General features: G+C 50.5%; 11 protein-coding genes across 36 annotated transcripts; 5 read left to right on the top strand and 6 right to left on the bottom strand.

Annotated features, from left to right (window-relative positions):
- Positions 1-42,898: 42,898 nt before the first annotated feature.
- Positions 42,899-50,406, top strand: DUS3L (dihydrouridine synthase 3 like). Its single transcript, XM_072845737.1, has 13 exons — positions 42,899-42,964; positions 43,270-43,594; positions 44,097-44,681; positions 45,357-45,398; positions 45,497-45,649; positions 45,745-45,861; positions 46,243-46,308; positions 46,396-46,506; positions 47,138-47,234; positions 47,796-47,871; positions 48,172-48,360; positions 48,449-48,577; positions 50,235-50,406. The coding sequence occupies exons 1-13, from the start codon at positions 42,915-42,917 to the stop codon at positions 50,305-50,307; spliced, it is 2,013 nt and encodes a 670-aa protein (XP_072701838.1). The 5' UTR covers positions 42,899-42,914; the 3' UTR covers positions 50,308-50,406.
- A 533-nt stretch (positions 50,407-50,939) lies between these two features.
- On the top strand, positions 50,940-54,111 carry PRR22 (proline rich 22). Its single transcript, XM_072845872.1, has 3 exons — positions 50,940-51,635; positions 52,032-53,120; positions 54,077-54,111. The coding sequence occupies exons 1-3, from the start codon at positions 50,957-50,959 to the stop codon at positions 54,109-54,111; spliced, it is 1,803 nt and encodes a 600-aa protein (XP_072701973.1). The 5' UTR covers positions 50,940-50,956.
- An 8,523-nt stretch (positions 54,112-62,634) lies between these two features.
- On the bottom strand, positions 62,635-65,219 carry LOC140643631 (la-related protein 6-like). The gene is made up of 4 exons (XM_072845697.1): positions 65,017-65,219; positions 64,700-64,873; positions 64,202-64,412; positions 62,635-63,642 (listed from the first exon to the last, which is right to left on the bottom strand). Exons 2-4 carry the CDS (start codon positions 64,861-64,863, stop codon positions 62,635-62,637), a joined length of 1,383 nt encoding a protein of 460 aa, XP_072701798.1. The 5' UTR covers positions 64,864-64,873; positions 65,017-65,219.
- Positions 65,220-67,450: 2,231 nt separating this feature from the next.
- Positions 67,451-127,938, bottom strand: RFX2 (regulatory factor X2). 14 transcript variants are annotated; one of them, XM_072845510.1, is made up of 20 exons: positions 97,591-97,713; positions 96,865-96,977; positions 96,427-96,510; positions 94,842-94,931; positions 93,774-93,853; positions 92,804-93,068; positions 88,429-88,503; positions 81,803-81,984; positions 79,382-79,501; positions 78,159-78,274; positions 77,141-77,259; positions 76,710-76,822; positions 74,487-74,638; positions 73,415-73,512; positions 72,609-72,758; positions 72,010-72,218; positions 71,520-71,673; positions 69,788-69,830; positions 69,477-69,633; positions 67,451-67,631 (listed from the first exon to the last, which is right to left on the bottom strand). In XM_072845510.1, the coding sequence occupies exons 1-19, from the start codon at positions 97,670-97,672 to the stop codon at positions 69,524-69,526; spliced, it is 2,355 nt and encodes a 784-aa protein (XP_072701611.1). In that variant the 5' UTR covers positions 97,673-97,713; the 3' UTR covers positions 67,451-67,631; positions 69,477-69,523. The 14 variants fall into 14 exon arrangements, with proteins under 14 accessions (XP_072701611.1, XP_072701610.1, XP_072701615.1 ...); XM_072845509.1 differs by lacking the exon at positions 67,451-67,631 and adding an exon at positions 68,194-69,177 and having other exon boundaries at positions 97,591-97,714; XM_072845514.1 differs by lacking the exons at positions 67,451-67,631; positions 97,591-97,713 and adding an exon at positions 127,820-127,938 and having other exon boundaries at positions 68,194-69,633.
- A 13,383-nt stretch (positions 127,939-141,321) lies between these two features.
- On the top strand, positions 141,322-159,415 carry ACSBG2 (acyl-CoA synthetase bubblegum family member 2). 3 transcript variants are annotated; one of them, XM_072845348.1, is made up of 15 exons: positions 141,322-141,425; positions 146,044-146,173; positions 148,687-148,766; positions 149,341-149,582; positions 150,599-150,687; positions 151,279-151,399; positions 151,865-151,945; positions 152,449-152,598; positions 152,791-152,967; positions 153,520-153,701; positions 153,956-154,189; positions 154,891-155,108; positions 156,034-156,173; positions 157,100-157,346; positions 157,757-159,415. In XM_072845348.1, the coding sequence occupies exons 2-15, from the start codon at positions 146,049-146,051 to the stop codon at positions 157,870-157,872; spliced, it is 2,202 nt and encodes a 733-aa protein (XP_072701449.1). In that variant the 5' UTR covers positions 141,322-141,425; positions 146,044-146,048; the 3' UTR covers positions 157,873-159,415. The 3 variants fall into 3 exon arrangements, with proteins under 3 accessions (XP_072701449.1, XP_072701448.1, XP_072701447.1); XM_072845347.1 differs by lacking the exon at positions 141,322-141,425 and adding an exon at positions 145,518-145,667; XM_072845346.1 differs by lacking the exon at positions 141,322-141,425 and adding an exon at positions 145,677-145,695.
- A 773-nt stretch (positions 159,416-160,188) lies between these two features.
- MLLT1 (MLLT1 super elongation complex subunit) lies at positions 160,189-192,607 on the bottom strand. 6 transcript variants are annotated; one of them, XM_072845212.1, is made up of 13 exons: positions 192,501-192,607; positions 189,233-189,413; positions 186,400-186,482; positions 177,485-177,628; positions 175,713-175,838; positions 173,412-173,957; positions 169,570-169,657; positions 168,638-168,749; positions 167,232-167,331; positions 166,934-167,005; positions 165,548-165,595; positions 165,106-165,177; positions 160,189-164,587 (listed from the first exon to the last, which is right to left on the bottom strand). In XM_072845212.1, the coding sequence occupies exons 1-13, from the start codon at positions 192,510-192,512 to the stop codon at positions 164,459-164,461; spliced, it is 1,713 nt and encodes a 570-aa protein (XP_072701313.1). In that variant the 5' UTR covers positions 192,513-192,607; the 3' UTR covers positions 160,189-164,458. The 6 variants fall into 6 exon arrangements, with proteins under 6 accessions (XP_072701313.1, XP_072701311.1, XP_072701312.1 ...); XM_072845210.1 differs by having other exon boundaries at positions 169,570-169,667; positions 173,413-173,957; XM_072845211.1 differs by having other exon boundaries at positions 165,548-165,592; positions 169,570-169,667; positions 173,413-173,957.
- Positions 192,608-193,293: 686 nt separating this feature from the next.
- On the top strand, positions 193,294-199,971 carry LOC140643602 (uncharacterized). 2 transcript variants are annotated; one of them, XR_012039602.1, is made up of 4 exons: positions 194,663-194,740; positions 198,872-199,033; positions 199,156-199,347; positions 199,826-199,971. XR_012039602.1 is itself a non-coding variant. In XM_072845638.1 (2 exons), exon 1 carries the CDS (start codon positions 193,481-193,483, stop codon positions 194,735-194,737), a length of 1,257 nt encoding a protein of 418 aa, XP_072701739.1. In that variant the 5' UTR covers positions 193,294-193,480; the 3' UTR covers positions 194,738-194,740; positions 195,675-195,730. The 2 variants fall into 2 exon arrangements, 1 of the variants encoding a protein (XP_072701739.1); XM_072845638.1 differs by lacking the exons at positions 198,872-199,033; positions 199,156-199,347; positions 199,826-199,971 and adding an exon at positions 195,675-195,730 and having other exon boundaries at positions 193,294-194,740.
- Positions 199,972-206,457: 6,486 nt separating this feature from the next.
- Positions 206,458-216,590, bottom strand: ACER1 (alkaline ceramidase 1). Its single transcript, XM_072845645.1, has 6 exons — positions 216,498-216,590; positions 209,962-210,076; positions 209,455-209,593; positions 208,158-208,295; positions 207,426-207,563; positions 206,458-206,626 (listed from the first exon to the last, which is right to left on the bottom strand). Exons 1-6 carry the CDS (start codon positions 216,588-216,590, stop codon positions 206,458-206,460), a joined length of 792 nt encoding a protein of 263 aa, XP_072701746.1.
- Positions 216,591-233,303: 16,713 nt separating this feature from the next.
- LOC140643528 (acidic leucine-rich nuclear phosphoprotein 32 family member B) lies at positions 233,304-241,844 on the top strand. 2 transcript variants are annotated; one of them, XM_072845393.1, is made up of 7 exons: positions 233,304-233,457; positions 236,090-236,239; positions 236,764-236,886; positions 237,944-238,142; positions 238,474-238,592; positions 239,014-239,068; positions 239,941-241,844. In XM_072845393.1, the coding sequence occupies exons 1-7, from the start codon at positions 233,404-233,406 to the stop codon at positions 240,027-240,029; spliced, it is 789 nt and encodes a 262-aa protein (XP_072701494.1). In that variant the 5' UTR covers positions 233,304-233,403; the 3' UTR covers positions 240,030-241,844. The 2 variants fall into 2 exon arrangements, with proteins under 2 accessions (XP_072701494.1, XP_072701493.1); XM_072845392.1 differs by having other exon boundaries at positions 238,471-238,592.
- Positions 241,845-244,071: 2,227 nt separating this feature from the next.
- On the bottom strand, positions 244,072-253,032 carry ZNF414 (zinc finger protein 414). Of its 2 annotated transcripts, XM_072845741.1 has the most exons (9): positions 252,937-253,032; positions 247,922-248,055; positions 247,361-247,462; positions 247,169-247,276; positions 246,817-246,922; positions 246,052-246,587; positions 245,642-245,692; positions 244,809-244,967; positions 244,072-244,502 (listed from the first exon to the last, which is right to left on the bottom strand). In XM_072845741.1, the coding sequence occupies exons 2-9, from the start codon at positions 247,989-247,991 to the stop codon at positions 244,426-244,428; spliced, it is 1,209 nt and encodes a 402-aa protein (XP_072701842.1). In that variant the 5' UTR covers positions 247,992-248,055; positions 252,937-253,032; the 3' UTR covers positions 244,072-244,425. The 2 variants fall into 2 exon arrangements, with proteins under 2 accessions (XP_072701842.1, XP_072701844.1); XM_072845743.1 differs by lacking the exon at positions 245,642-245,692.
- Positions 253,033-254,852: 1,820 nt separating this feature from the next.
- MYO1F (myosin IF) lies at positions 254,853-270,751 on the bottom strand. 3 transcript variants are annotated; one of them, XM_072845153.1, is made up of 28 exons: positions 270,659-270,751; positions 266,529-266,666; positions 264,467-264,556; positions 263,889-263,983; positions 263,164-263,251; positions 262,942-263,031; positions 262,648-262,779; positions 262,436-262,570; positions 262,228-262,360; positions 261,669-261,865; positions 261,455-261,535; positions 261,147-261,233; positions 260,935-261,021; positions 260,497-260,664; positions 260,329-260,414; positions 259,862-259,943; positions 259,651-259,757; positions 259,439-259,537; positions 259,221-259,365; positions 258,923-259,037; positions 258,077-258,246; positions 257,801-257,946; positions 257,325-257,471; positions 257,095-257,243; positions 256,734-256,817; positions 256,396-256,597; positions 255,895-256,061; positions 254,853-255,800 (listed from the first exon to the last, which is right to left on the bottom strand). In XM_072845153.1, the coding sequence occupies exons 1-28, from the start codon at positions 270,659-270,661 to the stop codon at positions 255,724-255,726; spliced, it is 3,300 nt and encodes a 1,099-aa protein (XP_072701254.1). In that variant the 5' UTR covers positions 270,662-270,751; the 3' UTR covers positions 254,853-255,723. The 3 variants fall into 3 exon arrangements, with proteins under 3 accessions (XP_072701254.1, XP_072701255.1, XP_072701256.1); XM_072845154.1 differs by lacking the exons at positions 264,467-264,556; positions 266,529-266,666; positions 270,659-270,751 and adding an exon at positions 264,129-264,177 and having other exon boundaries at positions 254,854-255,800; XM_072845155.1 differs by lacking the exons at positions 264,467-264,556; positions 266,529-266,666; positions 270,659-270,751 and adding an exon at positions 264,136-264,153 and having other exon boundaries at positions 254,854-255,800.
- Between the last annotated feature and the right edge of the window lie 3,109 nt (positions 270,752-273,860).

Raw genomic sequence — 273,860 nt, 5'->3', positions numbered from 1 at the left:
AGGAGGCTCCACCTTGACGTGCCTGGCTGCTCTGCGAAGCAGTATTGCATGATACCCTCCTGCTCTGCAACCCGCAGAAGGCAACAGCTGTCCTGCCAAAAACCCAGTAGCTGCTGAACAAACAATTTAATGCAAAACAGCCTCAAAGGAGCAGGAGCAAACGTGCCCAAGAAAGCGTTGAAGCCATTACAGAACCACAGCAAAAGCACATGATGTTGCAAAGGCTTTGCAGAGCGCTCAGGAAGCACAGCCTGGTACAATTTGCATCTTTTAACTAACATTTTCCTAATGATGTGTGTAATATAGTTAGTGATATGTAGCTTCAATCTATCCTGCAGTGTTTGCTAAGAGCCCAAATGCCAGTCTGTCTGGTTGTCCCTGCAGCCAGTGTCTGCCTGTCCCCACACCTCACCCTGCTGTATCTAACAGGGTTGGTACCAGCACCTTCTGCCTAAAATCACGAGGCAGTGAAATCCAGAGTGTAATTGGGAGCCTCTGGCTTGTGGAGGAGGTTTGGGAGTTGCTCATATTTGGCTTGGCTGCCTCTTCTTGACCAGTCAAACTACCCTTGATCCACCAGGGTTTAAGCTGTCCCCAGGCTGATGTCTTGCAGGCTGACTCTGTGACCAGAACCTGGAGATTTCCCCTTGCTCTTCCAGCGTTTCCTGCTTGCAGCTGCAAAAGGAGGGCACATCTCACAGAGAGATGCCAGGACAAGGAGGGATGCTAATAAAACTGTAGCAGCGTGGACTTGAAAGCTTTCAGTGCTGCCTTTGAGCTGTGTGAGCAGGGGGCAGATGACGGGCACAGGGAAACGGCTGTGCGACCATTCAGCTCTGGCCTCGCAGGACCAGGCTGTCGAAATACATCATCTTTTATGAGAGCCTTTTGGCTGCAAAGCATGAGGGTGCATGGAGCAGTCCTGGCCTGGGCAGATGGGGAACAGGTGAGGCTGAGCTCTACCTTGTCTCCATGGGGAGATGAAGCCAAGTTCATTTCCAACACGCACTTGGCCTCCCCCGTCCCACTGTGCATCCTCTGGAAGGTGAGAAAGGATCACCTGTGACCTCAAGTCTCTCCTGATCAAAGCTGGCCCTGGTGTGGTGGCCCTATGGAGATGAAGGCTTGCTGTGGTGAAGCAACCTGCCTACAGTCACCCAGGGAAAACAGGGGCAGTTCAGAGCCCCAGAGGGCAACGCCTGCCCCGCGCCGTGCACCGTCCCAGTGCAGACGCAGGATGCTCCGAGCAGGGTTACCCAGAGCGGTCCTGCACGCAGGAGGTGGGGAGGCACAGACAGGAGCAGCACCCAGCCCGTCTGCCTGCTCCAAAGGGTGGAGGCTTGTGAAAGAGGCAGCAATCCCGAAGAATGAGAGATTTGGCAGAGGAGAGCTGCTGAGCGAGCCTGCTCCCAGGCTTGGGGCCAAAACCAGCTGCCTCCATATACCATGGGCACCTCGCCCTGATCCCGCGTGGCATCTACAGCCCGGCCGGAGAACGGGTACCGTACACTGTGCAATGACATCTCAGATATCTTCCTTATGCAGACACCTTAAGAGAGCCGTTAAAGGCCCTGGATTCCCACATCATTCGACACAGGGAGGGATGCGCTGCAGGTTGATGTTACTCTAGGCTACCTCTCGCAGCCTCGCTTGCCCCATCGACCCCTTGGGAGATAACAGAGTCCAGAGTCATGATCTATAGGAAGAGGAGGTGTTGCGAACCACTGGGATGGAGTGAAAAATTGGAACCAGCCGGAAAATATGTGGTACATAATGTCACGCTCAAAATCTACTACGAACAAGTGTCCGTAAACACCGAGGGGAAAAATCTAAGCAATTAAGTCATTTTAAATGTCAAATAGCCCACAGACCCCACGTTTGGACATGATAGATGAACAAAAACATAGACATTAAAAATTCCTGAAAACTAACAAAGGAACAATGATTAATTTCTCTCTGTTCCAGGGCAATCGCATTATATACACACAAAGGAGTCATAAAAATTCCAGGATGACGGAACAAAATCCTTACAGAGTTCCACCGATAAAATACAACCATACTGGAAGGAGCTGGAACGGTCCAGGGAGGGAACATGCCTGGGGCTGGCTCCTATATATCGTGCTGGATAAAACACTGGAGGATGCGACTGCAAGATTACGCCTGGTGAAAGTGCTGGTGAAGACGAATGCCACGTCCCAGCTCGAGATGGGACAAATCCTTCTTGCTGACAGCAGTGGTTCCCCCGTGCTCGCTGCACACAGCCGCACACGAGACAAGCCGGGCATTGCCTCCTTGTAAAACCCAAGCACCACATGGCAAAGGAACTGAGGATGCAGATGCATCCTTGTGCCATCCTTGGTGGCACAAGCGAGGACAGTGCAGAAGATGGCAGGAAGGAAACAGGTAAAGAGGTCAGCATCCTAGCCCTGCTATGGCCAATTTAAAACTCCTATGGAGCCCTAGGTGCCGGAGCTGAGCATTTAGGAATGCAAGAAAATGAAGGGATAAACTCAAAATCATTTCAGGCCAAGAGGGGGCTTCTTTCTTCACTTAAGAGAAAGATATTCCAAACTAAAACCACAAAGCAAATATCATTAAAAGAGACCACAGTGTTGCTTGGTGACTGTTCATTAGTTTTTTGTGGGATGTTTTTCATCAAAAACGGCTGTGTAATCTGCAAAAAGGAGGGTGCTGAGCGGTACCAGGGGCAGAGGGGGGTTTAGGGGCTGCCCCTGTGGGCCACAGACTCCGTATGAGGAGAACAGTCCCTCTGGTGCAGCAAACACCCCCCTCGGCTCTGCAGCGATGGTCCCCTGGGACAGGCAGCCACAGAGCGGCAGCAACAAGAGATCAGGGTCCCAGCATCTCCGGGAGAGCTGCATCCCCTGCGCTTCCTCGATGGCTACATCCCAGGTAAACCTGTCCTCACTGGAGGCTGCAGCCTGGCTCCGAGCCTGCTCATAATTCACTCCCTGCTGCTCGGCAGCCCGGAGCGGTGAACCCAGCCGATGGGGACGTCATTCCCTTATCCTAATGGGCCGTGAAACTTCAGCATGCTCAGGATACCCAGAGTCCTGTCTGGGAAAAGATATAGAAAAAATGTAGGGTTCGTGGCAAAATGGTGTGAAACAGCTTGGGAAATGACAAAATGCATCACAGCAAGAGAGGGGTGAAACAGAAATGCAGGAGCACCGGTCTCGCCCATGGTGCAGGGCACTGGCCACGGCTGCGGAGATGCCTGCGCCCCGGTAGGTCCCTGGGCGCAGCTGTGTCCCCGTGTTCCCGCCTGGCCCTGGCAGGCAATGGCAGCAGTCGTGCCTTGTGCCTTCCCTGTTCCAGTCCCCCGACTTCCCAGCCAGGAGAGGTGTGCCGGGCGAGAGCCATGGCAACTCTTACACAGAGTGTCAACAGAAATCAGCAAAATAATGACTTTCTCATTGAAATCTCCAGGGAGGGAAAAAGGCTTCAGGCCAGATCTGCCTGCCATAAAACAGGCTTTAAAATTTTTCAGCAGATGCTGAAGCCGAGCTAAGGCGAGAGCCTGCTCCAGCTCAGCCACATCCCAGCCTGCCAAGAGTGAGAGCTGGGGGAGCCACGGGCACGGGCTGTCCAGTCCTCCCGCAGTGCCGGGAGAGACGGCATGGATGCAGTGGTTGCGCCAGTCCCTGCACTCGAGCCGTCTCACCCCGGCCGCACCAGCCTAAGGACAGCTGGATCTTGGATACTGGCCTGGAGAGGTGGGAGAGGGACACCTTGGATTAATCCTACTTTTTTGTTTGGCATACATCTTGTAAAACTATTTTCTTTTAAATCCAAGTCCAGTGGTTTCAGAAAACCCTTTTTTTTTTTTAATGGAAACGTTCAGCTAGAAGGCAGTTTTCTATGCTGGGTGTGAAATGCTCCTCCTTCGCAGGCTGTCAGGGACAGTCCTCCACCTTCCCTGCAAGCAAAGGCAACCCTCCCGCCTTGCTGCTCAGCAGGGACTCAATTACACATATGAAGCTGACCCAGCCAAAACGCAGCCCAGAAGAGTTTGACACAAAGTTGGGAACATGCCAAGAAATTCCTAATTGAAAGTGGTTACTGAAATGTCTATCAGTGGGGTCTCCACCTGGTGAACCCTCCTCTGTCACCGTGAATTACGAGCATGCTCTGGTTTGAAATGAGGCAGAGTAAATCTAATCATATTTTTATGAGCCGCTTTTCCTCTTGCAGAGGCTGAGCTTTGGGCACATGCTGTGCAGCAGAAGAGCGGTGCTTTGCCTTTTTCCGTATCCATCTCCTTTCTTTGAGTAACACGTCAGATTATTAACACATTAAAAGTTCAAGCTGTAATAAACTGAGTCCCCAAAAGCAAGTTGCAGCCACAGGCTGGGCAGTGATGGGCAGGCAGAACAGATGCTATTTCCAGCAGCATGGACTCTGCGATGTGTCCCTCACCTTCTCCCTGGAACATGGTCCAGATGGGATGCTTGGAAGGGACCGGGATACGGAGCTATTGGGGGACACAAGCCATGTGGGTCACTCCTCAGGGTCTGAGCAGGGTTGTTGAGAAGTGAAGCAAGAGGAGAAGTGCCATAACATCGCTGGCGCTCCTGTGGGGTCTGTCTTGGCGCCTGGCAGCAGGGCTCTCCCAGACGCCTGCACTTCTCTCACCTCCACCTGAACCTCCTCGACCGCCGCCGAGCCACAGCGGGCAGCCCCCAGCAATCCCCGAAGGTGTCCGGAACCTTGCCCAGGGCTCTGCTCCGGAGCAATAACAAGCCACTGTAAAGCATCCTGCCTGCTGTGGAGCTATCTCCAAAGAGTTGTTTCACACCTCCTCGGGCGTGAAGGTCACAGACCAGATGTTCCCCATCAGCGTTCAGGTCCTAGTACATTTTACACCGGATTTAAGCCCTGCAGTCAAATTACCTTCATTTTCTCAGAGGCAAGTGATACTTGTTCTTGGAGCAGTATTTGGCTGGGAAGAGAAGGGGATGAATGCTGATGCACAAGGAGCGTGATCCTTGCGATACAGAGCAGAGCCTGCCTTCCCGAGGTCTCTTCCAAAATAACTGCTGGCAGCCGGAGGTGCCTGGCTCTGGAAGAATGTGCTGTCACCCGGGACGCTGACCTGACCGGCCGGCACACCTCAGGGTACCAGGTACTGCAAGCAAACTTGTTTCATTGCCCACCCTGGCAGAGCAGAGATGCTCAGAGATTCAGCAGCCGACACGCTGACGGGGAGCCGAGCTCTTACAATGCCACAAGAAATGGCCCAGCTGCACGTGGGCTCCTTGCTGGACATCCCCCACCAGGAATGGTCCTTGCTCTGTAACCAGCCATCCACAGCCGCAGGGACCTAGGGATCTGGTCTTCCAGCTTCATCCCTGGTGCTGGAACCACAGCAAACCAGAGGGAGAGAGGATGGGTCTGTGACCCACAGGCATGTCCAGGGGAGAGGAACAGTTTTAGATAATATCCCTTCAGACACCAGCAGGCTCTGCTCCCAGCAGGACACCCCTTTGGGAGCTTTGAGCAGCAGACCTCAGCCTCGTAGACCCATTTGCAGTCACGGGCTTGGAGGCTGCAAGTCAACCACCATGAACCAAAATTCAGTCTGCAACAGGATCAGTGCGGTGGCACAGGGAGCAGTGTAAGGACATTGTCCTGGTGCTGCCCGGGGAAAGCAGAGGAGGGGCCGCTCTTGCAGGAGGATTTATCTAATGCCCTCAACGCTGTCGAACACAATAGCCTAATCTCCATGACACGTGCCCTGCAAGGAGGACTGCATTAGTATCGCTCTCACCAGTCTAACGGGGAACATCTCAAAGAGCAGCCCTGAGCCTGAGCCCCACCCAAGACAGCTGAACCAGCCCAGGAGGTGGTTTGGGTCCTGCTTCCTCCAGTCTGCATAGAAATAACCCGAGTCCGGATCAGGCAATCTGGTGGTCACTGACTACAAGACAAACACTAGAGAGGAGGGATCCATTACAGAAAGTGCAAGGAGTTGCTCCAGGATCGTTATCTTATCTCCTTGCAAAGAAATTTCATACCAAAGCTGTTGCTTTATGCTTGCTTGTAAAGAAAGGGTGCTTTTGCTGAACACCAAAGCAGGGAGCTGCTGCCAGCTCTTGAGTGACATTTAGACACAGAAAGACAGGGCTGGGTTCCTTCAGGGAAAGTCACATTTTTTTGAGAATCAAAGACTGGGGAGAGGTCCTGCTCGCTGGAAACAGTGACCAGGAGCCACAGTGCTGGTGTGTGGCTGGTGGCAGGAGGGAGGGAGCTGGGTCTGGAGCAGGCGCTGTGCAGGGCTATCTCACGCAGGTCAGGAAGGCCAGAGCATCACAGAAACATGCTCCAATGTTCAGGTCCTGCCATGGTGCAGACCAAAGAGTTGCCTCCCTTCACCTGACACTTCTGCTGCAGAATTGCTTTTGCCAAGTACCTGGGCAACATCCCTTGTGCAGGCAGTCACAACCGTACTGTCCTCAGCTTGCCTTGGGCTTAGAGCAAAGCGACACGGTGAGTTTGGGAAGCTCATATTGGGAGCTGCAGGTCCAGAGAGATTCAACATCCACCTGTGTCCTTACTACAGATCCTCGTGGGGATCCTTGTGGCTCAGCCCTGGCAGCTTGTCAGGCCACATCCACGCTCCAGCCACGTCCTCTGCTCCAGCGCTAAGAGAGGGCGTTGGGGAATTGGTTTAATTCTTCCTGGCAAAGCAGCATGTGAAGGACTCACCTGCCCCGGGGTGCTGGTGGCCGTGCCTGGGAGGGCTCAGCCCAGGAGCACTCCTCACTCCTCCCTCCCCTTTACATTCCAGCCGGGTATAACCCTTTAAAAGGCGCGTAGCTGGTCTCAGCGTGCAGCCATCCTGCGTTATGGACCCGCTGTGTGACTCCAGCTCCAGCTGAGGGTTTGCAGCTGGAGCTGCCTGCACAGTCAGGCTTCCGACTCTGCTGCTGGTGCTGGGAGAGCTGCTGGGGCAGAGGGGGTTCACTTCAAAGCTGTTCTGCCTCTTATAAAATCCCCTGCCACGGAAATGGGGATGCCTGGAATTTACAGATGCCTGGCAGGTCTGCAAATAAAAACCATTCAGATCAGTTGGCTGGCTTGGGAGGGGGGGTTAAGTATTGATATTATGGTGACATATGGAAGCATCAGCTTAGAGCAGGGCCTTGCACTGCATGCACAGAGGCAGGTGTTGCCCCAAAGAGATGCAAAGCGGTTGGAGAGAAGGACCTTGTGCATCGGGACGGAGGAATAATCCAGCCTTTGAGCTGAACTGAGCCATGTCCCGGCTGTGACGCTCAGCGTCGTGGTGGGCATCAGGCCTGAAACGAGGGCTGGAGGGGAGACACAGGCAGTGACTTGAGCAGCTGAGTTGCAGGCATTTAAAAAACCCTCGTGCATAAATGCAATGCTGGGAGATCCTGCCTGCCCTTAGCCGAGACAGGAGCAGGCTGCACACGTGCTCCTAGTCAACAGCAATGCAAAATACGATGGATTTGCTTAAATCCCCCCCACAGACCGCAGCCAAAGCAACCTGCCCCCAGGACAAACACAGCAGCAGCCTGTTATCTCTGTTCCCAGAAGAGTCTTCCCCCAGGGCCCACCAACCCCAATGTGTGGCCAGCCCTCTGCTTCCTGCTCCTGGCACACGGGCAAGTCTGTCCTGCTCCTGCTCCTCGGCTTTTAGCCATCGCTGCTCGTGCTGGGAGATGGTCAGCAGCCCTTGGGGACGGCTGGTGCTGTAGCAGGGACAGACGAGCATCCCAAGGGTCACCTTCAGAGGGCAAATCTCTGTTGACCATAGGAAGGTCTCTGGATATGATATGTTTTAAAATACTGTCCTGGTTTCAGCTGAGATAGAGTTAATTTTCTTTATAGTGGCTGGTATGGGGCTATGTTTTGGATTTGTGCTGAAAACAGTGTTGATAATACAGAGATGTTTTAGTTGTTGCTGCACTCATCAAGGACTTTTCAGCTTCCCCTGCTCTGCCAGGTGCACAAGAAGCTGGGAGGGGACACAGCCAGGAGAGTTGATCCAAACTGCCCAAAGGGCTATTCCATACCACATGGTGTCATGCTCAGCGTATAAAGCTGGGGAAGAAGAAGGAAGGGGGGGCGTTTGGAGTGATGACGTTTGTCTTCCCAAGTAACCACTACGCGTGATGGAGCCCTGCTGTCCTGGAGACGGCTGAACACCTGCCTGCCCATGGGAAGGAGTGAAGGAATTCCTTGCTTTGCTTTGTTTGCGTGCGCAGCTTTTGCTTTCCCTATTAAACTGTCTTTATCTCAGCCCTCGAGTTTTCTTACTTTTGCTCTTCCGCTTCTCTCCCCCATCCCACCAGGGGGGAGTGAGCGAGCGGCTGCGTGGTGCTTAGTTGCTGGCTGGGGCTAAACCACGACAAATACCATTAAAAAGGATGCACTCAGAAGAGTGACTGAGCCAGCAGGGAAAGATTTGTTCCATATTTATACTCCAAAAAAGGGATTTCAGATCCAGCCTTTCCTAGCCCTCTGGGCTGGCATCTACCTCCCTCTCTGTGGAGCACGCTGCTCCTGCCAGACGAGCCGCACACACCAGCTCCACAGCCAATAAATCCTCTTCTGCATTAAACATTGCAGGTCTCAATTAATTAAATGAGCACAACAACCACAGTCCCCTCAGCAATTAGAGAAGTGGCTGAGTAATTAGATGGAATGTTAATTTAATTTCCAGGAGGGGGAAAGAAAAAGAAAGGAAAAGAAGAAGGAGCAAATGGGATTACATTTGACGAGAGGGAAATTAAAAGTCACTTAATCATAGAGCAATTAAAGTTCCCCAAACTACGTAGCTAGGAAAAAAACCCTAGAAGGACAGGACCACCAGCATGTATTGTGAACGATGCTCACCCAGGTAAAATACTGGCTGAAGGCCCATGTGTACATGGATTTGTATAACGGCCAGCCCAGCTTAGCCTTGCCTTTCCCCTTCGTTAGGGAACCAGGAGAAGGCTATTGACTTGCAAACAACTGCTTCATCCTGGCCATACCTCCAGATAATGCTCTTATCAGCCTTCCTCAGCTAAGTAAGATCAGTCGTCCTCTGCCAGGAGAAACAGAAATGCAAGGCGAGCAACTCCCCGCAGCCCAGAGGCCATGCCGTAGGGAAACGGGCTGGTGGTCCAGGGCACAGACAGGCAGGGTCACCCCCAGGGCTGGGGGTCACCCCCCACTGCCGCATGGCACATGCCCTCCCAGCGGGTTGTCTCCTCTCTGCATTTTTTTTTTTTTTTACACCTGTTTGATTTAAATATTGCTTTCCAGCCGTTTGGAGCATCAACAGGTACCAGGCTTCACCCAGGACCCTTCCAACAGACCATGAGCGATCCCGTGACAAGAGATGCCTGGAGCCCACCCGAGGGCTTGCTAGGAGGATTGGAGGCTGAAGTGGAAAATCACCCCTTGGGCATAAGACACGGGCAAGACATTCAGCATCAAATCTGCCAGAGGGCTGACAGCCCCGGTGAGGTCCCGTGTCACCGGAGGGGCTGGAGCACCCCAGCCCACACCTTTCCCTTTCCTGACCTGCCTTTCAGAGCGGCAGAGCCATCGTGGGATACACGTTCCCCAGCCCCTCCATGCTCACTGAGAAGCAGGGGTGGGTGCCAGGCTCTTGGGCGCAATGAAGCTGCCCGAGTTCAGCTCCCAGTGGCCTCCTGCCTTATCCCAGCCTGCGGCAAGGTTTGGAGATAAAGGCAGGTTTTGTTCGGTTTAATTAGAGCTGGCATGGCAGAGCTTCTTGCTGCCAAGGACTGACAGGCAGATTAATTAATCCGCTCACCGTTGTCACTCGGAGACGGCTCCTGAGCAGCAAAGTCGGGGGAACCCTGGAGAGGAGCAGAGAGCCTCAGCAGCGCAGAAAAGCCGGTGGGGAGAGGGGATGGAGGGAGATGTTTTCTCCCTGTTGATGCTTTTCCCTTTTTCCCCTCCCAGGGCTCAAACCTCCTCCCACCCGAGCACCTCCCCAGGGCTCTGGAGCTACACTGACCTCCTGTGAAAGCCAGAACTCTAGCTACAGAGCTGAAGGACTCAAACCCTCCACCACAAAACCATCTGGGACTATGGCAGGGGTTTTGCAGAGCGTTAAACAGGGAGTTAATGCCCCTGCAGACCTTTTGGAAGCAGCAGATGGTTTGCTAGCACTAGAAGCCTGATTTTATTACAGAAAGCCGTGTGAAACAAAGCAGAGCAGAAGCCTCGTGCGAACGCCATGCCTCCAGCCAGTGAGCAGCCCGCCAGGCTGCAAACACCCGTGCTAATTCCAGTACCCACAACTCACTGGCTTTTAATTACGATGTGGCGCATTCACAGCAATCCAGGATGAAAAAAACATTTTCCACCAAACAGCTGCATCTGAAATGTTATTCAAAGGCTGGAAGCAATCACAGCAGGCAGCGCACGGAGGTGTAACAGCAGCTCAGAGACTGGACTGTCACTCAGGGCCAAGTTAGATGTTCCCAGCTCTGCCAACATGTCACGGGCAGGGTTTAGTGTTCACACCCTGCTCTTGCACAGCACCGCAGGGCCGGCTGCTTCCCATCTCCAGCCGCTGGCCCCACATGCAGATGGAGGCAGGTGTGCAAGCAGGCAGACAGGGAGGATCGTAGGCTGCGGCACGTACAGACTCGCTCGGGAGAAAAGAGCAGTAGGAGAGCTGGGACTGAGTCCTTGGGAAGGCTCAGGGGGAACAGTTGTGGTCACTTGTGCTCAAGAAGAATAAGGGGAAACTGGGATGGATTAAGAGGAGCTAGGAAACAAAAGAAATAGCGCCCAGCCTGCAGGCAAGGACTACGGGAGCTGGCCCTTTTAGCCTGGGAAATCAAGGAGTGAGGAGGTAGGATGGAGAGCTGTAAGCACCCTTGCAGGCAGGGGAGACTGCAGAGATAGAGGGGGGCGATTTAGGCTAAAGACATTTGCTCTGCTGTAAACAGGCACTAGCTGGCTTCGTATAAACCTGGAGCACGGCTCCCAGTCATTAGGGAGATAGAAACAGCTTTGCTAGGCAAAAGCCTAGCTGCTTTGGGTTAAAGCCATGCAATATATGAACTCTGTACAAGGGCCCTTTCCCCTTCATGGCTTCCTCTGCGTGTCCCCCTGTAGACAGCCTGGCCCCAATGTGCTCCCCTGCGGCAGAACCTGCACCCAAGCTGTCCCGCCGCAGCCAGCATGCCCCGGATTTGCTCCAGCCTTTCTCTTAGCCTCCGGCGCAGCGTTGTCCCAGCCTGGCTGGAAAAAAAACTGGTTTAGGAAGACAGAAGAGCGGCATCTCCAGCAAGCCCTGCCGCATCCGCCTCCTCAGGGTCACATCCCCTTCTGGTGGCTCAGGGGGCTCCCTGCCCTCCCCAGCTCAGCCCCAAACCCCCCTCCACGTCCCCCATCATTAGCCAGCCTCCTTTGGCTCCCCAGATCTGCAGATCCCCAGATCTGCAGATCTGCAGATCCCTTCCCCACTTCAGCATCCTGGGGGCAGGTAGAGTCAGACCTCTGCCCCTGCCCTTCCAGGTCTCCTATCCCCCACACCCAGGTCCACAAGTCCTGCCTGGACTTGGTGTTAACCCCCACCATGCCACAGTGGCATCAAAAAAGCTCATGGGGGATGTCCCTGGAGGAGGGAATTGTTTTATGTGCACTGCAGTCACTCCCAAAATATAGCTCTGCTGGGCGCTGCTCACATTTAAAGCACACAAATAAAATCAGGGATGAAGCACAAGCGCCAACACAGTGCCAGGCATGAGACAGCCAGTACTTACTCTATTGTAAATGAGCCCGTAAACCGTGCCTCTCTCTAAGGTATGAAGGTCTGGCCTTTGTCAGCGAGGGCACGCTGCCGGAGGGGAGGCTGGGGTGCGTGCCAGGCTGGGCTGCTCCTGCACCGGGGCTGCTCCACCTGGCTACGCGCAGGCTGCAGGCGAGAGGCCAGGTCCCGTCCTGCATCCCTCGGCGATGCCCTGCCTTCCGAGAGCCACCGTGGGCAGCGCTGCCGGGCCATCCCCGGGAACCTCGCAGGGGAAGGGCGGAGGTGGCTCGTTGCTTGGCTGGTTTTCTCGGGATGCGAAACTCACTGCCTGCTCCACCAGCAGGCTCGGAGATGCCCTGGCAGATGCGCTTGGATCGAAATAGCCCAGAAAGGGAGCAAGGAGGACTTTTGCCTAGTGGAAGGGCGTCCTCATCGTGCAAAATATACACAGAGACACTTCGCTTTCCCAATTCCCCATCTCCCTGGGCTGCTCTCGTGTCACCCCAGCTCACCCAGTGCAGGACGCTGTGAAGTTACGCATTTGCTCCGAGTCCATCCCCACTTCCACGAGCCCTGGGAGGGAATGCACACGATCTGCTCCCGGGGTTTTGCAGAGGTTGCATAAGCCCCGCATGCCTCTGGGATGCTGCTGCCCTTTATTGTTTATTTGCTTAGCAGTAATTATAGCAGTGTAATTATAATCAGTGCTCGTTTACATAAAGAATCACTTCACTCAGCTTCTGGGCCTCCCTGCTATCTGAGCCACGTGCCAAGACAAACCTTGGGAGCGCAAAAATTGACATGACACTAGGTCCAGGGAAATGGAAAATAGGAGAGAAGGAGGGTGAGGGCCCCCCCCAGCCAACTTGGCCCACGTTCTCCTCTGGATGTGACGCTGGATGGGAAAGCTGGGAGCACTGCGGTATTTACACGCGCTGTCAAAGGGAATAGTTTGTCTATGCTGCACCTTTTAGTTGTGAATTAACAGCCAGCCAGCTCCATCCCAACAATTAATGGGTTTGTGCAGACCGGCAGAGGCATTGCTCCTGTGCTTGCTCCTTGCTACCTATAAAAACCAAACATGTTTATGCTGGATCAAGCATTTGGGCAGGGTCAAAACTCACCTTTTTGAGTGTGTGCACCATCTTGAGGCATCAACTAAGGACAGGTTTAAAAAAAAAAGGTCCAGAGATACAAGCTCATCCTGAGTTTTCTTCCTTCCCTGCAGCAAGCTGACTTGGCATTAATCCTGAGAAATCAAAGAAAAGTCTCTAAGTATTAGGGTGATTTTCAAAAGAGTTCTCGTTTGAGCTTTTTAAATAAGACACAGGTTTTCGAGTGAGCTCAGTTCAGGGCTGCTGAAGACAGCAGCGAAGGAAGAAAAACTTTTCATCCACAAAAACTGTGGATGAAAATATTTGCATTTTCTTCCTCTGTGCTTTCAAGGCTTGGCTAAAAACAAAGAAGCCTTTTCATTTGCACGTGTGTGTGGGAAAATAATCCAAAAGTCGACTGATCTCTTCCAAAACTCAACAGATGAGAATAAAGCCGGTAACTAAAAAATTTGGGTTTTAAAATCAGGTGCTTTGATAAGCATTTGGGGAGCTCCTGTTGAAAAGCAGCTGTATTTGGAGGCTTTATACTGCTGCTACGCACACCCTCATCCTAGTCAATTCTTCCCCTCACCTCTTCAGATAAAAAAAACTAACCTGAGGTTTTCAGAAGCTCTATGAAAGTTAGGAGCACATGGATGCCAGGGATGGATGGTGTGGCATCAAGACACCGCATGCCATCGTGTGCCGGGAGAGGAGCATCAGCTTCCCCGGCAGAGCCAGGCTCTCCAGCAGCCTCGGCTGTGTCTCTTGGCTGTTTTTCTGGACAAGTTAGCATGAGCCCAGATGTTGCATGTGCTGGGGTTACATTGGTCAAAGTCAAAAAGGATTCATTCCCTTTGCCAGGCTGCAAGTGTGGTCTGAGCCCGCCTGTCCTAGAGTGTCTGCTGCCCTTTTCTGCCTGGAGATGGACTGTCCCCAGAGTCTGTGTCGGGGCTAATAATTATTATTACTGGGGAGGGCAAAGCCCACCTCTTCAGTCCTCTCTCTTCTTCCCCTTCCTTAGGATTCCTAGATTTTTTTAAGCGTTTCCCCACTGCTAATTGCAAATTACTTATGCCACTTAGAAGAGCTGCACCTGGAAGCAGCATCACCCCCTCGTCCTGCAGCCCTGCTCTGGCACAGAGTAGGCAGGAGGCTGAAAAGGCCACCGGCAGCAGCTCTGCTCTCCATCCTGTCCTGCTGAACTCTCCTTGCTTGCCTCTGCCATTTCGGAAGCGAGCTCACCCACCACCAGGTCATCCCACTCTCCAGGGCACAGAGCTGAAACGGTGAGACAGGTCCCTGCTGCCTTCACGCCCTTCCCCTGGATCCCAGGAGCTCTTTGGCTTTCCTACTTCAGCAGCCAGTGACTGAGGGTATTATTTTTCCCAGGGCTTTTTTGGGGATTTAAATAGGATCAGCGAGGCAGGAAGAGCCAGTCAGAAGGGAGAGGATGTCTGTGAGTGCCTGCCTCAGGAGAGCACTTGTCTGGACTTTCCGGCTGCTCAGCCCGTGGTCTCTGGGACCTGTTCTCTGTCCAAAGCTGTGATGACAGGCTTTGCCTCACTCCTGGCAGCCACGGCAGTAAGGGGTATTCGCCGCGAGGCCAGTCATGGGAGATGAGGATGGTTTGCCTAGCAGTCAGGTCATCTGTGTTTTAAGGGAAGACATTCCCAAATCCCACTTCTCCTTCCTCTCCAGCAACATCATCTTTGCTCCAGGAGATGCCCTTCCTGGCCGATAACCCGTGCATTGCTGATCTGCTCAGCACACCCCTAAGGACAGACCAGCACCCAGTCAGATGGCTTCGAGTCCAACAGGAGTTACCAAATAGCTGGGAGAGATCAATCATGGAATAATACTTTTTTAATGAGCTGTTTACATTGCAGAGATGTTATAACTCACCCAGAGACAGCCAGCATGCGGGCAAGGCAGGCTTGGAGGGCAGATGAGGTGCCTACAGATGAGATGCAGAAAGCAATCACACATGATGAGCCACTCCAAGGTTTTGGTTTCATCGATTATGTGTCAGTCTCATGGAAACAATGTTTGGGAAATAAACCAGCAGAGCTCATCATTCCTTCAATTCCCAGCTACAAAAACCAGTTGAGAGGGCACCAGCGGCAGCAATTAGAGCTGGTTTGTAAAAGGGTTCAAGTAAGGCAAGGCTAGAAAGTGGGGACTCCTGCCACAAAAGCCCCGGACTCCCCAGACACCTTGGGGATTTCAGTGTCCCAAGTGCCACCAGCAGCTGTAAAGCAGTAGGTAGTTGTTTCTCTTCTGCGAATTTTGTTCCATCCCACAGCACTTACTGGCTCCCTGGGGCTATAAGCCAAAAATGTGCAGGGTTAACGAGTTAAAATGGTTTCATCCCAACGCACAGGCAGCAGCCTCACCCCAAGGCATGGTGAGACCCAAGGTCTCTCTGTGCCCATCCGGTCTGGGGTGTCCCAGGCAGGGGGATGCAGCGAGGATGCTCGGGCAGGACAGCCCGCTCCCCCCACCGCCATCCCTTCCTCGCTCTCTCGCTTTCATTAGCGCTGATCGTTCCTTTGGGCTTGGAGCCAGAGTGAAAGCTCATCTCCGGAGGATACATTTTCAGAGAGTTTACAGAATCTGGCTTCCTGCTTTTAAATATCTTGGGTTCTTTTGTTTCCCGTCACCTGGAAAGTAGGTGTGAGAAAAGTCAGTGTCCCCAAGTGACTCTGCAGGCAGTCTTGCCATGAGTGGGCAACCTCCGTAGCTTTGGAAGGAGCCAGAAGCAAAGTACCCTGAAGGCATCTAGGCATGCTCACCAAACCTGCAACCATCCCGGGCACAGCTATCACCTCCTGCTTCCCCACTTCTGCGATGGGGTACGACCTGCTCCCCTGCACGATATATGGACAGGACAGGAGAGGACCACTGTCAGAGTGGAGGCGCTGAGACACAAAGCTAGAATAAAACAAAACAGCGGAAGGACCCACCGGCATCAGTCCTGAGACTCCATCACGGCTGCTCGTCAAGTCCTGGGATGGGCCAAAGGGCCAGCACCATCATTGAGGTGGCATGTCAGACCCCAGCATATTTCTGCGGTTTTTCTTCTCGCCAGGCAAGCCCAGGCCAGGCGTGACACAAAGCGTGCTCTGTCTCGCACATCCTCTTGGCGCCGGGTGCGCTGCTGGCACAGCCGCCCACCACAGGAAGCTGCTGGCAGGGGGGTACCTCGAGGCAAGAGTCAAAGGGGTTTTGCCATGTCTAGGCTTCTCTTCATGGCTGCTGGCTTAGAGAAGCCTTTGAGATGACACCATCCCTGGTCCATCCTGTTCATTCCTTTCTGCAGAACTGCAGCAAGTGGTTTTCCCACTGGCAATTTTACATCCAATGGTGTTTCCTGGAGCAGAAAAAAAAAAAAGCCTTTTTTTTTTTAAAACACAGAAACCCTGTCAAATGCTCCGGAAAATTGTGCGCATTGTCTTTTTAGTGGCAGCTGGCTGTCAGCAGCTTGGCACTCGTCTGATCTCCAACCCTGAGCTCAGAAACCCACTCCAGGCTGGTGAACAGCCCCTGCGGCCAGGCGGCATCTCTCCAGGCCAGCGCAGCCTGGCCAGGGGTGCTAAACCCTGGCTCTGCCCTGGGGAGCCCCAGGTCCCCTCCAGCCCTGTGGACAGGGACGATGCTCCCCTCTCTGCAGTGAGGTCATGGGGTGAGCTGAGATTTCTAGGAACTGCTTGAATAAGAGAAGCAAAGTGGGAAGGCACCGGAGGCTGTGCTAGCTCAATGACCAGGAGAGATGCTGCTTTGTAAGACATCTCTCTTCAACCACAAGGTCAGCAGCAGCTCCCACACCATAAAGGATTAAGCGAGGACTAAACCCAAGGACAGCACTCTCAAGCTTTGGGAGCAAAGGTACTCAGGAGCTCTGCTCCCACGGACTTTGTGTGGAGGTGCCTGAGCATCTCTGCTTGTGGGATGCCCTCAGGCCACCAGCACAGAGCACGAGGCGGTGGCTCCCCTTGCCAGGACACCCGGCACAAGCCACGCGAAGGGCCAGAGCTGCCCCTTGCCCCGGGCCGTGGAGGCCACATCCTGGCCTTTTGTTCTCAAAAGAGAGTGTGCAGGCAATTGGGTGCCAGCCACAAGGGCTTGTGCTGGTGCCTGCTTCCTCCTTTGGCACGCAGCGGTGCCGGGCGCCTCTGGCCAATTCTTGCTTGCGTAAACAGCCCAAGTAACGAAGATAAATGAGGCTGAGTAGCAGGGGAGGGCAGCACGTCGGCTGCCAGCCAGCCCGTCCCTGTGAATCAGGGCACGCTTCAGGGCTCCGGAGCCATGCTTTTGGTTAGGGACTACAGCGTTCCACGAGGTGCTTTATGAGATGCCTTAGACTGGCTCCCCCAAATCACTGACTGCTTGTTTTAAGAGCGTGAGCAGGGGGTTTAAGGTGGTTTTTCAGACTGGCAAAAAAATTCACTCACGGAGAAACACATCGCTACATAAAATACTCCAACTCAGTGAAAAAAAATGTTCCCTGAGTTGCAACCATTCCTTAGGCATTTCACAGACCCAACCTCAGGCACACGTGCTCATAACCACGGCAAGATTTCCTGTGGCTCTGACGGGAGGGGGTTCAAAGCCTGTTTTCACCAGGCAGAAGGTTCCTCCTACTCACTGGGTCTCACCAGGTGCTCCCAGCACAGGGCTCAGCCCACAGGTGAGCACTGCCATTACCTCCATGTTGCTCATCCAAGGAGGCTGACGTCTCCTCAGTCCGTGATAGCAGTCAGAGGAAGCCAACCCCTGCGGTGATGCCGATGCTTCCCACCGATGCAGAGCCTCGACTTGCGGCCCCAGCGTCTGTGTCCGAGCTGCATCTTCTAAGGGATACAAAAGGTTAATATTAATTAAAAAAAAACTGTCTTGAGCCATGCTAATGCTGCAGCAGAACAGAGCACCCCTGCCAAGAAGCTTATCTGAGGCTCTTTGTGAACAAAGTGAACCCTGGAAGGTGGCGAGGCTCAGTGACAGGGAGCGGGGATGCAAGCCAAGATCACTGCCTCTGGCCAGAGGAGAAATTTCCATCTTAGAGAGGAGCCACCCCGTTCCGATAACCCTGCTGTTCCCACTGCGACGAGGGGCCTCGGGGGGACCGGGGACTCTGCTCCCTGGGAGCTGCCGGCACGGCCCAGCTCTGTTGCTGTAGCATCTCATGGCTCCAACTGCACAGACGGACACCTCAGCTAAAAAGCATCCATAAGGGATGCAGCACAGGGCAGGCGTCCCTCCACTGAGCTCCACGGTGGCTCTGCCTTTCTGCTGGCTCCTGTACCTTCTAAACTGGGACAGAAAAGAGTCTCCTCACCCAGTCATTAACCACCGCAGCGACACAGTGCTTAGTGCTTGTCTGCTTTGCACGCTGGAGGTTCAAGCTCCCGCAGAAACCGGGTATCACACTGGATAGATACAATGAGCCTTTCAGCCCTTAAAACCTCTGGAAATAAACTTGAATGAGCTGTATGTCTAATGAACGTGTGGGAAAATCTCAGAGCAGCCAGAATTTCACAGAGGCCCCAACTCGAACTTTCTGCTTCCCAAATCCTCCCGAGGCAGCATGGATTGGGAATGGAAAGAGAGTGACTCCAACTGAGTGCTCCTTCCATCCCAAGGCCCAGCCGGGGTCGATAAAAATCAGCTGTGACTGAGCACAGCCCATCTATAACTCTGTGTTTATTTTTAATCGGGTGAATTGGTGGCTCAAAACGGAGTCAGGCCCCACCAGTTCCTGGAAATTTAATCCACAGATCACTCCTCTGGAGCTACTGTGTAGCAGCTAAGTGACCCCGGACTTAGAGCCTTCTCCATGCAGCTGGGAGGCAGCCTTGCTCGGCCCGTGATTTACTGTGCTTTGCAGCTGGAAAACCTGCTGCAGCCCCAGGCAAGCTCGGCAGGCAAAACGTAAGGGAAACCCTCTGCCTTTGTGGCTAGGGAAAGGCAGAAAAACCCATGCAAGGTAGAAACACAGGGGAGGGACCACCAGACTGGACTAGAGATGCGAGGGCAGCTGCATCCCACTGCTTCGAGTGCAGACAACCAAGTCAAGTGCTGCTACAGCCCTTCTGTGAGCTCCAGGTGGGCACTGAGCTGTTCCCAACGTCTCCTCCTCTCCAGGGGACTGGAACTCACTGTCCTAGGTGTGCTTTACTCTCTAAAATCAGTGTAGGAGACTCACGAAATATTTCTTGCTCCCTGGGGCACAAGAGGAAGAACAGGTCTGTCTGCTCCCGGAGACACGCCAACAGATAGGAGCTGGTGTGGAAAGATCCTGATTAGACTTGGCAGGCAGCACGAGTGAAACTTCCTCTTATCCTCGCGTACCCTGCTATCGGCAGAGCTCTCCTGCTGATCCTCTGGAGTAGCAGTGGGGTTTAATCTCCATGGAGATGGGTCTAATACAAGTCTGTGATCCGCCACAGGTGGTGGCTTGGCTACTTACAGTTTGTGATGAGCAAGACTACCTTTTTACTTCTGTTCTCCATCCCTTCTGGCAGCCACCCTGGAGGCGTGGCAGTTTGGATGCTGGGACAGGGCTCAGGCACTGCAAGTGCTCTTAGAGCCTCCAGCCTGTGCAGACGAGAAGGGCAGAGGCAAAGCCCTGGGTGCAGTGGGGGGAGCCCACGGCGCGGGTAGGACCTGGCTGCTCACACATCTGCAGCGGTCAGTATTTGGCCAGCTCAGAGATGCCACGTGTGGGCAAGATGCGGTAACGCTGGAGCTGAGGGTGCTCCTGAGCCTGCAGCTGGGAGACACTCCCCGAATCTCACTGCAGCTCCTGGAGTGGTGTTTGGCTTTCTCAAAGGATTCACCATTAGTGGTAAATTTATCTTGGGTTTTACTTTCCTTCCTTTGCAAAAACCCTGTTTGGACAATGCGCAGCAACATCCTTGCTCAGTACAGACGGGGATTAAAGTGAGCAGATGCTTGTTTGCTTGCACTAGCCGGGGAATTGGACCTGAAACATTCAACAGAGTGAGTTTGTCTTTTCCCAGCTGGAGACTTCCCTCTGCGTGTTTTGAAGCTGGACTCCGCGCTCTCCATAGCCCAGCAGGCCTCCAGCACACACAGCCGAGCTCCCCAGTGTGTGGTCCTCCGAGCGCCGGTAGCCTGCAAGGCTGCAAAAATGCACCTGCGCGTTGGACCTTATAGAAAGAGACCCGATGAGGCTGCATCGCATACGGCTGTAGCTGGCACATTGCTCGACAAGCAAAAGGCATCCTTCGGCATGCAATAAGCCTTACGTGATGTAGCGATGCAGCACAGCATACAGATTTTGGAGCTGCTGAGGGACAGAGAGATGACAGTATGTCGAGGGCCAGGAGGTTGAGACCTGAACCGTTCAGATGCCTGCAGGGCGAGTTGCTCTTCCCATTAGCTGCTGCTGTTTCACTGCCGAAGCTGGCTGGTTTTTATGGAATCAGAGTCAAAGGGGCTAGAGTCTTGGCATCCTCAAAAATCAGTTGCCATTGCAGAAGACTCCCAAGAAGCCAATCTTACTGCGCTGGCTGCTGGCTGAGACCCACCTGCTCTTGCTTCCTGAAGCCAGTAAAGGGGGAGCAAGGGAGCCAGCAGGCAGGAGGGTCTTCTGTCTCCGAGGTTTCCCTCCCTCTCATTCTTGTGGTGTCAACAGGACAGACAAGGACAGCTGAAGGCATTTGCTAAGAGAAGAAAAAGCCTAAATAAGTAATGAAAGAAAAGCCTAAATAAGTAATGAAAAGGTGCTGTAATGGATGGACTCTAATTTAGAATCTTAGAGAAGCCTGTTGTTTCTGTGATTATTCCCTCTCCTCTGCCAAAAGGAGACAATCAAAGGAGCTGAACACTTCAGCACTGCTCCTCAAGGTGATGGCAGATTATCCAGCTTTCTGCCTCATCACAAGCTCTTGCTCCAAGGATTGACAGAGCTGTTGCTCTCTCAGACCCACTGTAAAAGACACAGCCTTGCAGAATGCCTGGACACAAGGACACAGAAACCAGCCTCCTTCCGGGGACCTTTAACGCAGGACTTGTGCGCAGAGTGGAGCCCCACAACACCAGACCTCCAGAACTGCCCCAGGTCTTCTTTGGCCAAGGGCTATGAATACTCTTAGCTGTAGACTCTGCTCACACCCACTCCGGTACCTACATATGTAGCCAGGGCGGTGTAAATACACCTTGGCACACCTGGGAATGAAGCAGGAGGGAGGAACATTAATGCCACAATGGGAAAAACAACACCCATCACCAAGCAGAACCTAGCAATGGGTCTGAACGTCTGCCGGAGGCTGCGGGAGGCCTGGGCTCACCACCTCCCCGTCCCATCTTGCAGATACCAATGCACTGAACGAGCCTGATCCAGACCCCTCACAGCCAAAGATGAATCACTGCAGGTGAAGGGGACCCAGTTGCAGCCCTGCGTGGGACAGAACTCTCCCATCCCGCTCACTGGTTTCCAGTGGCTGAGGCTGCTTTCCTGCACAGGCGAGTGGGAAGCTGGGAAGAGCCTCCATCCTCCATCCAAGCTGGGCGCAGCCTCCATCCTCCACGATTCTCCAGGCCACTGCAAATCACCTGTGTCCCTGGGAGCAAAGACAAGGCTGGGATTTTGCATTCCCGACCCCACCACAGCTGGCTCCAGGACAGAGCACAGGAACACGTGGTCGTCCCGGTGCCAGGCCAGCCCTTGCACCGTGGCTTTGCAGTGCCGCGCTGGTTGTGCCTAACCCACTGCGGTCCAGCTTTCTCTGGCTGAGCCTCCCTCGCAGGAAGCACTGACGGGCTAATGGTTGTGTCTGAACGTATTAACCAAATTACTCGCTGCGCTCTCTGTTTTCCTAGAGCCCCGGCCAGACCCTAAGACTATTTATCTTGGCTTTGAACCCTCCGCCCCTCACTGCACAGCATGAGCACATAACCGCAGAGATTTGTTAATAGAAACCAAAGCAGAAGTCACCACCGAGGCTTGCAGGCAAGGGGCCTGTCCTATTACAACAGCTCAGAGCCTTGCTAATCGGTGTCATGAACGGCATCTCCCAGGGTTTCCGGACCTGCTGCTGCCTGGGGCTGCTGCTCACAGGGATCAGGCAGGGGCAGCAGGGTCTCAGCGCTCTGTCACCTCCAGCCTCGTGGCTGCTTCCCTGCTCCTGCCTTGCAGCCCTGTGGCAATGGGATTGCAGCCAGCTCAGCACCTGGAGATCTCCTCACCTGTGCCCAGTCCTGCCCAGGGATGCGCCCATACTCTGTTTTCATTTCATGGCATGATGGCTCCAACTGAGCTCAAAGCCACAGCATGCAAGGTGCTGCACACACCTCTGGTGAAAGATGGGTCCACTTTCTCCTCTTGTCAAAAAAGATAAGGATCAAGAGGGCACAGACTTACTGGTGTGTTTATCAAAGTCAGGAGCAAACATCAGCTCTCCTGGAACTTATACTGGTGTGACTGCAGAGCAACTGGGGAAAGGCCTCCCCCCATCGCTGTCAAATACCAAACCCCAGGGCCATGGTAGCAGGGTTTTGCTCCACGAGTTCCCCAAAAGTTAGTCCAGCCTGATTTTAAGCAGCTCAAGCACTGATGTTCTCTTGCTCCCTTTAGGAGACTCTAAGGCCACGTGTATGTGACAGATTTTATTCTGCTTTTCCTCATCCACTTGGACTTCAACCCAGCTGAGACCATCTGGTGTCAATGGCTGTGCAGAGGTTCCTTTCCAGTTGAAACAAGATCTGAGGTTTGCTCAGCCTCTACCATACATCGAGGCTGCAGCAGTTTAAACAATAAACCAAGGTCAGGATTAGATTGCATGTTGGGCCCCAAGTCCAAACGTTTATCCACGAGAGCCTCACGTTGGTCACGTAGACCCTGGGGACGGGGAACAGACCTTGTGGTGGTTCCTTCTGTTGAGGGTGGACTTGCATCACCCTGCCAAGATCAGAGGCTACTTGCACAAGGGACAAACCTCTCCTTAGCTCTGCGTTCCCTCACCAGTCTTCTGTCCTTCTCCCACCTCCAGCAGCTACTATGAATGCAACGCGTCAACATCTCAGCAGGCTTCTGGAGCACGGGTCTGCCCAGCCGAGGGGCAGAGCTGTTATCTGAGCAGTGCAAGAGCAGCCAGGTGACCCGGGGCCAGGGCCTCTGTGCAGATCTGTTTGGCCAGGGCTTATTTCCTAGCAAGGAAGCAAGGATCTAGCATTCATTCCCCATGAGTGAATGAAATCTGCCTTGAATTTAAATGCAATAATCTCAGCCCGACCCTACAAACCACAATCAAAACTTCACAGTGAAAGCCAGTGTGTTTTGAATAACGCATCGCTAAAGGTTTCCCAGTTCATAACACTCCCAAGCCAGTGCAAAATGCATAGAGATCTGTGAGAGAGAAACTCTGGGTAAGTGGAAGCGCTGCTGGGACTGTTTCTTATTTACAGCCAGGCTGCAATCGCTGCAAGCGGGGCTGGAAGAGTCTGCATCTTTTCTATCATCTCCAAAGACAACAGCAGGGATCCTCTCCAGGTGCAAATTGCCAAAGCTTAGTTCCAGGGGAGATTCTGATTTACCCCACACTGAGGATGCAGTTTCATTGCTAGGACAGAAACATCTGCCTTAGAGCTATCTGTCCAGCTACAACTGCCCATCCTTAACAGCAAACACAGTGCAGTGATGACCTGGGTGTTAATGGAGGACTAACCATCTCCAGGGAGATCCTTCTTGGTTCCAGTCATTCCTACCTGTTTCCAGATCAGGGCCATGGGGCTGTCACCGGAGGTCAGTGTTTTTTTGCACAGCACAAGAGATGATCTTCAGCAGCACTGTGATGGTGATGTGCCTCTCAGCCAGGCTCTGACGGTGGTGGGGAAATCTGGGACTGGAAAACTTTCTCCCATTTCCAATCAGCGGGGATAAATCTTTCCTCAAATCTTCTTGCATCCTGAAACCTTGTGCCTGGACAGAAACAAATGAAGCGTGTTTAGGCAATGAGAACGCACGAAGGGAAGCAGACAGATCTGCAAACAGGCAGCGGGTTGGCAAGCACTGCACAGCTCACGAGACTCTGCAATGGCCGGACTCAGTCCAGCACCTGGGCAAATGCCTCTAAGCTGGCTGAAAACACAACAGTTCTCTTCCTCTATTGGCTTCGTTATGGTTTGGATTACATTAGCCATGAAAAAGGTCCTACTGCTGCGCTGGGGCTGTGTACGAGATGTTTTCCTCCCATAAACTGAACGACCAGACCAAGGTCAAAGTCCCTCAGTGCACTGGAGGCATCTGCAGAGCCTTGTGCTGGTCAGTACCTGGTCCGGGGCATCCCTCTGATCCCCACTGAAAAGTGGCACCCAGGAGCTTTGGAGCTACCTCTTCCTGGTTAAACCGGCCGAACCTCCCTCTCCATCGGGAATGCTGCCTTCTTCCACATATTCCTCACTACCCAACAGGGATGGAAGCTGGTTTCCTTTACCCTGCAACTCTCACAAATGAGGTAATTTTATTTCCTGAGCCACTTTCCTAGTGGCCAAAGCCCTCCAGCAGCTCACAAACACAAATTTAATTAAAATTTTTATTCAAAATATAAGTCACAGCTAATATCTGGCATTAAATACTCCAAAGAGAATGTGCAGATCCCAGCCCCGAGCAACAGAATAGGAGCTGACTTCCTTTTAGTCTATACACACACATATGCACATATATGTTATATATATATTTATATGTATACACATACATTCATATATACAGAGAGCAAGAGAGCTTTTACAAACCTGTTTGGACTCCCTAGATGTATGAAAGTCACAAACCAGCAAGCACTCATTGTAAAATTTCACTTCAGTAATTCTCAGAACCGTGAAGTGCTTCAAGAAGAAAAAAAGGGAAGACCCTAGCGTTTGCTGGCACCACCAGAGAGGAGGGGTGAGGACATCAATCTTCATTCTCATTAGCACTGGAAAGAATGTCTAACTGCATTTATGATGGAGAGCAGCATCTCACAAGTTACGGGTTGTTTCCTTGATAATAAATCTAACATCACGATTTAACGCATCTTGGCTGTTTTGCTTTGCTGAGCTGTGCTTAACATATTTTTGTAAGGCCAGACTTGGTTAATCCAAACAGAGTTGCCTCTGTCGATTTTCACTTGCTGCAGACAGGGCTGAAAGCAGATTTCAACATCCTGAACTGGTGTAAGAAAGGAGTAAATCAAACGGGGTGTAAAGGAGAGGAGGATTAGCTCTGCAGATAGGGAGGGACACACACGGAGGAAGAGCAATCCGTCACTAACAGGGTGCTGAGCCCCTTTTTCTTCAGTGAAATGGCTTCCAACGGGGAGCAGAGCGAGGGATGCTGGAGCCAGGTCCTGGCAACAGCTGGCGGGGACATGGCAGCACCAGCGCCACATTGCGCTCCCGGGTCCTTGCTCCACAAATCCTCTCCCACGCCAGAACGGGGCTGTTTCACACGTTGCAGTGAGCTGTGCTGGGGCAGCTTTGCTTCCAGCCCTGGGGACAGCTGCTAGCATGCTATGCCCCTCAGCTCATTAAACATATGAAATTTCTGGCTGAAAAAAAATTAATAACAACAGTCAGGCCTGTTTCTAACCTTGGGTGGCTTTGCTTTCTGCTTTTGCCATTCTCCTCTTAACGACTCCCAGAGCTGAGATGCCAAGAGAAGGATTGATATTCAGACTTGCTCATTCGGGGATATTGGGCTGATTCTTTTATTGGAGCCAGGAGTAAAGATTTCTATTTTTCCAAGACCAGGGAAAGCATGTTCAGGCTGATAAATATCTGTCAGCAAAAACCATTAGCTGATTAAGTGAACTACAAGGGGAAAATAAAAGACAAAAAAGCCCTGTCATCCCCAGTGGAACCGCTCAATGGCCTTTTCCTCCATGCAGGATTTCTAATAGATTTCTTAGAGTGTTTTCTGCAGGTCTGCACATGTGTTGGTCTATTAAAGGGATGGATCATCAGAACGTGTCTCAAATGAACCTCATTCTCAGAAATCACAATTAAGTAGCTGCCCAGCATCAGCTTCTCCTTTTGGTTCTTCCTAGCACCAAGTATGGGCTCACCTTTGCTACAAATCCAGCATCTGCATCAGGAACCGCCAGCATCCTCTCCAGCATAGGTACCGGTCAGGGTAGGGAGACCCTATGGGCCAAACATCACAGGAAGCCCCAGAAATCCTCGCTTCTAGCAGTAAGGAACTTCACTCTTCTGTGCCTCAGTTTCCCCCTCTGTAAAATAAAAATGATGGCAACTCTGTCCAAAGTAATCATTCAAGCCCTGCAATGGAGGGTCCCCTTTAGCTGGTCCCTGCTGGTGATGGAAGCCCTTACAAGCGTGCCGTAGGTCTCATGAGTTTTAGTGCCAGTCTCAAAGCCTCAGTTCCTAGAGTGATCACACATCTCTAGGTGAAGTTTATATATTCTCGGGGTCATAGAGAAAAACCTCAGAAACATCACCCCAAAAGCCCTAGAACTAAAAAGCAATGAAAAAGGATGCTCGTTATTTCCTCTCTAACCTGCTTGGTTTTCAACAAAGTAGTCATTTATGATAGACCAGGGACAAGTGGTGATTTATCACTTTGAAATAATTGGGGTCAGCAATACTGCCATGGTCCATAGGAAACACCAGTCTACACTGTCTCTCCTCTCTGCATAGTTGGCAGCAGTGAAAAAACATGATTTACTGCAGCAGCAAAGGTTTATATCTAATCCTCTCTGTAATCTCTTACTCTAGGAAGCTTCAGGATACTGCAGGTGGGAAGCAGGCTCAACCTTAATCTCAGGACTTGCATGAGAGCAACAGGTCACGGCAGGACTGATCCTCTGTTGCTGTGCATCAAAGCTCGAGTGGGATTACGCCTGGACCGGGACTCTGTACAGGCACACAAGGCACAGAGCAGTAACGAGCACCAGGAAGGAGAAGGATGGATGCAAAGCTTGACTCAGCACCTCCTGCCTTCCCTCCCTTTTTCACAGATGTGGCTGGAGAACCAGCATAGCCCCACCATGCCACACTCAAGGAGAAAAGCCAGGCATGTCATAAAACAGAAAACTAATTGCCCCCAGATGTCTCATTAAGGCCACAAGAAAATCCTTACAGGGTCAGAAAAGCACTTGTGGAAAGCACCAGGTCGTCACACTCCCAAACCTTCCCTGGGGCTACAAACAAGCCTACAGCTTAGTGACACCAGGGCACAGAACCACGCACCCATGGTTCGTGCGGGAGAAGCCTGCAAGCAGGACCAACCTCCCATCAAGCAAAGAAGCAGCTCTGCCTGCTTCCTAGCAGGAATATACTTATTTTTACAGAGAAGTAGGATCACAGACCTTAGGGTGGCTTGGGCTGCCTCTGCTGCCTTTTGCAGTGCTGAAAGCAGGGCAGATATTACAGCGGGAGAGGTACAAGACCACCCTCTGAACGCTGGCATCTTTTTGGCAGCTTACCAAGCCTGTATGCCCAATCTCTGCTAAAGCTGCTGTCACCGAAGCCAGGCTTCTCAATATTCCTTGTCCCCGTGATACTAGGCAGGTTTCACTTCCACCCAATTAGTCCTCCTAAACGAGAGGCCGCTGTGCACCCTGCAGCAGCCGTTGTCCCATGGGACAACGGCCTCATGTCCTGCCCAGGCAGCAGGAAGCCTTGGGGTGACCGAGGTAATGTTGCTCATGGAGGCTGCTCCATCTGCAACTCGTCCTGCGCCAGAACAGCAGCAGGGAGATAAGGAGTCTCAAAGGTCTCATGGAAAACTCCGACAAGCAGTCTATTTTGAGCTGGCCCGGCTCGCTTTTCCTGCCGGCTGCTGTCCCTGCTCCTCGTGCACAGGCATGGGACAAGCCGGACCTCGCGTCTCTGGAGGACAGGACAGGGGAGCGAGCTGTCCCCTTCGATGGGAGGCGAGCGAAGGCAGCAGCAGTGGGCTCTGATGTGCGTGGGAACATTTCCACCAAGGAAAAGCACCCAGAGCCGGCGAGCAGCTGCGCACCGCTGGCTTTGCAGCCTTTACCTGCACCGCAAGCTGCTTTGAGTCCCAGGTTCCCCCTGGAGTGACCCTGCCTTGACGGGAAGAACTTCAAATATTGCGGTGCCCTGGTCTCCTTCTGCAAAATTATGTCAGTTCAGATGCTTTTGCCTGGGGAAGGGGAGAACAACATAGTCACAGGCAGGAAAAGTGCAGCAGTCAGGAAATTTAAACTCCGGGTGTACCTCTTGGGAGAGGAGCAAACAGGCCCACGCTCCACCTTGGTGGCAGAGATGCTTTTGTGTGGAGGCCACCCAGAGCAAGAGCAGAGCTGTTCTCACCCACCTGGACCTGCTCGGGTCCCACCGCAGTGCCATGACCAAGGAGGGCTTCGCTGCAGCGAGCCACCCCCTCGGCTTCCCACCCCGGCCCCCACCTCGCCGTTCGCATGCACAGCGCTCCCTGCCCTTTGGCTGGCCCCGCTCCTGCTCCGCTGCGTAGGCTTGGCACATGCTGCATCCCTGGCTCCTTACAGCTCCAGCCCTGCTCCGACGGGCTAACTACGTGACTCTCCTGCCCCTCCTCTCCGCAAGCCCTGACTAGAGGATGTGGGTCTGTCTCCCTGGCACCAGGCTCTGTGATGTGCTCTGACTCAGTCTCAGACCAAAGCCTCCCACATCCTTGTCCCGCTTGTCTTCTGTTCACTGTACACTTGCTCTCCAATTGCTTCAGTCCCCACTGGCACACAAACATCTGCTTCACTTTGCTTGTTTGGACACAAAATGTGGCTTGAAGATTCATTTCACTAAAAAAAAAAAAAAATCCCAACGCAGGAGCTCTTGGAGGGGAACAGAGCTGGGGTGCGGCCAACACTCATTCCTCACCGCACCCTTGCAAAGATGGGAACCGGGGCATTTGTGCTTTAGAGCAGACCAGCCTATTCTGGGAAGAGACGAAGGGAAACCATGACAAAAGCTGATATGGAAAAGTGGATACAAAGCAAGCTGATGATATTTACTTGGTGCCAGGGAGATAAGCCCAGTGCCAGCACGTGCCAGCCAGCACCGACTCAGCAACTTCCAAAGCTCTGAGCACCGGCTGAGCGAGGGGATGCCCGCACCGTTCATCCAGCCCACGCTGGGTACGTCCTGGGCATCACGTAGATGGGAGAGATCTTGCTCAAGGCTGCTCCTAGCTTGGGAAGCTCATGAGAGAGGCAAAGATGTCTGCTGCTGAGTCCAGAGAAAGCAATTTTTAAGGGATGAGAAAGAGGAGGACTTTGTGACTGAACTGCTGCAGTGTCTGGGAACCGGGTTCCTGGGATATGGGAACTATGCGGCAGACGGCTGGGGACGGGGACTGCGATTCATCCTGGATACTTTGGAAGCAGAAAAAGGGCACAGGGAGCCAAGGCAGTTACGTAGGGATATAAGAAGGAGAATAAGCAATGGGTCCAAGGCTTTACAAACTATAAACACTGTTATGGAGGAGCTTTGTATTCAAAATAAGCAAAGGCAAATTAAAGGAGGGAACCGGGGAAGGCAAAGACAGCAGGGAGGAGAAAGAGACTGAGCAGAGATCTGCAACCAATGCCAGGTGAAGAGAAAGCTCTTCCCAGGTTCTTGCTGGAGATGCACAGGAAGCAGAAGCCTGAGAAAGTGTGTGAAGAAATGAGTGAGGGATGGCAGAGCTGGCATCAAAAAGAGGGGGCCCCAGGAGAGTCCTGGGATGTTTTTCAAAGCTTACAAGCAGAAGTGAAAGAACTGGTTTAAAGGAAGACAGGGACAAGGGCTATGCCCCAGGAGCCAATTTGAGAAGCTGGGTCTTGACTCCTGTCTGGGTTTGTGTCAAAGCTCAGCTGGAATGCGGCACTGTCACACAAAATTACTCAGTGTCCACATCCACCACAAAGTCCTCGCCATGCTGATCCCAGCAGGCATGGAGGAAGGACAGAACTCCCCCTTCCCCACCTTCCTACAGGCTAGGAGCCTCATGAACCCAGGCAACACAAGACAGAGCAGTCCTGCAGGGAAAGGACCCTACAGCCCTCTCCTGCTCACAGAGGACAAGCCAGTTGTTGTGTCAGTGGCCATGCTAGAACCAGGCTGCTGAAGCAAAATTCCCAAAACCACAACATGTGCTGATGGGTGACTCTGTGCTGAACAGGGAGACTTGCTCCTTGCCTCCAGGAAGACAACAAGGCTGCCTACAAACCCCACCATAAGCACATACTCCCATTCAGCATACGAGGATAAGAAAAAAGGACGCACAAGGAGGCACCAGCTTGCCCAGCATTCAGGGTAAAGGTCACTCTCATGGTATTGCTCCAGGTGCAGAGAAACCTGCTCCCACAAGACCTGTTTTCCACTCCCTTGGCAACCTCAGGTGTGTTAGATGGCTTGGAGAAGTTTCCAAGCTCTGCATCCTTATCCCCATCCCAAGCAGCAGTAGTCTATCTCCCTCTCTTTCCTCCAGATCCCAGCTCCATCCAGAGCCCCTCTACAGACAGTGACTAATATGTTCCACATATCACACTTCACCTCTGGGGGGAGAAGAGCACAAATAACGTAAGTGGCTTCTTTAGATGCAGGAGGCACCAGCAACTCTTCGTAGTGCTGTGAAGCCTGGGAAAGTTTCATCCAGCCAAGATGCTAATCAGCAGTACAGCAAACTGCTGAGTCAGGAGAACAGAAACACAGGATTGATTTGCAGGAAGCAAAGTGCCAGATGCCTTCACACGTGCTCCACTTTCACCCAGCCCAACAGGTTTCATGACTGCTGTGACACATTCCTCTGGGGTCCCTGAGGCCCGGCACCATCCCATGGCAGCCTTGATCCCCTGGGGCTTGGGTCCATTCAATTAGTCAGCCCTGCAAGCTCTCTGCAAGTCTTCATGATGGACCTGTATTGATCTGCCCCAGCTCTTAGGTTTCTATCTCCATTTATCAGGCCTTCATGTTCTTTTAATCCCATCTCAGCCCTTCCCAAAGTAATGAGATAAGAGGCAGGCTGGAAAGGCTGATAAAAGGGAACTGAACAAATCCATTAATGCTGTTTCTGTGCCAGGAATTACAAACCCCGGCCCTTGTTAATTATGCTTGCCAGCCAGAGTCGCAAGACAGCAAAGCCAGAGAAGAAAGTCAGGCTCACTAATAACTTGTCCTGGTCCTCCAGGTGTTGCTTTTTTCTCAGGACTCTTTGGTTCTTATGCCATGTGTGGTATTGATTTGTTGCTTGGGCACAGAGGTAGGTCAAGGCAGGGTGCTCAAACCTGAGCACCTACAGCATTGATTTCATGGAAGCCTAAACCAGTGCAACTGCTGGCTGCCCTAGCCCTGCCCTCTTGGCTGGACATCCGCCCTGGCCCACGCACTCATCACACCCTGTGCCAAACCATTTCAGCAAGCTAAACCAGCAAAAAACAATTCACTTTGGCTTCCGTGCAGTTCAGCAAAAGCTTTATTCCAAAAAGTGTATATTCCGCAGAGCCTGTATGGACCTGCTCAATGATAACATGGTATGTGCGTTAGGGTACGAGCCTTGGCTAGGAGGTGATGGTGACGAACGAGAGCAGAAAGACATGGGTTCTGAAGCACATGTGGAGAACGTGCAGAGATCCTAACAGCACCAAGCTACCGCACGTCCAGTCATGAGGGGACACAGTTGTCAGCCTTCAAGTTGTTTCAAGATCTCTAATGTAAAAAACCAAACCAACTCACCAAACCCCAAAGCACATAAAGTCAAATTCGATTCAGGGCATTTTGTCAAGGTACTAAATCAGAGAGTGGAGGACAACTTACCAGGTCAATTAGAACATGTTTTAATTGCAACCTTTGGAAAAAGATTTCCTTGTATAAATGGAGATTAATAGACATTTCCAAAGACACAGTTGCTTTAGTCTAACCCCTCCCCTCCACATTTTCCTTGGTATGTGGCCTAATGGATGCATCAACAATGTAAAAACCAATAAAAACTAATAAAATAAATAGAGACACTCATTCAACCAACACCCTCTCTGGAACAGTTTCAGATTCTATTTTAATTGATATCTTCTAAAAAACAAATCATTTCTCAGGAAAAATAAACCATAGCCACTTCAGGGAAAAACATTATAAGATTTGCCCAGGATCCCGCAGTTTATGGGAGGGAGAGGCAGGAATCCAGGTCACTGGTCGGGACTGCAACACTGAGCACACTGGCACAGAAGAACACAAAGCATCAGCAAGTACCTGATTTCATCCTGACCCCTAAGGTTTTAATCACTTGGGGCTTTTCTCCTTTTAAAGCAGATATTTGGGCTCCTGATGTTTGTTGGTCCAGCAACTGGGATTCTGCAACCCACCCTGGAGCCAGCCCCAGCCCTGTGGAAGAGGCCGCTGGTTCTTCTCTTTCCTGGAAGCGATGCCTGTTGACAAGGCGCTCCGTCTTCCTCTCAGCTCCTGCCTGAGCAATCCGATGGCTCATTAGGAAATGGACCCAATTATGCTTGATGGATGGGGACTTGGGTCTATTACTCATCTCTGTGCAGACAGACCGACCAAAGGATACTTCACAGAAGAATTCAACTGCAAGCGCTGCAACTGCACAGCATGTACCCAGCCTGACTCCACAGACCCAGAACCTCTACTGTTCCCAAGGCTTCAAATCCTGAGCAAAAGGCCACAGAGTGGGGAGGGAAAATATCAAATTAATGTCCTGATATCCAAAATGAGACCAGGACCTTGCTGTGGCAGGAACTGCAGGGCCACAGAGTAAGACATTGTTGGAGGCAACCTAGGCTCTGGAGCACAAGAAAATTAAACACACACAGGTGCCAAAAGAACACAGAGGCTGCAGCAGAGGAGGGAAAAACAGATCTTTGAATAAAACCAAGGACGCCCAATTCCACCGTGAATACTTAAAAAGCCTCTACGGGTTCTTCACACCTGATGGAGCATGTCATGCCTGTGCTCCCCACTTGGAACAACTGTCCACGAGGCTGCCTGGTGACCAAGGCTGGGCACTGTCGGGGCCAATAATCCCTGTCCGGTGGCAGGTTTCTTTCTTCTGAACCAGTTCCAGTTCACCATGTAGCCTCCAAACACATAATGATGTATTGGGGCCATTGGCAGCAGCCTCGGGGCAGAAATTGGAGGTTTAAATGGGAACTGTTGAAGAATGAGAAGTTCATGGGCTAGGCTGGTTTTTGATCCCATTGATAGTCCTCCCTGGACTAGCCCTTGCTTTCAGGTGGTTTGTTGGCTGAAAAAAAAAATCTTTGGGCTCACACAGGCACATAATAGGAGTAGATCACAGGAAACTGCAAAACTGAGTCAAAAATGTTAAGTCCACAAGTGTTAAGTATTTTCCCCCTCAAAGAAAGAAGAGGGTTTCCTAATTAGTGTCTTTTTCTATGTTCTCCATCTCAACCTTCTCTGATGGTGGGAGAGAATATCCCACCCAGGAAGATATTCAAACATCCAAGCCGTTGCTCAAGCATTTCAGTCTTTGCATGTGGGCATGAAGGCTGCAAAATAGTGGAAGAAAGCAACAGAGAAAGCCCAGAAAACAACACAGTAAAACCCAGGCCTCTCAATTCCCATTCAGTATTCAGGCTGACACCAAACAACTTCTCTAAGCTCTTTGTACATGTATCCACCTCAATGACTTGGAGATCACCTAGCAGGAGAAATTAGGGCTTTTTATATTACAGCAGAGAAAGGTACAAGAGACTATGCTAGGATAATTTAGTTTCAGTTCTACTGGCTGCAGGTAGATTATCTCAGACCCCAGAACACAACATGCTCAAGCAACACCTGCAAAGGAGATATTTCTGGCCTGGGAAAGGGGGGAAAAAATAAATAGGATCAGCCAGATCAGTTCCTCAAAGTGGTTTTCTGCAATCACACAACTAGTTGCATTGGTGCAAAGGAGAGAATGGTACGGAGCAGTGGAAGCAGCTCACAGGAAGATACGTTCAAGGAAAGTGATGCTTAACCAGACTAGAGGAGGAGGGAGGGTGTGTGAAGCATTCCTTACCCAGATTGCAGCCAGGAAAATCACCTTCTGCTTTAGGTCTCCCACACTAGGGTCATCTGGGAGCAAGACCCTGCGGGCAAGCAAGGGCTGAGCTCCTCCCTGCCAAATGTGCTTCTGTCTCACTGTCTGCCTTGCGGCAGGTGCCACAACTCCTGCTAAACACCATCCCACTTAACCATCCATCAGCACTTATCAGGCCTTACCGCATTTTAATCCACTGTCATCCCATCCTTTGCAGGGAAAATGGGATGAAGCTGCAGCAAAGTCTGCAGAGTGAGATAAAGGCACCTTCTGCAACCCATCCCCACAGCAAGACTGCACCCCAGCAGGCTGAAGCACACAACAGAGCTGCTCAGTGCAGCTGGAGGGTGATGCCCATTCCAGCCAGGACCTGTCAGGGCACCCTGCCCTGAGCCATAGCACCCTCAGCACCCACTCCTGGGCTCTCGCAGGCTCATAACCCCCTCTCGTGGCAAACACACAGCCCGCTGCTCCCTGACCCCACACAGGAAAGACTCTTCCAGCACTGGATCCCGCTCTGGATTTCCAGAGCCCTTTAGAGGCTCTGCCGATGAGGCACATGAATATTGATGATTTGCAGAGATGCAGCAGAAAGAGCAGCAGCGGGGAGACAGACTCTCCGGAGCCAAGTTCAGCAAACGCTGCCTGGTGCGGAACACCTCCTGGGGCAGGAGAAAGGAGGGGGGAACACGGAGCTTTTGTGGGGAGAAACAGATTGAGCCTTTCAATAGCGCTGAGGGGACCGTGATCCTACCTTTAACCAGGAAAGGGCACCCCATTCCTTAAATTAAAGCTTTGGAAAAAGCTTCACCTGTTCTTAAAACTGATTGACTCAGACTTGCATTGCTTGAGTGCTTGCGTTAGCAATCCTGCCTTGGTCAAAACCAGCAGGAACGGGCTCTGGCTACCTATCCTTGACTCACTTTAGGTTGGCTTCCGGGGATTTATTTAAAGCAAGGTTATATTCTTAGTGTTGCCGTAGAGCCTTTTGCACATTTTAACATGGAACCTGTCATCTACTGCTTTGCTGAGCAGGGGCTGTACTGGGAGTGGGAGAAGCCCTTATGGACTGACTCCTATAGCTCCTATATCTCTCCTCACACATCAATAATCACAGCTCCTTCCCATACCTGTTACAGCCCCTGTGCTGCAGTAACGCCAGATCTCACGCATGCTTACACCCGTCCAACATACATACTCCCCCAAGGTATCCCCTACTCTTCCCTGCAGTGCCCCCCATCACCCTATATCTGCTCCCCACCTTGCTGCACAGGAACTGGAGTATGCTGCAGCTGGCTTTGGAGCTGTCTGTGCCGACTGGCCACTGAGCTCCCACTCTGTCAGCTGGCCAACTGCCCAAGACCTCCCTTAGAGGGGGCACAAATTTGGGTACTAAACGAAACCACCCACCTCTATGAAACTTGCAGGAATGCAGTGCTTTTGAGACACCTCCTCTCTGCCAAATGCTGCTGAAATTAGCCAAGGCATTCAACTGTCGTTAGCGGGGGGGAAGGCTGCAGGGGGAGGGAGCGCACATGCCGATACACACAGATGCAATCTCGTGTCAGTACTAAGCCAGCCTAGAAAGCAAGTGTATTAGTCCCTGCTGAGAAGGGATATGGGGGTAGAGGGGGAGAAACAAATGGGCAGGAAGTTTTCCAGTTCAGGAAGGGGAGTGTCAATGCTCATTGCAAACATTGCAGTCTCCTCACTTCCCTACCAGTACAGTGAGTTCTGGTAGCGCAGCTCACGTTCAGGCTCCAAGACCTCAGCCAAAGCCCATTTGCTTTCTTCGGGACTTTTCACATCCCAGGGATTGCCAAGGTCTACTTGGAAAAAGCTAATGGCTGCTCTAAGTGCTGCTATTCCTTCACCCTCCAACAGCATGAGCAGAGCTGCCAGCAGCTGTTGGAGTGCAGCAAAAAGCCAGAAGGGATGGTTTGTCCTCCAATAAGCACCCTAAAGCTCACATATGATATTTATTAGGACTGCTAAACCAAAGCTGGTTCACTCTCTCCCTTGTGTTGTGAGAAGGAAGAGTGAAGTGACATCTTTCCATCTCAAAAGCAATAAAGCTTTCTGGGGACAATACTCTTCCCACTCATTTTCATGGGACCACATCCACAGCATAGGGACAGCTGCCTCTTTTTCATGAAAGGGCTGAGCCACCCTTTAAGTTACAGTGATACTAGCCAAGCACGTGCTCCTGCAGTTGAGCTGAATGCAAGCAAACCGGCGCAGGAACGCTGCAGTCACTGCGCTAGTGTGATCCCCCAAGGCACCTCTGAGCAGCCTGGAGTGGCACAGCTAGGCAGGGCACAGAAATGACACCGTCTGGCTACAAATCCCTTAAGACAAAGGGGGCCTCCCATCAGCTGGGCAAGGTCCTTGACACACACAGGAGCATCTCTCACTCAAGGCAGGCAAGGGCAACTGCCTCCAATACTTGTTTTTTTAAGGCATATGGTGAGTCTTCCTGAACAAAGACAGGATGAAAAACTGGCACACCATCATACCAAGAGACAGGGGAAACCTGAGGATGGTTCTAATTTTGCAAAACCTCATCAGCTGCTGCAGCATAGGCTGCTCCAAGTTTAGATGACATTGCATCAGACCTCTCTACCTTTTAGTCAGGAGGAGGAAGAAAAAACCATCTACCCCAGTCTGCAAAAAATCAGACACTAGGAAGGGCTTGGATAAAACTAGTACTGAGATTGTATTTTTCCAAAACTAAATGAAATTGCAGGTTTTTTTCTTGTAAATCCATATTTCCAGCAGGATGCTGAAGAGGACTGAGCGAGTAGAAGGAAATGGCATGAGTGACCCACCCTCCTTATCGTTAGCTGTATCTGCTTGTCCTGCAGTTACAGGCTCAACAACCAACTCATGTAGAAGGGATCAGGAGAGAGGTGATTCAAAGCAGCCCCTTCATTCAGGCACCTCAGGAAGAAAGGTGAACAAAAGGGTACAAAAAGATGCTAAGAAACAACCAGCTCCAAAATTCAACATAAGGGAGTTCTGAAAAGCACTATGCTTTTAGACAGTGCTGCAGAGCCCTCCTCCTGAGCCTGAGCAAAAGCACGAGGAGAGGGACAAGGCTCTTCCACCTCTCCACTAGCCCTGGAGCAACATCCATCCTGGAGCAGGGCAGTTCCCTGAGCCACTGCATGGAGTGAGCCACGGTTGAGGTGAGGTAAGGTCCAAAACTGACCAACAGAAGAACATGTTTTAGCCTTTTGTTTCTGAGCCTCCGTACCCACCAGTGAAAGCAGCCATGTGTCAGTCACAGGCCATGCTATGATGATTAACAAGATAAACAAAGCCATCTGTGACCCTAAAAATCAACAGATGTTGTTCCTCTCTGACTCATGCAGGCAGAGCAGGCATGAGGACAAACAGAGGCAACAGCGAAGATCCCAGCTTGCTCGCCATTCCTCAGTTTGCAAGCTCCCCAGCTCATCTCCAGGACTGCTGCTGAGCTGCAGAGGCAACACGCTCATAGCAGCCAGGTTTTGGGGAGAAAAATGTTGCTCACCTGGAATCCAACAAACACGTTGTGTCAGCAACTGGGAGGAACTTGGCATGGAGGATCAGCCCACGTATGTCATGGCGTGCAACTGCTAGGATAGCATGGGATCGGTCTTGCAAAAAAGATCCTGTTCCATCACCGTGTGATACCAAGGCTCCATCCACACGCAAAGAGATACACAGATGAACAAGAGTCTTATGGCCTGAGGGCACAAGAACACCCAATGCGCACACACATGTGCATTTCAACATAAATCCAGCGTGGGAAAGGGTAGAGGCAGCCCCAGTCTGCCTGGGGAAAGGCAGGCGGCTGTGCAGCCAGGCAGCTGCGGGAGTCACGGTGCTGGGGTGCCAAAGCAGGTCCCAGCAGCAAATCTGAAAGGAAAGCGCCTAGGGGTGAATGGGAACATGCGCTGTGCTGGCGAGCAGGGCAGAGATCAAACTATTATTCATCAATGATGGGAAAAGTCACCAAAATAGAAGTTTTGGAAGGTTCCAAAACTATTTGTGAAGTGGGGCCAAACTTGACTAATAGCTTCAGCCAAAATGGAGAAAATAATTAGAAAAACATTGAAATGTGTCTTTTTTAGTTGTTCTTTTCTTATTTTTTCTAACTGAAACATTTCACTTCGGAAATGATGAAACATTTTAGTCACAGCAGGATCCTGGAGCCTTTGTCCCAGTGAAACCGGAATGTTTATTCGGTTTGTCACTTACCGAGTTAAATGTCAGGAGGAAATCTCAGTGTTGCTTTTTCACGTAAAAATAAAAATAAAAAACATACAAAAGATTTTATCTGATGGTACAAAGCATTAGAAGAGGCCAGCTAAAGGGGTGAAGGCAAGCACCTTTCCTGTCCAGATCCTCAACTCCCCTGAAGTCCCAACAGAGGACGGAGCCAGGGAGGATTAGCCAACCTGCACGGAAAAGCGACAGGGTGACCTCAGGTGACAGGGGATGTCACAAGAGAAGGTTCTCTCTCAGAAGCCTCTCCCCCTGCCGACCCAAGGAGCTGGCCCAAAATGGCCCCGGGAACGGCAGGGTCAAGGGGGATGAAGGCTGGGAGGGACACCAAAGGCTGGTGTGAAAAGCCCCCCAGAGCTCCCAGAATGGGAGAACCAGGGCCTTCCCCTGCTCTCGTGCCCAGGGGCGCTGGGGAAAGCCACATCCTGCCTCTTCTGTCACACAGAGCAGCCTCTGCCAAGAAATCAGCCTCTCCCATGACTGGTGCCTTGGCTTAGTCGTATTTTAGGGTCTGATGAAAAGACTTGGGGTCTTCTCCAAGCTTTACTAATGAAGGGCAGACTGCCACAGCCAAGAGACTCAGGATCCCACACTGCTCCCTCGCTCCCACCAGTCCCACGTGAGCCCAGATGGCCGGTGTGTTTCCTTCCCTCGCTCCTTCCTCCATTAGAAATCCCTGCCCACACACCATGTAGATGTTGCAGATCCAAGAGCTCGCCACCATGGTTTATCACAGTTTCGGGAACAATCGTTCCTGCCATAGATGGTATGATATCCACCACAGACCCCGAACTCCAGTCCACTTTCAGTGCACCGACAGCTTGTCCCAAAACCACACAGGCCTTGCCCAGACAATGACCTTTAACTACTCCATCCATGGGCCAAATGCCAAGGCAGTGCTCTGAACAGCTCTTAAGCTAGCCTAGAGGGAACTACAGCAAGAGATAGCTTTCTAAACGCCATTACACAACTGCCTGCCCAAAGCCTGCCTCAGCCATTTACAAGCATTTGAGGAGCACACCCCATTTCCAAAGTGTCCCACCACAGGTCTTCTTGGGGCAGACGTGGCATGGGGGCTTTTGGGGTCTTGCTGTGGGGTATGGAGACCCCAGCATGTGTGCACATGAACCGCCAGCTGCCGGGAGGAGGCTGAGACCTGGTGATTACAGCAGGGAGGGAACTGGGAGCTGGGGCATGAAACTAGAGAGGGGAAACATTTAAGCTTTAATCTTGGAAACAGCTTCCTGATAGTAGATTTATGAGCAATGGGAATAGTCTCCTTTGCAGAACGCTGGAAGTGCTGTTGCACAGGGCTTTAAAAACAAGACCAGATAAAAGAGGAGACAATAGACATGAGGAATGGATTTTGCTTTGACCAGAAGATGGATAGGACCTGATGGTTCACTTCCAGCTCTAGCTACCCTGCCCATACCTCAGCAGCAAATCTCACACCTGCCTTCTGTGGCATTTGCCCATTTACATGATTAACCAAAAGTTGTTGGAACATTACTGCACTGCTATGAAAGGCATCCAAACAAATGTGACCAGCCCAAATTTCTATCCCTGCTCTCACCCCGCTGCAGCTGTGGAGGTGACCTCTTGGGGCTGCTACAGAACCTCATTTTTCAGCTAACGCCTGGGTGTAGTAGCCAGAACCAGGGGCTTGACACATCCGACTTTTGTGCGGGAGCCTGTGGAAGGGGTATTTTCATTAATACATGTGCCTTGTTTAACTTGGACATTGAAGTAGCTGAACTTTTTCTGACTTAGTTCTCCCTGTTTATATATATCACACTTTCCTGTAATCAACATTTCCTTTTTTCCTGACTTGGCCTTTCCCAGTGAGTTCTTGGGTATTGATTTTCTTCAAAGTTGCTTTAGTGCTGCTGAAGGATGTCGAAGTGACAGCTCTAGCGATCCAAGTACTATACTCACCCACGAAAGCTGTCCAGCTCAGGCAGCCGCAATGCAGGCTTTCACAGCTCCTCACTCCCCTGGCCCCACTTCCAACCTCAGTATGACCCGATTACAGCAAGGGGTGAAAAAGCTAAAGCGACCAACAAGAGCAGCACCTCTCCGTACCTAGCAGAGATTGCCCTGACTTCCTTCATATACATCCTCTAGCAACCACGGGTGAACACCAATCTGCTTGGCTGCATGCGGCTAAGCCCCCATCACATCGGGCAGGAGCAGCTATGTGGATGCATGACGCACAGACTGCAGCTGGCTCCGATTCGGTACCCAAGAGGCTGTGGCAGAGCTGACAATCCCGGGGGCTTCATGCTCCACTCTCAGACCCTTCGTGAGGGTCTGTTGGGAAGCTTGCCCGAGGCTCAGCCTCATAAAACTGCCGAGCCACTGCCCCGAGAAGGGATTAGATGCAAAAGTCTGTGACCTCAGCTGAGTACAGCAAGTCAAAAGCACTCTGACTTCAGGCTTATTGCCCCACAAAAACATCAGTGAAATCATTTCATTAATCCCCAGGGCCTCATTTCCTTCCTTCCTTCCCTCAGCCAAGCTGAAGCTTAAAATAGTATTTTGCGTTCCTCATATTTCACTCCAAAACTAATTAATACCCAATCAGCCAAAAGCTCTTCTCACAGCAGCCTGGCTTGATCATGCAACCTGCCCACCCTTGGCAACAGCAAAAGCACCCTACCAGGCTCCCAGCTCCTCCCAAAAGACGTTTCTGATCAAGCATCTGGAGAGAACTGCACTAAGGCAACAAAAAAAAGAGGAAAACAGTGAAATTAAAGCCCCACGTGCAGTCTTACCTCTGTCCCACGTGCACATACAACTCTTACGTGCCCATAAACTCATGCTGCAGTAATTCCCCGACGCCTCAAGCACGGCTGTTCTTCACCACCTTCTAGTAGCCCCAAAGGCAAAAACACAAGTTACCTTCTGCCTCCAATTGTTGGTACCTGCGCTACAATGCAGGGCTCAAACCGCACTCCAGCCTGCTCTCCTGCGCTCATGGAAACAGAGGCAATTTCTTATTTGGATAAAAGGGCCTGGCAAAGCCCTCTGATTCAGTGCAGGGCACAGGAAAGAAGCTGGAGCACAGCTCTTTCTTCAGTTGGACTTCACAGCTATTTCTCATCCTCTCGGTAGCCCAGACTAAGGATGAGTCAAACAACAAGGCTGTGCACGTGACGGAGCACAACTACAAAGGAAGGGATGCGAGGCTCAGCTGGAAACAAACCTCACCCTGGAGAGCTCCAAACACATTACCCCATGAGACATCAAGCCCCCTCGCTACAAGATCTTTCTTGCTTAAGGCCCACACGCACCAGGCATGGGCTCAAAGGATCACAGACCAGGCTCTGGCTGTTTCTGGCATGCAGGGGCCATGGACCAGGAAAGGCTGTAACGAGTGTCCCAAACACATGGAGAAGACGTGGCAGCTACAGAGGAGGGAACAGAGGTCAGTGGGTACCATCTCACACCAAACACCCCACGCTCTGCATGTCAGTTTGTTTTTCAGCCTGAACTTCCACCCACGGACCAAACGCAAGGGCAAGCTTGGCGCTCCAGCCAGGCTCACCAGCACCAGCCCTTGCTCGCTGCATTAGCAGGAGAGCCTCATCAGCGCAGCCATTAGAACGTGCGGCAGGACCTCAGGTCTGGAGTTAGTTTTGTGTTGGCTACAGCCCCTGTCAGAGGACAACCCCAGTCCCCAGAGACAAGGTGGCCTTGTCTCATGGCCCCTGCATCCCTCCTGCAGCCCATCCACAGCAGGAGGACAGCACGATGGCATGCAGCCTGCTGGGAGGAGCACAGACCAGTTCCTCCCATGGGCCATCAGCGGTGGAAAGATGAAGCCCTCCCGTGCCTCAGCCACGTTAGGCTTGAAAATGTTTCCAAAGGGTAATATGGAAAATCCTGTTGCCGGAGCAGCCGCAACAAAATTCTGCCCGTGGGACAGCTCCAAGGCAGATTTACGGCTCTGTGCAACAGGAGATGGCTCATCCCCTCCATTTAGACTGAGCACGAAGCAACCGGGCCTCGCATTTACTGCTTCAATAAAAACCCCAAACACACAAAAAACCCACACCAAGCACCCCGCATCTCTGCGGAGAGCTCCACCTTCTCCAGCTGACAGCTATGCAGAGGCAGGAGAGCCAAACCCTCTCCCCCAAACCACAGAACCCCTCAGAAGTCAGGGGACAAAGGCCCATAGGTGGGGTTTTTCCTGCCCCTCAAGCCATGACCAGCCCTGGCCCTGCTCAAGAGCGAGGCCTGGGACGGCAGCTGGGGTAACCCCTGGTAATCCCGGATCCCTCCCAGGATGCCACCCAGCAGGTGCCCCAAAAGAGAGAGAAGCCCCCAAGAGCCACGAGAAGGGATGCCCGCTCTCCCGGCTGCAAGGGCTGCACTGGCCTCCTCTCCCCGCTCGGGCAGCCCCAACACGGGGGCTGCAGGCGCTCCCTCAACCGGCCCCGAGCTCGGGCACCCCGCAGGGCAGCGGGACTGCCTGCCGCCGCGGCCAGGCCCTTCCCGAGGGCCGCCCCCAGCAGACGGGCCGCGGTCCCCTCAGCAAGCCCGGAGGGCTCAGGGCCTCCCACAGCCGGGCAGACGCGGCCCCCGGCGGCGCTGCGAGCCCTCGCACAGCCCGCCCGGCCGCCGGGCTCCAGCCCAGGGAGCGCAGCCCCAGCCCCAGCCCCGCCGCTGTGAGGCGGCCGTGCCTCAACCGGGCCTTTTATAGCCGCCCGCCAGGGCCGCGCCCCCGTCACGTGTTCCCGCCCGCCCGGGCGTCATCGCCGCGCGCGGCAGCATGGCGGCGGCGCCGGCTGTGGCGGCTGGGGTGGCGCCGGTCCGCGCCCGGTGAGTGCGGGCCCAAGGCCGCCCCGCCCCGCCCCGCTCAGCCCCTCCCCTCCCCTCCCCTCCTCCTCCCCTCCCGTCCCGTCCCGTCCCGTCCCGTCCCGTCCCGTCCCGTCCCCCCGGTAGGTGCCCGGCCCCGCCAGACCCCCCGGTACGTGCCCGGCCTCTCCACACGCCCCCGGCAGGCGCTCGGCCCCGCCGACCCCCGGCAGCTCCCCCTGCCCGCAGGCAGCCCCCTCTCCCCCGTCTCCCCGGGCAGCCCGCTCCCCGCCGTCTCGTGGGGTCACACGGGTGCGGGGTCTCCGCAGGTTCCTCGCCTCCAAGGAGCAGTTCCATGCCTACCTGCGGGCCAGGGGCGAGCCCGGCGGCCCGGCGGGCGGCGAGGAGGAGGAGGAGGAGGAGGAGGAGGCCGAGGAGGAGGAGGAGGAGGAGGTCGGCGGCTGCCAGAGCGAGCCCCCCGCCAAACGGCTGAGACCGGAGGACCTCGGTGAGGACGGGGAAAGCCGAGGGGATGCTGGAGCAGCGGAGAAGGAGCCCGCGGAGCGGAAGCGGGCCCGGGGGCAGAACAAGAGCAGGCCGTGTATGAAACCCAGCCGCTACGAGCAGAGCAGGCTGTGCCCGTCGGTAACGCAGGTAGGGGGGGGCCCTGCTCTGCGCTGCTCTGGGGCGGGAACTGGGGACCCCGGTGGGCTCTTCCTGCTCGAGGGCTGCGTTCATTTTTGAGTGTAGGAGAGCACGTGGAAGAGAGAGCCGCACCAGGGCAAACTCCCAGGAGGGAGAACGCAGCAAGGGGCTGTGCTGGCAAAACCACCTCCCTTGGCTGGCTGGGGAGGGTGAGGCGGGACGAGCTGAGCGGGACACGTAAAGCGTCAGCTTCCCTGAAGCGGTAGTGCTAAAGCGTCCCCTCGAGTGGGTACGTCACTGCCCTTCTGCAGCACGTTCCAGCAGTCAGCTTCCTGGGAGTGTTTCGTGGGGGGCCTGACGTCACCCGGGGAGCGATGGGTGCTCAGAGCAGTTCTGGCCCCTCTCTGGGCCGGGACAGAGCCAGGCTGACCTCGCTTGTGCTGAAGGCACAGGCACGCCCAGGCAGGCAAGCAGAGGGCAGAGGTTTTAACCTCCTCTGTACTGTTTTAAGGGGTGTGCAGAGAAATGCTACTTCGGCCCGCGGTGCCGCTTCCTTCACGACGTCGGCGAGTACATGGCCGCGAAGCCGGCCGACCTGGGGCGCAGCTGCGTGCTCTTCGAAACCTTCGGCAAGTGCATTTACGGCGTCACCTGCCGCTTTGCCCAGGCCCACCTCGGGGACGGCTACCAGAACATCGTCAACACGGACCTGGCCAAACAGTGGGAAGGGAAGTCGCTGGTGAGGAACAACCTCTCCAAGGACCTCCAGCACCAGCTGCGCAAGAGGAAGTTTACCTTCAAGAAGGCTGATGAGTACCTCCGTGGTCTGGCCAAGCCCCACGGCAACGGTGGGAAGGGAGGCAAAGCCACGGGGTGCTCTACAGAGGAGCGAGAGGTGCCCAACTGCACAACGCCCCAGGAGGGTCTGGGAAACAGCCCCAACTGTCCTGTGCTACCGGAGCAGGGAGAAGATCCCAAAGCAGACGCCTTGCAGAGTCCCGGCCCCACAGCTGGCGAGGAGGCTTCCTCCATCAAAACAGTGGGCCCGGTGACAGATGAAGACATTATAAAGCTGCGGTCATGTGAGAAAAAGAAGGTGAGCAGTGAGAGTCTGGGCGAGGGCTGCCGTCTCTCGTGTACCTGTCAAGTGGTTGAGGTTGTGCCTGGAAAGCCAGAAGAGACGTCTTAGCTGGGTGAGAGGCAGGCAGAGGACAGAGTTGCCTGGGGACCGTGTTACCATCGTGAGGGGAAGGATGCGGGCAGGTGAGCTCTTGGGGCTGTGGTGTTGTCCTTGGAGGGGTGAGAACCGAGAGAAGCTGCAGCCCCTTGCGTGTGAAGGAGAGCAGGGGCTGAACTGTCAGTAAGGGTGGAAATGATCTGCAAGGAGAGCTGAGGCTGGGGCTGGTTGGTTTGTGTGTACTGCACGGTGCTCTCCCGGGGTGAGAGCATTGCCTCCTTCCTCTCCTCCTCGTCACCTCCGTCCTTGCATGCATTAGCCAGTCTTGCATCCCTCCGTATCTGTAACCGCTTTGAGTTTTCTCCAAGCTGAGCAGTGAAAACAAACTGAGCAGTCCGAGCTTCTGGTTCTTGTATCCAAACGATACGTTCTCTTGGAATAGTTGAGGTTCTTGAACAAAACCAGTGATTTCCTTGGTTTCCCACTGAGTTTTACCCAAGGGAAGTGATAAAATTGCTAACTGGAATATCTTCCTGTTTAACCACTGCTGGTTCAGCTCTGCTAACACGCTCCTCCATCCTGGTTGTTTTCCAGTTGGAAATCCAAGGCAAGCTCTACTTGGCTCCACTGACCACGGTAGGTCAATAATTCTCTCCTTTTGTCAAAATTTGCCGTTGACACATTTGGAACAGAGCAAATCTCCTGACAAACCATCTCTCTGCTGTCTCTCTCAGTGCGGTAACCTCCCTTTCCGAAGGATATGCAAGCGCTTTGGGGCAGACGTCACCTGTGGAGAGATGGCTGTGTGCACAAACCTGCTTCAGGGCCAGTCCTCTGAGTGGGCTCTCCTCAAACGGCATCATACCGAAGATATTTTTGGGGTGCAGGTGAGTGCTGTCGTCTTGATTACCAACAAATGATAACTCACTTCTGAGGAGCAAAGCTGCTTCTTGAACTCATGCAACCTGTCCCCCTTTGGTAGCTGGAGGGAGCGTTTCCAGACACGATGACCAAATGCGCAGAGCTGCTGAACCAGACAATTGAAGTGGACTTTGTAGACATCAATGTCGGGTGTCCCATCGACCTGGTCTACAAGAAGGTGAGAAGACGTTCTGCAGCGTGTTTGCTCCCTTCAATAGATGCTTGTCTTTTGCCTCATCCCCCGCTACCTGACCTGCTTCTGCCAGTCTGATCCAGAGCTCCCAGTTCATTTACGGGTACTGGACTTGAGCGAGAAGGCAAATAAGCTGTTCAAAGAGCAGGGAATGGTTAGCTGTCCCTGGCTGGCATCAAGCAGTAGCTGGGAGGGAAAAGGGCTGTGGGTTTTTTGTGTTGGAGAGTCTCCTTTCTCCAAGTCTTGAGATGCTCCAAGTCTTATCTGCATTCCCTGAGTAGAGGGCTGCTGTTGAGCCCCTCCAAGGAGGCTCTTCACTATGTAAGGAAGCAGAAGGACTTGGCTGTGCTACTTTTTGTCCCCCAGGGAGGAGGCTGTGCTCTGATGACTCGGTCCAACAAGTTTGAACAGATTGTCCGAGGGATGAACTCGGTGAGTCAGAGCACCTGCCAGCGGCGGGAGATGAGCTGGTGGAGCTGACTCCTGCCTCAGCCTGGCCTCACCCTCCCATTGCTGCAGGTGCTGGACGTCCCGCTGACTGTGAAGATACGGACAGGAGTGCAAGAAAAGATGAACGTGGCTCATAAAATAATCCCCAAGATCCGGGAGTGGGGAGCATCCATGGTCACGGTACAGGGATACTCGCTGTGGCATGAGATTGTTGGCTGGTGTCTGGGGAACTCTGCTTGCATGTCAGCCTAGAGCACGATGTGGGGGTGACCTTCCCCTTCCCCACAGCTGAGCAGCTCTTTCAAAGACCTTTGATGAGCTGCGTGCTACCTTTTAGTGTTATCTGCTGATAATGGAGAAAAATTGAGATGCAGAGAGCATTTTCCTAGGTGCTCCTGAGCCTTGTATCCATTACAAAGGGAGATGGTTCCTGCAGTGCTGTGGAACAGAGGTTTCAGCCCAATAAGCCTCATTAGAGCAGGGCTGGGGAAGCGATGGGACCATCTCATTTGCATGGGGATGAGTAGTTCCTGCCCACAGTGAATATTCCCTTTCACTGTGAACAGTCACTTCTTGCTCTGGCTCGCAAGTAGCCAAGACATTACTCAGAAAGCATCCAGCCCTTTCTCAGCTCTGCTCACCACTTCCGCAGCCTGGTCTGTTAACAGCTGGCTGGGCTGTAGATCCAGAGGGATCCCTTACCCCAGCCGGGTGTCATTGCCTTTGCTGAAGCACGTTCCTCCAGCACTCCCCTTCTGCCCTGCCTCCTCCAGGGCATTCGGTGAGGTCTCGCTGTGCCTTTCTTCCCCAGCTTCATGGCCGATCCAGGGAGCAGCGGTACACGAGGGGTGCTGACTGGGACTACATAGCAGAATGTGCTAAAATAGCAAGCCCCATGCCTCTTTTTGGTAGGTGTTTCCGTTGTTTTGTCATGTGGACTGAAAGTGCCGCGTGTTTGATTTGAAGTATCTTTAAAAAAGAAAAAAAAGGGCTCCCAAGGACATTTAGCCTGGGGGAAAGGTTGGAGTACCCCTACTGCTGCTGATGACATGACGGAGTGAGCTACCAGCAGCTCTTGTGCAGCCCAGATCTGCCCGTGTGCTTGGGGCCAGGCGTGACGAGCACTGAGCGGAGTAGGAGGGGAAGGGACAGGCAGGACACAAACCACTTGGTTTTTAGCAGGTGCTTTCTGCCTTGGGCACTGTGGCACAGAAGTCCCAGCTAAACCTTCAGGGTGGGAGTTGGGAGTGGAGAAGAAGAGAGGAGAAGGCTCTCCTTTTCCTTGTGAGGGGAACATTAATCAGAAGCATCCCTGGGAGTCTCTAAAGAGGAGCCCCAGAGCCTCTTTGGACGATCTGGCTCTTGGACCCTGTGTCCATTTTGAATTTTATCCCATGCCTGGATTAACTCATTTTGACTTGCCCTCGTGTATCACTTTGACCTCTGGCTTCTCCCTTCCTTCTGGACAGGAAACGGTGATATTTTGTCTTACGAAGATGCTAATCGAGCCATGCAGATGGGCGTTTCGGGAATTATGATTGCAAGGCAAGTGCCTGCATTTCCCCTTCGGTTCTGAGCTCTGTTGGTGCAAGAGTAAAAAAGGAATTAAAAAAAGACCTAAGCAAACCCCAAACACGAGAGGTTTCCTCTTGGTGAAACTACTTGTTGAAAATTGGTAAAATCAGTTTGCGTCTGTGGGAACTTAAGCAGCTTCCTGTCGAAATTGCAAAAAAAATGTCACCCAGTATTGGCTGGCCAATAAGTGCTGGAAAGTCTCTTAAATTCATTGGCACCTTCAGAAGCATCAGTCATGGGAATAAGAATGCATGTTGTTTTTGGCTGCAGAGGGGCACTCATCAAACCGTGGCTTTTCACTGAAATTAAGGAACAGAGACACTGGGATATCTCGTCCAGCGAGAGATTTGATAGCCTCAAAGACTTCACCAACTATGGCCTTGAGCACTGGGGGTCAGATACGCAGGGAGTGGAGAAGACCAGGAAGTTCCTGCTGGAATGGCTCTCGTTCCTGTGCAGGTAGTTGTCCCCAGCCGAGGGGATCTTTAACACAGCAAGCCTGAACCGTTGGAGCAGCAGCACACGCTGCCATTACGTTTCATTGCAGGTATATTCCGGTTGGCTTATTAGAATACCTACCTCAGAAAATTAACGAGCGGCCGCCTTACTACATGGGGAGAGACTACCTGGAGACGCTGATGGCGAGCCAAAACGTGGACGACTGGATTAAAATAAGGTAATAAAGCGTTAAATTGCATTGAAATTGCTAGGAAGGGACATGGCAGAGCCCCACAAAGTCACTGTGCCTGCATGCATCCTCCAAAGAGGGGGTGATGACTCTTTCCCATCCGTTTAAGAGGTTGTAAGAAAGCAGCAAGGGTTAACCAGTGCTTTACTTTGAGGTTTCAACTGAGCTTGAAGTTGCCACGAAGAGCGCTCTCAATCCCTGTATCTGCTTCGGCAGCTCATCCGGTACTCGCTGCAAATCTAGAATAGCTGACCTCTCTCATGACACGCTGTTCATCCCAGGACAGTCGTAGGAACCAACAGAGGAGAGCGCAAGGATGGGACGTCTCAGGCTTTCAGCATCTGCTCACCCCGTGCTCTGCCCGGACAGTCCCACCCCGCCAGGCCCACACAGACCCCAAGCAGGAAGGCAGTCCCCATCCCCAAGTTAGGAGAGTTGAGCATTTTCCCCATTTTTCATTACCCGATTTCTGAGTTCATGCAACAAAGTGCAGGAAACTGATTTTCCCCACACCTACGAGTCCGCGGGCACTGGCTTGAAATGACTTTGCAAGCTCAAACCCAGCTGAAATGAGAGCTGGAGCAGCCAGCTGCTATTTCCCATCTCCTGGAAACAGAGATTAGCAAAACCAGAGCATGGCTACAGCCTTCTCTGCTTTTGCTGCTCCTCATCCATTTGTTCGTACTGTGAACAGCTGCCTAAAACCACGTTACAAGTACATCAAGGTTTGATTAGAATTTTTAAAGGCCGTTTTTCAAGTGGAACCTGCCCGTGTTAAGCTGCACAAAGCTTTGTAACCTGTGGTCTTTACAGTGCCATGTAGTAGACATTTACAGCCATAAGAACGCACGCTTTTAAAGCAATGTAGGTTTATTCATTAAAGCTCATTGTAAGGAGACACTAACCAGAAGCAGGGTTCTCTGAGCACACTCTTATTTCTGCTTTTGTGCTGTGGATCCAGGCTCTTGCTATGCAATTCTGTGCCCTGCTGGGATACTCCCTCTGCCATGTCTTCTGGAAAGTTTAGTGATGCTGTAGCGAAGCAGCATCCAGGGAATAAGTTCAGCCTCCTTGACTATAAAGAAAATTCCTCTGCACTGAAAATAGAATGTGTGTTCCAAAGTGTGAAATAGTTGAAGTCTTAAGCTAGGCTAAATCTGATGGCAATAGAACTGGCTTACATCATTTTAGGATCTGACCGTAATACTTTTTGGCACAGACAGGGTTTTGGCTCTGCACAAGGCCAGCGAGAGGTGGGGAGGAGCTTTTCAGAGGCTCGTGTTGATTTTAGGCATGTCCTTGCCAGTGGTGAGGCTGGTATTCAGGTCAGCAAACTTAGGAACCCGTTTTGGCATCGGCCCTCGGTGACTCCCCAGCAAGAACGGCATTGCCTTTACCTGGAGGCTGCGTCCCTCCAGTACTGTGGTTCAGGGTTAAAGCTCAGCACCAAAGGTGGTTTTGTGCAGCAGCCCTAAATTTTCGGGAGGGTAAAGGCTTGGTTTGACGCAGCTGACTGCAGTGACCCTCGCTGTAGAGCCACAGGGCCACGCAGCAGCTGGTACCGCTGGCTCTGTTGTACTGAACACAACCCTCTCCTTGTTTTTTGTTTTGGTTTTGATTTTGTTCTTTTCCTTCTTTCTTCCAGTGAGCTGCTTCTGGGACCCGTACCTACCAGCTTCACCTTCCTGCCTAAACACAAGGCAAATTCCTACCGATAGGGCTGATGAGCCCTTTCCCATGGCATCGAGTCAAGAGGAGGCATTAGGACGGTGTGTGTCGAGGAGCGGGGTTGCTCAGCTGCGCTCCAAAATGAAATAAAGTTTTATGTTTTTAGAAGTGCGGTTGCCCTCACGCCCCAGCATCGGTCCCCGCCGCAAGTTACGCAGCAGATGGCCTTACACGATCTTGCAGCCAGAGGTGCCTCAGTAACACAGAGCAAGGTGTTCAATTAACAGGACACAGGCCAGGAGAGATCTTTGGCCTCCAGTTCACGGCAGGAGTTGTCCCGACTCCTCCAGGCCACGCACTGCTCACATAGCGGGAGCGAGAGGCCTCTGTTCCTACCAGGATGTCCCTGGTAGTGCCAAATCCTTCAAGTAGGAGGAGGGGCTGTACTAACCCAGTCCCTGGGGTCCCGCAGAGCACAACCAGCCCCAGCATCTCATCATCAGATGTTGTGCAGAATCCAGTCCTTTTTTGGGAGCATGCAGCGGTGGGTGCCACCTCCTCCTGGGTGTCACGCACCCAGGGAAAGCGCGGCCCCCTCCGAGGGGGATCCGAGCTGCTTCTTTCCTGACCGTGAGACCGAAGGCCTGATGGCAAGCTTGAGGGAGGGCTGGGGGAAAGCATGCCACCGAGTGACGCTACATGACCTTCCCTCGTGCTCCCGAGGATGTTTTTTCTCTCTCTGCGTCACTGCAGTCAATGCAGCACGCAGAACACAAGCAAAAGTCACAAATGCATTTGCCACGTGGCACAAGAATGGGGCAGATGCAGCTTGGTCCCCACACAGCTCAGCTGAAACTTGTTCTTTTTCCCACTGAAAAATATAAGATAAAGCAAAATGCATTGCACTCACAGCCCCCGAGAGCCGCCTCCAGGGGCCAGGGCACCCCAGCCCCCCTTAGCCCTTTCCCTCCCCAGCACCAGCTGGGCAGGCTGCTGGGGCGGGGCGGAACACGGGGAGCCCCCACATTCCCTCCTGGGACACGCCACAGAGTCCTTAGCAGCCAACGGCACAACGGACCATGGCGCTGCCACCACTGTGGCTCCCAGCGTGCGGCCCTCGGGCCCCCCCGGCGCCCCGGCTCCTTCAGCCTTTTGTGCTCCCCGAAACCTTCTACCCCCGAGGTAGGGACCGACCCGACCCCTGCAGCCCAGGGACGCTCTGGGGGGCGAGAGCGCAGGCGACCGCCGGCCATGGCTCCTGTCTCTCCTTCAGGCTCAGCCAACCTCTGCCGACTGCCCGGGCAGGAGCAGCCCTTCCCCGCAGCCTGGGCACCCTTACCGGGGCTGGCCCCCCAGCCCCCCCAGGCACCACCAGCAGGTACGGCACCCGTCTGCCCTGGCACCCAGGCCCCTTTGGCACTCCCAGCATCCCCACCAGCCCTGTCCCCCCGGCACGTTTTGCACAGGGCTTCAGCAAGCCCGGGCGAGCGTCCCTGCCCTCGCCTGGCTGACGCGTGCCCAGTAAATCCCATTTCCACGCAATTTCCCCAATACTCGGGGCCATCTCTCCCGTTTCACCTCCTAAAAGCAACTCTCCTCCCCGATTTGCATCCCCATCCTGCCAGCACTGCAGATCACCCTGCGGGGAGCGCCCCGGCCACAAGCTCCCCACATGCCTGGCACAGAGCCGGGGGACACCGGGGATGGGAGCCGGCTCGGTGGGAGTCCCTGGAGGGTGCCCCCGGCCCAGCACGGCTCCCACTCACCCACACAGGTCTGCAGAGGGCTCCATGCGGCTGCTACTTCGACCCCCGCGTCTTCCACTTCCAGTGGACCACCACCAGCCTGCCTCCACCGGCCACCGCCACGCTCGGCCACAGTGCCGCTTCTGTGCCAGGTGCTGCCCTGTGGGGCCCCGGGGGCTGTGGGACCCCCCTGGCCTGGGCGCTCCCAGGGACCCCCCAGGGACAACCGCAACACCTCCCGCCCTACAACCATCAGGGCAGGGTGGTGGCCCCAGCCCCTCCGCTTCTGCCGACGTCCATCCCCGGCTACCAGCACATCCAGGGGCAGTCGGCGCGGATCAACACCTCAGGCACGGCCACCTCTGCTGGGGCACCTGCGGGCAGCAACATCCCCCTGGGCAGCCACGTCCCCCCCAGCCCCTCTGCTGACCCCTGCAACCAAGCCCTTGGGGACCTGGAAGAAGAACTTGAAGTGTCCGAGGAGATGCTGCTGCAAGAGGCCCTGAGGCTCTTTGAGTGCTCCTCGGACACGGTGGGGGTCAGCCAGGACGGTCCCAGCACTGACCCCATGCCTGGGGACCCTGCTGGCACCGGCGGAGAGGGGAGAGCGGAGGCCCCAGCCCCCACAGTGCTGCCGATGTACATCCCCGGGTACCAGCACAGAGAGGGGCACTTGGCACGGACCAACAGCTCCGGCACGGCCACCCCCATGGGGGCAACCCCGGGCAGCAACATCTGCCCGGGCAGTGATGTCCCCAGCCAGGGCAGCCAGTACAGTCCTGGAAGCAGCCCCATGCCTGGGGACCCTGGTCACAGCAGCAGAGACATCACCCACCACGACATCAGCTCGCTTTCGCTGCCCGAGGAGCTGCTCACCCCCGACTACAGTGTCCCTGAGACCAGCGATTCCATCCTAAGTCTGGACAAATTCATCATGGGGATGGAGCCCCAGGAGCCGTGGGGGGATGCGGGGAGGGACCTGCCATCGTCCCAGCCTGCTGTGTCCCAGAAGCGGGGGAAGAAGCGGGGGAAGAGCACCTTGGCAGCGGCACCCGGCAAGCGCAGGGCTCTCGCAGGCAGCACGGGGGTGGCAGAGGGGGATGAGCCCAACCGCAGGGGTGAGGTGGAGATGGGGGAGTGGGGGTGGGGGAGGAGGGAGAGGGTGTATTTGGGGGGGGTGGGAGGGGTTAGAGTAGCTTTGAGGGGTCTTTTGCTCTTGTTTTTTTATTAAAAGCTGTTTCTCCAGAACTGCTCTGTGCCTGCGTGGGAGGGGAAGGGAGCGCAGGGGGCACCGGGAAAGGGCACCCAAGACATGCAAAAGCCCCACTGAGCCCCACATCAGAGCTGGAGAGCCCCAAAGGGCACCCAGCCGCCCCCAGGGCCGAGTCACCGCCAGCGGGGCAGGCAATGGCAGGGGGGACTCCCCTGTCCCCTTCCCCAGGGGAAGCAGCCCTTTGCTGGGGGAGCCAGGACAGACGCCTCCCTGCAGGGCTCATGGACACGGCCCCGCGCAGAAAGCAGCACGGAGCCCCTGGGACAAGGACAGACCTCGGGGGCTGGCGGGGGGACGGACACACACGACAACAAAGGCTGCGAGGCCTGCAAGTCTTCAACACCACCAGCGTCCCCTCCAGCGGGGACGGGGCTCGCTGCAAAGCCCTTCAAAGCCTCAGGACAATCACGCCCTGATTGTCAACTCAGTATTGCCATTGAGTTGGCATACGACGCTGGTGCGCTCCGTACCAACACCGCCACATGGGTTGTGTGCACCGGACATCATCTGGACCTTTGGATAACTGCTCGTTGTTCAGGTCACCATAAACCACCTCCAGCATGGCTAATTCCTGCAGGTACTGCATACCTCTCTTGCCATGGTGGTCCATTTCCCAGGGCGATATATAACACCTTCCTTGAAGGGATATCTTTGTCCATAGCTGACAGGAGCCACCTCCAGAGGCTGAGGACTTGTGCCCCTTTTCCAATCGCTTTCTCAATGCATCCTTCCCTAGAAAGGCATCCCAGCTCTTTGGCTTCCTTACCCTCTAATTCCAGGCTACCGGCCCCATTATCCCAGCATCGGAGCAGCCAGCTGACAACGTGCTCGCCTGAATGACGGCTGAAATCTTTCCCCATATCTTGCAGCACCCTCAGGGATAGGGATCGGGTGGTTTCCATCTTGTCCACGAGTTCTTCCTCTACCTCTCGTTGTGATGGCCCTGCTTTTTCATCTTCCCTTTCCAAACGAGCTGATTTTCGCTTCCAAGATTTCTTCTTGCGTATAGGGGCGACTGACACGGACACGGGCTGGTTCCCTGCTTCAACCGCATTATCTGTCGCCGGGGGGGCTGGAGTAGCCGCAGTGCCTGTCGTTTTGTCGCCAGATCCAGAGACCTCTCTTCCCCTTCAGGGTTCTGAATAGTGTTGAACAGGGCTCGGTAGGCACGGGCCAGGCCCCAGCACATTGCAGTGATTTGCATCTCCCTAGAATTCCCAGGGTGACAGCATGCTTTTTCCAAATATTCTACTCATTTCGGGGGATTCTGCGCTTGTTTGGGGGTGAAGTTCCAAAACACTGGACATGCCCACCGTCCTAGGCATTTGCCCGTGCTATCCCACACACCCTGCCACTCCTAACTATCCAGCCTTGGGGCAGATCTCTGGATGATAGTCTGAAATTGCTTATTAACCTTAGACAATACCGAAACCCTCTTCCCAAGCAATACCAATAGATGTAGCTTAACTACCCAGGGATGTTCCGGGTACTGAAAAGGGCTTGTAACGAAGGAGGAAACATCACAGAAGAAGGTAGCGAAGGTGCCATTCTGTGTTTCCTCCATCAAAAACCTCTCGGAGGAAGAAGTATGATTGCTAATTGTCTCCACGAGGTAGTACCCGACGTACAGTCATGGCTTCAGTACAAAACTTAGATACCAAATTAAGCTCAAGGTCACTCTTTTAATAACAAATCTCCCACGCAAAACATCACTCATCACTGCAGAGCACAGCAAACTGCAAAAAACAGCTCCGATCTTTGACATGTACAGAAGAAAATGAGCATGGTGCAGATCAGATAAACCAGTATCGAGAACAGATAAATCAATATCATGACCCGCAGGTATTAACAGAACTAAATTCCTTCATACGCTTTGGTTAATCTGTTATTATCTCAAACCCTTCGAGCCCCACGTTGGGCACCAAAAAGGACTGTCGTGGTTTAGCTTCAGCCGGCAACTGAGCACCACACAGCCGCTCGCTCACCCTCCCCCCTCGATGGGATGGGGGAGAGAATCGGAGGAGCAAAGGCAAGAAAACTTGTGGGTTGAGATAAGAACAGTTTAATAATTGGGAATAATTAATAACAACAACAACAACAGCAACAATAATAATATGTAATGAAAAGGAAAACAACAAAATAGAGAGGGGGGGGGGGGAAGAAAACCCAGGGAAAAAAACCAAGTGATGCAACCGCTCACCACCCGCCGACCGATGCCTAGCCAGTCCCCGAGCAGCGATCGCTACTCCCTGGCCAACTCCCCCCAGTTTCTATACTGACCATGGCGTCATATGGTATGGAATAGCCCTTTGGCCAGTTTGGACCAACCCTCTTGGCTGTGCCCCCTCCCAGCTTCTTGTGCACCTGGCAGAGCATGGGAAGCTGAAAAGTCCTTGACCAGTGTGAACAGTACTTAGCAACAACTAAAACACCAGTGGTTATCAACATTATTCTCAGACTAAATCCAAAACACAGCACTATACCAGCTACTAGGAAGAAAATTAATCTTGTCCCAGACGAAACAAGGACACGTCAGCACGGCACGGCACAGCACAGCTCCCGCTCAGCGTCTCGCCTCACACGCCAACCCGCCCCAAGCATCGCTCTTGACCGAAAACTCCCAGGGGCCACAGAGAGTTATTCTGCTTGAGAAAAGGAGGAAAAGACAAGACAAGAAAAAGCCCAGAGCCCAGACTTCAGGGCCGACCAAAAGTTAAAGCCTGTTCTTAAGGGCACTGTCCAAACTGACTCCTGTTGAGCCTGCTGCCCCCCAGCACCCCCACATCCCTGTCTGCACGGCTGCTCTCCAGCCACTCCTCTCCCCATTTAGCCTTGTGCCTGCCATTCCTCCCTCCCACCTGCAGAATCCGGCATCGGAACTACTTCCATTGCATCCCACTGATCATTGCCCAGTGCTCCACTCTACCGAGATCCCTCTGCAAGGCCCCTTCTCCCCCAAGACAGTCAACAGCACCTCCCACTTTGGCAGTGTCAGCCAGCTTGCTCATGGGGAGCTTGCAACTCCTGCATCCACATCAGGGATCAAAATAGTGAACGGCACTGGCCCTAGCATTGAGCCCTGAGGAACACCGCTGGTGACCGGCCGCCACCCAGACGTAGCCCCATTCACTGCAGCCCCTTGAGCTCTGCCATCCAGCCGGTTCTTCAGCCAGCGCGCTGTGAACCCACTTAGCTCAGCGCTGGACAGAAGGATTCTGTGAGGGGCAGTGTCAAAAGCCTTACTAAAATCCAGAAAAACTACATCCACCGCCTTCCCTTCATCCGCTGGGTGGCTGACCTGATCCTAGAAGGGTATCCAATTGGTTGAACAGGACTTGCCCTTTGTGAACTCATATTGGCTGTGCCTGATGATTGCATTATTCTTTCAATGCCTTTCAGTAGCACCCGGTATGATCTTCTTCCAGGACCTGAGGTTAGACTCACAGGGCTGTAGTTTCCCGGGCCCTCCCTCACATCCTTCTGATAAATTAGAAGAACGTTGGCTAGCTTCCAGTCAGCAGGGACCTCCCCACACTCCCAAGACTTTTGGTAGACAATCAAGAGGGTCCTGCTGTAACATCCGCTAGCTCCTTCAGCGCTCTGCGATGAATCCCATCAGGCCGCATGCACTCAGAATCATCAAATCATTTAGGTTGGAAAAGACCCTTAAGATCCTCAAGTCCAACCGTTAACCTAACACTACCAAGTCCACCACTAAACCATGTCCACAAGCACCACATTGACACGCCTTTTAAATCCCTCCAGGGATGGGGACTCAACCACTTCCCTGGGCAGCCTGTTCCAATGCTTGATAACCCTTTCAGTGAAGTAAAATTTCCTAATATCCAGTCTAAACCTCCCCTGGCACAACTTGAGGCCATTTCCTCTCGTCCTATCACTTGTTACCTGGGAGAAGAGACCGACCCCCACCTCTCTACACCCTCCTTCCAGGTAGTTGTAGAGAGCAAGAAGGTCTCCCCTCAGCCTCCTTTTCTCCAGGCTGAACAACCCCAGTTCCCTCAGCCGCTCCCCATCAGCCTTGTGCTCCAGACCCTTCCCCAGCTCCGTTGCTCTTCTCTGGACACGCTCCAGCCCCTCCATGTCTCTCTTGCAGTGAGGGGCCCAACACTGAACACAGCATTCGAGCTGCGGCCTCACCAGTGCCGAGTACAGGGACACGATCACTGCCCTACTCCTGCTGGCCACACCAGTGCTGATACAAGCCAGGATGCCATTGGCTTTCCTGGCCACCTGGGCACACTGCTGGCTCATAGTCAGCCGGCTGTCAACCAGCACCCCCAGGTCCTTCCCTGCTGGGCAGCTTTCCAGCCACTCTTCCCCAAGCCTGTAGCGTTGCATGGGGTTGTTGTGGCCCAAGTGCAGGACCTTGCACTTGGCCTTGTTGAACCTCATACACTTGGCCCAGCCCATCGATCCAGCCTGTCCAGGTCCCTCTGTAGAACCTTTTTACCCTCAAGCAGATCAACACTCCCGCACAACTTGGTGTCGTCTGCAAACTGACTGAGGATGCACTCGATCCCCTCGTCCAGATCAGTGATACAGATATTAAAAAGAACTGGCCCCAGTACTGAGACCTGGGGGACACCACTTGTGACCGGCCGCCAACTGGAGTGAACTCCATTCACCACCACTCTTTGGGCCCGTCCATCCAGCCACATTTTACCCAGGGAAGAGTACACCCGTCCAAGCCATGAGCAGCCAGTTTCTCCAGGAGAATGCTGTGGGAAACGGTGTCAAAGGCTTGTGAACATTCAGCTGATGCAGCTGGTCCTGCACAGTTTCAGTCTCCACAAATGGAAAGTCACTGTTCCCACACGCGTGCTCCTCCGACTCAGGGGACTGGGCAGCCAAAGGTCCATCAGTATAATTAAAGACTTAGGCAAAAAAACATTGAATGCCTCCGCTTTTTCTTCGTTCCTATTTGTCAGGTGACCATCTGCAACAAGTATCACTCCAGTGTTTTCCGTGGGATTCCTCTTGCTATGAACGTACTTCAAACACCCTTCTTGGTGTCTGACACAGCACTGGCCACTTGCAGCTCTCACTGAGCTTTGGCCTTTCGTGTCTTCTCCATGCATGTCTGAACCACGCCTCTGCCATCTTCCTGCGAACCCAGAGGTCGTGCAATTCCTTTTTCCTCTGCAGCTCTGCGAGCACTTCCCTGTTCAGCCAAGCCGGCCTTCTGCCCCGCTCCCTTCCCTTCCGACACAGGGGAATTGCCTGCTCCGCAGCTTCTCCAAGGCACTTCTTAAAGACTCACCAGCACTCGCCGACTCCGCAGCCCTCAACAGCAGATTGCCAGGGGACTGCGCTAAGGACCTCCCTGAAGAGCGAAACGTTTGCTCTCTCAAAGGCCAGGGGAGCAACTCTGCTGTCCTTTTATCCCATTACATTGACAAGTTGAAAGTCAACCATTTCAGGAGCACCGTGTTCAACATCCCATCTCCCACAAGTCCTTCTCCATTCACTACTAGCAAGTCTAGGAGGGCATCTTTCCTAGCTGGCTCACTGTGTATCTGTACATATGTAACGAGGTTCCCTCCCGCAAACTTCGGGAATTCCCCAGACCTGCTCGTCACTGCAGGACGGTATTCCCAGCCGATGGCTGGCACGTTGAAATCTACCGTAAGGACCAGGGCTACCGATCCAGAGATTTCTCCTTATCAGGTATCGAATTAACTCCTCTTCAGTGTTGGCATCCCGGCTGGGCGATGGGGAGCAGACACCCGCTACAACATCTGCTTGCTTTGCCATCCCCCTCATCCTCCCGCAGAGGCTCTCAGCCCCAGCACCGCTGACTGGAAGGGCCCTACCATCAAACCTCTCCCTTACGGCCAGTGCCACAGCTCCACCTCGCCTGCCCTGCCCACCCCTCCTGCACAGCCTGCACCCTCCGTCCCAGCACGCCAGGCGTGGCACTCCTTCCACCAAGTCCCCCTCATCCCAAGGACAGCCCAGCTCTGGGAACGCACCCAGGCTTCCAGACAAAGCCACTTGCACCCACAGCCCCCGAGAGCCGCCTCCAGGGGCCGGGGGCACCCCAGCCCCCCTTAGCCCTTTCCCTCCCCAGCACCAGCTGGGCAGGCTGCTGGGGCGGGGCGGAACACGGGGAGCCCCCACATTCCCTCCTGGGACACGCCACAGAGTCCTTAGCAGCCAACGGCACAACGGACCATGGCGCTGCCACCACTGCGGCTCCCAGCGCGCAGCCCCCAGGCCCCCCCGGCGCCCCGGCTCCTTCAGCCTTTTGTGCTCCCCGAAACCTTCTACCCCCGAGGTAGGGACCGACCCGACCCCTGCAGCCCAGGGACGCTCTGGGGGGCGAGAGCGCAGGCGACCGCCGGCCATGGCTCCTGTCTCTCCTTCAGGCTCAGCCAACCTCTGCCGACTGCCCGGGCAGGAGCAGCCCTTCCCCGCAGCCTGGGCACCCTTACCGGGGCTGGCCCCCCAGCCCCCCCAGGCACCACCAGCAGGTATGGCACCCGTCTGCCCTGGCACCCAGGCCCCTTTGGCACTCCCAGCATCCCCACCAGCCCTGTCCCCCCGGCACGTTTTGCACAGGGCTTCAGCAAGCCCGGGCGAGCGTCCCTGCCCTCGCCTGGCTGACGCGTGCCCAGTAAATCCCATTTCCACGCAATTTCCCCAATACTCGGGGCCATCTCTCCCGTTTCACCTCCTAGAAGCGACTCTCCTCCCCGATTTGCAGCCTCATCCCGCCAGCACTGCAGATCACCCTGCGAGGTGCACCCCGACCGCAAGCTGCCCACATGTCTGGCACCGAGCCGGGGGACGTTGGCCATCGGGGCAGGTTCAGTGGGTGCCGCTGGAGGGTGCCCCCGGCCCAGCATGGCTTCCACTCACCCACACAGGTCTGCAGAGGGCTCCATGCGGCTGCTACTTCAACCCCCGCGTCTTCCACTTCCAGTGGACCACCACCAGCCTGCCTCCACCGGCCACCGCCACACTCGGCCACGGTGCCGCTTCTGTGCCAGGTGCTGCCCTGTGGGGCCCCGGGGGCCGTGGGACACCCCTGGCTTGGGCGCTCCCAGGGACCCCCCAGGGACAACTGCAACACCTCCCGCCCTACAACCATCAGGGCAGGGTGGTGGCCCCAGCCCCTCCGCTTCTGCCGACGTCCATCCCCGGCTACCAGCACATCCAGGGGCAGTCGGCGCGGATCAACACCTCAGGCACGGCCACCTCCGCTGGGGCACCTGCGGGCAGCAACATCCCCCTGGGCAGCCACGTCCCCCCCAGCCCCTCTGCTGACCCCCACAACCAAGCCCTTGGGGACCTGGAAGAAGAACTTGAAGTGTCCGAGGAGATGCTGCTGCAAGAGGCCCTGAGGCTCTTTGGGTGCTCCTCGGACACGGTGGGGGTCAGCCAGGATGGTCCCAGCACTGACCCCATGCCTGGGGACCCTGCTGGCACAGGCGGAGAGGGGAGAGCGGAGGCCCCAGCCGCCACAGTGCTGCCGATGTACATCCCCGGGTACCAGCACAGAGAGGGGCACTCGGCAATGACCAACACCTCGGGCACGGCCACCCCCATGGGGGCAACCCCGGGCAGCAACATCCGCCCGGGCAGCCACGTCCCCCCCAGCCCCTCTGCTCACCCCCACAACGAAGCCCTTGGGGACGCGGCAGGCCACCTCACAGTGCCTGAGGAGGTGCCTCTTGAAGAGGCCCTCCGGCTCTTCGATTGCTCCCTTGATGTGGTGGGGGTCAGCCAGGATGGGCCCGGCAGCAGCCCCATGCCTGGGGACCCTGGTGACAGCGGCAGAGACATCACCCACCACGACATCAGCTCGCTTTCGCTGCCCGAGGAGCTGCTCACCCCCGACTACAGTGTCCCTGAGACCAGCGATGCCATCCTCAGCCTGGACGAATTCATCATGGGGATGGAGCCCCAGGAGCCGTGGGGGGATGCGGGGAGGGACCTGCCATCATCCCAGCCTGCCGTGTTCCAGAAGCGGGGGAAGAAGCAGGGGAAGAGCACCTTGGCAGCAGCACCCGGCAAGCGCAGGGCTCTCGCGGGCAGCACAGGGGTGGCAGGGGGGGACGAGCCCAACCGCAGGGGTGAGGTGGAGATGTGGGAGTGGGTGGTGGGGGAGGAGGGGGGGGCGTGTATTGGGGGCGGTGGGAGGGGTTAGAGTAGCTTTGAGGGGACTTTTCCTCTTGGTTTTTTTATTAAAAGCTGTTTCTCCAAAACTGCTCCGTGCCTGTGTGAGAGGGGGAAGGAGCGCAGGGGGCACCGGGAAAGGGCACCCAAGACATGCAAAAGCCCCACTGAGCCCCACATCAGAGCTGGAGAGCCCCGAAGGGCACCCAGCTGCCCCCAGGGCCGAGTCACTGCCAGCGGGGCAGGCAATGGTGGGGGGACTCCCCTGTCCCCTTCCTCAGGGGAAGAAGCTCTTTGGTGGGGGAGCCAGGACAGACGCCTCCCTGCAGGGCTCATGGACACGGCCCCGCGCAGAAAGCAGCACGGAGCCCCTGGGACAAGGACAGACCTCGGGGGCTGGCGGGGGGACGGACACACATGACAACAAAGGCTGCAAGGCCTGCTAGTCTTGAACACCACCAGTGTCCCCTCCAGTGGGGTCAGGGCTCGCTAAAAAGCCCTTCAAAGCCTCAAGACAATCACACCCTTCCTTGGATCCCACCACGCTCAGCTCCGGAGCCTGGATTTGCCTCACTGCTGCAGCAAAATAACCCCAAATCACCCTATAAATGGCGAGGGAGGGAGCTGCAGGCCAGGCAGGGACCCTCCTCCCCTTGTCTGGCTGCAGCTTGGGCAGCCACAAGACCAGGAAAGGGGGGGGGAGGGTGGGGTGTGGGGAGGTGGAAATCAGTGCACCAGCCAGAAAGTGCCTGGAAGCTTCATCTCTCCTTATTGTCCATTTCCCATCTGAGCTCCACAACCTGGGGCCGATGCAGCCAACGGCGCCTTTGGGAAGCAGCCTCGCCTCTCCGGCTCTGCCTTGCAGAAGCTGCAGGGTGACGTCTCCGTCGGGGCAGTCCCCCAGCGCCGCGGATCGGGGGGGATAAGCCCCTTCCTTAGGGCAGTCCCGGTGATGCCGCTGGGAGCCACTCTGGAGCCCGGGCAGGCTCAGAACCATTCCCGTCAGCACAGCCCAGCGCAGCTCCCGCTGCCGCTCAGCGTCTCGCCTGGCACGCTGACCCGCCCCGAGCATCGTCCTTGCCCCAAAACTTCTGTCCTCAGGAACAGCTGCACTGCCACTGTTCGCAGCTCTCAGGGGCCACAGAGAATTGTTCTGCTCGAGAGAAGGAGGAAAACAAAGGAAAAGAAAAATCCCCAAACCCAAACATAAAGAAGCCTCATTGCCGGAGGACAATGTCTCCTCTCCCAAAACTGCTGCAGAAGCCTTTGGTGCCATCGGGGCCATGGGGCAGGCGAAGCACCCCATCCCTCATGCCTAGGGGCTCATGCGCCCGCTTTTGTGCCAGGGGATTGCTGGGAGGGTGTTTGGCATCTGGAGAGGGGCTGCTGCACCAGGGCACCCAGGTACTTGCCCCACTCCCCCAGCTGCAGCTGCGGGTCCTCTCGGTGCTGGAGCAGAGGCCAGAGCCGCTGCCAGTGCCCCAGCCTGTCCCGAGGTCAGGGAAGACTTTGCTGGTGAGGAGTGATCCAGTGAAGGCATTGCTGAAGTCGCTGCGCTTGAAGTCACTGCTGGACCAGGCAGGTGCCGAGGGGTCCTTGTTCAGGAAGGGGGGCAGCAATGCCGGGGCACCATCCGACTCTGGGGAGCTGCAGAGCAGGGAGTCCCTGATGCCGTAGGGGAAGGTTGTGGTCGCCATCTGCACCTTCCAACCCAGCGGGTCCACCAGCTCCTCCACTACATCTGTCTCGGCCCCAGGTTTCTTCTTCGAGCCCTTCCCACAGAGCCGGACTACCCTGATGCTTTCGCCGCCTGGGCGGCTTTGGCGGCCGAGGTCCTCAAAGGCCTTGCGGGCGCTCTCCAGGCTCTCGTACTCCACCAGTGCGCAGCACTTGCTCAGCAGCTCAGGGAAGCGCGAGGTGTATTTCCTCACATCCGAGGGCAGCTTGCGGCCTGGCCGCAGGATGCGGATGGAGGCGATGGCGCCGAAGGGGCTGAACATCCTCGTGATGGTCTCAAGGAAGTTCTTCTGGAGCGGCGGCAGCATGTCCTGCTCCTGGGGCAGCAGCTGCCAGGCCAGCAGCAGTTTGCTGGGGGGGATGCTCAGCAGGGACTCAGGGACAGGGACCCGCCGCCTCACTTTGGTGCCCTCCTCGTTCACCTCCAGCAGCTCCGAGAACTGCAGGGCATAGAGCGTGAGCCGCCAGTCGCGCGTCAGGTATTTCACCTGCAGGAGAGAGGGGGCCACTGCGTCCCCATGAGTCTCCCCAGGCAGGGACCACCCTAAACCCATCATCCAAGCAGGCTGCAACCCCATCAACCTGAAGTCATGGCAAGGCAGCATCCCCCTTTCACATGAGCATCTTCGGGTCTGCAGGAGAAGGTCCCCAGTGCCCCCTGGACCGTGGCAACAACCTACAGCTTCCCCGTACGTCACAACACCAGCGCTTCCCTGCAGTTTTTTGGTTAAGGGATGATCTCTCCCAAAGCAGCCCCGGGGGACCACAGGCAGAAGAGGTGAATCCAGTCCCGCGGCTGCTCTGAGGACTGTTCACTGCTTCCCCAGCCACCCTCCCTGGTTGCAGAACTGCTGCAGCAGACTGAAGGCAGAGAGCAGAGCCCAGCTCTGCACCACCAGCGCTTCGCCAGGACACACACAGCCTGAACAGAGCCTGGAGCTCCCCGTACACCCCACCAGAGACAGCCAGAGCACACCTAGACACCAGAACATCCTCCACATGAAGGCCACTTCCCATCCCAGCTGGCCAGCACCATGGGCTGCCTACCTTCTTGAAGGATGTCAGTAGTTTGATGCTGACGAAGCCCATCTTGTTCTTCTGGACATGTTTCAGGAGGAAAGCATCCTTGGCCAGGTTCTCATCAGAGAGGTAGAACTCTACCTGGGACACAATCCTCCGGACCAGCTGCGGATCAGGGATGGAGTAGTTGCAGTCCAACAGATCAGCCCCCAAAGCATCGTTCACATCGCAGAAGCTCCTGGCAGAGCAGCAGGGACACAGGTGTGAGTTGGTGGCCTTTGGGATACGCACCACTGCCTGGTCTCAGACACAACAGCGTGGATGGCAGAGTCACCAGGGCTATCAGCCTTGCCCTGGCTACAGGGGAGAAATGCCAGCTTGCACGCTCTGAGCCTCCTGGTGCTGGGAGAGCCAGTGCTAGACCATGAACCTAAAACCATCCCAGACAAGGGACACATTCCCCTGGGGACAAACATGAGGCAAAACCATTGCTCAGCCCCCACACACATCCCAGCAGCCACATACCTGTTGAAGCTCTGAAAGAAGTCTTCATGGCTGAGCAGGGCGAGTGAGCGGCTCTGCGGTGGAAGATGCAGCGCCGGGAAGGAATTTCTTTGCACTGGCAGAGGGGTGCTGCAGCTGGGCTGGGAACCAGCCCCTAAGGCCACCCCAGAGCTACGTGATGACATCGTCCTTCATCTGGGACATTACATAGGAGAAGGACAGTGCTGGGACACATCCTGACTGCAGCCAGCCCCAGGGCAGAGCCCAGCTCTGGGCTGCAGCCCCCAGTCCCAGCCCAAGGATAGGGGGGCAGAGGCAGTTCATTGCTGTGCCCTTACCTGCTTGGCAGTGCTGGGAAGGGTAGAAAGTCCTGGCACTACATCCTAGAGACCTGCAGGCAGCAGGCCCCAACCCTCCCCACCTCCAAACTAAGGCTCCTGAAAAACAAAGGGAAAAGAAAGGAAAAGAAAGAAAGAAAAAGCCCTAGGGGCAAGCAGGCTGCTGGTTTATAAGAGCAGCCACCCAGAAAGAGCCCCAGCAGGCGGTTATGGACCTGCCCCACCGAGACCCACCAGGCTCCAGGTGAAACCTGTCTGCAGGTTAACCGGCCCCAGCTGAGCCCTGAGAGCAGCCGGGCTCCTCCTGCCATGGCTGCTGAGCCAGGCCAGGCAGGCAGAGGAGGGGCAGAGGCAGCGGCACTGGTACCCAGCGGCACTGGTACACAACGGTACCCAGCAGGGCGGTGCACGGCTGCCATGAGGCATCTCAGTCCCTGCCTCAGTTTCTCTGTCTTGCGCAGGGACAGTAACAGTCACATGGAGGTGGAGGGAGGGTTCAGTCCAGGGCACTGTCTGGGATCCTGGTGCTGCCAGAGTGACAGGCAAAGATCCTTCTTCCTGCAGAAACATCCCCACACACACGAATGAGAGGGAGCAGAAGAGCCCCAAGAAGGGGGTGAAGCCCAGGGAAGGGCATGGGCCCCCTGCGGGGGGGTGACGCTGCAGGGCAGGACAGCCCATAGCTTCAGTACGAGATGGGGAAAGAGGTCCGGAGTGAAACTCATCCCTGTTGCTTGACCCCCGCGTTGGGCAGCAGCAGGAGGGCAACGTGGAGATGGGAACGCGGCTGTCAGAGCAGCGGGGGGCTAGGGCAGGCAGGGGCAGCTGTGCCAGGCTGGGGGCAACGCCAGGGCACGGGGGCCTGCGGAGGCAGCCGAGAACCAGAGCTGCCGTCTGGAGGGGTCGATCCTGGGAGCCTGACCCGGCTGACCCTCAGCCTGTCTGTCCAGGCATGGGGTTTAGCTGATGTTGCTCTGTGCCCTGTGGCCACAAGGACCGGCCAAGGGCTCGTCACGCATCCACCCTGAGCTCTCAAAACAACCTGGCACCAGACTGGCAGCATCTCCCCCACGGGCAGGCTGGTCCCCAGCTGCAGCTCTGCAGGCAGCGCTGCAGTCTCCCCTGCCCAAACACCTTGTCCCAGCCATGCAGGGCTGCTGCCGATGAATCCCCGGGCTGTGCCGCGCTGTCCAGCTCGAAGCTCATCCTTCTGGGACGAGACACAGGGACCGGCAATGCCAAACCGCTTCTGGGATTTCACACTCCCCTGGTTTCCCTGGGGTTGGTGCAGTTGGTGTCACCCCCTGCCACCTCCTGGCTTTCTCTCCTGATTGAGAACTGCATGGCGGTGAGATGGTGGGTGAAAGTCCTGGGGTGAGAGAGGTGGCCAAGAGCTGCCTGGCAGGGGAGCTGGGAACAGCCGCGGTCCCTGAAGGGTGGTGGCACTTGGTGGCAGGTGACGAGGACACACCTCACCTGAATTTGCGATGGGAGGCAGATTCACTGCCAGTCAGGACACTACAGGGCTGAACCCCCCCCAACACTCCCATCCAAGTTGTCTCTTGACTGGAAGTACACACGTTGACGCTGCTGCAAAACACCCTTTGCCCATGCGTGGGCACTGCCTGGCCCTGGCAGGCAGCAAGGGGCCACACAGGCAGCCCAGCTTCCCCCGTCCTTTGCTGAGGTCCCATCACCCGAGCCCGGCAGCTCCCCAGCCTGCCAGCCCAGCCCCACAGCGATGCTTGCACCGAAATCTCTGCAAGGATTTGCTCGTCTAGGAGGGGCGATGGAGCCAGTGGCAAGCCGAAGCTGGGCTGCGTGTGCATTTTAATGGGAGCATTTTGAGCTGTGCTTTGCTTTCCACTCGCAGCCGGGTATGCTCAGGGTCAGGAGGTGCTGCTCAGCTCCCCAGGGAGGCGGGGGAAATAACCCCCTTGTTCCAGCCCCGAGACTCAGTGTCCGAAGGAAGAGGCCTAGGCTGGTCCAGCCATCCCCACACGACTGGGCATAATCCAGAGGGAGTGTGAAGCCAGCAAGGACACAGAGGGAGAGAGGCTGAGGCTAAACCTTCCCCTTCCCGAGGGTTCAGAGCAGGAATGATCTGTCACTTGTCACATCCCTGTGTTACTGCTCCCATCCTCCACAATTAGTCTGAAAGCGTAATTAGAAAATGCTTCTTACAGCCCCGTGCTTAGCAGCAGCCTGATCCTTCAGCCTCTTCTCTCCATGAACTCCGGTGTAATGGGCATATTACCCCAACAAACCAGCCACTGTTTCATGGGGAATCTGCCTCCCTGCAGACACCAGATCCCTGGCCAAAACTGCTTTAATTAGACTGCACTGGGCAGGTCCTGCATCTCCTGACGCTGCAAGGCTGCAGCACCTCCCTGACATCTCCTTTCAGTGATAAAAGAAGAAATGGGACCACAACAATTATTGTACAGGCCTGAGCATTTGATATATGTTTATTGCTATTCAGGTTTAGCTGGGAATTTTGTGCATATCGGGTTTAGGTGGTTATCCAGACTCCTTGCACAGTGCTGCAGAGCTCCAGAGCATCTCATTTGCACGTCCGTGGTAAGCAGAAGATGGCTGGGTTCGGTCGGTAGCGGCTGCAAAGAAGAGCCAATGCACCAGCTGAAGTTAATATCACACTCAGTGGGAGCAGGGGAGTTTAAGACTTGGTTGCTCAGTTGTTTTTTTAGACCATCTTATCTCATCAGCAGGATCTGAAGTGCGGACTCTGACCCAGGGAGTTTTCCTTGTCGTTATTTACAAATAAATCCAGCTTTCTCACTTGTCTCCTGCTACTTTGATATGAGACATTTACAGACAAACATCACCCTGACAGACAACAGCACGGGACAGTAAGAGGGAAAGATGTGCCACTATACACACTTTCTTTTTACTTTCCATTAGCAATATTTTTTCAAGTGTCACAGCTACCTTAGTACCATTCGGAATGAGTAAATAATATATTTGGATAGAATATACTCCGATATGCAAATGTACACGAGGCCCCTGGAAAAGCTCACATCAAATACTGTATCATTAGAAAGAATAATAATAAAAGCTATTTATGACACGGCCTTTATTCACAGAAAGATTTGCCCCGGGGCTTTGTTTTTGCAGTTTGGCTTGATGACAGATTCTGCCCCCACCCCCCCACCCCCCCCCCCGCTGCCCTGTAGTCCACGTCAGCCCAGACCCACAGGACACGGAAAGGGCGAATAAAACCCCCCTGCAGCAGAAGCTCCCCCAGCTCAGCCCCACGGGAGCCACCACCGCAACGACCCTGCAGGAGAAGGCGAAGCGATACAGCAAGGGGAAACGCCACCGTAGTGTTGAGCATACGCGGGGCCCGTGAGAGCCCCTCGGTGCTACATGGGATAGGCTGTTTTATTTTATCAGAGTCTGAGCAACAGGCACTGCTGCACCGGCTCGCCCAGAGCTGGGGGGAAGCAGGCACGCCGGCCCAGCCTAAGGCACTGCAGTCGCACATCCTTGCCCATGCTCCGGACGCAGCCCCGCAGGCAGCTGCACCCTGCCTTCCACATTTTAGAAGGACATCAAGCGAGAATTTTACAAAACTCAGGATGCGGGACCAGTTCCCCTCTGCCTGGGTACCCTGGCAAGGATGGGGATTGCCCGGGCAATGGGATTGCCTGTGGGATTGCCCATGGGCGTCAGAGCACAGGGGGCAACGAACACGCTTTGCGACCAGCTGCCGCTTCCTCAGAGTCCTTTGGTATCTTGAGCTGGCCTGACAGTGTCCCAAGAGCATTTGCGGACCAGCGATGAAAAAACCCAGCTGGGGAGACACAGGAGCAGGTGGGAACGCTTGTCCCGTAGTCCCAGAGTGAGCACGTGTCAGTCCCAGAGCACGTATGTGTCAGTCCCAGAGAGTGCACGTGCACCACTCCACCGGGACCAGATGGATGTGCAGCCTGGAGCCCTCTCCCCAGGCGGGTACAAGAGAGACGAACTGTCCTGCGCTCCCCGGCACGAATGATTTGGCAAAGTCAGAGCCAGGACAGCTTGTCTTGAAAGGCTGGAGGAGAAGGGTCAGGTATTTTTCCTTCTTCTTGGGCACTGATTGGTTCAAGTTTGTATCACAGTGAAGTCTGAGAAGTGGGGAAGAAACCCAAACCACCTTCCCTGAAAGAGAAAGCCTTGTTCGCCCGCCTCGCTCAGGCTGGAGAGGACAGCCTCTCCTAGCCAGGCACATCTGATCTGCTGCTGACCGTGGAGGCTTGATCACTCAGTAGCAAACTTTGGACCTTCGCCCTCCAGCCAGCAGTCATGCTGGAGGAAAGCAGGCGGACAAACCAGCCCTGTCCCACAGCCCACCCGGGCTCACCCCTAGAACCCATCCTCAAACACAAGTAAACATAAAGAGAAACTAAGAGGCACTAATAACGCAGATATGGGGAGACTCAGGCTTGCGACTGTCAAACCTGGCTCCGGATGTCTTCATCCAGCTGGAGAAAAGCCGATCCCCGTTTCAGATCTCCTGCAGCGAGTGGCCGGGTTCGCTGCGTTCCCGTTTCACCAGCGGCTCCCCCACGCTCCGGGAGTCTGTGTCCACCTCGCTGCCCAGGTCACTAATGTCATCTGCAAAGGACACATCTCAGCATGAGAGTGGCGACCGGAGGGGAAGAGGTCCCTTCTCCCAACAGAGCAGGGTGGAAGAGCCAGCACGAGGTTCCCCCTCCCACAGCAATTCAACCCTGGCCCAGAGGGACTTCCCTTGAGGGAGAGGAGGTACCTTTGTCCAGTAGTGTTGGGGACAGGGATGTGAGGTCACCAAACTGAAAGAAAAAGGAATTACCAGGTAAGTGAGGCTTATGGAGACCCAAGGCGCCAGACCTGCAAGCTGGCATCTATTTCCAAGCAATTCTAACAAGCAGCTTAAGTGCTCAGGAGAAACCACAAGCATCAGCAGTGCCGGTGGTGAAGAGCAGAAAGCAAAACCAACCACATGTTTTGGGGAAAAGTCTGTCACTGGCATTTAAACCTCTGGGCAAACACCACACACAACAATCCAGGGCAGGATCGAGCTCTGGAACAAAGGGAGAAATTTTTCTGTCTCCCAGGTGATGACCAAGTGCTGTCACAGACCAAAGGATGGTGCCTTTTCTCCAGCCCTCTGCATCTGTTGGGGAGCTGCTCAGACATGCCAGCTATTCACCTCTCCTGGGACTTTACCATCAATCCACCTCTGTGCAACTCTCTGCAAAGCCTTTGCATTCACGTCAGAAAAGTGCTTTGGTTTGCAAGGCCACGGTGCCAAGTGTACCCAGAGAGCTGGGAATACATTGGGTTCTGGACATGTGTTGTCTCCCTCTGTGACAAGGTCTGAAACACTAAATTGCTAAAACAATAATGCTGAAAAGTCATGCAAAGCTGGGCAGCAGAAGGAACTGAGGAGAGCAGGAGTCATAAAGCGAGGAATGGAAACAGAAGGACACAGTTCATCCTCTTTTGCTGGGAAGAATCAGCCTCCTCCTGGAGAACAGAAATATTGCAAGAGTTTAAAGAAGGAAAGGCAAAACCTGAAGGAGGAAAGCTTCCCACAGCTAGGTTTTGCTGGAAGCCACTCTCTGCCTTTCATGTTCCTCTAATATCAATAAAGACTGAGGTTTTGGAGGGAATAGTGGGAACTCGCAGCACTGCCGACTTGGGGCAACAGCATGGGTCTAATGGGAGGGGAAGGGAAAGCAAAAGGCATGCGATTGATTTGTCTGGCTCCCCTACATGAGCTCCATGGAAGGAAGAAAAGAGTTATGAGCTTCAAGGAGCAAATGAGATCAGTTTTAATCTAACAGTAGTTTCTATATTGCTGTCACAGTTGATTGGGGCCTTTTAAACCTGGGCATTTCAGAGTGAAAAACTGGAAGTGGCTTCAGCTAGGCAGGACAGGGCCTGCCTGCAAGCCAGGTGCCAGATTTGCTATCTGATTTCTTAAAAAAGATCCCAAACAACCCCCCCAAACATAAACAACCCATCACTTCTCTTCTTCAAGTCAAAAATTGAGAGAGTGGCTAACTGCATGTGTACCTCTGGAGCTTGCAGAGGCCTGAAGAAGTTAGTGAACGGTATCACTGAAAGTTGCAGGGAAAGTAACTTCTGGACCTTTTTTTGCTTGCTTTAGTTTTTGTGTTTGATGGGACTTTGCTCTGGCAGGAACCCCAAAGACAGGGTTGGTACCCACAGGTTATGGAGAGAAGTGGGGAGATCCTTGTCTTCCCTCCTGCAGGGCTCCGAAGCCCAGCTGATGCTCAACTGCGCCAAAACCCACCAGCTCAGGTATTAGCGAGCCAGGATGGAAGATGCTCAAGGAGCTGGATCCTTGTGCCAGGCACTCAAAACAACTCAGTAAATCCTTCGGCAAAGATGGTTATAGAAACGTGTTCAGGACACTGCGGTTTGTGAACCAACCGTGTCTCTTTAAGCGCTGCTTAGTTTGGGTTTGTTTCTAGGGAATAAACAATTCTCACCTCTCCCATTACAGCAATCGGCGTCTCCCCTGTCGCCTGGGCAACACGATGCTCTACCAGATAAAACATGTATTCATCATACAGCAGGCGAATCAGGTGGAAGGAACCAAAGCTGGCAGCACTGCGCAAGGTGAGGTCACGGATCACCATGGAGCTGGAAAACGGCCGGGAAACAAAATATTTGGGTTGTGTTTTACACTTGCATCACGGCTGATGTGAATTCTTGACCCTGAAGGCAGTGGGACACAGTGCTCTGTTTCTACCTCTAACCCAAGAGTATCAAAGCACTTTAAGAAATTAGTTGATGGCAGTATCCTATCCCCATCCTGAAAGGATACGGGAGACGCAACACTCCCTTCTGTACCAGGGCAGAGCAACAGTTAACCAGAGTTGCATGGGAATAAAGAACTTGGCCTTGGCTTTTCAAGGAGCTATTTACATGCCCTAAGCCCGATGCAGAAATATCTCCAAAATGAGAAAGAAAATGTACCTATAGAAAGACCATTTCAACAGGAACTGCCTGGCTGCCTTGGGGAAGCTGGGACTGCCCTCATGATGCTTCAGGACTTGAGTAACAACATTATCCAGCCAACTAGCCCACTGGTCCAGAGAACTCTGCTGCTGCAGAGTGAGCTTGAAATCCTGCTCCAGCTTCTGTACCATGCCTTCCTCACACTGGCACACCCATGAGGCTTGCTCCTGCTCGGGAATAAGGGTTGACAGTTACTCATGCCAAGCCTGCGTGGTTGTTGCATCCCAACCCAGGAATTCAACTTCATTTCTAGGAGACAAGGACTCCAAACCAGTGCTGAATCATGTCTCCTCCGATCTGTCCGGACCACAGTACAATATTATTATTAGAACTATATTATTGTTGATAGCACTACTTCTTACAGAAGTTCCTTCGTACTTTCTCCACCATCCACAGTGAGATGGCAAACTTACTTGGAAAAGTAACATCGAACCCATTAAATTGTTCATTTAATTGCTTCTTAGTATTGCAAATAAGATGCTGGTTACCAGCAGACAACCCCATTATAGAGTCCCAGTTCTAGACAACATGACCTAGGAAAAGATACCATAAGTTACCTGCACATTGGCAAAGTCAACCCGATTGAGATCGCTGAGCATCTGGTTTATCTGGGAAGTGTTCTGCAGCACCGCACGGGCGGCCTGAGCCAGGTGGTTCAGGGATGTGTATCTCCGTAACGTCTGTGCAAAGGCACTCACTACCCCGACCTGCAACACAGCACGCAGGGCACCGTGAGCAGGAGGCCACGGGGCTGGAAGGCAAACTCTTCTCAATGCTGAGCTCAAGCACACAGCACACATCAGCTGGGGTAACCTGCACAGTCCCACCCGTGCTGCTGTCCAAAGCATACACAAGCGCTCCAGAGCAGCACTTTTGCAGCATCTATTGCATCTTGCAAATCAGCCTCTGCATTTCTTTTCTTTAAACTAACAGGTTTTCACACTCTGCCTCCAGCAGAGACCAGCAAGGTGAGAACAGGCTGCAAGAATCCATGGCTTTAGGTGAAGGGGAGTAGGAGCCTTAGGTTCAAACTCTGCAATGCCATTCAGTCCATGAGGTGTCCTGCACTTTCTAGTAGGACAGCTTCATCCCAGTGCAGAGATTTTCTTCCAGAAAGCTTTATCTGCAATTTCAGGACAAGGGAATGGCTCAATGGACAGAGCACCATCAGCTTCTGGTGCAAAGGAATTGCCCTACCTGTCCTCCCACTCCTTGCTGATTTTGGTTCATAATTATTCATTACTTCGTGCTAGTCTAGAGTACATGTGGCCAAACCCCAGCAGTGACTTCCAATCACTGTGGAAAACTGCAACACACACACGCAGTTTGTACCCCTGACCTGCACCGCGCTCCCTCTGCTTACCTTGGTCTGGACAATCTGGGGGGGAAATTCACTCATTGCGTTCATCAGCCACCCTTCCAAACTCTTGGCAAAATTACGAATCGCCTGTGTAAGTGTGCCTGCAAAGAAGTCTGCAGAGTTAGAAAGGCTGCTCCATATCATCTTTGGACACTACTTTCTAGCTGGGGACTGCTGTGGAAAGCACAGCCTCTCATCTGGTTAGCTGTGATCTCAATTTCCTTTCATCAAGGAAATCAGCTGGGTCCTGAGATGCACTCAAACTTTTCTTATTCTTATTCTCTAATGTTACTCAAACTTAATCTTTTATTCTTATTCTTATTCTTTTCTTATTCTTATTCTTATTTTCTTATTCTTATTCTCTCTTATCCTTTTCTTATTCATGGTCCTTCTGAGCATTTTCCAAATGTTGAAATATGCTGTTTAAAGAAATACACGTGCCCCAGCATGTAGACTGACAACAGCAGCTCAGAGGGACATGGCTTTCCAGTACCGCTCAGCCTAGTCTATGGCTGAGTTGAGGCCTTGGGGAGACTGCTGCACGCGCTTCACTGAGGAGCCAAATCAGAGCGAAAACCCTCAATATCCCATCACTAATCTCCCAAACGAAAGTTGACCCCAAATTTCCAGGAGGTGCAGTAAGGGACAGGATGGTCCTGCATAAACAAAGATACGATCTCCAAGGAAACATCTCACAAGGATTAGCCGTGCTTACTTGTGCGTTAGGCTTATGCTTTTACCTTGACTTCTAGTCAAAGTCAGGAGATGTGATATGCAATAAACCAAATTTTAAAAAGCATGGGAATTTCCAGGGGCCACAAAGTACTGTCGACGCAGAGCAATGCTGCAGGAGAAATATTGCTGTTGCCATAATATTTTAGTTTATATTCAAACCAAAGACCTGTAAATCAGCTTTTACAATGGAAATCTTTGTGGCAAGTGGTAGCCAGACCGAGTGAGTCATGGATCACTGTTTGTCAGACACAACATCCCGTGACTCAGACCAGCGAGGAGCAGGAGCTGAGCAGGAGTCGGGACCACCCGTGTTCTCCTGACCACGCCGCAGGATACTCACTGGGTACCGGTCTGAGCACATCTGGGATGAGAATCTCCACCAGGGCCTGGTACAAGATGTGATCGCAGCTTCTCATCCATTTGAGGATGGGTTCGTATTTGCACAGAGTGATCAGCTTATCTTTTGGGAGGGTCCCTTCATGTTCTTCATCGCTGTGGGAGGAGGAGGAGGGAGGCAGCATTAGTAGCAGGTTTGCATTCAGTGCATTCACCATTCCTCTCAATTTCTAACCTGAGTTTTCAGCAGAAAAAAGCCATTCGTGTTTCTTTCAAAAGGAAATGTTTGATTGTTTGTACAAGTCTTCGCTGACACTGCAAGCGTCCCTCTGTCCGTGGGGTCAGATCTCTGACCACAGTTTTCCCTCAAATCTATAGGTCCCGGTGCTTGGCCTTCGCTTCTTCCATCTTTAGCCTCAGTTGCCTTTCACACACTCATGTTCATGTGGAAGTGGGAATTGTATTTCAGTACAGTCATTTCAGCAAGCAAAGGCTTAGCTGGTGCCTCCTTACAGACCCAGCTATTTCCAAAGCCTTCACACCTCTCTCCTCTGCTCTAAACCTCCTCAGCTGTAGCAGTAGGGACAAAATGTTTGCAGTGAATGTTTTTTGAGCAGACTAGCCAGTATTGACAGATCCTACAAATGGTTTTGAGGTGTTTAACACCTTCAAATGCTGAATGTTTTCCAAAGGAAAAAGATTTGGTGTTTTGATGAGAACAGAGCATATTATCTCTAACTGAATGAGGTCAATCAAGCTTGCATTATTTTCACTTTATAGATGTATGGAAACTTTTTCTGCATGATTAAGGCATAAGATATTGGGTTAAACAGCAAGCAGAGAAAACCGAAGCATTAATGCACTGCCAAGAGCATCAAAGCAGAGCTGCTAAGACACTACGCTGAGAACTGGGAATTTGCAAGGGACTTTCCCCATGCATTACATCAAAACCATTAAAGCCAAGCCTTGGACATACTATAAAGAGGTACTTACAGCCTCTGCCTGAGCGGTTTTTGTAAATGAACTCCACAGGCATACTCCTAGAACACTCACATGGAGAAACTGGCCATCAAGTACCTAAACTTTCTGTTAAGTGGAACCATATTCTGCATTTTATCATGCTTTCAAACAGATTGCCACTTTGATAATATTTTGGTTTTATATTGGTATATATATAAAGCAGGGGGAGGGAGTGCTTTATTTACCTATCTTGATTATTAGCAGTGGTATGGAGGGGTACTAGAGCACACAGCCTTAGCAAGATATGCTAGTTTAGACAGAGCCCTACAGAAATGCTGCCTCCAGTATCCAGGGAGCCTATTTGTACTCTCTCTCTGGTGTTGCAATATGCCTTGGAGTTACATCCTTAAGTAAAAGAGATTTTGAAAGAATCAAACAAAGCTACAGTGATTCTTTGTGGGAAAACATCCATTGGGTAATAGCTACTGAGGACAACAGGGCCATATTCTACAGATTAGTATGGGGTATTTGCTTATTACTCAAACTTTTACCGTTTTTCTTCTGAATATAAAATGTCAGTATCGGAAGTCCTTATATAATCTGTAGAAGTGGACAGGATAGACTTTTAATACAAATTTTAACAAGAAACCTTCACCTTTTCAATTTTCTCTATTTTCACTTATTTCCATTCCCCTGTCTCTTGGCAGCAGACTACCAACGCATAAAGGATGAAGAAAAAGCAATAACAACAAGTCAGGCAGGAGCACAAAGATCAGAGCAACTTCGTTTGCCATTATCTGCCTCAAAACATGAGGCACTTAAAGATTTGGATAGCCATCCAAAGAAGCAAGTCAGTCTAGATGTCACTAAAACCTCAGAGTCTGAGATGCCACTTGAGACCGATACCTAACGACACGGAATCGTTACTGTCTGCTGTTGCTGACCGTTTACGAAAGCATCATCCCGTTCTCATCCATCCAAACACTCTCTGCATTTTGGATTAGCACTTGTTACAGGAGATATAAGGCACATAGATGTACAAAATCAGAGCAGATGCTTTCCTCGGAGGTCTGAACTTTGTGCGGTCATTACGATATTAAACACTTCTGACACTCTTTGTAACGATTCTGCAGGGAAGTAAATACTTTCAAGTCCTACAAAGCACTGAAAATGCTTAATGAAGCTGAAAATACTTCATGCATTTTTAAAAGATCAAATACCACCAAAAAATGGATCATTCAGAAATAATCAAAGCACAGCAGTGTACCTGGACGGCAGGGCAGTAGAGCCATCACTAGATGGTGTTTTAGGACTCCAGAAGGATTGCCACAGTTTCTCAATATAATGAAACTGAAGATTCATTACAACATCCAAAGTCGCCTAACAACAAAGAACACAACTCATTAGCTGCTCTGCTAGCATTCTGTCACACAGTGTAAGCATAAATTTCATGTGCTGCCATTTAGATTAAATGATTTACAAGAAAAATAACAGAAAGGGCATTGTTTTAATAATCAACGTAACATAAAACAGGTCACACAATGAAAAAGTGACATAAAGTGCAACATTTGAGTTGTAATACCTAACAAATCAAGCATTCCCTATTATAGCTTTTCCCAAGAGCAGGATATGAGATGAGCACACGAATTATGTCCCACATCAATTAATAAACCAATTAAAAATATTCAAAATAATCACCTCGCAGTGTCGCCTGTAAAGAAGCTGCAGAGTTTTCACATCATTCATGGTGACCCCTTCTTGTAAGAGGACGTTAGCTAGATCAGGGGCGGGGAACTCGGGAAAGACATGGGTTACATCTAGGGGAAAAAAAAGATTGGGAAAGATGGTGAGAGTTAGGAGCACTCAGTTATGCAGGACTACAGATGAGTACAAGGTGCTGCTCTTGCTGGTGGCTTTCAACAGGGGATGAAACAGGAGAAATGAGACCGATTATCTAGTACTTTCCCAATTCATGCTGTTATTCTTGGGAAAAAGTGAACAACCGTGGCCCATTTATTCAATGTGGAAAGGAAAATGTTTTCTTTCTCTCTGTAATTAAAGAAACAAGAATACATTGTCCTCATCTAGCGGGTTTCCCATTAGATTTTCTCTGAAGCCTGAAAAATGTCTCTCTGGTATTTTGAGAGTACAGTGGAACATATAATTGGACAGCAGACATATCAGAAGCAATTGTATTTCAGGGAAGGCTCAGAGCTGGCCAGGATTTGGTATCTCTACTGGAGACACGTAGATCCACGACCAGCAAAGCCAGACAGCTTATCTCCCAAGGAGAAGATCCGAATGGATCGTCTGCATTGGATACATATTGCAGCCTGTGCAATGAAGAGAATCGCTCTTCTCCCTCCGGCTGCCTGTCTTAGCAAGGCTCTTCAGGACCTCCACTCCGTCCATCCAATTTGGATAAAACCAGATGGATTAAAAACATACTTAGAGGGAACCGACAGACCTGACAGTACAAGGAAAAAGCCTTCCTGTGTGTATAGGAGTTAGCAAATAAACTTAGCAAGTGTGATGTTACAAGAGCTTATTAGAATATATTATATATAAAATATATGTATATTATTATAATACTGTAGATCTATTAGAAAAGCAAACAAATGCAGAAGAGATGGGGCTTGCTGGACAAGACCTTCCTTCCTCTTAAAGTTATAAGCCTAGATGTGAGATATCTAACACATTAAAGCAGTCTCCTCACCTATGAATTGCTGATGATGTTGACTTTGAGCAGCAACCGATTGCTCCGGTGTAGTGTGCGGGTTACTATTGGACCCACTCTCTGCCATGCCATCCATCTTCTGCGCTGGTCTATACCTAAATTTAGAGCGTGGCTTGGGATTTACACAGGCACCAGCAAACACGTATATGTTATTTGCAACACAGTCATGCAGACCTTTGCGTTCGTCATGTAATACATGAGGCTACATTCAAGGCCAGCGTTTTGAGGGCTGACCATTTATATCATCTACTCAAGTGGAGGGGGAAAATGGAACCTCCTTTTGAAAAGCACTCCTCAAGACAGAATTAAAGGGGTTAAGAAGTTTGCCCAAGGTGACACCAAAAAAAAAAGAAAATTAGAAGCAGAGCTGGAGTGGGTGCCAGAGCGCAGACTCTGTCTCAGGAGCTGACTTTTGCATTTATTTTCTGTTTGGGAGCTGAAGAAATAAATTCTTCTGCTCCTTCTTCACTCCAGCAAGAACCAGAAGTGTCTGTGCTTCCAGGGGACAATTCCAAATTCCTTTGCACATTGTGTTTTATATTCAAAATTACTCAGACACAAGACTCACCACAGAACTATTTAACTTGCGCTTTTGCACAAAAAAAAACCCCAAACAAAACCCAAAATCCACCCAAACACAACACAAGCCCCCACGTCCTTTACACTGATTTGGCACAAATAACTCCATAGCTGAGGTCCTAAAACAATTCGGTCACAGGGATGCCATGAAAAGCAGCACATACGGTGGCATTCTCCATAGCAGCGGGCTGAATCAAGCCGCTGGCAAACAGAATAGGCAGATAAATGCTGTTTCATAGAATCATAGAATGGTTTGGGTTGGAAAGGACCTTTAAAGGTCGTCTAGTCCCTCCCCCCTGCCATGAGCAGGGCCATCTTCAACCAGATCAGGTTGCTCAGAGCCCCGTCCAACCTGACCTTGAATGTTTCGAGGGATGGAGCATCTACCAGAATTGGTTTTGGACCCTTCCACTACTCAGAGCAGCCAGTGACTTGCAGCCGCCTCTTCCACAGCTCAGCTCTGGCACTTCAGCAACACTTGGGTTTGAACTGCCTCAACATGCTCCCTTTGCAAGGTCCCAAGTCCCAAGATGCGGTCTGCTGCGTTCTTTGGGAAAGGACCCTTGCCCATGACAGCGTCAGGGGGCATCGCGGGTGAGCTCCAAGACGCTGGGAGCACCTACCTTTGCTTCTGGTGGATGGGCTGCTGCCTCATTGCCATGTACTGAGTGTCCTCCTGCAAACGGTTCAGCGGAGACTCTGGCTTTAGACGGATCCCATAATAATGATATTTGGAGTTTCCCCTGGAAGTATCAGCATTGAAATTGCTCAGTGTAAGCTAGTCAATGGAAGGGACATCGTAGCCCTGCAATTTACTCTTAGGCTTGTTTTGACAATACACCCTACTTCTTGCAGCACATGTCGGTTTGCTGCCAAGAGCTATTTGAATGGCTGAACTAATGAACTAATGAATGCCATCATCCCCTATAAAATTTAAAACCACATGTCGCAAAGTTCAGTGACATCCACATTTAAAACCCGGCAAGGTTTGTTCCAAGTAACCCATGGTAACTGGAGAAGAAAAGACAAGTGTTACAATACTAAGTGTTATTAAACAGAATGACAGAAAGACCTCAAGGGACACTTTGCTATTTGATTAGGGTTTAAGGATTTGTTTTTTCCATAAAAACAAAGTTCCATCTTTATCTAGACTTGGATAAAACAAACCTGACTGAATAGTCAACTATGATAAGAAAAATGTCTTTCTGTTGCCAGCATTTTCACAGCAACAGCAACAGGCTTTGATGTGGCTTTATTCTTGGAGTTGCTCATTTTTGTAGTTTTTGTAAGAACTGAAAGCTTTTTGCAAGCAAAAGAAGTTGTAATTCTTTTTCTTTTGCTGGTCAGTAAAACTGCTGTTATGCTCCTTAGGCGAATGCCTTTCCATCACATTAGACAGATGTGTCAGTTAAACTTTTTCCACCAAACTGGAATTTTTCAATCCCCAACATCTGCTTTTGGGAGTGAGGAGGACAATTATGCAGCCATGGATACATGACGACTGTATGTCCGACTTGGCTTTCGCCAATTTGTCGCTAACAATGGTTGAGCTGAGCCCTTGGTAGGAGAGAAGCCGGAGCCAGGGGAGCAGCAGCAGGGTCTCCAGAGCCCTCTTATTGGGGTTGCTTAAAATTCATTTGCTGTGTCACTATGACAGGGTCTGGAGGCACCTTAAATCCAATGATGCTTCCCATTGGAAAATTACATAGAGAAAATTAAGAGAGGAATATTTGTCAAAGAATTAACCCTTCCTTCCTTGTTGGGGGAATTTTCTCTTTTCAAGGGGACAGTTGAATCGTTCACTCTGTCACTGTACCAAAGGGTTTTACATGCACTGACTGCCCAGGTATGAAGTACGCTTCGGCCATGTCTTAAGTGATTTTAAGTGCCTGCAAATTAAATAACATTTATAATCTAAATGAATTAATAAAAAAATAATGGTAGACAGCTATTTCCATATTTATTGAGGTTTACTGTATCCTCCCCAGCCTGCACATTTGCAATTTTAAGTGGGTTTTTTGCTTGTTTGCTTTTTCTTTAATCCTTGATGGGATTAAAGAATTTCTCTCCTCTAAATAAATTATTTCAGCGCTCTTGCACTTGAACCAATCTACAGAAATCCAAACTCTCCCCTGCTCTTCCTACGACTGTTGCCTCCACATTCCAGCTGTGGAATGCCCAGGACACATCTGGTTTTGTTCTCGTTCAGAAGCCCAAATATCTAAGCTTGAATTTTATTATAAAATCTTACACAATCAGAGCAATCACTGTTTCTCTAGTGTATTAGCTACTTTTTTAAAATTAGAAGCTGGGATAAAATGCAAACTCAGCTGTGCAAGCTGTGCAGATACTTGGGATGCTCTCTTGAAGGACACGTATGTAATTACAGCAAGTATACTTTCTTATGGTACGCTTTTGTTGTAACATCATATGGATCTTTGATGTTTTAAAAGAAAAAATCCTGTCACAAGATTCAGCCTGCCGTTTTGGGAATTTAATCTGTACAGCTTGTCTGCATCAAAGATGTTGGCACAGGTTATGTTCTCATACGTGATGGAGGAACTTTACTGGACCCAAAGGGAAAAACCACTTCACCGCACCAGAATTTTGGGCTCTGCAGCTGACAGCAGCAATCATGAAGACGAGTTACTTCATCTTTTTGAGACAGTAATGGAATGAGAAGAAGCCTAGGTTCAAATAAAATATTCTTATACTCCTTAGGAAATGGACTTAGACCAAATTCCACTGTGTGGATGGACAAGGCACTGTCACCAGAGACCTGGAGCGTGTCTGAAAATAACTGTATTGTCAAGCCGCTCACAACGCTGATTCTGTGAGAAGGCAGCTTTGCCTCACAACACACGGAAATTACTTCTGTGCCTCAGAATAGCAATTTTTTTTCCCAGAAGATCATAGTTGGTTGTTTCTGTAGATCTCAGAAGAAAGGCCTGCGCCTGCTAAATGATGCTCGGTAGGTTCTCAGTATCTGTGAGAGAAGTTGTAGGTTGTTTTTTTTTTTTATTTAAATGTAGATTCATACCAACCTGGTTCCCAGGCGGCGAGTCCTCAGCCCCATGAACACCGACCGGATCAGTTTTCCAAAGGAAGCGGCGTTCACTGGATCCAGTTTGTGCTCCTGGCAGTGCCGCAGGTAATGGTTGTAGAGAGAGCTCCTGGGAAGGCTGACGCCTTCCGCTGTCTCATAGTTGTCCAACAACCACTGGAGCTTTATGTACGGAAAACATGAATAAATAAAGAACACATGAAAGTCTAAAGAGAGCTGGAATGGGCTGCATAAAACAATGTCAATGCTTAAATGTCAGAAGAGCCCATCTGACATTAAGAGTTCAAGAGAACTTAATGCTAGGTAGTTGATTTATATAAGTTAATTTATATAACTTATGCCAGTTGCATTTTTATAAAAGTGAAAGGACCCCCAGACCAAAGCTAATAACCCAACAAAAATGCTGTCAGATTTTGAAAGAACATTAAAACATAGTCTGCCTGCCATCGCAGTGTCCACCTCAGATTCAGGTTAATTCCTGCAGAGCCAAAATAAAGCTGTAAGAACTCAAGTTTTCCAAGAATAAAGATGTTAAGGTACTGCCTCAGAGGAATAAATTTTAGGAGAACCAAATATGCTGCAAAGTCTTTATTAATTTGAAGATTGGCATGTCTGCAACTGTTCACTTAACAATAAAATTAGTGGTTACCAAAGCAACCTTAAAAATCTGAGGTGTTCCATCTATTTTTCAAAATTTACTGTCTGAACTTCTTCTGACATTTCTGTTGATTAAAGTTTGCAATTAGATATAAATTATTTATACCCAGCCAGTCTGAAAGGGCAGGCCCGGCACACAATGTCAGCACAGGAATTAAAATGCAAAAAGACAAAAACCTCAGTCTCCTTTAATTGGCTAAATGACTTCAGCATCAATAAAGTAAGTGTTATATTAAGTGAGTTTTTGAAGGAACTAGATGTACAAATGGACTAAAATCAATAGCTTTGGTAAGAGCCCTTTCATTGTCGTTAGGGTCATTTGGGATTAACATTTTCAAGACTTCCCTCTCCACCCAGACCTCCATCCCTGCATGCATAGGAGGCACAGCTCCACCAGAAGCAGCTGCATTCACACCAGATCAGTGGCAAAACAGACTCACGTTATGGATGCCAAAATATTAGCCACATCATCTCCTTACAACAAATAGTTCTAGCACACATTGTAATTAAGCACAAACTTAGTCTAGAAATCAGCGGGATTTAATCATGCACATGGATGTACAAGTTGGCCTACGCTTAAGTCCTGTCCACTTGTACTCCAGTATCTGTCTCTTTTCTACCATGTTCGGTAGAAAATGTTCATTTGGTAGAAAATGTTCATTCTCTTGGTGAAACTTTGGGACCCCAATTCACCACTCTGCTTGAGTTTTATATCAATAACTCTGTGAAAATACAACCTGAAATGTGCAATGACATCTCTGACACCTCACTCCATTGAGTTATTTTCAGTTTATGTATTTCATATCCAATTCTGCTCTCACACAAAAGCTTTACAGCACCTATGAATACATGTTCTGTGGTTGTCATTCACATATCCAAATTTAAACTTCTGCTACACAAAATGAGCTGAATCCAAAGCTGTACAGTTAAAGCTATTTCATTCATTAGTTGGGTTTGATCCAAAGCAATCACAAGTTTAAATGACTGGATCCATCAGTTTTGGTGGCCTTTGGGGCAGACCAGGGGCTGCCACAGCTGGAAGAAGAAAAACCTCTTGGCCATTTTCCCCTCTGTCCTGCTTTTCACAGAGTTGCTTGTCACCTTCCCACCTTCCTCCAGTTACCCATCACCTAAGACACTCTTTGATGTGTTCTTCCACAGATGAAGATCCTTCTGACCTCCAAACCCTGCAGCCCTAAGAGGTGGTGTTTGCTAAGGATCCGTGTCCCTTCGTGCTCTCATCTGCAGAAGAGACATCCTGGGAAGCCCCAAAAAGCTGTTCCCCACCCATTAAACTATCTCTAACAAAAGTGAACCCCAGTGTTTTTGACATAAAAGACCAGCAGGAGCTCAGTTTTTAAGCAGTCCACATCTGTGCTAATTTTGGCCCATCTCCTGTATTTAAAAGATTAATTATTAACAAGGTTCTTTTTTTTTATCCATTTATTTTATTTATCCTCTGGAAGATACTGAATGTGGATCAGCTATTTATTTTCTAAACTTGTGCTAATTCCAAGCCTTAAAAAAAAAAGTTGCATGTTACTATGGAAAATTCAGATATAGGTAAAACCCTCTTATTCCAATTTGATCCTGGACATTTTTAGTCTAATCCCAGATATTTCTAGAATATTCCCTTCATCTTCCAGCTTTCTTCTTCTGCAAGTGTCTTTTTATATTCCTTTAAACATTACAGAGTTTCACAATATGAACTCCCATTGTTGAATTAGAAATCTATTACGAAACTCACAAAAGAATTTTAAAAAGAAATCTGTCAGAATATAAATAATTTTCAAAACATGATTTTTGCTCTTCCTGCATTAGTAATAACAGACCGGGAACTTAAAATGAGAACAGTAAAGATTCTTTCCATTTGTATCCCTTATTCTGTTTACTTTTTGAATTTTGCTCAGTTGTGACAATGACAAGATATTCTACAGCTTCATTTCTGTTTTCACTACGATCAGGTTCCAATAAAATCACTATGCAGCCATATGCTGCTTTGTTTGTTATAGGCACTACAAGGGAACATTTCCATTTCATTTCTACTTTAACTTTGTTTCTATTGTCTGTTAATTTTAAAAAAATATTCTTTAGCAAAAACCTTGTCCTTGTTCACTTCAAGGATGGCTCTTTAAAGATGGAAAAAGTGATACCGGGGCTGTCTGAGAAAAGAAAAAACCTTTTTTTCCTGGAGGTCCAGGTTTGGAGAGGTTTTCTTATGGACACTTCTATGAAAAAGAAACCAATGAAGATACACATTTGTGGTTCATATTTAAGGTGTTTTTATCTGAGACTAAGAGGAGCAGGTTCCTAAGTCCCCGCTTAGTCCAGCTCAGAGTTAGGACAGACCCTGGACCACCCGTGTGCCTGCCGAGCATCCTGAGCTCAGCGACGGCGACAAACGCTTCCCTCGCACCAGGAGCTCCCTGCTCAACACCACCGATCTTTTGCAATTAAAGTTTCAGCAAACATACATATTTTCTTGAAAAGTCTCTTTTTTTCTAGAACAAGTGCCTGTCAGCTCTGGTCCCTTGCACAGTTAAGCCCCGAGCCATCCGTGTACATGAGCACAAGCCCCAGTATCACCTGCCTTTCTCCACCAAGCAGGAGATTCATCTTTCATTAGGTCATTCCATTCCGCCCCCGGCCAAGGCAGAATTATTCCCTTTAACAGTTTTCCTTCTTCTCTGTTCAGTCTCATTTTAGGTGTTCCCACCTAAACACCATTTGGGGGTAAGATCTTTTCCTCAGGGGAAAAACTCCATCAGCACCTACCTACGAGGCATTCACCCACAAGGAAGAAGTCCAATGGTTTATTGGGGTATATTGGTATAATGGGGGTTTATTTTGGGGTTTTTTTTGGTTTTTTTTTGTTTTACAGGCAGTAAGGAAAGAATACGTTTTCCCCGTACTCCTACGAGTGCTATGGATATCTAAGAGCCGCAGGGCCTCAGGCAGGTTATAGCATCCAACTACTTCCTTATGTGCTTAGCTTTAGGCACTCGTGTAGAAAAATTGTAGTCATTTTTCTCAAATTTCTTTGCATCATCTACAAGCTCATAATTGGCAAAGAAGTAATCCTCTGACCCAGCAACTCTGGAGTACACTTGTGAGCAGAGCTTTTTCAGTAACAGTAATAGAATGACATGATTTCATTAGAAACATCATGTGTCACTGGGGTATTAACATTAGCTTAGGCTTCCAAATTTGATATTTCAAGTGCACTTAAATAACCTCTCAGAGAGTTTTTGAAGCTAAATTAAGTTATCAAGTGTGGCTCCATTTCACATTGACTTTGTTTAAACAGCATTAGGTAAAAAATTCCCTCTTGACTGAGACACCTTTAGTTTTCCTCTTTTTTAAAAAAAACAAAGATTCCTGGCATGAAACATCTGCTGACGGCAACAAAATAAACCATTATCCCAAGAATTTACAGATTTGCAAAATGTGGAATTTATAACAAGGGACAGAACACTTACTGAAAAACTCTGCAACCTTAAGACTAAAGGCAATTAAGTCACAATTAATAGCGCAATTAGTGTTATCTCACAACTTCCTCGGCTACTAGCTTTTGTCAAGCTCATATTTTGCTTTCAGCCTTGACAAATCACAGTCACCACCTGCTCCACTTTCTGGTTCTCATGCGCAAGCCTGACAATATCGTGTGTCAGTCACACAAGCACTTGAGACAGGTAATTATCTGTCTGTTTTTTTGTTTGTTTGTTTTTTAACATAAAGAGATGGGAACTGCAACTTCCCAGATAGCAGAAACCCTTGTAACACAGCACGTGCCAGGGACCACGTGCAGAGAGGTTCAGTGCTGCACGCTCATTGGGCTGTTCCATACATTGCGGTTGGGAGCAACCTCTGGCAGTCTCCAGTCTCCAGGAGGTGGATGCCCCATCCCTGGAAACATTCAAGGTCAGGTTGGACAGGGCTCTGAGCAACCTGCTCTGGTTGAAGATGTCCCTGCTCATTGCAGGGGGGTTGGACTAGATGGCCTGTAAAGGTCCCTTCCAACCCAAACCATTCTATGATGATTCTATGATTCCAGTCCAACTTCCTACCCAAAGCAGGGCTCACTTCCAAGGGCGGTCAGGTCCCTCAGTCCAGTTAGATGGCTCAGTCAGTCGAGTCCTGAAAAACTCCTCAGGCAGAGGCTGTGCAACCTCCCTGGGCAATGGCACCGACCTTCCTCCAGCTCTGGAAAGAAATTGCCTGATCCAGTTCTGCAATGTGCTCCATTTCCTACGGGCACTGCTCATACCATCACCTCCTCATTATTCCCACATGTCTGCAGACATCGCTCCATGCTCTGGGAACATAGAGCAAGGACACTGGAGGTGCACGGGGCAGCAAAGGCCCCGCAGGTTTCTTTGGCTCAGGCTCTGCACCTTGGCAGAGGGAATTACCCACCCCAGCCCTGGAGCTGCCGAGGACAGCACGTTGCTTGTGTCTGGACCGACATCCTCAGCAGAGAGCTGATGTGTAAACACACGCTCAGGAAGTAGTTTGTTTGCTTTAGAATTTGTAAGAGATCTTAAGCCTTATGCCAAACTATGAACCATGACCTGAGAAGAGAGACATTAAGTTCTTTACTTCTACCCTGCAAGACAAGGGTGGGGAAAATCTGATCAGAGGCTGGATCGGGCCCCAACTCCATCCTGCGCAGCCTGCGGTCAGATAAAATCTCTTTTCTATCTTTGCTTTCTTTCCTCTGCCCCTTTCCTGCTTTTTTTCAAACCTCCTTCAATACCACACCATGACCCACCCTGTCCTGCTCTGCTCTGTCCCTTTCTGCACTGGGACAAACAAGAAAAATTCCGCAGACCTACGTTATCCTTAGACAAATCTGCGCGGCACTCGGGGCACAGCATGGGCGTGAGAGCACAGCCACAGCCTGGGACAGGAAGGATGCACAGAGATGCTCAGAACAGGAACTACCAGCCTGATTCTGCAAGTTTGTGTTTCCCCAACTACAACAAGAAACCTTCAATTTCTAGAAGCTGAAATAAGGATCGAGCTCATCCAGGAGCCCTGGCTTGGAGTTCGACATCGGCTTAAGAGAATCAGACTGTTAGGTTTAATGTTCCTCTCATTTTCTCAGGCTATTTCTCTAGGGTGAAGATGGCAAAGATTTTTTTTGCAGGACCTAAGAATGACAACAGATCTGCCCCCAAATACAAAGCAAAGGGAAATTTGTTAGAATAAAGAAGTACCACTTTGTGCGCTGTGATTTATCAGTGCAGAACATGCTTCAGCCTAATCCAAAACATAATGAAGTCAAGGCAAGTCCAATGACTTCAACAGGACTTGAATTAGACCCTTTAAATCTCACACAAGCATGTGCTCACCGTTAAGCATTACTGCATGGGAGCCATAAACCATGATGCAGAAGGCCCAGTAGAATAGTGCGAACTTCACACAAAGCAGGGAAATTGTTGGCATAGTGAGAAGAGAGAGGTCTAGCAAATGGATTTAGCATAGCGTTGTATCAGTAACGGTCTCCCTGAGGCACCGAAAGAGGCAATAAAGGCATTCACAGGAGCGGGCTTTTGGTACGCACTATCTAAGGGATATCTGTCATGATTCACGCCAAGTTATCACTGTAGAATTGTGAGTTATTTTTCAGCTATCTTTCAATTCCACTGAAAGGAAAGGAATCCCTCAAATGTGTTTATCTAATTGCCAGCAATTTCCATTGCAAGGCAGATGAAATAAACAAACACAGGGTAGAAGCAGTTCACAGAATCCAGAGCATCTCATAAACAAACATGAACATCATGGCACTTCTCGCAGATTCTTGTTTCCTGGGAATGGGCTGCTTTGGGCAGCACAGCTGAATCCCAGGCTGCTTTGAGTGGCTCGTGCTGTTGAATACACCAAAGGGCTACAAATAATGCTCCTACCAAAGCAGGAAAAAGGTTGTAAATTCCGATTGTAACTTACATGGCTGTTGAGCAAACTGCTTTTGTGTGATGTAATCCCTTCATTTTTTTGTAGGTTTTCAATCGCCATTTCAAGCTAAAGAAAATGTGCACAGGGGAAAAAAAGGAAAAAAGAAAAAGAAAGGAAATCAGATAGTTAGCAACAGCCAGGACTATTATTTCTTTATTAATATTTGAATGATTAATGCTTTATATCAACAGGCTTGTGAAAAAGAGGCAAACAGATGAGGCACAGTCCTTATGGGATGAAGCTGCAGAGACGTTATTGTATGGCATGCAAACTAACACCACAGCAAGAATCCCTATTAGGGCGAAAGAGTGAGACCAGGGGGCTTTTGATCTTCCACTATATGCATTGCCCATTTATAAAAGAGAAGCAGTTTTCCTTCTCCTTTCCCCTTCATGCCTAGACCAAAACACCACCAGACAGATATGCTGCAGCAGGTCAAAGGAGATTTGCTACAGAGAAGGTGCATTTTACCCAGATCTTTCAAGGAAAACTGGAAGTAATGACTTCGGTTATTATTACTTCTTAACATTTTGACAAAAAGCTAATGGCAACTAAACAAAACAGGGGCACAAGAAGAGTTAACACACAGAATGCATAAGCTGGAATGGATAAGAGCTCTTTGCTACTGAAGAGAACTGCAAAAGGACTCTGAAGGAAGAAGGAATGTTTCCATTAAGTGAGCTTCTTCCCATGAAGACAGGCTGGCACATCTTGATGCTACTCGTGCTCGTTTCCACTGATCTCAGAACTTCTGCAAGCGGAGTCATGGTGAGGCATTCTGGCCCCTGAAGAACCCCCTTGCTTCCCTCTGTCTAGCTTCTGTTCTACACACAGCCCAGCTATGGCTGCTGCCTTGTGCCCGGACCCTCTCCTGGACCCTTCTTGTCTTCTCCCTTCTGCTACTGGGGCTCCCTTGGCAATCTCTGGCAAACTACTTTGCAGATGGCTGCTGGTCCCAGAGCTCTAGTGCTCCTGAGCACAAGGTTTTTCCAAGTGAGGAAGGGAAAAAAATCCAAAAACCACCAAAAAATCCACATTAAGGGACTGGCAGGAGCAGAACCTGCTGTTCTCTCCAGCAGAGGTTCTCAAAACCCTGTTATGTGTGACCTGTTAGGGCAGGCAGGACAAGACAGCGCACATCAGCCAGTAAAAGTTGCAGTCAGCAGCTATCTCTAGCATCTGTCCTCAGTCAACATGCATGGCCGTGCACTTGTCTGTAGGCACATGCACAAAGCATCTGCACAATGATCTGTCAACGGCCTCCTTCACATACTAGCTAGCTCCCTGTACTCCAGTTTGCACTGACTCATGGCATGGTGAAGATAAAGGTCGAGATAAAACCAGCCATTTACAAAACCAAGCTCTGTCAGAAAGGTGGGAGAACCTTCAGATCTAATTTCTGAAGTAACATTCAACAACCAAAGACACAGTCTGTGCCATATCCATGTCTGAACGTGATACTCTGTCCAAGTACCTCCAGCACACGTCCCTTGGTTTCCATCACTGTGGCACTCCTCAAGAAGTTATCACTGAATTCAAAAAAGAGTCGGTCTAAGACTATGTGTCAGTGGTTTTTTTGAGAAAACTATCTAGCACACCATGATGTACCATGAGGAACCAAAGACTGATTGCTGATGCAGCCTTCAGGAAATGAGTCAGTGTTAGAGGGAGACACCATTTCCTTCCTCTGTTCAAGGAGCAGCGTGGTGCCGGTTGAGCAACACCTCTTACACAAGCACAGAAACACGGTCTGTCTTTTTGGTATTTTGGTAAGCGTCCCATACAAATGGACACCTTGCATCTGCAGAAAAAAATATTACAGGGGAAAGACTAAAAGCTCTTAAACAGCCCTGCACGAAGGTGAGGAGCTCTGAGGACCCACTAATGGGAGGTCTCAAGGATTTCCTCTCTTGGTATAGCCTAATTTAAATGAAGATTAATAGTGCTCTATTAGCACAGACATTGAATGGGACTGCTTCATGTGCTGTTTCAGCCCATTCGATGGAGCAGAACATTATTCCAGCAGATATGGAAGAGAGGTTTCTTTAAATATTTGAAGATTTTATTTTAGTGTACATACAGTCTTCACCAAACATCCCTCAACCTCCTGAGGCAGCTCTTACACCATTGCTAATTCTGAAGCACTACCTTGTTCCCAGTCTCCTCTGAAGATACTCTCCTTGCTTTCAAGGTCTCAGTGCCAGTTCTGCCTCAAGCATTCAACACGCTCCAAGCCCTCCCGCTTCCCCATTCCTTGCAGCTGCCTCTCACATTGCCAAGCCCTCACATTGCTGGCCACTTTGACATCCATCCCCCTTGCACTACACCCCCAAGGCCACATGCAAACACTACGGCTTCCTTGTCTACATCTGCATGAGCTGTACTTTTCTTTCTCTCCACAAAGATCTTAATCCTGCCCCAAATACATTTTGCCAGCACTACAGCCACTCCAGCCTCTTGAACACCAGCCTTTCCTATTCTCTCTTTAAGCAAGACACTGCAGCAAAAAATAACGTTCCCACCTGTTGATTTGATTTAGTCATTGCTCTCCTTAAGCCTTCCACTATCTGTTTATCCATTAGTATGTGAAATTGAAAGCAGTTATCATGGCACTCTCTATCTGCCTCCAACTTTGGTCTGCGCTGAAAGAACTGAAAGCCACACACAGACACATCCCCATACTGTCTTCCAGACAAGTATCTATGCACTATTGGACCCTCTTGAGCCCCCCCACAAGAGCCACAGATATTTTGTGTTAAAATACCTTCTGAAAGTTCATTCCTACATGCAATGCAGTGAATTTATTTCAGATGCATTTTCATAAAGGTTACCTCCTAAATTCTTTTTTTCCTGAACAGCTTTATCCCATGTGGTAGACAGCTACAAACTAAATCTGTTTATGGGACATTTCTATTGACACATATTCTACTCATGCTTTTTACATTGTGACCATCACCATGGAAATGAAAAAAAAAACCAAAAACCCAACCCCAAAAACCAAGAGTAATGCTGTGCAGCCTTGCAAGATGCAGTCCCACGCAGGTGACGATCAGCAGCTACTTCCTTCAAAATAACAAGCTTGAGCAAAAATCAGAGGATGGTCCACTGCTAGTTTTTAACTACGAACAGTTAAAATACACACACACACAATTCTCACACAAGAAATGAAGCCCAGCTAATCCAGATCCATCTGTCATCTTCTCTTCCACCCAAAGCTAAGGACTTTTCTCCACAGATAGCTACTTCTACATAAGGCGGAGCACATTTAGGATCCACACTCCAGGATCAAAGGCAACCTCTCAAGGCACAAAGATTCAAAAAAAAAAAAAGAAGTCTGTATTCTAAAATTCCGTGGGAAAAGAAAGTACAACCTAACCGGCCAGATTTTCAAGAATACGCAGTAGCAAACGGCTCCTGTTTTTCTCCCTGGATGGTGCTGTTCACATTTTAAAATCTGGCTACATACACGGAATTACACCTACATTTGTAATTATGTTTACATACAAACATATAAACACACATAAGTCAGTCTGGAAAGGAAGGTGAGCAGAGCTCCAACCCACTCCTGGCCACAGCTGCTACTAAGGGCTGGTGGATTCTCAGATAAAAGCCCTGGTAGCTTCTAGCTGCAGAAAGGCTGGTTTGGGTTAATAGTTGTATCCCCCTGAGTCCCACACAGCTGTACAGCCGTGCTAGCAACCTGGCACCTCGGCTGACAGTTGGAGGGACATGATTAAAAAAATTAGAGCTTTAAAACATTTCTGTTTGATCAGTATTATCCCTAAAATACATTTTCTGTAACACATGGCATGGACAGAATACACAATGGTGTAGGAGATATATACAAAGGCTTTTCAATCACTGTGCATTTGGCTTGATCAGCTTGACATACCTTATGTGCTAATTATCCACTGTGTTAATAATGGATTTTTCAGGTCTCTTCATAATTAAAAATATATTTATATATTTCTTTATTTTGGGTAAGCCAAGCCCCGTGTTCAGATGTTATACTTATTACAAAATGCAAATATAGACAGTTCTTTTGAATTGGAAAGCCAAAACATTTTGCTCAGGGAAAAAAAACCAAAACCCCCAAGAATTTTCCCTTATCTCCACCCTGCATAATTTCAGCGATCCACTCAGAAAGTTTGACAAGTGTCTGCCCACCAGCAAGAGAGACATCCCAAACTCCCGTTGAAAAATATCCGTAGTACACCAGTGTCTATTCTCTCGCTTGCATTTGCATGGCATGTTATACAGACATATACACAGTGATAACGATAGGAAGTTTTATTTTCTGAAGGCTTTTTAGTTCCCTTGGAATAATTCCTGGCCCCCGAGCTGCAACATCTGCAGGGCTACATACCGTTGCTGGAGAGGAGCGTGAAGTATGTGACAGAGAATGTCTAGTGTTTTCCATCCCCCCATGAATGAGATAGGCTCCCGAGCCGGAGAGGATCGGACTTCCCCCAATGTCCATGGTGATGCCCACCATGTTGTGAGAGGGAATGGCTGTAGGAGAGGATGCCGCTGTAGTCACCTGAGCTCCACCTCCCTGCGGTTCGAAATAGGATGCTGCACTGCTGGGGGCGTAAATCTGAGCTTCGGTGTTGTAGGAGTAGGCGGCTCGTCTGTCAAAGGAACAATAGGGTCAGGAGGTGGAGCACACCTCGGGTGGAGAGGAGCTTGCAGAGCTAGTCTCATGGACAATAGTTTCCGCACTCTGGACCACCTTTTAAAAAAGCCTCATCTCTATTGTCGGTGGGATTTGCTCCATTGAAATGGAACCCTGTGCTGTAAAAGTCACTCCTGACAATGTTAATCCGTCCTGTGACGGCCCTGGAGCAAAGGCCCACAGCCACAGTGAGAGCAAAGCCCAGGAGTCGCTCTGCAGCCACTGTAGGCAACCTCGGTACCGAAGGCTGAGAGCATCCCAGAGGGCAGCAGGGGCATCAGGCCCAAAGCAGGGGGCACAGCAGAGGAGGAAGAGGAAACCTTACAAAACCCCTTTCTTCCTCTAGCAGTTATGCTCTAAAGGTGCCCCACCTCACCACACAATGGGCTGGGCAGAGGAAAATACCGGACCCTTTTATGTAGCAGGATTCCCTGGAGAACAGTCCCTCCATAAGGACAACGCTTCCCCCAAGGCTGGAGTCTGGCTGAAACTAACCCCACGCACACAACGTAGCATGTGAAACGGTTCCTCCTCTTCCTCCTTTTAATGGTGGGCAGTGCCAGCAGCAGCGCCGGGATGGAAGGAGCCTGGGAGGACCACAGGGCTCAACCCAGCCGGGAGGGGAAGAGAGGCTCTGCCAGAGCCAACAAGAGACTCTTACATGGTTCCATTGGTATAAACAGCTTCTCCTCCTTCCACATACTGGACCTGGGATGGATATACGTGCTGCACGGATTGCACCTGAAACAAGCATCATAAACTTGAGTTATGGATATGCTATTGCCTAGGAGAGATTGTATATTATATCCTTAAATGACTTGCAACCTTACCTTGACATTTAGGCTTTCTTTTTAAAAGAAAAAGAAAAAGAAAACAAACAAAAACCCCACATGCTTAGGAATCCCAAAGGATGTATTTATTTTAAAAGGTCAAATAAAAATAAATAAATAAGTAGTTGCTCCATGAGCAGTGGAAACAATGGAGCTGGGTTTCCTCTGCACACATGTCTCAGGGCTGGTTCTCTGCTGACTAATAAGGGTGAGATCATGCTGCAGCCTCTCCTTCAGAGAGGAGGTTGGCAGTGTCCATCTGCACCCCAGCCCCCTTTTTCATTGGTCTGGGAGGATGTAGTTGACCTCTGTCAAGTTTTTTTTCTGAAACTGAGCAACCAAATAAAAAATTGCTAGAGGAAAAAGTCAGGAGAGTCAGACTGACTGTCCCCATGAAGCAGCACCACATATGCCTGGTTTCTTAGGAAACAAGGACTGCAAAAGGCAAAGTTCAGATAAATAAAAACACTTGCATGGCTCTCTGTCACCTAACCTTTCTATGAAGCCACATGCAGCCAGTACATTTATTTGTGTAATTACAAAAAATCCCAAACACTTTGCCTCTAAAAAAAATCTTTACAGAGGAGGACTGCTTTTAAATGGCAATTAAAAGCATCCATCAAATCTTCAAATGTATGAAAGACAACTGCTACAGTAAAGGTTCCTTCTAAACTTTAAACATCTTGAGAGTTTCTTTTGCCATCAGTCTAAGAAAGGAAGAAAGAGATGGATGAAGCTGCTCTCACAGTGCTCTCCAGCTCTCTAATCGCACACCACTCTTTAATTAAGAGCATGGGTTTTTCTAAGCAGCTATCTGGCACAGTTTCAAACGTCGTGTGGGACGTGGGGTCCTGTTGACACGGGGGTCCCTGCGTGGTGTCTCACCCCAGAGATATTACCTGTTGTGGAACCTGCTGCACTCTGGGAACAGAGATTTGCTGCATCTGCGCTCCTTTGGGAGCGGAGCCTGCTGCTTGGACCAAAACCCTCTGAAAGAAGAAGATATAGTAACATACACTTACTTTCAGTCTGTAACACAGGTGAGTTAGGTATTCTCCCTCAAACTTTCATGGAAAGCTTGTCTCCTACTCCAGAAGCAGCAGTACCCCTTACTTAGCATCCCTGCGGTTCCCATCCTGCCGATGCAATCTGCACCAGACACCACCAGCCTGAACTCAGTACCCTAAACCTGGGAAAAGCAGAGAGCTGAATCCACATTTTCTAACATGGACCATCTTTAAGTCTCCATGCAAGGAAATAACAGCAAACAGTTGATTGACGAGAGGAGCTCAACATGAGATTCAGTCACAGCTAGACAAGAACCACTCCTCACACATTCACATTTTCCTCCTAGGGCTGCAAAGTTTCTTCTCTTACAGCTGCCGTACCAAACCACCCCCTGCCTCCTGCGACATGAAATCACACTCTCCAAGGTGCCACAGCCCTTATGGTTTCTACCACCACCAAAGCTCAGATGGTTCTGCATTCTCCGTCATTGCTTTTACCAAACAACACATCTCCTCCTTTGGCACAGCTGCCCAGCTCAGATACTTGTGTAATTTGTCACCGCCTGTCTGGTTGCTCCTACTACTTTCCAACCAAAAAAATTAATCACCCCCAACCTGTAAGATGAGGCCATCCTGTTCATACAGCCTTCTCTCACACTGAAAGGTAGACCAGTGATCAACAACATCAAAGGCTTCAGCCTCACACCAGTCATGCTGCCAGTAGTTCATTCCTAGTATTTTCTTTGTGCTGCTGGTGTAAAGGGAAGGATCTGGATGCTCCTCCTCTTCAGCAGTCTTTCACGATCCTCCAGGTCTTCCTCAATCCATGGAGTTCCACTCGATACTCCGTGTCATGATGACACCACCGGCAAAGGCTGGACGGGTAATTTCATAATCCAAAGCCAATGGGTTTTCTAAACTTCTTTAAAATGTTGTCACAGTCAAATTCACACTAATGACCGATGATCCCTAAGATCCCTGACGCTACTGATCAGTGATATCCACATCATTACAATACAAACAAGAAACATCACCCAGAGAAATAGAAGATGGGAAGGCTGAAAGATGACAGAGAGCTGGCCAACCATGCACCGAATCACATGATGTGAATGTCCACATCTCCTGGTGAATCAAACGCTCCTACCAATTTACATTTTTTAATTGTTCCTTTTCAACAACATCCAATGGCAGCTACTTCTGCTCACTTGGGAGTTGGAGAAGGGTGTAGCTAAGTTATACCCACCCATCCTCTTATCCCTCCAGCTTCCTGTGACAGAAACTTCTTTTGATAGTTCCCCAAATGACATAAAAAGGAACCAGTTTTACTTAACCCTTTCCATTTTGCATTAGGTAGTTTTCGTTCATCAGCTGAAGCTATCATTTCTCTCCTAGCAGGAGACCTCCTAAGTGCACCGTATTCATCTACATGAGTCATGAATCCCCCCCTCCCCAGTTTAAAATGTCAGGATCCACCTACCAAAGGAAGAGACCAGCATGTGGCTCCTCCACCCTCTCCCCGCACCAGCGCTCCCTCCACCTCTTCTCTGTTGAGCTCGGTACCCTATTTGCAGAGATGCCTTTAAGGACAGTTTCATTTTCTCCTGCTTTTATTGACACACCAAATAATGACAACAGGATATTATACTGAAGCAAACACCAAACTAGCATGAAATTACTTCCTTGGGTAGCTAAATTAAAAAATCCCGTGTTTTAAAGCTTGCATATTTGTAGGGCTAACACATGAAATATCTATGGCCTTTATCAACACAAAGTCCAGGAACAGGTTCTCCCCACTACCTCGACGAGCTGATTAACAATCCTCTCCCCCTTATAAAAACCCTGGATTAAAATACATCTGCCAGTAAAACAGGTCTCTTCTCCATGGAAACGGCATTCCCAGCTGTGCATACGTTACCTGCTGAGACGCTGGCACTGGCTGCACTACCGGAGCTTGGGCTGATGCAGAAGTGTGAAGAGCCACAGAAGCTGCTGAGTCTGATCCACCCTCTGAACTCTGCATGCTCACTGCTGGGGAGAGCAGAGGGGAGATCAGCCAGGGAAAGCACAGCTACACACCGCAGCAAACGCCCGAGGAACCCGCGCCTAACAGGAACAAAATCCCAGTGGAAGATCCAGGGGAAGTGCTAGGAAGGAAGGTAGCTACCTTCCTACACAGAGGACTCTTTTTAGTCTTGGAGCTAATTTTAATACAGTATTATATTAAGAAAAAGAAAGTTGCACAATTGTTCCACAGAAAGGAGAGGGAAGGAACAGAAAATGCATTTCTAAATATAACCAAAAAGTAGCGTTGGAAAATTATTGTGTCATAGTGAGGATAACTTCAGATCTGGAAGAGTAAAAGCATATTTTAAAAATCATTTTTTCTCCCCCTCTGCCTTATCATGTTTAACTACTGCAAAAAAAAATTTAATCAAATCTAAGTACATGCCTGGAGCCCAGCTAATGCTTTCATTTGGAAAGTGGGGTGGTCAATTTGGGTTTATAATCACAGCCAATAATCAAACATGAATAGCAAAAGAACGGCGATTGACCATCAATGTAAAACCCACAAACCACTCCCACAAAGAACCACCTCCACTCTCCCATCTGTGCCCTCGCCCCAAAACCCCATGAGCCTCACCAAGGTCCCCAAACACAGACACGCCATCACCCTCTGGTCCTGCTCCCACGCTGCAACCCTGCAGGGTTGATGCCCTCAGCATCTTCAAGTCACCCGGGTCTCCCTGTCCCGGCACTCACCCAGCATCGCTCAGCCGCCTTGGGAAGCATCCCAAGGGCCATGCAGGAATGTCCTGGGGATGGAGAGGCAGCACGAGAGCAGGGCTGAGCGCCTGCCCTGCAGCACGGGCTCTCCATCCCCCGGGTCTCCTCGCTCCCTTACAGCACTGCCCCAGCACCCCATGTCTGTCCCCCCCATGTTAGAGCCCAGCTGCCCGAGGGACACTGCGGGTTGCTGTGATGGTGCTTCCCGAGAGCAGACAATGTCATTTTGGGGGTTTTGATGTAATATGGGGGGTGGGGGAGCCTTTTTTTCTCAGTTTCTTGTGAAAGTTCCTGTTTAAAAACCTATTTTAAGAGGGTTTCTGCTGTCAGTTCAAAACCAAAAGATTCAGAAACATCCAGATTTTGAGCAGTGTCATTTCTCCTTTCTCAGCCTCACTGCTGAGTGTAACGTAGCCTCCAAATAACGACGTGAAACCTTTTCTGTTTTATTTCCCTTCTTCATGCAATATTTAAACTTTTCCCTCAACTCTGTGCAAGTTAAGAGGCAAAAGGAAAAATGGGAAACCAAGGGACACTGTACCCTGCTCATCTGCTAGCTCTTTGCGGTAAAAAGAAATGCAAGGGGGAGGTGAAGTTACAAAAGTTACCTGTTTATTCTCCTTCAGCTATTGAAAAATAAACCCCAAAATATTTAGATTCTTCACAAAACAGGTTTTTAAGATTTTTTTCTGGTCAGTGCTGAGCCCATATTCCCATGCTACCCGTTAGCAAATTACACCAATTACTCTCCCAACTTCCCTGAAACCCCACAGCTTGCAAGGAATTTTCTCTTTCACATTTTTCTGCATCCAGGAGAAAGAGTAGATACAGAACCCACATAGTCACTGCTCCAAATACAGCTACTGGATTCATTTAATGATCCAGAAACAAGGTAAAGAAATTTAGTCACTATTTATCACCATTCGTGTCCCTTCGTAGCCCTCAAGTCTGCCCGTAGCAGACGTGCACAACCCCATTCCCTGCAGCTCCACTATATAAAAGCAGCACCTGCTTCCCCCCACCACTGCCTCTGCATGGTTTTTAGCCAAAACCTCTTTGTCAGAAGATACCAGTTGCAATAGCGCTGTGGGATCAGGAAAATAATAATTCTCGCAGTAAATGAACGAAATAGCCTCCCGCCTGTTCCAGCCCAAAATTATTTGCAACTAAACATTTGGCCAGCACTGTTGGCAAAGGAGGCAGGTTTATAAAGCTCACGTGAAGATGCCCAGGCAGAAGAGAGGGGTCGCTTTTAGCATACATATTCCCCTAACTTTTGCAAGGGTGTTTTATTGTCTATCATTTGTGCCCTGGGCTCCGTTCACAGCTTTCTAGGTTTTGCGAGTGGAAAAATATAGCATGGTGAGGTTACAGAATAAAGTTGGGTAAGTTGCCAAATATGTTTTAATGATCTATTTGAGAATGGTTCTGGCAGGGTCAGATCTCGGCATTTCAGGTCTACAGAAAGGTCTCTTTTCAAGTGTAGTTATAATCAGAAAAGCACACGTAGAAGCGATGTTATCTCAAAATTACCACCTGCTCATCTCTGCTGGTAAATTTTGTCTTCTGTTTCCCTCAGTGACCAAAAGAGAGCAGAGAGAGGCAGGCAGGGTCAAAGATGAATTGTCTGCTGCCAAAATAAATCATCAACATTATTTTCAGATTTGTTACAAAATGCAGGCTCTGTTAATGATGACAACCAAGCCAGACACAAAGACCCCAATGAAATCTGCAGCTGGTACTTCCAGACAAGGTAGACAGACACAGAAGTACTGGACTGCCAAGGCACACGTACAAGACTTCTTATTATTTTGTTTATCACTGAAACATCCTGGATAAAGAATAATTCATTTCCCATTAAAGCCATCCTGCGCTTCCTGAGAATTGGAGAGACAGATACATGTGCGCCATCTGCTAACATTAATTTGCGCTGATGAAAAGCTGACAACGTAAACAGAATTCCTACGCTCTGAGAAAGCATCGCAAGGTGCTACAAAGCTTTGCCGACATCCTGGGAGCACAGCTACCAAGTGAGCCGGCACTCGAACCAAGGCTCCAGAGGATGAATAAAGCATCGGCTTTCAAGGAGGAGAAGAAACATGGCATCCGAAGTCTTGCTCATCCTTCTTGGGAGTTGTGCGTGCAAATTAAGGAACACTCTTGTAGCTCCTTCACGAACATTAGCTGCTGGAGCTTGGCCATCTGCTTGTGCAGCTCTTTGGCAGTTCTGCCACCATCCCTAAAGCAAATGCCCATGAAAGGACTCACTGCTCTCCTTCAATCTCATTTTTCACCTCCCACAGAGGAGGAAGTTTTACAGTGTTCTTGATCATCCTCTCCTAACAGAGACTCAGTGGCTCAAAAGCGAGCCCTCCTGTTTCCCAAAGATCTAAGATTTGCTGCCTTCCTCTTAGATCTGGTCTAAGAAAGAGAGGTTCATCCCAGCCACGCCTGCTTCCCGCTCCTGGCTGGGGGAGAACGCTGTAGCTCTCGCGTAGCAGAAGTGACCGACAGAAGCTATTAAAAGGTGTCTCGTGGCTTCTGACAGCCGGTGAAAGCCTGACAGCTTGGCAGCCCCCCTGGTACCGGGGAGTTTGCACAAACTGAGAACACAGTTAGTAGTCAACAAAGCCGCTGGTGGGACACAGAGAGGATCAGCATCCACAGCTGACTTTCTCAGCTCCAGGGCTCCTTACCAGGTTAAGAAGAGCAAAAAGACAAGTCAATTATTTTTGCCAGGGGAATGAGCAGACGGGACCTGACCACGCATAAAGAAATAAAATAGTGGTGAGAAGGGCCTTACTCAGACATTGGTGTTTCAGGTAGAGACAAGTTTAAAACTCCAGTTGCTCAACGCAGCCGGTGATGTCACGTGCAGCATCATGACTGTGGAAAGCATTGCAGAAATCTGGATTCCAGGTTGCATCATCACTGAATGAATCAGGCAGATAACAAGGCTGCTGCGCTCTGGAAACCTTCTGTTTACACATAGCTATCTCAGTATCCAAGCAAACAGCAGTGACAGGAAAGGAAATACAGAAAAAACTAATAACTTCTGGGTGCTATTTCTGGTTCTGCCACCAGCTTGCTCTGTGACCTTGAACAAGATGCTTCCCCTTCCCTGTGCTTCAATTTTCCCACTCCTAAAAAAGCCACAATACTCCCCCAGGTAAGGTATTTTTCGAGCACTGGTCTCAGAGGGCTGTCAAAGTCTGAATGCATTTGAGAAAGACAAGTAGTAATATTACAGGCCTTGAGGGTTGATAAAAACTCCAATTGTCACCGTTTAATTCATAAGCCACGTTGCCTTCATGTAAATAGCCTTGTCTTTGTTAATCTCTCCTGCCTAAACCAGCTCCAAAATGCTGGGAGAACAGAGATAAGAGGAGCATTTCAAAATATTTTTCACATTCAAGTCTGCAGCAAGAGAAGGGAGAAAAGGAGGGGACAGCAGAAGAATATCACACAGCTTTCTCCTGCGAGTCGCCTTTGAGTGCCGAGAAGGGAAAGCAGTGGCATCCTCTGCACCGGTTCCCAAGCTCCCAAAAAGAGCTTGGGAAAGAAGAGGGGCTGATGCGAGAGCCCCCAGTAGTGAGAAGGGTGCCCCTGGGTGCTCGGTCTGTGCTGCAGCCCACGGGCTCTGCCATCCAGGAGATGAGGAACTGCAAGTATTTTTCCACAGAATGTTTTAATATAAACTATCAGCTCCTGAACACTCAAAACAAAAACTTTGTTTCGGAGCTAAACGCCGAGACCTCGAACGTCTAATAACTGCTGCTGATTAGAGCCAGAGCAGGGAGTCTGCCCCAGGGAAATACTTGGTTTATTTTTCTCTGGTGCTCTGGTCTTCACACCACGGCACATGCAAGCACACGGCTAGCTGAGCACCAGCAGCTGCCCCAGGCAGCTCCGAGACTTCAAATAAAAGAGGATTTAAGTCCCTGCCTTCCTCAGGCCCAGGGTCGCTTCTGTTGTAATTGCGGGCTGACCTCCTTGGTGGTTTTATACTAGAAGAAAATGTCACCATTTGAAGTGAATATAACTCTCCCCCACCTTATTTTTATTTTTTAACAGCAGCCTTACATAAATCAGGGGTGGGACTGGCACAGTCTTGGTTCTCGTGGGGTATTTAGGTCTTGTGTTTACGTATCTTTGATTTTTTAAGGTGAAAATGTAAAACATATTAGCTACCCCACACCAGCAATCAGTGGACGCTTTTTTTAATCCAGAATATTCATACAATCATACTAGTGTTGCTTTCAAAATACTGAAATTGTTACTGTTTCAGTGAATCACTTGCTCATTCGAAGACAAATCATGAACTATTTTATTTAATTTGCTTTTCAAAGCTTACTTGGCCATCCTTTGATCTTATTTAAACTTTTTAAATTCCTTTATTACATCCTTTTTTTCTGGCAGAGCTTTTGAAATAGAATATAATACTGAGACATAGGTGGGGGAAAGGAAAACGTCTTCAATGAGGTTTTTTGTTGCTGTTTTTAAGAAGAACAGTCAATTATTCTACCTCTGGGACAGAGTTTCTCACAGCTACTTATATTTAAGCTTCCCAGTAAACCTTGGTGGGTGTTATTACCTCTAGTGGGTAAGTAATTCCCTCCATTTGCCATTTGTAAATGGGCTTAACAACTTCTTCTCAAAGAGGATTTAAATGTGGGGCATAAAGATCCACCAGGAAAATGACTGCCTTGAAGTACAGGACTCAATGTTAAATCAGATTTTTGATGACAGAAGGATGTACTTCACAGCTTTCATTTCAAATTAAGATATAAAGGCGGAAAAAAGTTTATTTTTCCAGGTGAACCTACTGTAATTATGCTTGCCTTTTTATTAATGAGATTTAGTATACCCAACAGCCAGGATGCTCAGCTGTGCACAGTTTGTGCTCCAAGTTTTCGTTCTGTTCAACAGATCTCGGGCTGACCAGGGGGTAAAATAACCAGGGAATCACATACGGTCGCATTTCCATATACAAGTTCATGATACAGCTATGAATTTTTTATAGAAATCTCCTGATATCTGGTATTTTACTGAAAATAATAGGAAGGTTGTAGTTTAATTAAAAAAATGAATTATTTCTCATCCATAACATTGACCTGCTAGGACTTAAATTCAAACCCAAGTTTTTGCTTTTTTTTGTTTGGTTTTGTGCATTTTTTGCATACTTTGAAAGGAAGGCTTACATATAAAAATACTTATTTGGTTTCTGGAACTTTTATTCAGGTTTAGTTGGCTTGGAGCTTAGATAAATAGGAAAACCAGAACAGCAATAACTGAATTCAGAAGAAATAGAAATGCTATTTAACCATCACATTCTATATGGGCTCTAAGTGGTATTTTCTCCCCTGACTACAGAAAAAGGAACTATGGTTTTTACACTTAATAGATTCACTACTGAGAATCCTCAACGCTCTCAAAAGTGACTGAAAATAATAAAAGGGAATAGCTGATTTTGACGTTCTTTTCTAGCAGATGCACACTATCCATCAACTTTATCCACCACACTCTATGCCACATTTATTTTACTAAAGAAAACCTTCTTAAATATTTTCCATTTCTTTCAACATTTTTTGCTTAGTCTGTATTTAATAATTTGCCCTGAAAAGGCATTAGTTGTGTTTTAGCCAGAGCATAGAAGGGAAGTGTTTCGTTCTTTGGAAGAAGAAACTATTTTATGTGAATAAAAATACAATCAAGTGCATTATACCACCTTAGAGCAGAACCCAGGCAAATACTTGTATCAAACCCAGCTTGCCTCCTGCCTCCACATGCATCCTTTATCCCTGCTGCACATGTCTCCAAATCATGGTAACTCCAAGAAATAACAGGCGTTCCCCTGAAATTCCAATCAGAAAAATATTAATTTGTTTTTCCATTGCCCATAAAACTCAGAAGCCCGAGGAGCATACAAGCAGGCACTTGCAGATGGCCAGCACGGGGCTCTGAACTGAGACCAAGGGCCAAGTATGTCCCCATCTTTTCACCCTCTTCGGGAAAACACGATTCTAGCTTACCCATCTGTGAAACCAAAAGAAACTCTTTGCTTTCGGATGGCTGAGACAAAGAAAACCTCCTCTACCAGCACCCAGGTTTAGGAGTTATCTTTTCCGTCAGACCATACAAGCGATGCTCGGAGAACAAAGCTCCCAACATGGCTGTTAGCAGCGGGCGCAGCTCAAAGCACTTGGAGGTCTGGCTGCTTAGCACCTGAACTTAATCCTTGTCCAAAATGTTGTACAACTGGCAATCATGATACTAGCTTGACTTAGGAGAGCTACAGTATTTCCTGGTTTTTTAACTGCTCTAAAAGCCTTGGAAGAAGAGCCTGCTATTCTGGCTTTCAGAGGGAGCAGGTGAGGAGCGGACAGAGTCTTGGCTCATCAAAACCTTGGCCTCTGCACCAAAACCCCTCATCCCACGCCGAGGACAGTCCGTAACGCCTGCAGCCACATGACACTGAGCCACCCCACAGAGCCTGGGATACTGCGGGATGGTGCCTGGCATCCCCGCTAGCAGCAACAAGCACTCGTGTACCATTCGCATCCCGAGGGCTGGAGCAGCATTCGCCTTTCGCAACCAGCCCTTCCTAAACCAGCATCCCCTTCCAGCAGAGGATGAGGGAGAGGTTTGGGCCATCTCTGTACTCCAAGCAGTGTGAACGTGTCCTCATCCCCATTGCAGCTGAAAGAGAGCTCTTCCAGACTAACAGGAGCTGGCACTTGAGCCGGCTCATCTAAAGAGTGTCCTGAACTGCGTGTTGTAACCCTTAGCCTTTTAATAAGTGGTGGTAAGTGGAGGGGATGGAAGGGGGAAGCAAACATGACAAGGAACTTGATAATAAGCTGATTTTGGACAGGCTGCTTATTACGTTGATTCAAAATGTTATAAACAGAGAAGGCACCAGAGCCTTCCAGTGATTAGGTTAAATTAATTTAAAACAGAAGCAAACACTGCTTGTCTAAGAGCTCTAGTTACCTGGAAACACAGATAAACCCAAAACACGCGTTTCAAGGGCAGCAGGCAGTATAGCTGGTTTTTTCAGAAACCCGGTGCTCATGGAAAAATACAAATTTGGAAATGGCTTTTATTAGCAATAGTTAATAATATACCGAAACACAAATATACACTCAGTCTTTAAACAGATTTAATGGAGTCAAGTCAAGTAATAGATATATACACACACACATAATTGTTGTGTAACAGCAGTTCACTAATCTTTGCTGTTTCTTTAAAAGTAACTTTCAGAGACGCAGAAGAGAGCAAGGAATGTATCTGTGCTGGCCGTATAATTTGGAGTTTCCTTAAGAGCCAGCTGAGACTGAATAGCAGAAGCCGCGATGGTTTAATGTTGCTGGCTGCAGCCTGTGGACGAATCCCACGTGCACAGATCTCAGACCTGAACATGGGCAAAGTAATGTTGCGAACCTCCCTCCCACACAAAAACCTGTCCTATTTTCTTTCTGGGTTAGTAACACGAACACTCTCCAAGGGTCAAAAGCCAGAACTGGATTCCTTCAGTTCTGAATGCATCCCTTCTGGTGCTCAGAAATGCAGGGGCCAGCACACAGCCTATTTACTGCCATGCTGCATTTCACCCTCCCTCAGCCTCCCACAGACTTACCTGCACGAGTCCCAGCTGTTTGGTCTTAAGAAAAAGTCCAACAGCTTCCAGATTTTTAGCCTAGCACAACCCTGTCAACAAGTGCTTGAAACTCCTTGTTTCTTTCCTATTAACTAGCTAGATCTTGGCTTCAGAAAAGTTTTGCTACAATGATGGCGAATAATGCTACCCAAAAAAACCATCTTGATATCTGCTGAGCAAGCTTTCACATCTGGAAGGAGGAATGAGAGTCACACACTACTATGCACGCCATGTCCAGGCCTGTCAAATACCGGCTGTGACATACACATTGGTGCTATCTGGCGAAAGCAAGCACAAGCTCTGGGCTCACATTAATCATTTTCCCATATTTTTAATACGTGCACTGTAGGGGTTTCCTAGGGCTGTGGTTCAATAGGGGAAGTACAGTGCATCAAGCAAAAATCTGACACAAAAGCATTTCAAAGGTTCCTTTCTAGGACAAATCTTCAATTGTCAACCAAATTTTCAAAGTTTCAATAGTCAACCAAACCAGAACATCGGGGTTACTTGACCCCTGTGGTCTGTAGCTCTGCTTCTGCATGCTCCCAGGATGATCCCAGGTACCTGGGTACAGCTGATCCTCCCCCAACTGAACTGGGCTCATTTTGGAACAAGGAACTGCAAACCTTGTACTCAACTGCATTTTTGCAGGACCCGCTTTTATAGCTTGTCCTATGGCAGGAAACTATGGAATATGTCACTTATTTTAAATTAATTCCAACAGATCAGTTTTATTTAAACCTGTATGTTCATCAGCCATCACTTTTTTTTTTGTTTAGACTAAACAATCCTTTCGATGGTCTTAAGGCTAGCCAGCCTTTGACAATTTAAGTGTGAAGTGGGAGATTTACTGCAGTGTTTCATTTAGATGTGGGGCGGCAGCAGCAGCTGTTTCCATCATGCCTATCCGGTGAACAGCAAATACAGAAGTAACCACTGCCAACACAGTCCAGCATATTGTTATTTATTTATATAGCACCATTCACAAGCATTGTGGTACTTAACAAAGTTAAGCAGAACAAGCCACAAACATAAACTGTGGCCGTTCAGAGAAGAGATGACTTCATCTCAGATTTTACAGCAGTAGCTGAGTTCAGTGCTCCGGACGTCTCCAGGAGAGATTCCACCATGGGGGGTGAACTGAAACATGGCACAAGGGGATAAATAAGTGGTCACGAGCGTTAGTGTTGCTGGGGGTTTGTACTGGGTAGTTTGAGAAGCCAGAAAGGAGAGCTGGAGCAAGGAGAGAAACAAGAAGTGGTCACTTTTCCCTCTGAAAGGCAGGTAGTGCCTGGGCGGGCATGAGGAGGAGGAGGAGGAGGAGGAGGAGGAGGAGGAGGAGGAGGAGGAGGAGGAGGAGGAGGGCTTGTTTGCTTTCTCCTGACACTAAGGGCAAGTTTCTTTGTCTCTCTCAAATATCTGCATGAGCTCTGACTCCACCGTCCTTCCGCCTGCACACGAGATGCTCTTCCAGGCTGTGCTAACTCGGCACGCTCCTGGGAAGTATTGCCCTGACCAGGGACTGGTGTTACTGGGGAGGAACCACCACAGTGCCCTGGGCTCTGCTCCTGCACTCCACAGAAAAGGGGGTCTCACCCTTTACATGATGGTGCTGCACCAAAACATCCTCACGGGGATGTGCAAACTTTCCTCACGAGAGTTTGGGATTTGCTTGTTGATGATTCTGCTTCTACATGTGCAGTAAAACTGCCCCAAGTTCAAAATCTGCATTGCCTAAGTGCATTTGCAAGTGCGCTCATCAGAGTCACAGGCTGGCACGGGGGGGGGGTCCCAAAACTAAACTCACAGTTGTTATTCAACTGTTCCATCGCAGTATTCAGTGCATGTTTCAGCAAGTGATGGGACAGAAGCAATTGCCTTCCAGACCAGGGCACTGGTACCAGTGAAGAGGGGGAATGAGCTGGGTTTTTTTCCTGTGGAAATTTAAGGTTCATACAGCTATTAGTGACTGGTACTGCAGACTCCAGGACTAAAACCACACCCCAAACAGAAGACAGAAACTATCTAGAGACATGCAATTCTTCCTGGAAAGGCAAAGAAATGAGAAGGCTGCTTTAGATGCCCTAGAAACGCAGTTTGGGAATATGTATTTGAATATTCTGCACTTGGAGAAAGGCATTTTTGGTGAGGACAGTAATAGGACAGACCATGTCCTAGATGAATGGGAGAAGACAAAGGCTTGCAACAACTGCACACTGCTCTAACAGTTTGCACTCTTCCAAAGAAAGAGAATGGACTGTTACCGAACTAGAATTAACCAAGTTCTACCTTTTATCCAGGCAACAAATTCCCGTGGGCAGTATTTTTGGCCTGGAGCCACGAGTGGGTGGCTTTCCGACAGACACCTCAGCCCGCTAAACTCTCTGTCTGCAGTCTGTCCAGAGAGGGGTTCAGATAACACCCAGAAAACGATTTTTTTAAAATCCATTCAATAAGCGGGTAAGGCAAAGCTGCACTTTTAAAAGCTCGTCCTCCAGCGCTGTGCTGACGGATCAGGATTGTGCTTGGAGTCTATCGAGCCGAGTGGGAAGATTTAAATCCTTTTGAATCGTGAACTAAGGGGGGGTGGGGGTGGGGGGAGTCTTGAGCCCTAACTCTGCGGCTGCTTTGAGGGGCTACAGGGGGGACCCCCCGCGCCCCGCACGCTGCAGCCGAGCAGCCCAAGCCCCTGCGAAGCTCGGTGCTGGCGGAGGAAGAGGCCGGTGGCGGGGGAGGATGCGATGGCGGGGGAGGATGCGGGGCCCGCGCTGTTTGGGGAGCAACAGCGGTTGCCAGGGGCGACGCGGTCCCCTCCCGGGTCCAGGGCGCGTTGCTAGGCAACGCGGGGAGCGCTTCCCAAACCAAACATCCCCATCGCCGCACACGGAAGATGTCAGCGGGTATTTTCAGAAGCCCGGGAGGACTGACAAATAATTTCTTTGCCATAGTAACTGCGAGGGGGGGGGAGGACTGTGGGGTTTGGCGCTTTGTTTTGCTTTTATTTTATTTTCTTGTGAGTTCAGAATAAACAGCTTAACAAGCCGGACAGTGTTCTTCAAAGCAGATGCCTAGGAAAGGAACCTTTTTTTTTTTTTTTTAAATCCTTGTTTTTAAAAATATTAACCTCTTTTGGAGGCAGTAGTGACTAGTCATTACACAAACCCCCGTGTCCCCAGTTTGCTGCCCAGGAAAGCACCGCACAGGCATCGGCACCGCATGGCCAGAGCTACCCACAAACACACCAGTCCCTGAGCAAATACTCTTTCAACTTCTTTTTTTTTTTCCCCCCACCTATTTGTAGATTCCTACAAGTTTCCCAGCAGAATTGTAGATCCCTTTAAAGCAGGATTTAGCTTAAAACAGGTTTGCTTTTCTTGGTAGTGTCTATGAGTCTGGGGAAAGGTAGTCCGGCTGGGAAATAAGCTTTCGGGAGAGGGCGTGTGTGGTTTTTGAGCGTCATCACTCTGACTTGATGAAGAGGAGAAACTCACCAGAAAGATGTTTTCTTCTACTTCCATGAACATGGGCAACTAATTTAAATTCTCTACTTTGCATTTTTTTACATTAAAATTTGAGGCAACTAATCATAAGCAAAAATTTATAAACACTCAGAGGATTCTAAGGGAGAGCTTGCTCTCTGTGGAAATAAAGAATAGAGATCGGCTTTTGTTGGGCTGGTGGAAACGGATCATTGTCCTGGGTGCAGCGGTACGATCTAAAACATAAAAGTTCTGCTGTGCTTGCTAATCATCATTAAGGCCACGTGCTGCTGTCACAGGCTCCCAAATTCAATAGGAGCAGAACTGGGAGAGAGTTTGTCCCTCCAACTTTTAAATCTAAGCTTAGGTATCGGCATCACATCAGTTCACCTTCACAGGGACTAACAATAAAGCTTATTACGGAAGTTGCTGATTTCCAAGCGTGGGGTGCTTTTAGTGCTTCCTTTGCAGCCTGTTTCTCCAGCATTTGTCTACTAATGGCACAGTCCTCCAGGGCACTGCAACAGAATTGCACCAAGGCGTTCACTTCTCTGAGGCACAGAAGCAGAAATCACTAACCCAGTGGATGAAAAATAAAAAGTCATAGTACTGGGCACTTTTTAAATAAGGTCTTTAAAAGTCTGTTCTTTATTTAAGGATTATTTTTTTTCCAAACTATTGCTGACCTCAGCCCCCAAACTACTCCTCGGTCTTCTACCATTTGACTGCATTTATCTCCTTCTCAGGGGGACTCGCATGCCTCTTGCATGAGAACGGTAGACCCAGGCACATTTTGAAGGAGGCAGCTGATCTTTTTCTTGTGACGTTCAGAGTGGCATTCAAGAGAGAGCAGGCACTCACACAAGACAGCCAAGAGCTTGGCAACTTAAAAATGACAACTGAAAATTAAGAAATGTCTTAGCTTGAAGAATCTGCCCAGCAAAGGTATAAAATACACACCACTTGCAGCTATTTGAGGTGATCTGGTAGCACTTGCACTCAGTGCAGAAAAAAGTAAACTCAAAATAAGCTCCTTTACTTAACAGTATCCTTGCCCATCCTACCTATTGCCTTATGGTAGACTTCAGCATTGGCATCTTCAATCTGTGTGAAACACGGTTAAAAATGCTTTAACATTGCAACGTTTGGCCAAGTATAGGACTTCAAGAGATAATTCTGGCTCAGAGGAACATCTCTGCCATGACTGCAGAAGCAGCATAGATGAATATGACCAACCTCTTGATAACTCTGGTCTCACTCAAATGCCAGCCTGCGAGGGAAGCCAAAACTCGCTGTCTAGACCCCCTCCCTCCTTGGTCCTTCCACCAAAATTACTAGCGTGATATCTGTGCTGGCATTGACCCAAGACCTCTCAACTCATTTCAGAGTGTAAGAGGCTAGCTGCCCTGAAAGAGCCACTATTCCTTATTAAGATGGGCAAATTAAGTCCCAGATTCTTCTCATTCCCTTCCTTTCTGCTAAGTGCCCTCATTCCTACTTTAATATGCTAAAAAGTTACCACTGGGATGAGGAAAATGCATTAAAATTGAGAGCTGACACCTCTGTCATCTCAAGTGAGGATGCTAGTGGAGAGTGTTAGGGTTTCAGTTCCTGGAGTCCTGTTACTCCCACAGAGCTATGCCTGACAAGGAAAAGCATTTTGAGCTTTCCAACTTTTACTGAAAAAGTAAAAAGAACCACCCAATTTCAGAAAGTCACTATTTAAACAGTCAGCCTTCCTTATTTTTATCTCCTAGTGGTTTTTAATCCAACCTTATACTGTGGGGAATTTCTGGCCTCATGGGAGGGGGGCAGTTTATTTGCAATCATATAGCAGCTCAAGCCCCCCCTTTTTTTTCAAATATCTTTCTACTTTTGCTTTCCAGAAAATGAAACGTACATCCACTTCTCGCAAGAATGAGAGCAATGTTAGAAGCGCTAAGTGTGACTGCAGGAGCTATTTCCAGTCTATACAGCATTTACTGCATGTGCTGAGCAGTATATTGAAGAGACCGTGAAATGCTAATGATCTCCAGACTGCTAGAGATACAGTCCTAAAGAGAAGGAAAAAGTTGCTTTGAGAGATTTTTTTTTTGCCCATTCCATCTCCAGAAACCATACAAAACTTTAACACCTCCCTTTGGCTAAAGCTTTCCAAGTTACACTTGAAAAACTGAAAAGGAAAAACAGATGGGGGCGGGGGAGTGGATAGAGATGATCTGACAGAGCTAAAATATCCATTAGCGGTAAATTCCACCATCTCCTCCCCCTCCCAGAAAACCGGACTGCATGGGTCAGATTCCACCCGCAAACCAAGAAACCAGCTCCAACCACATTCACTCAGCCCTTTTTATTCTCTTGCTTGTCTAACTGGCTGCTAGGCAACCTGAGCAGCATTGCTGCTCATATGCATTAAGTATTAACTATTATTTCATTCCTTCCCCCCTTTCTACAAAAAGGCAGCAACCTCAATTCATAGCAGACGGATCTTTTCCCAAAAGCAAATGCTGGCTAAACTAAGCTGGAAACAGAGTTAAAGCCGTGTAAGGGTTGAATATACCCAGTTTAGCTATAGGATGCTCTTGATGCAGGCACTATGGGATGCATAGGATTTCCAGCACCCAGCATTAGCCACCTACCCCAAGCACCCTCAAGAGGGGCTGAACCCATAATTTTTGGTGTATCAGGAAATGCAGCTACTCTAAGCCAACTTCTGGAGGTAACTGCCTCTGTGCTGCCTACGCAGGGAGTCTAAAATCCTGATTTAAGTTTAGTGCCCGGAGTGAAGCACTGCAGACATCCCCACTGCTCCTGCTGCATCCAGCCCTTGAACGGCGAGAGGCGTCCCTTCAGAGGCGGTAACTCCTGTGATCATAAAGCCCCGATTTTGCCAGGATGGGTCCCAAAGCTGTAAAGCAGGGGAGGCGGACAGCAGAAAGGATGCAGTTGCCCTGCCCAAGGGCAAGCTAAGGTAGAATTTGAGACTACGCAGTGTGCAAGGCTTTCTGCTCCCCTCACTCCTGTGAACCAGTTGTGCAAGTAGCATCGCCATCTTCGCCAAAGGCAACCCTTCCAGCAATTTCAGTAGACATTTTGCCTGAAGAAACAAAAATCAAAATTGGGACAGGACAAAAGAAAGCTGCAGCTGCTGGTGTTTAGAAATGGTAAGGATACTTCAGCTCAGCAAAGAAATTTAGCGACATATTCAGCTCCCCTTGAGAGCCGGGTCCTGAACTTTGGTGCCACTCCTGTATCCAAGGTAATTACCAGAACAACCCTTTACGACAGAGGAGGAAGGTGCTGCTAAGGACAAGAAGGCCTCAGGACAATAAATTTTTCACCTGTGGGAAGACGCCAAAGGCAGGAGAAGGAAGTGGCTGCACACTACTGCCCTGGGAGGAAAGGCTGCTGACAGGCAGAGCCCAGCACTCTTCCAGCCTAGTGACATTTTTGAGTAATTACAAAACCTTAAGATCCATTATAATGTTAATTTGCTGGCTAGTTGTTGTGGAGAAGTGTAATTACATGTTGTGTAGCTACGATGCAGACTGGAAGGAATGCTAAGAATGCCTCTACTCGCAAACTGAGCAAGAGCAGGAAGACCAGGAGCAGAGAGGAGCATCCACACACCTCTAGAGCCTGGGAAGGAGTCCAGATACAGAGCAGGTCCTGGTACCAGAAGGTCCTGGTATCAGACCCTCTCTGCAGATGCAGAAGGCCCCACTGCAGTTAAAACACGAGCTGCCAAGCAACGGCGATGTTCAGCCAAGCCACCAGCTAATGAGCAATGAGAACATCAGGCATGCTTTGCTTTACGTCTTTACACCCTCCTCCCCTACGCGTGCATTGGATCAGGGACTAGAAGGGCACCACTCTGTATCACACCTCACATTGCCATGTTCCAAACAAAGAAATTAGTATTTGCCTCAACTGAGAGCATCCTATTGATTTATGTCACCATCTTAATTCAAGTTTTCAGGCTAAATGTTTTCCATAATACAGGCCAGCCAGAAAATGTTTGGTTTTCAAATTATGAGACATTTCCTGGGTTGGGGCTGCACTCCTAAGCAACAATAGTGGGCTACAGCTGAGGATGACAAAACCTTTTAAAATTAAAACAAATCTCTTCATACACAATGACTCTGCCTATTTCACAATTAAGAGAAGCAATAATTGTGGTTTTTGTTTTGGGCTTTTTTAACACTAATCTCACAGCACATTTGGAACCAGAATCAGACATCATTTCATTTCTGAAACATACCTATTAAAAGGACTGCCAGATTTGATATAAATTTTCCTCCACAAAATAAATTGATTAAATGAAAACTAAATTGGAGTCCCTACAGCTTTGTAACAGTAAATTTCATGTAGCAGTTTTGTAATTTGCAGGTGGAAATACAGAAGAGTATTCATTTGCAGTTTATTGCAAGTACCTAGTTACTCTGCAAAATAATATTTTTAAGCTATCAATAGTATCTAAATTATTCAGGGATGGAAAAAACAAATCCATCTCCCCTAGAAAGGAAAGCCATCAGCTGCTGAGAACAAAGTAACTACCCTCCTAAGGCCAAATAATCAGCAAATACTAGTAGAAAAGTGCAACATCATTAGCAAAGAGAAAAGTTTTCTAGGAATATTCTTGCAGTCAAGAAGTATTTTGTACCAGAGCACATTTTATATGATACAGCATTTTACAAAGGAGCAGAAAAGGCAGAGTGAGAAGCAACGTCCTATGCATCACTGTCTTCTCCTGGGTGATTGCAGGGGACAGGGAATTGACCTGACAAATAAAGTGAGTGACCGCAAGGCTCAGCGGTTGGGCCACCTGCTTATTCTTTTTTTCACAGATATTTCAAATGGCAACAGTCTGCCACACTTGTTCGCTCAGGCAGACTTTAAATGGTGAGAGACCCCCCAGATGGGGCAAAGGATCATTCCTGTGCCTCTCCATCACCGAAGCGGCACGCACTGCGCCCTTGTGTTAGCTCCCCACGATAACCTGCACACTCTCGGTCCCTCATCAGAGTCGCCTAGATTTTAATTCTTAAATCATATGAATGAGATGGTGGCGGTGAGGGAGGAATCAGGCCTCTTCTGCCAGGTTCCTGGAGGAAGGTGGAACTCCCTTGGCCACCCACATGTTTACAGATTCACACAAAGAGCCTAATTAACAGTGCAAGGATTAACAACACTTGTTATTGTTACAAGCAAGGTCGACCTCCCTCACAGTGATACCACAGCTGAGTTGAGACTTGTATCAAAGCTGCAAAAACCAGGAACAGCTATTTTCTTTCTGGAACTAAGGAGATGCGAGGGTGTTATCTGAGCTCTAGCACCTGGACACCCATGCCTCCAGGAGCACCAGCTGAACATGCATATTTAAGCCTCCTCCAGAATTGCCTGAACCATCGACCCATTCTGGTTTTTGCAAAAAGCACAGTGCAAGAAACACTGAATTGCTCTGAACCATCAGCAGCAACTTTCCCCCCTTATTCTGCTGCAAAGAACAATGAAGATTTGTCATTACGTGAAGCAGAGGGAGATCAGTCTGAGACATTAAAAGCCAAGACCCTGCTCCTCTATGTGGGCTGTGAAGCTTTCAATGGATTTTTTCCGTAAGAGAGATTGCACGGGTGGCTTGATTAAATCACCTCAGACTGATTCTCCTGTCTGAGCTGCACAGCTTCAAAAGCATCAGAGGAATCAGTCAGCATTCAGATCTTGCAGTGGTATTGGGGATTCACTTTTTTTTTCTTTTTAAATTATGAATTGTTTAGCTATCGACCCATTACTGCTCTCTCTTAATTTTCCTTTTATTGACTGAATTGCATAAACCCATCTTTAAAAAGAAAGCCAGAAGACACCTGCTACGCTAATCTCCCCATTCCATAGGGTAAATCTCCTATTTGCAGCATTCTTCCCCAAACAGACAAAGAAGGAAAAAAAGACATTTATGAAGGGGAGAGAGGACAGGTCAAGGAGCATTTATTATGGATGGGTTTTGGCACCGTCAGATGAAACATCAGTTTATTCTGTTACTTGAAGTATTGGGACTGGGGTTTCTACAACATCCATACTTGACCCTTTCCTACTCCCTGACTCATAGGTCTCTCAAGGGCTATGATCTGTAGGTATTTATGAGCCAAATGTGCTTCAAACAACTTGAAGCATTTTAGAAAAAGCTTCTAATACCTCTGGAGAGCCTCAGTTCAGCAGGTAGCCAGTAAAGACCATTGCACTGCCAATTTTAAAAGAATAATTTGTTCTCTTGAAAAACAGTTAACCTTTTCAGTGGCTCCTTTATTTACCAAGAAGAGATTCGGCTGGGGAATAGAGGGAAGAGTTTCTTCAGCGCAGCCAGATGGAATTCCAAATCCAGACAGTTTAGTCAGGGAGCTAAGGGGAAGATGTCAAAACATGCTTTCCATTAACGTAATAGCAGAAAACACAACTGGTTTAAAATACTATATACAAACAACAACTACTGTTCTGCTAACAGAACCTTTGCCAATACGAGTGATTTTATAACCATAGTTAGCTTAAACCAACAGCAACAGAGTTGTAAGTCAGCAATATGGTATTTTATTCTTAAATACTTGCTTGGGATGCTACTTGACATCAGACTTCAGTCAAAATAAACTTTAGCAAATGATATGTTAAATGATCCCATCTGCCTGCTTCAAAGGCAAAAAAGTATATTTTGTTAATCCTGAATTTCCAGTTCAATCTTCCAGAACAGAAGGGTCAGTTTCTGTTCCTGCTTAGCATGTTGCAAATCAAGAGTGAATGCGTTTAGTTCAGTGGTATAGGTCAGAGGAGTACATACAATCAAGAGATTAACAGCAGTTTTTAAAAATCAAGTACAACATTAATTTTCTTCGCGGAGAAGTTCTACTTTCTGCAGATGGAGGGAAAAAAGAAAACACCATCATCTTCTCTGCATCTGCACTTACATTGCTCAGGCAAAAAGCACTCCAGTAGAAATAATGCACATTGTTCAGCTGAGCATTCACATTAAAAAAAAGAAAAAAATTGCATTCGCAGCCTTGATTTCCAGTTCCGCAAGTGTGTGCACACGTGTGTCCAAGGGAGAATGTTGTTTGTGCTTCTGCAGTGGGAAAACACCCACTGTTATTATAAACTCATAAAATGGCATCAGTACAGAGATTAGTTTACCTTCCAAAATAGATTTTCAGCACACAAAGGAATAACGCAGTCAACTTTCTGAACCCAGCTGAGTGTGATTTCTAGGGGGTGGAGAGAGGGGCAGACTTTTAAAATTAAAACCCTCTGTTCTTACATTACTGAACTGTATTATTGCATACCTTCTTTAACTGATCAGCAGATGCTACTGCTGATTTGGGGGAAAATCATACTTCCAGGGAACAGACAGTAGCTCAACCCTTACCTTAACTTTCTGATGCAAGAAAATTAGTAAAATTTTCATAAACCTGATAGAGAAAAAGGTATAAAAATTATTGCACAGAGGCCACAGGCTATCGGTTCTTACCAACTTTCAATTCACTATTAGCCTAGGATGGCTATAAGCCAGAAGTGTGAAGTAGAAATTAATCTGTAGACAATTTACTTTCCTCCAGCAGAAATACTGCATAATGTTCTGGCTAATCATGTAATTCAACCCTCATATATGAAGAAAGCAGTTAGAAATCAGGAGACGCATTCAAAATGTTCACTGTGCAACATTTTGTTGTCCAACATCAGAATATAAATTCAACCAAGTAGCTGCCAAAATGAAAGCTATCACAAAAATTCCTTACTGATAGACTAAGAAGAGACTCATCACCAAGGTATTAAGTAATTCTTCGGGGAACATGAATAAGAATTGCAATGTATGATGTATTAATTTAGTTATTTGGTGGCATTTAAGAGAAAAGCTTGAGTTTTAAGGACATGAGGTTAGAATACAGCTGGAAAAATTCAATACACGACATAAATTGTCTCTTGAAATGTGCAACAAAAGGGAGTGTCACTGAAACTATCCTGTGTTTCTCATCGGGTGCTGTGAACAGAGCAACATGGAACAACAGAGTTTAGCTCGTCTACAGTTCATCTTCCCAAATATTTTTGCTCCAAAATTCACTTTCTGAGAGCACTCTACACGTGTGTTCACTTGAATTGTAAAACAGCCTGAAGAATGATTGTAAAACAGTCAACAAATCCCCTAATCACTCTTTTCCCCAAAAGCATTTCTCTAATTAAATAATTTCTCCGGGGGTTGGTTGGTTGTTTTCCCTCTCTCAGTTTTTCAGGACCAAAGCCCGGCTCTGAGCATGGTTTCTGCATCTTCACCAGCTAGCACCCTGCAAAACTGTCAGCTGTCTGAAGAAGGGAGAGCAAACTGGGGGAGGAAAATCTGCCGAGTAGGTGCTTCTCCTGGAGGACCATTCCCATGCACATCCAGGGGAGCACAGAGAAGCCAGCAACTGCATCGAGTGCTTCTCTTAAGAGGACACAGAGCAGCCAGAGCCGTGCAGCACACATCCCCCTTCTCAGTGTCCAGAGGGTAAAGGCAAGTGTCTCTGCACACAGTATTCTGAGAGGGCATGAAGCACAGCGATAATCCTAGAATCATTTCGGTTGGAAAAGACCTTTAATAATGACACCATCCAAAAAAATGCATATGTAATTTTGATCAGTGATTAAAGCAGCAGTCACCTGAGGATTTCAAAGCACTTTGCAAATATTAATCCTTACAAGTCTACCCATCTCAACTTTCTGGCTCCTGGAAAAAAGGCAGGTATTGAATTTTTCCCTAATGGAAAATGGAAATGAAAGCACAGAGCAAATAAAGGAGGGTTTCCCAAACGGACTCAGAAGTACCAATAGATGTGGATTCTGGATCAGAAAAAGATGGGACTTGCTAGATCAGAGACTAACTTATGCCTCAGAGCACAGTCCCACAGGAGAGTACAGGGTGGCATGGAAACCCCAGCGAGGACTGGGTCCAGAGGCAAGGAGGTGCATCAGAAATGTGGAATAAACATCCTTCAGCATGGTGTACTCTTGGAACTACACTCTGTCATAATGTATACATATGTACGTATACAGGTATTTTTTATATAGATGTGTGTGTGTATATAAAAAAATAAAATATACATGTATCTCCCCATACAGAGATACAGATATAGCCGCAGGGCCTGCATAAAGACACAGAGAGATTTCATTGTGACAGACACACCCTCAGATGTTTTGATATTAAAATATCTCCTTTCAGTCCCCATCAAGGAAGTAATGCTTTTTACAAATGAGAGATGAAGACAGAGCTTGCATGGTACCTGTGGAGCTAAAGACAAAGCAATTTCCCTACAGGGCAACAGTAGGGGACTTAAAAATTCAATAAGGCAGATCATGTTTTTATGAGTGACTGCATCCATGAAAAAGATGCAGAAAAGTACCCGGTCCACCGTTTGTATTTAGGAGAGACTTGCCCTGCACTCCACTACCCAGCTCAGCTGTAATGAACCCTGACAATAGATACAGTGGAACAAACAGAAAGGCACTGCCTGGCCCATACTTGTGCATGCTCCGTCCTCACGCCCTGTTAAGAATCAGAATACTGACTCCCAAAAATCAACTCTAAAAATTAGGCGTTTGTAGCTTATTTATTAAGCACCAACATGATAGCTCGCACGTCATGCACTTCCTCTGTGAAGGCACGGAAGGGTGTTTGCTTTCAGTGAAGTTGATCTCTAAAAGGGTTATGTATCCCAAATAGCCTAAAGATCTTTTATTTGAAGGCACATCGGGCTCTTCCCTAGTAACGAAAGGCTGTGGCGACAGCCCTTCCCAACAGTACCGAGATGACGCAGCAGCAGCTGATGAGGCACCACACTGGAATGTCTTGGATGGGGACTGCAGAGGAGGTTTCTGTGACGGATAAAACACGTTGCCAGCACAAAATAATTAACCCTCAGCTTTGCTATAAAACAATCTCTGCTCTGCCTGTCCCATGAAACCACTGTGAACACGCTGGGGCACAGACTGGGCCCCACCGCACTGCTGTACCACACCCAGGATAACCGATTCTCAGGGTATGTCGGGGCTTCCTGGCACTGTAACAGCTCAAACATTCATGGTTTTAAACTGATATTAGCTAATAAGACTGAAAGAAGCTATTTCTACTCAGTGCCTCTACCTCAAGAAAGATTAAATAATGCACTGACTCAAAATTTCAGTAGCCAGGTAAACCTCCGGGAATACATAGTTTATTAAATGTTACAGAACTGTTGACTGCATTTTTTATCTAAAAACAAGTTGGGTTGTTTGTTTGGTTTTGGTGCTGGTTTTTTTAAAAGATTTTTAAGTTCTGAGCAGCATCTAGATTGAGAAGAATGAAAATGTGGAAAACAGCAGTGGTAAGAATCAAAAAGCACTTTTGCTGCTCCGGTATAATTTGAAAAATGAATTATCTGGCTTACAACTCCTTACCTTACACAATTATCTCTAGCGGTTGCAGCATACAAGACAATACTCTGAAATTTAAGTAAGTCCATTTATTAGCACAGCAAGCAGCAGTTCTGACCATCTAAGTGCTTCTTGCCTGCCAGCGGCTCCTATCTGGTGAATATTATCTGATCACGGTGTTGGGAGCAATCTTATGGAAACTACCATAATAAATGCTATTCCTAAAGGAAAACATCAACACCAGCAGATCTTTAGGCTAAGCCATGAGTAGGAACAGCCTTTGCTTTTGCAATGCCCAGCTCAAGTCGGAGTGCTGCAGGTTGTCAGCCTCAGCAGGTCAATGCAACAGAGCTGGTGCCTAAAACATGAAGGGTGAATTTTGTATTTATGGTTTGGGGGAAGGTAATTAATACAGAAAAATCTGCATTATGAGTTCAAACAACTGTGGAGGATGGGTAGCCTGCAGGCAAGCCCCAGTTTCTTCAAGGGTTTTAGGACCTGGGTGAGGGATATTTCACTTTTCTGGCAGGTGCAAGTCTTCTGAACAATGGTGCGCATATATCATATTAAGAAGAATAAATATTTGCTAGGAAGAAGGAAGCTCTGAAGATTAGCTTGGTGACCAGAAGCCATTATTTCTCTTATTATCTGTACCTATTAAAGAAAAATTTCCTCCCATGATTGGTCATTTAAGGTAATGAACATTTGAAAAGATCTGCATTTCATCTTCTTTTGGTGGGAAGGGGGTGGGGGGTTAAACAGCATATAAAATATTTTGTTTAAATGTAAGGACTGAAGATAAATTAGACAGAACTAGTCCCTGTGCACTTATTCACATATACCCCCACATTTCACAGCCCAGAGATAGATTTCAAGTTGTTTTTTTGACTGTACCATCCAAGACAGCTCGGGGGAGGAGAAAGAAGGAGAAAGATATCCTCGCACAGACCATCAAGGCGACAACACTGAGGAGCAGAGTACCTACAACACACTGAGAGGTTGGTCTTATCTCAGAACTTGCTTCCTCCCAGCTTTCTGCAAGCTTCGTCTTATCAGAGGCTATGCACAAATTCTCCTTAAAGCCCAAACAAGAAACACAGTCTGGGTAAGAGAAAATATGAGACTACCGCCTGCTTGCCAGAAAGGCCCCAGATCTGGCTGAACCAACTGGAATATCCAGCTCTGTGCAGAATCCGGCCGTCAGCCTCATTTCCCATGAGCCTCCCCTAGCTGCATGGAGATGGGCCATTTGTCCACCTAATCACACACATCTCCAGATGCCTCCTTGTGCTTCCCTTCTCCAGCGGTAGCCTCGGTTGCAGCAGACTGGAAAGGTCTGGCTAAGCAGTGAAGAACAGGCACGCTCACTTGCGGGAGGCAGCGATACCCCGCTTGGTAAGGACAGGCTGCCTTCTCCACCCTTCTCAGCAAAGCCCTGCTTTGACCAGGTGGAAACTCAGTTCTGTCCTCGGACACTGGTGAAACCCTCTGCCACCACGGCCATCAGGCGATGGGGAGAGGAATGCCATTTGCATTCGGAGTTACTGTCCCTGTGCCTGGTTAACCAGTCCCCCAGCCTTGTTTATACACCGAGTAAAGGACACTTAAGAAATCGTCTAATTGTGAAATTGTCCATTACCAGCCAGTAAAGCCCTCTGAACCCATCCTAGGCACAAGAAGCACTAATCCAGCCCACACATCATCAAGCACTGGTTCAGATCTCAGAGAAAGCCAAGTAGGGAAAAGAGAGAAAAAGGCCTTTTCATATGAGCTGATTATAGCTCCACTATGTCAGCATCCAGTCCTGCGAGCAACAAAACATGGGCAATTCTTTGTGCAAAAGCTATCATCAGATGCAACATGCTCAGATCATCTGGACTATGCCATTCTAGAAGACATAGGCACCCACCGTAAATAACCTTTCCAAATCAAGTGCGTAGAATAACTTCAACCAGTGCTGTATTCAGGCCATCACTGCATCGCAGTGTAGGGCTGCTGGATGTCTATACATGATAATAATAACAATTAAATGCTCGGTGCCCTGGTTTCTCTAATCACTGTAGCACTGTTTTAGAAAAAAAAAAAAAAGTCCTTCTAAAGCGTCCCACTGTCTACCTGCTCAGCTACACAAAGGCAGGCTAGTCTAACTCAAAGACTCGTAAAACCCAGTATATTTGCTACTCAAGGTAGACCAGGATCTTTACAGGCAGTTGCTCTGTGATTTCACGATGGTCTTACTAAGATCAGACAGTTCCTCAGCCAGTACCCCACCATTCACACACACACACTGCTAACTAAGAATACGAAACAGGTGACCCCTCTACCCAAAGCTGGCTATCTGTGGACGAACATGCCACATCAGAATTTTCTTTACACTCCCAATTATGCCCATAAATGTGAAGATTTAGGTTCCTTCTAAAATGTTGCCTTATCTAGCACAGGTAGGGGTATTACCTGTCAGCATGAGGTTCCTTTTTCTACAGCCTGCTGAACTCCCAGCATCCTAGATACCCTCCACCAGAGATTAGAGGAAATAGAATAACTAATATAATTCCCCAAACAAGGTGAATGTTTGATCAGCTGTGTGTTAAGCCAGAAATTATCCAGAATAGTTCCAGGGTTGTCATGGTGGCAATGGGATCTTAAGCTGATACTAAAGAAGAGTCTCACTATGACTAACTAGGTGGCAGCTAAGGAAATTGCTTATTATGCTTAGGTTGTTTGCTTATAATCATTCCACCCATGCCCTTTCCTTTCTCTCTTCTTCCCCTGATGTTTCTTGTCAGTCTTAGCTAGTGACATCTCCAAAAGAAGGAGCATCCTTAATTATGGGCTTAGTTCAGTGGGGCCCTCTGCCTTGCGTTAACCCCGAAGAACCACCAACCACATAATCCCAGACAAACTCCTGAATAACTGGTGCATCACTGCATAGATTCAGCATTGATTTCATCCTAGCGCTTCCCAATGAGTTGGGCACTTACAAAACTCAGCTATGGAGGCAGAGCCATCTTCCCTCACACCCAGATTCACTCATGCCATGTGGACTTCACAACAATTCAGCCGTCCATAACATGCCTGCCAAGGAGATGTGCACGTGTTTGCAGCACACGTCTGCTGGTGCCTACAAGCATGGGTTCAGTTCCTGATGGGAAAGGCAAAATGCATACTCCAAAGCTGTATGGGAGAAAAGTAAATCCAGCCATGAACCTCTTCTCTAGAATGGATGGGGAAAATATAATTTCATACACAAACATCTCCATCTGTGTACAACACCAAAAGGCACTTGGTGGCTAAGAGAGGAGGCAGCAGGACTGGAGGCAGGTCTCCTGCTGCTCCTGCATGCTCCCTGCCCCAAACCCTGGAGCTTGCTACTGCTGCATACCACAGTACAACCCAAGTCCTTTCCTATGAGGGCAGCTGAGCAGGCAACGTTTTGGAAACCCTGACCCGCACTGTGAATTTCTCACAGCAGAACAGCATCAGCTGGCAAGGGTGCAGAAAGGAAACACACCCCTTCGGCACCATGTAGCTGCAGTAGCAAAATTCACGGCATAGATGCAGCAAGCAACAGAAAAGTGCTTTCGTCAACTCAGCTTGGGCTGTCCCAAGAGGTGTGACGGGACAACTCCTGAAGAGCAGGTACTGATCTCCATGGAGAGATGCTGCTACACGCATCTTGGAGATGGTGCCATCCACAGACGACTTTCTTGCCTCCTGCTTTCGCTTCGTTTCTGGTTGTGTTCTGCATTTTCTTTGTAAGGACTAGAGACTGGAAAATAGAGATGCTCTGAAGAAGCCTGAGCATGACATCACTCTGCCACAGAAGACAGGGACGTGTCTCAAACTGCTGGTCTTCATCATAGCATACACACGGGTACCTGCTCTCATTTGTCCTCATACACATTCAGACACTCCTGCACATAAAGCCAGAGAAAAACCACCTCAAACAGAAAAAAAATTATTTGTGGAGACTGGACGGTCTCCACATCTCTCCACAATAATATGCATCAGTGAACTACATGATGCAGCAGCAAGGAATATCGCTGCAGTCAATGCAATTATTTCTTCTGTCAGCTTCTTGCTAGAGACACCGAGGATTTTCTTCAGCAGAGTATTGATTTGTGACAAGAAAACAAAGAATCTGATTTTTTTTTGCATTTGCTTTATAGAAAGTCATCATTGGCAGAGCATTCTGTGACCCGTTTCTTTGAAAGCAACTGCGAAGTTCAATTGTTAAACTCTTTCAAAGCTTCATCACTACGACACATTTGTACTATGCTGAGACTTCTCTGGCATTTATTAAGCTCAGAAAAAGAAATTCTTAATAGAAATCTAATTTAGGAAACCAAGCAAGCTTATCAATTGCCTTTAAATTACTTTTCAAATGCCTTCATTTGGCATTTCTACAGCTCTTAACTCCTGTGTAATACCAGATCAACAAAACAAAACAGTTTATAAAGTTCTGTTTGGGAGGACTCTTGCTTCTGTTGCAACTTAAAATACTCCCTGTAAATTTAATGCTGGATCCATACTGCTTAACGCCCCAGTGTCAGAAGTAAGAATATCATCGGAAGAGGAAGATTTTTGCATTCATTGACATGAAATCACATGTCTACACATCACTAAATCTTGTTTTAACAAGTCAGCTGAATTACACAAGTTTTAAACTTTTCTAGTCCTTCTGTTTTAGCTGAGTGAAATGCAAACATAGCCATCTTTCAGAAAAACATGACCCAGAGCTGAAGGTGGTGGGTTTCTTTTTTCCTTTCCCCCCTAACTGGAAACAGTTTGTGTACTGATGGGCACTGCAGTAATTGCCTCCATGCTTTCTATGTTAAGAAAAGTGATTTTCTGTAGGTAGTGCCCCATATGAAAAGATTCCTCTTTGTATTAATGGGTACATGGCTTGCGCTGAAGAAATGTCACGTTGTCTGTTTATGTATTTATGGCATAATTAGTTCATATGCTACTTAGGCAGAAACAGCCTAACATGAGAAAGCCAGCACATTCTTAGACAATAAGGTGGATTTGTGAGCGTTTGAACACAGGAATAAAGAACTGCCAGTCCAAATAAGACAAAATACCAAGTCTCAAAGCACAGATTACAGAAAGAAACCTTGCATACGTTTCAAATATCAGAAACATAATCCCGGATCACCGAGCTGCATGCACTGACACAGGGGGAGGTTAGGCACTCCTCTCTGCAGCACCCACGGCAAGCCCTGCCACACTGGTCCGGGCAGCACTTTGCTCCAGCTGGCGGGCGTCCAGACGTTCACTGCGCTGGCATTTGTTTCGAGGGAGGGAAAGAGGGGAAAACTTGGTTTAAATATAACTCGGCAGCCTCCAGCAGAAACTTTGGCTGAGAAGCCGAGTGGTAAGATACGCCTGTTGAATCAGCACTGCCCTCCCTGCGCTGTGACTCTGCACGCCGCAGGACGCTTTTAGCTCTAGAGTACTAAAACTGAACAAGGAAAATATGCTAGAATATGTTAAAACAGCTATGTTTACAGGCCTGCATTAAAAGCGAAAACATGTTGTGATTAAACGTAACAGCTGTCAATGCTCTGAGGTGTTACAAGCATGCGACTATTTAAAGACAATGACTGGCGCCTTCTATTTTACTGCGATCGAGCTAGGAAAAGCTACAGTTATTGACCACTGACTGAGGCTTTACATTTATGGCAGCCCTGAAGAAGTTGTCACAGAGAGGGTAACAAGTACAGAGGTGATTTTTAATGGCAATGAATACACTCAATTGGAGAATTTACCCCAACAGATAGCCAGGACACACAACATCAGTGGCACTGGCTGCTCATGTCTTCAACAATTATGGCCTTAAATCACCATTTCAGATTTACAAATGCAAAAATATACAGAAAGCATATCTTTAATGTAACTTCACATACATAACACATGATTTAACAGCTGCTCTCTCTAGACCACACTCAGCCTTAAGTCTTGAGATGGGCAACCCCTTCCCTCCCTCCCACCCCTGCTGCAGGGGACTCAATGGGACACATGCTGCCGAGTCCCTTGATGAAGATGGGCCTCCATTTATATGCCAAACCTATAAAGTTATATGCCTACAAAATGCTCTTTGAGAGGACAGATCTGATGCTAAGGGAGAATTTGCTGCACTGGGCCACGGCAACAGCACCCAGCGAGTTGCCTGCACATCTTACACCCTCTCCGGTTGCCGTAGCGCAGCATTGAGATTTCGCACTCGCTCAGACCCTTCCACAGCAAACAGAGCTGGCACGCAGGGCCCCAGGACAGGGACACAGTACTATGAGAGGAATTCATGAGATGCAAATGGCACAGCAGGGAAATGCAAAGCAGGGACTGTCTGTGGGAGTCCCATGTCTTGACAGACCTGGCTCTTGCATTCCTCTGTGGCAGCGGATGCTCTGTCGCCATCCACGAATGCATTGGGATCATTCCCGTTTTGCAGAAAGCAAGTGGGGACAAAGAAATTCCAGTTGTCAATCCCTCGCTTGCTTTTGTGTGCGCCTTCACCCTTAAGGCCAAGATCTTGCAGTTACCTGAGAACCCAGAGTCCGTTTGAAAAGATGAGTCTAAACCTCACCGGTACGGGAACAGCTTTGAGAACAGGGACTCTAAAGGCTTAAAACAAAAAAATGGAGCATGCCCACATCTGTGTACGGCGAAAGGCAAATGCAAAACATCTCACAAAACTCCAATGAATTCCATGTCCCTTGGGACAGCAATATTGAGAGGTAAAGAACCAGTTGGATGTGTTGGTTTTTTTAAAATACGAACTAAGACTTTTCAAAATGAAACAGTAAGTGTCACTGTCGGAGCCACCGCATCCCAGTCCTGACGTCGGATATCCAACACCCACAATTTGGTCCTACAAGTGTGGTTTTTTTCCTCACCTGACTTCAGCCATCAAATTTTCCTCATCCTAGACTCCCTCAACAGAGAAAGATACCTTTGGCGGCTGATTCAACACATCTTGAAATAGGTAACCATGAGAGGGCCTTCCGAGATACCTTCCCTTCCATATTGACTGCCTTCCGCTAGATGTGGAACTTTAAAATAAAACCTGAGATAAGACTGAATTCATCTTAATCTGACTGAAGCAAACTCACGCAGAAAGTCAAACAGCACAGGCAAAGAAGGAACCCCAGCCTTTGGGAGCTAAAGGTTTATATTTTGAGACTTTTTTTTTTTCTTTTTTTAAGCCAGCAATAATTACTCTCTATTCTCAAATGATTTGTAACAGAGATGGAGACTTGAAAAGTTGGGGCAGAAACAGATAAAAAAAAGCTTTGGCTAACAAATGAATCTGAAGCCGAGCTGGTCAGTTTAAGGATATTCCAAGCGCAAAAACATAAAGTAGATTTAATAAAATTATTATTTATTCCACTCTGCTCTTTAATTAGTAAGATTTGCTTCTTTCAATAGCAAAACCAAAAAAAGACTTTAGAGTAGTATCTAAGTCAAAGAATGGAAAGATTTTATCAGACTGCAGGAACTCACGCTTGAAATAGGCACATACACAAAATCCTGCTTTAACAGGAGATGAATCTTGTTTCACAACATACTTTATTCAAAACAAACAGGAGAAACCAAGTCAAGAATAGACGGCAGATGCTTAAAAATAGGTCTTATTGCAATTTTCACTCGTTCCTAAGACCAACTAGAAAGCAAGTGCTGGGATTTCAGAGCTCGGGCAATCTAAAGGGCTGAGCTGGAGTTGGATTCAACCCCCCACCCCCAGTAAGACTAGGAGGAGTGCCCCGGGGAAAACGGAGACGACACAAGAGGTATGCGAGCTTCTTCACAAGAAGGCAGAGGGGCTGGCTGGCCTCTGTCCCCTCTTCCCAACTCTCCCCAGGCACCTGCCAAGCTCACACCGCCGCGGGAGGCGCGGGGACGGAGCCCGCCGGGGTCCGTAGCCGCCGAGGTTTGTTCCGAACCAAACCTGATGCTCAGAGCAGGGAGTTAAAGGAAAAAAAAAAAACGAGCCGGGGAGAAGTTGGTTACCGCCGGAGGCATGCGGTCCCCCCGCCGGGGCCGCCACCGGCACCGCCACGCCGGAGGCGAGAGGGCGGTGTGGATGCCCGTTCCCCGGGCAGGGCGCGGAGCGGGGACGGCCGCGCTCCGGGCGGTGCCGCCGGGCAGCGGCACCGGGGGGGGGCTGGTGTCGCCTCCCCCGCTCCGCCCGGGCGCGACGCCGCTCCCAACTTTCCGGGGGCGGCGCGGGGAGCGCCCTCAGCCCCGGGCGGCACCGAGGGGCGGCGGTTCCCGGGGAAACGTTTCGAGGCGCGAAGCTTGCGGCCGGGACGGGGCGGAGGGCCGGGCCGGGCCGGGGGGGGTCCCCGCGTCCGCTGCCGCCCCCCGACCCCCGCGGAGGCCGCGAAGCGCTTCGCGCCCCCCCCCCCCATCCACCCCGCCGCGGGCCCCCTCAGCGGGCGGGACCCCTCAGCGGGCGGGACCCCCGCGGCCGGGCCCGCTGCCCCCCCCTCCCGGCGGGGCGCCGCGCCCCCGCTCACCTGCCCTCCCCGCCGGGCGCCGCGGGCTGCGCTGGGCTCCGGCCGCCGGGGCCGCGCGTTGCTCCCGTTGGCAAGTAACAGTCTCCAGGGCTACGGTCACTATGGCGCCTGGCGCCGGGTCTCGAGGCAACTGTTGCTACCCTCTCCCCTCACGTCACCGCCCGGCCCCGCCCACCCCGCCGCGGGGCGCCGCCGGCGGTTGGCGCGACGGCTGTCTGTCGGTGGAGGGGCGGGACGCGGCGGGGATGGGCCAATGGCGGCGGGGAGGGGGCGGGGCGGAGAGTTGGCGCGCGCTTTGGCGCTTCAGCGCGGGGCGGGGAGGGGGGCGCGGGGCCGCCGTGGGACGGTGCGGGCCCGCCCCGGGCACGGGTGGGCGTGGGGCGGCCGTGGGAGGGACGCGGGGAGGAGGTTGGCCGGGTGCGTGGCACGGGGCGCGGATGGGCACAAAGCAGCGATCCTGCGAGCGCCGCGCTTTGATACTGGAAAAAAAAAAGTTAATTTTTCCACCATTAAATATTAATACTTAATATTAAATATTAAAAAGTCCCCGTTGGCTCCTGGGCAACGGCACAAATCCGGTCCGCGCACGGGCGAGCTCGTGGTTTCTCCGAGTTGCCGCTGGTTTCTGCCTACCTGAGCTCCCAGTTCCCCATGACATCAAACCGTTTCCATAGCGACCGGCTGTGAAGTCACAACCAACAAGGGGGGGGGAGGGGAGCTGCTGGAGAAACAGGGGTCAGGGGTCCTGGTTCCGTGCAAATTTTAGAAATAGAAGTGAATGGCTGGGCAGCACCCTTACGCACAGGTACACGCTCCCGCTTCCCGCCCCGGCACGGGTGAAACGAGGCACCGGCAGCGCTCGGAGTTTGGTCAGGGGATGCCATGGATATGGACACAAGCAGCAGCAGCATCCCATGCCACAAAATTATCCGTCTAACAGCAAATGCTTCCTGATGGAGCGTCCGTCACAGGTTTTAAAGAACGAGCTAAGTCCACAAAATGCTGGGCTCGAACCCCAACGGCTGCAGCAGCGAGCGTGTTTTCTGGTGAGCTCCACGCAGAGCCGGAGCGAGTCCGGAGGAGACATCTGCCAGCTGCCGGCAACTCGGGAACGGCTCCCAGCACCCACGCCCAGCCAGAAAATGTGCAGAATCCGGCCACCCCGCTGATATATATATTTGCACACGTGCAGCATGATAAGGCTTTGGGATACGGCACCGGGGAAAACCCACATAGCACCTGCTGACGGGTGGGAAGATGTAACTGACGTTTTTATGTTGGCGGTGGAGAGAAAATGAAGCCTAAACTATAGTGTCTGGACACAGAGAACTGCAAAAGCAGCGGCTACATCGGCTCTACGCTTTCTCCCCTTAAATGAACATCGCTTGCGGTGAGAATCGGTGTTAACCAGCACGGACAGCCTCTGCCCTCCTGGAAGCGGTTCAGGCTGGAAACTCAGCAGATTTCAGGTGGAGTTTCCTTGAAATCCCTTCCCTGAGTGACCAGGAGAGACTCAAAAGATTGTGCTGTGTGAAGAAGGGGATTTGTAGCCTTAGGCTTACATCTCCAGTCTGGACATGACTGCCTGGCCTCGCCAGCAAGGCAGCGGCAGGTGTCCTGAATGCATGCAGACTAAAATCTGTCCATAAGGATGGCCTTTATTCCTTCATTTTGGGGGAAAAAACAGGGTTTTTGTAGTGGGTGTCACAAATTCTGCCCCTGCAGGGTTGGGATGCTCCTCTGGATACAGATTCCTATAAAAACAAATCAGCATGTACAAACCTTTCCAGATAGTTAAAGCAACTCCCTTGGAAATTAATATTAAGTAGTTGCAAGAACCCCAGCTCATGCTGAGCCATCTTGTCCTGGTCTTTTTTGCAAAGAACAGCCAAATTCTCTTGTTTTCTGGCATTTCATGCAGGCTGAGTCTTATGTCTGTCCCTAAGAAAGAGATGGTGAAGGAAACACTGACACTGCTCTTAATGTGATTTTTCTCTTTTTCACCTTGCATATGTAATAGGTGACAAATTTAAACATATTTGAAAGTTAAGACGGTTCCGTTGTTCAAATTCCAAGAGGTTTCTCTTTGCAACCAAAGGGTCTTGATAGTATAATGATGATGATGAACCTGGTCATGGCTTTGTGGTTAAGATCAAACACAGTTTTGCTCCTCAAGAAGAGATTATGAATGGAGGGATAGCTGTAAAAACAAGCGGGGCTGTGTCCTTCCTCTTATTGCGGGTAATTACATCTCCCACCAACACACATCAACCTCACTCCTTCGGAGCTGGCCTGATCCATACAGAGTTAACCCAGGCCTATATCCTGGCATTTCTTGTAAGTTTAAAATGACTGATAGATATGAGGTGGCTGAGACACTTGCTTTAATCACAGGAGAGGGAGGTGCTCTGCTCCCCACATCCTCTCCTGTTTATTTTAATTCTGGCACTAAGGGCTGCATAATGAAAACCAATACGTGCTCTAGGTCGGTCTCAGTTCTTCTCTATGGTTTTTGAAGGCAGGTGCTGCCAAGGAAAGCAGCATTTTTTTATAAAGCTTTATGGAATACTTTTGTTTGTGGGGTTTCTGTTGTTTTTTTTCCCCAGTTAAGCCCAGCAGAATCATCATGTGCGCTTTTCAATTGCTTCAAAAAATCCCCATCAGACAGTTCAAGATTTCAAGGATCACCTTATTGACATGCAATAAAAAGCTTTTATGATGTATTTTTCTGTAACGTTTTCTGAAAAGTATGTCCCAGCCTCAGCCAAGGAAGTGTGTGGAATTTGTACCCATGGAGACTCCAATAACACAGCGAGCTCCAAACGCCGCAGGATTATTAGTTTTCTTACCTAACATATCAGGAAAGGAGTTACTGGAAAAGGGAGAGACAGAGAGAAACTGACTGAATGAGGCAATATAAATCAGAGAGACCAGACTTGCTGGTTAGCATTTGGTCGGTCTGCAGATTCGGGGTTAGTATACCTGCTTTCGATAGCTTACTACGAGAGTTATACTGGAAAAATTCAGAGAGTTGTGTGTCTGAGCACCAAGGACGTGCTGGGTAAGATTTTGAGAAGCTCCAAAGAAAAACAGGTCGCTCTTTTAATGAGTTGTAGACCCTTAAGCCAAGGATATTTTAAAAGATCAACTTTTACGTGAGGGTGTCATTGCTTAATAAAGAGTAAAATAGAAAATAGAGATGGAATAGTTTTTGAGAAGTCATCTAATCCACATAAATATCCACCTTTACCATGGGAAATGGAGACCAGATTAATATATTTTTCTTAATAGCACATGCTGATGTGTTTGAAGGTTGTTCTCATTTCTTCCCTCAATCTCTTGTTTTCTAAATGAAACAACCCTCTGTTTTTTTCCGTAAGAAAAATCCAGGCCTTTCTTACAGAAGTGCTACGTAAATAGTTATTTTTGATCCTGCAATACTGTGGTCATTTATTCCTGCTCAAGCACCGTACTTTGCATTTGGCCATATGGAATTGCATCATGTTTATTTTGAGTCATCACTCAAATTTACTAACAGCTTAATGAAATCCTTCAGAAGTGCCTGCAAGTCCTTCCCAGTTTAGTATCACCTGCAACATGTTTCTGCAGATCTATTATCACTTTAGTTTTTACGGCACGACTCTCCACTGCACGGCATCTGTACCTCTGCAAAAGAAATGTAAAACACATTCGGATGTGCTCTTATTCTTTCTGAAGTGTCAATTATTGTATGAAACCCAAAGCAGAGGTTCCCTGTGTTGTTGTACCCTGCCAGCAATGTCCTGAAATTCTTGATAATGCCCAGCACACAACTTCGATAAAGTCCTACAAACCTTGGAAGTTAGCCAGTTCCCTCCTGGGATCCTGGGGAGTAATCACAGGGCTGTTAGTTTTAATCAGGGACCTGTCTGTCACCTCGTCTGTCAAGCTGATCACTGGAATTAATTTTTCCTTGTTTCTTGCAACCTGTTGCATAAGCCAGATCTCATCCCTCTCAGCCTCTACAGCATCAGGGTTGGTCTGGGGGAAGGAACCTTATTTAAGAAAGGTGCTGGTAAAGAAAGAGAAGAAACTAAGCCTGCTCGCAAAGGAGCAGGTTTGCTGCAGCTGTAACAGATACCCACAGGAGGGCACGTTCCTCAAAGCAAACTGGAATTCAGCTAAAATCCAATCCCGCTCAAAGGATCTGTTTGACTTGATTTCACTAAAGGGAGATTTTGACATAAACTAGTCTTTTGATGGAAGCAAATGCCCTGCAAGGGTAGTGGGATCCTTTGAAATTTCATGTTTATCTGTGAAAAATACCGTAGTTTTGGTTGCTGGTAATGAAACCTTAAATGAAGCTATTCCCTTAAATGAAGCTAAAACCCCCAAAAATTGCCTTTGGGGTTTTTTGCTTAAAAAAAAATAAATTACTTGTGTTCAGCCAGTTTTAATGGGGAGAATCCCTATTTTTATACAGGTACCGATCCACAAAGCACTTTCCTACCTGAAAGCTTTCTGTGTCACGTTCCCCCTGTCCGTGCTGTATTTTACTGCTGAGTGATCCCAGAGCATCTGGTGCACAATATAAGGAGCCTGAACTGGTGGCTCTCTGTGTCCATTCTACCAAGGTATAAGCAGCATCATCCCATGCAAGCTAAGAAGATTGTCTAAACTGCGATAACGGATCTTCTTTTAATATATCAGCAATAAAATTTAACTTAACAATTATTTTAAATTGTCATGCAGATGGCACAGGTTCTGTTTTTGTAAGCAGGTAGTTGCTCCAGAGAAGCACTTGAGAACAGAGTAAATCTCCATACCCGCTGCTCCTGAGGAAACTTCTTCAGGGGTACTGAAACAAACAGAAGCGATGGCTTTTCCTGCGTGGAGCTGCCGTGTCCCTCGAGCCCTGCAGCGTACCGATAATCCTGGGTGAGAGCCTGCTCCGACCTCGGCCCCAGGAGTGTTCTCTTCTGCATCATACATTTCTGAATTTGCTGCTGGTCAGACAACAACCCTCTTCGGTGCTTTTGGCTGGGCTTAAGAAGATAAATCTGTTGCGTGTGGCTGTGCCAAGGCCATGCTGGAATTTCCCAGTGGCATCGTAGCACCGGGATCCTCCTCTGCCCACGATCCTCTGATCCTCCTCTGATCCTCCTCTGCCTGATCTGATCCTCCTCTGATCTGATCTGATCCTCCTCTGCCCCCTCCACCACTGGGATCCTCCTCTTTCCTTCAGCAGGAAAGTGAAATCCAGGCTGTCGCTGCTGCAGTGTTACAGGATGCTCTGTCCTGTCCTGACAGCATACCAGAGCTCTGCTTTCCCTCCAGCCTTACCCAGCCTGAAAGCAAACAGGTGAGTGCTGAAGATGGGAGAATGAAGAAAGGGCGTTCAGCCCTTCCCTTGCCCTTTCTTCTGTCTCCCTTGGGTGGCAGCAAGTATCGCAACAGTCCCCGGCAAAGGCTTCCCGGCTTGCTGTTTTGAGGATGTGGACTTTGAAGAGGTTACTCCTCTCAAGCTCGTGTCTTCCCCCTAACAAGTTTTTAGCACAGCTAGAAACCCAAATGCTCTCTTCCCCCCACCCTGGAAATTTCCTTTCAGGAGAATTAAAGGACTAAGCATTTATCTGGAGTGTTATCTGTTTGGCTTGGCTGTAGCTGTCTGGAAATTCTGAAAAAAACACTGGGTACAGTCATGGAAAAAACAGTGTATGTGGGTGTTTGCGTGCCACTCCCTGCATACCCTTCCCAGCTCACAGAAGCTAGAGGAGGATGTATCCACAACTTGCATGTAATAAAAGACAGTCATATTGATACAACTAAATCAATATAGCTTATATCAACACAGCTTTTGTATGGAGGCAACATCTGTGTAATTAAACTCTCAATGACTGAATAGCCCTGGCGTAAGGTTTCAATGGAATTTCTGTACAATGCAGAACTACTTTTCTAGTGCGGTGAGTTTAAATGAGTCTCCCCGTTTCCCAGATAACCACAAGCACTACAAACAACGGGGAGGGACAGTAACCAGCAGCCTGGGAGGGAGTGACGGACAGGGTCAACAAGCAAAGGGCCTGGATGATGTGACGGGAAGGGATCACAAAATCAACAAACCAGCTTAAGCGGTGTCTCCTTCAGCACTTGCATGTGAGCAAAGAAGTGCTTATAAGGCACCGTCACAGGGAAATCCCCAAAACCATTTCTAGGAAGTCAACGTGCTGGGGTGCCTCTCTGAAGTGCCTGTGCAGTCATGCCGGCAGCACGGGGAATAAACGTGAGGAGGTGAAGACCTGCGTGCAGCTACAGGGCTTGCATCTGGTTGGGATCATGGAGATGTGGTGGGATGGCTCCCATGACCAGCGTGCTGCAATGGGGGGATACAGGCTCTTCAGGAAGGAGCTCATCTGGGGATGGGTGAGCCTTGTGTTTGCAGGTCCTGGTCCTCATGGGGGAGTTCAACTGTCCTGAGAGCTGTTGGAGGGATAGCACAGCAGGGCACAAGCAATCCAGGAGGTTCCTGGAGATCATCAATGAAACCTGCTAGGGCTAAGGCCCAGGAGGATCTAGTTTATATTTCCACATTTAGTCAGTGCAGCAATGTTCTCTGGGAGTGCAGAAAAAGAAACCCCAAACACAAAACCCTTACCTCCAAGCTGTTACAACCACTGCTTCCAAAAATGCACTGTGTGAATGCAGCTATGCTGGCAAAAACATCCTGTTTTGGGGTTCTTTTTTCTAGTTGATATTAGCAACAGGCAACTTCTGGTTGAAGATGTTACACCTTCATCAGTTTGTTGCCTCTTACTAGGTAGGGTTATTTTTCCCACATCTCTCCTGGAAGAGCAGCATGTGTGACCACTGCCCAGTGTGCAGCCATGCAGTCAGTCACTAGCTCAAACCACCTCCTTCTGTGGCTTACACTAAGGCTGTTTGCCTCCTAGGCATAGATATGCTGATGGAAAGATTACTGCCCTAAATTCACACCACCTTCTCGTGCATTTTGGAGGTGAATGTTACCAGCCGTGAAGGCGAGAAATGATCACTGAAATTACTATCAGGCAAAATCAACGACCCTAATTTAGACAAGCTATTCACGTGATTTAAGCTCTATCAGTTGCTTTTTGCCTGCCATGAGTTAGCAAACATTTTTGCATTGGCAAATCAACAGGGCTGATAATCAGCAGGTGTGGCTTGGGATGAGAACTTCACTCCTCATCTGCTGGATCTGACAGCGGTGCGATCGGCTGTTTACGATGCCTGATTCTGCACTCAGGTAGGTGGGAAGAGCTGTTGGGGTTCTGTACCAGTGGCCTGCTGGAAGCAGGATTGCGGCAAACAGCTTCAGCTGTATTTAAGGGACCTGTAGCTGAGTCTTTAAGGTTTTGATGGACAGGCTGTAGTGACCTGCCACGTCTGTCCTCACCCTTCCCTTCCAGCTCCCTGCCAAAAGCCATCATCTGCCCAGCGGTGCCAAGAGAAAGGTATGCGTGCTTTTGCTTTGGCCACCTCCATGCAAAACCTGGCTTTGTAGCCTCAACCAGCAGCAAAGTGAGTCTGAGCTGTGACACTGTGAACTGCAGCAGCTAAGGTAAAGGGGGAGCAATGAGAGGCAATAACTACTTCAACTGCTATAGCATGATTTCCTCAAGCCATCGGATGAGGGACAATTTTCTTCTACAAAAAAATCACTGTTGGGAATCGAGCTGCAGTGGCTGTATGGGCATAGCTGGCTGTCCTGTGGGATGGATGAGCAACAGGACAAAGATCACACGGCTGGATATAGCGTAACTCGCATGCTGACCAGGTAAGCTGGGGCAGAATTATTCTGAAAACCAGATTGTGAGAGGACAACCACTTTCTATCTGCCTACCTTGTGAATGTTCTCAGTGTTTCAGGTCGCTTCTTCCATCCTGAACTGGGACAAACAGTTGAAGTCTTACAGAAGTTTGGAACTTGAATATTAAACAGAAAGGTTCAGCTTGTTCGTATGGGGAAGTTCAACATGCTCATGACTTTTTAAAGTTCTTTTAAACTTTTTAAAGTTTAAAGTGAGCATTTTAAAGTTCTGTAACTTTTTTACTACAGTGAGTTTATGTTTAAAAACCACAGAAAAATATTAAGTAGCCCTGCGGATTACTAACATTGCAGACTGAATTACAGGTGCATAGGTCTTGCACCGCACTCCAACTACTGTCAACCATCATCAGCAACTCCTCTGCTTGTATTGTCTCACAGCACACAGAATGGTACCTGGACTCTGTGTAATCAAGGGATAGAGCATGTGTCCGTGTTGCTGTCTCTTACTCTGGTTACACATTCATCCCTTTCCTGGTTATAACACAGTTTCAAGGGGCAGACAGACAGGGCACAGCCTTGTTCTGCTTTGGGGTAGATCTGCCTGGCAAACATTGTGACACCATTGCAACAAAGTCCCTTGGCTTGGGAATGGGGAAGCAAGCCCGCTGTTCTCGTCCTACAGCAGTGAGAGAAAAGATGTAATTCTTTTGTTTATTGAAGTTCCAGAGATGCAATTGGGCTTTTTTGTGAGCTGCTGGAAACAACTCTTCTACATGTAACTTCTGTATGCGTCTCATTTTGGAGCAAATGGCTTTCCACCAAATTCTCTTTCAAAAGTGGAATTGCCTGCGAACATAAATAGCATTGCAATTTGGTTTTAGCTTTACTGTTCAGAGGATATAGGCAAGACCTCCGAAGAGAGGTGATACCTAGCATCAAACTAAATTATTATATAGGCTAGAAATTCTAATTCTCCGCAGCTCTTCACACTTTATAAATGCGTATGCCAAATACTAATACTTTGCATGTTGTGTACGACAACAGACAGCCTTTGCCTATACTGCGTTGTTTCAAAATCCACTAGTGTGTAGGTTTTGACAAGTACTAAAAATATAAAAGAAGTGTTTGTGCCTATGACAGGGCAAATACTGTTTGCTCCAGTTTTATTTATGAGAACAAAACTGCAGAAGAGTCATGTTATTACAGGCTGAGGCAGACAAAGGTCAGTTATCGGCTGGTGTGTTCTGGTGAAGACTCCTTGGCCTTGGTGAAGCTATGTTGATTTGTGGAAGCTGAGTCAGATATGAATCTAGAACTTAATTTGGTGTGGAATTTTAGTGTGTGTGTGTGTCTTTTTTTTTTTTACTGTGTGGGGGATTTTTTTGGTTTTGGGGTTGGTTTTTGTGTTTTGTTTTGTTTTTTTTTTTCCCCAGAGACACCTACACCTATTTGCTGTAGACCCTTTCATATGACCAGAAAGATGCTGCAAGTCCTTGGTGGGAAAAATAACATGACCTGTTTAGGTCTGGAAATGACTATGCTATAAACAGACTCTTCTGTGTCCCTTCCTTCCTTGTGACTGCGTGTTTACCAGCATATTTTCTCAGTGCATTCATTCTCTTCTTGTTGTGCTTCATGTGGGAATTTCTGAACTACTATTGCCCCCCCTCACCCCGTTATCTTTCAAGTCAATGTCCTGAGGTGCAACTACATCTCGGGTTGAGTCACTTGCTCTCAGTGACTCTGCAGTTGGAAATTTGTGAGCGTTATCAGAGGAATGCTAGCCCAGAATAGCTTACAGACCCAATGCCAGGGCTGGACGGGAAGGGTGATAAAACTGAAAAATTGTGTAAACTGTCTTGGGTCATTTAGGTGGACAGATATGACTTGTTCCATATGGGGAATGATTAAGTGGAAGAAGAGACTTATTTCCACTTTCTGTCTGTGTCCACAACTGTACGAAGAGATGATTCTTTGCTTGAGATAGATAGAAGAAATTCCATTTGCAAGTTCTTTCCTGTTTCACCAGAAAGCAGAGTGATGTTCTGTAGGTCACAGGAAACCTGTGGCCAAGATGAAGAACGCAGCTCTCGGCAGCAGCCGGCCTCACCGACAAACCCCTGTCAGGAAGAAGTGTGCTGTCTGTGCACCAGCGTTTCTAACCACAGTCAGGTGATTTGACAGGCACAAGCCTAAAGTACCATGGCCTCAAACTTCACTTATCCTGGGCCTTTTGTCGAGGCACTTATTCTACTGCTCCTGTCTTGTGAGGGATGCCCCCATCCTCAATGGCATCATCCTTCACCTTAGTCTTCTGCTGCAGCATGTTAAATACCCACAAATGTCAAGGCAGGATGGAAACATGAAGGAATCGTAGAATCATTTAGGTTGGAAAAGACCCTTAAGATCATCAAGTCCAACCGTTAACCTAACACTACCAACTCCACGACTAAACCATGTCCCTAAGTGCTACGTCTATATGTTTTTTAAATACCTCCAGGAGTGTGTCTACACTCAGGAGAAGGTGACTTATATAGCAGTAGCCAACAAGCTGTAATGTCCCAGGCATAGACAACGAAGATGCTGCCGTCCTACTGCAAGTCATCCAAGACAACCATTAGCTGGAGGTTATACTGAAATCATGCATGTATCTGCATTTTCAACTCGCTGCAGTATCTGGCTATCCTCACCATAAAATTTACCAACAGGAATAAAATGGATTCTGTGGAGTTTTTGGTCCTCCCTTTGAGGTCAAGCCTGTGTCATTGACAGAGCTCGAGGCTGTTTAACTTGCAGCCGTCTCCCCCTCTCCCACAATCTTGCGTCACAAGCACAATTTAAAGGTAATGTCAAACTTTTATTGTTAAGAGTGACTCTATAATGGAAAGGCATCTTCAAAGGGGAAGGTTTTTTAGCATTTCTTGAATACTCCACATTTGCCCGGTATCTTCTGGAAGCTTGGTCTGCAGTCAGACTCTGTAACCAAGAACTCTTCCCCAGCTCTCACACTTTGTGACCTGCCTTTTCTAAGGGCAGCAGATGTGACAGCTCTTCAAACCTGTGTCAAGCTAAAATTATAACTTTGTACTAGTATTTTATTTTATTTGGATAATCTATATTAACACTCTAACCTGGGCTGATCATTTAGACAATGCATTTCAATTGTTAGGTCTGCTTTACAGAGCCAAACACCAAGGCACTATGCTTGCTTATCTGCTCCTTTACTGTAAAATACACAGCTTTGCTTTGGATGTTGATCTTGGCAGGAAGCACACCACAGCGCATGGCTGCTTCTGCAGAGCTATGTTGATTGGCATCAGATGAGAACTGGCCTTTATTCCCTTTGACGTCCCAGAGATGGAAAATGTCTATGCAGACAGTAAATACTATTATACTTTTCTTCACTTGCCTCTCTCCTCCCTGTAGCCAACAAATGGAGGACTAAGACATGTATTTAAAGTTCCCCCCCCCCCCAGTATACATAACTCATGCTGGTTGCAATTTTCATGGCATGAAAATTCAGTAACATCAGTCACGAGCCAGTGATTGGAACAACTGATACCTGCAAAGACTTTCCAGTCTTTCCTGGCCTAGCCAGCCACTGCTAAAATTCACCCCAGGCGAGCAATTCTGTACCGTGTTAATATGTCCTGGAGCTTCTTGGGCCACTCTTCTCTTGGTGCCTCGGAAAGTGAGAACCCTGGGACTCCGCTCGAGTAAATTGCTAGTAAATATAGAGCCAGCAAAGGCAATACTGGACAAAGAGTGCAGTCACTCTGGTGCATTTGCTAATTCAAGCTTAACAGCTCCATGTTTGTTTATAAAGGGCTGGGCTGTGCTATCATCAGTCATAATAAAGGTTCTTGTAGTTAGGCCAAGGTATAAGCTGATTCCCCGCAGGCAGTGAGAACAGTCCCTCTCCTCCCTATGGCAGAGTTGCCTGAGGACCATCTGCACTTATCTTTGCTCTTGTCTGGTCCTTCCTCTGTAACGTGGTCCACTTTGGTCCCAGAACTAATGGGAGTTTTGCAAACACTGTGGCGTCTGCCTTCATGGTGATGCAACCTCAGTTTGATGGACAAGGACACTGGGAGCACAAAAAAGCAACTTGCCCAAGGTAATTTGTTGGCTCAGGGCATCGCCAAAAATAGAACTGGTTACTCCCGCTACTTCAGTTAACCTTTGGTCCGCGCCACTGAATCTTTTCTTGGTTCACTGAGAATTACATGCCCCTTGTCAGCACAGCAGGTACTGCCTAACGACCGAGGCATGACTGGAGTAAGAGGGTTAGCGGTCTGCTAAGTTTACAGATCTCCCCAACTTTCCAGATGCCATTTGTATCCTTGCTCTTCAGAATAAATTTGCCATCTGAATCAAAATGGAGCCATTAAGGGATTTGGACAGGCTGCAGAGAGGAGCAGATGAGATAGCTGGGGCACGGAGGGGACTGCAGTAGAGCTGCACGGGAAGGCTCAGATTGCAAAGAGATGCAAACAGCCGACAAAGCAAGGACTCTTGGGTGCCTGGACCTGAAGACAGCACAGTGCAGGGCTCCTGGGGCTGACTTGGCGGTCACCACCTCACTGTGCTGTTGCTGTTTTGCAGCTGCAATATCCTCAGTGCTGTTCTGTCTCCTGGACCTGCTGCTGCTCCAGCTGTGGCCCTGACCTTCTGGCAGGAGCTTCTCTCATGACATAGTCCTTAGGTTTGCTCATCAACTAAATGGCGTGAACCATACCCTTCCTGCCCAGTGTGAGTGGGGAATATCTCTGGGCACTGGGGGGAGGGACAGGATTTGCAGGAAAACACCAGTGTTTAGCAATTCTTGGTCTGCAACTAGCAAAATTCATTTGATGGATACAGCTGTTTTGCTAACAGGATAAACAAAATTCTGGCTTTTCCGCAACTTTATCAGCTAGAAACAACTGAGAACAGTAAGATGATCTATCTGACCATAACCTTTAAAAAAAAAAAAATTTAAAAATGTGCCATTGGACTTCAGTTTAAATAAGCAAGACCCAGGGAGGGCAGGAGATGGTGGAGCTGGCGCCAGACCACAGCTTCTGCTGCAGGTCTGGTAACGACGTTCCTGCTGCCGCCACGGCCAGAACCGCCCGATGCTTGTGCCTGTATTGAGCGCAGAGCCAGCCCGTTTCCTTCGCTTGTGCTGATCGGAAAACAACAGCCTGGGGCTGGTTCGTCGGGGGCCAGCCTCCTCCTCTGCTGCAGCATCTCAGCTGTGAGCAACCATCGCACCGTTTCTCTTCCTCTCGCTTTTATTTCTCCTTGCTGGGCAGAGAAGGCCGCACAGCAGCGTGCTGCCCGAGAAACACCTCACGCTTGCAGCCGCTTATCGATTCCCGAGGCGCAGCCGCGCTCACCGGCCTCAGGGTGGCTGCGAGGCGACTCGGGCCTCTCCGACCGCCTCGCGGGTGCGGCGCTGGCTCAGCCCGTCCTGCCCTCAGCCTGCGGGAGCTGAGCTGTGCTCGCAGGGCAGCGGCGCTCGGCCCGGGGCCGACACGACCGACGCTGACAGGCGGCGGCGCCTGCGCACGCGGCCCGGCGGCGGGGCAACGACCGCGGGTGACCTCCGCCGCGGCGGCGGGGGGCGGGGCCTCGACGCCTTCCGACCGCCGCCTCGCCCAATGGCGCGGCCGCGCGGGTCTTTCGAGGGGGGAGGAGGCGGGGCTGAGGGGCGGGACCCGCCCTTTCTGGGCGGCCGCCCCGCCCCTCGCCACGAGCGCTCTAAAAGGCCCCGCGTGGCGGCGCGCGGCAGCTGCTGTCGCGACGCGTGGGGGTCGCTGCGCGCCCGCCGGCTCCTGAGGTAACGGCGCGTGCGCGCGGGGGCGTGGGGCGGTGCAGCGCACGCGCGTGGTCCCGCCTTCCCCCCGCGGTCGGCTGCGCGTGGAGCGGGCGGTTTCGGTTCGTCGGCCCCTCGCGACACGGGAAACGCGGCGCGGGAAACCCGCTGGCGCCCACGCGAGCCGTGACAGGCCCGCCCACCCGCCGCGGCCGGGGAGGAGGGAGGCGGGGGCTTCGCGGGTGTCGCAGCTCTGCGGGCCCTAGCGTGGCCGTGCCCAGGCGATGTCCCTGTGAACCTCTGCGTGTCCGGAGTGGGAGGCTGCGTGGCCGTGGGACTGGTGTGGGTGTTGAACCCGGGCCTGAGCCCACCCATCTCGCGGGGTTCGCTCTTTTTGCTGTGAAATTAATCTTTCCAGCAACTGCCGAGCCAACTTCTCTTGACGCTTCTTTCACGAGCGGGGCGACCTGGCCAGCGGGGCTGAAATACTTTGGGTTTTTGGTTAAATAAACCCACGGTGCGCTGGGGGCCGGCCCGCCCTGTCAGGGAGCAGCGCTGAGGGCTGAGGCTGCACGGGTGATCCGAGGAGCAGGCCCATCCCTTCCCCGTGGGCGGCTGTCGCCAGTCCTGCCCCGCTACAGATGGTGAAATAACGTGAGGTGACTTGAGCGTTCAGGGACGCTCCGGTACCGACTGTGCCGCCGGCTCCGAGCTTGGCTGGGCTTCAAGCGGAGGTAGAGTCTTGGGCGGTGTGGAAGCTGGCAGAAACACGGGTGATGCATCTCTGAAAATACATCCCTGTGCTCTCTTACTCTGCGTGAGGGGATTTCCCATCCACAGGCAAACGAGCACAGATGGCATGGTAAAGCGAACAGCAGTTTAGGAAAGAGGAACTTACAAGAGCCTGCTGGTGAGTCATGTTGCTCCTCCAGGACATGGGGATATTTTAGGTGAATTCCCCAGCAATCCGTGTAAAATTTAGAATAATGAATTATGCGGTGGCCTACGTGGCTGAGGAACTGCGTGGTGCTGATGCCTCTGGTGACAGCCCATGCCGGCACCCTTCTCGGGGTGGGCAAGCCCTGGGTCTAGCTGACAGCGTGATGGTCTGTGGGCAGCTTTGTTCAGCCAAAGTTCAGCTCTGAAGGCGCTGCAGTGGAGTCAAACGTCTGCCTGCAGTCGTCTCGTTCGTTCAAGATCTTTGGTGTGGTATCATCCTTATAGGGGTTGGGGTTATTTTTCCTCACATCCTCGCTGTTCCTGCATCAGGAGGGCATGAAATAATTTCCCAGCACAGCTGTATGCTGACCTGTGGTCAGTGGTGCTGCCGAGGAGTAAAACCTTTAGTGCTTAGGAAGTTTTTAATCACTGCCCTGTTAAAAATGGAATTTATCTAAAAGAGGATGAGTGGGTTGCTCAGCTTCTGTTTCCTCACTTAATAAATCTTTAAAGAAAACAAAGGAACAAAAAGGCCAAGTTTCAGTTTTGGTGGAAGTGTGGAAAGACAGCGAGATAATGTGGCAATCTCCTGCAGCTGACCTGCACAGTGGAAACTGGACCGGATCAGACGTGGTGTCTTTACCAGTAAAAAGAAAAGAAATCGGCAACAGGAAACGAAGTGGGCTGTGCTGGAAAAATGAACACACGCAGTAATTTGAATTTGATCTGGTGATTTTGAAGCTCTACGTGTGTTTTAAGTAAAGGCGTGTTCAGAGCCTATTATAAATGAAACATTCACTCTTGTCCCGTTGACTGTCACGAGTTTGCATGTAGTCAAACTTTTATTTTGTTTTGTGAGTGAAGCTCTGCAGCGGCTTCAATGAAATCGTTCACCAAATTCCAGTTCTTCTAGGACACAGCGCTCCCTCAAAGCAGAAGATGCTTTGTATTGAAATGACTTAAATTGTCACACAGTCTTAACTAAAAGGGAGGTTTCTTTCAGCAGGTTTTTGTTTGGGTGTCTGTTCTTCGTGTTCCTGAACATCTGTGGTGCATCGGTGTGTGTTAACTCCTCTGGAAACAGCGTGGGGCAGGAGAGGATCATTCGTGATCCTGTTCAACCCCAGTGAGCTACCGCGAGCGTTAAGCCTGGCTCTGGTGAGCACGTGTGTGTTTTCCAGTGGCTTGTGTAGCATAGCTGTGCTTGTAGCTGAGCACCAGAGGAGGAGGGGGCTAGCTGCAGTGCTTAGCAGAGCTCGTGAGCATACATCTATTGGCAAATTTTTGTTTCTAACCTAGATTTGTTATATAAAATGCGTGACTGACTTGGGATTCCTATGGCCTGAGTTCACAAGGAAACTTGCACAACCAGGTTGCGCTTCAGCTTTCTGTTTCATGGTACAAGTGTACCTGGGCGCCCCAGAAGTTCTGCTGCTGCTTATGCAGGGAGGTGCTGCTGCTCTCCAGGTGTTGAAGGCCATGTGGCATTAACATCTAGATTGTCCTTGAAGCACCCATCCCACTGGATGTGATGGTGACAGTGATGTCCTGGTGTGCCTTCCTGGACTTCCGTGTAGCCTCATGTCCTTGATCTTTGTGCCATACCTGATGTGTCCACACTTGGGAACCAAACACCCATCAGCAGGAGACCCTGCTGTCAGGGTTTTGGCCCATACGGGGGGGTCTCAGTGAAGAGCACGTGCACAGCGCAGTGAGGGCAGTGTGCAGTCATGGTATCCACTGTGAAGCGCTTTTTCCTCTTGAGTGACTGGGGGTGAGGCACAAACCCACAGCCTACCAGCCAAAATGCTCGTCTGGGAGGTGAGACTTCTGCCCAATGTGTTTCCAGCCAACTTCTGCTGCCCAAGAGCTTGCCAGGCTGTGTTGTGAGATAGCTGGTGTGAGGACACCTCCACCCTTTCCCTTGAAACTTTCTTGCTGCATTCAAGAGCAGGTGGCAAGAGAAAGGCTGTAATTAGTGCAGAGAGAAAAGCTTCCTTCAGGGACACAAGGGAGCCTTAAACTCCTTGTTGTGGGGCACTGGGAAGGAATGTGGGTACAGCATTGCGAAAGGGGGTCGGGCCTAATGACAGCTTCTACGGTACGTTCCTCCTTGCCTCATGCCCAGGACTCTCCTTGAGCAACAGAGGCGGTGGTGACACCTCCAGCAGGCACCACGCAGTCTGGTAACCAGGATGCTCTTCTAGATGTGGGTTTGAGTTCCTCCAGGCTGGGGAGGGAACTAAACCCAGGTTTCACAGGTCTGGGTGACTGCTTCTAGCACTGGGCTGCTCTGTAGGGATAATGCCCTTTTTCTCACAGCTGTCTTATTAAAAGAAACAGAATAAACCACTCTGGTGTTTTAGCCTAGAATGGGGTGTTGGGCGACATCTGCCAATTATTTCAGAGCTTCAGAGATGGGATTTTTGGAGACATCCCTTTCTCAGCTGCTTGTGAATTAAACTATTTTTGCATTGTGAATTGTAGCCTGTAGCAGAGCGTGGTGTGAGCAGCAACGTGTCCTTGCGTAGATGAGGAAGCGGAAGGGGGGACGTGCTTTCCTGGGCTGGAGGCAGGTCTGCTTGCTGTGAATTGTGGCTGGCCATGGCTTTCCCCACCCATCAGAGGCAGAAGGCTGCAGCTTGGCTGGGTCGGATTCGTTAGATAAAAGGGCTCTTTCCTTTTGCTCCTGTCCGTTGTCATTCAGACAAACGTGCTCTTCACATTGCTCGCTTTAAATTGCGTCTGTCTAATGCAGGTACAAAATAGCATGCTAAAATCCACTTTTTAAAAAGATCAAGGATAATGAGATTCATCTCCAATCAGTTAGAAATTCCTTGAAACAATTAAAGTTCAGCCTGTCAAGTCATAAGCATCAAAGGCTTTTGATGAACGTAAACCTTAAATAAAACCAGCGTTGCTCTCAGGGTTAGAAAACGCTTCGTTTAGGTGACAAAATCCCCTAACGACAAAGTACTGAAAGCAGCATAGGAGCTGCCGAAAACACAACGGCTGCAAAAGCCCTGATTTTTATGAGAACAGGTTAAATCTCCAGGGCGTCCTGGGGCTGTGTCCCCCGAGGGGGACCCCAAAGCCCTGGTGCGCCTGAGGCTGGTGGGCAGGCGCGGGGCCAGAGCTTCCTTAAGAGGCGGCGGTGTGGGGTGACGAGCCGCTTCCAATTGCGAGGCAGGCACCACATGACATAAGATGCTCCAGATCTGCCTCCTGGGCGCTAGTTTAAAAATAAAAGATATTACACGTCGGCAGCGGCGCTGGTCCGGAGTGGCTGCGGGAGGAGAGGCTGCACAAAGGCGGAGGCGATGCGTTGTAAGGCTGGGCCCGGAGCCCTGCAGTGGTGGGTTGGGGGGGGGGATCTGGGAGCCGAGCGGGAACGTTTGGGGCAAAGGGAGTGTAAAATTTAAATTGTTAGGCTCGCAGTGCTCTTTCAAAGCTCTAATTGTCACGCTTGTTTTCGGATGTGGGAATGGATGTATCGTCTACCGCTGATCAGGTTTTTCGAATGAACTGAGCGCGACGTGCAGTGCACTGCGTCCACTGTTAGAATTTACCGTATTTCATGCAAATACAGCACTCTAGAGTCATGCCTGCTTTGGGATTGCCTTGGTCAGATAGTTACATCAATGGAAGCTGATTTGACTGTAGAGTTTGATTGTATTTTAATTTTTAAAACCTGTTTTTACAGGGACAATGCTGTGTGAGTCAGATGCACGTATGGCACTTGCGGAACCGGTCCCCACGGCTTATTTTAATTTGGATCCTCAAGGGAACTGTGAGGTGTCACTGAATGATGTACTGCTCAAGTCTTCAACTAGGTTTGTGTAATTTAAGATTCTATGTTCTCTGTGGTGACCTGTATACATAAGATACAGTTTGTATTCTATCCTGTTTACTTAGATTAATTAAGATTTTTTTGGAAGAAATTTCAAACATTTGTTACAACTTCCAAAATCCAAAAGCTGAATCTACAATCTCTCCCTCTCAAAAGAAAAGGAACAGAATTAAATATGCTGTACATTGCTATACACCACACAGAGTACAGAGCTTGAAGTAGTGTGCATTTAATATAGAATTAAAGCACAGGAATGGTAGAATATTCTTTGTAGTCAGAAAGATCACCTCTTATAAAGGAACTTTGCCTAATTGTTAATTCTATGTAATTGGGAGGGTGCTGATCAAATACTTAGAATACCGAGCAGGTACTACATTGTTTGTGAAGTGTTGCTGTACTGTAAACAGAGAGGTGTGCCTCTGTAGGGGATAGTTGGTGTGCAGTACCTATGCTGATTTTTATCAAACTCCTGTTAGTCTGTCTGTAAAGCTAAGCAGCCTCTTACTAAAGAGCAGATTAGTGGTAAAGGGTCTATATCTCAACACAGGGTAATGGGCTATAGCTGACAAAAACCTCTTTACCTATTTTTTTTCAGGCTGCATTTGAATTACATGTAGTAAGGGGGAGAGAAAGATGACTTGATTCACTGTAAGGGAAATAGCGGGGGCTTTTTTGCTCATATTACTGGGTCATTTGCATGCTTTGATCATAAAAGCTGGTGGAGAAATGGTGCAGAACTATTGCAACTGAGGATTAATTTGTGCTGAAAATGCTGAGGAGGAAATGCGTAGTAGGGAACATCTCGTAATCCTTTTGGGGGAAATAAAGACAAATTTATTTACTTCCCTCTGGTTTCTGGTTTGCAGATTGGATAGGAGAAGCAGTTCTGCTTTTGGACAGCACACAGGAGTAGTCATGTCAAATGTTCTCTGTCTTAAACCTTATACCCCCAAAGCAATAATAGTTGACTATCTCCTAGAAATTCAGAGAAAACAGAAAACAGAGGGAAGCAATTTACCCCTTACACTGAAGTTCACACAGAGCCTTGTGCTGACTTGTCTTCTCTTTGGTCTAGTAGAAAGGGAGGAAAATGTGGGGCTCAGTGGGAACCCTGCCTGGATTAGGCTGAGGAGTTTGCATGGGACCAGAGGAGCTCCTGCCTGTGTGCAGGTGCAGTCCGATGGTGACAGGCAGAGATGTTGGGCTTTTGCCCCAAAGCTGCCCCTGCAGATGGTTGGGGCTGTTGTGATGTCAGGGGCCTGCAGCCCTTCTAGAAGACCCGGGAGTCGGTGCTAGAGAGAAACCGTGCACCAAACACTGCCATGGGGAAGAGTAAACACCTAGCACTGGCATGAAGAAACAAACACCTTTGTGAAATGGCCTGGAGGGGAGGGCCGCGGGAGGGCTGTTTGGCAAGGCAAGATGGGAATTTTCATTCTCTGGAATATAATCTTGGGTCAACTAAATCTTGGACCTTAGTGTTATGCCGATGGTACAAGTAGGGTGTTGCCCAGGGTAGGGGAACAAGTGTCATCTGTTTATAGGTTGGAGGGTGGGATGTCCTTCTAGGGAGCAGAGCACCGGGACTCGACTGCTGAATCTCACAGGGTCTGTTTTCCAACCTGTGGTCTGAAGTGGGATATGGGACTTGATTATTCCTTATCCTCATCACTTGTGGCTGTGAGAAAGTCTGTCTTGGAAAGGGATGGAGGAAGAACACTGTTCTACAAATGTGGGCTGGTGGCATCTCACCAGATCTTGCAAGGATGGAAGTAAAAGGGGCAACTTCCAGTTGGCACTGCAGGACAAGTTCCCGGTGAGGAGTGTGGCTGAAGTAGACGGGGGATGTGCCTGTTTCCATTTCTTCACAAACATCTGGTGGGAGCCTGATGCACTAACTTTATTAGGAATACCTAAGAACAAGATTTCCTGTTAAATCAATTTCCTGCTCTTCAGCTGGCCTGGCCTTCTGCAGGAAATCTCTGTGGGTTTCCCCACAGGGTGACGAGCCAAGGGGTTGCTGTACTGCATAGGAGTGAGGCTGCTGGGGCCTCCCCTTTGTTAGACTCGCATATTGTAGGCAGGAGATAAGCACCAGATCCATGTGCCCCTTCCTGCCCCCCTCCTCCTCACTGCTGCAGACTCTCTGTTTCAGGCACCTAGAGCAGACCTGTGGTATTAAATTATCGCTGTTTTCTGGATGACGTGTTTATGGATTCTTCTGCAGCTTATCTGAAATGATAGCTACAATTTGGACAACATACCTGTGTTTAAAAGCAGTGCAGGCAAAGCTGGCACGCTCTCTGAGAGGGACCTGTTTTGTTGCCATAGCCATGCAGGCTAGTAAAGTTAATAAAGTCACCTGCAGAACATCAGGAACCGCTAATCCTTGTTTGACAGGGACTAATATAATTAAGTGATGGAGCAAGCATGCCTAAGGCGTTCTTCAGCCAGTGTGCTAAAGCCTATCCAGGGCTAATTGCTTTTGCCTTGCAGAACTGTTGAGGTCCACAACACTGAGACAGTTGAAGATACTAAGACAGAGGGATGTCAGATAGACACACTTGGCTTCAAAGGTAAGTGGAAAGAATTTATAGTTACTGTGGTGTGCATGAAATTATTGAAATGAGAGGAATTTATCAAACCATAACAATGGAAGAAGAAACTCAAATTGTGGGATGGTCTGTCCAGAAGCCTCTTGAACTTCGACTTTAAAGCATAGATGTGTTTCAAGGAGTAAAATAGGTAGTGTCACTGCCTAACGCTTATCTACCAGGTAATAATGTACTACTGCCAGTCCTCCTTAAAAAAAAAAAAAAAAGAGGAAAAAAAAAAGCACAGTGTATATGATTGTTGCAGGAAGCAGTCACCTTACCAGTAAAAGAGCTTTAGGGCAGCAAAGCAGGTTAGAGGGGGACGTAAATGGGAAATGTTTAACAAAATTTTGAAAGTGCTTTAGAGGCTTCATTTATTAGTCCTGGACTAAAACACTAGCACTCGTATGGCAAACTTGCCAAGAATAAAAGGTCAAAAAAGGGGGGTGAGAGGGGGTATATTAGCATTTGCTTTTGTATGTTTGATACTTGTATTTATACTTGGCAGCAAGCAATTTCTAAATATGCGATTCTGAACATTTTTCTTTTAAACCAGCCTCTTCACCTCCTGCCTCCAGTGTGTGGACAACGCGACGAGATGGAGAGGTCAGACTGAGGATGGATGAACAGGGCATAGGCAGTGAGGCACCAAAGACCGTTCATGAGCTATTCCAGGAAGCTGTTAATAAATATGGTGATTATTATGCCCTTGCATCCAAGAAGGGTGGCCAGTGGATAAAATTAACGTATAAGATGTACTATGATGAGTGCTGGAAAGCAGCAAAAAGCTTTCTGAAGGTAAGCTTTTGATGAATTCTGCTCCTTCTTCACGTTCAGTCAATTTAACTGCTGAAATGGCTGTGGTCGACTATATCTTAAACCTGCAAATTCTCTGAGTGAGTCTTAAAGTGACAGGGAAATACCTGAACATGCCACGAACAGCTTGGTAATTACTGCAGTGTTTTTGTTTGAATTTCTTGCAAGTTGCTTCCACATTCAACTAACAAAAAGTGCGTAAGGAAACATTTAAATAGAGGTGTTTGAGGCATATGTCAAACCTGGACAACACCCCTCATGAGGCATGTATATTTTAATCTTTCTAAGAAAAAACTTGAAGGGATGCTTATGAATCAGACTTAAATGTCCAAACTGGCTGAGCCTTTTGCCTGTACAGGGAGTTAAGACACTCAGAGAGAGAAACCAATATTACATGTACTTACTGTTATCATTATGAAGCCTTATTTCTTGAAGTTAAGGCCACTCTTGTTTTTACTCCTATGGTAGAATCTTCCAGTCTACATACTTCCACTCTGGGACAAAACCAGAGAATGGCAGAAGGAGATTTAAAGACTGGGATTTCAACAGCTGGAATTTCATAGCAAAGTGCCTCTGACCGTCATCGGACCTCTTGTCACTATTGAAATCTGACATACCTAACCTGTACTAAATGCCTAAATGTCTCAGTAGGTGTTGTCTAACTTAACCTCTTACCTTCTCATTCCCAGCCCAAAGGGAACCAATAACTACCTGGACTGCAGTTTTATAATACCGTTAAGCGTCAGTGAGCTAGTCATACCGAGTGCAGACCTAAGCAAATCCTTTTTTTCCTGCCCGCTGATAAAGTGGGACAGTGTCTGACGTGAAACTTAACTGGTTCCACGTTAGGTCTTGGGAAGTTTTTCAATGGGAATTAGCGTATATAATAGCATGAACTTTTCCCTTGGTGGTGTGCTCGCAGCAGAGATCTGTAAATTAACTTTAAGCATTCTTCAAAGGAAAAACAAGATTGCTGTAATCTCATCTCTTGTTTACAGCTGGGACTAGAGCGTTTCCATGGAGTGTGCATCCTGGGATTTAATTCTGCAGAGTGGTTTATTGCTGACATTGGAGCTATCCTTGCAGGGTGAGAATAAGTGTTGTCTCTTGACATGCATTTTGCTTTAGCATTCAGACAGTAATTTCAGTATTCATGTGAGAAACAGTTTTTGATTTAAAAAAAAAAAACAAAAAAAAAACCACAAAAAACCCAGAACAAACCCAATTACTTTTATTTTAATTTAATGAAGATAGCTAGAACCTAAACTCTCTCTTTACTTCATTATGAAATAATGAGACAAAAATTAATTTTATTTTTAGCCAGGTGCTTTTCTCAAAATAAGATGACCAGTAGGTTAATCCAAAAACATGCTTACTTACACTGTGATTAAAAATATGATGAGAAATGCCAGAGAATCACAGCACTGGATTTTGATAGCCTCCTTCCACCTGGGACATTTTGGTCCCTTACACCATTGATGTTTCCCATGGCCCAGGACAGAGCCTTTGCTCTTGTAATTAAGCCCTCCACTTTCTTTTGTTGTTTTATGGGATATTCTTCCTAAAGTTTTTCCTCTGTTAAAGTTTGAAATGGTCTGAATTTTGCCAGCAACTCTGCTTATCCTCTAACTCTGTGTTTTGCTTTTCTGTTTTGTTTTTTTTTTCTTTTCTTTTGTAGTGGATTTGCTGTTGGTATCTACACTACAAACTCTCCTGAAGCCTGTCTTTATGTAGCAGAGAACTGTAGTGCTAACATTCTAGTTGTGGAAAACAATAAACAGCTGCAGAAAATCTTAGAAGTAAATATACTTTTTAAATGGCTGGGGGCTACAGCATCCTATTGACAGATGCGGGAGGGTAAATGCTATGGGAGGGTAATACCCGAGGGAAATGCTGGATCTGAAAGCAGAGGTGAACTGATCGAGCCTCCTTGATGTGCTCCCTGTTCAAGCCGGATGAGTAGTCACTAGTGATAAATCTCACAAGAGGTTAAATGGTGGTTCCACAGCTTAGCAAAGCCTCGAGCTTAAAATATGAGAAGCCAAAACAAACAATTGAGCATCCCCTAGGTTGTCTGGCAACATCCCAGTCCAAACGGTTACTGTCTCTGAGGCTTCCCGGTTCTCTTTCAGTAACACAGAAGAGATTCTTGTAGCTTTACTTAAAATGGCAAGTAGCAGTAGCATGTTAAGGGGTGGGTTACTTAGGCTTAAAAGGGACAGGCAGGATTTGCTCCTTCTCACGAATCTCCTTTCTTAACACAGATTCAGCATAAACTACCTCATCTGAAAGCTATTATCCAGTATGGGGAAGAGCTGAAAGAGAAGAGACCAAATCTGTACTCTGTAAGTACTGGGCGTCTTACTGGCTTGTAAATACTGGCTGTGTTTAGCTGATGGCTTGCATCACCTTCCATGGGACTGTCATCATGTGAGCTTGTGTTGGTTTTAGTGAGGGATTGCTTGCCATGCTGAAGCAGTAGATGTCTACTGTTGTTCAAACCTCAATAATCCATGTTGTAAGGGAGGTTGTTAGCCTACTGACCTCTGCAAGGCAGCCTTGGGTCCCACAGTTACTCCAGCTCGGCACTCCCAGTGAATACCAGGGTTGCTACAGAGCTAGTAAGCTTCCTCAGGGTGGATCTGTCTCCTTTTCTGCTTCTCGCCATGCCTCTTGTGGCAGCCAGAAAACATTGTGGGGCTGACAGTGCCTATTTACAACCTCTTCCAGATTCTGCCAGAGGTTTGCATGTAGGAAAGTTTCCTTCTCTTGATGTGTAGCAAAGGGTTTAATTTCACATGTGAATGATAGCCTACAAAGTGATCGAGCTCTTCTCTTATATATACAGTGGAGTGAGTTCATGGACCTTGGCAAAGATGTTCCAGATACTCAGCTCCGTGAAATCATTGAGTCGCAGAAGCCTAACCAGTGCTGTACACTAATATATACCTCGGGGACAACTGGACAGCCAAAGGGAGTAATGCTCAGTCATGACAACGTAAGTATCTTTTTGTATAAATGCCCATTCTGTGACCTTAGGTGAGTGCTGAGGGAGGGTAGAGATCAGCTGAAAAACACGCCTGATGTTAAGATCACAGGAAGTCATAGACTTGTCTTGTGAGCTGCGTGTTCTGTGTTGTGCCTGCTCGGAAGAGCTGTCACTTAATACTGATGTGGGTTCTTGTTACAGTTGACGTGGACAGCATCAGCAGCAGGGCGTTTCATAATGCTGACAGATGCTAAAGAAAAGCAGGAGCTGGTGGTCAGCTATCTGCCCCTCAGTCATATTGCTGCACAGATGTCAGATATTTGGTCGGCGATGACATTCGGTGTACAAGTTTTCTTTGCTCAACCAGATGCATTAAAGGTAAAAACATAAGAGAATAAAAATCCTACACCCATCCACCTGCTTGTAGCTGAGGTGGGTACTTTAAAACAAACGTGGCTGACTTATCTCATGATTCTGAAAGCTGTGCTAACTCGGTTTATTTGCGTAGTGACCGACTGTTCCTGTTTAAGGGTCTGTTGGTTTGATGAGTATAGCCACTCTGACCTTTGCCTTTTGACTCTGTATTGCAAGCTAGGATGGGCTGACCAAGCACTTCACAAGTAGGAGCTTCTCTGTGTCTCACCTGACACCAGTTCTGGTGTCCCGAAAGTTCTTAAATCTGTGTCCTGAGAACTATTCTTGGTGCTGTGTCAGCGTTGGCACTGAAAGCATCGACCCTTGCTGTCTTCTCAAAACCACTGTGGCGTTTGAATGCTCCTGGGGTTCCTTTCTCTTGGTTGCACTGCAGTTGAAAATGAGCAATTCCTCAAAACCGATGGCAGAGTCCTAAGCTTTGGCTGGTGACCAGTGCTGACTTGAAGTCTACAGCGAAGCACTTTTGAAAGCTGTATTAAATTCTCCTTTACTCAGGGCACCTTGGTAGACACCCTGCGGGAAGTGAGGCCAACTGCTTTTTTGGGAGTTCCTCGTGTCTGGGAAAAAATGGAAGAAAAAATGAAATCCATAGGTGCAAAATCGTCAGCACTCAGAAGAAAAGTGGCATCGTGGGCCAAGGGCGTTGGGTTGCAGACAAACCTGAAGCGGATGAATGGGTAATTATGAACTATGCTTCAGGGATGCTATGAATATTAGGAGAACTTTACTGTCAGACCAGGAATTATATCCCATGTAACAGGCCAGACTTATGGACAGTAAAAGCCAAATGTAGCGCTTGGACCAGAGGGTGAGCAGCAAGGGCTGGAGGGGGAAGTAATTAATTTTTTTACTGAATAAACTAAAATGAAAGGAGGAAGGGGGAGAAGTTCTACTTGGTGACTGAGATCTTGTAACCATTTTTCTCCTGCAGGTATTCTGAAGTCCCAGTGAACTTCCGCTTAGCCAGGCAGTTGGTGTACAAGAAAGTGCGAAAGGCCATTGGGCTGGACCGGTGCACAAAGTGCTACACGGGGGCTGCTCCCATTACCAGAGAGACACTGGAATTTTTTTTAAGTCTGAACATTCCTGTGTTTGAGCTATACGGCATGAGTGAGAGCTCTGGGCCTCACACAATCTCTCTACCTCACGCATTCAAGCTTACCAGGTAAATGCCTTTCTGTGAGTAGAGCACTGTTGGCTGGGAGGAAGAGTTGCTTTAAGGTTTCTCCTGCATCTGGCATGTCCATCTCGCCTGATGCAGCTCATCCCCAGAGTCTTGCTGCCAGTAAAAAGTCGCTAGGGAGCCAGTTCCTTTGGCCACGTGTTGCAGATTAGATCTGTCAAGGGCAACAGCGGTGTTACTTAAATTTAACTTGGCCTGGATTCTCTAGGAACTGAGGAGGAAGCAAGAGATTGATGGGAAGAAGGAAGAATTAGTAACTCTAGCCTATGGTTCACTTTAATGTCAAATGAATAAATGCAGTAAGACTCTGCTGTTGCTTTGAATGGCTTGTTCAGTCCCCATGGGTTCAGTCTGCAGAGTAAATACCACCATCAGTAAAAGCTTGCTGCCAAGGACATAAATCCTCTAATTCAAAGCTCAGGTGTTTGAGAACAATGAGTGGAAAACACCAGGTGTGTGAGCACTGAGCTCTCTGCAATACCAACTTTTTCTGTAGTTCCCCTTACAAAAGCAGATGCCTTTTAAGTTTATAAGTTCCTTGCTGAAGCAGTTGTAATAAAAAGCTGCCTGGCTTTGTTCAAGCACTTTAGCTTTAAAGGGTACTGCTATAAGCTCACTCTGCTGCTCAGCTATTGAATTAAAAAAAAAAAAAGCCATGGGTTTGTGTTTGTGTTCTCTTTAAGCTGTGGAAAGGAAGTCACAGGCTGCCGGACACTGATTCATAAGCCAGATGGAGATGGCACCGGCGAGATCTGCTTCTCAGGAAGGCACATCTTCATGGGCTATTTGAACATGGAAGAAAAAACCAAAGAGGCAATTGATGAAGATGGCTGGCTGCATTCGGGTGACCTTGGCAAGCATGATAAAGATGGGTTCCTCTACATCACGGGCAGAATTAAAGGTAACGCATCCCCTCACTTTGTCTTGAGGTTACGCAGTACGATGATACGATGCGTTCAGACCCTGCTAGTTACGTGGTTGTGGCCTGCACAGGAAAATATTTAAATACTTCTCCTTCCAAAGTTTTTAATATGAATATAGCTGCAGTGTGTCCTGCCACTGAGCATGTGACATGGTGTGTGATGGGAGGAGAGGGATGACCTCTGAAACCACTGTGTGTTTGCAGATTAAGGAAAAAATCCTCTGGTCTCAGGAGCAGTAGTTAATGCTTTGTTGGCTTGTTTTATGGTGCTGGACCTGTCCAGGTCCCTCCAGTTTCAGCTAGCTTTTTGCTAGTTAACCTCTAAGAGAAAACAACAGCTTAACACTGTTGTGAAAATGGCTTGCAGCAATGCAGTTCTTGGGACACGACTTTGACCAACCCCAAACAAATGCAATTTCATGCAAGACTTTAATCATCAAAAAGAGATAAATGGTCACGCAAAGGCATTAAGAAATCTGTAAAAGGCAGCCAAGAAAGGCAGGCTTTCCTCTGCTCTGTATCACACTGCTGAACTTCAAAAGCTCTGCTTTGCCTCAGCAAATTTTTTACTTGTTTCTGAACAACCTGGCTACCAACTTACATGCCTTAGAATCTAAGGTGACTGTGGCAGGGTACAGAGGGGCTCGTACACCACGGCCCACGTTCCCAAACTGCAAACATCTGTGGAGCATCAAAGCAGCTTTTGCAATGCCGTTTGCGTGCATGCCTCAGTCTCATCTCTCCTCGCCCGCCTGGAGTCCTTCTGGTTTGCCGCCTTCTCTGGATGTTGGGACACAGACTCGCTGTTTGAGCCTGTAGACCCAAAGGAGCTAGAAAGGCATTTCAGATTGTGAAGGAAGGGGGAAAAGCTCTTAGCGTTAATCAAGATTTGACTGTTTTCCAGAGCTCATCATCACTGCAGGAGGTGAGAACATTCCTCCCGTTCCAATCGAGGATGCTGTAAAAGATGCTGTTCCCATCATCAGCAATGCAATGTTGGTTGGAGACAAAGCAAAATTCCTTGCTATGCTTCTAACGCTAAAGGTAAGGGAAAACAGGATGGGAATCCACCTTCATTGCTGAATGCGTTTGATTCCAGTGAGGAAGATAACAGTTACACATTTTTACAGAGACAGGAGGCATCGTGGAGTATGACTTGTTGTAGCTGAGTTGCAAACAGCAGTTGTAACTATACAGAAAAAGGAGCATTACTGCTTGATGGGATGATCAGGGGGTTCTGTTGTTCAGGGCAGCTGTTTCTCTCTGTACCACACAGGGCAGAAAGAAACAGAAGTAAAAGACCTAAAAGTGTGACTGAAAAAAGAAACCCTTCTGCTTTTCTTACGCATTTTTCAGTATCTCCCGGAGCAGTCTGGACAGTAAGGAGCTGTCAGTGATTTCTTTTTAAGACACTGGCTTTAAACTCCAGTGACGCATCTGTGGTGGCCTGCACTGACTTCTGTCTAGAGCCCCTGCAGGCTGGTGGTTTGTCAGGACAGTGGTAATGGCTCATTGGCGAGACTGCCTGCCAACCTCCTCGCCCTTCAAGAGACTCCGAGCCAGGCCCTGGAGGTGGTGGTGCTGCGCTTGTCTTGGTCAGGTGCTGCATGTGTTGACTTCCAGCAGACTGCTAGGCTGCTGCGGGATGCAGGGAAGTAAAGCTGTGGTCCAGAAAAAAGGGATCAACTTGGGCTAGCACAGGAGGAATGTGGAGGATGAGTTCTGTACCCAGCTTGCTCCTTGGTATTGACCTGGCTGCTGAGTATGCGGAGACCTGAAGGGGTTTCATCTGCATTTTGCCTCAACGAGTTTTCATTTGAAGCAGTGGTTTGCATCAAGTGTATGAAAATTGCGGTGGTTGATTAATTGGGCAATTGGTACCGGGGTGGGGAAGGAGATGATAGGGCAGCTTCCCGGGGCTGCAAGGCTCACTAGTAATATAAAGTTACCTGTTCTGACTTGTCTTGCAGTGCAAAATAGATGTAGAAACTGGTGAGCCAGGAGATGATCTCACTCCAGAAGCTATTGAATACTGTCAAAAACTGGGCAGCAAGGCTACAAAAGTCTCCGAAATCATCAGCAGCAAAGACAAGGCTATCTACGCAGCTATCCAGAAGGGCATTTCGGCAGTCAACGAGGGAGCCGTCTCAAATGCTCAGAAAGTCCAGAAGTGGGTCCTTCTGGAGAAGGACTTCTCCCTCTTTGGTGGAGAGCTTGGTGAGTGGTGGATGTGGGGCATCTGGGGTTACCCCGTCACCCCTTCCTTGGATGTTGACCAGACAACACAACCAGGACCCCCAATACACAGAGCTACCCACGGCCTTTCCTTGCTGCACCTTTTCCATGTCATAGTTTTGGGGAGGGGGGGATGAGTTCCCACTTCTGCCCGGCAGAACTGAGCCAAGCAGTGCTCACCCTTGGTCTGTGTTGTCTCTTGCAGGATGGCTGTCCTGTTTCTATTCACAGGGGAAGGAAGGGAGATGTTATTAATTGCAAAGAGCAATGTAGAAGTCAACGTCTGCTCACGTGTTCTGAATCTTCCTCCAGGCTTGCTTCACTCTCATGTTGGTTTGTGTCTCCAAACGGTACCATCACCATTAAAACCCTGTGCTGTATTTTTTCCGCAGGCCCAACAATGAAGCTGAAGAGACCCGTGGTGGCACAGAAGTACAAAGACCGAATTGCTCAGTTTTACGCAGATGTGGATACACCTACCACAGCAGAGAATGCTCTTCGGCAGTAGCGTGGAGGCTTTGTGCCGTGGACTGAAGCAAGCCTGGAGGACGATTCCCTGCTGTCAGGAAGGATTCCCTGGGTTCTGTTGAAATAAATGAGGCTCGGTCATCACGCAGCCCTTCTGAATCGCTTAACTGTACACTTTTTGGCCCTCGTACTGCAGTGTGTTGAGCGTGTTTGTGCCCAGTGTTTTCCTGTGTCTGTGTTCTAATGCTGAGATATGCCTGAATATCTCTGCTTCGTATTTTTTGTCTTTCCATTTTTATAAGGGCAATAGAATGTTTACCTTAAATCCATATTACATGTTACATTTTAACCAAAGTTTTCTTTTCCTGAGCTGAATGTAAAATAATCAGGAACTGCCCTTTTCCTGCTGAGGGAGAAAGGCAGCTTTCTTTGTACAGTGGTGTACTTCAACCCCCCATGCACGTTTAACTGCATGCTGATGACATCTGAATTATTTTCCATCTCTTTACCCACAAACTGTCTTCTGCCAGAGATGACAAACGCTGTGTGACTCCACACACTGGCTCTGTGTGTGTGGAACCTCACCTTTGCTGGGTTTGTCTGTGCAATATTTTGAGTCTGTTTTATCTTCTTGAGTTATAATGAAGCCATAAATTGTAGTGTTAAAATAGTATATATGGCCTGTGTTCTGAGAAGCATTTTACACCAGGGACTATTTATAAGGCTGTGTACAAATGTGTGTGAAACCTGGCTGTAGTCTTACAATCACGGAAATGCTGGAAAAAGGGGCGGAACTCCAGAGCTGGGCTGAGGCTTTGTACCTGCACTCGTAGAGAAGAGACAGTGCTGGGAACCCTGTTGTGCAAAGGCTGGCTCTTTCAGAGGTCTGGGATCAGCCATTCCAGCAACTGTAAAGGCCCTTTACATGGAATGCATTGAATGTAGGACCCCCAGGCTAGCCTTCTCCAAAGCTGTGGGGAAGCACCTGAGACCAGTTGCTCTTGAAGGTCTCTCCTAAATGGTTCTGCAAGGCTTACTCCAGTCTGCCCAGCGCTTGGAGGGGCTGGTGATCCCAACAGCAAATGAAGGATTGCTTGTAAAATGGCTTATTTCAAACTAGAAATCATCCTCTGAATGCAAGTGGAACAGCTCTGCTCTGGGGTTCGGGGTAGTTTCCCATGGCCCAAGGAGGAGCAGCAGGAACTGGCGGGTGCTTTGAGGGGAGGGGTCCTGCAGGCGAGAGGCATCTGCACTATGAAATAACGCAAATAGCCAAAGCGAGCTGCTGGCTGCAGGTCACAGCGGCTCTGCTACAGCACTACTTCATATCGAAACCTCGCTGTGGTGCATTAACAGTACCTGGAACTGGGCACCTTAGGAGGGGTTTAAACCTAAAACTTTGCATCTGATCTGGGCTCAGTGAAATTCCACTTGCACTTGTGCCTACAGCACCTGGCTGGAGGGGTGGGTAATGCACTATTGTAACTGCTGCTGCTCTCATGCAAATGTTTGTGTTCTCAGCTGTATGAATTTGAAGTGTCTCCAGCGTTCAGAGGAATGCCTAATAAATAAACTCCGCAGTTTGTGTCTCGTAACAATTCACTAATTTCTGTCAAATAACGCTCAACTCTGCCATGAGGTCAGGGTCCGAGGTGGCAGCGTGACAAGCAGAAAAAGGTTAATTTGCCTTATTGCAGGGAGAGCAGCCAGTGCCGACTCCTTGACCATCATCATTGAGGATGCTCCAGCAGCAGCAGAGGGAGCAGACAGACCTGTACAAACCACTGCAGCATTCAGGAGAGGAATTAAGCTCTCACCTTCAACCTTTGCTCCCAGCCTGCAGCTGAGGAACACCTGCACCAGAGCTCTGCCTGGCTCTTCCCAGTTTGTGACAGGTTCTGACAAATTTTTGGAGCAGCGGATAACCTCTCCAAACCCACGGAAGCAGAGAGGGAGCGCTTCCACCCGCCACAGGCAAACCTCTGCTCGGCCTGCTCGCTCCACCTAGCGCTCACAGCTCCTTCCCGCTGCTGGCAAACCGCAGGGAACCCCAGCACGGAGCTGCAGCAGCAACAGGATTTAAGTGACCCGCTTAAAGCTCCAACATATTAACAGACTCGAGTGTCGTCCCCCAGACCGACTGCACTTCAAACAAGTTTCCTTTTCCTTTGCTGTTCACCTCCGCTGCCCCAGCGCGGTGCTGCCTGCAGGCAAGAGGCCGGCAGAGCTGAAGAGCAGCCACCTGCATTACCGGCTTCGGTACTTCTAGTGGGAAACATTTTTGGGAAGGCCTCGTTGCTGTCCATGGAGAAGCAATACAACAAACAAAAAACGCTTGAAGTTTTACTTTTCCATCTTACTTTATTTCACTTTTTCTAGAAAATTCCTCCATAGTTCCACAAATTTAACAAAAAGTTTAAAATTCAGGACAAACAATCCTGTAACGTATTACAAACATGGTTGTTTTTTTTTTTTTAATCTTGAAGTTAGTCTTGGGCCAGCTGAATTTCTTACAGCCGAGTGAAGAATTCATTTCCCAACACAACTTTTAAAATCCTCAAGTGACAAGGTATTTAATACCTCGGCTCTAGGCAGAAATACAATTAAAAATTATCTAGAAGTTGAAGTACTTACATTTTTCTTTAGGAGTGCAAACTCATCTTGTCAGTTTTTGATGGCTATTTCATGCCCCCAGGAAAGCAATACCGATCAATTTTTGTCGTTTTAGAAGCGATACTCATACAAGGTGCACAATGGTTGTCTACAGCATCGACACGAGCGTGCCGACCAGCGAGTGCCAGGCACCTGGGCTAGCAGAGAGAAGCTTTGTCCGAGTTCACCGCCCGTGCTCCAGTGCATTCGCCAACGTGACAGCTGAAATTTGCAGAACCAGAGTGACTCGGGTCTCTGCTTGCAGAGAACGTGACAGGGCAAGCTCCGTAAGGGAAGTTTAAACCTCTCTCACCATCAAATACGTTCAAGATCTGACAAAAACTGCTTCTGGATTGTTGCATCAATTGCTTTGCTAGTTCTGATGCTACCACCGCACACAGCGAGAGAAAAACTGGTGGCAAAATCATTGCACTTCCATGTGTTCAGCCTGACCACGGCACAGCCAGTCTCGTTACCTATGTGTCCAATATTCCTCAGCTGGTGCTTTGGGATCCAGCCAGCCTTACTAGCCTTTCTTTGTTTTTTTTTCATAGTAAATGTCAGTAATCAAAGCCTCAAGGCTTAATACATACGTGGACCAAGACAACAGGAAAATACTCCTGACCCCTCTTTTGCCCTTTAATGCAAAGGCCAAGGACAAAGGGAAAGCTGTGTCCTGATCTCCAACACGATTCAATTCAAAGCAACTCTGAAAGCCTTCAGACTGATCAGCGCTTGTTCATGCCTTCAGTACCAAGATGAAGGACACTGAAAAGTAACAGAATCCTGTCCATTTTCCTTAGAAAAACCATTATGGCTAGAAGTCAATTTTGGATATTTTTTTTTTCCTTTTTTTAACAACGCAAGCTACTACACATCCTCGAAGACCTGAGCAATGCTGACAGCAGCACTGCCACCTCCTTCCTATAGTACAATAATCCATCCATGCTCTCAAGAGTGACACAAGAACAAACACTTTATCCACAAATACCTGTACACGGCATGTCAGAACAGCATTCAGCCAGCCTATAGAGAATCTACACAGGGAACTCGTTCATATGTAACTAGAAGGGGACACAAGATGAGGCCCAAATTCGACCATTCTTTGTTTGCAGAGTCATTCCTCCTGTGGTCCCCGACGCTACCACATACCCCAAAAAACAACAACTCTGTAGAACAACTAAGTACTTGCAAGAAACCTTTTAGTAACAAATCAGCATGTGCACACAATGGAAAAGAACTATTGCTGGGGGAACGATCCTATTTCAGGTTTTCAAGGAGATTATAAACAGTCTAAAAAAAATCCAGGTGTAAAATACTTCTTATAAAAACCAAACAAAATTCCTATCAATGCTCATTAGACTTCACGAATAAAGTCGGTTCCAGGACAGGACGATGCCACAGCCATGGGCGGGAGCCCCGGCACTTCCAGCCAAGTTCAGGAACACCCTCCCACACGTGTTCTTGGACTGGCTGGGAGCAGCGTGACCATTCAGATCTCAAGGTGAGAAGGGGGCAGAAGGGAGGTGGCACCTCCGATCCTCATGGAATAACTCTGGAGGCTACTGATAGTCCCAGGAGAAATGCTGCCAGGATGGGCGACACAGATGCAATGGCTGGGGGAGTAAGTTACCCGGGTGGAGAGAGGAGGCAAAGACCTCGGGAGATCTCGGGCTCAGGCTGGCTACTACCGCTGCTCCTATTGCTTCGGGGACAGGACAATGTCACCAACCTCACCCTTCACTGGGGGCAGCGGGCAGGAGGCACCACAAGCCAGGGGCCGCTCCGCATGCCCAGGGAGCCAAGTCTGGGGCCGCAGCAACCGCACAAGGCTTGCCTCCTCCACGCCACAGACCCAACAGAAACCATGAGTAGTTCGCACGTACCCACCACGCCTAAACACAGCACACGGGCGAGCCTGTGACACTCGTGGACTGTGTCTGCCGTCCTCCACCGCGGTGCATCCCACTGCCAACCAAGACAGAACTGCAGCTCCTCCTCTTCCCGCTGTCGTCCACCTTCTCAGTGTACATTTGCGCACAGGGTTTCTATCCAGGCTTGGCATTGTCCATCAAGAAAGAAAACAGCTGAGATCACTGTCGTGACAGGGTTTGCACCTGGCATGAGCTTGATTTTTTTTTTTTATATATATATATACACACACACACACACACGACACATGAAAGGTGGTACAAAGACAAAATTAATGGGAATCGGGTCAACATGACCCAACTCAAACAAGCTTATCATCATATTGCCACTTAAGTTGATTAGTTGCAACATTTCCATGATAAAGAAAGGGGTAACCCAAAACAAGGGACTGCAATTTCATAATGGAGAGGGGACAGCAAACCCTGGAGTGATGCAACCCCCCAGCTCCCACATGGGGCTTTCACAGATAGGGGAGGTCCGCTCATGAGCGGAGGGCTCCTCTGGACCACTGCTCTCCTCCTCGCTGCCTGCAGCCCACTTAACATTTGGCAAAAGCTTACACACTGATTGGAAAAAACAAGCAATTCTTCAAAAAAATACTGAATTTAGGGAACAGGAGTGTAATACAGGTTTGAGGAAAGCTAGGGGACTTTGCTCACACCCACCTAGACAACACTTGGAAGTCAATACTAGTTTAACTAGAAATATATGAAAGAGTCTGGATTAGTGTTTACGGTTTCCTGCCAGTTCTTGAGCAGGCAGCAGGGCAGGAGAGGGAGGGGGAAACAAACCTGACTTCACTTGGTTTTTACATCAGCGTTTTCCAGGTGTGTCCCAAGATAAAATTCTCCCTTGTTTTGGTTTTCCCAAAGTACAGCCACTACTATAGGGGCCACTGTAGGAGATTCCTCTTTGAGAACACAGAACAAAACCAATCACGTATTTTGGCAAAGTTATTAAACACTGACAAATGAAAAGACGACAGGTGAGCCCCTTCCAGAGCACAAAATGCTTTGAAGATTGCTGTTCAGCTTTCATACACTAAAAATTGTCCACAAGAGGCATTTCAACAAACAAGTCAAATCTTATTAAGCGCCCTTCCCCTGCCATAGCCATTAAAAAACATAACAGAAAAACACACCCTTAAGATCATAAGACCCAACTAGGCCCTTCTTATACATACAGTACATACATATATATAATATATATATATAAAATATACAGCTTACAGTTTTGTAGTTCTATTACAGTTAAAGCAGACTGAAAGGAGTGAGACTTTGTTTAGGAGCTCAGATCAACAAACAAGACATCTCAAAACCCCAGCGGGAGACAGCAGATTCTAGAGGCCTCTTCAAAGAGCACAAACTGTCTCTGCAGGAAGCTGAAGGTCCTGCGCGTGGAACGATGCCCTGGAGGAATCGGGAGCCAAATTACAGCAGTGCTCTGTACCGAACCACGGCAGAACTAACTTGCAAGTGATCAAAACTGGAATCTGTCCACTTTCCTCTGCAGCAGACCAGCAGGACCCCTGGGAAGCCTCCTCTGTCATCAGTCTCTCGGCTAGCTTTGTAAAAGCCAATCTTGCTTACACAGCGTGAACGCTTCTTCACAGAGCTGGAGGAAACGGGACTCGCTAGAGCTCTCCGCAGGCAGGCTGGTCCCTAGATTTGGTGAAGAAACCATCGTCCACACTTCTTCAGATCTCAGAGACGCCTGAAAATGTGCTCTTAAAACACAGTTTCTTGAAGTCAAACCAAAAAGGTCACACTGTGCAGCTAAGTGCAGCACGTCTTTTGCTCTACTCAGGACCTGTGCCCAAGCGTACTTATGAAGCTAGGGAGGACAGACTCAGCAATACGGGCGCTTGTTTGAAGCCTACAAGAAAGTGCAGCTGGCTGTGCATTCATAGAGCATGGCTGTTCTCTAAGGCAGTGCTTCGGGTGAATCAAGAGAGTAAGAAGGCCTAGTTCCATGGGTTCGTTTCCTGGTACCAATAAACGGGATTTCTGGTTTCAAAAGCAGCCTGCTTCTAAGGCCAAGCGTCATGTTGCTACTGCTTCCAAGTAGCTCTGCAGCTTACGGACGGTTGTCTCATCCAAGGAGAAGAGGTCAAAGTCAAAGGTTGTGTTGGTAACATTAAAATGCCCAGTTTCCTCAATGAGATTTACAATCTGTACAGAAAGGAGACAAGCAAGGATGTATACAGACCCCATAAAGATTAAGTACAGCAGAAAGGCCAGCAGATAGAGAGCAACCCATCCAGTCCTTTTATCATCCCTTTAGAATAGCCTCAGAGATGAGAATGTCTCGCAACATGAAGGGAATCCTCTCCCAAAAAAGCAAACCAGCTCTTCCTGCATGCCTAACTGGCTCAGAACGGAAAGTGACGTGGGCACATTTCTTTCCTTTTAAATTAGACCGAGAGCGCCCAGCTTTGGGACCGCTACCAGGATGGCCGAGGAAAGATGCACAAACCACACTTCTGTACCTTTTCCAACAAAAACATTGCATGCACATCTGATTTTTTTTATTTTTTTTCTACATATCTTTGCTTTCAAAGTGAACCAGACCCTCTCATGAAGGAGAGGCAAGTGAAAGGTCAAGCATCACAGGGGTCCGGCTGAGACCCTTGGACACAAAGATTACCAGAGTACAACAGCTTGCCAGAAAGCTGACAAATGTTCTCTACCTGCTGTAGCACATTGCGCTCTCGTAGTGCCATTAGCCGCCTGTGAAGCTCCACTAATTCATCAGTGTAGGCCTGTAAAGGAGGCATGAACAGAAACAGTGACATACGTGGCATGTTTGTATGACTGCCGAAGTGACTTTCCTAGTGAGGATCAGAGGATCTTGAGGCCCTTTCAGACATGTTCCTATTCCCAATTTTTCCCTACATTTTTTACTGCCTCCTCCATCTTTATCAAGTACTGGGAGACTAAAGACTTTGCACAAATACGGATGGTCTGAAGACCATCAGCAGGACTATTTAATGACACCATTAAACAAACACCTGTAACCAGCTTTAAGAAGTGGTCTTTGAGCTTAGAGGACCTCAACAAGGTGAAGTTCATCTTGGTGAACTTCAGTGCGAGTTCTTCATCAGCGGGTTGTACTAATAAACTACTCATTACCTGAGAATACATGCATCGATGCTCAGTGACCAACACCCCAGCGATCTGCTGAACAATGATTTGTGTTTAGGTAAGGAAAAAAATTCTTGGAGTGCACTGTATTCGCAAGTAGTTTTACATACACCACAATGGGAAATGCAGGCTTGTTTACAAGCTCAACATTTTAATTGTTCTTATATAAGGATGGTTTGGTTTTTCCTTTTTTTTTTTTTTTTTTTTAATTTAGGCAGCCACCAAGGCAAGTTTCTGTTGGCACACTATTGCTCACAGGGGATAGATTCTTAATCCGTAAAGCTGCCCCAGAGTTGTTCATGTCTGTATTAGCAAAACTGAACTCATTTAAGTAAGTGTACTAAGGCAAAAAAAAAACAACCCACCCCAAAACTGTGAAATATACCCCTCCCCAGCACATTCACACAGAGAAAAGCATTTTTCCCAAAACACCTAAGCAGTACTGAATGCTATGCTTGCTGGGAGAGCTAGTATCTTTTATAAAACCTCTGACAGTTGGAAAAGCTGATGGTATTTCAGGCACTCTCTTCAATGGCTCTCAAGGATGTCCCCTTCTATCTATATTAAGTAGTCTAATAAAAGATACTATTACCTACAAACCTTGCCTCAGATAAGCCATCTCAGCTATGGTTAACAGTATTTAGCGGTCGAAGATTTTGTAGCTACCAGGAGACTCAGATGCAAGTATCTCGAGATCACACTTAGACCTAACATTAAGTGATTAACCTGTGCTGTATTCTCCTGTTGAAAAAGTGTTAAAACACACAAGTGAGAGCTACACACTGATTCTTTGATTACTGCAAGGACCTCAATGATTAGACTAAGGAAAAAATATTAAGCTTCCATTTGATTGATTTCTTTACCAAAAAAATGACAATTTTCTGGACAGCTTGGGGCTTGGCTCTTTGCTTGCAAGTTAACCATGCTTTAGGAGCATGTACACTGCTCAACTTTCCTTAGAGGCAAGAAAGAAGGGAATTTCATTGAACAAAGGTTTCAACTAAACCAGCAAAGCAGAGCATCAAACAATCTTTAATTTGTAAGATCAAAGACAGAAGAAAACTGCCTTTTAATGAAGAGGCACTCACCACTGCAGCAGTGGCCAGACCATTGGTTCAGACAAAGGGCAAACAAAAACAATTTAAACGTTTTGCATATGGAAACGACCTGGGGGTCCATCTATTTAATAGACACAATTTCTGCAGTGTCACTCTCCAAAGTCTGTCCTTTCAGCATCTGTTTTTCATTATACTCAAGCTTTTAACCTGCCAGGGCAGAACAATCTGAACAGGCTAGGCTCAATCAAATTGTTTTCTACACAGAAACGTTAGTGAGCATCCAACAGTTCTATAATATGTAAATCCTCAAACATACCTTGTCATATGTTCCCTTCTTCAGGATCTTCTCTGGCTTGTTACAAGACTCTGGGCTTTTTCTTCCAGATGCCTGAGGGTAAAAAGAAATCAACATTAGTGACCAAAATTATTTCAGACAACATGGTGGTTTAATGGTCTGGATGCACAGCACTGAACAGAGAGGAACTACCTGTCTGATGAAGACAATGAAATAGGGAAAATTTGGTGCAAGTCAGAACTAACATCATGAAGTGAACACAATGCAGGAACCCAGAGTGGTGGAAAGTAGCATTGGATGGGCGTGTAGGATGCAATACCTTATTATTTGCTGGGGGCAGTTTCTGACCAGGAGGTGGCTCTCGACTTGGCAGGCAGGAATCTGCACTGTTATCACTGTCGCTGTCACTAAGGCTCAGTCTGAAAAGCAAGCAGCAGAGAATTAGCATCACCAGGTAATAGGAAACTTATTTAGCTGTCAAGTGAACCACACAGAGTTCACTGAAATTCTCTTCTTTATTATAGGCACTAAATTGTCCTGGAGAAACGGTCAGTCTGTAATTTCCAATAATTCCTTTTTCCCCAGCTGACATTGCCTTTGCCATCTTCCATTCCCTGGGCAGGCAGAGTAGGGAGTTTTAGTTGACACATTACAGCTAGCAGTTCAACTCTTTCATACGCAAGTCCCCTTACAACAACTGAGTAAGTACCACCTGATTTTCACAAACGGCAACTTTATTTTGAGGATTTATTCCAAGATCACCGAGTTACCTGCATGAGAGGCTTACCAACACCTCCACTGAGAACACAGGAAAACAAACAAACAAAAATGCATTTAGTGTTTTCGCTGTGACCTTTGAGATTTCCTATTTATTCTCATTCTTCCTGTGGCCCTACAGATGTATGATAGCAGGTATCCTACTTTTGATGAGCTTGAAAAACTGTTTATTACCTATCCCCTAAAGGTCTAAAAAATATCCTTCAAAGTCTCTCCATTCCTGTTTAGTTGATAATGACAGTGCAACAACCGATTTTTTGTTTGTTCGTTTTTGGTGAACACAAGCATCATTTGGAATTTGCAGCTGCTATCTGGGCCAAGCATTTGGTTTCCAATACTGAGCCCGAGACTCCAGGTTTTGGCTACAACAGCGTTTCCTGAGGGGAGAAGGATGAAATTCAACTATTTCCATTGACTAAAGCAGGAAACAGCTGTTAACCAAGTCCCATAGGAGCCAAGTAACCAACTGTCAGCACGCACTATCAGCAAAGAGTAAGACTTCTCAGTTTTGTATCAGTCATATGCAGTAAGAAGAGCACACATGCTGACAGCCTCCCCAACGCTTCTCTAATCTCTGCAGATCAAAGGTGTCACACACCATTCAGCTCAGCAGAGATCTGAAGACAACAATTAGGTGACTATTTTAAGGGGCTCAGTCACTAACACCTGCAAGCTCAACACACACCACTTCCCAGTGGCTTCCTCTCTTTGAGCTCCGGTGATCTCTCCTCATCCAATTCTGTTCTCACCCTGCTGTTTTCATCGACTCTGTGTCCCCACCCCGTGCTAAGTACTCCACACATCTGCCCTTTCTCTCCTTCTCTCACGCTTTCCTCTCACGCATAGCCCCATCACTTTGATTCCTCCCTCCAAATGGAGGGCACACAAAAATACCAAACATGGAGGGTAAAAAGACAACAAACATCTTTCTTCCTGATTTGTTACCACCTGGAATCCCGGCTGACTGGGTTTGCTTTGACTGCTGCCTCTTCTCCAGAGGAGCTGTCATCATCATCTGACTCCTCCGACTGCAGATCTTCCACCATGGAGCGCAGCGGGCCTGGGATCAGAGGGGAGAAAGCAATTCAACACTAGGACACGTGCAGCAGAACGTCATCCGAGCTATCTGATCTAAACTGGATCGGTTGTTATTAAGATACATCAAGATTTCTCAATAAGATGTCCCTGGTATTTTCATTTCGCACAAAGATACTGCTAAAAGACACCGTATTCCAGTCTCAAAACTAAAGCAGAGTTGAGAAACTTTACAACTGCCGTAAAGCCACCCTAGCCTCCCCCCAAATCCTCCCACTCTCTTCTGAAATGAAAACAAAAGGACACATTTTTCATGTGTTTGGGGACTATTTTAAACGTCACTCAAGAGACAGTATTTGTAGCAACACAGCATTTGCTAAGATTAGAACATTTACTATTGCCGCAGTATATCTCTTTGGATTATCAGTGGAGGAATCTGAAAAAGAAGCTATGTTATGCACTGGCAAAGTGATGAATGTCACATTTATAATTTTTAATAAAACATATATGAGATTGGAGGAGAAATATTCTGGTGACACTATAGATCAAGCAGCAGCAAACACATTTATAAACCGAGGCAGAAACCAAAGTCAACAGGGAAAGAATCAAATCCAGAGAGATACCCTACTCATAAATTAACTGCCAAAACAAGAAAAATACTTGTTCATGATTACACTATGACATTATTGCCTTTTCTTGCTGGAGCGTCACAGCTTCAACACATGGTTGCATACAAGAAACCGTATTAGCCTTATATATGGTGCTGGGAAAACAGATCTAATTCTCATGAGCCTTTTAAGGTTATGCAAGGAAGATTTTAACAAATTTTATTTCTTGCAACACACCTTGACTGTGGTTCTGAGATGGCTCGAAATCTGAGTCAGAGCTGGAGTCGGAGCTGGAGCTGGAGTTGGAAGGGCTGGACTGGACAGACTTAACCCCCCATAAAAGGGAAAAAAAGAAAAAGAATCTTAACCTTTCTAATCTGGAAAACCAGCACAGAGCACAAAGCACAGTGAGACAGAAGCATTTGAGCACTCTACAACATCATACATCGCTGAATGCAGTTCTTGGAATTACAGAAAACATACAAAATGCAAGGTGAATAAAAACAACATTTATAAAAACTTTGGCACGCTGTAGCTCAGCACTCCTGGGCAGTAGCATCAACAGCTCCCACCAAAACCTTTCATGCCACTAGTTTAAAATAGCCTCAAGTGATGAAATATAGCATCTGAACAATGTCAAAGTGAAAAAACCCTTACTTTGAAATGTGAAAGATGACTAGCATACACCCTAGAACAATTATCAAAGCCCTCTTAAGAAGTGTATTTATTGTAACCCACCAACATTCCCTCCGAACACCTCGTACTGATCATTAAACATAGAAAGGATGCCTATCCTAACCAGCTCACTTGACTCCAAAATTAGTTCTAGTTTATTACTACACCCCCAAAACAGTTGTTTCTACACCAGTTTGAGCAATCCACTGTACTGTTTTCAGTTTATTGTGAAAACGTAACAGAAACCAGCTAAACTCTAGTGAAACCAACTCCACTGACTGTCAGTATTCAGCAGAAATGCCAGGAGCATACTATGCAGTAACTGTGAGTAAAAAGATGTAATGAACTACTGCTAATGACAGCATCCAGAAACAAAGTTTTAGTGCTACGTATGTTTTTAACATAAAACCAGATAGTGTACAGCAATCGCATGCTTTAGCTTAAAGGACCACGAGGTGGCAGTGAAGGCTAAATCAACTATTTCATCCCCAATACCAGCAGCCACTATTACAATAATCTTAAAGGTTTTTTTGTTACTCAGTTAAAATCTAGTTTAAAGATTCCCAGTGTACTGTAATATTATCTTGCCTTTTGTAAAGTAATTCCCTGGAAATTTAGCATTTCAATTTCATTGCACCATTCCTAGGAATCCACCTATTACTTCCACTACCAAATCCTGATGCTAGAAAAACCATACATTCCTATTGATCAATAAACTTTATTACAGAAAGTGTTAATACTATAAAAACACTGTAAACGGGTAGAAAGAGGCACATCAGCAGCTTTGGGCATTAATAAGTGAAAGCGGCGGCAGGACTTTCATCCCAATACCACCCTTCCCTATAATTTATCACCCAAGTATTGTTAAGAGTTTCATTTATTCAACTGTAAGAAGGCAGGGAAAAATGTCAAAAAGGGGTATTACAACCCATGTTAATTATTCAGTAGCATAGGAGAACAATTTAACTATTCCAGTATCTCATATATTGGCACACTGCAGCAGCCCTATTTATTTAGAAAAATTACAACATGAAAGTAAGGAGCAGTATTTTCAAGATAAGGGAGCACAGCTCTTGTGTCTCACCCACAGATGCAATCCCAACATCCTTCATTCCTGATAATCTAGGTGTTTAAGGTGTTCCCTTAAAACGACTTAACAGGAGCTAAGAAGCAGAAGTTGGAAGTTGTATAGACCCCCGTCTCTCCTTTTGCCATTAACCCTATCAGCTATTTCAACCGTTTAGGAGGCATCCAGCTGGACATGCTCTGCATGCTCAGGCTGCAGTTACTGTCACCGTGATATGACAAAAGCACATGCCGACAATGGAAAAAAGCAATCCTGCCCTCACATCTCAGCCTCTCTCTTTTGTCAGCACTAGCATTTAGGCAGCCAAGCATGAGGCCAGTTCAGGGAACTGGACTGGATGGGGGAAGGAAAAAAAAAAAAAACAAAGAAAAAGAAAAAAAGAAGGGACAACTAACTTTCAGCAGGAGCTGAAATGGAAGGAGAAACTCCTCCAGCCCATTGCAAAGTCACACGAGCTCTCGTGCCAGCAGCACAAATGAGAGCAAGACTGTTCCTTTCAACAGCAGCCTGCAAAGATGTCAACTCAAAGCAATCCTGGAGTTGCAGCCTCAGAGCATGTTGCACAATACGTTGGCTGCAGCAGCAAAGCTGATTTAAGAGTTTCCGGGCCCCGGTCCACCTCCAGCTGCTCATTCGCTTTAGTGATGTGGCTTACCACACAGATCCACAAACAGCTGTACCAGTACAAACGATGGAGTAGCAAACTGCAGTGTTGGGAGCAAAAAAAAACCCCCCAGGGTGGAAAAGGAACTCGGTCTTCTCTGCTGATGCCAATGCATTATACAGTTATACCCTTAAGCTTCAAGTTCCACAGAAACCTAGGCTGATCTGACTGGCAGCTGCCACAGTTCCCCCTCCATCACACAGAGTATTCCTACCCTCCTTCTGGGCTAGCACTCAAATACCTCTGTCAAGCATCCAACAGACACGAGAGCTGGTGCAAGAGAGGACACAGAAGCATACAAAGCTTGGTGGGGGCAGGACAGGACTGTAGCAGACGCTGTGGAACCACAACCACAGTTTGTGGTTTTACGGAACAGTCTAAACAGCACTATCAGCTTACAGCTGCATGGCGAGTCCCAAGGGGATGGATGACACCTAAGAAATAATGAAGTACAAGACACTCAGGACTTAACAGAGATCAGCAGAGTAGAGAAGCTCGCAGCAAGGGGCCACGTATCTTGTACAGAAATGAGGAGCTTGCTACACACTGACGCACTTCAGATATAAGGCTAGAAGTGGAGAGGAGCTGCTTCTTTTTAATGCACAAGCTCCACATTTAATCAATCTGGAAAAAAAATCTTTGCAGAGCAACTTGAATTAACACTTCCCCAATAAACTCTTCTACTGGAAAGCTTTTGCAAAAAAAATCCTTTCCGAAATAAACACATCAATACTTACTGTATCATGGTGCTGATTAAATCATCTTATGAATTGTCCCTAGAAGATTTATTCTAGTAAAACAAATCTTTCTAAAAGTGGTCAGTAGAAAGCAGTTCAAAAATTCGGTGACATTATCCTGTGAATCCTATTAGAAGATATATGCCTTCTTTATAGCACATACAAAATACACAAGTGAAAAGTAGCAAGAGTTTGGATTTAACTTGTGTCCTTCCCCTCCTACTTCTTTTTTTTTTGCCTTATTTTAGAAAACAGAGGATAAGGAATGTTCTTAGTTGTAAAAAGGAACAAAATATTTAGACAGCTTTTAAAAATAGTAGTACAATAACACAATTCGGTTTATGTTTTACAACACAACTTATTTAGGTTTAGTGGCATGTGGTTGTATTTTGAGCTTTAGCCAATAGCACATTTCTTACAGGCCATGTCAGGAATAGGGATTTTTATTTACATTTTAATACTGGAGGTTTTTTGTTGGTTTTTTTGTGTTTTTTTTTTTTTCAGAAGGAAAACTGAAATTATTTCCTCTTTTTCTGCATTAAGATCACATTCAAAAACATTATGTTATCATAAGCAGGTAGAAAGTGTATATACACTTACTATACTCTAGCTCTATAAATGTCACTGCAAGGGATGAACGAGACCGTAACATTAAACTCTGACTTTCACATAACTCTGCCTGCAGATAAATCTAAATAGAACTGCAGATCTGAAACAGGAGGTAAACCAGGTACCAGTATTCATCATTTACTGCTAAGATTTTCAAAGAAGAGTTTTATTTGAGATACAACCCAGCCTAAGCATTTGCCAATCTGGTTCTCTGTCTTGTCTGAGGGAATATTTTTTAACATCTTTTTCATGCAGCAATTTAAACAGCATGCTTAAAGATTCTGGTAGAGGACAAATCCCTACTCACCTCTGACTTGAAAGAAGTTTCATCCTCTGAATTTGACTCCTCCATTTCCACAGGCTTTTTGATCTCCTTGGCCTCACTTTCAGATTTTACCTTTTCCACTTTGGCATTCATCTTCTCCTTGGTTTGTTTCTTCTCTGGGTATGAGGAAGACGAGGTTCTGGGAGATGTCCCTAGGATATTCTTTACCCCTTTGGAGCTACTCTTTTTTTGTTTTTTGGCACTAGGCTTTGGTGACTCCACATTGGAGGGCCTCTTGCTGGAAGACTTTAACTCTGGCTGTGGCCCACCCTTTGGAGAAGTGTTCTCCAGTTTGGTCTCCTTCACGGCCAGTTTTGGTTCCTTGAAAGCAGCTTTTGGAGGTGCCTTCTCCTCCTTAGGCAATTTGTTCTCAGTTGGTTTTCTGGAGGAGTCCTTCAAAGGCTTGTTTTGTTCTCTTTCAAGGTCTTTGGAGGAGTTTTTACTCTCAGAGTCTTTTCTTGGCCTCTCTCTGTGCTCCTTGGTTACTTTGTGTGGCTTAGATGCCTTGCTACTTTCCTTGTTTGCATCCTAAAATTCAGCAACAGAAACATGCAAGCTAGGTATGAAATTAAAGCTCTGCACAGAATTATAAAACACATTCTCATAAATCACACTGAAGCATTTGTTTCATGTAGACATCCACCCACAGATGCCTAATGTACTTTTCTACCTCTGAGGTAGACACCTAGATTTCCCTAAAGCTGATTGACAGAAATTGACAGTAGGCACTTAAACATCTACGTTAGGACAGGATGAAACATGTTTCAAATATGCCTGTTCCTTTCCATGGTCTATAAAAGGAGGTCTGTAAACATCTATAGATGTTTAGTTCAGATTTAATCTGCAGGGTTAACATCTGAAGCCAGATAAGAGGAAACTCACTCTAGCTGTGTTACACAAAGTTATACTTCACACCATATTGTACGGAGAAAAACCCCAGCAACTAAAGAGTTGTTTTTTTTTTTTTTAAAAAGGTTAAATCACATCCATGGTAAATTCAAGTTATGTTTGCAGCCTAGCCCCCAACTCAGCACATTAACCACACCACAACTTGACAAAAATACTGAATGTCCCCACAATCATAAGAGAGCCAACATCACTGATATCAGCAGGCATTTTATCACCTTTAGTAAAAGCTTTAAGACACCAATCATTAGGACTCTGCCTATCCTATGAGTCAGGTACACACGAAGGCAAAGGAGTACTTCCCTTTGCAAATTCTACGTGAACTCAAAACGCTTAGAGTAGTGGCTCTTGTGGGGAGACACTGGAGTATGAACTGGACACGCCGAGATGCAAACACACATGCACCTCTGGGGGCAACCTGGAGGAAGAGAAGCAGGAGACTACTGTCTCTTTAGCTACTGGCAATTTTCACCAGAGCTTGGTCAGAGCCCTTTATTTCTCTTCTGTCTTCTCTGTTTTCTAATGCTTAATTCCTGACCAAAATTAAATCAGCCACTAACAGGTAAGTCATCTTTATTCTGTTTTGTAACATCAACATCAGAAGACATGACCAACGTGCCAGAAGTGTTTAGAGCTTTGAACAAAATGGATATCAGAATTGAATTACACCATGAAATGAATTGCTGTTAATATTTGTTACTGTTCAGGCTGATAAAGTGTATGTAATCTGCTTCAAAACACATTGCCTGTGGATTGTTTCTGCTATGTAGAATTACACAAAAATAGCTTCATCACACAAGTGAAAAAGAGAAAACTTCAGCTTCTTCTGAACTCTCAAGAACTAGATACTGCTGGATGCAAACATCAAATCTTGAAATCATTAGTTTGACCAAGTACAGCATATTTTATGATCTTTACACCACTACCCTAAGTAGTCCTAACGACAGAGGAAGTGCTCTCTACTCAGCCTTGCTGCTAAGAGATGCAAGGACTTAGAGTACAGCTTTACATGACAGACAGCGAAAGATCCACATAATTCATGCTCAGCATCAAGGATACAAGGCAGAACAATCAGAGAGCACTTCATTCAACTTTATCTGCTATAGCAGATCAGGATGAAGGTATGGTTCACCAAAAAATGCCAGTCTTGGACATTTCATTTTCTTTTCAAAATTTCCCTGGAGAGAAGTCTAGCAAATCATAAAAAGGCCTCCTAAATTATTGTAAGTTCCAGACCATTAGCTAGTGAACTACACAGTACAAGGAAGACGTTTTCAGAATTCGAAGTAGCCAGAAACAGCTGCTAAACAAGCTCTTAGCAGCAAGTCCTGAAAGACTTCTTCACCTCAGGGTGACACAAAAGCATGCTTCACTGACCTTTGACCCATGGGACGGTTTGGTCTTCTTGGGATCAGAGAAGGCAGAGAGCGGTATTGTGGGTAACATAGGATAATCGGGACTTGGCCTTGAAACAGTTTCTGCTCCTTCTGGCATTACCATCACCTAGTAATAAAGAGGAGAAAAATTATGTATGAGTAACTTCGCATGGACTATTAACACATGATTATGTTAAGCCACTTGCTCAGTTAACACACTATTATTCATCTTTTGGATGTTTTTTCCCCTGCTTAAAGGCAATAAAAAGATATTGTCTAGGTAATGCTCAGTTTCAAGGCAACTCCTCAAATACAGAACATTAAAACCACAAAAAAATGAAAGGCAACATGCAATATCAAGTATCTTTCCCAAAGGGAACTCCAATATTCTGAGCACAAGCAGGCAATAAAGCTCTGGACAAGAACTGTGTGTTCTGCTGCAAATGCTCTTATCCTGCAAATGGATAGAGCAAGGTAAATCTGGAAGGAATGAGCAAGACTTCATCAATTTAGGAGAAGCTGAATTCACTCATTCAGAAAAAAAAAAAAAGAAAAAACAGGCCTTGGGTGTCTCCCCTGACAAGATCTTAACACCAAGCACTGAGCTCCATGAAACACTTTCTTACCTCCCCTATATGCTGTCAGAATAATCCTGTCAAAAATTTGCACTAGATGAACAGCATCAAGTGATTCACAGATGCAACACCTCAATACATAAGGACTACAATAACGTACTATGAAAATCCTAGAAAGCAAATGATGTTCTAGCCATCTTATGGCTGAAATAAGCACTCTTCTCTTTGTGCCCAATATGGAAAAGCACTGGCATACTGAGGAAGATCTCGACAGATCAGCTTGGAGTATTTGTCACTCTTGAGATTTATTATTGACAAACTTCCCCACAGCTTTTTAACTTTTTAAATTTTTCAGGCTAGAAACATGTTTTTTCAGAAGAAAATTTTCCCAGCAATTAAGACCATGTTGAATGAAGTCCTTGAACAGAAGATAATTATACATTGCTATATATGGGGGTGTCTCAGAATACAGTCTTGCCATTCTCTGTCTGGTTAAAAACTTCATGCACTTTGTAGCTTGTACTAATTTGCCTAGATCTTGTAGTTATTTGAGGATCATTTCTTTAGTCTATCACTGCATATTACTTTCCCAGAAGTAAGAGTTCATCCACTGTAGCAACCCACATTTTATTGTGCCTTCAAGAGTATAGCTATTTTTTTCCCTCCTACACCCATTTTCACTCTAAATTCTAACACTTTTCCTTAATTTTTTGTTATCTAAGCCACAAGCAGCTGACTTCAGGTTTAGAGGACATTTATTGACCAGGAAGTGCTAAGTATTAAGTTTTTCTGTGGCAAAAATGAGTAAGGAATAGACTGGAAGCATCTTCCTTTTCTTGAGCTTTTCTATACTGATACAGCTGACGACACTAGGAAGGTCACACATAACTGTAACTGCCTGATGGACAGCATGCAACATCCACAGATCTCCATTTCCAGAGGGGTTTTAGTGCTTTGATATTAATGGTCACATTTAAATTGAAAATGAAGTGCCACCAATCACCCAAGCAATGGGTTAGTTCTGCGTCAAGCACTGCAGTCATATAACCAGGAGTAAAAACTGGCTGGCTCATCCCTTAGATTAACGTAGAAAACTGTAGCCTGCTGGGCTGCAGCTAAAAAGAAACCCCAGAGCCAAATGAGATCACAACACATTTTAGCAGAACCTCTTCAGATCTCCAGTCCTTCTGGCACTTACCCCTCCAGCCCTAATGAGTTTGCGTCTGAATTCCTTGGTGGGGTTGTTGAAAGTCAGTTTCTCACAACGAAGGTGGTTCACAGGTGGATTTCCCTCCAAATTTAAGAACAGGTCGTATGTGAAACAAACCTTTTTCGGCTCCTCCTAAAAACAAGACAGACTTTGGTAAAACGAAGAAGTTTGGCAAGCACACTAAGTCAGAGGATTCAAACAGTCACTCCTGAAAATCCAAAATAAACCACTGAGTAAGTGTTACATTCATAGTTTTTCATCATGAGATCAGAGAGCTAGAAATTAAACTACTTGTGCCTAAAGTTAACATACCATTCATCAGAAACTCAGGCATGGCTTTTGACTGAAGAAGAAATGCATGAACAAGGATACTGACTGACAATTGTCTGTTTAAAGCCATTCGAGTCTTCCTAGGAAAGCAAATTCACAAGCTTTATCCACTATTCCGTTTTCACTGAAATTCAGATCCTATCTCCTTTGGGAAGCAACTGAACTATAAGTATCAATATTAAGAGCAGCATAATCCTTTATTTAGAGAAGGAACACTTCTGAACTCATAGGATTCTCTGCGGGTACTGAGAAAAGATTAAATGCAATAGTAAAAGGATGACTCATTTTGTAAAATCCTTTTCAATATGCATATTGCAGGGGCTGAATGGGAAGATATCCTAGGCTTTTGAACTTTCCAAGGGCACTTTCAGTGAAGAAATCCGGAGTTTGTATGCATGTTGGGGATCATCTGCGCCTCACTGGTTTTGTTCCACCTGCTGCAGAAGCACAGCAAACACTCTGCATTTGCAGTACAGAACAGAAGACTGTAGAAATCCCTTCCCTTTTTTTCCCCCCAAAATTGCAAATATCACACACTACTTGTGTATTACAAATACTGATATGACATTTCCTGGTATTATGGTGTATTCTGCATTTCAAGATGAAAACTCAAAATGTAGCAAAAGAGACTCTCCTGCAAACCACACAGAGCCTTACAGTACATTCAGTATTTACATGAATGCATCCCACATGCCTCATTCAATGCGCAACATCAAGCGGCTGCACAGCAGTCTTTTCCACAATTCATATCCAGCAGCTTGATTTCCTGGTGTAGTTGCATTGTTGTATGGGAACAGACGCCGCAGGCTTCTAGCCCAAGCCATTAGATTTGCTGAAAATAGGTTGAAGCGTCAAACGGCTTCAGACCACACTGATTCCTGCTGTTTGCTTGGTGGATACAAACGTCGCTAAAGAAGCCATTTCTTGTACAAACTATACCACTAATAATAAAAAATGTGGTAACCACACCTGGTTTACATCAAAATCAGTACCCTAAGCCCACCTGGGAGTCAAGGTGTTGGATCCTAACCCCCCAAACAGGGGAAGGCAGACATCTAAGCAGACACATAAAATAGAATTGTCTCCCATTAACAAGCAAGAACATGCTACCAACATGAGGGTCTTCAGACCCTATTTTGGAGAAGTCCTGAAGAATCCACACACACTCGAAAGTGTTTAATGCCTACTAAAACAGATGAATGGGAACAAGAAGAAAAATACTTGCAAAATACACTGCATTGTCATTTTCCTCTTTTGCTACGACCATTAACTGAATCATTAGTGAGCTCTGCACATGTGTGCTTACACTGGAGTTTGAAGAGCAGCTATACAGGGTCCCTCAAAGTCTAATAAACTTAAATGAAGGCTGAACAGAAATCCAAATGTGGCCTAAGAACGGTTTCTAGAATGCTTTTCCTAGTTTACAACATAGAATAAATTAATCTTGGATATAGCAGCAAAAGCAGGCTTTAGTCAAAAGCTGTTATGCCATCACATTATCAGAGCCCTGCTTTGTCATTTGCCTATTTGCTTTTAGAGCAGGAGAGGGGCAGCAGATTCATTTTCCTTTTATCTCAGCTATCCCATTTTTTACATAGACTCAGAAGCATCAGGGAACCTCCCAAATATTTATTGTACCTCTGTTGACGAGCTTCCACTTTTTGTAAAATTAAGATAGTTTTTCAATGTGATTTTTCTCCAACTCAGAGATCACGACCACCCTGGGAATCGAGCCCTAGCCAAGTACCATGATCATTAAGATATCCTTTGTATCGTCTCAGGCCATCAGAAGCCCCCCACCCAAGTGAATAGTTAAGATTACAGCACTCCTAAAAGAACGAGTACAAAAGTCTCAAAGCAAAAAGCTGCAAATAAACATTCTTTCCTTTACTGCCTTCACTGACAGCTAATGATTACAGCTCAAGACACTCCAAAGCTTTACCCATCCGGTCCTCCCTAAAAGGTTCTTCCCTCCAAACAACCATCAAGGTGGGGGGCAGGGGGAAGAAGAAAACCAAGGAAAATCTCTCTCAATTGACCTGGACCTCTAACTTTAAATGGAAAGCCAGACTGAATCCACGGTGCCACACTTCAAAGCCTTTCTAAATAACATGTTGGGATCTACATATCCTGCTGGTTGGAGCTGCAATAGAGTCTAGGTACTTTTTCATCGTACGAATTTAGGTCCAGGCAGTCTGTTTTCATTCTGCAACACCACTTTACATATTCCTGCTTGAGTAGCAACTATACGGGCAAGCCAAGCTTTACTCTTAGATTCCACCTTCTGATATTCAACCCTTGATGTCAACAAGTAAAACTGAAAAGGGGAGAGACTATTTTCTATGGATATTTTGTCGCTCTCTGAGACCATATGCTGTTCTAAAGGGCCTTACTTCCAAGAAAGGCTTTAGAAAGGATGGATCACATCCATTTCTAACTGGTAGATATTGTGGTTATTCAGATTAAAATTCAATGGTCAATTTGGACATGAAATGGTTAACCAGGTATGGCATCTCTGAGCAAGCCACCTTAGAACATCAGTTTATATCTGCCCCTTAAATCTCAGGACGCCAGAGAAGTAAACTAGAAGTGTACCACAAAGCCAGGGCCAAGCTTTATTTGCAGCTGCTGTGAATTTCCCTCCATCCAGTGAATCCCCCTACTCCACCTCCAATTTCCAAAGCTGAGTACGTTACGCTTTATTTTTACTGTTTTCCAGCTTCCTGTCTGCCACTGCACTGTTACGAACACTGAAGTTGCTTTATTTTTCTTCTGACTTCTGAAGTAATGGGTTAAAGTTCTTTTGGCACTTTTTGTAAGGGGGAATTTTTCAAAGTCTTTTGTTAAAATTTCCTTGTCCTGTTTTTAAGGCAGGGTGTGCCCTTTGCCACTTAAACACAAATCAAAAGAATTTCACTGGTAGCGTGCGCATAAAGCCATAAATCACTTTTAGAAAGCCATAAAACAAAATTATCTACAAAAATCTAGCACACCAAGGAAGCAGACTCATGGTTATTCAATAACTATAACATCTAACACTACTTCCCTTTTGCCATAGATCCAGCCTGACAGACTCATTTATCTGTAACCGGTTCATAACGTCTGTATAAATGAAACCCCCTTTCCAGGCTTGTACAACCCGTTTGACTAGTATTCCACCCCGCTTAGAGACAGGACATTTAAAAGTGAATAGCCCAATATTCATTTTTTGAAGCAAGTAGCCTTATGTTACACTCTGCTAACAAGTCCATGAAACACCCTTATCTCTTTCGAGATTCTACAGGGTTAAGTAAAGTAATAGAGAACAGCGTTTAGGAACTCTCCCCCATCTATTACTTTGTTCGAAAATTAGGAAAATACACTCACTGCTCAAAGACAGGCATTTAATAATCTACTAGCTCTTAGAAATACAAGATACGATGCTGGCATGGCTAGTAAAGCTGCTACGTTCCACCACGCTTCCTTGCGAGGCACTGCAATCTATTCAGCATATGGAGATGCCTATCAATGTGCCACACTGAATGGCTCCTGAAACACACACAGCCCGGGTGTTTTGGCCAGGAAAACAGTCTGCTCAGACAGAAGAATGGGTAAACTGATAATATGTATTAATTTATGACAGAAAAAGGAAAAAAAAATAATTCACCATTCATCATCAGCACAAAAGAGAGTGCTGCAGGTTTGGTAAGACAACACAGGACAGACCTAAAAGATGCCAGCAGCAAATGGTTCCACTTAAAGGCTAGACAAAATGACAAGTTTTACTCCTCCTTCCACAACTTTCAGCAACACTGAATAAATACTAACAGGTTAAATCTACTCCTCCTTTCCTCAAAGCTGTGCAGACCCTGCCCCAATAACACAGCAGTTTGTTAAGTAAAATCAAATCTCTCATGCAAACACGGGCTCTTCAGCAACCTTCCTTAGGAGTATTTCACAAGCCAATACCTTTCTCATGGCACAGGCCCGACGTAGCTCTAACTCATCTCCAGTTTCACCTACCCTGCCATATGTGCAACCCACATACAACGTCTCCACTGAGTTCCTACTTTGAAACACAAATAATTTTTCCCTTCTCCGATATTTTTCTATGTATTTTATATATCACACCTATAAATATTGCAGAAGGGCTAAAATATGCATGTTTTTATTTTGAACCTAACTGGAAAAAAATCAAACGGATTTCTCAGCTTTCTTTGCTTATCTCCCTTTTCACTAATAGAAAAAGCCCAAGTTACATGTATCCACATTATGTAAATACTGGAAGCCTTTTATCTCTAGCACTGAAATTGGGAGGTAGTATCTTTAAAGAGACTTTAATACAACATCTTATCCATGTTGCATTCATATCATCTGCCTTATATCGGAATAGCATACTAGAGTATACTAGACCTTTAGCTTTTGTTGGGAGGGGTGTGATCTAATTTGATTAGGATGCAAAAAATGTAACAGGGGATGAATACCAAATTCATACCTGTATTACAGCCTCCAAATTACAACACATGCCACTGTGAAAGATGTATTTGGAGACAACAATAAGGCCATGAAAAAAGCCTCAAGACTGTTGAAATTGAACGGGGGAGAGGGAAGGGGAAGAGCAGTAGAAAAACAGCAATGCATTTATTGTACCCAGTTTGTATTGATTCAAGCACCAGAAGCCACTAACAGCAGCCCTCATTATAGGAAGGAACACAAAGGATTTAAAAATAAAAATAGCATACTAACATTTTCAGTCCAACAATCCCAAATGATCCACTATCATTAGTCAACTGTGCTTTCAAATCCTTTATCATTCAGCCTGCTGAGACCCTGCCCTTTGTTTTTCAGGTTCAGTTACAGAGGCAAAGGCTCTAGCAGGCCACCAGTATCAAATGAGACTGCGAGTCCCGCGGCCTGTCTAGACCACTGCAACTCTCTAGAAAGCTCAGATATACAAACCGCCCAGGTTCACAGCAATATTCAAAATATATATTCTGCAATTCAAATGACAAGACTGAGAAAGCACCTACTTATTGAGGAACTGAATTACAGCACAGGAAGGACAAGCACATGCCAACAAGGCGTAACGATGTCCGTAGAGGGTAAGAACAAGCTCCTGCACCTTTTTTTAATACTCTGCTGACACCTCCCTGTCTGACAGAAAGGCACCACAAGCTTCAGCGGGGCTGAGAGCACTGACTCCCCTACTCCAAACAGACAACGACAGTAACAAAAAGAGAGTACTCCAACACAAAGAGTTAATGGGCAGTTTTATGCAAAGTTGCCTAAAAAAAATCCCCGATTAAGTTCATTAAAACCATTCTTAAGCCATTCTTAGTAAAAGTGTTCCTTAGGAGTGAACCGGCCCAGGTTTCTTTAGCCAAAGCAAAGAGTGCACTGGCTCTGACAACCACTACTTATCATCCTAGTAACAAATTAGAGCAGGGAAAGGAAATTAGGCTAAGAAAGGAGGCTTAAACTGTGGAAAAAAAATTTTCAGCCAACCATGGCAAAGATCAACCTCCACAGATTAGTTCACCCCCTCTTCAAATCCTTTCTCTTCTCACCTTTACAAAGTTAAACATGCATTGATAAACAAATCCCAAAGCCTTTGCAGCTCTTGTTTCAACTGAGAGGACACACATCAACAAAAACGTACTAAAATGTAGGGAGCATATGGCCAGAAAGACCCACCCGATTCCTCCTGCCCAGCCACCTATGAAACAGCGTTTTCTACCCAATCCCAGAATGAATCCATAACATCTACTTGAAAAGAGTTATTTAAGGATGAGTCCCAAATGCTGTCATCAATTCAGGCAAATTCAGAACAATATATGCTCTACACACAACAGCTGATCCCCACCAGTGTCAACAGGTTTACAGAGATCAGAGTGAACATACGGTCTCGAAGTAGTAAAGACTTATTTATTTGGTGCTTTAATGTCACATTCTTTAATGCAGGAGAAAATAGGCTTTGCCATTCCTCCTCCTCTTTCCCCATGTTTTTAATTTCTACTATGTCCCAGTTTTTGCTTATCTTTTGTCTTTGCATTTCTATCTTTGCAGAAGTATTTACCTCACATTTCCTTCAACTCCACTTACTGAAAATAATCATAGCTCTTAATATTTCAAGATGGCATTATCACCAGGCAATAGTGGTCAGAGGAACCAAATTCTTCACATTGTCAGGCAGCTTCTGAGCTTCCAGCAATCCTAAGTACCGTGCTTAACTTCCAGATGTGCAGAGAACATAACATTTGCTGACACAAGAATGGAAAAATTAACTTCTAAGCAGTAAAAGCAAATTTCAAACAACTTCAGTATAGCTCACGTATTTCAAGTTCATGGTTGAACCTGGGAACAAGTCTCTCTTCAAATGACATGCTGGAAGATGGAAGCTATCGTGTTTTCCCTCAACCACTGCTTGCCCCAATTTAATAATGGGAGGTGCTACCTGAAACTCCCTAATTAATCAATTCATCGATCAGCTTAAAAGTGGAAAATAACTTCTCCGTAATGCATGCATCTAAAAAACAGGACAAAGATGAGTATTTTGAAGATCTGTAGCTTTGAAAACAAGTCTGCCACTAAACCTGTTTTCCTATTTATTTTTCATGTTTCTGAAGACCAAAATGCCAAAAACAAGCCGCCTTCTCCTAAATTAACTGCTACTTCCATTGTTTCCACTACGAAGAGACCACCTATTTCCCTTATTTATAAAAGCCTACCCCTAATGCTAGAAAGAACAACTATGCAGTCACATGTTTATAGAAACAACAAGAAGTTATGACCCCAGTGGGTGTGAAACCAATAGTCAGAAAAGCTGCCAGTTCCATATTCTGTGAGGAGCATATGGACATAAGGGACAGAGAGAAAGCAAGCATACGAATGCAGACGACGGTCATTGCAAACAAGTGCGCCTACAAAAAAAATACAGGAGGCAGAAATGAGAAAGATCTGAAGACTTGTGAAAGCCATTGGAGACCTGCAGGGAAAAGGCAAGTGTGAGAAAAGACTGGGTGAAGAAAGGAAGGAAAAATAAAAGGTAAGAGTAGAAAAAAAAACAAAGTTCACCCACCACAGTAATTCGAGATTCCCCTTACAAGAAATCAGTGTGGACAAGTTGACATTTTTTGGTCAGAAATGTAAAGGTAGATTTTGAACCTGAATTAAGCCAACATATAGTGTAGATTAAGAGTTTCCTGATTTCCATCCAAAACCTCAGAAAAGCCACCAGAAGTCAAACTACTTTTAAGCTTTTGAGGTTTTTTCCTGCATTCAAGTTGCAGTTTTCAGTGTCTGCCAAAAAAGCTGCTTCGATCAACAACTGTCTCCTACCCTCTAACTGCCATTTCTCTTCACATCCTTTTGGCTTACCCCACCCACCCAAAAGAAAGTTGTGGGCAAAACGTTCCCAGGTTCAGAAGACAAGTCTTCTTGTGGTTCAGTCTCATTATTTGGCTTATTACTCAGACTCAAAGTGGGGTAAGAGCAATGTGGTAGGCCAAAAAAGCCAAACTGAAACATTAATTATTCACAAATGACACCGCCAGGAGAGCACACTCTGCTAGACTGGGGCAAGAACGAAACGATAGACAAATATGTTTGTGGGAGGTACAGTGGAAAGGATGCTGGGAAGCTAAATGGAATTAGGTGTTATACGTGGTCTGCTGTCAACAAACCCTGGGGTAATGGCTGGTGCTTGGAGGGCTGAGGGGGGTAGGGGTGAGAGCATACATTATAGCGATGTGGCTTAATGGTCAAATTTTAGTTTATCTAGGTTCCCTCTTAGGGATAATAAGCAGAACATTTTTTTTTTTAAAGTAGTAATCAAAACCAAAAAGATTCAGTATTCATGTTTAACAAAACAATTAAACTGAAACTGAGTTAATATGACCGCAAGCGCCCAAATCCCTACTTTCATAACCTTCTTCAAGTCATGTAGCATGTGACCTCTGTGGTAAGACTTAAAGCAAGCAATAAATCCCAAATTTTAACTTTAATATACTTGTTGGCAATGCATCTTAAGATTTAAAATATTTAGTGTTTTCTTTTTGGAAGAATACTGAATCAGAACAACAATATTTTTAACATAGCTGTAAACAGTTGTCCTATATATGTAAATCTTCATCTTGGGCCTATACAAATTTTACACCTGTACAGTTAGTTTAATAAGATTGCAAATAAAAAATGGATTTTTTTAATACATTCCCAGTCAACACAGTATTTACAAATGTTTATAAAATCAGTGGTTTATGTATATTTACTTCCCTATTTGCACAAAATATTTTAAACTGCTTTAATATTATCCATGCTAGAGAAGTGGATACAATCGTTACGAGTGGTACAATCTCTGTTCAGAATCTCTAGGACCATCACGCTGTCCTGATATTACCTTTCTATACACTTCCATTTCTGCCAAAAGCTTTCTTTTGAAGTCTGGCAGGAGCTTCCAACTCCCAGTTAAATTCTATTTATTAGACTAATAAAAAACACACACATAAAACAGTCACATAATTTAGAGTCTTTCTGTCAGGCAGTTTCAGGCTCTGGCACAGCTCAAAACAATTAGAAGACCAGAAATCAGATTCTACCTTATTTTTGAAGTATACTTCAATGGGCATAATGAAGCCTGCGTAGCCAGACTCCTCCACTTTGTAAGGGGGCTCCTTGCACACTGAAAAGAGAACAGAAAAATATTAACTTTGAATATAATGCAACTTAATCTGAGCCAAAAAGGATTTGCAAGATGAGAAATGGGCCTCTGACAACTCAGGACACATTTAAAACACTGACCTTTCTGAAGAAACAAAATAAGATGGTGGTCATGGGCTTCGTTAAGAACATGAAAATCTGTTCTTAGCTCCTCCCATGGAAAGGAAACATAAAACACTCCATGCCAGAGTCTCCGTGAGATTCTTCCCCCCCTTTTGCAGTGAGATACAATTACATTTCCGTGCTGTTCCACGCAACGCAAACTGTGAGTTAAAGCTGTCTTGCAAAAAAAGGCGAAGACCCAAAAGGTGGGAATTTGAACAGTACGGAAAGGTAAAACTTACTTTGATGCCGATATTTATTAATCAAAACACTATACCATGCGAGCAGATTTTTTTTTCCTTGAGACACTCTCCTGCAATGCTCAATCTTCCTAATTACGTAACAGCCATACTACAAGCTGCGTCATTCAAACCTCGTAACAAACCTGAAGGGCAGGTAAGCGCTACTATTTATTGCACACACAAGGAAACGGAGAAAGGTTAAACAGTTTGCCGCTAAGGTTACAGTGCTGCCTACTGCAGAAACATCGACTACAAAAGTTAATCACTTCTTAGAAATTAATCTACATGCTTCCTGCCTCAGTTCCCCCATCCTGCTGCCTGGTGTATCTTCATGCTACTGAATCCTTCCTATCGTCTACCACGGCATTTCAGTATAGTGATAGCCAACTCGAAGGATTCTAGGATCATTTATTTGGCCATGACATAGCTATACACAACAGCTGCCAGAAGAAACATGAGACCAACACACAGATATTCTCCCTCTCAGGAACCGGATGCACTCGTACATAATTTATGCACTACAATATATGTAAATAAAGTCAATTAAGTAATTAGAGGAATTCAGTGCAAATCTTTTTACTTTCTCTAAAGAATTCCAAGTAATTAATATGATTAGGAAACAGTACCTCAAACCTAAAAAGCACACAAATTATTTTTCTTTAATGTAGATATATTATCCCCAGCTCTAAGCACTTCTACCATCATTAAGGTGCTAGAAAGCAGTATTCAAAATTCAACTGTGAAAAAAGAGCATATCTAAAAAGAATAAAAATCTCTAGACTTGCTTTCACTTGAATTTCATATAAGAACCCTATCATTTAGGGGAAAAAACCCAAAACCAAAGAACAGTGCCAATATGGCAGCAGGAATCTTAAGACTATCTGCCAAGCAGCCTTTGTTCCTTTGACGTTCTATTCTAACAAATTAAAATTAATACACAAGCAATCCGCCAGCAGCACAAGCCTACCTTCCCCAGTAGATTTTGCTCCAAGGAAAAGTGAACCATCTGAAGAAACCCTTCAAACAAATCTAGAAATAGCATGCATCTGCCATACCATTTATGTACAACCCAGACACACTTTGGTCAAAAGCAAGCTGGCATTACGAGTGAGCTTAAGAAAGCATGCAAAACCTAGAGATCGGAAAAAAAACCCTGTCTCTTTAAAGGTAGATGATACGGCAACTGACTGAGCAAAGACCATGTACTATCCCAGCACAGTTATTTGTAATGAAGTAATTACACCAGATGACAAGAATTGCAGCACAGCAGATTGTAACTTTTACTCTATAAATCAGCTTTCGGCTCAGTATTGCACTTGCTTATCATACATCCCTTTTACTGCATCAATTTGAAGGAGATATTATTAACATACAGACTAGATTCACATCCTTATGAGCTGAACACCTTTGAGTTACTTTCCACTGCGGACTCTCACAAATAACCAATGTAGTAGGTAGTCCTAAGACATCCTGCGTGACCAGGAGTCTTCCAAAGAAATATTTCAAAGAACGCACATTATGAAGTCATTTACAGCAATACTCTTAGGCAGCCAGCATTCCTTGTAACGCTACATAACAATAACATTGCAGATAAAGTTACACAATCTTAAGCAGATCTAAAACCCTGCACTGCTGCCGAAAAGGGCAATTCCTGCTCCTCCACCTCAACCATGCGTCCCTGCTGCCCCGTGCCAAGAATAAGGTTCATGTTGCTGCACGGTCAGAAAGAGCAATGAACAGATCCAGCAGAAAATAACACTACAATTTGTATACTCTCCTCAACCTTGCTGATTGCACAGTGCTTGCACACATACGTGCAGCTGGAACATATGGCCAGTGGCAAAAAGACCACCACCCCTTTAGCATCATTGATATCTGCTGGCTTAAATGCTACCTGAATGGCACATGAGACTAGAAACTGCAAGAATCCTGATGGCTACTTAATGACCAATGCAAAAGACTACATACTCCAGTATATATATGAGCCCAGTATTTGAGCATCTCTCCCCAATCACACACTTCCAGCTTGTGTTGGTGAATATTAAAAAAACAAATGCATCTTTCCCATTTTGTAACATGAATTATCTTCTGCTGTCGCTAAGCGTCTTGAGAATCTGCATGTACTAAGCTTAAATAAGAGGAGAAAGCATCTCACCTCCAGCCCTTTCATCAGAAGAAAGGTCCCATTCTCCCTGACCTTCCTCAAACAAAGATGGTAAAGGTTAAAGATGAAGTGCACACAATGCACATCTTGCTCCTCTTTAAGGAGATATTTTACAGAACAGTGACAGTCCAAGACAACCTTGACTTGCACAATGCTCTTTCATACAGAGAAGATCTAATAATGCATCTTCAAAAATACACTCACCTCGCTTGGGTTTTGGGAAGCTCTCATGTAGCCGAAAGACCACCCTTTCCACAAAATGCTGGATGTCACACTGCTCCGGGCCACGGACAAACACCATCCAGTCATGAGTAAACCCTTCGGTGGTGGGCTTTTTTCGCAGTTGGGCTCGGTGCCCCAGCTCCAATTTTACTTGAACCGTGCACTGTTTTAGGATAGAGGTAGACTATAAGCAAAATGAAACAGCTTACATGTTATGCATAATGCTGAGCCCCACAGACAGAAGACGCTAGATCACCGCAGGGGAGGAATACAACAGCCTCCACAGAGAGATTAGTCTAATTCTGAAAACTACAGTGTTGTCAACAGAAAAGATATCATAAAAATAGCTCCTAGCACCATTTCGTACCTATTTTCTTCCTAATATTAGCATTGCAGAGAAAACAGCTTTAGAAGAGGGACAGGTTTATCTGCCTCACTTATCAACTAAATTGTCAGCAAAGTCCTAATTGCAGAATCTTTATTTCTAGAAAGTGTCAGAGACAGAACTTGATGTTCACAGCTTACAGAATTCACAGCACTGGCAGAAAACTAATCTTAAAACAGGAAAAATTAGATCATGAATCGGTGGTTTATGATATTCTCTGGAATATGTAATCCATTAGAATACAGCTATGATGCTCCTTGTATTCTTTTAAAGATATTTTATTTTATTAACGCACTTTCAAAGACCAAGTCTAACATATAGCATGCCTGCACAATATTCAACACTAAAATGACCTAATTCTGATTTGCACTCCCAAATCCTACTCCAATCATAAAATAACAGAGGTGTATTCAGTCTCTCACTGAATAAAAAAAAATTCCATTAAATGTCTTAAAAAACAGATTAAATTAATTGTGAAGATCCACATATTATTGCAGACTTCACAGTCAAAAGAAAGCAAATGAATTAAACAGATGTAACAGAGGAAAGGCAAATGTGACTCAGACACAAGTTAAAGCAAGCAAATCTTAGGGCAAGATTTGTAGAGACAGGGAAGAACACCTAAGGTATCCAACTACTTACTAATTTTGTGCATATATGCTATACAAACTAGACCAACAGCACAGCGATCTCAAACTAAACCCAACAAAATTCAGCTTCAGCAAGTGGAAGCTTATAAAACAAGGAGCAGTTTTTAGTCCTTACCCCCTTCTTCACCTAAGACCTGAAAATAAATGTCTTGTTCTTTCTGGCAGTTCTCAATCACCATTGGGAGAGGCAACATTATTTGTCATTACCTATATTACAGGTGGACACAGACTCGAAGTGAGGGCATGATGTTAGACAATGAATATAGAAAGAAAGAGCTTCCTGAGCTCTAGACAAATGTTTAGGAAAAGTATTATCCTCATTTTCCCACTGAGGAACTGCAACAAGGAGTATGACCATGATTAATGCTCAAAAAATATTTTGCATATCCAACCTGACATTTTATGGGAATGTGATTTTCAGAGCATGGTTAATACTTTCTGAAAAAGCGTAAGTCACTCAATCTCAGTATTCTTTTCTTTGTAAAAAGATCACACAGGAGGTCTACAGAGTACCAGGCATCAAAGCTTGACCTCCCAAATTGCAGTCCAGTTCTAATTTCAACTATAAGCCTTAAGACACTCTTTCAGGCAATTATCTTTATAGTAAAATACCTTCATCTGCCATCCAACACACCAATTCTCAGGGACAAATTCATCTAATTAATTGCTTCACCTGTTTTACTACAACATTTCTTTAGGTTACCGTCCTCTGCAAGTTCTCTTGCCAGGCCATTTTTCCCCCGTTCTGCGCTTTAGGGCTTATCTATGCTGGCTCCATCTCGCTCCTGCGCTAAAAATGAAGGTACGCAGCCGTCCGTTCTTTCATGTTGTATTAAGGAATAAGAAAAAAGGCAAGGTGTGTTTCACTCAAAGCACAGCAATCTCTCCTACATGGAAGAGCATTATGTGGAGGCGGTCTGCCTAAATCACAGGCTCGCATAGGAGAGTGCTTGTAGGCCTGTTTTATCTGGGATACTTCCCACAGTGTTCACGGAAGCGTTCACATCAACCGATCCAGTCTGTTCGGCAGCTTCACGTTATCGATTCCATAATTACCCTTTAAATTGTGCTACTGTTGCCAGTTACTACCCCTCTCCAGAGAGGTGCAAATGACTGTCAGTCTACAGAATTTGCCTTTCTAGTTGAGACGGCTGAGAAATTTTAGCTGCGAAACAGATGGGACTATGTGAAAGAGAACAAAATTAAACATAAAAGAGAACTGTTTAACTGAGAGTGAAAGTTGTACTTGCTATACCCCTCACATATCGGTCCAATTAACAATCGCTACGAATTAAGCCAGAAGTTGAAACACATTTGAAAATAAAATCTCCCAACATAACAAACATCCAAAGTTGTTCCACTGAAAATGGAGGGTTTTTTTTTTCCCAAGCGTGTCTCTCAACAAAGGGAAATCAGGATCCTATTCAAACAATTTGTAATAATACAAAGGAGTCTGCTTTTCAACTTCTCAATAAACATTCTGAAGGCTCCTCTGGCTTTTTGTTTGATGTGCTAATTGCCTGAAAGCCATAACCAGTTTCCATTCGCCCTCCTCTGCCTGATTATTCAAAGGAGAAGCGGGGCTCACCTCCTGAACCTCAGGCTTGCAGGTAACCTGTTACCAGCTCGCATGCACTCGCACACAAAAGGCCTGAGCCAGCCTGCTCCAGATCACCTCAGGTAAACTTCCAGCATCCATCCCCGCCTGCCGCAGCACGGCAGCGGCCCGTCCGCTAACGGGCGGCTTCCCACCGCCTCCCCGCAGCGGTAATAACTCTCTCGGTGGCATTAACCCTTTGCTCCGCGGCTGAGGGGGGTAGCAACGCCGGCACCACCCCTCCCCGTAAAGAAGCCCGGGCAGGAATTTGCGGGAAATGCTGCTGCCACCCCCCGCCGCGGGCGAGGCTGCGGCGCGGCCGCCCATGAAGGGGCGAGGGTTGAGCAAAGCCACCCCCCCCCCCAAAAAAAAAAAGGGGGTGTGGGGAGGAGGTGTGCCTACTCGGAGGGGCGATGGCCCCCAACACCACCGGGGGGGATCAACCCCCCCTCCTCCCGGACGGGGGTGGGGGTCCGCCCGGTGCAGGGCCCCCCCACCCCCGTGTAGGGGGGTCCCGGCCCCTCCCCACGCGTGCCCCCCGCGCGGGGGGGAGGGGCGGCGCCGAGGGGCCCCACCCCCACGGCGGCGCGGCGGGGCGGGCGCCGCCGCTCCCCTCACCTGATTGTCCATGGCTGGGCGCAGCGCCGCGGGCCCCGCTCGCTCGCTCACTCCCGCCGCGGCGGTTTCGCTGGCCGGTCGGCGGGGGGGTGTCTCTTCCCCCTTTCTTCCCCTCTACGAGCGAAGCCGCTCTCCTTCCCCCCCACCCCCCTCCCCGCCGCCTCGGCCGCCGCCGCCGCCTCCTCGGTCGCGGCCCCTCACGGCCCCGCCGCCGCCGCTCGCCTCATTGTGTGTCACTCACAGGCAGCAGCCCCGCCACCCCCCCGGCGCCCGCCCCGCGGAACCGGAAACCGACGCCACCAGAGAGGCACCCGCCCGCCGCCAATAGCTGCGTCGCCTCACGCCTGGAGGCGGGGCTTCCGCCCGGGCTCCGCCGGCCTCCCCCGCCTCCGCCTGATGGGCAGCCGCTGCGCCCAATCGGTGGCGGGCGGGCTGCCGAGGGGGCGGGGATAGAGGCGGGGCCCGCGCTGGGTCAAGCGGGTGGTGGGAGGGAGCGGGCCCTCGCCGCCTCCCCTGCTCTCCCCCCCCCCTTCCCCCGCGGCGGGCGCGGCGCTGCGGCGCGCTCCTGCCCTGCGGCGTGGCCGGGCTCGGGCCCGCGCCCCGGCCCCGGCCCCCCAGGGCGGCGCAGCACGGCCGCCAGCCGGCACCGGGACGAAGCGCTTGGGCCTTGTTGTGCGTCCCGGCCGCGCCAACCCGCCCCTTTTCCCTCCCTCGGCCCGCGCTTCCCCGCCGCTGGCGGTAGCGAATCTCACCCGTTTATTAATTTCCTTCTACACAAATGAGCTGAGAACAAGGGAAACCACAGCTCCCAGTACAGCGGACACGGCAGTCCAGAATGGCTGGGCAGGGCTGAGCCTTGGCTGGGGAGGAAGCTGGCGGCACTGCTCCTCTCGGTTCTCCTTGTTCTCCCTCAGCCTCTCTGCTTCCTTCTCGTTTTCCCTCGGTCTCATTTTTCCTCTCACTGTCCTTCATTTTCCTCAATGCTCCCCTCCCCCTTCACCCTCTTTATCCGTCGTTTCTCCTCAGTTTCTCTCATTTTCTCCTGTTCTCCCTTGTTTCCCCTCACTCTCCTTCATTCTCCCTTGTTCTCCCTCATTTTTCCCTCGGTCTCCCTAATCTTTTCTCACTTTCAATTTCCCCTCAGTTTCAATCCCCCCCCGCTTTTCCCCTCAGTTTCTCCCCTTTTTCCCTCGGTCTCCTTCATTTCCCACTGTCAGTCTCCTACATTTTCTCTCAATTTCAATTTCCCCCTCGGTCTCCCTCATTCTTCCCTCAGTGTCTCTCCTTTTTCCCTCGGTCTCCCACATTTTCTCTCACTTTCAATTTCCCCCTCGTTCTCCCTCATTTTTCCCTCAGTTTCCCTCTGTTTTCCCACATTTTCTCTCAATTTCAATTTCCCCCTCGGTCTCCCTCATTTTTCCCGCAGTTTCTCTCCTTTTCCCCTCAGTCTCCCACATTTTCTCTCACTTTCAATTTCCCCCTCGTTCTCCCTCATTTTCCCCTCAGTTTCCCTCCTTTTTCCCACATTCTCCCTCATTTTCAATTTCCCCCTCGGTCTCCCTCATTCTTCCCTCAGTGTCTCTCCTTTTTCCCTCGGTCTCCCTCATTTTCTCTCACTTTCAATTTCCCCCTCGTTCTCCCTCATTTTCCCCTCAGTTTTTCTCCTTTTTCCCACATTCTCCCTCATTTTCTCTAACCTTCAATTCCCCCCTCTGTCTCCCTCATTTTCTCTCAATTTCAGTTCCCCCCTCGGTCTCCCTCAATTTTCCCCTCAGTTTCTCTCATTTCTCCTCTTTGTCCCTCACGTTCTCCTCATTCTCCCGCAGTTTCTCTCATGTTCCCGCGTTTCCCCTCTCCTCCCCCCCCGCTCTCCCCGAAGCCCCCTCCGCCCGCCGCCGCTCTCCGGCCCGGGCCCTGCGGCCGCCCGCCGCCTTCCTCGCCAGCGGCCGTGCCGTGATGGAGACCGCGGGGGAGAGGGGTGTTCGCGGCAGGGGAAACAATATCTCGTTTTCTGGTCTGTAGCGGGGGGTATTTGCAATGCAAATGGACCCAGGGATTCCTTCAGTGAAGCGGCGGTTATCAGCCGCAGGCTCAGCTGGGTGACGAGCCCGGAGGTCACTGTCCTGGCTGAGAAAGGAGCTGCTGGCTGCGGCGGAGGCATCATTAAAAGCCGCCCGCCCTGCAAACGCGGTTTTCTCAGCACCGCCGCTGACTCTGAGCGTGACATTTGCATCTGAAAAGTGGGTTTTGTTTACCTTTTCTTAGAGCTCTAAACGACAAGTTATTGCGCTCAGTTTTGTGAGCCTTAAATTAACGCGGCACTGCCGTTACAAGTGCAATTTGTGACTGTTTCTGAGCAAATTTTCTTTTAGATGCAAGGCAGAATTTTTTCTTCGTGTAACCTTCTTGTTTGAAATAGTTTGTTGATCTCTGTAAGGCAGCAGAAAAATGCGTGTTAGCCAATAACGTTGTGTGTGTTGCTAACTGATAGCCACAGGCAAGGATTAATCGGTTCCCAAATCGTTCTGAAGAGCCAGTTTACCTCATCAACCTGATAGAGGATATTAGTGAAGCAAAATGCTTAATCGCTTCAGTTAACAACAACAACAACAAAAAAGAGCCTGATTTGGATTCTTTTAAGTGCTCCAGTTGTAATTTTCCATGTTTCTGTCTGATGCAGTCCCAAGAGACATCTCCTTGGACAGTGTCTTTTCTTCTCCATTGAGACAGGGCCTCTTTCTCTGGGGGTTCTCATTGGTATCTTTAATTGTGGACATCATTCCCATGCACGTGACTCTTAGACCTAAGTCTTTTATTTTCTAACTCCCAATCCTAGCTTCATCACTTCATCTCCCAATCCTCCTCCCACTCACAGCTTCATCACAGTCCTTGGTGGTTACATGCGCCTAGGCCTGAATCCTTTCTGGAAATGTCTTCGTCCTTCCCAAGTTTGACACCGCTCTTGCTCTGTTGAATATCCTCCTTGTGCAAGAGATGTTCCACAGACACACAAGACCCTGAACTTTTCCCTTTCCTGAAAAATTGTCTGTTACTTCCTCTGAAGCATCATTAGAATTTGCTTTTTATTTTAATTCCCATCAATGATAATTTTTCTGTGCCTTTATTTTTGCCCAGCCTGGTGTTAAGGGTTTTTTTCATGCTCTCCCAATGCAGGACCCGGACTGCCCTCCCACTTCAGCATACCCGTATTTACTTCTGCTGGTTTGGACCCAAGTCTCTCCTCCAGCTTTCAGCTGCTCTGTGGCCTGGGCTGGGATGCGAGGAAGAACTTTGGCACTTCCAAGTCAGGGACAGGAAACCCAGAGTCAGGCGCCTTGGCTTCCACAGCATCTCAGGTGGGCAGTCCGATACATGGCCATTAAACCGCACTATACAGAAGAAGTTGGGGTGCCCCATTCAGAGTAAGCACAGCATTATATTGATGCCTGCTCCAAGCCAGCACACCAGGGCTCTGTGCTGGGACAAGTAGTGCGAGTGGATTAATTTAAAATGTGCTGGGGTAGCTCTTTACATTCAACTGCGAAAATGCTTAAGGAGAAAAATTCCTATAACTAGCCTTTGCTCCATGAGCAGTTCCCAGTTCTGAACGGTTTCCAGCTCAAGGACTGATCAAGCTTACCCCCGATTTTCTTTAAAAGCTCAAAAAAACCCAAAAAATCACAGCTAAGGGTAGAAAATTTGCCAGGCTCTATGGGAGCGCGTTGGGAGTTTCAGGTGCTGGGTAGTGCTGGGGAAGGTGGAGCCAGCAGCCATCCAGGCTCCTCCAAACTTCTAATTTTGCAGGGACATCTCAAGCTAACGAGCTGTCAGCTGAGTGCCTTCGCACCCAAGGCAGCTGTGGGCTGAGCTCCTTTTTCTTTATATCTATTCCAGCAACTTCTGGGTTTTGCAGTAAGCGTCTGCAAATCCAATTAGCGTCTTTCTTTGTGGTACTGTATGCTGGCAGAGATCTGCTGTGTTGCTGCCATCTACAGTAGGGCCAGTGCCAATGGATAAGAAACAGATCTTATTTGCATATTCAAATATGCAAATGAAACATGACAGCTCTCCCCTAATTTTCGTTTGGGCTTTTTATTTTTCTTTCCAGAGCCTTGCTTCAAAGATCCTTGTCTTGGACTGAAAGGTGTGTGTTTAATCTGGCTTGGCCCATGGTAGGGGACTATGCCAACGACTGGTTTTGTCCCCCGAGAGTTTGGGGATGGTGGAAAATAAAGTGGAAAAAAGACTTTGCACTGCACTTGTCCCTGCCTTGGCCAGGTAAACCCAGGGATGGGAAAGATTTCTGGGGTGTTTCCCCCAGCACAGGCTAATCTACAGTGCTGGGAAGGTACAACACATCCTTTCTCTTTCCTGTCTGTATGTACCACAGCTGCTTTACAGGCCAAACCTGGCTGGTCTTGGGGAGCATGACTGAAGGAGGCAACAACTGGGGTGTTCGGGAAGAGATGAGTCCTAGTGCTTTGGTGGGGAAAGCCATGCCAAGTGCAAGTTGGGGCAGCGCAGCCCACACTCAGATGTCCACAGACACCTCCTGGGAGAGGCCGGTAGGCGCTGAACTGCGACACAGCCCGCTCCAGGTTTTCTGAGGCTCTGTCTGGGGAGCAGGCAACAGCCATCAGAGCTGCTCCTCGAGGCACCTCTCCTTCCTCCCACACTACTCCTGTCCTCCTCCTCAGCTCCCCCTCTCTGCAGGAACACAACACTGACCCCCCTGAACACACACGGCCCCCCCAGACAATCCCAACCACCATGCAACCCAAGATGCCTAAATTGCTTCCTCGCCAGCCTCCAAGCAACATCTCTCATTTTGCAGCAAACATACTTTCCTGTAGGCTTAGCATCGCTCGCTGGGGTGGTTGGCTGTACATCCGCTGTAAGGCCCCATCGTCAATTTATATGTGTGTGTCTCTGTGTTTGTGGCTTGCCCTTCCTATCCCTGGAGAAACAAGTTTGTTTCACTGTTTGTTGTCATTCATTATTATTTTCTCATTACTAATTTAGTTGCACCTTCCCTTTTTCCACTCTGAACTGAAGACCACAACTTTTGCGGTCAGTCTGTGCTTTGAGGGGCTTGGACACCAGCCAGCCAACAAGCAAGGCTGTCTCCAGCCCTTAAAGAATCAGGCAGTGTAGAAAAATGATGATCTTGTAATAGTCCCATGGACTTCAAGATTAAGACACAAATCTTGCATTTGAGCAGGGTTTCTCTGAGAAAATACATGCCTCCACTTTGTGTCCATATGCAATGTGACTGAGTGGAAGGACACCGAAGTTCTCTCCCGGACATGTGTAAGTCACTTCACTGCCTTCTCTTACCAGCTGCAAAATTATTATAGTGATCTTCATCTACTTTCATGAAGCACATCCGATGAGCCAAATAGTCTGTGGCATTTCCAAGATTAACATACCTGCAGTCGAAACAAAGAACTGATGATATTTTAGGTAATCAGGGGCAGACATCTTTCTCCTGGTACTTACCAGGGCTTTGCCAACAACAGTCCTTACTTACAGCCTCAGAAAATATTCTGAACCTAAAGTCAAGAGAGGATTCAGTTTCTCTGGTGGCACCGAGGGGAGCTGGGTGTTGCGTTGGTTTGTGGATGGTTGTCTGCGGCCTTTGTTGTCTTTAGTTCATGGCACAGGCTCACTGCAGGGCTTGTCTGTGTTGGCTGCCAGGGAGAAAACAGAACAGGTAGTGACAGAGAGAGAAGCTGTGAGTGAGAAGGAGTTAGTTCTGCAGCAATGCTTGTGCTGGTGTAGCAGGGCTCCTGGTTTGCTAATCAGCATTGGGATCCCTGCAGGGAAGCGTGTTCGTTCAAATCAGCTGTTAATCCTAGCAATATTTATTCTTCTAAAAATGATTTTGTTTTGCCTGTTCTCTGCCTTTCCCTCCTTCCCCAATTCACACTCCATGCTACAATATTCACAGCACATATTTAACACCAGGGTAATATAGCGAAAGTCCAGATTGTTAATAGCCAAAAACTCTGACTGCCAAAAAGATACTCCTAGCAACTACTAGCTGCATCTGGGAAAAATTACAGACAGCTTGGAAATTCTTTAGTTCCCTTATTAATGAAGGACTTAGTAGAAAAAAAAAACCACACTGTAATACAGTTTAGCTTAACTAAGTTCTTTTGTGCCTGAGGAAAATCTAAATTATAGCGTACTATAGCTACTGAAAAATGCAAAAGGCTTTTAATGTACAATAACCCTCCAAACCAGAAGGAAGAGGGAAAATTTTCCTAGTAAGCGGGAACACAATGAGAATTTATTTTATTCTTTCTGTGTATTTAGCGCTGGTGAAAAGAGCCAGATGAATAGTCACAAATACGTCATGTCCCTTGCAGATGCAACATGGGCAGCACAAGCATCCTCAAACTGCCCCGCCAACGTGCTTCAATTCTGAATGAGAAGGACCAGCTCTCTGGGTGAGAAAGGAGTCTGTCTCTATTCAGTCCCTGACCCCTCTGCTCAAGGCTGTTAATGAAGGGGCCTCATTAACACCAAAGGTGAGGTTGGCATTATAATGTAGCTACTGGTCCACTGCAGGCTGAATTGACACCTATCAATTCATTTCGCCTGGCTATTGAGCAGCCGTTGGATGACGGTACCTTTCTCTTGTACTCTACAGACAGAGGTCAGGTTTGGCCAAGTGATGTAACGGTCTGTGTCGTGCCAAACGCGCCAGCCGGCTGGACCTGCCACGAAGAGCATTTCACAAGCTGGATTTGTCCAACACTGAATACGAGCTGCTGGCAGAAGTGCAGGCTGGAGAGGACGGGCCCAGGCACCTTATGTGCCCGTTGGAGCATACACAATCACGGTACAATAGGAGGGAGGGAGATTCACTGCCGAAATTTGTGTCTGCTTTGCACGGGGCTTCTTTTGGTTGGTGCCAAAGTCATTGAAAGGTGCTCATCTGCATGCTCAGAGAGAGGCCACCTTCTGACTGGTGACTGTCACCCTAGACGGGATAACCTTTAGGCCACTGAAAAATATCAGATGGGGGAAAAAATAGCTTGAAAAATAGGACATGACAGCAGGAGATCAGTAGGGGAGTCTGACCAGCACCAAAAAGCCTGTTCTGAATTGTTTTCTGGATTTAAGAGTCCAAAAAATGAGTAAGAATTACTATCGCAGACAAATACACTGTCTGAGATACAACCACTCCCATGGCATTCCCAGTGTTTGGAGTTTCCTAGGGCTCTAATGTAGCAGTCCGGTGGCTGCACACTCATGCTTGCCATGCTTCTGAGCATCCTGAGGTCTGGCTCACATTGTGTGGTGCCTTTTCTTCTTAGGGCTGGTGTTTCTGCTATTCCCAACCCCAGCAAGTCAGCTCGGTGGTTTTCAGGGCAACTGGACATTTCCAACAGCAGCAGATACCCAGCCCGGTGGTTTGATCCTCTCTACACTCAGAGCAGATTGTGAGACATCCCAGAGCTGGCGGAGCAGTGTTTCAGAGCCGGTAACATTCAAATCGGTATGAATTTCTGATTTTTGTGGATTCTGGGTCAGCTGCTCTCATGACAGATTCCAGCCAAACTAAGCTGTTTTGCTGGAATGATATGAAATGAGCTTTCACCTGTCTACACAGCAACTGGAGGTGGGGTTGCCGTATGAGTAAATGTATGCAAACCACCTCTAATCTCGCTAGCTCGGGTACGACAGCAGTTCAGATAATCCCCCACGCTGCAGTATGGGCTATGCAAACTTGCCTGTGACTCAGGGAATTTGGCTGGCCCTACCATGCTGAGATTTATCGCACAGAAACTTAATCATTATCGATGATATCGCTACCTGTGAGACAATGGTGCACCTGATTGCAGCAAGGTCATATCTTAGCAGTGTGGCATGTCTCAAATGTCTTGGAGCTTGATTTTGTTGCCTAAAGGCCCAGCCAGGGCAGTTTCAAGGGAGTCAGGTTGGAATATAAAGCGACATACACGTGTGACAAATACCATTTCGACCAACACAGGGAGAATTGAGAATTGTCTCTGTAGCTACACTGTGGAGGCAGAGCGTAACAAATTCTTTCCCTTTGTTACTCAGGCATCAGAATAAGGCATGTAATACATGCTTATGAGTGAATCCATTACACATACATTTTATATGCCATCAATATTTTAGATAGATGAAGAATACAATTGATTTGGACACATTTCATGCAATTTTGAAAAGCATTATGTAAACATTGCAGATGCAGGCCATTTTCTTCCATTGCCCGTGCATTTTTATATGCTATGAAATCTATTTTAAATATATGCGTGAAATGTGTCATGAAACATCTGACGTATGTGGAAAACATATTACTGTACCGTATGGGCAGTGTATAAGGTCGCTCATGAACAGCTTGAAAACAGCAATCATTTGCATATGGATATATAGCTGTTTGTATGATGATACCATCATAGGAGAATAAGAGGTATGTCCCAGGTCCGTGTAGGTCACTGGCAACATCAGTCCTGTTGGACTCGTGGTAAGTAAAGTTATGAGAACAAATACAAACAGCTAAAGTGTTTGGTGCCTGGAAATTTTCATCCCTTCCCTGTAATAGAGCAATTCATAGTTTTGTGAAAGGTAAGGCACAGTAAGCAGGAGAGCAAAATCATGTTTTTAGTGACCCTTTGCTCCATCATATTTTGATCATTAAAAGCCATCCTTGTTCAAGGCACTTTTCTGCTGTTACAGAGCAGGTCCTGTTCTCCCTTTCAAGTATCCACTTTGGGCTGGACTGGCTCTCTGGGCTGAATAGAGTTAGTACACATTGGGGATGGTACAAATGGGGTCAGACCCTGTCTTTAATCTATATGTATGTCTTTCTGTAAGGATGTTAAATGTTATTCAGTGTTACATGAGTAAATCTTTAAGTCTGATAGGATGATTCATGATGAATAACAAATTCAACTTGTTGCCATTTTTGCTCTCTTTCACAGATTTGGTTTTGATTTCACTTGGCAGTGCTCTGGTGGATGTTAATACTTGGCAATATTAGAATAGTAAACAGCAAAATCTCACATATATTAATTTTTGCATTTTCACATTACAGTTCTTCATTGATTAATTTTTAAATTGGTCCCAGAAAGCACTTAGAGAAATATTGCAGTTTGCACTTTATTGGCATTACATGGCACTGTATCTGGCTCCAGCCCAGCAAAATATATTCTTAAGTGTAAGCAAGCGCCATTGATATCAATGGAATTATTCATATTCTTAAAATTAAACATATGCTTAAGCATTTTAGTGAACTGAGACAGCTGGTCTCTTATGGAAGGCCTATCTAAATAAATGCAGCATCGATTGCAGATTGTGAATTTTATAACCCGACACACAACTGAATGTTGCTTTTGGTGAATACTTCAGCATTTGAGATAAATCTTTGCTTTTTGTTAAATATTTGTGACAGTGAAACTAAGTGTGCCATTTCAGAACAACCCGATTCAGTTTTACGTTTAAACACATTTATAAAAAACCATGTGCATAAGTGAGCTCACAAATCAGGACCCAAGTGACTGAATGTGAATAAAAAAAGTGGAGAACAGTCCTAATTGAAACCATGTTTTGAGCTGTAACGTGAAGGCACAGAAAAATTAATCCTTCCATTTTAGGTATTTTGATAGCAGCCATTACTAGAGAACTGAAGTTATTTGAACTGTTTTGTCAGACAAATGTGAACTGCTTGTTTTTCTTCTGAAAACAGCGGTGAGAATGTCTTACTAAGTGGAACCAAATCATGGGGTTTTATAGAAACAGATGAAGAGATCTTTTGATCTTTTGATTAAAAATCATTTTTTGTCAACTGGTTTATTTGGCCATGTAATGGCCCTGCTTCTCCTTACTGAGAAGCGACTTCTACCCACGTCTCCTCTATGATCGCTGGTCAAAACCGGCCCTGATTATGTGTGCAGCCACCGTGTGAGCTAATACAGAAAGACATAGGCAGGGGACCTCAAGACCCTGACTGCTGCAAACATGGTGACAGAGTATTTGCTGAAATACGACTTTCAGCTAATCGGGACCTGATACCTTTCATCTGTCCGGAACAGCCATCGATATCTGGAAAATCCTGGCATTTGTTTATGTCCCTATAGCTAATTTTGTTTTATATGAAAAGTGGATAGCAAGGATGTAGGTAAAACAGTGAAAAAAAAAAGAAACATCTTTCCTAGCAGTTGTGAGGTGGGTGTAACAGAATTGCCAGCCCCTGACTTGGAAATCCTGTGTCAAACCTCAAAAGTAGCACTTAGAGTTGAAAGGACAAGACTTTTAGAGGCAATAATTCTTGGAGCTTATCTCTTTCCTTCCTGGGTTCCTTAGCCCTTTGCGTTCATGGTTTCAAACTTTTGACTGCAGACCTAGGAGATTAAAACAACAAAAAAATCAAAGCTGAATCAATGTTGTTTTAACATGACTCCAGCAGAGGGTTCTTTAAATCAATTGTAAAGATCGCCAGGCTGGCAATAAAATCCCAGGACCTAGCGACATCCACTCCGTGTTTCAAAACTGTTATCTTCTTTCTCTTTGAGACAGTTAACAAATAAAGATCTTTTGCAAAAGGTATAAGAGACACTCCAGTGAAGCAATTTCTTCTGGCATTGTTAAGAGCAGGGACTGGGTTATTATTAATTACTTTTACATTATTTATGCAGGTCCATGAACGTGCAATGTCTTTGTACAGATAAATCACTCTGCCTTGAAAAGTTTCCAGTCTGCGAGCCAAATCCTGCAGTGTAAATCTATAACAGCAGGAGGCAATTTGGTGCGGCAGAACAGGTAAGTGTTAATCCTTGATGCTGCAGGACTGGTGTGTTACCAACATCATTATTTCATTTGTGTTGCAATTGCACCAAATAGACTCAACCGATGCCGTTGTTTCACAGCCTCTTTAATCTGGCATCAGTTGAAAGGAGCAGCCTTTATCCTCTTCCTCATTCCTGCTCCTTCTCTTGCCTCTTTTCTTGTGGTTTAGGCAGCCATATGGCGAACCAAATCAGGGAAATGATCTGGGTTAGGGCTCATCTGGCAAAAATAAGGAAAGGTTTAATTTTGACCGGTCCTAACTCAGATCCCCGAGTGCAGGCTTTGCAGCTCTTCCTGCCCTGCCTGTTTTCCTGTGTTGCTCTGCTGAGCAAGCTGGCTGGTTACACCCAGAGAGGCACTCGCACAGCCAAGGGTCCTGGTGCAGAAGGTACCATCAGAACTCCCCCATGGTCTCGGGGGATTGAGAAGGGGCCACTGTTGCCTTTCGCCCTCTGAGGGCTCCCAGCTTTACCCATTCAGCGTGCTGGTCATCTCTACAGGACCCCTTTCAGCTCAAGGCAAAAATGCCCTGAGTCGTCCCTTTGACAGCCCCACTTGTTTTTATGGGGTGTTTATCAGCTCTGCGGTGCAGGCTGTGCCCCACAAGCTGGAGCTGTGGCTCCCTGGCAGGAAGGACAGAGCATCCCCAGCAGCTCAGGGACCTTTTGGAGGTGCAACCCCAGCCTCAGATAACCCTGTGCAGCCCGGGGGATGCCCAGACCACAGTCACACGACGGTGTCAGGGCTGCTTCGCTTTCTCAGGCTACAGCCCCGCTTGGAGCAGGAGGCCCTGCCTCGGGCGCTGCAGTCCTTTTAAAGCTGCTTTGTGGGTTTCTTTTCTTTTCTCTCTTTCTTCTCCCCCCCCCCCACCCCCCCCAGGTTCCCAGGGCTGGGGATTCAGCTTCTGGCTTCATCCAGAAATCCCTGAGGGTTTCAGATCCCCACGAGGCCTCTCAATGTCTTGATCTGCTTGAATAGGCATTTTTAACGCGGCCCCGGCTGTCATCAGGGCCTGTTACAGTCACTCAACTGCAGCAACATTGTTCTCAAGGCAGCGGCGCCCCGGACACCTCCCTTATTACCATACCGCACGGGGGATTTTGCTGCTGGGTTTCTCTGCCGAGCATCACACCGGCTCCGTGGCCGGAGGTGGCCAATTAGCCCTCCTCGCCCACACCCCAGCCTCCATCCCTTCGTGGCTCTCTCAGCATCTCCGGCCTGCAGGGCTGCTGGCGCCTGTCCATCTCCAGCGGTCCTGTTGGAGGTGAAGGTGACCCCCTTTTCCTGTACCAGGCTCCCTGGCAACGCGGCCTTTCTTTTCCAGCGGCCTCCTCCACCCCCTGAAGGGGAGAGGGGCTGTGAAAGCCCCACTGCACTTTTGAACTTGCTGCCGGCGCGCTCAGTGGCTGTGCAGGGCAGCGCCGACGGAGGGGCCGAGCCCAGCGGGGACCCGGTGCAATTGCCCAGAAGTTATTAATAGGCTGCAGAAGAATGTGATGGGCTGGGGAAGGGGTGAGGCGGGGGGAGAGCAAGGAGGGAGCGAAACGGGGAGGGTCAGCAAAAGGGAGACGGGGTGATGAGGGGAAAGGCAAGAGTGATGGCATGCAGGAAAGACAAAGAGGCAAACGGAGGAGGAGATGGGCACTAGCACGAGGAGGCAAGGGCATACAAAGGCTGGAGCTCCAAATCCCCCTTGTCCTGCACCTTGTGCAGGTGTCTCATCGGTGGCCATGCTGGTGGAGGGGTGTCTGACCCCGGCGCCAGGGCATGGAGAGGGCCGGGGGACCAGGCCTGGGGGTTCAGTCCTTGCGCCAGGCATCGCTTTCCCAAGATGAAATATTGCTCGGGGTTTATGAGCCAAATTTGCCATCTAGTGGCTCTGGGGACCATTGCAGAGGGACCCACGAGGCGGCAGCAGCCATGGGAGGGCCACGGCACAGGCGTTGCGTGGCACGCTGTGCAGCACCTTCTGCCTCAGAGGTTAAGCCCAGAGTGCTTCTGCTTTTCCTTTACTCACAGGGGCCCAAAAAGCCTGTGATCCCTGGAGTGACGTTACCTTGTTCTAGCTGTGTTGCAAGGAGCCAACCCCAGCCACTCTGCCAGCCTCTTGGTGCTCTCCAGAGACAGTCCCCGCTGGTTGTGCAAGGATCCAGACCTACGACATGGTTCAACTCGTCACTGTAATGCAGCAAGGCTCGGAGAACAAGAGTGAGTCCTGTGGCTGCAAGAGCAACTTCTTTGCTGTTACACTATGGGGAGAACCTGGAAAGCATCGCTTTGTACCCGTGGCACAGCAGTGGTCTTTCTCTGAGGCTTTACATCTTCTCTTTGTTCTTGCAAAGGTACCGACATGTTTATCTAATGTACTGGCTCCTTACCTTGCTCTCTGCCACCAGCCAGCCCTTTCAGCAAGCAGAGGAGTCTCCAAGTTACACACAGCCATCGGAGACTGTCAGAGCTGGGGAGGAACAAGGGCCACTGGGGGTTGAAGAAGGGGTAGAGCACCCCAGGACCTGGGCCAGCAGAGCCTCTTCTGGGTTGTCACCCAGGAGGATTTCTCTTTATAAACAGCTCTCCCTAGGTCAGAGCCAGCTTTGGCCACCCATGGGAGTGACTGGCAGGTAACAGGGGATGTGGTGCAGTCAGGGGAAAGAAAGGGGCTCAATGCAAGTCAGTGTCCATAGCTTTAATGCACAGCTCTCCTGAGCAAGACCACATACATCAATAAATAAAATTAATAATAATAATAATTAGAGCAGCCCCAACAAACCCAGCTGTCACCAGTTTGGCTTCTGTGTTCTCCACTGTGCCCTTGTCAGCAAGGGGTGCCGCCGCTTGACTAATGCAGAAGACAGAAGAAGCACTGTCTCCCTCCCCTTCTCAGTGGGGATCTGCTAGAGGAGGAGATCTTCGGTTCCCCGGATGCCAGTCTGGGCAGAGTATTCCAAGGCACTTGTGGGCTCCAACCCTGCTTCATGCCCAGCATCATGAGGCCTCAGCTGCTCCCTGCCCCATCTGCTAGCCACATTGCCCTTGTCCGAGGAACAGGCACACAGCCGAGGTGTTCCCCATGCAGATGCACACGTGTGCATCACGCACCCCGTGCCCGAGGGATGCCTGAGGGCAACCAGCTCTAGCACTGCTTGTGGGATTCCTCCAGGGCAATGTAAGGCACCCCGACAGGCCAAGAGTCGTTGGGCCAATATCCTAGCTTTGGCTTGAATGATGGCATCTCGTAGTTGACATCAAAGTAGATGACCATTGGGCAGCAGTATAGGAGGGACATGGCTATCAGCACATGCCTGGCAAGGAAACAAAAAAAAACATGTGTTGGACAGGGGTAACTCCATCTGCTCCTCCTGCACCTTGTAGCGGTGTGCAGCTGGCATTGCCACCGTGAGGCTAGAGCCAAGGGTTACAGCAATGGCAGGCAAAGGTCCCAACCCCATGATGTACCTGCAGGGAGTGCGGGTCCTGGAGGGTTTGTGCCTCTGGGGAAATCCGAGAAGAGCTCTGTGAGCTGGGGCTGGGACAATTCCTTGTGCAGAGGGGATGGGGTGATACAGGGGACTTAAGCCCCAAACAAAACCACCCATTCCACCTTGCCTGGCCTAGCCTAGCAGCGCTGAGTGTCTGTCCCAGTCATCCCAGTGATTTGTGAGGATGAATCTGAGAATGCGCACTGTGTGCAGTGCATACAGCCACACTTGGCCAAGGACTGAAATGTCTTGCCCAAGCAAATCATTGTCTTTCAGTTCGTCTATTAAAATGACTCAAAAGAACATTGCACTTCATGCAACTTCCTGGGAGCAGGTGCAGCCCTTTGAAAGCAAGCTGCTTACCTGGAGGGACTTCTGGAACAATTTCACTTGCAAAACACCGCTTGGCTGGTGTGGAGAAGGTAAGGGATATTAAGCAGTGATTAGGACCAAATCCTTGGGCTGGGGCCAGGGTGAGGAGCAGCATCAATAGCGACAGAGGAAAGGGGGAGAAGGTTGGGCAGAGATGTGGCCGCTCCCTGGTCAAGTATCACATCCCTGCTGCCCTTCAGCCCCTGAAATGTTTGAGCTGGAGTTCCTGCCTCTACGCTGGAGCCCTTACCAGAAGCTGTGGAAGTAGGGGAAGTTGATGGCCTGCCAGAGCCCACAGAGCCACTTGTCGCTTATCCAGCTGCTGATGGCCAGTACCCAGCACACGACCATGGCTGCGGCCGTCCAGTGAACCCTTTTGTCATTGCACCTGGAAGACACAGCGAAGGAGAGGGAGTGGAGTATTGTGTTGGAAGGAAAGAGAGTTTTAAAGAGGGCTGGTTCCTGTCTGCAAGTGCTAATGCAACAGAGCAAAACCCAGCAAGTTTCTTCTGGAGAGTATTCATCAGACCACAAGAACTGAAGAAGTGTGGCTCTGTAGAGGGGGGTTTCTGACTCTCTGTGGGTGAAGATGATGCTAGGAGATGCCAGGGCACTCCTGTCTTTCTCCCCAGATCCTGGGGGGTTCTCCCAACCCCACACTGGTTCCCAAATCCCCCACAAAGGGGAAAGAGCTGCAGAGATGGCAGCTGGGGAGAAGATGCACTTGTCCCATGGATTGTCCCCATTCTGCGTGGCACCTGGGCCAGATGGCCTTTTTGTACCCCACTGCCCACAGTCCTGCCTGTGCCTCTTCCTGGGTCCCTCCCAGGCTGCTCCAATTCTTTGCAGAGCTGCTAGTCCAACGTGTGGCTGATGAAGTCTTGGGCTCCATTCACTGTTGTGTACAGAGTTGCTGCCACGTGTGAGCCTGCCAGGAACGTGCAATGGACCTGCAGATAACCCCTCTCAGCCCCCTCCTTACTTTTTCAGCTCGCACCATGTCAGGTACAGCAGGTGGAAGGCGATGCAGTTGAGCACGTAGGCATTGAATGCTGGTTTGATGAAGGACATCAAGGTACTGATCACAGTGGTGACACCACTCAGCCAGAAGAAATGCTTCCTAAAGGGAGTTGGGAGTGAGTGTCAGTACCCCCAAGGTTCTTCACTGTATGGAAGGATAAGGATGGGAGAGGTCCTGCTCATTGCCTGAGAGAGGAAACCCTTCTCCAGCACCTCCAATCTCTTTGCACACGGCTGACCTCAGCTTCTGCAGTGGTCCTAGCAGGAAGGCTAGGGTATCTGTTTATACCTGTGCTTTGCCAAAAGCCCCCCAGTTAGTGCACGACAGAGTGGGGAACACAGCCCAGAAGGTAACGTGCACTTTCATGGTGATGCCAGAGACAAGCATCGCGAAGCAAAGGCTTTGCACAGGGAAGGGCTGCAAAGCAGGAGTCCCAGCAGTGGCGGGCAGGGGCTTGAGCCGTGCAAACATGCAGATTTGGGCTGACTGAACAACAATAGGGCTCAGAGGGGCCTTTCACATGCAAATCCCTTCCCAAGTCCCTTCCCCTCTCCCCCAGCCATGTCTCCACAGTGAACTCCTGGTGACCTCCTCTTTGGCATGGGAAGAGCAGACTTGGAGCAGGCCTTTGCAAGGCTTCTAATTGGGCTGGCTCAGAGGGCTCCAGCAAGCCTGCCAGGATGGGACCATCCTTTGAGCAAAGCCCCGCTGGGTTCCTGTTTCTGCTAATCCATGCTCACCCAGTATCCCCATCCTTTCTGCTGAGCTCCTCTAGCCCAGCCAGCCCTCCTGCAAACAACCTTTGAAATGTGGGGTCTTAACTTGGACCAGCTTGTCCTATGGGAAACCCCATCAGCCTTCAGGGAAAGCTCTCTGTGGATGGCAGGGGATGCTATGACAGTTTGACAGCATGGATAATTGAATGTCAGTGCTCAGGAACATTTAATTTCCTAATTAATTTTGAAATTCTCCATGCAAAGTTTCCTCTGCAGCTTTGCAAAGACAAGCAGCTCCAGTCGACAGGAGCCCGGCACAGCCCTTCCCCGTGGGAGGGTTTCTTACTCTTCTTCTGTCAGCACATCCACCACTGAGTGATGGAGGGTCTGGTCCCAAAGCAAACTGCAGTAACCTCAATGCTGACCCCTTGCAGGGGAGCTGGCTGTGGGCTGGGTGGAGGAATCTGTGGGTCACATGCATCAATGTCAATGTCCCAGCCCTCCCCTCAGAGCCTGCAGCCCTATGTCCCTGTGAGTCATACCTGCTCTTGATGCACCTGGGGAAGTAAACCCTTGGGTACCAAAAGGCATATGCCACAGCCAGCGTCCAGAGAATGGAGAGCTCATCCAAGAGTTGCCCCAGGTAGCTCAGGGTCATGTGAAAGTACATGGAAAAGATACCTGCAAGGAGCAAGGACAGCTTGTGTCAGCAAAGCTCCGTCCTCACACAAGCCCATCTGGCCTGGGAAGTTCTTGGGGGCCATTCCTAAAGACACACCGTTCCTGAAGGGCAGGGCATGGATGTTAATGGACACTTGAGTGAGTCAGTCCACACAGCACCATGGGGATTTACTGGGCTGGAAGCTGTGCATCCACAACCAGCAGGAACCATGAGCTGCAGGGCTTCAGACGCAGCTGCTCAGTTTCCCACCCCAGCTTGCTCCCGTGCTTTGGCCACTCAGAACCAGCCTCCAAAGCCAAAGGTATCATGAATGAACAGTCGGATACTCTGGCAACCTGTCTGGTCTTCTCACAACCTGCGCACCCACCTACACAGAAGAGCAGGCCAGAGACGAAATACAAGGGCAAGGCGCGCTGCTGACGGTACTGCCGGTTCAGGTAGAGCAGGGCAGGAGAAAGGACAAAGAAGCTTACATTGCTGATCTGAAAAACAAGAGGTACATTCAGCTCATTGCATGATCTTGGGCAAGTCCGATCCCACCATGTGCCTCAGTATCTCCATGTGCAAAGAGGATACTGATCTCTAGTGGAAAGCATCGTGTGGAGGCAGGTATTACTCTTGGCACAGGGAGAGGGCAGAGGCATTTCTCGAGAAGCAAGGCTGGAACTGTAAGGACAGCTATTGCTGTGACAGCTATTGTGGTCTCCCTGCAGGCACCTCTGGGGCCAGCAAGCCCAGGATAAGCTGGTGTGCCCCTTTTGGGTGATGGTTTAGCTTCAGCCGCCCATTGTCTTCAAGCAAGCTGCCAAAGCTCTTCTGTATGCAGCCATCTCCCTCTCCTGTCAACCCAGACCTGCCAAAAACTCCCTGGATGGCCTCTGCCCCTTTCAGCCAGCACGCGGCCCCCTGCGAGGGGCTGGGTGGGTGTGAGGAGCTAGGCCACCACAGGAAGCCACAGTCAGGGAAACCATCGTTAACTGGGAGCGGGTGCGGTGGAGAGCAGCAGGACAAGCAGGACATTGGTAGGTGGGAACAGGACTGAAGTGACATCCTGTAGTGTCATGTGTGAAGCCACCTGGCCTGCAGTGGGGAGGTGTTCGGGACACTAGTAATTACATGAAGTCATAAACCTCCTTTAAACATACCTAGCAAATGAATGCAGCGAAATTATTCTGCCCTGATTTCCAACTCTGCAAAATTGCTTCATTGACAGACTTTGGTTTGTCTGGGGAGGAGGGGATGGTACTGGGGCTCAGCCTATTGCTGCTGCCTGGGCTGGTTGAAGGTGCCAGTGCTTCGGGGAATGGCAGATGCTGATGGGCAAAATGTGGGAGCTGGGGAGGAGCAGCAAGTGCCCAAAGCCTGGACTTGTCTGCTGGATCAGGCCCGCTCTACCCTGCAGCTATGGGGGAATGAAGTTTGAAATAATCCTTACCCTCTGTGGGTTCTTACCCTTGCTTTTTCACCTGATTTTGCAAACTCAGTAAAGGGATATCACGGGGTAGCACAGCCTTCTCAGCGAAAATCTTTCTTGCTCATGAAAGGTTGGGACCGTGGTGCCGCATTTTACCTGCCAGACAGCTCTTTGGGGCTTTGGAAGAGCAGGGCAGAGCCATCTGCTAAAATGCCATTTGGCAAGCCGCGAGGGTGACTTTTATCTCACCCTGACAATCCTTTTCCTTTCATCTTTCAGCTAGATGCTGACCCAGACCCCAAGCCTGGAATCTGACCTCCACAGCTGGAGTCTCACCCCTCAGCAGCCCTTACATGCACCAGGTAAACTGCAAAATCGACGCTTGGCTTGTGATGTCCAGTGGGATCTAAGTTTATGGTAACAGGACTGCAAATCACAGGGATGTTGTCATATATATGAAACACACCCTCTCATATTTCAGAGGGAAACACAATTCACGCTTAATGTAAGGTCTCTATTCTCTTTAACACCTGGAGATTAATCTTGAATTTCACTAAGGCTTTCATGAAACAAGTTGATGCTCCCATTAACAGCAATTCTCAGGCCAAGTGTATTGGTTTGCTATAGGTGCTCAGAGCCAAATCCAGGCCTGTTCCCATTCCAGCTATGAAAAGAGAAGTGCTGGTCCCACTTGCACACTTAGGTCAAACTGTTTGGAAATGATTGAGAAACCAAACCGTGTGTTAAAGTAACAACTGTGTTGCAAACATTTCTTCTCCTGTGAAATGGTTAAAGAGGCTTTTGGAAGACAAGCAGGGATAGCAAAAAGAGAGAAAACGCTTGTAGAAAAGGCAACAGTATACAAGTGCCAGCATGCACATTAAAGAGAGGAAGTGCGGGACTTTGAGATTGCGTGTAGAGAGGTCTGAATACCTGCTGCAGCGGGCATTGCAACAGTGCCATTAATTACATGATAGCAATATTGTAGCTTAATTAATTCAGTATGAGATGTGCAAGATCAGGTGTCAGGCGGGAGGGATAATCAGTGGAACCGTGCCAATAGGGTTGAAAAGATAGAGTGATTCCTTGCAGAGCAGCCAAACTCAGAGCTTAGGGGAGAGTGGCTACAAAACTGCATCTGTGGGGGACACAGGGTCTTCAGCACTTGTCAGATCCAAGCCCTGACTTGTAAGTGCTCTCTTATATCTTCCCTTTAGGATGTGGCAAGCTCCGTCTCAAATGTGGTTAGGAAGGTTTTGCTCCCAGTACTCCCATTAGGAAGTTTTTCTAGAGTCTCTGCTCATGCTGAGTCTCCCCAGCACAGCTTCTACTTATACCTAGCTGGGTCGTACTGGCCAGGAGGCACCAGCTCCCTCTGCCCAGGATGCCAGGGAGGTAAGAGAGTGGTGATGGAGCCGAGGTGCGATTTGACCTGTGAGAGTGACTCAGCCCTGTGGTCTTCCACTGTGTGAGCTTACAGCGATATCCCACTTCTAACAAGTGTGAGGTATTGCTCCAGGTGCCTAAGCCAAGCCCACCTATACTGGCATTTGCTTCTTTCACTAGGAGAAAAGTGAGACTGGGATCAGCAACATGGCTCTAATCCTGGTGCATTAGCAGGATCATGGGAAAGGCCCCAGGGCTCGTGCAACTCAGCACTTTGCAACCTAAGATGGAGAGAGAGACCTGCAGAGAACCTGTTTGCATCTCCATCCATGACAGGGTGAGAACAAGCCTCCGATACGGACTGGGAGAGGAGATGCTGGTTTGCAGAGCTCTGCCTGGCTCTGTGAGCATGGCAACAGTGCAATAGCAGCCAAGGCATGTGCTGGTCCTTACCCAAGACAGGCATTTTCAGCAGTGAAAGGGGATTTCTGCAAGACTCATTGGAGTGTATTCATTCACTTAAAGGCCAGCGAAACAGCTTTAGCTGACAGAAGAGCCCACAGGGCCAAAGACAGAAGTGAATACCTCAGAGGCTCTCCAGACCTGTATAGCAAGTTTCTAATAGCCAGACCTGTGTAGCAGAAGATGAGGCTGCGTGTCCTGACATTGCAATGTCACACCAGTGCTTTGGGGCAGGAAACAGCTGTTTGTCTAGTGTTTGCAGAGTGCTGGGCAAGGAGCTGCCGTACTCCTGCATGGGACTTTCTGGGCAGGCAAGAGAGCGATGTGTCTGCGATGCTGTGGGGTTGCTGAGCCCATGCGGAGGGCCGGGGCACATGCCACGGCTCTGACACACTCTGAAAGTGGATGCTTCTCTGGGCATATCTAGGTAATTTGCACCTGCAGTTGAGTTTATCTCCAGCGGTCGATGAAGCATCCGGGAGCTCTGGATATATGACGGTGTCAGAGCTCCTGCTGCTTTGCCAGAGAGACTGCTGAGGATTTGGGTGTCATTACCAGCATCCTGGATCAGTCATTTCAGGAAAGAAATGAGGGTAGAAATACAAGTCCCTGACTGATGACCCTCATGTAGCACAATACTGTTCTCCTACGAACAGCCAGACGACAATAAATTTCTGGGTCACTGAGTCACTATAAATAGTTAGTGCTTTGTTGCTGAACTGCATCCAATCACGAGCCACCATGTATTATTAGGTACTTAAAGATACTGTTTACATTCTTTGCTCATACCCTTGGCGCTTATTTCTAATAAAAAGCATCCAACCCAAGCAGACCTGACAGAGAGTACGGCTGGCACAGAGCAATTCTCAGCAGCACATTGCTGCTGCTGGCACAAAACTACCCTGCTTGAGCCCCGAGCAGTGTTGGGAAGAAGATGTTGAAGAGGATGCTCCATTAGGAAGCCCTGCTGATTTAGTGGTGCAGGAGTCTTGGGTAGGAGCTGGCTGGATTCCCAGCTAGTCTAAAACTCTGGCAAACTGACGCTGAAGTCAATATTGATATAATTATCTCAGGGCAGGCCAGTGAGATAAGGCCCATAAAGCTTGCCGCAGGGAAGAAGCAATCAGAATATGGGGAACAAATGAATAGAGGAGAGAAGAGAAGGAAATCCAGGCTGTTAGGATCACATCTGAGATCGTGCCCTGAGCCCCAGCTGGATCTGCAACATGCTGCCAGCCAGCAGGCATAGCTAGGGATCTGTCTGGTCTGATTTCTATAGTCCCCTCTTTAGGCCACGTCACAAGGAGCCTGATCCTGTGAGAGAGCCCAGAGCATGAAGATGGCTGCCCTGGTGCTGCTGCAGGGGCTGAGAGCCAGGCAATGCCAGCCAGCCTGTGCAGACTGACAAAGGGGTGATGCCCATGTAAGTGATTCTCCTGCCTGCTTTTGGTTACAAGGTCTGGCCCTGAGCATGGTGCAGCCTTTGGGGCTGTTGTCAGATGTTCAAACACCAGCAGATTTTAGGAGGGTTTGCTCTTTTGTCTCCCCTTGTTTGGACAGGAGATCACATGCCAGCCCTGATGCAGGCAGCTGTCAAGGCAGGTTTAGATCTCTGCTGCTTTCTCTAAACAGGAATAGCATCTTAAGACAGGAACTGCAGAAGTGGTACCCTCTGCCTGCACAGGCACTCTGCTGAGCTCTGTGGACTGGAAAAAGTGAGCCCGGCAAGAAGGAGAACAGGGCAGGGACCAAAAAAAGCTCTTTCTCTGCTGGGAAAGAGGTACCCTGTGTTCACATATAGAGAAGAACAAGGGCTAGTTTAATCACTGGAAAAAGTCCTGCAGGGTTTGCTCTGCCCTCATCTCTCTGTGTTCCTCGGTATCGCAGTAGTTTGCATCTGTGTGGAAACATGCGTTGGAGAAGGTTTCCTCTCCTGGAGGAAAGCTGTGTCTCAGTCCTACCTAGTGCAAATTCATCCAGACAAGCCCGGTGCCTCGAAGGTGGTGTAGCATGGAAACATGGGAGATGGCTGTGGCTAGTAGAGACCTCAGTCCAGAACTAGGCACCTGGGTAAGATTTTCAGGAATAGCTACATAATTTAGAAACCTGTGCCACAAAGCGACCTAGGCAGCTAAGAGTTAATACTTTATGGGAATTAGCGGGCTTTGGGTCCTAAGAAAGACAGTTATGCATCTGGCCACAACAACTGGTGTCTAGCAGTGTGCCGCAGAGAATTTAGATATGTAAGTGCTTTTGGAGAGCTCCTGAGATACTTCTTGTTGTGTTAAGGATCCTGAGCCACTCTGACAGTCTGGGTGTAAATCAGGATCCTTGTGAAAATGGGATCTCAGCTCCAAAGACACATTTGAAAAATGCTGCCTATGTACTAAACTAGGAGGTTAGGCAAATTTATCCCCCAGAATGAATTCTGATTAAAAACATAACTTTCAGACTTCCTGCTCTTTGTGGAAATCAGACCCTCTCCAGTGTTGCCAGTGACACTCCAAAACACAGAGGCATTTGGCATCTCCAGCTACATTTGAAATGCTGATGTGAGTATAAGTGATTTCTGTACCTCCTTGCTAGTTACGCCTTGCTCTGCGGCTCGAGCCCATCTGACAGGGATGCAGTGCCAGTAAACTGGCAACAGCACAACACATTCAGCTGGATGCCAGAGGGAAGCAGGATTTGGTCTGGACTGGCAGATCTTTATTCGTTAACTGTCTCAAAGGGAAGTGACTATATACAGCCCAAGCATCCCTCCTCTCAGACCCTGGCTGGGCAATTAGAGCTTGGGAGCTGCGGGACTCGGGTGAGGGAATTATCGTTATTATAGGTAATTTATTAAAAGCAGGAAATGCTTTAAAAAAAGAGGAAGAGACATTTCCATGAGAACAAGAACTTCTAGTGTTAGACAGTAATTGCTAAAAGTTGTAAACAAGGCCTTTGGAAGGTTGTAAATCCACATGCCTCACACCCCTGCTAGCCTGTAATTGCACTGAGGTAGAAGGACATGCTTGCAGAGACCGGTTATCTGCCGAGTCCTCTGCAGACAGATATGGATGCTTCTAGCCATGCTTAAGCCAGGAGGCTGTATTCAAGGGACTGGCGCTGGATGGAGTCTGAATTATAAAGGATCATAGGGGGTGAAACTGGCTCATGCATCAGCTTTCCTCTGTCTTGAGTTCTGGATTCCCAACCTGCCTGACACGGTACATGCAAGTGCTGTCTCTCATTTTGCCACTCCTGTACATTTAGCTGGAATATATGAGCCCTGTGTGGGACTTACCCCAGTTGGCAGGAGAGCTGCAGGACTGGTATAACAGGATCTCACAAATCTGGGCTAAGGAGCACCACCAGAGTTTTCTCACTGGGAACTCACCCCCACACGTGCCAGAAGTACTCCTGACCCCAGCTCATTTTGTGAGCAACTGGCTGTTGTAAGCAATAAAAGTTCCATGATTTACCTGAAGCTCAGAAAATGTTCCCCATACCAGCACCCTCCAACACCAGGAAGTTCAAAGGAGTGAACAGGAGAGAAAACAAGGTTGTTCCATCTCATCTCCTAAAAGCAGCTCCTGGGTGCCCGGAGCCGGCTGCCTTCGCACCCCAGCCTGCCCTTCGGATGCACCCGCACTCACGGTGTTGTAGTACTCTGCAATGATCGTCGAGCGCTCAAAGTTGCCTTCACACCAGTCGACTTCGGCGCTCTGGTAGGAAAATATGCTCGGCATCGTTGGGCCACCTTTGCAAAAAGGAGAGGAGCGGGTTAGTTTTGCATCTGGGGAAGGAGTGTGCTGCACACCCAAAGGGAAAGGGGAGAAGCGCGCTCTGCCTGCCTGCCCCTTGCACGCACACGTGTTCACGTTGCACCAGCCTGCTCAAGCACAGCATTCTTACCCTCCTATGAAAGACTCATCCTCTTCCCAGTACGCATCATATTGCAGAATATTTCCTCCTCTCTTCCCATGATGCAGGAATGACAAATCACCCTAGGAAATGTTCTTGAACTCTGAGCCTGGGAATGGTCGCCACAGCCCCCTCCATGGCATTAACATCTCTCATCAGGGGTCATCGCTGCCACATGATGCTCCCCCATTGCAGCCCTGTCCTTGTCACCCTGTCTTCTCCCTTCTCTTCACTTTCTTTATGACTCAGCTCTTTCTGCCAAGAGGACTTCCCTGTACTTTGTGGGCTGTGAGCTACCTTTTGGGAGTGGACAACTCCACAGAGTTTATTGCTCATTGGCTCTGTTCTCCTTAGTTGTTTCTCAGCATCTTCCTGAGGGCTGGAGCTCACCTTATGCAAGCTCAGCCCTAGAGCACCAGCACAGACCCTGGGTATTACCGGAGTCCTGGGGGTGCAGAGCAAAGGCATTTGGATGTGTCTCTTCAGTGGCAGTGATTTCATTTTGAATGCGCTCCCATGCAAGCCCCGTCCTGGGGGTTTCACTGGGGCTTTCCCAGCAAAAGGCATCAGAGCTTCACGCTCAAGTGGGCCCTCCACTGCCAGGTGCCCCAGCCTCACCTCTGGCAGTGGCAGAAGCTGCAGTTACAAGTGGGATTCTAAAAAAAAAATCTAACCTTTTGCCTGTTTTTCTTCCCCATGCTAAAGACTTTCCTATCCTCAGTGTGAGCATCATTTCTCAGCCCTCTTTTATTCATTTGAAAAAGTAGAAGTTCTGATCAAGTTTCCTATTTGGCATATTTTGTTTCATATCCTTGAGACTTTGGAGCTATTTTAGAAGCCGATAGATGGGTGCCAACCTTAGAGGTGTTTGGAAGCACCATCCAAACCCTAGCGGCTGGGTATTTGGTACACAAGAGCCACAGAAATTCCCTGGAGCTAAGCAGTTAAGTCCCTGGATGCAGTGTTGAACTAACCCGTCCGGCTGTGCTTCTCTAGCTCTGCAGAATGAGCAGGTACCGGGGTGGCACCAAGCACTTCAAGTAGCATCTCTGAGCTCCTGAGGCATTGGTAGTAAGGGGTGGAAAACAGACCTTTATTTTCTTTGAAAATCCTTTCTGCTGTCTAACACAAGGAAGGGAAGTTTATCTTAAAACCACTCATCAGTTGATCATGTTCTTGCGGAGAAACAGTCAAGTCCTTGTTTACACCGGTGTCAGCTGAAGCAACACCACCGAGTTCAGCAGTTACTGTAGGTGTGCAGTGGTGTGAAGCTACCACAGCTTCCTCTGCTTCTCTTCCCAAGAAGTTCAAAGGAAGAAAACACAGAAGCGTAACACCAATACAAACAAGCTCTTCTGTAACCTCCTGCTCCAACCAGATAAACTGACTTGTGGATAAACCTCCACCATTATTTTACAATTGCAAGCTAACGATGCCCTCCCTTTAATCCAGACTGGCTGGTTCCCCAGAGCAGGTGAGATCACAGCTACAGAAGAAAAATAAAATAGATGGCAGGCAGATTGGTTTGAGGTCTGACTCTTCATGATCTTGGGTTTCCATGTGCTCATTCACAACACAGTGACTCTCTTCTGATCCCTGGTGCTCTGCAGTATGCTTTTACAGCAATGCAAGAGGTTGTGTAGGGTAAAAAAAGAGTCATACCCAAGATGGTAAATCCCATCTCCTAGCTGAACAGACCTCAGTTGAGAGATGAGGAGGGAGGAGACACGAGACAGAAGAAGAAAAAGGGAACAGAAAAATCAAAGCAGTGACCAGAGTGCCCAGTAGCTGCTGGCTTGCTGCTCACCCCTCATCACAGCCTGGCTTACCTGTGTTCCCTTGAGACAGACCAGCACTGCTTCCACGCGGTGAGGTGAAGCGTTGGGAAGCAGGTTTCCAAGGTGAAGCTCCAAGGTTTCTAGCAAAGCTGGAGCAGTAACCTGCCCTGCCGCTCTAGCTCTGAAGGAGTGCCCACGGTGTGAGCTCACCGGGAGCAGCCGCCAGGAAATACCCCTGCTCTGTCTCTAGGGAAAGCGTTGGGATGAGACAAGAGCCATGCACGCCCTCCAGGCAAACCGTCCGGTCCCCCAAAGGAAACATATTGGCTGGAGGGTTTATATCCGTGCACCCAAATGGGCAGGGGCAGAGAGGGAGGGCAGAGACGTGTGAGCTGGAGAGGTTGGAAGAGTGGGTAGAAATGCAGTCTGAAGTCATCAGTGTGCCCCTAGGCAGGTTACCGGCGCAGGCACACACACACCCCAATCCTAACCCCGTTTTTCCCAGGGGAGAGACTGATCCATACAGCCTCCCTTGCAGAGCTGGTTAAAAAACAATAAAACAGTTTTGACCAAAAAGCACGCGACAAGCTGATGCTGCCTTGTTTTCAGGCATTAAATTCAAGCCACTTTTCAACTTTTCCCCAACTACTGTTTTATTATAAAAAATAATTTTATTATCAAATCACACTTCTTCTAGCTAGTTTACTTCGTCATTTAGTTAAAGAATTGACTGAATAGGACACTTCAGGGTGTCTGCTTTGCAAACATTTTCCTCCTGAATCCCATTCAAGATGTCAAGAAAACTGGCAGCAATTAAACTTTTCCCAAATATCAACATTTTTCCCTCCATGTAGGGTTGGGAAAAGAAGAAATATGTTGCTTTTTTAAACATAAAATCTTATTATTTGGTCAGTTCTTCCTGTTGGAGCAGGGGAGACACCATGTTCAGCATCACAGGGCAGGGTCAGACCAAGATCCAAGGTGTCCCTGTCCCTGTCCGTGTGCTCCCTGAAGAGCAGGGATCAAAGAGCAGCCTTTGCTGTGACACTTCAGATTTGCCCTGGGGAGTGGCTCTTTGGGAAGCTTAGCCATTTATTTTGATACTTCTATAAAAAGGAGCGTATCTGGGAGACCTGAGCTGTGTGCCACCTCCTAAAGATGCCAGGGCTTACAAAAGCCTCACAAATCCACATGCGTTTTGAAATGAGAGGGTAATTAACCACTGAAGCAGCTTATATTACAACACGGTGGAGCCTCCGTTACACGCAACTAAGTCAAGACTGGGTGTCTTCTGAGGACAGACGATGCAGCTTGAAGCAGAAGATCAGAGGCAATCCCCAGCGAGCTGCTTTCAACCCCGGGATGGCTGCACTGCGGTGTCCGCATTGAGGAAGCCTGGGGTGAATTTGCTTCTTATTCACTTATCTGCTGGTTTTGGCTGGGGTAGAGTTAGTTTTCTTCACAGTAGCTAGTATGGGGCTATGTTTTAGATTTGCTGGTTTAGATGTGCTGGAAACAGTGTTGATAACCCAGGGATGTTTTCGTCACTGCTGAGCAGTGCTTACACAGAGTCAAGGCCTTTTCTCTTCTCACCCCACCCCACCAGCGAGTGGGCTGGGGGGGCACAAGGAGTTGGGAGGGGACACGGCTGGGACAGCCGACCCCAGCTGCCCAAAGGGATATCCTACACCATATGGCGTCATGCTCAGCGTATAAAGCTGGGGAAGAAGAAGGAAGGAGGGCACATTGGGAGCGATGGCGTTTGTCTTCCCGAATCACCGTTAGGCGTGATGGAGCCCTGCTGTCCTGGAGACGGCTGAACACCTGCCTGCCCATGGGAAGGAGTGAAGGAATTCCTTGCTTTGCTTTGCTTGCGTGCGCGGCTTTTGCTTTCCCTATTAAACTGTCTTTATCTCAACCCACGAGTTTTCTCACTTTTACTCTTCTGATTCTCTCCCCCATCCCACCAGGGGGAAGTGAGTGAGCGGTTGGGTGGTGCTTAGTTGCTGGCTGGGGTTAAACCACAACAGTCCTTTTTGGCACCCAACGTGGGGCTCGAAGGGTTCAAGATAGCAACAGGTTTGATTGGAATGTGCTAGATAGAATTTATAGCTGTTATTGCTATTTAGCTATTAACTGACAGGCTCCTGTGCTTGCCATGGGGCTTGCTTGCCTCACTGTGTATTAGAGTCTAGGGCTCGTTAGTGGCTGCTTTTTGCTTTCGCTGCTTGCCGTGCTGCTGGACTGCTGATCATCTGGCTCTGCTGTGCCTGGGAACATTTTGATAACAGCAATGGCGATGCACCTGGGCTAGCAGATGGCCAGGGCATCACTGCTGTTCCTGTGCTGCTGTACTGGACAGGCTGGAACTCCAGTGTGAACTCGAGTCAAAGGGACCGTGACCTGTGGATGAGTCCACGTGGGAGCAGGACACCCCGAAGTGTCTGTGGCCGTAGATGAGTCCACACCAGAGCAGGTACACCTTGAAGCGTCTGTGGCCATGGTTATGTCTGTGCCACAGCAGGTATACCTCTGAAGGGATTGTGGCCCAGGGACAAGTCCACGCTGGAGAAGGTGCACCTCGAAGCATCTGTGGCTGTGGATAAGTCCATGCTGCAGCAGGTACACCTTGAAGCATCAGTGGCTGTGCATGAGGTCATGCTGGAGCACCTCAAAGCGTGTGGCCATGGCTAAGCCCACGAAAGAGTGGGTACACGCCTGGAGGGACTGAAACCATGGGTGAGGCCATGTTGGAGCAGGTTCACTCCTGGAGGGACTGTGGCTGTGGGTGAGGCCATGCTGGAGCAGGTCTATCTCTGAAGGCATGGTGGCCCATGGAGAAGGCCATGCTGGAACAGGTGCACCTCAAAGCGACTGTGGCTGTGGATAAGTCTACGCTGCAGCAGGCATACCCCTGGAGAGACTGTGGCTCATAGATGAGGCTCCACTTGGAGCAGGTACACCCCCAAGGGACTGCAGTCTGTGGGTAAGTCCAAGCTGGAGCAGGGGCAAGGGGAAGAGTTCATTGCAATGTTAAACCTGATGGTCTGGTCCAAAGGGACCAGGGGTAGAGATTGTAATGGATATACCTTTAAATTATTGTAACCCGGGATTTGAGTTGCATGTTATAGAAATTACTATAGCAGGAACCACCTGAACCAACAGAGGAGAAGCCTTACAAGAAGCAATGCAAGTGCAGCAGTGACCTGACCTGAGCTGGTTTTGGCGCCCAGTAACTCCACGCAACACCACCTCTCCTGTCCTGAGTGACCACCACAACAGATGGAGCCCAAGGTCATGGACTAAATTAACTCAGTGGACATTTTGTGGACATTTGTGGACATTTTACAGACATTTCACAGGGGTAGCCCATAGACTAGGGAATGATATCTGTGTATTAGATCAAAGGACGGGAAGGGGGGTGGTGGCTAATGAGGATGTATTGGACAGTGTGGGACCTGACCATGACGTAAACGGTATGGAATAAGGGGTGGAGAATGTGCTGGTTTTGGCTGGGATAGAGTTAATTTTCTTCGTAGTAGCTAGGATGGGGCTGTGTTTGGGATTTGTGCTGGAAACAGTGTTGATCACACGGGGATGTTTTTGTTACTGCTGAGCAGTGCTTACACAGAGTCAAGGCCTTTTCTCTTCTCACCCCACCCCACCAGCGAGTGGGCTGGGGGTGCACAAGGAGTTGGGAGGGGACACGGCTGGGACAGCCGACCCCAGCTGCCCAAAGGGCTATTCCACACCATACGGCGTCATGCTCAGCGTATAAAGCTGGGGGAAGAAGAAGGAAGAGGGGTACATTCGGAGTGATGGCGTTTGTCTTCCCAAGTAACCATTACGCGTGATGGAGCCCTGCTGTCCTGGAGATGGCTGAAGACCTGCCTGCCCATGGGAAGGAGTGAAGGAATTCCTTGCTTTGCTTTGCTTGTGTGCACGGCTTTTGCTTTCCCTATTAAACTGTCTTTATCTCAGCCCACTTTTACTCTTCCGATTCTCTCCCCCATCCCACCAGGGGGGAGTGAGCGAGCGGCTGGGTGGTGCTTAGTTGCTGGCTGCACTTAGACCACGACAACTTATAACTCCTGAATGGATCGAGCGAGTAGGAGACTGAGTTTGCATGCTGGAAGAAGGTACCCAGTTCCCCAGGGGATCTCAGTGAGAAGCAAGCAGTGACTTGCCCGTCCCACTGCAAAGGGAGGCAGGTAAGGTACAGTGTCAGCCAGGGAAGGTGGCAGAGGTGGATTTAAAAATAAGACAGATCATTGCCCAGACACATGATGCCCGACCTATATGAATATCTTTGAAAAGAATGAGTTTTCCCACCCCAAAACCTCTGGCATCCTTGACATGAGCAAAGCACCCAAGCATCACTGATATATCCTGTGCCACACAGCAAATAAATATCTGGGGAGGATGTCACGAATCCGCATCTTCCCTGATTCATCAATAAGTAGCATTCTGGTCATGAAGAGAGAGGCTGATTTCCTGGTGAGTCTTCCTTCCCAGCTCCTCCTAATGGTTACATCCTCTTGCCTGTGGTCAGAAGGGCCTGGGATGCTGAGGATGCAGACATGGGGGTGCGTTGGGGAGACGGGGGTGCCCAGGGAGCACAGGGGTGAAGCTTTCTGGGCCTGATGTGAGAGTTACACAGAGAGACTCCCCTAATCCTCCTTGTATTTGAGACTTCTTTCTCTCAAAGCTTCACCCAAAGTCCTCACCTCCTTGCTAGGACTTGCTGCCTCCTCTCCACCTTTATTCTAATGTGTGACATCTCGGCTCGCTCGGATGTGTCTCTTCTGCACCAGGATCTGCAGGGAAACCTTATGGACAAGGTTTGTTCCTCATCCTGTCCCCTTAGCTGTTCCCTTCCCGCTCCCTGGGCCTGATGCCATCTTGCAAGACCCCACATCCCAGGCAATGTCCCAGGCTTTGTGATATGGGACATGCTTTAACCTGGAGAGCCTCGTCCCGGCTCCTGCTGCCTCCCTTGGGCAGGCAGTGAGGTCTGAGGGTATTGCACCGAGACAGCTGAGAGCAGGCAGTGGAAGGGGCAGGGGCTTTCACAGGAGCTGAGCCTGCGGCCTCAGGGCCCAACTGCAAGCGTTTTATAGCTGTGTACTCACAAGCTATGGTAAGGAAGAAGTTCTGCTGCTGGTGCCACCAAAACAGGGAAGTGGGGACTCTGGCAGGCAAGTTTGAGAGAATCCAGCTGCTTGACTTGAGGCTGGTCCTACCTGCCTTGTCCTATGGAGGCTTCCACCAGAACTGCTGATGATGAGGGATTTTTTTTAAAAAAAGCCCATTTGGAGAAGCTGTGGCTCAGAGGCACAAGTCTTTATTTATCGCCTTGGCTGGTGTGGGGCTGTGACTGTCAACAGAGAGGCAGTAACAAGCAGCCGGGGCAGGGACGGTGAGGTGGGAGTGCTGGCATCCCACATCCCCGCTGCTGTTTGCTCAGCAAGAGTGAGTCAGAGCCCTGGGGTGGAAGGAGACAAAATGACTTAGCTCCGTTCTCACAGCAAGGCAGTGGGTGAGTCGGGAAGGGAACCTGGGCGTTTTGGCTCACCGGTGCCTTGCTGCATCGCTCTGCCTGTGCCCAGGAAAGCCCTGAAACAGCCTGGACAAGCTCTGTCCCGCTGCCAGCTCCTTTGCTTTTGGTACATGACTTCAGCTCCAGGGCTGCAATTTCACGCTTCCAGGTATAAAAACACAGGCAGGTGCCCTGGGAGCCTTGCTAACGCTGGACAGTTAGATAATCCCTGTCATTCGTGGCTTCACAGGGCAGGAATCGTGTCCTCTGCTTGGTTTGGAAGCTGTTTAGCAAATCGCGGTCTGGAAGAAATAATAACAGCAGCAGGAGACGTGCTAAAGCTGGATGTGCTTTACACAGCCAAATGAAAGCATTCATCTCCATTGCTGCTGTATAGCCTACCGGGAGCAATGTACCCGTTCTTATTCACATCTGCAGAGCTGTAAATATCTGTGTTTCTTCACCAGGTAGGGCAGGGGCTCCAGGCAACCAAAAAGCATCAGTAGCAACAGCAAAGACAGATTGCACCCCACGTGAGGTGTGGCTTTAAAGTCTCAAATGTCTGAAACACCTGCTCTTTACAACATCACGGCCCTGGTACTTGTGCAAGTCAGCCTCCAGGTGAGCAGAGCACAAGCCTTGTCAGGCCCCAGAGGGCTGGTCTCAGGGTCCAAGAGAAATTCCCCACCAATCCATCATCATTGAGCAATCACCCAGGCACTCTATTATCTTTACTCCAGGCAGGATGCCATACCAGTTAACCCAATAGTCTTTGCCAGTCTGACCACCCTGTGCTTGTTTTGATATACAGACAGGTTTAAAACAAATGCCTTAATTGCTAATAGTACCAGCAATAAGAGTAATAATTAAAGGAAGTTCTCCCAGTGCTGTCATCTGTCACATGCGCTTCTCGGTGCACTTGTGTATACGCTGCTGAGACTTTGGCTTATGTAACTCAGCAGGAGCTGCTGGATGTGCAGGGGCTAAGCAGAGACTTTTCTCATTCTCCGCTTCTTGTAGATGAAAATATAAGCTATCTAAATCAGGAGGGAGAAAAATCACCTTATTCTTGGCAGTGCTGTAACAGCACAACCGGGGCTCTCCCACTTAGGTGCGGGCCACAGGCACAGCGAGGGCTGCCTTGAGTGCTGGAAGGCTTCTAATTTAGCAGACACAGAGCAGGGAGGCACCTCTTGCTAAACCAAACCCCTGCACCTTTTCACCCTTTCTTACTTGCAGGAGTCTTGACTCTGAAGAGATGTGAAAATGGAAGGAGATGAAGAGAAAGTTCCTTTTTGTTTGGACTGAGCCTGCAGCTTTATGTCACAGCTGGCAGAAGCTTGGCAGTGCTTTGCACCCAGGTAAATGCGTTTATCTAGCGTTGCAATCCTTTCTCAGTGGTGCAAAGCTTTGGCAGGAGGCAGCGATGGTTTGTGCAAGTTCTGCAAGAGACTTAATAGCAGAGTCTGCAACGGGCCCTGGGCACCAGAGGCTTCTTCATCCAGGGCTGCCTCTGAATAATCAAGGGGGAGACCCCCTGGCCCCTCTTTACTCTGTGCTCCCCACTGGGCAGAAAGCAGGAGCTGCTGTCTCTGTTTCAGGAAGGGAGAAGCTTCATCTCGGTTCATGGTGAAGGACGGGGTAAAGCCTGGGGAATTAGTGCCTTCGTTAAAACTCTGTAAGCACCTAAGAAGGCAGACCACAAGTTTGCCTCTAACCCCGTCAGTGGCAGTGTTGGTCTGTCGGAAGGACTATAAGAAGGAAGGCAAGCAGGAAAGAATCCTGCTCCATCTTCTGGTGGTCAGTGACTTAATACTTCCTTAGCTGCAGGTCCTGGACCATCATGTTTAACCAGTCAGAACAGACCAGTCCTGCATACATTTATCTCAAGGTTTTAAACGTTATTTTTTGAGGTCATATCCTATGACAACAAGGTCCAGTTTAATTAGGTGCTGGGTGAAAAAGTACCTCCTTTTGCCTATCTGCTGCCTGATGGCTGCATTGGGTGCCCTCCAGCTGGGTCACTTCTGGAGTGGGAAATCACGTGTAGCTGTTCCCTGCTCCCGTCCTCCAGGCCCCTTCACCGCATCTCCCTGCAGCCTCCCCGTCCCACCCCCGTCATTCCCAGTGCACATCTCTGTGCCTTGTCCAGTTTCCCATCTCTGTTCAAAGAAGCACATCCCATCCCAGATGCTTTGAAATCTCTGGCTGCCTACAAAAATAAAGGCAGACTAATATTTAACACAATCTCGCTTTGTGCATTATTTTGAAAATGGAAATTTGGTGAGAGTGCCTCATGGGCAGACAAGAGGGGTTGTTATAACAAGGACACGGTGACACTTAGAAGCACCGCTACAAAAACCTCTTGGAAGACTTTGTCACCTGAAATAGCAAAGCCTGAGAAGGGCACAGAAATGCCCCCAGCAGCCACAGCGCAGATCCAGCAGGAGTGCGTGCAGGGGCCACGTCCCACTCTCTTCACTCTTGGTTTGGTGCCTGGGCTCTGAGACCGCAAGGAAAACTCTCTCCATCCTCCAGCAACCACCGCCAGGCACAAACCTCCCTCTTATTTCCGAAAGCAGATGAGATCCCCTCATAGCAGAGAGCATCCCTTGTGATTCAAACTCAACCCCGACAGATAACAAGCAATGCTTGTGTCCTCCTGAAAGCTATTTAACAGCCTCTGTCTGTGTGCCTGTGCCCAGGCAGTGGCCTGAGCGCAGCTGCCTGCACAATAAAATACGCTCACGTCAAGACCACACCACTTTCCTGCAGGTCCTGTTCTTGGTGGCCTTAACGCAGAGCTGGATGCATCCCTGAAGACGGCTCCCCCTCTGTGCACACTCCGTAGGAAGCTCCTGATGCCATTTGCTGGGTTGTGCCAGCGCTGATCTGTTGGCAAGCGTATGCCCTTCTCCCCGCAGCTGCCCCAGGGACACTGCTGGCAGTCACCAAACACAGGCAATTGATGGGCCAAACTCTTGGGAGAAGCTGGTTGGGAACGCGCCTTCCATTGAACATCCATCCCTTCCCGTGCCGGCCGTTGCCAGCATAGACATTTCCTTTATTCATTGAATAACTCCCTGTTTCTTGACTATGTTGTTCACTTTTTTAATTTCTGGCTTTCCCTGGGAACGCAGAGAGGCTAAAAACCATCTCTAAATAATAAAACCAACTAGTCCTGAGAGTTTAAGAGTCTGCAGCCAACTCAGAGGTAGATCTGAAGGGCCCAAAATAACCCCAGGTTGGTGCAATTCACTTGACTTCCTGCTTGCATCAGGGCTGAGTTTGGCTCCGAAATAGCTCTGAGGTGTAAAAACAGCCCTGCCTGCCTCCGGCCCGATCCATCCGCCCCATCTTGTCTCCGAAGGCACGTGGGGCACGTGAGGGGCTGATGCTGTGCCGTTGTGCGGCCGCAGCCGGGGTGTGTGAGGCTGGGGTGTGTGCCGCCCAGCGTGGTGTGAAGGAGGGAGCCTGCAGGGCTCTCCCGTGCTTTGGTCTCCGTGCGGGGCTGTTTCCAAGCTCAGCTGCACCCTGAGCAGCACCCGCCTGCGAGGGTGCTCACACCCTTTGCAGTGGGGGCGAGTGGGTTGCACAGCGGCTGGTGACGGAGGAGGAGGCTGCTCTGGGAAGGAGCTCCTCCAGGTTAGGTCCTTCCCTATGTCCCCAGCACAGCCCTGCCGAGACTGGGAAACTGGGATGGGAACTGGGGGACGGAGACCTCCCACCTGCAGCGCGCCTCTCCCTGTGGCACCTGTGGGACTACTTCCCAAAGAGCAGAGTTTCTCAAATCCTATTTTCATGTCCTGAAATCTCAGTGCAGACAGTGAGCAGAGCACAGCGGCCCCCCTCATGCTCTGGCATGGCAGAGGTGATGAGGATGAACTCCAGTTCATCTGGGGATGCTCTTATTGCGATGTTACTCCTGCGAGTAACCGGAATATTAGCACAAACTTTGCAAATTAGGGGCAAGTGTAGCTCTGACTGAGCAGCGGTGTGATAACAAACTGAAAAATCCTGTTCACAGAAATTCTCCAGACAAGACAAATAGGTGGAGGGGCAGGATTTTGAAGCCTGGAAGCAGGAATTTTTGCAGCATTGGAGCTGGGGGGTAGTGAGGTGTGTAAGCCGAGGCCAGAGAAGGGAAAGACATCAGGGTTCACCCATCGATGCCCATGCTGCACAGAAGTGTCATGAACTGGCTGAGACCTGATGCAGTTGAAGCATAATTCAGGTGGCAGGAAAATGGTGCAGGGACAGGACATGGTCTCGGTGATATTCCGAAGGAGGAGGTGGGTATTGTTTCAACCACGTATTTTTCAGATATAAAGCAAAGAGCGGTGGCATTTGAGAATCCTACACACAGACTTCGTGTCTGTTTGCTTGCATGTGTCGTACGCCATTCTGGACTGAAGTGTCCACCGCAGTTCTTGGGGGGACGAGGGGTGTTTCATGGGGTTCCCTGGACGTGTCCATCCCAGCAGACACAGCATTACTTAACCCTAACACCAGGGACGCATCTTCGGGCCTGAGTCCATTTCCCAGCTCTGTCACATGCCTTTTGTAAGCTCTTTGGGAGAGTTTTCCTCTGTGGTCTCTCTGGGTGTTGGCTCCTTTACAGGGGATCCAAAATCCTGCGGTAGTGCAAAGCAGTGATAGCCGTGATGATAGTTCCTGCTGCTGTTATTGCTTGGTCCAGCTGAGCTGGGAGACATTGCAGAGTTGGTAAAAACAGTAATTATCCACCACCCTCCTTTTTTTACCAAGTATTGCAAACAGTCTGGGGGTGCTGGGGCAGCTTGGAGGTGATAACTCCTTGTGCGGAGTGAGGTGGGGACAGTGCCCACCTGGCCAAAGGCAGCCCCGCTCCCCAGATCCCACCCCAGGCACATCCCTGCTGCCTCTCCCTGTTCTCCCTGGGACTGTAGCCGGACCCATTCCCACCCTCTGTTTCCAAGGCACTGATTGCAATGGAAACGATGCTGAGTATTCGCTGGGAGAAGCTGATCCGAAGGGCACTGGCTCTCTACAGGGTGATGGTGGATAAATACCTTCCCCACTACACCGCTCAGCTTTCTTATCGGGAGGTTTGAACAGCGATCTGCAAGGTGCCTCCAGATCTGCTTTGAGGCAGGACCTAGGTGGTGTTATGTGGTTACGCTGGCAGAAAGATGCCAGTATCTGCAGCTAATTACTGCAGGGCAAAGCTAATTACTGCAGAGCAGAGAGAACAAGCCATCCTGGGCTGAGGAGCCCCTGGACTGGGATAATGAATGCCATATCCAGAGAGTCCGAAGGAACCTGCCTGTTGCCTGGGTGTTTCAAACCAGGTACGGACTGTCATGAGGTACAGGACACGACAGGTACCTTCTGGGGAAAATGGTTGGATTTTCTTTTTCAGTTACTGACTGGCTGATAAAATATTAAGGCACAAACTACACGGCTTGCAAGGCCCTTGCCGTGCAGAAAGCTCAAGGGGGACAGGCCGATATCCCCGCTGCACTGTTAAGAGAATCACCAATAAAGGAGAAACACTGCAAATGTGAGAGAATCGTGACTTTGTCCTATGCTGGGGAAATACTGTGTGTAAACTGGAGTGCCAGCCCCACGCCTCTCTCTCTGCTTGGGGTAACTAATCCTGCAGGCTCTCGGAAAGACAGTGTTCAGGTCAGAGGCAAACCCAGGCACATCTCTTTCTGGAAGTGCCTCCTTCTCCCTGCTGCCTTTCGGGAGCCCCCAGACAACAACTCCTGCTAAGGGCCTGGAGGAAGGCTGGTGCCATCCAAACCCTTCGGGCACCTCTGTCTTGCTCAGAAATATGGAAAGCTGCCTGGCCAGCACGTGTCCCGCGGCCAAGGGTTGCAGAGCCCGGGCGGGAGGCACCGGCATTGGCTTTACCCCCAAATCAGGACCACTTTGCACGGCTGCACCTCGGGGATTCCAGCCACGCTCGGGCTCTCCTTCTGGAGAGGTGTTTGCTCCTGCTCCCACCTCTCCCCCCACCCCGGCTCCTCCCCAGGACCCCTCAGGGCCGGGCTCCGGCCTCCGAGGGGCTCTGCCCGGGCTGCCGGGGCCCGCGGCCCGCACCGCCGGGGGGATGCTTCCCTCTGCCGGCCCCGGCGCAGCTCTGCAGCGGGGAGCGCCGGCGGGGCAGGGCCCGGCCGCAGGCAGAGGAGAGGAGAGGAGGGGAGGACCCCGGGGACCAGCACATCAGGCCCTGCAAGTTTTAGACCCCCGACTTCCACCAGCGAAACAAACAAACAACCAAACAAATCATGGGACTTTTTTTCTAAAGGGTCCCGAGGACTGGGCTTTGTAACAAACAAACTGTACAAACCTTATTTGCTGCCTGCTTGGGGGGTTGTTGGGGTGCGCGTGGGCACTGGTTTTTTTTTTGGTCTCCCAGTTACACAGGGAGACCAAAATTGTACTGGTCTCCCAGTGCCCACATCCTGCAGGAATCTTCCTCCTGCGCGGGGTCCCTAGGAACGGTGGCACCGTGTCACGGTGGGGGACCTTCCCAAGCCCCGTGCAGCGAGTCCCCTGCACCCTTCTTGCACCCTTTAAGTGCAGCTGGTCTCCCAGTTTTTTGGTCTCCCATTTACAAGCCTTACTGGCTTGTAAATCTTCAGTGAAATTGCCTGAGCACATCTTCCAGCTACGGGAGATCACTGGATAACCCCAAACCGCCCCGGAGGTCTCTGGAGCAAGTCACCTCGGTGGAACAGCTCAGCCACGCAGGGACCAGCTCTCGCTGGGGGCTTGTGCAGCTCCTGGCTCCTGCAGCAGAAGCTGTTGCAGCTGATTTGGTGTACCCATCGCTCTCCTGGGGCTGGCTCCCAGTACGTCCCAGCAGGACCAGCCTCTGGGGATCTACAGCCGCCAGGAGATCTGGGGGAATCTTGTCCCTTTTTTGAGGACAGGGAAGTACGGCGTGGTGAGAAGGTCTTTGCGGCGCAGACAGCAGTGACGGCCCGTTTATACAGGATTCAATCCCAGGAGGCACTGGGTTAGGAATGAAGTAGTTAAAGCAGTGCAAAAACACAAGCAGATAATATTGTGTTGTATAATAGAGAGATAACACGTTATTCCGAGCATCTGTGCTCCAGCTTGCGTGAAAAGCTCCAGACCTGAGTTTCAACCCATGTCAGCATTTACGGTCCAGCCTTCCAGCTGCTGTCACTTGCACAGTAAATCACCAGCTTCACGTCAATCTGCCCAAACCCAGAAAATCTAGCTCAATTTAAATGCATCTACCAGACATCAAATACCAGAAGCAGCTTTAAAATCAATTCACTTAAATCAGAGCAGGGTTTTGTATTTTAAGACAAACATAAAGCCCAGCTCCCGAGGGAGTGCAGCCCACGGGGAGGGGGGTGGGGGGTGGGGGTAAAGCCACCCTGGGATGGGCGGGGGGGGTGGGGCATTGTTTTCTACAAAGGACAGGAAACGAGCCTCAAAGAGTACATGAAAGGGACCTTAAAACAAATGCAGATCAGCAAGGGGACCTCTCGGCTCATCTCCCAGCTGCTCTGCCCAGGGGCAGCCTGCAGAAGCTGCTGCTGCAGCCGGGGGGGGGTCGGAGGGGGGAGATCCGGGGTCCCCTCGGGTGCTGGGACCTGCTCTTCCCTCCCGGGTAGGTCCAGGTGAAGCCGAAAAGGGCCAAACGAGCCTGAGTTCCCCCTGCAAAGGAGGGACCCGGTTACGGTTGGACTCGATGATCTTAAAGGTCTTTTCCAACCTAAATGATTCCATGATTCTAGGACCCACTTGCTGCCTCACCCGTGGGGATGGGATGAACCCGGACGGGGCGGGAGGAGGATGCTCGGGGCCTTGCAGCCAGGCCCGGCCCGGCCGTGGGCTGCTCTCCCTGCTCCTCTAGTGCCCAGCATCTGCCCCCCTCCAGCGCTGGGTGTTTGGGGGTGAGCTCCGGAAGGGCACACCAAGGAGAGGGGGGACTGGTGGGGTGCCCCGCGGGCCGCTCGCCCCGCGGCAGAGCACCGGGAGCTCTCCGGCATGCGGCTGGGCTGGAGAAATTGAGCTGCGGCCAGTGAGGGAGCAGGGGAGATCACAGAGATGCAACAAATGCACCAACGTTGAAGGCAGTTTTTCTTCACGGAGATGTCCCTTATCTGCTCTTAAAAATCCCCTGGGTTTGGCCCCTTCGGAGCTTAAAGCCTTCTGCTGAATGTCGCCGCTTCATTTTGCTACTCCTTATAAAATAAGGCTCATGTTAGAGCCAACTGGCAAAAATTAACTGCAATGTACCAGAAAGCCATTTCCTCCCATACAAGGCAAAGCCAGTGGCCCGCTGCCAAAGGGGACAATGAGGGACTATGAGGCTGGTCCTGCGAGCCCTCGTGTTCCTGTTTACTTGGAGGCTTGGTCGTTGATCAGAGAGATTTCTCTGGATATTTTTTAAGATGATTTTTAATGAAGTCATGGCCAGCAGTGCCCACATCCTGCAGGAATCTTCCTCCTGCGCGGGGTCCCTAGGAACGGTGGCACCGCGTCGCGGTGGGGGACCTTCCCGAGCCCCGTGCAGCGAGTCCCCCGCACCCTTCTTGCACCCTTTAAGTGCAGCTGGGCCCGACAGCACCGCCGGGGCCAGGCGCTCCCACAGCCATGAACCTCACGGGCTGCGGCCGCCCCGCTAACCCTCGCCTCGCCCGTCTCACCATGGGCAGGGTTCCCGGCTCACCGTGTTCGCGCCCGGAGCGCGGCCCTGGCCAGGGCGAGCCGCAGGCCTCTGTGGGCTGCCCGTCAGATGAGAGAAGGGAAAAACATCATCGTAACCCTCACGGTAACGAGGGAGTTCCTGTGATTATCTCGTCCTTCCTTTAGCAGAAAGCCCGACCAACACCCCGGCTTTATCAGCCACCCCGGCCGCGGCACCGCCGGCGGGCGTAGCCTCAGCAGCGGCCGAAAGAGGAGGCCTGGCATGGGGACGGGAACGCGGCGCCTGGGGACGGGAACGTGGCGCTGGAGAAGGGAACGTGGCGCCAAGGGCTGGGACCGTGACACCGGAGCCGGGGGCTGCGCGCGCGGGACCCCCAGCGCGCGGCCCCGCCCGGCTCGGCGGGGCGGGGCGGGGCCGGCAGGGGGCGCTGCCGTGCGGGGGGGCGCGGCGCGGCGCTGCGCGCGGCCGGCAGGGGTCGCGGCGCGCGCCGCCTTTGTTGCCGTTGGCGCCTTCCTCTGCCGAGGCGGCGGCGGCGCGCGCGGGCTCGGGCGGGAGGCGGCGGGCGCGGGGCGGGGCGGCGGGAGCGGCGCGGCGCGGGGGGCTCGGGGCGGCGCGGGGAGCTCGGCTCGGGCGGCGGGAGGATGGAGATGAAGAAGCGGTTGACGCTGGAGCTGCGCAACAAGAAGCCGGGCGAGGTACTGCGGCCCTAGAGCGCGTGGCGGGGGGACCGGGCGGGCACGTGCTGCGGGGGCGGCGGGGGGCGGCCCGCGGGGGTCCCGCACGGCGCGGTGGGGGCCTGAGGCGGGGTGGCGGCTGGGGGGGTGCGGGGCGCGGCGGCGGGGAGACGGCCCCCCCCCCCCTCCCCCCCGGCATGGCGGCGCGCACGTGCGCGGCGGGGCCCGGCCCGGCCCGGCCCGGGGCGGCGGTGGCGGTAGGGCCCGGCCCGGCCCGGCCCGGCCCGCGGCGGGGGGCGTTGGGCGGCAGGGGTTGGCGGGGCTGGGCCAGGCCGCGCTGCGCTGGCTCCTGCCGCGCCGGGGCCGCCGAGCAAGGCCGGGGCGGCCCCGCGCAGCCATGGCGGCTCGGCCATGTTAGCGGCCGCCCGGGCCTGCCCCGGCCCGCCCCGCCGGGGCCCGGGCTCCCCGCGGGGCGCGCTCGGGCCGGGGGCGACGGGCCGGGCCCGCGGGGCTCCCCCCCCCGCCCCGGGGGGCTCCGGGGGCCGCGCTGTCAGAGCCGCCTCAGCGCCGGGCGGGCACCGAGTGTCCGGGCGGGCAGCGGCGGTGCGAGGTCCGAGCGGGGCCTCCCGCCTCCGCCGGAGGCCCGGGGGGGAAGCTGGGTGCCGGGGCGCGGGCACGAAGAGCGGAGCTGCGGTACCCCCTCGCCTGGTGAAGGGGCTGAGGTGGCAGCCGAGCCGCCCGGGCCCCGCCGCTGCCCGTCCCGCTGCCGCCTCGCCTCAACGCGAGGACGTGCGGCCCGGCGGGGGAAGCGGAGCCGCCCGCTCCCCTCAGCTGGCAGCCATGGGGCCAGGCCCGGCGCTTCGCACCCGCTCGAAGCGTTTCACTTCGTCCTTCGGGCCTGCGCGCCCGGAGCCGGCCGGGCTTCGGAAAGGCGGCCAGCCCTTATCTAGGCCAGGCCGGCAGCCCCGCTCGCCGCCTTGCAGCGAGATAGCTGGTGGCTGTCACTCGGCTTGGGGACAGGTCACCGTGTCGTGGCAGCGTGCGGCCGTGGACAGCTTAAAATCAAGCTTGAGGAAAATGGGTTGTAAGTGGAGCTTTTGGTAGAGCTTAAAGATGCTTTGTGGATGGCAAAGGGATTTGCAGGATGAGAACGATTTGAGGAGTGGAAGCGTCGTTCTGAGGCTGCAAGCTGCAGGTCTCCTCTAGTTTGACACCAGGAATTTGAGCCGCTGGCATGCTGCAGAGGCCAGCAGGGTCAGAGCATGCGTGCCCTGGGACCAAAGCCGGTGCGAGCCAGCGTTTCTGCTGGAAGAAGCCGTCCTGGCTGCTTCGTCCTGCTGCAGTGCTTGCTCTGCGATCCAGGGCGGGGGTCCGGGTTAAAGCTGGTCTCAGCCGTGTTAGTTCATAACCTGATAACGTTCAGGCTCCCCTCTGTGCCTGCACCGACAAAGCGACAGCGGCGGAGGGCTGGCAGTGGCCACCTTTACACCCACCGTGGTGACAGAGTCTCGGTTCAGTTGGAGGCTTGTCTGTCTGGGGTGTTGGGAGCAAAACGAGCTCAGCTACAAAACTCCTGGCTGAGCCTGTTTGCTGCTCAACTCAGAGCCCTGACCAGCGGTGCCACTTCTGGAGTTTTAAGCATTAATTCGTTCAGAGTTGCAAAGATGTCACAGCAGCCCTGAAAACTCTGCTGCCAGTAAGGCAAAGTGATTTTAAAATGACTCCCTAATAGTTGGCTGATCTGAGCAAGAGAGGTAAAATGGGAGCGCTGCGAAGGAGGAATTTGGAGAGCATCGTGAGCCTTCTGGCCAAGGCTGATTTTTGCATCTTGCTGTGAAGAATGTGTGGGGTAAAAGCAAGTTTTGGAAGTGGCCTGTGAGAGCTGGGGCTTGAGCGCTCACCTGCGCTTTGGGGGAGAGGGGGATGCCAGGTATGTTCACCCTCCAGGTGTTTGGAGAGGAGCAGTTCTGTGCTCGTGCTTCATGGTCCTAATGCCACAGGGGGTTGGTTTTTATGCTGAATTACTGGGTAGCCATGGCTTCCGTGTGTGTAGCCTGTGCGGGGCAAAATATTAGATGCCTTCAGTGGTCCTGCACTACAAGCCTGAGGGTGAGCTCATCTGCTTAGAGACCTGCCTAGGCAGATGTGTCACCTGCGTGGAGACTTGCAGGGAATCGAATCCTCTGGAGGCAGGTTTCCCAGCACCCCAGTGGCATCAGGGAGAAAGTTGAAGGGGACAAAACTAGATGACCTTATTTGGTCTCTTGTTAGCGAAGCCCGAAGTGTGACTCTGAAAGCTTTTTGATGCCTTGTGCATGAAATGTTTTGATGCAGCCTCATGGTTCATCCCCTTAACGCGTCTTAGTGCAGAAGGTGGACCTTGGTTGGAGCCACAGGGTGTAGGGTGATGCAGCGGTTGCATGTTGCATGGCTTGTGCTTAAAGGGTGAAGTCCTAACTGCTGTGAGGGATTCTCACCTTGTGCCCTCGCAAAAGTTATTTGGCTTTTGCGTGTCCCTTAATGTGAGTAAGGAGAACCTTCAGGCACACCTGCTGCTTTGAAGTGTCGGTGGTTCTGCCTGATGTCAGCTTGACAGGCTCGAGGTGAGACTTAGCCGGGTGTGATGACAGCTGCTGGGTGTCTCTGTTGGCAGGTGAAGGAGCTGGTTCTTGATAACTGCCGTTCAGACGATGGGAAGATCGTTGGTCTCTCTTCAGATTTCGAGAACCTGGAGTTCCTCAGCATGATCAACATCAACTTGCTGTCCGTCTCCAATCTCCCCAAACTCAACAAACTCCGGAAGGTGAGTCAGGCCTGTGGTCCCATCTGCAGCAGTCCTTGTTCTGAGACTCCTGCTGCCCTGTCCCTGGTGACAGTTGTTTTTCCTGCATTTGCCAGAGAAAGGCCATTTGATTTCGCTTTTTCCGCTGCAGCCTACAACCTGAGCAAGCGAGAGAGGTGGTTTTTTACTATGCAACAAAATACTTTTGAGCTCATTGCATGTTCAGCATCCTTTCTCTCTTGCTTTTGCTGTTGTGCTACTGTCAGGAGCTGCAGTAACATTATAAATATTTTGGATTTTAGAACATGCGATTACAGCTAAGAGGACGCATACCCCTGTGTCCTGCAGTACAGAGGTGGCTGGGAGTGCTGCCTTACCACGGGAAAGGGGTTTCAAGTGAAAACTTGAACTGCTGCTCTGTGGTGTGGTATAACAAACAGGGTCTGGAACTTGGGTGCCCTTTTTAGTCTGGTTCTCAGGGCAATTTTATTCCCCGTGTCACAAGCCGAGACACTTTCTGACCATGTGATATTCCCTCCTGGCAGCTGGAGCTGAGTGATAACAGGATTTCTGGTGGCCTTGAAGTTCTAGCAGAGAGAACTCCTAACCTGACACACTTGAACCTAAGCGGCAACAAGATCAAAGACATCAATACCCTGGAGCCCTTGGTGAGTGGAAGGCTGTGCTGGAATCTAAGGGATGACGTTGTTTCCTTTGGGGAGCCTGTCTGTGCAGCAGAAGTCCAACGTCTTGGTAACTGTTCCAACAGCACTTCGTGGTTCTGATGGGAACAGATGAGTGGGTCCAATTTGAGGCTGGGCTAATAGTTAATGGCTCCTCTGTCTGGAAAACCAGCAGCCAGTTGCTAAAAGAAGCATGAAATTGGGCTGGATGAGTAAAACTGTGGATGCAGTGCTCAGTGTCCATCTGAGAAAGGACCATTAATGGGTCGGATGCAGTTTGAGGTAGGTGGCACCTGGGGTGTCATGGAGATGAGTTGCTTGGACACCAGTGAGGGTGTCCATTGCATCAGTCCAAAGGCGCTGTTGTGCTGGGCTGGGACCCTTTCGCCCTGGGTGCTGTCACAGCATGCATTGCAGGGGGTTCCCGTCGCATCTGAACTGCCCCAAAGAAGGCACTTGCCTTGCGATCCTGACTCTGTGGCTGAAAGTTCTGACCTGCGGCATTCGCCTTTGGGCCCTCCATCCCCTCCAGAAAGAGCTTGAAACTGTTTTACTCCTCCTTCGCTTGACCTGGTGCACGGTGCGATGGCCTGAGTGGGAGAGCGGCTGTGGCTGTGCTGAGAGGCACATGGGGCGCAGTCTGCAGGCACTGTGCTTTGGTCTCCCTGTGTTGTGCTCTTGGGTATTTTGCCTGATGTTTTGGGCAGGATGAGTCTGGCTCAGTGATTCCTCGTGCTGGGGGAGCTGGACTTTCTGTGCTTGTTGCCCGCCCCATTCAGAAGGGAGTAAGATTTGCAAATGGTTTCACAGGGAGCTGGCTCCAAGGAGGGGAAACTAGGACTGAGGAGCTGGAAAGAAATCTTCTTTGCCTACAGTTAGCAAGAGCAATAACTTTTCTCCATCTGAGGAGCACGTGGTCCAAATAATGCATGCAAAGACACTTCTATACTAGATCTGGGTAGCAAACCATCTGTCCTCTCATGGCTGCCTGATCTTCAAACACTGTCAACTTGTAAATAATCTAACAAATTGATCTTTGCAGAAAAAGTTGCCAAACCTGCATAGTCTGGACCTCTTCAACTGTGAGGTGACAACGCTCATGGACTACCGGGAGAGTGTGTTCGCCCTTCTGCCGCAGCTCACCTACCTAGATGGATTTGATGCTGATGACCAGGAAGCCCCTGACTCAGACCCTGAAGCAGATGGGGATGGACTGGAAGATGAGTATGAGAATGGGGAAGGTGAGGATTTTCTCCTCTTGGTTTTCTTGCTGGGGAACAACCCCTTTTCCCCTTCTGCATGGTCGTGTTGCTAAATAAATGGTAATTATAACTTGCCACTAAAGTAGGGGCTGTCTGGGTAACCCCACTCCCTCCTTCGGCAGGCTGCGTAAGAAACGAGACTTGCTGCAAGCTGACAGGGCTTGCTGCTGGCACTCCTTGTGCATGCTTGTTCTGTGTGATTTCCTGCCCATCGCTCACGTAGCCCTGGGTTGGAGGTGCGAGCATGTTGTCTGGGAGTAGCGAGTATTTGGGAACTGTAGCGCTTACCTCCCTCTATTTTTGGTAGAAGGTGAGGAAGAGGATGATGATGATGAGGAAGATGATTTGGATGAAGAAGTCATTGATGATGAAGATGATGAAGATGATGATCTGGAAGGTGAAGAGGAGGAGGACGGAGTAGATGATGAGGTGAGGCTTTCTGTCATCGGTATAAATCTGCAGCACCGCATTGCTATGTTTGGTAGCGCGTTTGTCCCTTAATCTGGTGACCCAGCTGACCAGGTGTCACAGATGCCTCTTTGCGGGCAGATCTGAGGAGTGCCGCCATGCGCCCTGGCTTGGCTCGTGGTCCACAGAGTTTGCCACTTCAGACTTCGCTATTGCTCGGCCTGGTACTTCCTGCGGCTTCAAGTGATAAAGCCGTACAGCCCCCTTCGTAGGGATGCAAGAAACTATTTAGGAACCCACAGCTTCTCCCTGCTCAGCTTGTACCTGCCACCCTGAGGCTAGAGTAGGATGGGAGCAGAGGTGAAGGAAGATGTTGCTGAAGAATTACATCTTGCTCATGGGATTGTGGTTCTTGCAACAAAGCATCTTTTTTTGACTCCAGGAGGAAGATGAGGAGGAAGATGGTGAGGATGATGAAGAAGATGAAGCTGATGACGGTGAGTCAAATCCTAACAAACCTAAGTGCTTGCAAAGCTGCCTCGACAGTCTCACACATTTGCTGTTTTTGTAGAGCTTCCCAGGCTTCAGTGCAGTGCTGTTGTTGCCTGCAGCTTTTCCCCGATAGAAAGTGCAGTGTTTCTGCTTACGGGCACCGCTGAAGCTGTTGCTTACGCCTAAGCTGACTATTGAATAGTGGTTATAAGCAAAGGGTCACACAGTGGTGATGAGGAAACAGGTTTCAGTACCTCCTAATACCAGCCAAGCTGGGTAAGTCTGCCAAATATTAAAGAGGCAGATCGCCTAGAAAACCAGTTCTAAGTAGCTTGAACTGGTAGTCCATGCAGGAGCAGGGCTTCTGTCTCAGGAGCTCAGGTTAGTAGCGTGCGTGAGGAAATGCTCTTGGAGACACGTTCTGCTCTCCTCTGAGCCGTAGAGAGGAGGGTAGAGCTGAGCTTCTTGACTTGAGTCCAGACTCCTCTGGTTATAACAAACTACAAACACCTGAATGAATGTTGACAGAATATAGTGTCTGGCGTGACTTCAAATGATCTTGTATGAGCTTGGGCAGAAGTGACTGAATTCTGCAGATGCTACATTTTTTGGGGTGCTCAACAAAAAAAGCCCATTTTCAAGTGTCTGTTGAAATGTGAGATGTTTGGAGGGCATAGAAAATAGTTAATGTCTCATGCTAGTCCAGGCTTTTCTGGGTGCCATGAGAAACCGGGCAGGGTGGATCTCTGCTCCGTAATGGTGCCAGTCTAGTCTGTGCTTGTTCACCAGCAAGCTGTGGCTGACGCGGCTTGAAGCCACAGCTCAAATGCTGTTCTGCAAGACTGAGCAGAGCTTCATGCTTCGCCTCTTTTTGCAGACCTTCCACGAGGAGAAAAGAGAAAACGAAATCTAGAGGATGAAGGAGAGGAAGATCCAGAAGATGAAGAGGACGATGAGGATGACTGATCCGAGCGAGCCAATCAGTTTTACAGACTATGACTGTGCTTGTCTTAACCTCCCCGTTGTGTCTATGTGAGACTGTAAATCCCGTCTCCCACTCCTCCCCCCTTTGTATGGCTGCAGCGTCCACAATATATTTTTTTAAGATGTAGAATACTGTAGGCATTCAGGGGAATCTTCCATACAAGGCTCACTTTCTCACAAGTATCTCATGACCAAAGGCTTTCTCCGTTCTGTGGTTTGTGCAGCAGTTTGCAAAAAAAAAAAAAAAAAAAAAAAAAAAAAATTTCCTCCTAGGGTATCTTTCGTGTCTGAAATCAGCCTTGCCACACTGGACCCAGAGCTCCAGCTCGCCACCCTGCCTGACAGCAAAGAAGGCGTGTTTGCTATCCGCATGCCCTCAGACCAGCTTTCTGAAGACGCTTGAGCCATCTTGAGCAGTGGGTGCAAATCTGGTTCATCTAAATGGACTCAAAGCGAATGATCGCTGAGGTCTCTCTGATCAGAAGTAATGGTGATGTGATCTCTGGAGATGCTTGAAGATACTTTAGTGCTGGGGATGTGGGGTGCCTGGGGTCTTGGGGAGGGGGGCTGGCTGCTTGCAAGACCTGGTACCTCTGACGATGCACCTTGCAGTAGCCCTGCACTTGCTTTCCTATTTTTTTATAAACTGGAATATTTTTCCCGATGGCCACCTAATAACTTTCACTTGGATGTCCAAGTAAGTCTGATTTTTGTGGCTGTGAGCGTCTTTGCTGTGATGAGGCTTCTCGTCACCCTGTAGCAGCCTCCGCCTTTAGGAAGAGATAGGAAATAGCAGGTTAAGGGATACTGCACTTCCGTCAAACTCCATTTCGCACTGTACAGAACATGTTCAACCAGTATCACTGTGATGCACCTAACTCGGCGTTCCCCGGGAGACCGTGTTAGCCTATATATTCTCAGGGTCCTTCTGCTAGCCAGTACCAGCTCTGGACAGTTGCCTCGGCGCTAGCCTGGTGTACGCATCCTCCTCCTCTTTCCTTTTCAGCACGAAGAGAAGTGCATTGATCAGAAATCCAGCTCTCTCCCACTTGTGTTTATGCTCTGTGGGAGCGCAGACGGTGCCGCAGAGCACGTGTCCCCCCACCCTGCAGTGGCTGGAAGGAGGAAGGGGGGAATTCAGCCAGGTGTAGCTCTGCCGGAGGGTTTCTCACCCCTTGCCCACCCTTCCTCTGCCTGGAGGTGTTCAGCCGGCGCATCTGTTAGCTTCTGGGGAGAACTGACCTTGTGGCATCCAAGGGATGGTAACTGCTCAGTGCTGGGTGCCGGAGAGCCGTGCTGGGGCGGGAGCAGCTCCTGTTCCTCCTGCTGTTGAGGCTCTCCACGGGTGCAGACGCACTGGCACTTTGTGGCGTTCCCGGTGGTTGCTCTGGGCAATCTGTCGGCACCCGGCGCTCGGAGGCGAGACTCGCAGCGGTTCCTTCAGAGGAGTGGTGTGTGTTGCAGCACATCCGAGTTTCTGTTGCTTTGTTCTGTTCTTGCTGTTGTCTCTTGCATTGTACAGTAGCTGTAACCATTCGGAGAAGAACTAGTCCTGTAAAATGCAAACTGAGTAACTTATAAATGTTAAAGGAATTTTTAAAAGAAATTTCAGAGCAGCAGTTACTTCTAATTTTTCCCTGCATTTTTAGCAGATTGTATGGATTTTATATTAGCATAGTAACTGTCAGGTTTTGATTGGTCAGACTAGTCCCAGAAATAAGGATCTCCAGCCCTTTTGTATCTTTTGTTACAAAATTTGGATAAAACTTTTAATAAAGACTTCAGTTTTTAAAAATCCATTGCAATGAACGTTGTCTTCGCTGCCTCTGCTCTAGGAGCATCTGAGCTGCAGCCAGCCTGCAAGAACACTTGGTGGAAGTTGGCAGGCAGTTTTTCTTAGTCTCTTCTGGGAGCGGCGACTGTCCTGGGCCCCCAGCATGGCCTGGTTTTGCTCTGAGCCCCAGCTGGGTGGGTGCTGGGTAAGTGCAGCTCCGCTGGTGGGGCTCATTTGGGAATGCCAGGGGTGCTTGTGGGGTGGGGATGGGGACGGAGCGGGGGCTCTGGTGTGGGGTCCGGTGGCACAGACCAGCCCGATGCAGAGGAGTTCTGGCACGAATGCGTCTGCAGGACCTGCGTGAGAAGGTGCAGCCCCTGCTGTGCTGCGCTCTGTGCCTTCAGCGGTGGCCACAGCCGGGCTCGCAGGGTCAGGGAAAGGCTGGGGCAGGGTCCCGCTGCTGGGTTTTAGGGCAGGCACCTGCGTTCTGCTCTGGAGGAGGAAATTGGGTGTTCAGGTACGAACGCAAGGCAAGGAGGAGGAACCTCACTGCAGGCTGGACTGGGGGTCAGGGCAGCTGCCAGTGCCTGCTGGGGCTGGAGGGGTCTAAGCTGTGCCCGATACCACGGTGCTCCCCTCTTGCTGGGGGCTGGAGGGGTCCCTCCCTCGCCTTGCTGGGGCTGCGTGGTCTTCCTCCGGCTCTGTAACGAGCTGCTGCTCCATCAGGTCTCAGCAGCCAGGGGCTTCAGCGCAGGCTTCTCACTTCAGCGGGTGGGTCTTCCTGCCTGGGGTGAGGGGGGGCTGTGCTGGACGGTGGGGGGCAGCCCCAGGCCCTGTGCAGACCAGAGCCGGGGGGCAGATCAGTGCTGCGGCCGCTCCCAGCCCTGCTCCCCGCAGCCGGCTGCTGCACCCCATGCAGCTGCCCCTGCCCACCCAGCCCTCCCCGCTCCGGTGAGGGGCCCCAGCTTTCAAATACAGCCTCGCCACCCCCTTCCCACCCAGACACGTGGCTGCGGGGCTGCCTCACTGCAGAAGGGAGCCCTCCTGCTTGCTCCTGTGCATGGAGGCAGTGGTGCTGGAGCTGCCGCTCGGTCTGTCTGGCCCAGGCTGTCCATCCAGATGGCTCTCTGCTTCCCCTGGTTTCTCTCCATCCTCGCCATCCCTGTCCAGCGCCGGTGCTGCCTCTGGCCCGTGACTCCCCCCAGGATGCAGTCCGCACCGGTGGGCTGGGGAGGGCATCACGGAGAGGCTGCCCAACAGAGGGCTGCAGGCAGGAATGAACCGTGGTGGTCCACGATGCTGCTCACCCACGCACAGGGATTGCAGCGCGAGGAAGGCACGTGTGCCCTGGCCCGGCTGCCATCGGCCCCCCTGAGCCTCCATCACGGGGCCGAGCTGTGGACGCTGGGGCTCCGCTTTGTGCCCCCCAGCTTGGTGTACCCACGGGGGGCTGTGCGATTGCTGCCGGCAACAGGCAGGGCTGGGCAGGGGCGGTGGGAGGGTGAAGCCCCCGCCCCAGGACCTCTGTTCTGGGGTGAATGTGTCTGGGAAAGGGGCAGCTCCACAGGCAAGAGCCAGGGCTGAGCTGGAGGGGGGGGAAATTCCCCTGGGGTTTGTGTCCCCTCCCGGGGCTGGCGGCAGCACCCGACCCTGGGGTGCAGAGGAGCGGGGTGCCACCGCTCCTGTCCCTTGCTCCGGCGGCAGTTGGCGCCCAGCCAGCGAGGCAGCGTGGGCACCGGCGTGCAGCGGCACGCCTTCGCTCAAACCAGTTTGGAGCAAACTTTTCACCTCGCTGGGATGGGGCTGGCACCTGCGCAGGCAAAGCAGGACCGGGGGGAGCGTGGGTGAGAACGTGCGGCCACTCGGCTCCCACGGGGGGTGCGCAGCCCCCAGGACTGTGGACCACGGAAGAGCCGTGGGGTGGAGCAGGGGCCCTACTCGCCACTTGCTGCCTGGTGCTGAGCAGCCTCCTGGCACCTCCGCCTGTGGTGGGGTGGGGACAAGGCACCAAGGCCAGCCAGGTGCTGGAGAAAGGGGCTCAGATCCTCCTGCTTTGGCTGCCCAGTCTGGGTGCTAGGGTGCAGCTGCTTCTCAGGAGCCCTTCGTGGTTTGGGATGTGTTGACACGCACCCTGCAGCCCCCCCCATCTGCCCCCTCCCTCCTTTGGGTGGGGAGCATCCTTAGGGGTAGCACTGGTCTCCATCACCCCCAGCCGCCACAGGGACCGACAGAGGCTCTCCCAGCTGCCGCTCCTGTACAATTCCCATTTATTATTTCAAGACCTCATTCCAGAGAAGTCCACTAACTCCTGAGCAACCTACTGGGCTCCCTCCAGAGCCCCTGGAGCTGAAGCAATGAAACCTTTAAGGGAGGGAGACACAGGGTTCCGGGGGCTTAGAGTTTCCGAAAATAAAAGGGAGGGTAGAAATTCAAGAGGAAAAAAACCCACCCCCCTGTTCTGCCATCCCATGCTGGGGGATGCTCCCGGTACCCGGGAAGGGGGTCCCTGTCCCAGCATGGTGGCAGGGGCTGTGCGGTGCCCCCCTGCCCGGCCTGGGGGAGGGATGGGGAGGCGCACGAGCAGTCCCGTCGGAGCCAGGGGCATCAGAGCTGGGAGTACAGGGAGTTCTCCATCTCCGGCGTCAGCTTGGCGTGGAAGGAGGCGATGCCCACCCCAAAATCTGGAGGGAGAGGGAAGAGAACTGTCAGCACTGCGGCCGAGCCCCTGGCACCCCGGCTCCTGCAGGAGGCTGCCTGGGGGCTGGCACCCAGCGGGGGGGGTGCGGGGAGGGCACATGGACCCCCCCGGGGCATCGCTGCAGGATTGGGAGCCAGGAGCTGGAGCCCGGTGCCCACCGCAGCGGCCGTTCACCCCCCTCCAGGACAGAGGGAGCGGGGTAGGCATCATCCACGCGGGGTAGGTCAAGCCCGCTCCCCACGAGTATCCCGGCAGTCGGGGTCCCTCCTGCCGCCCCCCGGGGCCGTACCCATCTCTGCATCCAGGCGGCCGGGCGGCGGGGGGTTCTTGCGGTGGTCCTCGATGTGCAGGGTCATCTCCTCCCGCGAGGCCGTGGAGTAGGGGCACTGCATGCAGGTGTAGCGGCCCCGCGTGTGCTCCCACACGATGCGGCTGTTGGAGGAGTGCCCTGCAAGGACGGGCGAGGAGGGAAGCACAGCGCTCGCCCGCCGGCCCCCCGCCATGGGGGGTACGCAGCCCCCATCCAGCAGGAGCCATGCGAAGCGGCAGCACAGGGTGCAGGGCAGGTGGCCCTGGGTGCCAGCTGCATCGTGCTGGGTGCCATGGGGCTCGGATCGGCCGATGCTATGGGGGCAGGAGCCCCCCCCGCTCCGAGCCCTACATGCACAGAGGTCCCCTCCCCACGGCAGGAACCCCAAATGTGGGAGCAGGGAGCAAGGCTGTGCCCCCGGCCCCGACCTCCCTTTGCCCATCACCTCTCTGCACCCCATGGAGCAAAGGGCAGTGGCTTCCAGCCTGGCCTCGGGGCCGGGGCGATCGGGGGGGGGCTTGAGCCCAAGTAGCTGCTGCAGCTCCATCTCCTGCTGCTTCTGCCCGCAGGCGCCGGAGAAACCAGGCGGTTCCCAGGGGGGCACAGCAGGCGACCCCCCCATCTCCGAGCCTACCTGGGCAGCATCCCCTCTCCGCGTGGCTCCTGAAAACGAGGGAGCCTGCCCTCCCCCTCTGCTCTCCGGGGAGCATCGTGGCACCCCATGGGGCCTCTCCCATCCCCTGCGGCCCCCCCGCCTCCCCCCACCCCCCCAGTGACAGAAAGCAGCCCCAACCAGTAGGTGCCAAACTAACCTGGAGTCACTCCTGAGCCAAAGCATGGGAGGAGTGGGCTGACACTCACACCTGCGGAGGGAATCGAGGGGCAAGACAAGCATTAGGTCTTCCCCTCCCTGGGGGGGGGGATGTGGGGGGGCAGGCCTGGCCCGGCCCCCCGCCTCGCACCCCCAGCACGCCGGGGAGCAGCAGGGCCGGGAAAATTTGGAGGCTTGTTTTTTTTTTTGGTGGTTGCTGGTGCTTTCTCCAATCGAGCATCCCTGTGGGTGGGATGGAGAGGGGGACGGAGGTGGGATGGGGCCGGGGTGGCCCCGCGCGGGGCCGGGAGGAGGGGGATCCTCAGCTGGCCGACGGCGGGTCCTCCTCCGGGAGCTGCTGGTCAAGGCGGGAGCAGAAGAAGGTTTGCCCGAACGGCCCTGCGCGCTCACCTTGGCTTTTCTTCCAGACGGCGTTGGAGACGGGGGGGCCATGGCCCGGCACATAGGGCCGGAGGCGATGCTGCGCCGGGGGCTGGGGCAAGCTGTAGGGCGAAGGGTGCACGTAGGACAGGAATGGCCCCGCCACGGAGGAGGGGGGTGGCCCCGAGAACCGAGTCAAGGACGACGGCCCAAAAAGGCTGGGCTCCAGCAGCGGGAAGGGGTGGGGGGCCGGCGACACCAGCGGCAGCACCTCCAGCGAGCCAGGCAGCTCAGGGAGGCTGGCGGGGAGAGCGGCCGGGGCCACTGGGGCAGTGTCCGCGCCGGGGAGGATGGCTTCTTTCTCCGGGGGCCGGATAGCGCTCGGGAGCTTGGGCAGCCCCTCGGGTGGCTTGGCCGGGGGCTCCTTCTCCAGGGCAGAGGTAGCAGGCAGGACGGGCTTGTCGGCTTTGGGGGGTGGCGCGGGGCTGCTGGCGCTGTCGGAGCAGACGTGCAGGTGCTTGAAGAGGGAGCGGTGCGTCCGGAAGCGCAGCATGCAGTTCTCACACCTGCGGGGCCGGGTATGTGGCGTCAGCGGCGGCGCTCACCTCTGCATCACCCCCCCACCCCGGCCCCGGGGTCTGCCGCTGAGATGGGGGGGCTGTGAAGGTGGGAGCCCGTGCGCTCGGGGCTGTTTGGGAGCTGCCGGGTGCCTCCCCGATAGGATGCACGGTGGGAGGTGGCTGCAGGGAGGTGGCAGGGCGGCATGGGATGGGGACGGGGACCAGCAGCACTCACTTGAAGTAGCGGTTTGGCTTGTAGTGCACCTTCATGTGGGCCATGAGGTCCTGCATGCTGGGGAAGGTCTCTGTGCAGCCCAGCGTGGGGCACTGGAAGGTTTTGCCTGAGCAAAGAAATAGGGCAGAGATTCAGCAAGAGCCCAGCTGCGCTGCACCCCCTGGGGCTGGGGGCAGCCCCACCAGTGGGTCTCCAGCACCTCCCACGCTCTCCCCACTCCCGCCCAGTGCTGTGCAGCATCTCCCGGAGGTACAGGCACCACCGCCAGCACTGCCTCAGTTTCAGGCCCTGCTTTGCCACCTCCCAGCCAAAAAAGGGCACCCTGGAGCAACGCAGGGTGTCCTGGCCTTACCCTCGAGGGACTGCGTGGGTCTGTAGTGGACCTTCAGGTGGTCCATCAGCTCCTGCATGCTGGGGAAGGCCAGTTTGCAGCCATAGCTTGAGCACTGGTAGTGCTTCCCTGGAAGGAGACAGATCCGTTGGCCTCGTCCCTGCCCTGGCCGTTGCTGTCACCTCCCCGGGGCAGGGCTGAGGCTCGGCTCACCTGGGACAGGTCTGCGCTTCAGCGGCCGCAGGTCCTGGGCTGGGGTCCCTCCGCTCCCCGCCACCGGCATCGGGCCGCTGGGCAGAGCCGCTTCGCTGCAACCTGCCAGGGAGAGGCTGTTAGGCAGCAGGCACCAGCTGCCACAGGCAGAGCAGGCAGCACGGGCAGCAACAAGCCTCAGTCCCTGCCTAAACCACGTCTCTCACTGCCCTCCTTCCTACCGTTTACAAACAGGGGTGCAGGCAATTGGGGGGGGTCTGGTGGGGTCTGGCTTGGAAGGGGCCGGAGAGCAGGAGCCCTCCAGGGTGGTTAGAGATGGGAGGGTCTTTGCTCTAGAAAAAGCTGCTGGTATGAAGGCAAAGCCTGCTGGTGTCTTGAACACCCTGGGTGATGCCACGTGCATGCCTATGCACACCCATGCACACCCGCGGGGTGCTCCCAGCCACCCCTCTGGGGTGGGATTCGGCAAAAGGAACCTCACAGCAACAGGAGTGAAGGCTTCTCCCCCCCCGTCCTGCCCCGACTCCTCTTGCCAACCCCGCCATAGCACGAGGGACTCACCTGCCCCATCTCCGCCGTATTTACCCCCCAGGGAGAAGGTGGGCACCGCCTCATCCTTCTCCGTCTTCATGGCCTGGCCAGTGGTTGGCACGGGGTGAGGCACGTGCCGCTGGCGGCGTCTTCTCCTGGCGATGCTACACCGAGCGCAAGGACAAGAGGTTAAAGCCCGGCACGGAGCGATGTCAACCGCCTCCTCCTCAGTGCCCCATGGCAGTGGGATCGACCCTCCTGCCCAGGGACCTCCAGGGCCAAGCTGGCAGGAGGCCCCGGCTTCACAGAGGCATCGCAGCATCTCTGCGGGGGGACACACTGCAAAGGCAGCACTTCACCCTGGGGGCTTTCAGCATGGCCCCCCAAGGGGAGCAGCGGCCGGGCTTTGAAGCCAGCGCCGTCGTCGTCCCTTCCTGCTTCTCCTGCCCTGGGGGTGGTCCACAACCCCCCCAAGAAGTCCCCCCCAGCTGCCGCCCAGCACAGCCTGCCCCATACATCGCCAGGCTCCCGCTTTGCGGTAAGGTCCAGCCCACAGCATCTGTAGTCAAAAGTCCCCCCTGAAACCACAGGACCCCCCTCCCCACAGGGCGCTGCAGCCCCAGTGCCGCTGAAGCAGGGAGTGCAGGAGCTGCTCCAGCCTCTCTTGCTCCCAGCCGGGCCAGGGGTCTCGCTGGATGCTCCCCCCGCCCGCCCCCACCCGCCGTTTCGAAGGGTTTTCCAGCCAAGAGGAGCAGCAGGTCCCATTGCATGACCAGGAGCATCAGCAGCAGGGCCCGATGCTGATGAACGTGCTGATGAACATGTGGTGGACAGTTCCACCGCATACGCTACATCAGATGGTCCCCAAAATTGAATTGGCTTGGTCTCACGGAGCCTTGGCACGAGGCTTCGATATGCAAAAGCCAAATGCTAACTCCCAGGAAAAAGTATCTGAAAAGTCCCTCACTTCGGGAGATTTCTCAATAGTGTCTTAACATCAAAGTAATAATAATAATAATAATAACATAAAATAAAATAAGCGCTGGGGCTGCAGAGTGCAACAGGTACATCTGCAGTTGGTTAGAGGGTTCATGTTTCCCCAAGAGCTCAATGACTCCCAACACAACTGTCCCTGGGGACGGGTCACATCTCCCGCCTGCCCTCACCGGACCTGCCCGTCAGCGTCTGCTCAAGAGGCATTTTCCCAGTTTGTCCGACCCAACCCTGCTCCCGGCCGGCCGCGCACAGCAGGGCTTTAGCCTGGTGAAGGCAGGCTCAGCGGCTGTTACTGCAGCAACCGGCAGTGCTGGGACTGCAACCCAGCGGGCAATAAATCAGAGTGTGGGGGGGAAATCCATGTGGGATTATTTCTCCAGCCGCTCCCAGGCTTGCGTCTTTGTTTGGGAGTTGCATTGCTTTTTTGTTGTTGTTGTTTTCTCAGCTTGGCAGCTTCTGCTGGCGCTGCGGGATGCAACCTGCGCCGAGGCCAGGACCGGCTGGAGGGGGGGTCGGCCCCAGAGCGGCAGGTTTGGGGCAGTGCCAGGGGCTGATCGTGTCCCGGGAGGAGAAATTCAGCCCTGGCTGGAGGGGTTGGTTTGCTCGGTCTGCACGAAGCGGCACGGCTGGGGCGGGGTAAACGCCGCACAGAAAGTTCACAGTGGCTTTGATGGAGCTTTGTTTTATCAGGAGGGGGAAATGCAGTTTTGCTGGGAAAAAAAGTCTCAGGAATCTTCTCTTGAGGAAGAAAGCATTAAAGGGTCGAGGCAAGGGCTGAGCAGGAAGACGCAGCCCTGTGCAGCATCCCTGTGGCACTGCCACTTTTCGGTGGCCATCCCTGAAGCCGCGGAGCTTTGGTGCTGCCGGAGCATTTCGTGGTAGCGCGAGTCCTGTAGCGAGACCGTAGCAAACTGCTCCCAGGTGCCCGCTTCCCCGCTGGGGATGCTGACCCCGGATCAATCCTCGATGCCACCGCCTGTCCCCAGGGCCCGCTGACGGTCCCCCGGGGACCGATGGTCTCCTGTGGCCTCCAGATGAGGCCATAAGGGAGCAGAACGCCCGTGCCCACTGCACCAAGAGCTCAGCGGGAGCACAAGCAATTTTTTTCAAGTCCATTTTTCCAGAAACCAGGAAATTCTTCCTCGGCAGCATCGCAGCAGGGCTGTTGGCTCCCGGGGCTGAGAGCTCCCGGTGCTCCAGGGTCAAACCCAGCGGTGCCTTTGGATGTTACAGCTCGTGCTGAAACCTCCCTCCTCTCCCTCTCAGATGCGGTCTGATGCTGCGCGCCATTCCCCGGTTGCAGGTGGTACCCCAGAGATGCAATTTAAGCTGATTTTTCTCCGGAAAAGCTGGGAAAATGCCTCTTGAACAGATACCAACGGGCAGGTCTGGTGAGGGCAGGCAGACAGATGCAGGCACACCTCGTTGCAGCCAGCGCGCCTGTGCGTGCCTGCGCCCGGCTCGCGGCCCCGCCAACATCCCGCTGGAGCAAAGCTGTTCAACGCGGGTGCGCTTTCAGCAGCGGACATGACGGCAGCACTGTAGCAGCACCGTATGCTCGGCCCAGGCCCTGGTTTTCAGGGAGCCGGTGGTGCCTGTATCATCTTGCTGTCATTTGCCACCTCCTGCGGGATGGTGTCCAACAATTTTCATTCTCCAGGACCCTCCATTCTGCAACCCTGAGCACGATGCTCCGACCCAGGTGCCGCTGACCTGCCACCATCCCCAGTGACCTCACGTGGCCACCAGAGATGCGACTCCCTCAGTGCCGGTGCAAACCTGCCCTGGAAACCCGAATCCTGGAGCCACCGCAAACTCGATGTCGCGTTTTGAAGGGTTTTCCTGCCACAGGTTCAGTCTCCCTGAAAACCTGCTGGCACCAAACTCCCTCGCTCCAGCTCCTGTGGTGAACGGGGACCCTGGAAAAATCCTTCTGGGGGGCTGATGGCGACGGGGTGAACAGGAGGGCTTGCAGCTACTGGTCACCCAGAGCAGCTGCTGGTGCTGATTCAGTTAATAATTAATACGGCTCATCGCCCTCAAACGAACCAGGGGTTTTATACATATCGCCAAGCGCAGAAGACTTTTACAAACCCACCAGGGGCGGATAAATGGGACAAATAATCCTATTTGAGCATCTCCGCGCAGTCTATAGCCAGAGGTTGCAGAGGCTTCCCAAAACGCAGCTCCTCGGCGTAGGAGATGAGACAAAGGCTCCGAACAAGAGGCTCATGTGATCGCTCAGCTGGTGAGCGCCGAGCGGCGCGGAGGGAGGAAGCACAGGCTGTGACAGCAGCACGGCTACTGCCGGCGTGGCGAGCCCCCCGCCCGCCCCGGCACGCGCTCCGGCCACCGGTCACGGGGTTAAAATGCATGTCATAAATTAAAATGCACATCGTGAATTCTCCTTGTTGCCTTCCGGCATCATAGGGAGCCCTGCAAGAGTTGGTGTGGGGGGGAAGATGGTCTGGGCATCTCTGCTGCCCGGCAGCCCCTGCCTCACAGCCACGGGCTTCGTGATGCCCACTGCAACTTGGGTGCCCTAATCCCAACTTGGGCTGGAGCAAAGCCGCTGCCTTGATGCTTTACCCCTCCGCCTTGCTCTGAGGGCAGGCTCCTTGCTTTCCAACTCTGAAAATTTGCCCGGAGAGCCCCGCAGAGCCCACCCCGAACGCCGCCGCAGCTGCTGCCAGTGGCAGCGTGCGCATCCAAGGGGGTGAGCGCGGAGCCTCGCACACAGCCACTGTGCCACGTCCCCACGGCGGACGCGGGGGCAGCTCGGCCGAGGCCCTTCAGGGGTTCCTTGGGAAACATCTTTCAGCCTTCCCCGCAGAGCCGCCCTGGGAAGCCCGGGGGTCCCTGCCTTCCCCCCAGCTTGCTCCAAGCCATCTGCGACCTGGGTGGCGTGCAAACGGGAAAGAGCCACACTGCCATTTCCCCGCATCCCCGCACCATCCTGGTGCCCACCTTTACCTGCCTGCTCGCAGCCGGCCGATCCACCGGGCTACATCAGCTCTTCAGCTGGAAAAAAGCCCTCTTTCCTTTCAGGAGCCATCTGGGGAGGACAGACTTTCCTCCCTGAGCCCAGACGAAGCTGCCCCCCGAGCAGGCGGCCCTGGCCCCGGTCAAGTTCACACGGTGGCCGAGGTGCGGGAGCCCCCTCGCTCCAGCCCTGGACCAGCAGCCGCATCCCCCAGCCCCTGACAGCAACAAAGCGGCTCCCACATGTGCGGGAAGATGGGGAGAGCGCAGGGAGACCCCGGCGGGCGCAGCCCCGGGATGCTCGGGGTGGTGAAGCGGGTCCTGGTGTTCCCATGGGCCCTGCACCCCTGCAAAGGCCGGGGGCTAACGGCTTCCGTGGCAGGCTGTCCCTGTGCTACTAGCCCCACAGGTAGTAACCCCCATAGCTAGCAGCCCCCCACGGGTAGCACCCCCATGGCTAGTGGTTTCTGTGCCTACTAGCCCCCCATGGGTAGCACCCCCACGGCTAGTGGTTTCTGTGCCTACTAGCTCCCCATGGGTAGCACCCCCACGGCTAGTGGTTTCTGTGCCTACTAGTCCCCCATGGGTAGCACCCCCACGGCTAGTGGTTTCTGTGCCTACTAGCCCCCCATGGGTAGCACCCCCATGGCTAGTGGTTTCTGTGCCTACTAGCCCCCCATGGGTAGCACCCCCATGGCTAGTGGTTTCTGTGCCTACTAGCCCCCCACGGGTAATACACCCATGGCTACTAGCCCCTGTGAGTAGTAACACAGCCATGGCTAGCACCTCCCATGGCTAGTCGCCCCACGGGTAGTGGCCCCCGTAACCTGGAGCCCCCCCGTGGGCAGCAGCCCCACGGCTGGTGCCCCCCACGGGCAGGGCGGCTTTGCCCGGAGCCCCCCGTGCACGTCCCGGCTCCCTGCAAAGCCCCGGCACCCCGGGCCCGGTAAGCCCTCCGGTACCGCCGCTGCCCCGGAGCCCCGGCTGCCGGCACACCCCCCCGCTGCCGGCGCTCCCTCCCCGCTGCCGGCCCCCCCGGTGCCCGCCCCTCCCGTCCCCGCACGTACCGGGGCTGCGGCGGGGCCGGCGCCGCCCGGAGCGCGCATCAGCGGCGGCGCGGCCGCGGGGCCATTTTCTGCGCGGAGCTGTCGCGAGAGCGGGGGAGGGGGGAGGAAGGAGCGGTGCGGAAGGGGGGGCGGGGGCCGCGGGGGGGCGGCCCGGCCCCGCCCCGGTGTCCCCCGGCTGTTTTTCCCGGGTGTTTCCGCAGTCCCCCCCCGGGAGCTGGAGCATCCCGGGCCCTTGGAGCATCCCGGGGTCCTCGGAGCACCACGGGCACCTTCAGAGCATCCTGGGGTGCTCAGAGCGCCCTGAGCCCCCTGGGAAGCCCTGGAGCCCTTAGAGCATCCCAAGGCCCTCTGAGCACCCCAAGTTCCTTGGAGTAGGGGGGGACCTTTAGGTGGCCAAGAAAGCCAATGGCATCCTGGCTTGTATCAGCACTGGTGTGGCCAGCAGGAGTAGGGCAGTGGTCGTGCCCCTGTACTCGGCACTGGTGAGGCCGCAGCTCGAATGCTGTGTTCAGTGTTGGGCCCCTCACTCCAAGAGAGACATGGAGGGGCTGGAGCGCGTCCAGAGAAGGACAACGGAGCTGGGGAAGGCTCTGGAGCACAAGGCTGATGGGGAGCGGCTGAGGGACCTGGGGTTGTTCAGCCTGGAGAAAAGGAGGCTGAGGGGAGACCTTATCGCTCTCCACAACTGCCTGAAAGGAGGGTGTGGAGAGGTGGGGGTCGGTCTCTTCTCCCAGGTAACAAGTGATAGGATGAGAGGAAATGGCCTCAAGTTGTGCCAGGGGAGGTTTAGACTGGATATTAGGAAATTTTACTTCACTGAAAGGGTTGTCCAGCATTGGAACAGGCCGCCCAGGGAAGTGGTTGAGTCCCCATCCCTGGAGGGATTTAAAAGCCGTTTGGATGAGGTGCTTAGGGACATGGTGCAGTGGTGGGCTTGGCAGTGTTAGGTTTACGGCTGGACTCGATGATCTTAAAGGTCTTTTCCAACCTATACGATTCTGTGATTCTGTGAGTACCCTGGGCTCCCAGGAACACCCCAAGCTTGTCAGATCATGCGTGGCCCCTAAGAGCAGCCCAAGCCCCTTGGAGCCTCTCAGGACCCTCAGAGCCCCCCAAGCCCCTCCAAGCCCCTCTGAGCACCCGGAGCCCTTCAGAGCACCTCAGCGAGTGCCTGAGCTGGCCCAGCTCCTGCCTGCCAGCAGGGCTGAGTGGGATCATCCCCCTTGCACAGCACCCACTGCCGGGGTGCTGCCCCTCACCCCCCGCAAGGAAGGGCTGGAAGTCGCAGGAAGGAGTTTCCTAAATCCCCAGAGTTCGCAAAGCCAATTTTTTTCCATTAAAACAAAACCAGAGTCTCTGCCTGCTTCCCCCCCACCAAGCTCTGCAGTGCAAAGACTCCTAAAAACCTGTGATTTACAGGGAAAATCACCCCAAGGACCACAGGGGTCATAAAAACCCATAACAGGGAGGCTCAACCACCATTTGCAGCATGGAGCTGTGGAGGACTTCACATCCCAGCAGCCTCCTGCCCTGTGCCATCCCCGCCCTGGAGGAAACAGGGTCCCCTGAACCCCTCCGTAGCCCTCATCGCTGGGGCAGGGGGTCTGCCTGCCGGGGGGGCAGCCCTGGTGTGGGCTGCGGAGGGAGGAAGAGGAGGGCTGGGACGCGAGGCTGAGGCAGGGCCGCGCAGGAGCAGGCTGTCGTCACTTCCTCTGGCCGCCCGGTGCAGGGCCCGCGGGGGGAGCGCGGAGCAGGCAGGGACGAGCCCTGAGATGTCAGCACCGTTCATCCCGCTCCCCGCTGCAAACCTCCTGGAACAAGCCCGGGTCGGACACAGCCCCCACCCAAGACCCCCCCACCCCTGGCTGTCCCCCTGTCCTGGGGGGTCCGGCCCCCGAATCCCGGAGCCGGTGCAGCCGAGGATGGCGGTTTCCACCCCATGCATCACCCCATGCATCGACCCTGGCCCCCCACAGATGAAACACCCGCTCCCCCCCGGCCCTGCAAACCAGGGGGGTCCCAGCAGCCCTCTGACCACCGTGAGGCAAAGCTGCCTCAGCCCGGCGGGCTTTGGCCAAGTGGTCCTCACAGCTTTTCCTATGAGAAATCAGGGACCGGCAATGGCGCCCTGGTCCTGCTGCGTCCTCTTGTCCTGCCTTGCCTCACTGCTGCCCCAGCAGCTCCCGGCTGGCCGTGCCGAGCAGTCCAGAGTCACGCTGGGATGTGGAGACGCCTGAGCTGGGTTCCTGGGGGAGCTGGTTTCTGTATTTGGCATCTTCTGGAGGGTTCAACGTAGGGGGAATGGGGCTGCCTCCAACATCTGTCTGCCCACGTCCCCGCGTGGGGACACATGGGTGCAGGGCTCTTGTCACAGGACCAGCAGGAGCCATGGGCCAGCACCAGGGTGAAATACAAACTCTGGGCTCAATTTTTGAGTCAGATTTGCTGAGTCTGATATTTACCATAATTATTAACAATAATCCTATTTATACCCCAGAATCACTGGAGCAGTTCCATTCCCAGGGTATGAACAAGCAGCAAAGAGCCGGTCCTTGCTGCAGGGAGGCCACCATCTAAAGCAGCTGCGGGATTCAATGGTTGGCACCAGCACAGCCCGGCAGCCAGCACAGGCCAGGGGGCTCGCGAGGAAGCGCTCGCTCAACGCCAGCGTCGGTGGAGAACCGCCGCGGAGCCACCACCGGCCCCTTCGGCACGGCCTCGGCAGACGTGGGGTGGGAGGACGGCGACCCCCTCCTTGCCTCCAGCCATGCAGCTGCTGTGCCTGGCTCAGATCTTCTGCACATAGTTCCCAGGGAAAAGCCCTTCCTTGCCATGAAGCCGGCCTTTCCACCAGCCGGAGATATCTGGGAAGGGGGGGAAAAAAAGAGCCAGGTCAGGCGCGGTGCTGCCATGGGGCACAGCGGGGAGGAGCTGGGCAGGGCGGGAGCCCGGCGGTACCTTCCAGCAGGATGTCAATGATGTCGCCCACGTTGAAGCTGAGCTCGTCCACGTCCTGCCCGATGTACTGGTAGAGCGCTTGGCAGCGCGGCACGGCCGCCTTGGGCTGCGGCTTGGGGCGCCTGGCCGGGGGCGGCCGCTGGCTCACGCTTCGCTGGCGCTGCATGCTGCGGGACCGGGAGAAACAGCGTTCACGCCGGGGAGAGCGGGAGGGCGCAGGATGCGCTGCACCCTCCTTCCCATCCTGCTCTCCCCCACCGATGTGCACTGTGCCTGCAGCTCTGGTGGGTCCTCCCAGTGCAGGGACTGGGAGAACTGGGGTGTGCAAGAGCCTGGGAGGTGCTGTCCTGCCAGCAAGGCCAGATGGCCCGGACCTGGTTGGGCTGTCACTCGGTCGGGCAGCTGAGCTGCTCAGAGGGGAAAGAGCATCTCCTGGGACCGGCAGCAGTGGGAGGGGAGGACGGGGGGGACGGGGGACATGGGCACCAGTACGGGACCTACCCGGCCACCCCCTGGTCAGGCACGTTGAGGAAATCCATGTTGTGCTCGGACGGGGGCCGTGTCTTCGGCTGGCGGATGGCGTTTTGGGGGGGCAGCGCTGCGGCTGGTGGCCCCCGCGCCTGCTTCTGGGGTGGTGTGTAGGTGTCCCGCTGAGCCCGGCCATCGCTGCGCGGGAACTGGGGTGCCCCGTTCCTGCAGGAACCTGGAAGACCCCCCGGGATTGGTGCATTACAGGGGGCCCACGCTCAGCCTGCACCCCCCAGGAGAACAGCGTTGGCTGGATCCAGGCTGGGGTCCCCCCTCCCCGGCACCCCCCTCTTTGGCACTGTCCTCCTCACCTCTGGGTGCTGGTGGGGCGCTTTGGGAGGGCGCTGGACACCTGCTGCCACCTCTGCTCTGCGTTGCCCCCTTCCTCGTGGGCTCTGGGGGGACACGAGCCCCCCGTTAGGTGATGGTCCTTGGAGCCAGCCGGGAGGGGCTGCCCCTGCAGTTTGCGCCCAGCCACCCTTTTCCCCAAAACACCCCATGCTGCCCCATCACCCGAGCAGAAGCGGGTCCCTCCTGGGTGAAACAGGAACCCCGCAGGGCTGGGGTACACGCCGGCTCGCCCTGATGTCCCCCAGCCTCTGGCCGTGCTCTGCAGCCCCGGCGCTCCTGTCCTCCCCCACCCCCCAGCCCCCCGGGTGCCCTGGCGCTCACTGGCATTCCTGGGGAGCCCATCCCCGATGCTGACTGTAAGGGTTTTGCCTCCGGCTTTGAGGGTGGCCACGTCGCCCTGTCCTCTGACGAAGGTGACATTGCGGGTGCCGCCACCGCCCCAGCCCTCCTTCTTCACCTGAAACTGTAGTCTGGGGGAGAGAGAGGGGCCGTGAGGCCACAGGGATGGGACCCCATCCTGCTTTGTCACCTCTCCCGGCCTCCCTCCTTACGTGTCCTTGAAGGAGAGGCGCAGCTTGGTGCGGGTGAGCTCCTCATAGCGTTTGCACAGCAGGCTGATCAGCTCCGTCTTGAAGATGGACTCCAAGAAATTGTCGGCATTGTTCTCGTGGAGGATAAAGAAATCATCCTGCCTGGTGCTGGGAGAGCAACCCCAGTGCGGGGGCATCAGCGGGGCAAGGCTGGTGCCAGCCGGCGCTGAGGGGGAGCTGAGAGACCTCGCTGGGCCTGGGTCCACCCCGAGCAAATTTGGAGGGCGATTTAGCTGGAAACCTCCCCAGCCTCCAAAGCCCCATCTGCAAAGCGCTCTGCGGGGAGCCTTCTCCCCACAGCCCAATGCCCTGCTGCCTCCAAGGGCAAGGGGCCGGCAGCTGGCAGGGGCCACCGGCACACGGAGAGGCTGATGGAGCTGATGGGTGAAGCCCGACCGCGCAGACCCCCCCCACGGAGCCCGTGCTAAGGGACGCACCTCAGCGAGACGCCGCTCACCGCCTGGAGCTCCACCTTCTTCTTGAGCACCTCCTTGATCTGCCCCTTCTCAGGACCTTTCTTTACCTTCTCCCGCCCGATCAGGTAGAAGTACTTGGGGGTGAGGATGAAGTCCCGCTTGATGGGCTGGGAAAGGGCAGGAGCAGGGGGTGAGGGGGTGTTTTGGGGGGACATGAGCCCTGCACACATCCCACCCAAGGGCAGCCACCACAAGCCACGGCTTGGCGTGTCCCAAGCCTCGAGAGGCTCCGCATACCTTGAACCTCCGGTCGTACTTAGTGATGGAGTCGGCGAAGTCTATCCGCTCCCGCTTGGCCAGGAACTGGCGCAGCTCCGGCCGCTCCTCCATGCCCAGGTAATCACCCACAAAATTCCTGTTAATGCTGTTCCTCCTCCGCTCTTTGAAGTTGTAGAGGATGTTGGAGGCTGCGTGGGACCCCGATGCGACGCAGGTCAGACAGGGCTCTGTGCTGGTGGCTCAGCCCTCGGCTCAGCCCTCGGCCCCTGCCTGCCTGCCCTCCCAAATCGGCTGTGGGAGCCATTGCACGGACTGTGGCAGCAAGAAGTGGGGCCGTTTTATGCCACAGGAGGAATCTGAGCTGCTTGAGCTTGGCTGGCTTCGAAACCCATTAATCACCCTCAAAAAGCTTGTGCTGGGGGAGGGAGGGAGGGAGGGACCCAGCTTTCTGGGTTTTCCATCTTGATTTTTCACTGCACGCTTGGGAGGGTGGGAAGACACCCGCGGTAGGGTCAGGAGGTGACCACTGGCCTTTCCCATCCCTCTGCAAATGCTGACTCTCAGCTTCTCCTCTCCATCTCAGTGCAGGCAATGAAATGCAGAGGGAGACAGCGAGAGGCTCCAGTTTCTGTCCTACGTCCCCTCCCAGGGCTGGAAATAGGAGCGAGAAATCCGTGCCCTCCTTTAAGATGTAGGAAAAGATCCCGGGCATCTCATGGTGCCCTCCTCACCCCCCTCCTTGTTAGTGCCACAATTAGGAGCCGGGCTGCTGCTCTCCTGCTCTGGCAGCTGGGCTGTCCCCATCAAAGGGCACCCTAAAAGGTGTGCTGGGGTTCCGGTGTCCCCGTCCTCGCCCAGCCTTACCCTCCTCTCGCATCTGCTCATACTTCCGGATGGCGATGTGCCGGCGCCAGGCCTTCTGGATCACCCGGGCAAAGCCGTCGAATTTCCGCTCCCGCATCTCTTCAAGGAGGAAGAGCTGGGGGGGACACGGGGTGCTGAGCCCGGCCGGCCAGGGGCCCCCAGCCCCCATGCTGCATCACTTCTCCCGCACGTCAGCAGCCCAAACCCTCCCCAGCGCTGCCCAAAGCGACTCTCGGCTGTGTGCGGCGTCCCCCGGGGATGCTGGGTTGCGGGCGAGAGGCAGAGCCGGGTCACCTACCGATTCGGGGTTCTTGACAAACACCTTGCTCCGACCCATCTGGTACTGGTCTGGGTCCATGTTGACGGAGCGCAGCAAGTGCTGCACCCCTTGCCGCTCGTCCCCACGCCAGGACGGCCATGTCTCGGGGGTGAGGATGGCGTAGCTGCCAGGACAGGGGACGTGAGTCACGGCCAGGCTGCGGGGACCTGCCATCCCCCGTCCCGGTGGTCACTCACCGTTGCAGGAATTTGTGGAAGAGGCGGCGGTAGGCGAAACCTGCCCGGCGCACACGGATGTTCTCCTTCAGCCCCAGGTACTCGACTTGGTGCTTCACCCTGTGGAGCCGGGAGGGACACCCTCGCCGTGGGATGGCAGGTCGCTGGGACCTGCCCAGACCCCTTGGCCACCACTTTGCACGGGGATGCCCATTGCGAGGGGCCTCTGTTACCTGCTCTCCTCCCAGTCCCGGGGCTTCTTGGTCTCGTTGGGCTTGATGCAGCGGATGTAGTGTGGCGTGCACTTCATTAGCGTGTTCACCAGGTCATTAGCCTGTTTCTGTTGCAAGGATTTACCTCTGTAGTGTTAAAGGCATTGGTGGGAGCCCATCACCCTGCTGCCGCCCCAGAGGCAGCTACTGTCCTGCAGCCTCCGGGACGTACCTTGATTTTGGAGCCCGCGGTGGTCGGTCGTCCCTTTTTGTCAGAATCGAGCTTTTCTGGGAAAAGCATCCGGATGAAGCCGCTGAAAGGCAGGTGACAGTCCCTGGGTGAGAGCCGCCAGGCTCCCCAGGCTCAGCAGGTGCTGAGCTGGAACCAGCTCCAGCTCTGCTTTCTGCTGCTGAGGAATCCTGCACTGTGGCTGACCCTGTCCCCCCCGACTGCCCCCAGGCTGAGCAGGATCGGTGCCGGTGGGTGAGCACCCCTCTGCCCAGCCCCGCAGCCCCTGGGTGCCGCTGTGCTGGATGCTGCTGGTGCCCGCGGGGCGATGCAGGATGCTGAGCACCCCGAGCTATGGCTCGGGCAGAGGCAGAACCAGCAAAGCTTTATGGTCTGGATGTTGAGGATGCTGCCCTCTGCCCCAGCCCTCTTGGACTGGCCCCTGGGACCACGGCGCTGCCAGGACTCACTATTCGCTGCTCTGCATGAGCTCGATCAAGTCGGTGAAGAGCACGTCCCGGTTGCGCTCGCAGAAGCCGTTCACGTCGTAGGAGACCTGGGGACAGGAGGGTAGCTCAGCCCCATGCCACTGTGGCCAGGGCCGTGGGGTGCGGCGTGTGGGGCGTGGGGTGCCGTACCTTGCCTGCATAGTGGTGGATGACGAAGCCTGAACTCCAGCTGTTGAAGTGCTCGTGGGTGCCCACAGCTGCCTGCAGCTTCTGCAGCAGGGTCTGGTCTGCCCCCTCGCCGGTGGCGTGCATGGTGGCACAGACGTCGTCCAGGACGCTCATGATCCCAGGGGGGTTCTGGGAGAGGGAGAGTGAAGCCATGGGTGTCCAAAGGCTGCGGGCAGGGCCCGATCCTGCATCTGGCCGCACTGGTCAAAGCTGCTTCATGCTGAACCGCAGCTTAGGTTAATGACGTAGAGCTGCTGCTCTGCCAGGGATGCTCCCCGGCAGGACTGGCTTCTGCCACCTGTCCTTGTCAGCACCCAGCCCATCCCATCCAGCACCCCACGCCCTGGGTGCCTCGGCTCCCTGAGAAAGCCTCCCCCGGAGTACGGGTCCCCCACTCACCAGCTTGTTCTCTATCAGGTCGCACACCACCTTGTTGTTGAAGTACTGGATCTGGGTCCACTTGATCCCCTCCTGCACGTATTCCTCCTGGGGAAGCGCAGGGAGAGCTGGGTGAGCCCCCAACCTATGGGATATGCTGCAGCCCCCCTGCTCCGGCCGTGGTGCTGGGACTGGCGCAGCCCCACAGTCCCCCCCGCCAAGCCCCCCCGTACCTGCTCTGCCTTCAGGGTCAGCTCTATGAAGATCTGCTGCAGCTTCTCGTTCACAAAGTTAATGCAGAATTGCTCAAAGCCATTTTTCTGCAAAAGGACAAAAGATGAAAGAGAAGATGGGGCTGAGTTGGCTTCTGCTCTTCTCACTGCACTGGGGGTCCCCAAGCAGCAGAGCCTTTGGGTGCTGCTCTTGGGACCCTTCTTGGGGCCATTGACTGCTAACAGCCCCCTGCTCCAGCCGCTCTCCTTGCTGGGGGAGCAGTGAAGGACATTCCCCAGCTGGGCTCCTACAGCAAAGTAACACATACCTGGAATATTTCGAAGCCGTAGATGTCCAGCACCCCGATGCTGTACTCCTCATATGGCTTCTGCATAGCCCGGTTGATAGACTGCAGGGAGAGACGGGACAAGCCACCTTCATCGTGGGCGTAAGGCGGTGGGGCTGGCTGCACGCGGGAGCGGATGGTGAGCATCCCCTCTGCACTGCGGCCGTGCTTGGCCCGGCCTGCCGGGACCACACACCTCCACGAGAAAGTCGAAGACGCGCGCGTAGAGCCCCTTGGCCAGGGCGTCCCGGGTGTAAGCCGCCTGCTCCACGTTGAGGGTGACGGTGATGGACTCGGAGCGGCCGCCCCACTTGCTGTCCATTTTCCTGCTGGTGACCTTCTCGTTGAGGCGGTCCTGGTCGATCCCCAGCAGGTAGGCAGGGAAGGCCAGGGCTGGGCAGAGTGGGGGGGGGGCGGTCAGGGCTGCCTGCTCCCTGTACACCCCCGGCATGCTGCCCGCAGCCGCTGCTGGACCCCCTAGCCCTGTCCGAGTGCGAAGGACAGCAGCGGTGCAGCGACCGGGAACGTGGTTCTCCCCCTGCTAAATCACAGCAAGTGACTCCTGGCATCTGTCCCCTTGCTAATTAAGCTCTGGTTGTGCCATTTGCTCGCTGCCTCAGTTTCCCCATGTCTAACGTGGGGTAGATGCTGACGCTGCCTCTCTCCTCTGCCAGGGGATTTGTGCTACGGAGAGTTTGCAATTCATTGCCAAGGGTCTCTGCGAGCACCTGAGGCAGGGGGAATCGGCTACTCACAGTCAGCATTTTCCACCCGAGCGTAGTTGCCTTCCTCCCGAAAACTGATGTTTCCCAGGTGGAGGATCCCTGCCACGATCTGCAGCACCAGCTGCTGGTCCTCGCCCTGGATGCCGATGACCTGCATGGCGTTCTGGGGGCAGGGGGAGCCCGTCAGCCCCTGCCCGGCCACAGCCAGCTTTGGGGACTCCCCCTCCGGGGTACTCACTATGGTCTCATGGAAGTCGCTGCGGTCATCCGTGCCCTCCACCTGGTACGTGTCCGACTGGTTCAGGTAGTAGTAATAGTCTGGGCTCATGATGCCCAGGTTCTGCCGCTGCTCTTGGGATGCTCCTTCGATGAGCTGGGAGAGAAATGGGAGCTGCGGTTCCCCGGCCCCTGGCCCTCACGGCAGCCCGGCTGGCTCCGTGCCCCCCGTACCTGATAGTAGATGTGGAAATTCCTCTCACACTCGTTCTGGCTCACCACCCGTGACTTCTCCAGCAGAAAGTTGGAGATCTTCCCCCCGTCGGGTTCGCCGCCCCGGCTGAACTGGATCTCGAAGTACTTCCCCTGTCCCGGCACAGCTCCCGCTCAGAGCCATGGCCCCGGCCAGCAGGACCCCTCACTCCCCCTGGCCCTGGCTTCTCTCCCCCTTCTCCCCCACGCTAGGAGCATTGCTGGGACAGACCCTGGCCATGGCACTGACCCTCTGCACCTGCCCTGGTGACTTACGAAGCGGCTGGAGTTGTTGTTCCGGACGGTTTTGGCATTTCCGAAGGCTTCCAGCAGTGGGTTGGACTGCAGGATGATGTCCTTCACGTGCTGGGGGCAGAGGAGGGAGAGGGCTGAGCTGCTCTGCGTGCCACCATCGGGTGGGGGGAGCAGGGGGCCAGGGCGGTGGCGAGTGGCTGGGAGGTGAAGCGATGCATGGCGGCGTGGGGGGCACAGCCATACCTGCACTTTCTCTCCACCCCCGGACACTTTGGAGATGTAGCCCATGATGTATTTCGCTGCCACCGTTTTCCCGGCCCCGCTTTCTCCGCTGTGCAAATGTCAAAGCAGAGGAGACGTGAAATGGCCCCACCAGAGTCGCCTGTCCTAGGGTGCTTTGGGGTGGGATGCTGGAGCAGGGCTGGGGGTTGATGGTGGGTGACGGGGGCCGTGGCCTCCCTCCTGCCACATTCTCTGAGCGTGTGGCAGTGCTAACGCTGGGGACGGGGCTGCCCGGGTGCTCTGGGGAGAGCACCCGGGGGCAGAGCGGGGCCAGAGCAAGGCTGGGTGAGGAGCTGCTCCGGTTGGATTTCTTGTTGCTGGATTTTGGAGGGGAGGAGGGAGGCTTGGGAGCCTCAAGGGGAAGTCTCTGGCCTTGTCCCGCATCCTGACCATGCCCCTTGCGACACTCAGCCGGAAAGGTGCATTGCACAAGGCTGGGTCCCTGCCTGGACAACCCAGTTGCAGCCCCGGCTGGTGCTCGTGGCCCAGGACGCCAGGGTCCCTCCAGGCACCCCCATGGGCTGGGTTCCCCAGGACCCACCACTGGGCTTCAGCCGCCTCTTGCCGCTGCCCGGTTGCTGTGTTTAGCCAGGATGCCGCCAGGGTGTGGGGAGAAGGGGTGATGGAGACAGCCGTCCCCGGAGCGGTGGCATGGGGTCCCCGGCTACGCTTCACGTAGCCCCTACCTGATGATGACGCACTGGTTCTCCCCGTCGATCAGCATGTTGCGGTACATGTTGTCGGTCAGAGCGTAGATATGGGGGGGATTTTCATACTGAGCCTAAACAGGGGACAAGGACAGAAGTGCTGAGTGCAGAGCAGCCATCAGGTCCCCGCCCTGAGCCCCCTCCCCAAATCCCCTTAACTCTGCCCACGCATTGCACAAGGCAGTGGCACACAGCAGGGATAGGGGATTAGTCTCTTGCCACAAACACGAGCTAATCAGCAGCATGTCAGATGTTTTTTCGACTCTCCCCTCCTCCTTGGGAAGCTCGTTGTGGCAGAGCTAGTCACTTGGGCTGGATTTTACCATATTTGGGTTACTTTGGTGTGTATTTATGAGCTGAATTTCCCAGGAATGTGGATTTGCTCCTGAGTCTCGTTACTGACTCTCCATCAATGTGTTTGGGAGCACTGACCCCTGCAGCACCCAAAGGGCTGGGGAGGACGGGGACACTCATGGGACACCCCCCAGGTGTTTTGCACCAAACTAAACCCAAGGAACCCTTGGCCGACCCCGCCAGCTGGCACGCAGCAGCCTCACCGCCCCCTGGTACAGCTCGATCTCCCGGTCAGTGAAGTACGGCATCTGCTTGAAGGGGTTGACAGAGATGAGCACCGGCCCAATGTAGGTCTGAGTGGCAGGTTAAGGTCTGTGCGTCCTTTCCCATGTCCCCCCTTCCCACTGCCCCTTCCTGCCCCAGAGACAGCGTCAGTGGGAGCAATGGCAGGAAGGTGGTTGCGGGGCTCTCGGCCTCATCCTGGAAGCTGCACCAGGAATACCACGATGGTTTTCAGCTTGGGTGCAGGCAGAGCTGCTGCCATGACTTGGTGCTCTCCTGGCCATGGGGCCCGTGGTCCCTTGGCCCTGGGGTGTCCCCTGCAGCGTGCAGGGTACAGCAGGAGCATCCCCTCAGCTCCCTGGCCTCTGGCTGAGGATCGGCTCCAAAAGCAGCATTTCCAGCATCCTGCAGCCTCCTGGAATTCGCCCTCTGCTCAGCTGCTCATGCTCCATCTGCGGATTTTGCAGCAGGAGACCATCTCCATTTTACAACCAGGGAAACTGAGGCACGGAGAGGAGAGGAGAGAAACTGCCGGTTCCTGCCTTTCCCTGGCCACCCAGCCACTCCGCATCCCTCAGCCCCTGCCTGCAGCATCCCCGCATCACCCACTGTGGGCAGGGGAATGGAAAAGTGGAGAATTGTGCCTGGAAATGATGCAGCAGCAGGATGGGGATGAGCCCCCAGCGCCCCGGGGCAGGTGCTGGGGAGATTGAGGTCGGGGACGGAGGAGTGCCAGCGGGGTTACCCTGAGCCCTCGATGTCCTATTTTCAGCCCATCTGACAGCAGGGTGGGGGAAAAGCAGCCAAAGGGCAGGCAGAGAGGGGCTTTTCTGGGAAATGCAGAAGCGCAGGGTGTTGAGTCACGGCTAGACAGGGGTGCTGCATGCAGCAGCACAAAAAAAAGGAAGAAAGAGGCTGCGTGGGGTATTTTTTCCTCCGAAAAAAAAAGCCAACCCCAAACCCAACCCCTAAACACATTCAAAGCCCCAGGGCTGCCGAAAGAGTGAGGAGGACGGCTGCGTCACCGCCGGCCCGGGACAGAGCATCGCCTTGTAAGGAAAGAGCCGCATCTTCAGGGAAACCACAGCCACTCGCAGCGGCTCAGCCCCGTGCTCAGCCCCGCTGCCACCCGAGACCCCGCTGTGCCCTGCTCTGCACGGCAGGGATTTTGTCCTCTTCCCCACCAGAGCCGGCCACCCACCAGAGCTGGGGTGCAGGCGAAGCGTGTGTGATGGTGCCAGGGCGCTAAGCCGGCCACATCCCCAAGCAGGTGTGGGGCAAGCAAGGCAAGAGCTCAGCGCCTCGAATCGTGGCCGTGGGGACACCTCCCCATCCGCACTGTGGAGCCCGAGAGCTGCTGAGCCTCGTGCACGGTACTCAGCAGCGTCAGCTCTGTGATGGGAGCCAGCGACTGCAAAAGCCTCTGGGCTGGGGGATGGCGCAGTGGGGGCAACACTGGGCAGGGTGGGAGCTTTGCACCCTGCGCTGGCTTGATGGTGTCCCATGTGGCCTGACACTGGTGGAGAGCGAGGGGTGGCATCTCCTCCCCGTGTCTGCAGGGATGCTTCTGCTCCAGCCAGGGTTTGCTTGGATTTGCTGTGGGTGCAGAGCAGCCAGGGCGTGCTGTGGGCATTGGGGGGGTTGGGTGACAGCAGCAGGCGACAATGGCCACTACTGCCACTGGGGTCCAGCCCCCTTGGCACGGGCAGGTGGGCCTCCAGTGTGCAGGAGCAGTGGGAGACAGCAGATGAGGGGCTTTGCTCAGTGCTCTTTGCTTAGGGCTTTGTGGCCGCAAAGGAAGGACCGAAGTGGGTGCCAGGACATGGCAGGATGGGGGGCACGGTTGCAGTGTCTCTGCCGAGTGCAACTCAGCTTGGGAATGACGGCATTCCCCCCGCCGATCCCAATCTTGTCCCACCACAGTGTGGGGATGGGACACTCTGCAAGCATTGGGGCAGCCCCAGTTTGGCCCACGCCCTGGCAAAGCCTTGAAGCACAGCCCCGCTGCTCCCTGGCCCTGTCCCGCTGCCCCGGGAAGGATACAAAGATGTAATCGTCCATAAAACGCTTCTTGAGGTTCTCCACGATGGCCTCCTCGGAGATCTTGGAGAGCAGGACCATGTCGTCCACGCCGCTCTGCTTGACATTGTGGCTCTGCCAGTGGAAGCGCTCCTTGCTGCCCTGCGGGGAGACGACCACAGCGACTGCACCAGGGCCACTACCGATGGAGCGGGGCTCCAGGCCTGGATCTGGCCCCAGCTCCCCCTAAGCTGCTGGTAGCTATAACTGGTCTCTGCCCCAGCTCTGGCTCCAAAACAGGCACCCTCGGGTGGTGCAAAGAGGAGTGTTTTGGCCGTGCTGGGAACTTGCAAAGCTCAAAATCCCAGTGCTGCTGCACCTGGGCTTTCCCCATCCCTCTGGCCAGATCCTGCCTCACCGCAGGTTTGGCACCCCGGAGAGGAGCAGACGGGGCACCGGCAGCCTGCGGGCATGTTTGTAACATCACCCCTGCTCATTATGGCGGTAACGAAGGACTAACGAAGCAATTGCTGCGCAGGCTCTGCTTATGAGTCAAAGGGGCAGCAAAAATAACCCAGGGAAAGGGCAAAAATTGCAGCTGGTGGGGGCATCCCCGGCACTGCACATCCTCTGCACCCCCGCATCCCCTTCGCACCAGGGCAGACGTGCAACTGTGCCCCCTTACCCTTTCCTCCCTGCTGAGGGAGATGCCAGCACCCGCTTTCCAGCCGCCCCCCAACTCACCCAGCTCTGTCCTCTGGGGGACGTGGGGCAGCAGGAAAACTGTGGGCTGTGATTTAAGCCCTTGCAAGGCTAAACACAGCCCTGGGCTGGGAGGGCAGGGTAAGATTTCACCATGCAAAAAGAAAACTACTCAAAGGCCCCTTGTCCTCAATGCTACAGAGGAAACTTGTGAACACAGCCGCGGTGCCCGTGTGGCCCCCGCCGCGGTTCCCCGAGAGGGGACACCCCATCTGGACCTGCCCGCGTCTCCTCTGCACCCGTCCCACAGCCCCCGCAGTTCTGCTTTCACCCCAGCGCTCCCGGCACCGATTTCACTTCTCCTCCCCCCGTTGCCCCGGCCTCTTACTCTTTCCATTTCCCTTTTCTTCTCTTCCCCTTTTGCTTCGTTTTCCTGCTGGCTGTCAAGATTTCAGGCCTCCGGACCCTGATGCCTTTGCACTCTCCCATCTGACCCTGATTTTCGCAGGCTGCCCACAGCCCCCCGCAACCACCCTCAGACGCTCAGCACAACCTGGCACCAACGTGATGGGGGACAGAGGGACCGTCAGGAAGCACGGAGGAGCTTGGCAACATCATGCTGCTCCCCCGGCCACCTCCCTCCCTGCTGGGCTGCTGGGATGCTACCCAAAATACCATCCATGCCCCCCCAAACCCCAAGTGCAACTCAAGCCCCCATAGCTGGTGGAGGGGCTTTTGGCTTCGTTGTCCCACCACCTTCCCTTAGGACGCATGGACCTGGGTCGGCTCAGGGGGGATGGGAGCTGCTCGCGCAGCCCAAAACTATGCGGGGAGCTTCTTCTCTCCTCCTGTTTGTTGCTTATGGGCCTTTTTCTTGCCTTCCCCTCCTCTTTCTCCCCTCTATCCTAATAAGCCCCTAGAAAAGCCACCCGGAGAAACGCAGGCGGGCTCAGTCATCCACTCCAGGTCACCGTGCTGTCACCCAGGGAGCTGTCAGTGACCCCAGGAGCTGCCCAGCTTCAACCCAGCCTGGCCAAAACCTTGTGCTTCAGGTGGAAAGGAGCGGACTGGGAGGAGCCCGTGGGGAGCCTGACCCCTCGGTTCCCCGTCCTGTGCCTCCATCGCCCTGAGCCCTCTGGCACAGGCACCCTGGCCTTGCACGTCTGGTTATGGCACCAAATTAAGGCAAATATGAACATTTCCTGTATTGCAAGCTTGGCGCTTTTGAGCTGACACCCGGAGTTTCTCCTTCAGTCAAATGACTGCTCAGAGCTGTCAGCGTGCCTTCGTGACACCTCCTCTTCCTCTGGGCACAGGTTAGGTGCTTTCCTGGCTCAGCCGGGGCACCTGATGCAGCACAGCTGCAGGGAAAACACCGGCTCACTTTAAATGAAGGTTTTGTCCCGGACATCTGCAGGGCCATGGTTGTTTCCACCCTGTTTCTGGAAGCACAAAGTCTGCCTGGCTTTCCTCAGCACATCCCAAGGGATGGCATGGGGGGTTCGCAGGGCCAGGGCTCGCTAAGCTGGGTAAAAGCCTTGTGGGGAGGATGAAGAGGAAAGATGCTCCTCAAAACCCTGGCATTGCCTGAGCTCAGCGCCCAGCAAGCCCTTGTGGGATGGAGGCTGCAGACAGCATCCCTGCAGGCAGCGGGGACGCAAACTGAATTTGCTTTCAGAGGTTTGGGGCAGTGGTTCCTCGGTCCCCTCCTCTGTTCCAGGCCAAAGCGAGGAATGAGCCAGAGAGCAGCAGCTCGACAGCCGCCGCCACAGGGGTACCCAGGGAAGGGGACTGATGGGTGGCCTGGACCAAGTGCCTCTGAGAGGTCATTTCATGCTCGAGCCAAGCGGGGAGCAGCTTTCAGCAGCCCTCGGCCCGGGCTTCCAGGTGCAGTTTGCAGGCACTTTGCACAAGTGACTTTGCTCTGCCGGTGGCCCCATGCGTGACAGGTGCATGCGTGGGGACCCCCATCAGGACCCCCAGGAGCGCCCCAGCTGAGGGCTGCAGGATGGGAACCGTGGCCACCGCAGCCACTGCCTGTACCCAGGGCTGCGGATGCACCCGGTGCTCACGATAGGATCGCTGAGGCTGGGAGGGGAGCGGCCCTGCGGATTGCAAAACATCGTCTGTTTTTCTTCAAAGCTCAGGTCTGAGCCACCAAAAAAACCCTGCAAGCCCCAAGTGGGGAGCGGATGGAGCCCAAGGTGGCACTTTTTGTCTCAAGACAGGGCAAGCCCAGCTGCAGCCAACACCTTAAAACCACCGGAAACCTTGAGAAGAGCAGTGCGGGGTGTTGCATCACTGTCACAACCCCGCTAGCTTCCAGGCACAGGCAGGGCTTGGGGATGGGGCATTTCCCCCAGCGTTTTGGGGATGGGGGCTGGCCCCAGAGCTGGGCCCCGGAAGGGCTCGGGGTCGTGGCTGCACAGCCCCACGGCCCTTCTGAAGCCACAAAACATCTTCAGGTCTCAGGTGGCGGTGGGGAGGGGACAGTGTTTGTGTCTTGTCTGGGGGACAGCATCTGAGCAGCCTCTCAGAGGTGGCAACTGTGACCGTGGGTGGGAGAAGGCTCCATTTCAGCCTGGTCACTGTCCCCTTCCTGCGTGGAAATGTCTGGGGACAGCATCACTCCGAGACACGGAGGGAGCAGAGCCGTGGGCTGAAGGACATGGCTGTGGCCACACTGTGCAGACCCTTACTCCAAGCCTGAGCATCTCCCTCATTTTGAGAGCTTTCATCTTCCTCTTCTGCCTCCAGATCAACTTCCAGCTCTGGCTGCTGCCCTTCCAGCAGCCCTGTGCCCTGCCTGTGGCCCCTGTTCCCCGCATGCGCCCAGGTGCAAGGTCTGACGCTGGGCACGGGCACCCAGAGGGTCCTTCCCAGCTTGAGCCGGCCTGGGGGGGGTACGGCTGCCCTTGGCAGCCCCTGCTACCCCACTGCGCTCTGCCTGCACCACGCTTTGCCCACACCCTGCCAGCACCATGAGTGCTGAAAACAGAAGCGCTTGTGGGAAGTTGGGCCAAGAGGAACACAAAGGTTCTCCTGTGGGTACCGCACCGGCGACGACAAAATCAAAACCACTTTATGTCGGCTCAGCCTCACCACCTGGTGCCCTCCATCCTGCTCCGGTCAGTGCTTCTTGGGGCACCGACCCTGCACCCAGCACCTGGCACTCATCGCTGGCTGCTCCCAACCTCTGCACCCTGCACCAGTGCCTCACCCAGCCCCAGCTCCGCTCCCTGTCCCCAAGCCTGGGCAGCACCGTCCTCTCTCCAGCGGGGATGTCCGGTGGGCTCCTGGCACCTCACGCAAAGCAGCAAGGGACCATGATTGGTGCAGGAGAGGACAGGGCTGAGATAGCCCTGAGGTGGCAGGAAGAGAGGGTGTCATCCCCAGGGTGCCCGCGGGAGACAGGGTGGGGAGAGCCCAGCGAGGGCCCCGCTTGCACTCACCATGGTGTCCCTGCGTCTTGTACCCAGGGATGAGGCGCTCAGGGCTCCTGTCACCGAGGGCCGAGGTCCATCTCGAAGCGCTTTCCTTTTGTGTTTCTGCTGCAACTACGAATTGCAACTAATTTTTTTTTCCTCCTCCCACTTCCTCATTTCGTGCCCGTTTGCCGGGGGTGGGGAGGACAAGGGCGGCTCTCTGCTGCCGGGGGGACCTTGGGGTGCCCCTGCCCGGGGTGACCCCACCTCTGCTGCAGACTGGTGCTGCTGGTGCCGGGGGTCACCAACCTGGGTAAGTGGGTGGATGCTGGGTGGGATGCTCCAGCAGGGATGCTCAGAACCTCTGCAAAACCTATCACCCCTCCCCGAGGTGACAGTTTGGTGTGCCCCCCTCCAGGGGTGGCCAGTCAGTGTTGGGGGACGCTCTGCTTTAAGGTGGTTTTAGGAACAAGATGCTTTTTGTTGCTGCTTTTTTTTCAGGTCTTTTGAATAAAAAAGGCCACACTTGAGGAAACATTTTGGCTACAAATGGGCCGAAGGCTTTTCAGAGAGACCATCGCTGGAGCTGTGTGTGGGATGAGAGCGGTGCTTCCTGCGGGGGATGGCCACGGAGGTGTCCCCGCCGTGACTGCAGAGCCGGTGCTCCTGCAAACCCTGCACACGCACAGACCCATATTCATGCAACAGCCCTGGTGTGCAAACGCACCTGTGCAAGCCGCGGCTCATTGCGATGGTACCGCAGTGCTGATCCCAGGCTATGCTTGAAGAAGACAGCCCGTTGCGCTGAGTGGTTCCAGCCCTACCCAAGACTCTGTCGGCGTGGGCCCAGCTCCTTGGCAGTGGTCGGCACGCCAACGGAAAGCAGCCAAGAGGGGGTCAAAGAAAACAGGTATGCTGCGGCAGGAAGCCGAGGCCTGAGCACAGTTCTGCGCCGCCATGTCGTCACTGTCCCCTGCAGACCTGCCGTCCTGAGATGGCCCCTCTGCTCCCCCAGCATGGCAGCAGCAGAGCCCACAGACTCGGGAACCAGCACCCGCAGGGCTCAGCCTGCAGCAAGTCCGTGCCTGCTCAACACGCACACGGAGCGAGGGCCGTCCATGCCAGGGAGCGCTCAGCTGCTGCACAGCCCACCCTGGGGCTGCGCTCCCTTCTATTCATCCTGCCGGCATCTGATACGGTCCCCAGTGACTGAGAGGGTGGGCAGCCATCCAGCCCCGTCACCCTGGCAGGACACCCCTCCTTCTTGGGTATCAGAGAGGTTTGAAGTCCAAGATGTAAGGGAGTGGGGGGAAAGCAGGGAGATTTCCAGGGAAAGGAAAGGTCTGACACCATGTAGGGACAGCACTTGGCAGCTTTACACACAGAGATCCCATAACCACTTTTTCTTTTTTTTTTTTTTTTTAACCATATATTGGCCTCTGCATTGCAGAGCAGAGGGTGCTGGCTGGAGGACTCAGCCTCCCACCAGGGCCAGGGCCGGAGGAGAGAGAATATTGCCAAGCAGCGGGGCCTGATCTGAAATTTATGGCAAATTCTGCAAATGCCAGGCTTGGGGCAGCCCACCAGCAGGCTGAGAGCCAGCAGGGCTGCAAGGGTTTGCTCTGATCACAGGCAGCCATGGCCGGAGAAGGAAATTGGCCATGTGAGAGCCAGTGGCTGCTTCACCTTCTGCTGACCGGAGCAGCAGTTCCTCCCCCAAGCACGCGCGGAGTGGCAGGAGGTGTGGAGCGTGGGTCCCACCAGCGTGGGACTGGGCAGGGGGCAGAGCACCTCAGCCCCGGCCACCGGGCTCTTCCCAGGCAGGTCCTCTTTCAGGCCAGGCACCTGACAGCAAGGGACCCATGGTCAGCCGTGCACTTGGGCCGCCATCAAAATGGCGTCCTGATGCCACATACCACCTCCTCACTGCCCATTGTCCCCAGCCCCGTCAAAAGGCAGCCCTGCCCCTGGCCACCACTCGCCGAGCGGCTTGCGCCTGCAGCGCCAGCAATCGGAGCAGGACAGGAGCGGGGAAGCCTCAGGCAGCGATTGCCAGTTTCTGGGTGCTGCGGCCCCAACGCCCAACGAAGCTGCCAAATGCAGTCTCAGGGCAACTACGAGAGCCGGCGAACCAAAGAGGACGTGTGGAAACTCTTTGGTTGGTGATCCAAACCTGCAGAGGATGGCATGGAGCCAATGGAGGTCGACCCACTGGAAGATCAGGAGGAGGCCACGGAGTTGGATCCGATTCCAGCAGACCTAGCCGGGTACTGCAATGCGGATCCCAGGCTATAGTTGAAGAAGGGAGTCCGTTGCACTGAGCGGGTCTGGCCCCACTCACGACTCTGTCGGCGTAGGCCCAGGTCCTCAGCGGTGGTCAGGTGTGCTGCAGGTGGGAAGCCGAGGCCTTAGTGCAGCCAGCCTGCGCGTGCCTCCCAGCCATCAATCAATTAATCAGTTAATCTCCATCCATCTGTCAATCTCCCTTGAAACATGGTGGAGTTCAAGTGCTGCTTGGGTTTTTCCTCCGCACCCTGCACTGCCCTGCTGCCCCCCGACATTCATAGGGTATTGTCTCCCCTGCCCTTTCCAGTGTGTGGGTAGCACAGCAGCGCTGGGAGGAGGTCACGCTACAGACACCATCCGCGGCGAAGACACACCCTGCGCTGGGCACGTCTCTCACCGGCAGAGTTTGCAGAAGACGGAGGATCAAAGTGTTCCTGAGAGCTCTCCTCCTCCAACAAACCTGTTCTAACCTTGGCCTTGTGAGACTTTCTGGGCAGCGCTGGGGGGAATAGCTGGAATAAGAGGGGGCAACACTTTGTTGAGTGCATGCAAGATCAGGTCAGGGCCCTTAGCTTTTGAAACTGCCTCTCTCTTATGAATACCAGCTCAGTCACTCACAGCCAGGTTAGAATCACAGACTCATAGGATGGTTTGGGTTGGAAGGGACCTTTACAGGCCATCTGGTCCAACCCCCCTGCAAGAGCAGGGACATCTTCAACCAGAGCAGGTTGCTCAGAGCCCCGTCCAACCTGACCTTGAATGTTTCCAGGGATGGGGCATCCACCACCTCTCTGGGCAACCTGGGCCAGTGTCTCAACACCCTCATTGTAAAAAATTTCTTCCTTATATCTAGTCTGAATGTACCCTCTTTTAGTTTAAAACCATTACCCCTTGTCCCATCACTACAGGCCCTATTAAAGAGTCTGTCCTCTGGTTCTCCAGA

The sequence above is a fragment of the Ciconia boyciana genome, chromosome 24, assembly GCF_034638445.1.
Source record: "Ciconia boyciana chromosome 24, ASM3463844v1, whole genome shotgun sequence".
Classification (NCBI taxonomy): Eukaryota; Metazoa; Chordata; class Aves; order Ciconiiformes; family Ciconiidae; genus Ciconia; species Ciconia boyciana.
Note: the sequence above shows the minus strand (reverse complement) of the source record. Positions and strands in the feature narration are given on the sequence as shown.

What these genes read in the sequence shown, in the direction of transcription:
- DUS3L (XM_072845737.1), top strand. Translation starts at nt 42,915, where the DNA reads ATGGCGGCGGCGCCGGCTGTGGCGGCTGGGGTGGCGCCGGTCCGCGCC. An exon ending in TCGGGAATTATGATTGCAAG is followed by an intron (nt 47,872 to 48,171) that starts GCAAGTGCCTGC and finishes TTTTGGCTGCAG; the next exon opens with AGGGGCACTCATCAAACCGT. An exon ending in GACGACTGGATTAAAATAAG is followed by an intron (nt 48,578 to 50,234) that starts GTAATAAAGCGT and finishes TCTTTCTTCCAG; the next exon opens with TGAGCTGCTTCTGGGACCCG.
- PRR22 (XM_072845872.1), top strand. Translation starts at nt 50,957, where the DNA reads ATGACCTTCCCTCGTGCTCCCGAGGATGTTTTTTCTCTCTCTGCGTCA. An exon ending in CCCCCAGGCACCACCAGCAG is followed by an intron (nt 51,636 to 52,031) that starts GTACGGCACCCG and finishes TCACCCACACAG; the next exon opens with GTCTGCAGAGGGCTCCATGC. An exon ending in GGATGAGCCCAACCGCAGGG is followed by an intron (nt 53,121 to 54,076) that starts GTGAGGTGGAGA and finishes CCATTATCCCAG; the next exon opens with CATCGGAGCAGCCAGCTGAC.
- LOC140643631 (XM_072845697.1), bottom strand. Translation starts at nt 64,863, where the DNA reads ATGTCATCACGTAGCTCTGGGGTGGCCTTAGGGGCTGGTTCCCAGCCC. An exon ending in TTCTTTCAGAGCTTCAACAG is followed by an intron (nt 64,413 to 64,699) that starts GTATGTGGCTGC and finishes CTGCTCTGCCAG; the next exon opens with GAGCTTCTGCGATGTGAACG. An exon ending in TACTGACATCCTTCAAGAAG is followed by an intron (nt 63,643 to 64,201) that starts GTAGGCAGCCCA and finishes TCTCTCCTGCAG; the next exon opens with GTGAAATACCTGACGCGCGA.
- RFX2 (XM_072845509.1), bottom strand. Translation starts at nt 97,672, where the DNA reads ATGCTGAGGGCATCAACCCTGCAGGGTTGCAGCGTGGGAGCAGGACCA. An exon ending in CATGCTGGTCTCTTCCTTTG is followed by an intron (nt 94,932 to 96,426) that starts GTAGGTGGATCC and finishes TTCTTCTTTCAG; the next exon opens with AGGGTTTTGGTCCAAGCAGC. An exon ending in GCAGTTTGCTCAACAGCCAT is followed by an intron (nt 81,985 to 88,428) that starts GTAAGTTACAAT and finishes CCGTACATAAAG; the next exon opens with CTCCAGTGGTTGTTGGACAA.
- ACSBG2 (XM_072845347.1), top strand. An exon ending in AACCTGAAGCGGATGAATGG is followed by an intron (nt 153,702 to 153,955) that starts GTAATTATGAAC and finishes TTTCTCCTGCAG; the next exon opens with GTATTCTGAAGTCCCAGTGA. An exon ending in CCTCTTTGGTGGAGAGCTTG is followed by an intron (nt 157,347 to 157,756) that starts GTGAGTGGTGGA and finishes TTTTTTCCGCAG; the next exon opens with GCCCAACAATGAAGCTGAAG.
- MLLT1 (XM_072845210.1), bottom strand. An exon ending in TGCCCCCAGCAAATAATAAG is followed by an intron (nt 167,006 to 167,231) that starts GTATTGCATCCT and finishes TTTTACCCTCAG; the next exon opens with GCATCTGGAAGAAAAAGCCC. An exon ending in ATCGATGCATGTATTCTCAG is followed by an intron (nt 165,178 to 165,547) that starts GTAATGAGTAGT and finishes CCTCCTTTACAG; the next exon opens with GCCTACACTGATGAATTAGT.
- LOC140643602 (XM_072845638.1), top strand. Translation starts at nt 193,481, where the DNA reads ATGCTCCCCTCCCCCTTCACCCTCTTTATCCGTCGTTTCTCCTCAGTT.
- ACER1 (XM_072845645.1), bottom strand. Translation starts at nt 216,590, where the DNA reads ATGCCGAGCATATTTTCCTACCAGAGCGCCGAAGTCGACTGGTGTGAA. An exon ending in TTGCAGAGTACTACAACACC is followed by an intron (nt 210,077 to 216,497) that starts GTGAGTGCGGGT and finishes CTTGTTTTTCAG; the next exon opens with ATCAGCAATGTAAGCTTCTT. An exon ending in CCCAGGTGCATCAAGAGCAG is followed by an intron (nt 208,296 to 209,454) that starts GTATGACTCACA and finishes AACTCCCTTTAG; the next exon opens with GAAGCATTTCTTCTGGCTGA.
- LOC140643528 (XM_072845392.1), top strand. Translation starts at nt 233,404, where the DNA reads ATGGAGATGAAGAAGCGGTTGACGCTGGAGCTGCGCAACAAGAAGCCG. An exon ending in AACTCAACAAACTCCGGAAG is followed by an intron (nt 236,240 to 236,763) that starts GTGAGTCAGGCC and finishes CCCTCCTGGCAG; the next exon opens with CTGGAGCTGAGTGATAACAG. An exon ending in TCAATACCCTGGAGCCCTTG is followed by an intron (nt 236,887 to 237,943) that starts GTGAGTGGAAGG and finishes TGATCTTTGCAG; the next exon opens with AAAAAGTTGCCAAACCTGCA.
- ZNF414 (XM_072845741.1), bottom strand. Translation starts at nt 247,991, where the DNA reads ATGAAGACGGAGAAGGATGAGGCGGTGCCCACCTTCTCCCTGGGGGGT. An exon ending in ATACGGCGGAGATGGGGCAG is followed by an intron (nt 247,463 to 247,921) that starts GTGAGTCCCTCG and finishes TCTCCCTGGCAG; the next exon opens with GTTGCAGCGAAGCGGCTCTG. An exon ending in GAAGCGCAGACCTGTCCCAG is followed by an intron (nt 247,277 to 247,360) that starts GTGAGCCGAGCC and finishes GTCTCCTTCCAG; the next exon opens with GGAAGCACTACCAGTGCTCA.
- MYO1F (XM_072845153.1), bottom strand. An exon ending in TTATGGACGATTACATCTTT is followed by an intron (nt 264,557 to 266,528) that starts GTATCCTTCCCG and finishes CCTGCCACTCAG; the next exon opens with ACCTACATTGGGCCGGTGCT. An exon ending in CGCCCCACCAGCACCCAGAG is followed by an intron (nt 256,598 to 256,733) that starts GTGAGGAGGACA and finishes GGGGTCTTCCAG; the next exon opens with GTTCCTGCAGGAACGGGGCA.